This window comes from Tachypleus tridentatus, chromosome 8, assembly GCF_004210375.1.
Source record: "Tachypleus tridentatus isolate NWPU-2018 chromosome 8, ASM421037v1, whole genome shotgun sequence".
Taxonomy (NCBI): domain Eukaryota; kingdom Metazoa; phylum Arthropoda; class Merostomata; order Xiphosura; family Limulidae; genus Tachypleus; species Tachypleus tridentatus.
Window position 1 is genome coordinate 95,312,668 of NC_134832.1, and position 235,554 is coordinate 95,548,221.

Consider the following 235,554-nt stretch of genomic DNA (forward strand, 5'->3'; position numbering starts at 1 on the left):
TGCCTTTAATTCACAACGTTTCTTGTTAACTTTTCTCATTTCCCATCTTTTGCCAGATAAGTTGAGATTTCAGCTCCATTTCCTTCTTAGTGATCCTTAAGCCTTAATCTGGTAAGTTACTTTTACATCACCATCAGGTGTCTCTTTGACTATGGTACAACAAGTCTTTGTCTTCAATCCTAACTTTTTTTTGTAGTTCCTTCTGGGATAAGCAGATTTCTATCACAAGGTAATCCATCTCCTTGAACACACTTGTTAATCATCCATTCTTTTGATGTATCAGTGTTAATGGATATTTAATTGACACTGGTATATTGCCACTTTTTATTGGTTATTCAGTTCTTCCTCATTTCACCTTTTTTTTTTAACCTTTTTACAAGTGGCATATCCATTTCTTGGATCACTTATCACATGATGGCTTATTGATGACATATTTTTGTGTCAGCTCTCACTGACCTTGTATGGACTTTTCTACTCTGTCATCTACATTTCCCAGTTTCTCTACTACACCGGAACCTCCTTTTAGTTTTCAGGACTTTTGCAAATCCTATATTCAAACTTTTGACTTTCTTCTTTCTGTACTGTCTCTATCTTAAAACATATTTTTTTCTCTTTGATGCTTGCAGGAGACTCCAGATATTTTTGCCTTTGATGCCTCTTGCACTTTTTTCTTTTTTACATAAATAGTTTGATTTTATTTCTGGATTGTTTATTTCTTCCCAAGACTTGTGTTAACTGAGAGAATGATCAGGTGTTCTCTCCCATCACCCTACCTTAAATTTCTTCTCTATATGATTGTTCACAACTTGTCCATCTCCTTTGTCCTATACACTTAGTATGATGTTATTTTACTCGCATATTTCTATTTAAATATGCCAAAATTGTCTTTTCCTGTCCTCTGTTGCCTCTTCAGATTTCTCTTCTATTTTGACCAGCTTGGTTCAATGACCCTTCATTCTTGAGAGATGACACCTTTTGTTTTTTAATATGATGTCCTATCTGGTTTGTTCTTTCATGACTTCTCTTGCATCATATTGTTGGCATCTCCTGGATGAGATGTTGTAGACAGGAATGTAGATGACCTCTGACACCCTTATGTTATATTACTTACACCAAATTGCAGTTTATATATATGATAGTTTCTGGGTTTCTGTTTTCTCCAGCCACTATTCTTCCATCTTCACAGAGGATCTAAGAAGGACTTATTTACTTCTCTTTGTTACAGCTTTGCCTTTTACCTTTCAATAAAAAAGAAATCTAAAAAAATCAACTGAAGATATGGAATCCTCTACATGGCCAGTGTTTCTTCCCAAGGAGTACTTCTTTCTTCCAAAATTCACATAGAATGGGGGATAACATAACACATTAAAGTTCAAATGTTCTTGCTCAGTTCCTGCTGATTAGATGAAGATTTTCCACTAGACTGCTTTGGTAGTTTGTGTTTACCTTTCAAGCCATACTGCACATGCAGTTAAAAAAAAAAATTATAAGTAATGTTGGTGTTGTGTTTGTCAGTATAGTTTTTATATAGTATAGACCTTAGTTTTGTGTCTGGTTTTTGAATAAATTTGGTATTAACTGGAATGTCATATTTTGTTACTAGTTTTTGCCAAATGTTGGTTATTTTTCTGCTGATGTTGGAAAAATTTTCTTAACCCAAATGAGCCATTTTTACATATATATTTTTCTCTACAAGTGGGTTTTCTCGACATCACTGATTGTGAAGTGTGCCTCACTGTTTATTTGAGGAAGTGTGCTTGCTTGAAGTCTTGGTGCAGGCACAAAAACCTTTTAGGACTGATCCATTAAAGACAAAGACTCATAATGGTAGATCAAATGAAGGGTGACCCATTAAAGACAGTGGTTTATAATGGTAGTAAAGGGAGAGCAGTGGTTCAGTAACTTGTGTATATTGACTGTTTTAAACAATTTAATTCTTTATAGTTATTCAGAAATCCTAAAAGGAAAATAAGAAAAGAAAAGCATTATCAGGAAAAATTAAGAACAAACCATACTCTTATATTTATACTTTGTAATTTTATCTAAAGCCAACTTTATTAACAAACGATATACTGGTACTGTTAGTTACTATATACTAATGTCAGTCTTTGTGTGTTCACTTGTTAAGTGTTCATAGATAAATCCAAAGTTGATAACTAAAATTTGCAGAATATGTTCCAAATATGATTTTTCTAAAAAAGCACCAGCTCTGAGCACATCACAATGATGAGTGAGTTTATAGTGAATAATTTTGGTGTAATATTTCATTACACACATACACACACACTTGCATACTGCTGTTCTTTCACTTTCAGAAAAGCTTGATGCTGATCATTTCACTTTAGTTATTTCTTTGTTTTAAGCTGTAATATGGAAACATTAAAACAACTTTTAGAAAGCGAGAATGCTACATTTAGCTGAGAACAATGACAACTTCAAACTTTTTTTAAAACGAAAAGCAGAAATGCATATTCCACAAAATTTTAAAGGAATAAAAGGAGCATATTAGTCCATTAAGGATGTTTCTTCCAGTTCCTAACTGTAACGACTCTTAGTGCTAGTGTTCATTCAATCAATTCTTAAACTCAGTTAAATTTTCTGCCTCTTTCCACCACTATTGAAGGATGCCCATTCAAAAAAAACCATCCACCCTTTTTCAAAAGTAATACTGTCTAAACTGCAGATGACTCCTATGCAACCAAGATTTGAGTTTATGATCCCTTGCCTTATTTTTTTACACGTACAAAAAAGTTTGAATCTGTATTATCAGTACTCTTGATAATCGTAAACATCTCAATCAGATCCTCTCTGACCCTTCTCTCCAGAGAGAAAACAAGTTTACAGATTTTAATCTATCCTTATAGGACAGTTCCACCATCCCAAGTATCCTTTAAGTGGCTCTTCTCTGAACCTTCTCCAACAATTCAATGTTCTTCATGAAGAAGAGATCTCAAAAGTGTATACAGTACTTTAAATAAGACCTTATAAGTAATCTCTACAGTGAAACAATATCCCTTGTCTTATGTTCAATAATTCTATAGATGCTATCTGAAATTGTATTAGTCCTATTGCTAGCCACAATACAGTTTCCAAAATGTACTTACCTCTACTGACACATACAGATATTACTCAGCCCCAGCACTTCTTCCTATGCCCTTCTAAGCATTGGTCTCTTTTTGTTTTTCTTTTTTGCTTGCTCCAGTCTTTTATATCCCATTCAACTGCCCTTGGTGATATTTAGCTTGTGATACTCTCCATCTACATCAATGTGCCATCTGTTTTGGTACTGTATATAAACACCTCATTCAGGTAATACTTTCACTTTTTGAAGACTGACTCCATCTCTAATGCTGGCTTTTAGTAGGGAGAATATCATTGAAAGTAGGTACTACTAGAAATACATTTTCAGTTTATGAAAATGTTAACATAGGTGACTGAAGTGATTTTATCACAACACCAAGACTTTTTCTTCAATCATAGTGTTCCATGTATTTCCATTTAAATTCTAACAGTAATTGGAATTTTGAAAACTGACATGTATCACTTCTCATTTTGGATAGTTAAACATCATCTGTCCTGTATTGGCCCAGTGCATCAAGTAATTTAAATCTCACTGGAAGTCTGCTGAATCTTTAATACAAAATCTGTGTTATGTATAAACTTCAATATTTTATAAATAAACATTACATCAAAGCATGAGTGTTTGTTCTGTATAAGAAAAATAGATGTTTCTATGTTACTTCATATTCTTAATTTATAATGCAGAATAAAGAGAGATAATGTACTTTTGTTTTCTTTTCAATCTGTACCTAATGGTACTTCATGAGCTGTGATAAAAGCATAAAGCTCAATTTCCTGTATAATGGAGATAAATACTTTGTAAAGGTAAAAACACATAATGGTTTAAGATAAATATTTTTTGTCTGTTTTGAAATAATATTGAATGTTTGTGAAATATAATTTTGCTATCAACGTATGTTATGTAATTTCTACTTCAAAAAGAAAGCACAAACATAGCTTAAAAACAATGGCACAAACATAGGGAAAAAACCTTAGCTTTTGTATTGTATCTCTTAGTTTTACACTAAATGAAGTTTAAAACTTCTAATATTATGACTTGTTTTACTTTTGTTTAAGACATAAGCCTAGAAATATATTTGCCATTGTAATTTTCTTCTGTTATCTCAGTTTTATGGGTATTCTTTGGTTGAACAGCTTTTATTATTAACTTGTTTGTTAGTAAAGAGTAACAAGCTAGCATATGCTTAATAGTAACAGGAATGCTAGACTCAATTTTATCTGTTGTAAAAGACATATATATTCTACCTACACTCTCGATGTGAGAATATCTTTCATAATTAATCTTAAAAATTATTCAAATTTCATCATTTTCCAGCATACCAATAACTGATGAAAAAATGTTTGGGGGGGAAGTCTAAAGTTGAAACTGTTCATAACAACAAGTCTTTTAAATTTTTGTTTTTCAGTACTTTGTTTTTTGACCTTCTCTTTTCACTTTCATCTTCAATACCCATTAGCAAAACAGATGGTAAATCTGATACTTTATCTTATACAATGTCCATGAGCTCATAAAGATTGTATTTAATTTATCCGTTATTTTAAGAACTTGGCAGGATTTCTGACTGATCTAACAAACTTAGTACCTTGTAAACTTCTACTTCATTCATTTTGACAATTAATTTTTCAAAACCCAAGATAAACTTACTTTTGAAAAGCCTTTTGTTATTTTTATTGTTAATATTCCTTTTCTTAATTTGAATTATAATACATACATGTATCAGTAGGACAGATAAGTTTTCCTTTTATTTTAAACCGTGTGCTAAAACCTTTTCATTGTTTAAGCTGTTCACCAGGATCATGCTGTAAGAGGAGATAAGTATGACACTCATCTGGTCTTGAAACAAAATACCATAAAAGACAGTTCAGAGGAAACCATTGAAGAACTTAAGGCTATCACTGAGGAACTTAAAGCCGAAAGAGATTCACTTTCTGATAGTCTCCTTGAGTTGGATGCACAACACCAGGTTAATGAACATTAATCTTTACAATGTTTGTCTTTAAGAATTTAATAATGGCACTTAGGTTGGATATAAATAAATTATCTTTTTTTATTGTCATTTACTCTGCTGTTAAAATTCAGTTTGTAATATCATGCATGGATGATTGAAATGAGGTCATGTCCCCCCCTCAAAAAAAGTCAAACTTAAGTTGATTGCTTTTTCATCTGCTATATCTCAAGTTGTGACTAATGATATTCTGCATATTTTAATTTTAAGAGAAACTTTGATGTAGTGTCTATCATGGTTGTTTGAAGATAGTGAATAAAACCAGTTAAAAAAATTGCATTTTTTTCTTCAAGGGTACAAATCATTAGACACAGAATTCATAAAAGCAAGACAGGGCATTTTTATTTATCTAAATATCAAGTAAGAATTTCATTTAATGAATTGTTAGAATATGATAAGAAGTTATATTCCAATATGATACAAACCTCTTACACAAAGCTACTTTTCCTGTGTATCTGCTGAAAAAAGTTGCATGCCACTAACCATTAGGCAACTCCCACTTAATCTCATGAGTTTTATTGTGAATTGTTGTACTACATAGTGATGTTATTATGCACCAAAAGCCTCCACAGTAGAATGTGACAATCTTCCTGCACATTAACTTCCTGTATGCATTTTCACTCATAAATTTACATAGGCATAGATAATACATCAGACATGTTTTTTTTTCTTTGTCAACTTAAGAAGCTTTGCAATGTTTAGGAAATTTAATTTCTTTAAACTATGAACAAACTTGTTCATATAATGTCTCTCTACTTGTAAGAAGGACTAATTTCTTCATGTAGGTTATATTACACTTATGACTTATGAAACATTTTCTGGGGATGATGTGGCAGCCATTGTGAATAGTGTAATGGGTTCCCTTATGCAGCAAGGATTTTACGTTTCAGTTCATCATTCAAGCATTTCTCTCCACATTTTGTGGTGAGAATGAAGAAGATTAATACAAATGTTCCTTCATCAGGTTTTGCCTTGGTAACTTCTTTCCCAATGGAAGAGAAACCTTACACTTTTTTGCTTTCTTAGGACTTAATTTTTGATATGATACCTTACCTTTTCTAACATAAAAGCTTTTCTTGACTTGTGCTGCCCTCTATTTGCACAGTTTTTGCTGCCACTAGCCTTAATGCTCCCACCTACTTTCACATGGAAATAGCTGCAAAATCTGTGTAGTTAAATTATGGAAAATATATTACTGAAAACCAAACAATTTTTCATGAAGTATAAATTCACAGACCTGTGTAATTATTTTACCTAATGCCTCATAAAGTATGATCTATGAATCAGTAGCTGTTGTCAAGTTAAAGCACAGAATATTGAACTCTGGTGTTATCAGTAGTGATGTATACCACACATGCAGGGAATGTGGTCAAGATGCTATTATATTTTTCTAACCAGAAGGATGTACAGTCAGTAAAGATAGACGTGTTAATAGTTATCATTCTTAATGTAATGTAGCATCACATTCCACAAAGGTCTATAAGTAATAGTTATAAAATCCATCATATAGGTTTTGATAAGGTTTTCCTGAAAGAATACAAATCTAATTCCATATATTTCATCCCCTCATTGTAGATTCCTTTACGTGGTGTGGGGACCTTCCAGGGTAGGTTCTGTTCTTTCAATTTACCTCCTCTGGAATCCAAACATCTACCCACGTGTTTGCTGTGCATGGTGACCTGTGAAGCGGAGGAGAGGATCCTGGTGGTTGAGGGGTCCAACCTTAACACACTACTTTGGCCTTGAATTCCTGTAGACAGGCAGCTTTGGGGTGGCCCCCCCCTTGGGTCAGTTGGCTAATCCACTTGGGCTAGGGTCAACCAAGCACCAGTGTTGGATGTTCTCAACAGGTGTTGTGGACATGGTATCTGATGCTGGTGTTTGGATATAGTGCTCACGAAACCCTGACATTGCCACAGTGTCCTTGTTCAACATTGTAGTGCATCCCCTTGTAGGGCTCCATGATGGGTGGGGTCAGTGGGCACTGAAATATTCCTTTTTTATTATGGATCCTCCAAATAAAAAACTTAAATAAAAGAGTGAAAAAACAGTCCATGTCTTGAAGATTCTGAGCAGCAATCTTCAACCTCTGTAACACCTGTTGTACCTCATTTTCTTATCTGGTTTTAGCAGTTCAGTCACTCAAAGACGTCAAGTCATGGTTCCTTGATGTGTGCTCCTTGCAAGGACCATGATGCCTACAAGTGTAAAATGGACTCTCATTGCATCAATTGCAAAGGCTCTCACTTGTCCTACTTTCATTCTTGCCCTAAATGGTTGGAAGAAAAAGAGGTGCAGCATTTGAAAATGATTCATAACATTACTTATCCTGAGGCTTAAAGTTGCTGTTCACTACTTTACCTCGGACATACACTGCTGCACTTCATTCCACTACTATGGTGGGTATGCAAATGATTCTCTTTGTGCCTCCAAAAGAGTCATTCTCAAAACAAGTGAAAAGTCTTTTGACCTCCATGGTTAAAAAAGTTAATGAATCAACTTCAACACCCATCTCTGTCTCCTACACACATTCCAGCAAATTCCAAGATCCACTTCCTTTGATTCCGGGTACAGGCATTTCCTCGGATACATCTTCTCCCACCTCAAGATGCAAAATGATCATTCGTTAGTGTCCTCAGTCACTGGAATCCTCTTCCAACAGCAAAGACCTGCCCAAACGACCCAGGACAGGATCCATGGGGGCCGATAAACCTCCCTCAAATAAAGACAGTAAATAAAAAAGATATGGTCATCAACAGAAGGGTTCTCCACCCAATTTGTCTACACATGAATAAAAATGGCCACCTTGATACAATGGAACTGTTGAGGTTTACATTCTAATCTGGATGACATCAAAACACTGATTGCTTCCTACCATCCTCTGTTTTTCCTTACAGGAAACATTTCTGAAACCTGCTGATACAGTCATTTTTCAACAGTTTTCTTTAGACAAAAATGACAGACTGTGTGATGGACAAGTGCATGGAGAGGTGGCACTGTTGATTGATCAGCATGTGTGCATCCTGTTTTTGCCACTCGACACACCATTGGAGGCCATAGCCATCCATGTTTTCTTGGATCATATCATCACTGTTTGTTCTCTCTACCTGTCACCTGGAGAGACATATGATCAATCAGATCTTGATGCTTTCACTGAACAGTTGCTGTCTACCTTTTTAATCCTGGGGGACTTTAATGGACATCATCTCCTCTGGGGAAGTGCTGTTATTGATAGGAGAAGTTGCTCTGTAGAGTGTATGCTCTCTGATCACAACCTTTTTCTTTTCAATACTGGTTCTTCTACTTATTCTAGTCAGTCTTTTACTGCTGTTGATCTCTCAGTTTGCTCCCCTTCACTATTCTCCAATTTTTCATGGAGGGTTGACAGTAATCCATGAGGCAGTGATCATTTTCCTATAATTTTGAGAGACTGGCTGTGATCGATGCCACTAGACGCTCATGCCCCACTGGAAGCTGGATCACACAAACTGGCCCTCTTTTGCTGCTCTTGCAGAACTTGATCCTGCCATCGTCTGTAAGCCATCAATAGACAACTGTGTGGCAGCAGTAACTGACTGTATTATACAAGCAGCTGCTTAGTGTACCTCTAAAATCTCGACACATTTTCCATGGACAAAGAAAGATATGCCACACTCTTGAACTGCATTGCTTTTCAGCAGGTCTGCATACAATCTCAGTGGGTATGACATCAAAGCCAGAAGGAATCTTGAATTAAGTTCACAACCAGCATATCTTCTACCATATCTTCTGTCCCTCTCTCAGCTAGCTCTCTGATGGCCAGGAAGTAGCTGATACAAAAAGCATCACCAGTACTCTAGGTGAAAGCTTTTGCCTGATATCTAGCACTTCTGCTTCTTCCTCCACCTTGTTAGCCATCAAGACTTGGGAAGAGCAACCACCTCTTTCCTCTCGAGCTGATTGTCTCTATGACTATAATCTTCCCTTTACACTAGTGGAACTCAAACTGGCCCTTCATGCCTGATGCCTGGCACCAGGCTTTTGTCCTACCTTTCTCTAAATCTGGGAAAGATCGCAAGATTCCTTCAAACAACCGTCCAATCGCTTTGACGAGCTGTCTCTGTAAGACCTTAGAGAAAATGGTTAATGCTTGTCTTAACCTCCTCTCACTTACCCAGTGTGGTTTCCGAAGACAGTGCTCCACCATGGACCACCTCTTTTAACTTTAAATATCAATCAGAGAAACCTTTCTCAAATGAAAACATCTTGTATCAGTATTTTTGACATTGAGAAGGCTTATGATACAACATAGAGATATAGAATTTTGCGAGACCTCCATATATATGGGTTATGTGGCCATTTGCCCATATTTATTAAAAATTTTTGATGGAAAGGTGATTACAAGTTTGTGTGGGTTCAACACTTTTTCATTCATTTCTACAAGAACTCTTAGAGCTCCTGAGGGATGTGTTTTGAGTGTCTCATTTTTCAGTGTAAAGATTAATGCTGTTACTGAACAATATCCTCTCGCTGTTGCAAACGGGCTCTATGTCGATGACTTTCACATCTCATGTCAGTCGTCAAACATGAGGTATATTGAATAGCAGCTACAGACTGCCCTCAGTCATTTACTGACGTGGACCACAGCTAACAGCTTTAACTTCTCTCTCTCTAAAACCGTTTGCATGCACTTTTGCCACCAACAGAGTATTCACCCTGATCCTGAACTCTTTATTGGTGAAGTTGTGCTACCTTTGGTCCCTGAAACAAAGTTCTTGGGGCTTATCTTTGACTGTAAGCTGACCTTCATACCGCACATCAAGCATCTATGGATCAAATGTACAAGAGCACTGAACATCCTCCATGTCCTCTTTTCCACTAATTGTGGAGCAGATCAATGTTATACCTAATGATATACTGAGCTCTTATTCAATCAAACTCAGCTATGGATCACTGGTCTATAGCTCTGCCAGAACATCAGCCTTAAAGATTCTGGACCTCATTCACCATCAAGGACTTCAGCTCTGCACTGGGGCTTTCTGCACTTCCTCAGTTCAGAGCTTATACATAGTCTCACAAACCTTCTTTGCACCTCCGTCGTTTGCAACTGTCTTTACCATATGCTTTTAAACTTCTTTCCTTACCAAAGCATCCCACCTGGGGTTGTGTTTTCCTTCCTTGGTGGGCTATACTTTTTCAGAACAGATGATCTGCCATTGCTCCTTTTGGCCTTTGTATCCAGGTGCAGTAGGATAAACTGTATCTGTCCTTGGATAACATTGCTGTATCCACTGGTCAGCCCATCCCACCATAGCCTCTTACAGTCCCCATATGTGACCTATCTTTAAGTCATCTGAGAAAAGCAGACACTCCCAATTGGAAATACTGTATGTTATTTGCTGAACATCTTTCGAACCATCCTTCCATTGCAATTTATACAGATGGTTCGAAATCAGGTGACTGTGTGGGCTCTGCCATGGTTTATTGTGATTCAGTGGTTGTGCACAGAATCCTCTCTACAGCTTCTGTGTTCATTGCTGAACTGTACACCATTTTTTTTGCCCTGGATCATATAGAAGCTAAGCAGTATTCAAACTGCAATATTTATACTGACTCGCTTAGTCCTTTACTGGCCCTAGAATTGCTTCATGTTAGTTCACACCATGTTCTTGCCAATATTCAAAATTGACTTGCCCATTTCTCTTTAACATCTACTTCTATCCAGTTTTTCTGGATACTGGGCCATGTTGGTATTTGCAGGAACGAGCTCTGGCATTATCACTGCTGTGCCTGTTCCATACATGGACTATGGTCCTGTATTCAAGGCTAAGCTATGTGCCAGCTGGCAGTCGACTTGTAGTGAGCAACATGGAAACAAGCTTTTCCAAATAAAACTCTATATTGGACTTGCTACTGTAAGGATTGGAAAGAGGAAGTTGTTCTAACAAGACTACACATTTGTCATAGTTTTTTAACTCTTTGTTTTCTTTTATCTAGGACTGATGCACCAATGTGTAGTCTGTGTAACACTTGGGTTACAATTAGCCACATTTTATTGTCTTGCCGTCATTACGACTCTCAACAACAGTACCATTTTAAACATGTTCTGTCTCAAAGCTTATGTGTAACATTAGACAGTGTTATTGACGATGGTGACACTGTCCACCTAAGAAATGATTTTAGTTTTTAAAGGCCATTAATCTTTTTAATGCTATTTAAGTTTTTTAATTCATACATTAGACTTTTTTTAATGTAATTCCATTTTGAGGATCACAGTCCATCTTGTTTGATTTAAAATTAGAAAATTGCCATAACATCTAATAACTTGAAATCAGGACTGGAAAGGCCAACTTCAGGTGACTAACGCTGTTGTTTGAACTACCTGTTGGTCATCCTGGCAAGTTATTATTAAAATTTTACTACAAGTCTTATAAAACTTTTATTGCTTTACTTTTTGAAAATGGTCATAACATCAAATAACTCAGAACCAGTACTGGAAAGGCCAACTTTAGGTGACTCGTGGTGGTTTTTTTACTTGCCTGTTAATCTTCCTGTTGAGTTATGATAACTACAATTATGCTATAGAAAGTCCTTTACAACCTGTATTACTGCAGTTTTTCTCTTAACATTGTAAACATTGGTTTTATGCTAATTTTGTTTTTTTATAAACTTTGTTTTACCTTAATTTCCTTTTATGAATTTTACTAAATTTTAACTTTTTACCAGATGTTTGTTGCATATAGGCTATATATGCGAGGCTCGCTGCTTTGTGCCATAAAACATCAAACCAACCAACCAATATATTTCATTCCTTTAGTATTATAAGTTGCTTAAGTTAAATTTTGTTAATGAATATCTTAGAAATAAAAACTAAGCTATAGATCTGTTGTTACAAAGTTTCTCTCTTTTTGTTTTTAATGTTTACATTTATGTTTGTATATGAAGGACTATAAAGACCTTCTGTCGTATTAATGCTCATCTATTTCATTTATTTTTTTTCATTTTGACTTTATTTTAATGAAAAAGTATTTTCAATTGCAGGAAACCATTACAAAAATTTTGTCTTTGAAACAAGAGTTATCTGATGCCAACATACAGCTAAAAAAAGAAGTTGCAACATTGAAATTGAAACTTGAGAACGAGGAACAAGAAAAGACACTTCTTGAAACTGAAGTTGAAACTCTGAGGGAGCAGATAACACAGATATACCACCCAGCACAGTATGATAATGCTAACAACAAATCTTGTGAATATGCTGATAGTGAAATACTTCATGAAATGCCACAACTTGCAATAGGAGACCATGAAAAAGACTCTTCAAATGCAGAAGAAACTAAATCTTCTTTTAATTCAATAATTTCTTCCCTTCATGCCATTACTACTGACAATTGTAACCTTGAGGAAAAGCTTTCTTGTTCAGAAAAAGAAATAAGAAAACTGAATGACATAATTTTGTCTCAGACCAGAAAGATTGAAAGTTTGAGCTTACAGTATAGAGACTTACAAAATGACTATTCCAAATTGAGACAGTGTGCTGAGAAGCAAAATAAGGACCATTTTAAAAAGAAAAATTTTGCTACAGGTATTGATATGATTAAGAAAAATGATATAAAACAAATAGAAGGACATAAAAATAATGTAGATGAAAGTCTTACCTGTGATTATAAGGAGTTGAATAACATTCATGAACAAGAAGACATTTTGGAAAGCAGACTGAAAAATGAACTTGAAAATGTTAATAGATTTCATACTGTCAAAAAGAGAGAGGAGAGTACTTTAAGGAGTTCCTTAACTGAACAGGAAATAGCATATTTTCAAAATTATATTGAGAGTCTCAAAACATTGCTTCAAGATAATGAAACTGGTAGCGATGAGAAATCTATTAAAGATTTGGAAGAAATAAAAAACAGATTTACATGTTTAACTGAACAATTGCAACTGTCCCAATTTAATTTTCAGTCTCAGTCTTTTGATGAAACTGAGAAAGATACTGATGTGAAATCACTTTTAAAAAAATTGTATTTTTATGAAATGAAAAATAAAGAATTAGCTGATTCTCTTGCTGCTACTACAGAAGAACTATCCCAGCTTAAAATAGTAGTAAAAAATGAGAAAAATCCTGTGCAAGTTCATAAAGAATCACAGACAAAAACAGAATATAATGAAAATGATACAAGTGTTGTAATACTTCATCAGAACTTGAATGATTTAGCTTCAAATAGGCTTATAAACACTGGAGAAAATTTTATATCTGAAGAAGATGCTGTGAAATATGAATATGATAAAATTGATGCACACAATTTTGGAAATAAGTGTGACAGTTCAAAAACTGCACAGAGTAATAAAACAGGTTGTGAAACAGACTGCATATCTGATAAGAGTGAGTTCTCAAAGAAAAACTCAGCTTTTCATGATAATTCAGTGTACTTGGGGTGTTCAGAAAAACAGACTTGTGTAAGGAATTATCAGAAAGAACTTGTAAATCATGAAAGTACTGTCAAAGAACTTGATACTGAACAAGTGAATTTAAAGTTAATAGAAGAGAAAGAAATGGAATCAGATATGAAAAAATTTAAAATTTCTAGTGAGAAGTCATCAGAATCTTATAACACATTTGCTGATGGCAGTAAAAACCTTAATCTAAAAGACATAGATAGATATGAAAGTAGTACATCTACCAGTACCAGTAAATCAAATAAGGATAATATTGAAAATGAAAATGTTGAACATGAAAATATAAAACAGAAGAATGCTGAGATTTCTATGCTGAACAGAAAAATTGAAATACTAATGAAATTACTTGATCAGAGTGATTCTGGTAAACATTTATTTAAAAATCAAGTAGATAAGGTCAGTTGTTTAGAAGATAGGATACACTGTTTGCAGACAGAAAAGGAACAACTATTAACTGTCATCAATGAAAAGTCACGTGAATGTAGCAATTATAAATCAGAGGTGTACCGTTTGGTGAATATTGTTTCAGCAGAAAAACAAGCACTGAACAAGCTCCAGAAGGATAATCAAGATATAGTTAAACAAGAAATTCCTGATAAAGAACTGACTAAAGAAACTATTCAAAATCTCTCCAGAATTATTTGTGATAAAGACTTAGAAATTGAGAGTCTAAGACAAAAATCGGAGACACTGTTAGCTTTAGTTCAGGATCCCTCTTTGCAAAAAGTACAAATAAATTTGCTTTTAGAAGAAAAGAATCAGTTATCAAAACAGTTACATTTATATCAAACAGATAGAGAGAAAATAGTCAAAACACTTGACCAGAAGCACTTAGAAAATGTAAAATACCATGAAGAAATTCAAAGGTTAAATGAACTTGTACACACACAGTGTGAAAAATATGAAAAATTAGAACATCAACATCAAACAATCTGTAAGCAGTTTGAAGACAAGAAGAAATCTCTCATTAACACTCAAAATGAATTAATAGTGGTTAGACAGAAACTTTCAAGTCTAGAATTACAGTTTGCAGATTTAAAACAACTATACCACCAGGCATATGACACAAAGGTGTCAACAAAGTCAGCACAGATTCAATGTGACCTGACTAATGATGAATTCAGAAGACTTTCAGAAGTTACCACAGAAAAAGATTTGTGGAACCATGAGAAAGATCGTGCCATCTTGGAACTTTCTTCTTCTCTACAAAAACAAAAAGAAGTAATAAGTGAAAAAGAATCTGAAATTGTTAGCCTGAAAAAAATAATAAAAAACTTTGACTCCAATGAAGAAGTTTCAAAAACAGAATGGAGTTCATGTGAAGGAATCATCAAGAAAGGCATGGATTTGCAACTCAAAAGCACACATTCAGAAATACTGAAACTGGAAGAATCCAATAAAAAGTTGATTGTAACAGTTCAAGAGCAAGAATTTGAGCTTAAAGCTCTACAAGACAAAGTTGTTATGCTTTCACAGTTGGTTCAGCAACAAAACCAAAATGGTGACACTAAAGGAAGTTCAATAGAAAGGTTGTTAATGGAAAGTAGTGATATGCAAGAGAAAGTACAGAAATTCCAACGAGAAAAAGATGATGCTTTGCTGTGCCTTTCTCAGCAGCGGGCAGAGAATGTGGACCTGCAAAACAAAGTAAGAACTTTAATATTTTATTCCATTTCCGATGTATAAATAGTGGCTTTTGTTGGAGAATTATACACCATCTAAAAAGGAACTTTATTTGTGAATTTACTGTTTTTTTATTTTTTGCATAAGTCCTAGACTGAGTTGCGAATAACTGTTATTTTCTAGATGTTTTATTATTGTTAATCATTATCATAAATAATTTTGTTGTTCATATCTGTTCAAATCTGAATTAGTGGACAAATAAATAATGAAAGAAATAATTGTTTTTGGTCCTTTGTTTATCACATGTTATGATAGAAAAAGAAATTGTAATACTTCCTTTGGATTGCCTTGCTTTGAATTTCATTACTTTTGTTAAGCTATCAGTGAGGATAAATTATGATAAAATTTATGTAATGGTAACATTTTTCTAATTCTGATAAGTAGTATCAATGTTAACTTTGACTACAATGCCTACATAAAAGTAGGTTGCTGAAAAAACACCTTGAAATGTGGTTTTTGATTGTTGAATATTTGTATTTGTATGTATTTAGCACATTCAATTTATTACAAGAAATGTCTTGCTTCACACACTGAGTGATCTAGAGCCTTTATTTTTGATTTCCTTAACATTCTAATGTAAATATGAAAATGTTTTTAAGCAACCTCTTTTTTTCGTTCTTCAAACTGTAGGGTGAAAACACATTTAATTCCTGTATGATAAATTTACCTCATCCCACAAAAAACTTTCTCAATTTGTACTGCCCTTTATCAGCACAGTTTTTTTTTACTCACTACTAGCCTTGATATTCCCAGTTACCCTCATGTAAGTTAATATATTTTTTTACTTCATGGCAATTTACCACCATAAGTGTTATAGAGTAATGGATTAGTATATGTATATATAACTTAACATCTTTTGCATAAATGAAATGTTTACTTGATCATATTGAATTTGTATTTTGTATGATCTCCTTCTTTATTTGCACTGTAATATATTGTGTGTGTTTGCTATGGTAATAAAGGGCATAGAATAATCGTTCTTTAGATTATTTTTGTGCTCCAAGGTTTTGATTTTGGATATTTTGTGTTCATCTGTGTGTCTGTAATTTTTTTAAAACATTGGATGAGGTAAACCATAATAGCATTAAATTTTATAAATGCAGTATGCCGAGTCATCCAAGTTTTCTGTGTCTACAAAAAATTGAACCTGAAAAAAATTGTTTTTATAAGTTTGTATTGAAGCTTACTAAAAGCATGCAATATGTAAATATTATTATTTTTATCACATTAGTCTTTGTTTATATGTTGCATTAGTAAGACTTTTGTGATGCATATAACTTGTATATATGCATTTTTTATTTGTTAGATACATCTTCTTGAAGAAAATGAAGTTCACATGTATAGTGAAGTGGAAAGACTTAGGTGCCATCTGCTTCAGGTACATTATTTTATTAAATTATTAGCCTCAATCCCCTTCTCTAAACTTCAGTGCAAACTTTTCTCATTGGTCAATTTTTTTTGTCAAGCTACTTGTATTTAAATTAGATATAAGTATTTTGTATATTTCATTAAGCTAAACAGTTTCTTTGTTAAGATATCTGGTAAGTTATTGTACTTGGAACCTAACATTATTCTGTGTACAATGTGTTGTTTTCATTCATGACAACATTTTTTAACAAGGAATTTCTGACTAAGGAAATTACTGTAATCTGCCAAGTGAAAATAATTCCAATTGAATACATAAATCTAGAAAAACAAATAAATTACAGGGACATGTAGGGTGCAAATTCATAAGCATATTTATGTAGCTTAAGAAACTGAAGGATGTATTGGTTAAGAGTTGCATAATGTTAAGGTCAAGCAGTTTTGAATGATGGTTGTCAATCTAACCAAGCCAAACATAGTAAGCAGCTGGCCAACACTATTGCTCCTCTGCCATTGTCTTTCTTTGCACTCCTTTTTTTGTGATTTTTTTGGACTTCCAGAATTTTCCTGAAAATACCAAAGTTCAACACATGAATATGGTTCTTCACTTCAGCTTTTATTTATGTTGTTACATTTGTCAGAGAGAAAAGTTGTTGGACCTCTGTTATGAATTACTTTCTCAGTTACAGGTATTCTTTTCTGACCACATCCATACCTGCTGCTCTGGTAACATAAAGAGCAAGTTGTGACCTTGCACTTACAAGTCAACTTTGAATTTAACACTTCTCACATTTATACAAAGTTCTGTATTATTGAGATAAGCATTATGGAGAAAACTTGTGAACAGAAGCCCCCCCAAAAAAAGAAGAAAACTCTCACTAACCCTACAAAGGTCACTGTATCTTGATAGCTATTACTCTGCTTTAGAATTGCTCTACACCATTCTATTCATCATAAAATATGCTGTTTTTTGACAGACTTGCAAGAAGTCCAAAAGAATCCAAAATCCCAAAAACACACGCTGATTAAATAAGAGCTTAGTTATTAAAGTTTCAATTTTAAAATAAATATTTATTATGCACAGAAAAAAAAAAAAGCTGTGAATTGGAAAGTGTAAATCTTGCTTAAGAAACACTACACTCACCTCTTTACAGAACATATTTAATACCTCATGTCATTGCTGTAAAGGTTTTGTGCATCTGTCAAGTTTTTGAACAAACATTTCAGTACATAGCCTAATATTATTCTGTGTACAACATGTATAAACATGCATGTGTTGTTTTCATTCATGACAACATTTTTTAACAAGGAATCTCTGACTAACTAGAATAGACACCAACTGCCTTTTGTGGAGATACAAGTTTAGAGGACAAAGTTTCAAAAATCTTCTGAAAGACTTTCAAAATGTTGTCCTCTACACTTGTGTCTCATTCTTTTTCTCTGGACTACAGTGATTTCTCCTTTTTTTTTCATTTTGAATTACAGAATTTTTGCACTTCAAAATTTAGTTAATATTCAGTGTTATTTTTTTGCTTTCATTTTCTTATTACCAACAAAAAAAGATGTCACTTTTTTTATTTCACTTAGAGCTTCTTTTCTTGTCTTAAGCAAGTTGCTAGATTTTTGAACGTGTATTCCAGAGTGTGAAACATGGTTTTATTTGACAGGACTTTTCTCCATCATCGTTAACAGTGTTTTGGTTTCATACATCTCAATAACTAAACTCACTACTGTTAATATGAAAGTGACTAAAGCCTAAGTACTAAGGATACATCAGACCAACTGATAAATAAATAATAACAAAAAGTAAAAAGTATTATGTTGATTATAATTCTTAATTTTCTGTTTTTATTTACATGAAATATGCCAAGCTTTGTGTAAAATGTGCTAGTCTCATGTACACAAAAAAATCAGATGTATTGCAAAGGTATCTGTACTGAAGATGTGTTTGTGAATTAATAGCATCAGTTGGATTCAGACTCTGCCAAATTAGAGTGCAAGGTTTGTGTGAAGAATAGTAATACTTATGTCTATATGTATAACCTCTAGAACCACCAAAATTCATACCTACTGTTTTGTTTTCAATAGATGTGTGTATTGTATCTGGTACTTACTCTTCCCTGTCATGAACTGTTGCAACATCAGTGATGTTGAATTGCACTCTGTAAAGAGACCATGGTATGTACACTTTGACCCCACCCATGCACAATGGGGTTGAATGGTAAGTAGGTTTTTTGTGTTGGTGACTGATGATTCTGCAATTGTCCATCATATGGTTGGTTGTATCTTTGGCATGTATATCTATAACTCCTGCTTCTGTTAAGCCTGATGACTTTTACCAGGTTTACCAACAACCAGCATTTGCCTTTGAATTTTCTATTCCTGGAGAGGATCAGGTAATATCCACCTTAGCTGCAGTGATAATTCAGAAGACTTTTATCCTTTTATTCTAATTTATTTTGCCATTTCCTGAGAAGGCTTCTTTCATGCATCTGAACTTATAACATTCTTCTCCTCTTTTCCTCCCTCATGTTATTGTTGCATTACATTTGGGTTTTTTTGTCTCATTTTTTGTTTTTGTTGTGTGTGTGTGTGTGTGTGTTGATTTTGTTTGGGTGAATGTGATGTTATGTTGAGAATAAAAGTACTTGTTTTCCTCTTATATTTTTCAGAATTAATTTGCATCATCTCTAAAATGTTCTAAATAAATGAATTTCTTTAGTGTAACTTTATTGTTATTTAGAGTAAAGTAAACAGTTGAAAAATAGGGAATAAATCTAAATTACCCTTTTTTCATTTTAGAATGACTGTATATCATAATAGTCAATTAATTCTTACAGCTAAGGTAAAATGCTCATCAAGATTGGGCTCATTTAGCTTTATTGCTCTATAACTGTACTTAAAATCTCCTCAGTATATGGCAAAAACTATTCATTACAGCAAGACGGCTTTGTTTAACCAAAGGAACAAGTTACCAGCATGCACATAAAATTATGCAAGCACTCTTTCTTATGTACTTGTGCTGTCATAAAAAATGTTTTTAATTTTTCTAATCTAACCTAATATATTGTAATCTTTGGATTCTACTTGTTTTTTTTATAACAAACAAAAGATACAATTGATGAAACTTTGTAGAATGGACAGCAACTGGCTGTTGTGGAGACAAGTTTAGAGGAAAACTTTTGAAAAATCTTCTGAAAGACTTTCAGAATTTCCTCCTCTACACTTGTGTCTCCACTACAGTTGCCATCCATTCTACAAAGTTTCATCAGGAATACTCTACCTAAAAAATTTATCAAAGAAAAAATACACTAAGAAATTTAGTACTTCTGTCTGGAATCTTCTCTTTTAAGTATTTATAAGAATGAAGTCTGGGAAGCATACTAAACATACTCTTCTGTTTCACAAATATTTTTTTTTAAAATTCAGGTACATAATTTATAATATAAAATGCTGTTATGCACAAATAATAAAATGTCATAAAACTACTGTGATATAGCTGACATTCTAAATAAGTTATAAATGGGTTAAAATAGTTCCAATAATTGGTTGAGTTGAGCTTCAGAGATGGCAAATAATGAAACTGAGGTGGAACTTTTCAAAACCTGAACAATGTAGACTCAGAAATTAAATAAATTAAAATTCTCTCTTTCTAATGGTTATAAATAATTCAATAGCAAATGTCGGAGAGAAATATTGACTTTTTTTTTTAATAACAGGATATGATAAGAAGGGTGTGCAACATGTGGGTTTCACTTTATATATACATATCTTGATAAAGAAAGGAGCTTAAAGGCTAAAAAATTACATTGTAATTAGCTTGGGAATATCTATAGTATAAAAGTGTGATTGATGAGAATCAGAAAAATCTTATAGGAAAATGTAAATCTCAAATGGACAATTCAGATAGTTGTATTACACAATACATGAAGCTGAACACTGAGAATTTATTAAAGCATTTCCTTTTGAAAATAACATATTACAATTTGAGTTATTATAACCTACATTTTGATGTCAAGTTTACAAAGATACATTAAAATAAAGTTTTTAAGTAAATTTGAATGTAACTCTAAAAGATTGTCACGTTCACTTTAACACTACTCATGCACTTGTTTTCTGGAGGTAGAGTCCCTTATTTTCATTGGAAGCAACTCTGTCTGACATGCATCATTTATGTAGGAGTTTTTTTAAGGTTTCTCAGTTCTGTGATCCCTTCATGATGTTTCTCCTCCTAGGAAGACTAGGATACCAGCTATCATGAAACTCTGTAATCGGTTCTTTCTGGAACCACTCATCAGTTTTGATTCTTTGGAGCTTGACTCTTGTAGTTTTTCCACGTGTAGACTCAGTATGAGGAAGTTTACATTCTAACCTGGATAACATCAAAGCAGTGATTGCTTCCTACCACCCTGTGCATCTTTCCTTACAGAAAACATTTCTGAAACCTGCCAATACAGTCATTTTTCGGCATTTTTCTTTGTACAGAAAGGACAGGCTATGCGATGGACAAGTGCGTGGAGGGGTGGCACCGTTTGTTGATCATGATGTGCAAACCCTGTCCTTTGATTCCGGGTACAGGCATTTCCTCAGATACATCTTCTCCCACCTCAAGATGCAAAATGATCATTTGTTCATGTCCTCGATCACTGGAATCCTCTTCCAACAGTAAAGACCTGCTCAATTGACCAAGGGCAGGATTCATGGAGGTTGATAGACCTCTCTCAAATAAAGACAGTAAAGAAAAAAAGATGTGATTGTAAACAGAAGGGTTCTTCACCCAATTTGCCTACATGTAAATAAAAATGGCCACCTTGATACAATGGAACTGTTGAGGTTTACAGTCTAATCAGAATGACATCAAAACACCAATTGCTTCCTACCATTCTGTATGTCTTTCCTTACAAGAAACATTTCTGAAACCTGTTGATTCAGTCACCTTTCAGCAGTGTTTTTGTACAGAAATGACAGGCTGTGTGATGGATGAGTGCATGGAGGGGTAGCACTGTTGGTTGATCAGCATGTCCCCACTCAACACATCCTTGGAGGCCGTAGCCATCTGTGTTTCCTTGGGTTATTCCATCACTGTTTGTTCTCTCTACCTGTCACCTGGAGAGACATATGATCAATCAGATCTTGATGCTTTCACTGAACAGTTGCTGTCTACCTTTTTAATCATGGAGGACTTTAATGGACATCATCTCCTCTGGGGAAGTGCTGTTATTGATAGGAGATGTTGCTCTGTAGAGTGTATGCTCTCTGATCACAACCTTTCTCTCTTCCATACTGGTTCTTCTACTTATTTTTATGCACTTAGTTAATTCTTTACTGCTATTGATCTCTTAGTTTGCTCCCCTTCACTATTTTCCAATTTTCCTAAAACCTTGACATGTTTTCCACAATGTCCTTGTCTCTGGTGGAATCCTGTTTGCCACATGGCACAGAAGGCTCAAAAACAGGCCAAGGATACTTTTTGTAGGTATCCCACACTCTTGCACTGCATTGCTTTCCAGCAGGTCTGTGTACATGCTCATTGAATAAGACGTCAAAGCCAGAAGGACTCTTGGATTAAATTCACAACCAGATCCAAAGTCTTATGGGACAAGATTCGAAAAGTCAGAGGGCAGTATAATTCTGTACCCCTCCTGATCTTGTTCTCTGATGGCCAGGAAGTAGCTGATACTCTAGATGAAAGGTTTTGCTGGGTATCTAGCAATTCTGCTTCTTCCTCCACCTTCTTAGCCATCAAGACTCAGGCAAAGTGATAACCTCTTTCTTTTTGAGCTTATTTTCTCTGATTATAATTGTCCTTTTATACTGGTGGAGTTCAAACTGGCACTTCATTGGTCTGGAAGTACATCAGTTGGACCTGATGATATACACTATGAAATGCTGCACCATCTATCTTCTGCTATTCTTCTGATTGTTGTTAACTGGATCTTGCATAAAAAACCTTTTCCTGATGCCTGGTGCCAGGCTATTGTCCTACCTTTCTCTAAGCCTGGGAAGGATCCCAAGATTCCTTCAAACTACCATCGAATTGCTTTGACAAGCAGTCTCTGTAAGACCTTAGAGAGGATGGTTAATACTCATCTTGTTTGATTTGAGGAACCAAACAACCTCTCTTGCTCACCCAGTATGGATTCTGATGAGAGAGCTTCACCATGGACCACCTGATTCAATTTGAAATGTTAATCAGAGAAGCCTTTCTCAAACTACATCTTGTATCAATATTCTTTGATATTGAGAAGGCTTATGATACAATATGGAGGTATGGAATTTAGTAAGACCTCCATATATATGAGTTACATGATCATTTGCCAATTTTGATTAAAAATTTTTTTAATGGCCTGGCAATTGCAAGTTCATGTGTGTTTCAACACTTTCCCATTCTTTTCTACAGGAACTTAGAGTCCCTTAAGGCTGTGTTTTGAGTGTCACACTTTTCAGTATAAAGATTAATGCCATCATTGAACAACAACTTCTCACTGTTTCAAATGGGCTTGATGTTGACAACCTTCTTATCTCATGTCAGTCATCAAACATGGGGTATATTGAATGGCAGTTACAGACTGCCCTCAGTCATTTACTGAAGTAGACCACAGCATCTGGCTTTCACTTCTCTCTCTCTAAAACCGTTTGCATGCACTTTTGCCACCAACAGAGTATTCACCCTGATCCTGAACTCCTTATTGGTGAAGTTGTGCTACCTTTGGTCCCTGAAACAAAGTTCTTGGGGCTCATCTTTGACTGTAAGCTGACCTTTATACCACACATCAAGCATCTATGGGTCAAATATACAAGAGCACTGAACATTCTTCGTGTCCTCTCTTTCACCACTTGATATTTTATGCTAAAGGTATATCGTGTTCTTATTCGAGTGAAACTAACCTATGGATCACTGATCTGTGGCTCTGCACTGGGGCTTTCTGCACTTCCCCAGTTCAGAGCTTATACACAGTCTCATGAATCTTCTTTGCACCTCCACTATTTGCAACTGTCTTTACTATATGTTTTGAAACTTTGTTCCTTACCAAAGCATCCCACCTGGGGTTGTGTTTTCCTTCCTCAGTGGGCCATACTTTTTCAGAACAAACGATCTGCCATTGCTCCTTTTGGCCTTCGTATCCAAGTGCTGTTGGATGAATTGAGTTTGTCCTTGGATAACATTACTGTATGCACTGGTCAGCCCATCCATCTCACCATGTCTTATTACAGTCCCCAAATGTGACCTATCTTTAAGTCATCTAGGAAAAGCAAACACTCCCAATTGGAAATGCTGAACATCTTTCGAACCATCTTTTCATTGCAATTTATACAGATGGCTCAAAATCAGGTGACTGTGTGGGCTTTGCCATAGTTTGTTGTGGTTTAGTGATTGTGCACAGAATCCCTTCCACAGCCTCAGTGTTCACTGCTGCACTGTACGCCAATTCTCTTGCTGTGGCTCACATGGAAGCTAAGAAGTATTCAAACTGCACTATTTTTACTGAGTCACTTAGTTCTTTACTGGCCCTAGAATTGCTTCATGTTAGTTCACACCCTGCTCTCACTGCTATTCAAAACCAACTGGCTCATTTCTCTATCATCTACTTCTATCCAGTTTTTCTGAATACAAGGCTACATTGGTATTTGTGGGAACAAGCCCTCAGACACCACAGCTAAATCTGTCTGCTCTGGCACTATCACTGCTGTGCCTGTTCCATATATGGACTGTGGTCTTGTATTCAAGGCTCAGCTCCATGCCAGCTGGCAGTCGACTTGGAGTGAGCAACGCAAAAACAAGCTTTTCCAAACAAAACCCACTATTGGACTTTGAACATTTTGCTTCCGTAAGGATCGGAAAGAGGAAGTTGTTTTTACTAGACTCCACATTGGTCACAGTTTTTTAACTCATCATTTTCTTTTATCTGGGACTGATGAATCAATTTGTTTTCTGTGTAACACTCTGGTCACAATGAGCCACATTTTATTGTCTTGCCATCATTACGAGTCTCAACGACAGTACCATTTTAAACATGTTCTGTGTCAAGGTTTATGTGTAACGTTAGACAGTGTTATTGGCGATGGTGACACTGTCCACCTTAGAAATGATTTTAGTTTTTAAAGGCTATTAATCTTTTTAATGCTATTTAAGTTTTTAGTTTATATATTAGATCTTTCTCAATGTGATTCCCTTTTAAGAATCAAAGTGCATCTAATTTGATTTGAAATTAGAAAATGGTCATGACATCAAATAACTTGAAACCAGGACTGGAAAGGCCAACTTCAGGTGACTAACAGTGGTTTTGAACTTACCTGTTAGTCTTCCTCACAAGTTATGATAATTATAATTTGCTACAGAAAGTCATTTACAACTTGTATTACTGTAGTTTTTCTCTTGCCACTGTAGACTAGGTGTAAAAATTGGATTTAATGTTATTTGTTTTTAATTCAAAATTCAAACTTTGTTTTGTTTTACCTTAATTTCCTTTTATGAATTTTACTAATTTTACTTTAATTTTAATTTTTTACTGGGTATTTGATACAGATAGCCTAGTTGCTTTGTGCTGTAAAACACCAAACCAATCAAATAACTCCCCCTCAAGACTTGGGCTGTTTCGGGTAGTATTGGATGTTTTATTCAGTCATCCTCTTCTGTGTACAGTTGTTCAGACTTCAACCATCTGCATTAACTTTCTTTGCTGTAAAATTGAACAGACCTTGATCATTTCCTTTGTCCTGTTTCAGCAATTTAGTGTTATCTTACATACACTGTTCTGTTTCAAGACAATCAACCCCATCTTTTTACTGTGGGATTCTTCTTTTTCTCCTGACTTGTATTTGGTTTGGGTTAAACACCCCATCTGACTCATATTTTCCACTGTGAGATGACTTCTTTCATTATTTTCACCTCACCTTCCATCAGTGTACATGAATCATGAATATCATGCATATTTTGTGCATCAGTTCTTTGAAAGGATAAGTTTGAGCTAGTTTGAAGCTGTTAACTATTTAAATAACAATAAAAATGTTAGCCAAACCTGAGCTGTAATATTGCTTTGTTATGTACTGTACCTTCTCTCACAAGAAGCAAGTATTTGTACACAGATGAAATATTTAAGAATTGTTGCTGAAATAAAAGTTTCAACTATTTATTACATTGTTTATTCTTCATTGGTAATTGTACAAAGCACCTAGTTTTTAGTAGCAAAGTAGCTTTTTAATTCTGGTTCAAGAATTGCCTTTTAAAATTCATTGATCATGACTAAGGAAGTTGTGTGTTTTGTAGGTATAGTATTTAGTTACTTTTTTGCTTGTTGTATAGATTGAAGAAATGTATACCAAGGAGGCTTTGAATGCAGAAGAAAGAGAAAAGAGCTTAAGGCAACAGTTAATACGTGCAGAGGAAAAAGCTCAAGAATCATCATCTGCTGCTTCCAGTGCCAGGTTAGTTATATGTAAATTATTTGTCAAGATTTGATGTGTTTTTTGTCTTGTCTTGTAGTTGGTGTTTAGATTTAATTATGTGACTTTTCAGCACATTTATAGGTGTGGTTTTATTTCTTTCATCTCGAGTGGAGGTTTTCAGAAATTGGGAAGATCATATTTTAAATAATTGTTTTTATTGAAGATAGGTGACACTTTGAGAAAATTAGTTGTTATTCACTTGTTATGGATAAAACTGTTGAAACAATTTAACTTGAACATTAACAAAGTACTAAACACTATACACTGTAGTTTACAGTACAATTAACCATTTATCTACTGTGGATGAGTAACTAGTATGAGACTTGCTACTTATTTTTTATAATGTTTAAAATATTTTGATATCTTTTCCAAATACTTGTGCATATTGCTAAGTGTCTGAAATGTATTTACTTTTTATAGATTGTGCAATTACAAAATATATTATTTAAAAAAAACAGCTTTAATAATAAAAAGACAGAGTCCAGAAAAAAACGTTTCATTTTGTATGTATGCTGGCAGTTTGAGATTTCTTAACAATGTTTTTAATAAATACAAAACTAAGCTATATTAATATAGAAATAACACAGAATGTTTAAGAAATGGAGATCATATGACTTTTTTGAATGGATAATGATAATGTATGTGTTAACAAGTGAAAAGCAAGTACTATCTTTAAATATCACACAACTAGAAATTAGCTGTGAATGGAACTGGAGGATATATATTAATGATTTACTTTTTAGCTGTTCATGTATAAGATATATTGAAAAATTGTAGGTCTTCAATACAAAGCTTATAGACAAAAGCACAAACATACATACAGAAATTAAAAAATACTTGGTATGATATAACTGTTTAAGTTTGCAAAGATGGCAGTTTGAGGATGCATATATGAACTAGTGCATGCAAGTAATGTGTACTCTAAAGTTATATAACTTTACCACTGGGAAAAGTGTAGCACATGGCTTGTGACATAATCATATACTTGTCTTTAAAACAAGAAAAAAGTACAGTCCCTGTTAGATGTGACTAGACAAATGATTTATTCCACACCTTATAAGTTTTGCTTGTGAGCATGTCTAAACAATTTTATATCTGGAATGCCTTATTCGTATGTCATTTTTATTAGTTGCATAAACAACTTGTAAATTGTGTCTACTGAGTAACAAAATATTTCATTGCATGCAGTGGTCAAAACCATTTCTGCTGAGGTGAACTTCCTGTCAATACCTTCAAAGGTTAACTGAGCAATTCTTGTTAATTACAATCAGTAAGGATTGGCTATGTTACAAGCATGGATTGCTGAGTTAATTAAATATCTATTTAGGAAGATTTTCAACTTGTAATCAAATATTACTGTAATTTTTAAAAACTATTGGTGTTTTGCCTTATATCAAAAAATTATTAGTTTCAAAAATGCTGTTCTTCTTTCCACCAAACAAATAGTTAATACACCATGCCATTACCAAAAAAAATGTTGTGCATATGCTAAGCATTTGAATGAAACTCAGTAGTACATGCATTTATGCCTGCTGTATCAGTATCTGAATGAATTAGCATTAGACTTCACTCCTCCACAAGTAGGAGGGTGAGCTTCTTTTTATGTAGTTTAGCCTTTAAAATTCTGTGTATACCAAAAGCTCAATCTTTTCCTCAGTATTGTAGTGTTCTTTTTCATTAAGAATTAATAATTTAAACATTTTGACAATTATTTTTGAATTTTTAATTTACATTCAAAGAGTTAAATTTCTTACATTATTTTTCTTGGTTTCAAGAAAAAATATATACCAATCTAATATCACTGACTTCTCTTAATCAAATGATAATGTTTTGCAATGTGTTCTAAAGTCTGTGGTATTGATTGTTTTTTTTAATACTATTAATCCACTGTTTAGGTTTATGCAGAGGGAGACAATTAATCTTCATTTCTTCAATAAGAAATTGACTGAGTTCTGAGTAATGTAGAAATAACCTACTTAATGGGGAAGGTGTTGAAATAATTTTAATACTTTCTATGAATTCAGCTTTCAGGAAGTTATTGAATGTGTGTTCTCGTACCCACATTATGAAGGAATATGACAAGAATTATCTATTGTATCTTGAGCAATTGAGTTATTCGTAGACACTGATCAAATGTGGAAAATGTTTAATGATAAATAATTAAGATAAACATATTTCTTATAGAAAGAAAAGGGTGGCTACAAATAAAAACCAGGTTTGCTTACAAAGGGTATAACAGAGAAAGTTGAACAAAAGTATATTAAGTTTAAGAGATATAAATTAACTGGTATGACAGAGGACTTTGACCAACTTTGTAACTACCAAAAAAATATATCAAAAATCTATATGTTTCCTTTCTAGAGTGACTTAAAATGTGACACTAAACTAAATTTATCCTGAGTAGCTTTAAATTCACAACAGTATTCATTTATTTATAATTAAATGTTATTGCCTTTTGAACTTTGTCTGACTCTTATTTGTGCCTTTACAAGTTGTAAATCACTTGGAAAACATGCAGCTCATGTTATGCTATGGAATTATCTTACCCATAAGTTGCTCACATGCATGCCTTGTGAAATGTCTATTATATTATTGTTAATTTATTTTATTTAATCTAACCTTAACTAACCTAATGAGATCACTATTTTTACATTTTAATTATTATTATAATAATAATAAATAAAGAACAAATGATTAAAACAAATAAAGTACTTACCTAATTATTCATTTTTTGCTGTCGACTGTCAATGACACTTAACGCTACTTTTATGTGTACTAATAATGGTAGTGCACTAAATACTTTTTATTTAATTAAATAATTCACCAAAGAACATGGAATTATAAGATACAAAAAGCAGACAATTCAGAATTTTTCTAACTTTCTAACTATGCAACAAGAGGCATTTGAAACTCATCCAAGCTAGTTGTTATATTTCCCATAGAAGCTAAGCTCATTCTACAAGTAAAATTGACAATTATCTGTTCAGAACACAGATAGGTTTGATAGATAAAAATATTGTATTACTATTGGTTACATATGATGTATTATTAAATGTAATAGAAAGCTATTAACAAATCCTTAAAGGGAGGATGTGACTGGTGGGTGTGGCAAGAGAGAGCTGATTTACTATTTGGTAGCTCTGTGACCAAACAGAATTAAAGGCTATAAAAATTTTGGTTTGTCTGAGCAATGACAATTTTATAGTTAGTAATTTACATTTAACTTTGCAGTTATTGTAGGGGTGGTGGATAAAATAGAGAAGGGAACATATCTAGAGAAAATGTGTCATGTCACACTAGGGGAAATTCAGAATTTTTGAAAATATTGCCTTATAAAATTAAGAACTTAAAACTTATATACCATTAAAATATGGATTATTATCTATGATTTTATGATATTCTAATTGATATAAAGAGAGATGTATGGTTATAGGATAAGTATCATATTTTTGTGTTAAATTGATTTCTTGAACCTACATATCTTTTTGTCATCAAAAATGTTTTCATTTTCTGTTATGTTGAAATTGCTTTATTTCACTAATAGTAATACCATTGAAAGTACTCATATATTGTTGTGATTAGAATTAAATATTTATCAGAGACTATTAGGAGTTAAATATTAACTTATAAACACTAGAAAGTTAATGACATTTACCTTTCTCTCATAAGATTTATTTGACCTGTTGATTTTATATAATACTAAAAATGTTTAAAATTGATAGCATTCAGTTATTTATATTTCATTTGGGATTTTAGCAAAAGTGTAAACTTACAAGTGGAAGGTTTGGAAGAACAGCTAAAATTAACGACGAGACAACGTGACAAAGCTTTGGAGCAAGTATCACAGTTGGAAGACCAAGTGCAGCAATATGCAGCATCTTTGGGCAATTTACAACTTGTGTTGGAACAATTCCAGAAAGGTCAGCTTTTCTGTAAAAATTTTTGTTTTCTTAACATGTTTTATTTTGGTAAATCTATGTTTTTAAATTGTGAGTTTTCTACTTTAGTAAAGTAATGTTATGGGTTTTTTTATAACTTATTGTTATGAATGTTAGATGCATTATTTAATTTCATTACGACAGTAAATTTGAAAAACTACAATTTCTGATGTTCTTTTTTGACCACTAAAAATTAAAATCAATTATACCTTAGCATGTTATTAAAGTTTTCATACATGGACAGTTATTTGTTAATTATAAAAATACTAGCTATTCAGTTTTTATTATTTCCTGATTGTAGTTGAATATATATAGCATATATAATTTAAGTTATAATAATGACAAAACAGGCAGTGTTGATTTATTATATTCTTAGATACATTTGCTAACCTTATAGACAAGAATAGTAACTGTAGACAGGAGGAATGGTGGGAAATATATTTAGGGAGTAAAACTAAAATGTAGACTTCTCTGAGTTGAAGAAGAGAGACTGAATACAATGTGAAACAAAATAAATATAAACCATTCTTCAAAGAAAAACAACAAACTAAATAAACGAATGCATAAAATGTAAGATAGTACTTCTTGGTGACAGAAAGAAATGTTTGAATAATCAGTCTGTTCCAAAGAGATATTATACAAGGCTGAGACAGTATGGCATCACATACACAAAAATATCATTATTCATCTAAGAATGCATACAATACCCATGTCGCTAGTCATCCAATTAGAGAATGTAAAGCGAGCATTAACTCTAGACATTTTTAAGTTTAATTAAACATGGTTGTATTTTTCTGGGAAAGCAGATACAAGATTAGCTTTTTCACTCTGAACTTGATCAATTCAGCCAAATTCATGACCTTAAATTAGCCTTTATAGTTTCCATGATGTAACTTCTGATATAATTTTGTTTCTTTATGAAATCTTGCAAGCTTATAGTAACTGTCCCATAGCATTTGTAGACAAAAAAAAGAAACAATTTTTAATAGTGTTTTCACTAAAACTTTTGTCATGAATATATATATGGAGTCAAAGTATTGACTGTTCCAAATGCAAAGTAATTTTTATGTTAAGATTAAATAGGTTGTGCCAATAGAGGGCAGTACTAATTGAGAAGAGCTGTTTTATGAAAGAAACTAAGTACCTGCCAGAAATACATTTTTAGGATAGGAAAATGTTAACTTAATTATAGAAATGAGAAGATTTGTAGAATAGAATGTGAGCTGCTTGTCTGTAATGTAATTAATACTTTGTTTATCATTATAAGGGCTATATACTTCCTGAATTATTTCTAGATTGTTTTTGTAGTTATTAGGCATGACTCAAAGAGCAACAAAATTATGTAAAAGCAATTGTGAAAGGTTACAGAATTCAAGATTTTAGGATAATCATTATAAATGTGTGTAACCATATGCAGTCATTCTAGAAAGATTTATTTCACTTTCTTTTTTACTTGGTAATTAGAAGGTCAGTCAAATTGATCAAAGCTAATAAAGTTCAGTTTAGGTGATAGAAAATGAAGTTTTTTCTGAAAATAAATATTTTAATATTATTCATATAAGAGGTTCTGGAGATTATTCAAAATAATTTGAAAACATTCAGATGAACAAAGTATTTTTATTCTTAACATTAAAATCATCTTTCTTTTAAATTATTTTAAATTAGTTGAGAGACATATATTAGTAAAAATACTCAGTTAAAACAATAATTTTTTTCTGTATATAACAGACTTATAATGTGTACTAAAAGTTTACCAAATTCTGTGAAGGTACCTTGCATAAATTCAGAGTTGTGTACTTTCATAGCATCAGGTGGCTATATGGTTGGTCATTTTAACCAAACATATACACAGAGTTAAAAAGGACTCACAGAAATGAAAATTAGTTTTTGAATAAGAAATTGTTGGTGACAACATAGGTGTGCTAGTTGAATGACTACAGCTGTGCCTGTTCCATACATGGACTATGGTCCTACATTCAAGGCTCAGCTCCATGACAGTTTGCTGTTGACTTGGAGCGAGCAATGTGAAAACAAGTTCTCCCATATAAAACCCTCTATTGGACTTTGGCCATCTTGCTACTGTAAGGATCAGAAAGAGGAAGTTGTTCTAACTAAATTATGCATTGGTCACAGTTTTTTAACTCATTGTTTTGTTTTATCTGGGACTGATGCACCATTGTGCTGTCTGTGTGACACTCAGGTCGCAATAAACCACATTTTATTGTCTTGCCATTGTTATGACTTTCAGTAATGGTACCATTTTAAACATGTTCTGTCTTAAGGTTTATTTGTAACGTGAGACAGTGTTATCGGTGATGTTGATACTGTCCACTTTGGAAACGTTTTTAGTTTTTGTAAAGGCTAATTATCTTTTTAATGCTATTTAAGTTTCTTAATTTATACATTAGACCTTTGGATGACTAACACTGCTGTTTTAACTACCCATTAGTCATCCTGGTGAGTTATAATTAAAATTTTGCTACAAGTCTTTTAAAACTTTTATTACTTTACTTTCTGAAAATGGCCATAATGTCAAATAACTTGGAACCAGGACTGGAAAGGCCAACTTCAGCAACTTCAGGTGACTAACGGTGGTTTTTGAACTTACCTGTTAGTCTTCCTGGTGAGTTATGATAATTACAATTATGCAACAGAAAGTCATTTACAACTTGTATTACTGTAGTTTTTCTCTTACCACTGTAGACTAGATGTAAAAATTGGATTTAATGCTATTTATGTTTTTAATTCAAAAATCAAACTTTGTTTTGTTTTATCTCAATTTCGTTTTATGAATTTTACTAATTTTACTTTAATTTTTTACTGGATGTTTGGTGCAAATAGCTTATTTGCTTTGTGCCATAAAACACCAAACCAACCAACCAAATCACTCAAAAAAGAATACACAAACAACAAGATCTCTGTAAGATATAGCCAAAATAGTTGAAACAGGGAAAACACATTGAAAAGTTCATAATTTAAAATAAAACTATATACAGAACAACTGTTAAGATATTGAGTTTAAAGCAATTATATACCTCTGAATTTTTTACATAATTTAGTAGATGGGTGTAATCAGGAGTTGACTATAAAATCAAAGTCAGAATTTCCAGAAGTTGTAAAATCTTGGTCAGTGTCACCAAATTTATACTTTTTGACTTAATTATGACTTTATTCTAAAGTCTAAAAATGTATTTCTTACTACTTCTTAAAAAAATGAATGTTAATTGTTGTTGGTGGTTGAATTTCATTGTGGCTTAACATATTAAAATTTGCATAATTTTTATATTTTGTCTATAATAAATATAATTCTCAATTTCTGGTGCATAATTGTAAATTGTTTGCTGCATTTTGTTGTTTTTTGTTTGTATAAAAATCTGAACCATGAAGTATATATAACCTGTACAAATTACTTGCATAAGACAAACATTTATGTGATATGTACTTAAGGACTTGTACCAGATTAGCTATATTTAGTCATGTCAGAACATATGTGACAATACTTTTGACTACACACTTGCCATGGACTGACCTTGACTAAACACAGTAGAAATAAGTAAACACTTCAGTATGTTACACAGTTTGTATATAATTATTTGCCTAACTTTATTTTGTTATAAGTTAACCTATTTTGTTTAGAACTGAGCCTGGCTTTGTCTTGAATTGCTGAGAAAAGTATGAATGTTCTTATATTTATAGAACAAGAAAGAAATGTAAGAATAATGGAGAAGAATCATCAAACTGCTCTGGATCATGAAAGGAAGAAATATCAAGATCTTTTAACTGAATTAAATAAAAAAGAGGTATAAAGAAGAGAAATTTTAAAATTATTATAAAGTAGAAATTTGAGAAGTGCAAAAACATTAGGTCAAAATCAAAAATTAGATTTCAGGCAACTTTCAAAAAACAATGAAAGGTAAATCACAGGTAAAACATCAACATTTTATTAATATTCATATTTAGCACAACAGAAACTTAATGGAAGTGCCCGAGTTCAGCAAACAGTTAATATTTGTGTGTCTCCCTTTTTCTTAAGTGATTGTGCAAGATATTTAATCAAAGTGTTTTTTTAGATTGTGGTTTAAATGTGTCTAATATGCTCCAATAATGTTTCTTTGGAAGTAAATTTTGATTTGTCAAATTTTTGATCTATCAAATCCCAGATCTGTCCAGTTAGTCTGAGATTGGAGCTCTGTTGGGGCAATTGCATCATTTGAATGACTCCAGCAGCTTCTTTCTTAGTGAACTAATTTTTGCACAGGTTGGATGAGTGTTTTGGGCCATTATCTTCTTGTTAGTAGAAAGTTTTACCAGTAATACAAAAACCACTGGGTTTACCATGAAATATCAGTACCTGATGGTACTTGCACTGGTCAATTGTTCCATCTATTTTAGAAACATCTTCTGTCACCTCAGCAGCAAAATATCCCCAAACCAGCACATTGTCTCCCCATGCTTCATGGTAGGTACTATAGATTGAGGTTAGTATCTTTCACCTTTCTTTTGCTGGGCTTACAGCCTACACTTTGAACCAGAAATTTCACACTTGGACTCACCTGTCCATAACACCCTTTTACAATTATCAACAGTCCAGTTTCTTGAACGTTTAAGCATATTTCAGTCTCTTGATAATATTTGGAGATTGAAGTAAAGGTTTTTTTAACTGCTACACAACAAAATATTCCATTCTCATTGAGTCTTCTTGATACTATATAAATCTGTACAATTTTCTATCATTTAGTACAATGTTGTTTATCTCATGTTTGAGATCAGTGGTAGTCTTCCTTCTGTTCTGAAGGCTACATAAACAAAGATACTTAATATCAGTATCATTTGAGTTTAGATGTTCTGCCTCTTCCTTTCATATTTTCAGATTTACCTGTCTCTGTCTCACAGTATAGGGTGCACTTGTTAGTATTTGAGAAGTATTTCAAGCCTGCAACAATTTATGAAAGAGTTCAATCAGAATTGCATAAAGCTTTTATATGAACTCTCTGCTCTTCTGACAATTCTTTACCAATTTTGGGTATTAGCATGACAACAAAATTTAATATATAGTGTTAAATACTGTTGTTATCAAGGTTATTTATGGAGTGCTATTAAATTGATTTCTTCTTGCATGTACCGGTACTATATGCTAGCTTCTTTCTATATGATTAAGATACTGCATGAGGTACCATGACAGTTATTTCAGAACTTGAATATGATCAATGTGTTTATTCAAGCAGGACCCTTATGACATGCCCTTGGTATAAGTATCTGAGAATTCTAAAGAATTATCAGTATTCTCACACTAGCTCATCAATTGTTGAAGTGTTACCATAGTGTTGAAATTTACATTCTGTAATGGCATGGAAGAATTAGCTGAATAAAATGAAAAAAATAACAAAGCATTATCTTGTCCTACACTTTTGCACAGTACTGTATATATAATGAAATCAGTTCTAGGGTTTTTTGTTGGTTATTCATGGTACAGTGTGTCCTGCTGTTACTTTTTGTTGATACTGAGCAAATTAGGAGCTTTGGTAAAGATGAAATGCTATTGATTGATAAAATGAAAGAGACAAACTGGAAGATGGGTACACTAAAAAAATTTATTGTAATACATAAACGTCTATTCAACATTCAGGCTATTATTTGTACTTATAGCTTTGTATGCATTGTAGAAGTTTGATGAAGAAGGAATGTGTTTATTTCAAGGCATTCATTAAATATGTCGTTCGTCACTTCTGTCATTGTTTTGTTCATTTTTATTGGTTTTAATTTCTTATTCTCCAGAGTCTCTTTGATTTTTACATCTTGTTCATGTGAACAAGATTATGTGACACCATCTGTGCATCATTTAAAGCAGCATCAGAAGCCTAGTGCTGGTAATTCTTTAAATATTTTTGGACAAATAGTTCAGTAGCATGAACTGCTGATGAGAAGAACGTTGTTATAATATGTAGCTCCAACAACAAACAAGTTGCAAGAATCAAGGAGATACTGATGATTAAGAAACTAAAACCAGTAATGAACTGTAATTCATTAGCAATAGAAATTGTTCATCATTGAAAAAAAAAGTAAACAGGCATAGAGATTTATGACTGACACAAAGCCTGTGACTCAAAAATCAGGATCAGTATACCTTTCAAAACTAGGTTGGATGTTATTTCAAACACTATGTTTAAAACTGTTGTCTTGGGAGAAGATGGCACCTAATGAATCATGTTTCTGAGGAAATGGCATGATGGATCAGGTTGTGTATGAACTTGTTAGCAGTAAGGATGCTATCAGTTTTCTATATATCATCAATACTGTTGATTGAGATGCAATCCTCTAAGTTCTACTGTAAATGTTGTGCTTTGCTGTTTCTTCTCCACTGCCATTGATTATTTGCTGAACAGCTCTATCTTGGCTTCATTTTCTCAGATGTTTTACAATGCAAACTCTGTTTGTTAACTTGAAGATGACCTAAGGTCAAAATGTTCTGTATTTTATTTAAATTAAAGTTTTAATACCCATGTCAACCATCTTTATAATACATTTCCACTTCAACTCAGTTTTTCATCATCATGAACTATTTCAGTTTGTTAAACATAATGTAGAACTTTTTGTTTTTCAAAATTTCTTCCTCAATTGTTTTTCTTTATTTCTCTATTGTTAGAGGTAACATTGATGTCAGAATTATCCTCTATTTTAGTAGTAAACTAGAGGTTTATTATATCAGTTTCTCCATTTGTTCTTTCATACAGAGTACTGTGTATTTATAACACAGTCAAACCTTTGTAGATCATAGCATTTGTTATTCCTGTGACTTAACATTTTGATATTTATTTCTTTGCTACATTAAAATTAGTGTGGGGATTTTAAAAATATTTATTTCATTAAATCCTTTACTGAAAATTTAAATATTTATTATGCTATGTTATAGTGTATTCATTGAAAACACTTCTGCTTGTTATTTATATTTGTTATTCAAAACATTAAATATTTTTAGATATAATACCTACTTTAGAGATTTAACTTATTCACTATACCAAATAAATAATGATCCACTTATTTTAACCAGGAATGCCTAAGTGAAACTTTAGAAGCTCTGCATGCTGCTTCACGCTTAAGTGAACAGTTGGATAAAAAGGAAGAGACAATTCAGTATTTAAAAGAAAAATGTAGGTACAATTTATTACCCAACAACTGAAATATATCTATGTATGTATATATTTTATTTATCATTTATATTTGTTTATTGCAAAGAACTGGTTGAAATAGGAATGACTAATTTTCAGAATATTCTTAACTGCATCATTTATTTGTAACAAACTTAGCGAATAAGATAAAGGAAATTTTTATCCCTAAAACAAGTCAGACTTTTGTGTATTTCTTATTTACACATTGCAGTTATATTGAAGATAATGTTTTGAAAAAACTACAGTTAATTCAATAGACTTAAAATGTGATAAAAAAAAACAATTAAATGTCTGTCATTATCTAAAGCAACTGTTGGTACAGTTAAATAAAATTATACTTAAAAAACAATAAATTTAGTACTTCCATGTATGACTTTTTTGCTCTCAAAACCTTGGTGAAAGTTAACCTAATTTTGTTTTGTAGATGTATTGTTAATACTTAGTGTTTATATAATTCAAATGTGCAACTTAGAACATATTGTAGAGGTGTTGTTAATACTTAATGTTTATGTATTTTAAATGTGCAACTTAGAATATAAAATATTAATATTCAATCAAAAAACAAAATCTAAACTGTTTTGGTTTAACTAGTTTTCTAACTAACAGACATGTATTATTATAGTTATTTATAGTAGCATTTTTTATACTGTTTTGTGTAATTAATTTTTTTATATACCAATTACAGAGGTAAAAAACATGCATTTTTGTTTTGAGAAACACCGTTTTGTGAAACTAAATGGAAAAGATTACAATAGTGCTGGAGTTAGACACCTAGTACAAGCTTTTAAATATGCATACTGGATATTTTGTTACAGTTACTTCAACTTAATTGCTGAAAATGATTTATAGAGTATTATATGTAATTTGGTTTTTGAAAATACTTTTCATACTTTTCTCAAAATATGCAAAACTGTTAGCCATTTCAGCAGTAGATAAAAATGTAAAGATTTGAAGTTCATATACTGTGTATTAATGACATTGTATATTAAAATGTGTGTGCTTTGTCTCTAAGTTACATGATTGTAAGTGGAAGAGCATAACACTTATTTTTAAGATAATTGGTATTTGAATGTTAAAGAGCTGTAAATATATTTTTGAAGTGTCTAGACAAGAAGAAACACTTATTAAAACACAAGAACAGACTGCACAGGTACAAATGAACATGGAAGGAAAAGTGGATAAGTAAGTTATAAAAGAACAAATTGTGTAACTATTAAAAGCTTAAATACTAAAGGATTCTTATAATGTTTCAAACTTCTGAGGAAATTTCATTGTTAACACTCCTACAAAAAGACATTTCTAGTCCTGATTTCTCCAAGCCCGTTCCCCTGGCTGTGGTTTCGCTAGATAGTAGATAGGGACAGTGGGAATCTCGTTAATCCATTCATTAATGGATTTAAATGGCAATTTCATTTAAATACAAAATTATTAGCCTAATATTAATAACCTTTCAAGTTGCTCTGGGGCCTATTAGGCCCCACTTTTTGTAGGAGTGTTAATGTTTTTAGAAATATTTTTCTACCTTATTGATGTGATTTTTTTTATATTGATTAATGTGGTGTATGTTAAAATATTTAAGAAAGATGAAGTTTTTCTAAACATAACTTGCATGTACTTAAAACCCTTATAGTTGTGTCAATGAAGCAAGTGTGTAGAGTAACGTAAAGATAGCACTGTTATTCTAACTCTAAATAATGCAAACAGCTGAAAGTCTGCCAGCTTGTTAACATGCATTACAGAAACCAACCTTGTATTGGTAAGTAAATATTCACTATGATTCTGAACCTACTATGTGTACCTTCAGGAAATTTGATAAGCTTTTAGTAAATGTTGCAAGTAAGTTGTACATGCACTATAAGAATATTAGTTATTTTATTTGTTGTCAGTTAAACTATATTTTATCAAGTATTTTCTCTATCCTAATACTAATTGTAGCAAAATCATGTCTGGAAAAAATTGAAGAATGTGAGTTAAAGAATTCCTTTTTTATTCTGGAAATACTGCAGGTTTAACAGAATATTACTGTTATTTATCACAAAAGCTTTGGGCTCTTTTCATAACTGTTTCGATATAATTCTACTGTTTTATTGCTTTTTGTGTAAAACTACCACAAATAACAGCAAATCACCCAGAGAGAGTGTGTAGAGATTAGAGTAAAAATTTCAAGTTACATCTTACTGCATATGCTACTTTTGTGTTGACTGGGATGAAAAACTTTTTTTTTCATTTAAGTTTTTTTCTAACCTAACATACTGCAGTTAAACTATGTTAGGGGTTCTTAGTTGGTTGCTCAAAAATACTTCATGTAGCTTACAAATATTTAAATATATTAAAATTTTTACTGTTTCTGTGTTTGTTGGAATCTCATTTCTTTCTCCAAAATAACTTTAAAAGCATCTTTGTACATCAAGATTTTAACATCTTTCTTAGGGGGCAGGACTCTCAGGTTAATATTTTAAGACTAGGCATCCCCCTTATTATAAAAGAACAACTATGAAGGATTTTTTGCTATACCCTTGGGTTACCATTTGATTTGAAACAGATAAGAAGTATTAGTGATTTCAGTATTTTCTGGTTAGAATGATGTCAGGAAGTTTCATATATTGATTTGAAATATTATATATATACTGGAAGGCCATGTGACAGTTATTGATGACATTGATATGTTTATGAACTTTGTTGAATGTTACAAGTTCAAACAAGTTATCAATATGGCATCAAGAGGAAACTGGTACAGGTATCATATTCAGAAATGGTGATCTGCAGAAAAGAATCAAGAATCTACAAAAGTTGTATTCTAGAAATGTTATACAGAAAGATATTTCAAACCACATACATGATTGTACAGTACAAATTAAAATCTTTATTCCTACAAATGGTGAAATATCTTCATATGGGTTGCTGGCTTTATTCTATATATTACTTGCACTGGATGCTGAAATGGTGAGCATTTCATGAAACTACACTATACAAAGATAGGATTAAGAAGTGGAGCTAGAGTAAGAGAGAACAAGAATCCAGAAGGTGCTCCACATGTTTATCAGAATGGGTTCTTAGTGCAAGTTCTGTAATTAATTGCTCTAATGAATGTATTCAAGGGTGAGAATGTTCAAATACACAGCAACTTACCCTATTATCTATATCACTCCTTGAAATGGAATTACCTTACCCATGTAATAGAGGACTAGTATATAAATGTACCAGAAATAAATGTGAATAACTTTATAGTTATTTGAGATAGCAAGAGAAACTGAGTATAAATAGAAGTAGTGAACTTGCAAGTTTTAATAACTAATGGAATTTTTACATCTTCCATCATTTGCTGTAATTATTCTAATTCTCCAAAAACATTTTTCAGCACAGCAGTATGGATGAATAAAATGGCATCACAAATCCAATGTTTCAGTTCATTAGGTTCATTTGGTTTGTTATGGTGGACTGTTTTGAAAAACCCAGAGATGAAAAATCGAAAAAATTAATCAGACAAACAAGACATTTAATAGGTCCTCCCCTACCAATCAAATGTCCAGGAAAAGTTTGGTTTAAAACACTAAGAAGTTAAGCAAAGTGAGGTGGTGATCCATCTGTTAAAAGAAAGCTCTTTGTAACAAGCTAGAGGTTTCTCAGAGTTGTGGAATAAAGAACTCTTGTATCATTGGTAGATACAAATTTCAAGTAACAGTTCATTCATCAAAGAAACAAGAACAAATCAAAAATGAATATAACAAAACTTACATGCCAACTACTTGTATTGTTGATATTCAATTTTTGTTGTATGAAATAACAAAGTATTTCAACTTTAATTTTGGTATATTCATTTACAGACACTGTATTATTTAGAGCTGGTATTTGCTAATCAATTGAATAGTTCATTATTTTGTCGTAACATGCCCTCTACACCTTCTTCCCCATTCAAACAAAAATAAAATAAAAAGAGTATGCTAGCTTTATAATTTTTTTTTCAACCATTGTGTTTCCCTAACATGGTGTTATCACTGTTTGGGTTGTTTGTTTTAAAAAAAGTTTAAATGACTCTTTGTTTCAAATAACAGATCTTTCTAAATGTTGCCAATTGCATATTTTGTGAAAAACCTTTTTTTTCTAAACCTGTTATTTTACCACAAATTGTTTCAGACTCAGCTTTAACAGCTCAGTGAATGGTTCTTTGTTTTTCAAGTACAAACTTTATATGTTTACCCAGATTTTATCTTGCCTTTTAACCCTTTCACATCAAGTATATCAAAATATGCATATCCCAGGCTTTTACAAAATAACAATAAACATTTATTGAAACTACTTTATTATAAATGTATATGAATAAACGTGCATCAAAACATAGTTAATAAATCAAATTGTAGTATTATGGAAGTTTCAAGTTTTTTATTTGAGGAGAAAATATTTTAAAATAACTTTTAATTTCTTCTAATATGAGAATTGTTGCCTTTTCTGTCTACTTTTTTCTCTAATGTATTTACCACCCTTCCAAGAAGTTTGGGATTTAAAGCAAAGAACTTATCAAAATATAGATATTATTTAGGCAAAGCATAATTTTTGTTCTTTAGTCTACTTGTTAATAGAACCATAAACTAGAAAATCAAACTCACTTGTCACACCCACCTGTTTTTTTCCCTGTTTTTCATGAATTGCCAATAGTTCTCTTTGTTTCACACTATATTGTTTATTAACAATAAAATGTTGAAGATTGTTTCTGTGAAATGATGTATTATATTGTGTTGTTTTTTGTACAGAGAATTATGTATTTTGTTTCCTGTTTGAAACTATTTCCATGGGAAACACACCAGTGAGCATATCAGAATATTTAATGGCTCTTGTTGCAAAAAAAAATTATTGTATTCACAAGACACTGTCACTGTTGTTTTTTTATGTTATTGTTTTGTGTACATCATTTAATTAAAAATTATTTGATCTAGTTGTACCATTAGTCTCAAAAATAAAAGTAAGCTTAAGTTGCATTGGAAGTCAAAAGCAAAAAATAAGAAGGCCCAGGTAAGCACTATATTTCTTGTTTTTCATGTGTATTCTTTATTTAAAATATATATCATTAAAATGCAAAAATTAAAAACTTGCTGCTTAGGGTAGGTAAGATAAAGAATAATAAGAAAAATTCCTCAGGAGGTACACTTTGAAGCAGCTTGTGTGATATGTAACTTTATGATAACATGAGCTATGTGTGTTGCCAAGTGATTTACAACTTCGTGTGGTGGAATTATTACTTAGATATGGCTCAAAGGGCAATAAAACAATAAAATATATTATAAATAGATACATACTGTTACAAGCTTTAGTTACAGTTGTGGTTTCCTGTTACAAGTTGCAATCATTCCAGTAAAAAAAGAAAAGGTAATTGAGATATAGTTTTTTTAAATTTTGGTTGCAAAGTCAGTCAAATTGACCAACCCTGTACAGAGTTATACTATAGTGTAGAAAATAACATATAAAATATGAAATTTATGTGAAAAAAAAGTTTGATAATTATTTAGGAGGTTTCAGGAATTGTGCAAATGAAATTTGAAAAATGATCAGATAAAGAAACATATTTTTAATCTTAAGATGAAAATCACTTCACACTTGGATTAGTCAACATATTGATTTCATACAATTACAGATAAAGTTTTTGTAAAAATACCTAATTAAATATTCTGATTTTGTTTGTTTACAAAAGATATTTACTGATAGCTGGGAAAATTTAGTGAAGATATATTAAATACTATCAGAATTATGGTATGTATACCACCATTGAGGATAACTCCAGTTGTTAGTGTCAATATTTTACGTTTAATTTCTTCAAAGTATTCACACTGTTGTCAAACAAAAGTTAATTTATTCTCTAGGTAGACTGAAGATTGACCACACATTTCAGTCACTAAAATGTCCTTTAGCTGTGACTCTCATAAGCTGTGTCTGGTAAAAGTTTAAACTTGGAAACAGAGGTTGAAGTGATGTTATCATAAACATAAATGCCACTTGTAATTTCATTGCTATCAAAGTGATATTAATGCATGATAAAGATAAATTTTTTTGTAGTTGTAGTATTTGTTTAGAAGTACTACCATTATATGTATGATAGAAGTTTCTTGTGTGAGTGGAAGATGCACCTCTGACAAAGGATGAAGGCTTTGTTGTACAACATTTTCTATGGCAGTAGTATGGTAATGCAGATGTATTTGTCTCACCATATAGTGAGAGCCTGCTCATAATCTAATGTTTGTATTCTGGGCACATTATAGCCGAGAAAACCAGTTAAGCATCAGTGACAAACCACACAGTAGTGATGTTCTCATTAGTGCAGGTGCTCTATACTTGAGAAATCAGAAGCTGAAGAACCCTCATCTAGCTTGAACACTTTTTATTGCATACTATGATGAAGTGCAGCCTTTACTGGTTGGTGGATGCATAACAAAGAATTAAAGAGTACAAGAGGAACTGTTTCACTGCTGTGACTGTGCAGTAAACATGGAGTTTGACCTGTGGTGCAGCTAGTGATCTTAATATAGATAATGAAAGTAGATTTGTTCTACAGTTCTTCAAATGCTTGTTAGGTTGTGTGGCTAAAGAAATCTGTCTTGATAGTTTGCTATCTACATATTTTCTGTAAAATAATCTAGATGTTAATGTATTACTTTATTGTTTTTTTTTAATGTGTATGATAAATAACAAGTTTTATAAGAGATAGTGCAAGACTAGCAGACACAAGGATGTATTTGCCTTACACTTGATGTACAGAAAGATTTGGTAATCATATTTGTCAATTTTACACTGATGGTTCGTGATTGCCTATACTGTGCAACAAAGAAAAAATATTCACACATGTTTAAAGAACTGAGAAGTCATATGAGGAAGTTCTGGTGGACGAACAGTTTATATGTTTTAATGATCAGCTTAAATATCACCACTGATGTCCTCATCTAGAAAGTTATACCTGGGGCTAACTACTCAACCAGCAATTGGAATGGTCAGATAATTGGAAAATCAGTGACTGAAAGAAAGTACCTTTCCTTGCTTTATGTGTTACAAAATTATGGTTTATGATAAGATGTCAAACATCATGTATTAGCCATTCAAGTACTTTATAGATGGGATGGGACATATAATTGGTTAAGAACAACAGTTAAAAGAGCATTACGATTCTTAATTTTTGAGCTATCAAGCAATACTTGGAGTGAGATGTTGTTCAAATATCATGTGATAATTGCTAATTTATTTAACTGTATTGTAATAGAATTTCTGTGAGGCAAGCATTTACATCAACTGGAAACACTGTCAGATGATGATTACTCTCATTTGAAATTAAAGAAGACATTTACTGCTTGGCCAACAGTTAGAATTCCTGGAAAAACCAAGCTCAACACAGATAACTCTATAAAAAGTTTGATACTTGAGAATGTCCTTAAAAACAGTCATGTTAATAAGTGGCATCTAGATAGACTTATTTTGATTGTTTTTGACACACAATATGTCCAGTATATTTCAATTTTTAAATTCAGTTAGTCAAAGAACTCAGATATGATCCATAAAACATTTGCTGGAGAAATCAGTGTTCCTGAAAATACCATGTATGTTTACTGCATGTTACAGTCGGTAGTTTATTGATTCAGCCATTAATGTTGAATATCAATGTTCAGGTCTGTAAGGATCCTGAAATAAATGAAGGGGTTGCCACAGTTGAAATTAGTTACTTTTGTTTTTTTTAAACAGTTTATAATATATTTGTTGTTTGATATATTTAAGCAACATTTTAAAATTACAAGTGTATTGTAAGTAGTTACAGCATCTATATTAACTGAATATAGAAAGTTTGTACACATTAACTAACCCTTTTGCTGAGGTAGAGATTACATATGATAATGGCTATTTCCTGGAAGCTGGAACCAGTTTTATCCCTATGTCTCTGCCCACTCCTTGTGGTGAAAAAAACTCATTTTTAGGGGTAACACAGGTACATGTACTAGCTAGAGTGAGCTGGAAGTGCATTATGATGTTTTTTCTTGTTTTGTATGGGCAGTGCTCAGACTCAGTGGTAAGTCTGAGATCTTTAACTTTAAAACCAAGTTTTTATACTTGTGATGGGCACAGTAAAGATAGCTCATTGTGTAGCTTTATTTCTTATCAAGAAACAAACCAACTTTTTGGATGTGATTCCTTCTTTCTTTTGTTTTATTTTTTTTAGTCTGATACAATATACTAGGTTCGAGTAGAAATAGCTGAGATAATATACCAGCAGACTGATTTTAATTGTAGTGATTGTTTTTTTTAAAAAAACATGACTAAACCAAACTGAAATGTGTACATATAAACCTCAAAATTTCTTATGCATTTCCAAAATAAAATAAGTGCTTTTCATTTCCAGACAAGTGATGAAGAACTTAGTTTTAGGATACTTCAACACACCACCATGTCAGCAGCCAGAAGTGGTCAGACTTTTAGCAAGAATACTTGATTTTAATCAAGAAGAATTGAATAAAGTGAGTTTTCATAATATTCTTCATTATGTTTGTCAATCTTATATGCAGACTTGTGTTTGTAATTCTTAACTTTGGAAAACAATAATGAAATGTAAAGGAGTTGTCACATAAGTAGACCTAAAACATCAAGTACTTAGAATGTACTTAAAAACAGTCATGTTAATAAGTGGAATCTAGATAGACTTATTTTGATTGTTTTTGACACACAATATGTCCAGTATTTCCTTTACAACTTTAAAGGAGTTGTCACATAAGTAGACCTAAAACATCAAGTACTTAGAATCACAATTATTAAAGTGTGTGATGTTTCAACTCTAAACCCTTTGTCCTTTTCTGGTGAAAATTGCAAGAAATACAGATTGTTCATTTTAAATAGAAAGTTTTCTATTTACTGTTAGAAGCTCCTTGCTGAAGGTTTGGTGCATTTGATAGTGACCAAACAAGTTTCTTCTCCTATGAAGCACCTCCAGAAGACAAATCTCTAAATATTAAAATTATCAAGTATTGTTTTGTTGTTTCATTCATATGAGTATGTAATAGTATAATGGAGTTTGTGTAGACATTGTATTCAGATTGAGGTTTAGTTAGAAGTAAAGCCTTTAAACTAATAGTTTTAAATTTGCTACCTGAGTCAACGTAACATCTTGATATGGATAAACGTTTGGGTTGTTTCAATCATATAAAAAAGAAGACATTTGACACTGTTTCTGAGGTCTACAGTTACAACAGAAAATGTTCATACCCCTGTGTCATGAGTAATTTTTTCTTCATAATTTAAAACGTATCATGATTAGGATAATGAAAGTATAGTATATTATAAATATTATACTAACACACATTTACATAAAGTTTCATGTAAATTGAACAACAAATAAACTGTTTATAAACAAATAACCAAAAACAGGAGGGACAGAAAGTGTTTGTGCGTCTATTTTAATGGTCAGTTGTGTAGCCTTTCAGGTGAATTACTTGGCACAATCTCTCCTCGTAGCCCTCCATGATCATTTTACATTACTCAACTGGTATTTTCTTCCATTCTTCTATACAGAAGGCCTCCAACTTGCAAGTTTTTCAGATGACGCTGATGAACCCTGGTCTTTAACTCATGCCAAACGTTTTCAATTGGGTTGAGATCGGGTGACTGCGATGGCCACTCCAGAACGCTTATATGGTTTTTCTGCAACCAGGATTGCACATATTTCGATGTGTGCTTAGGGTCATTGTCATGCTGGAAGATCCAACGACGCCCAAGCCGCATGTTCTGAACATCATTCTTGATATATGTGCCTAATATATCAACATACTCTTCTTTTTTCGTGATTCCGTTGATGTGGTGAAGGCTGCCTACATCAGAAGAGCTGAAGGAACCCCATAGTATGATCGAGCCACCTCCGTGTTTAACTATAGGGATGGTGTTCTTTGGAAGATTTTGTTCCCCCTTCTTACGGAAAATATTGCAAACATCATTGTGGCTGAAAAGCTCGATTTTAGTCTCATCTGACCAAAGAGTACTCTTCCATACCTCTTGCATACCTCAATCGTGCTTCTAAATGAACAGGCTTCAAATATGGAGTTCTACAAGGACGGCATGCGTTGAACCCAGAAGAGCATAACATGTTCGTAACTGTAGAGGTGCTTGCTTCAACCCCAGTTTCCCTTACCAGTTTCTGTATGTCATTACGTGTTAAACGAGGGTTCCTACTAACTTCTCTGAGAACCTTCCTCTTGGTTCTCTCTGGAATTTTGCTGGGGCGTTCGGAATGAGGGAGGTTAGCAGTTGATCCTGTAAGCTTAAACTTGGCAATTATGCTTTGAACAGTAGATTTCGGCACATTAAGTTGTGTAGCAATACCAGAAAGAGACACACGAGACTTGTATTTTACAATAATTCAGTTTTTTAAATCACTGGACAGTTGTTTCCTGTTCACCATGATGACCAAGCAGATTATGACAGAGACGGCACTAAATTGCCGGAAGTACATTTTTTGCTGGCTAAATTCCAATAATTATGAACCCAGTGTCTAGTTCTAGAATGATATAATGTAGTTTATTTGCCAAACTAAATGAAATTTTTATGGGAATATCAGTTTTTTCACACGTTCTGAACTGTACAAACACTTTCTGCTCCTCCTGTTTTTGGTTATTTGTTTATAAACAGTTTATTTGTTGTTTAATTTACATAAAACTTTGTGTTGATGTGTGTTAGTACAATGTTTATGATATAACCTACTTCAGTTAGCCTAATCGTGATACTTTTTAAGTTATAAGCAAAAACCACACGGGACACAGGGATACGAACACTTTCTGTCATAACTGCAGGTTGCTGGAGCACACCTGTGACTTGACTTAAGACCATGAGAGACAACATGGAGAAGTTAACTTGTAAATATAAAATAATACAATGTAGCAATAAAACATGTTTAAAGTGTTCTGGATGTGATGGTTTATGTGTAGTGATTAAGCTTAATTATGAGTCCAGGAGAGTAGGGGGCATAATAGTATTGTTATTTTCAAAAAAGGGTATTGGAATCATATATAAGGAATCATTAATTTCAATATTTTGTGAAACTAATAACTCAGTAAAATCCAAAGATGTAGTATTGAAGCAGATGCACGATGCGTTTCAAAATGATTTATATGCAAAAACAGCTCGTTTGGGTTGAGAAAATATTTTACATAGAAGAGCGAACAACGTTTCGACCTTCTTAGGTCATCGTCAGGTTCACGAAGAAGGTCGAAACGTTGTTCGCTCTTCTATGTAAAATATTTTCTCAACCCAAACGAGCCGTTTTTGCATATAAATTTCTCAACAAGTGGGTTTCTCGACATCACTGATTATTACAAAATGATGTCCCTAGTGAATCTCAAATTAAAAATGTCATTTCTGCAACAAAAAGTAAATATAAGAATGATGGTATAATGCTCAATAGAGTATCACCACAGTGTAATCACTATAGATTTAATCATATGTATTTTTATTAATATAATTTTTTTGTTTTAGAAATTGTTGTGAGTTTGTTCATTGAAATTTGTTGAAGTAACCCTAAATCACCAGTTAGTGGAATGTCTCCCCTGTTAATTATACAAGGCTCAGTACTAAATGGTACTTAAAAGGTGTTAAATTCTTATTTAAAGATATATTAACACATTCATTATATAGAGTATCATTAAATAGTATACTTTATTAACTGTTTATTAATTTCATAATAAATAAGTTACCTTTTTGTGTCAGCACAGGGAAGGGCCTTGGTATTCAATATCCATGTCATTTTATGCATTTTAAACTGAATAATTGGTTGTGTAAAGTAATCTGAGTCATGTACCCAATCAGGCAGGAATTGTATTAGGAAGACATAAAGACAGAACAGGAAAAAGCTCTGGGTGGTTTTCAAGTATTTTTTGGAAAAAGAATGTTTCTTCTCACAGTCCATCCAGAGAGGCAATTGACAGTCCTTATGCTGACAAGGTAAAGAGACTTTTAATTTAATTTATTGTGTTTAAAAACTACTAAATACTAGGGCAGGACTAAAGTTATTTTATCCTCACATTAATCAGTCTTAATTCTCAAAACATTAACCATTAAATGTTAGAAATAGAAAATTATATTTTTACTATTAGTTCAAAAAAGTTTTGCATTATTAAGTAATATTTACTAAAACCAATTTTTCTTCCTTTTTTTTGTAAATATCAGTATTTCAAAGCTATGGTTTCTTTTGAATAAATACTTCAGACTTGTTAAGAGCTAAATATAAATTATAACTCAAATGTTGTGTGGAAATATTTTGCTAGTTTAAATGTTTTTTATATATTAGGTGTCTGTAACTGTACTTAGGTAGCAGGGGGAATTAGTGACATTTTTAGGTCAATGCATGTTCTTTCAACAGATCAACAGTTTGATGTTGCTTATGGATATAGAGGCTACCATGTAGCTGTGAAGGACAGCTCCTGTGCTTGAATTGTTTTCATTTATCGTGAAATTTCATTATTTGTTTGGTGTTTTAGTTTATTTCTAGATTAGTGAAATACATAAATCACTTATTTAAGACTTCTGACATACAGAGCTTCCTTGAGGCCTAAAAACTGGTGAAACAAAAAACTTGGCAGGTAGTCATGTCTTACAACTTTTAGATTATTTGAATGGTCAATTGATCAACTTGCCATGCCTGCTCAGCCTGTTGTGTAAGACACATAAAACATGTTTATACTATGTTAAAACAGTTTTAGTAATCTGTTATTCTTATTACTTAGATAAACTGAATACAGTTCATACTACTCACTTCAAAAAGGTTTTGACAGTTCAAAGTACAATGTATACTAACATGTTGCAATAGGAGAAAGCAATATAGACTAAACAGTTAGTTTCTTTGTGAGTGATAAAGATGTATAATTTTGTTTCCTGGCTTTTTCTTCTTCTTGGTGTTAAATATCCAAATTGTTTTGTTTTTTATTTTGGTATCACATTTCAGTATGGTGTAAGTTTAACAGAAATATTGAATTCATTATGAACATGTCTATGGCAATGTATATAATAATTTTTTTAATGACAGTCTTTTTCAGCACTTTTTGTACAGTTTCTTCAGAATGAATCACAGCTTATACGTCAAGTTAGTCTACCTGCTGAAGAAATGGCAATGGAAGTTACAAACAAAAGTACTACTGCAGGTCGTTCTGTGAGTAACTATGTGTCCACAGTGACCACCAAGAAGGATAATTCTGGAATACCACAAGCCACAAAAAATGTATCTGTTTTGTTCTCTGGTGACCACTCTAAACACCCTTTAATGAGACCAATGCCAACAAGCCTTCCAGCATTAACACCAGTACCAGTAGTTCCAAATCATTCAGAAACTAATACTTTTCTCAGAGAAGTTCTTAAGTAGAGTATAGTCAAGGAAATTGAATACTGTTGAAATTATGTTATGAATTATGTTAAGGAAAACTGTAGATAATTATATATGAAGCTAAAGTCTTATTAGGACCATTCTGAGAGATGTAAGGATAACTCTTGTGTAGGAAGTAATGACTACACATGTAAATAAGTATTAAAGAATTTTATATAAATAAAAATCGGTGAACCTGCTTACAATTTAAAACAGGATTGACAAGTAAACTTACTGTTTAACAGTTAAAAATTGTAAGAAATCAATTTACAAAATGATGTTATTGACTAAGCATATTATTTTAATTATCAAAATCAACAACATAGTACTCTTAATTAAAGATATATCAGAACCAAATTAAATTTGTACAACAAAATAATTTTGATTTTTATATTCCAAATTTTATCTCTAGAATAGACCTTTCTTATGATGAACAAAATAACTAGATATAAATGAGATGTTAATTTTAGGCAGTTGTATGAACCATAGTGATGAAAATCGTATTTGTTTAGCTCAAGCATGCTCTGATAGTTAACATGCAGAACTGTAGAGCTGAGATTCCATGGTTTGTGTCCTCTTACTGCCAAAAAAAAACATGCTGTGCACTTTGGGGTGATAAGTACATTATGAGAATGACAGTCAAATCCTAATATTCAGTCTAATAAGAGTTGTTTGTAGGTGATGTTGACTACCTGCCTTACAGGGACTGCTTTGCATACATAGACCATGTGTTGTTTGTTTTTGCAAAGTCCAACAAAAACTTGTTAAAATGACTTAAGTTGTACTAATTCATATAGGTATCATTATAGAAATTGTCTGCTGTAAAAATATTACTATTTCAACTACGTAAACAAGTAACTATGCTATGAACTTGATTTTAACTTAAGAAAACTGTTTTAGGTTTTCATATTTTTAATAGCATTGCAGTTCAGTTTTGCTTGATTCCTTGTATTTCTGTCAGAAATGTCATGTTCTGATACAAGTCAAAATTGAAAGTTAAAATATTCTAACATTGGCCTAAGTGTAAAAGTTTAGTAAAAACAGATATATAAGACCTGTTAACTATATTTGGCAGTCACCATGCTCAGACTTTACAACCTTTAATTGTTCTGCCTAAGCTTTAAGATGCAGTTCAAAGTTTTATAAATCCTTATTGTGAAACTTTTAAAGTTTGTAAGTCCAATATGATACATTAATAATTAAGTTGGGTAAGATCCATATGCAGTTGTACAGGATTTCAGTTTCAGTGGGAATCTTTAACTAATTTTCAATAAAGAAGCCACATTGTAGAAATTAGGTAATAAAATCAAAGTATTATTGAGGTTAGCTTTCCTTTTTTAAACATGAATGTTTATCTTTTATTTTTATACACCAATTTGTTGTTAATTCTTCTTTGATGTAATGTGTATTTAAGTACTATTTATGTTGGTAGTTAAAGAGTATGCAACTAATAAAGTAATACATTATGGCCTAAAACATCAGTCCAAATCTGTAAACATTATTAAAATCTGATATACAGGTTATATGAAACTCCATCATCTAGGTATGAAAATAAAACCTATCTCCACAACATTTCCAATAAAATGTATACCTGCAAATTTTTCAGTATCAGCCATTGTTGCATTAAACTGTCTATCCCTTCATCATTATTATCTGAAAACATTGTTTTATGTAATATAATAAGTTTAATAAATGATTCCTACTTTGCAGTTATGTGGAATTTCATAGTGTGGAATATCTATCAAGTGAAAATATAAATGGATTTTGTTAGTAGGTTTAATCTGATAACTTGTGATAAGGAAGTAAGGCACAGGCAGTGTTGTCTATAAAGATCATAAGCTTTAACATCTTATAGATCACAAGTTGAAAGAGAAGAAAAAAGACTGGAATGTTATGACAAAATAACAGCAAGTGAAACCATTTAATATAACATCATTAGATGTAAAAATAAAACAAAAAATGCAATATCAATCTTCAATATTTGGTACTGTTTGCATCTTCCTTTAAGCACTTACTAGATCATTTCAGATATGACACTAAGGAAGAAACTACAAAAACTAAGCTAAATATGCTATCACTTTTAATAGCTGACCAGTCACATTAACATATTCAGTCAGGTCAGTAATTCCACAATGCCATCTGAAATGCTTACTAACATTAAATGCTGAATGAGAAGTTAGAATGTTTAGATTCACAACAGCTATAGAACTGACACATCCCAAACTCACTTTTATAAAAGATAGCTAATTTATTTATTGGCTCAAAATTAGAATCACAAGATAAGTGTTAAACAAACTGTAAGCTGCAGTCTTATATTATCGTAATTATATCACAATGCCTCAGTACTTTATCTTAGCTCATTCTCAAGGTAAACAAGACTGTGTGTCAAGACCATGTTTTTTGTGCATATCATGTCCAATTACTGCAAATAAAACAAACCAATAAAAATCACAATCTGTGCTTAGAAGCTATGGGTGCAGTATAAGAATGATAGTCAACACAGTACAGTTAGAGTAGCATAAGAGTTAATGGTAAGTTCTGTTGACGAACTGTCTTCTCTATATTCTGTCACTTCAAAATTATGGAAGGCTAGCATAGATATTCATTGTGTGAAAAGAAATTCAATATAAAATTAATATGTCTTTATTGTGATTACAGTTATTGCAGTCTTGGTCAATGCAATTCAAACTAATAAAACCAAAGTGTGAAATGTATGTGATATGCACACAATAATAGACAACTCAAACAGTTTATAACAGAAACACAACTCTAAATAGAATGTGCATGATAATGAAAGAAAATACACATGAAGAGATGTGTTCTCCCAGAGCTTTTCCCCTTTTTCTTAATCACATTTCAGATTAAAATGAAATACCTTCCAGAATTGTAGTTGATAAGCAACACTTCCTCAGTGATGTTCCCTATTGTTGTTTTTTTGTAGGTCCAGCTGGGATTGTTGTAACTATTTATGTAAGCAATGAATCTGAGTAGTACCTATTGTTTCTTCTATAGTACATGTCAACCACAAATTTGGTCAAAATAAAATACCCTCTGATCAACATTTCATTTCAGACTCTGGATTGATAAGCTGAAATCTGATGAGAGAAGAATGTGGTGTGGTCAATGCTTCTGTTTTTTTATTGGGACTGAATTTTGAGGTTTTACCATCAAGTTGAAATTGATTAGGTCCTCCATCTTCACTTTGGCTGGGGCCTATGATTCAAGATGTGATCCCACTAAAAGTTCTAAATGTTTTCAGTTCTATTCAAAGAAACCAAAATCCCTCGTTGCAGTAGATGCTGCTGCATGTTTTCTCTCCTTTTGGTCAGATGTGGATAACTATTTCTGAACCCCACATAAGGGTCTCTGACTTGACCATTTAACACAGAAATATAATCAATACTCCTTACGTTCGACATTCCCATTCTCTGGCCATGTGATGAAACATAGTTGGTAATAAAAGGAATCAAGTGTACAAACACTTGTCCCTTAATTCTGTAATGCAGGGAATATTAGTTCTGGGTAAAGTAGTTTATTATAGTTTAAAGTCAAAATTTCAGCATAGGATAAAACTTGTTTTTACTGAACTGAAAAATGAAATAACATGAATTATACATGGTCAAAGTATTGTGAAGCAGCATTTTCCTCTGTTCATAAACTCAATGACATGGAAAGGAGTGGACAGAAAATAATTGTAAGATAAAAGCCACAATAAACTTCATGTGGAGCTTTGAAGATAAATGAAAAACTATCAAAATAAAAGCCAATTTCAGAGTCTTGTTACCAATGGCAAAGTGCTATTTTTCTGGAAAAAACCACAATTATTTTACTGCCATTTAAGAGAAAACTTGTTGAGCAAAATGACTGCAAAGGAAAATTTCAAGGAAGTGAATTTCTTCTTCCCAATTCATGCTGTGGGTTAAAATGTAACATTTCACATAGCTTTAAATTTTTAAGTGCAAACTTTTGGCTCAATAGCTAAAAACTAAAATGATGTATAGCCCAACTGTAGAAGATTCTAGACAAGAGTCAATAACTTATAGTTAAAAGTATATAAAATTTCGGAACTTTTCTAAGTGAATTTGTATATATGCAAAAATGGCTCGTTTGGGTTGAGAAAATATTTTACATAGAAGAGCGAACGACGTTTCGACTTTCTTCGGTCATCAGTCATTTGTGAACCTGACGATGACCGAAGAAGGGCGAAACGTTGTTTGCTCTTCTATGTAAAATATTTTCTCAATTCAAACAAGCCATTTTTGCATATATATTTCTCTACAAGTGGGTTTTGTTTTCTCGAGATCACTGATTAAGTTAATTTATATAACTTAAACACCTAATGTTGTTCAAACCAGTTATAAAAAGTACAAACTAAACTGTTAAAGGATAATTAATATTAAGGAATATCAGATGATTCGTGACATACTAGCTGGAGTGTCCATCCCCTGAATGGAAGTTATGTAAATTGATAATTAATGACAGGTTGCTTTCCTTTTATGTTATTGTAAAAAATGCCCTTAAAAAACTGCAGAACACAAAATGTGAAACTGCAAGTTTACATGGATCCAACAAACCTTCATGCCAATTTTGGTGAAGATCCATCAACAGGAGGTGAAATAGTGGTAAAAATGCCAATAAAAACCACAGAATACAAAATTAAAAATTGGTATATATTTCCACATGGGTCCAATGAATCTCCATATCATCTGGTGAAGATTCATCTAAAAGGAGCAAAGTAATGTTAAAAAATTCAAAAACATCCATAAAAAACCTCAAAACTTAAAAGTGAAAATTTGTATTGACCTAATGAACCTTCATACCAATTTTGGTGAAGGTCCATTCACACCCTGCAAAGTAGTTATGTAGACATACAACTGACAGTCCTGTTATATAGTTACATTGTGATTCAAAAGCCCATTGGCAAGCAAATAATAAAAAAAGAAAGCAATAAGAAAACATTTGTACTTGCAAGATCATTCCTTTGGAAATTTCATTAATATGCATCATATGTTAATGGAAAAGGTATTAATTTTAACATCTTTTGTGGCAATTGTAATATACAATTGCCAGAATCTCTCATCACAAACAACAATTAATGGCAAAATGAGTTGTGCTACTGAACAAAGAAATATCTGACCACAGCCACAAACCTAGGTTTGAGACAAAGGTCAGAATTTTACAAAATCAGATGATTGTACCTGTGAGAGATTCAAAATACTTAAAGGTATCAAAATAAAATCCACATGTAAGGTAACACACAAGCATTGTATTGTAGTTTCTCCAGCATTCAGTTTAACATTGTTCTACTGTTTGGGGGGTATCAGCAGAATGCCTAGGCTACTGTCAGATTGTATACCTAACAGCTTTCAAATGTCATCCTTTTCATTAGATGATAAGAAGTGTTTCAAGGCTAGTCTAATTTAGGTATAGGTGCAATGGAAGCACACCAATGACAAAATCAGTATTGATAATGAAGACACCACATTTGTATTTGTTACATAGCAGCACATTGAACAGAAATGTTTGCCATCATTTCGTAATACTGTTAGGATGTTTACCTCTACAGGGGAGAGCTAGTCCTCTGCATGTCTGGGCATTTAAAAAAAGACATTTATACCATAAAACCAGTATCACAATACAATTATTTTTTCACCATTTTACAAAGGGTAAAAATCATGATCAAGTTTATGATCAGACAGATTCCAGCACTTAGAATGCACATAACTTGTAATCCTAAATCAGCATCAAATCTGTAAACAAATATTTAGTTCTGTAACATGAAAAGATTCAATCTGGAGAGAGTATTAAAAGTGAAATCTTTCTTTTTAATTTTAAAAGACATGTAAGCCTTGGAAGAAAATCCCCATTGTACACTCATTCATATGTTAAACTACTCTTGTCAACAGCGCATACAATAAGGTGACCATATTTTGTAAACTGCATCCAGATACACTTACAAATATTTGGAACTGTACTTACTATAATTTCAACACACAGTATTGGAGAAGCTCTCTTTTATTTACACTTTTATTTCTGTGTTAAGTTTATTTTAGGGCATTTCATCTAAAAAAAAACAGAAATAGAAAATGTACTTTGACATATTCAAGCTATGGAATTTTGCCAGTGTCACATGATTATGCTATACTATAATAATGCTGGCAGAATATTTGGTTATAATTCTGCTGACAATACATCTGCTGTTGAAGGCTGTCATCCACCAGTGGGACCTCATTTGTGACCCTTTGTTTGCTAGAGTGTCTCTTGATGGGCAGTCTCTCTAATCTTTGATCAATTGTCAACTTCCATTTCCTTTGTGAGTGCTTACAAGCAAAACAGGTCCTGTAGTTGACTTTAGTCCAATATGACATCTCGCACCTGGTTCTCAGTTTTGCAGCAGGTCTTCTCCCTTTATAGAAAAGCTGTAAACCTTGTGATGGATTTTCAACCTCACCTGCTAGTTAAATAATTCCTATTGGTGGCTATTGTTAACCAACAGTACTTCATGTCTGTTTCTCATCTGGTCCAATTCATTTATTTGAGAGTACCCACTGTCTCACCTGTAAGCAGAATAGGTTGTATTGGTTGAGTTCATCCAACAGTGGAACTTTTCTTTCTCCCATCTCCTTTCAACAGTAAATACCAGAGACATGGTCTGACTTTGGCTGATGAATACGTGTCTCATAGAAGCTACTCCACTTAATCTTAAACACATTAGACCATTCACCTTCCTAATGATTCTCAGTTGTTTGGGATCTATTTATTTCATCAGGGTTACAGCTTTCTCAGTCATTCTCATCATTCAGATGACATTTTCAAAGTACAAGATACAAGAGACGACTTACCCAGATTTAGTTACCATTCTTGTTGGCCATGTTTCCACTTCTCTTCCTCCAGTTCATAAATCCTTCATCATGTAGAAAATTCCATTTCCTCATATACGACGACATGTAAAAATTAACCACTACTCGTCCTGTATTAGTATATCTAGCTCTTGAAGATCCACTTAAATATAGATGCAGTGAGAGAAATATTATCACAAGTGCAAAATGGAAAAGATTGTGCAATTGACTACTGCAGTAGCGCAATTAATGATACAGAATGAAAGAACTGTACAACTCTCAAAGATCTACAGTTTTGAAAGAACTGTACAACTCTCAAAGATCTACTGAGTTTTGTTTGAACCCAATGGTATTTCCACCATTATCAAATTGGCTCTAAAACCTTTAAGATAATGACTTTAACATCATGCATCACATTAGACAAAATGGTTGCACGTAATTCCAAAGACCATGTATTAATGAAAAATGCAAATACTGTGAAAAAAAAGAAAAGTGCTAGATAGTAGAGATAAACAATATAAAGTACAACAGAGAATCATGCAGAATGTCGCATCTACAAATGCTAATGAATTGACATAATCTAACACTCAACTGAAAGATGCTTAGGCAAAATATATAAATTTGAAACCACTTATTAAGTGTATCAATAATAGGGCAGAAAAGCCCTCCTGGCAAACAGGTTATACAGCCCAGTGCTAAAAATGTACTAAGCACAGTGGGATTCGTTACATCTACAAGAGGGCTTATTATCCCAAATATGGAAAAATACCAGTTAAAAGAAGCAAGAACTACACTTGGTATTTCCACAGTGTAGAGATAAAACTACATTGTATTATATCAACTATTTATTCATGAACATCAGGAAATGAGAGATTATGATCTTCCACTACTACTTGAGACTCATTGAATACATGAAGTTATGGACAACATGCCATCATGAAAATGTAAAGTGCCATAGGACCTTTACACATCTAGATGATAGCCACTCAACAGTTTTACATAATATGCAGAGGGACTAAAGAGTACCTGGTGCTTGCAGTTTCTCCAGTGCTTCAAGTTAGTGCAGTGGTTGATTTATCAAACATGTACCACCTGTGTCAGCGTGATATTGAGTAACTGTTCAATCAAATTGTCTCACAATTGACATATTCAGTCAATAACCTGCTGTATTGTACTCAAGTTGTTAGTACAATCTTCGACCATCTCTCTTAAATGTGTCAACTGTTGTGTGTTTTAAAGGAAGGTGCAACAGATACAGCCATAGATTACCGTCAGTTCCAGGCACTTATACTTGATCATTCATAAGTGTAGAGGAACACAGGAGCTTCAGCCCCATTTGGACGAATTACTATCTTAGCTGGTGCTGCTTTCTTCTTAAACTGTAAATGATATTTCTTGTGTGGGTTATATAATTGCATAATCTGCTACAGATGCATTGGACCTTTTCTGGATTGTATTAATACTATGGAATATTGCCTTTTTTCGATGTGGTACTATTATTCTCTCCACCACATACATTTATATAGTTCACTGGCCTCAGGTTAGGTTTTGGCAGAAGTGTATGACTCTTCTTCATAACATGTGAAGTTGCTTGACAAATCCCCATAGTACATCCAGCCTGAAGATGCTTATTCCATATCAGAAATAACTAATTTCATTCTTTTGGTTACACCTTCTAGACTGAGCCAGAGATCAACATCTTCTCTGGAATCTAGTTTATCATTGTTTACCCAAATTACATTTGTACTAACTGGATGCATTGATTGCTTCGTTCATAAGTTTTGAAAAATTACAATGACTAAGGTTTCTCCTTGGCCTGATGTCTACCATGAACTCAGCTTTTCACTAGTTCACCCTTATTGGAACTTACTAGGCCTCACCTAGAAGTGACATGGCTGAGCTGGTTAGTGGATTGCTTGGTGCAAGTCGAACACTGTGATATCTTATGATATGGATAACTCCTCTGTCAGTGTCTTGCAAACCTAAATACTGAAAATGTTTTGCTCCTCCTCTCTCATGTGATATCCAGATTAGGACATTGGATGTGACTGCGTGTGCCTACGTAGCCCTACCCTTTCACCAGTGATCGGTGGTTGCCCCACATTTTCATTTTATGGAGGTGGTTGATGATTGTCCCTCCTATTGATCTAGGTTGAAACATTAATGTGGCACCATTCACCAGTGAAAATTTCTTCACAGCAGCTGTTGTGGGTTTTAATCTTTCAGGCAGCCATGTTGATATTACCAAGTTGAAACATGTTATTATGGACATGACTTCAATAAAAATGAAAAGACCCCTCACTTATAAGTGTTGTCACATTGCTTCACTGGAGAGCTTCTCAATGTATTTATTTATGAGGATCTCTTCCTGATCTTCTGCACCTATTGCCTGGTATCCCTTCTCGTGCAACTGGTGCAGATAGTTTGCATAGCTGGTCAGTTGTCCATTAGAGTTTAAGGCTATAAATTCTATCAATCCTTCTTAGAGTCTCGGGCCATAACTTATACTCATCACCCGTGCATTATCGTCATCTTACCTACTGAGGAACAACTTTAACTAGAGGAAGTTGTGCATCAATCTACTCATTGTTAGTGATTTAGACCAGAGCTGTAGTTGTGCCCTAATTGTCTGTAGACTAGGAGTTTGACACAGACCTCCCAATGTGATACTGAACTCACCAGATACTTCATTCTTCTGCCAGACCTCAGCTACAATGCTTCCCTGCTGCTGAGATTTATCATCAGGGACACAGTCTGCTCATGTAGAGTGTGTGCACCAGACACGTGCATGTCATTGAGTTGGTAGTTTAAAACTGATCAACGTCATTGATTCAGGATTGGCAAACGTCTTATATTCAGGAAGGAACTCCTCTTGGGTCTGATACCTCTCTAAACTCAAATGACTTCCTGGAAGCTAAATTCACACTCTAGTCTTTTATGTACTTCCCCATTTATCTCTTGATAAAACTTTATTTTAAATTATTTGTTGCAAGAAGGGTTCAATTAGTACATGTACAAGCAATACATTTTTCATGAAGAAAATCCACAGTACTTACTGGTGTCATGGCACTAAATTTTTCTTTTTCAATTTACTTGTGGTATTTTCAGCTAAAAGCCGATTTTCCAACGAACTTATCTCTGTTTTTTTTAATAAAAACTTTTAAACACAGTTTCCTTAAATATCAACTTAATAAGTAATATCATGTTCATATTAATGGTCCCCCTAAGGCGCAGTGGTATGTCTGTAGACTTGTACTCCTAGAAATCGGATCACGATACCCGTTTATATTATAGTGTTTCGACTTTTAAAATACAAAATGTATGTTTTGAATTTCGCGGAAAGCTACATGAGGGCTATCTGCGCTAGCCGTCCCTAATTTATCCAGCAATAGGATTGACCGTTACATTATAATGCCCCCACGGCTGAAAGGGCGAGCGTGTTTGGTGTGACGGGGATTCGAACCCGTGACCCTACGATTATGAGTCGAGTGCCTTAACCCACTTGGCCATGCAAGGCCGATACAAAATGAACAATTGTAAAATGGAATATTCTTTAACATACGTTTCTTATATGTTACATATTTATCAAAAGAATATGTTTAGATTATTTCATTACGTATTACATCTTTTAAACTAGGGATTTTTTTTAAAAAACAGGTACATGAGAATGATCGAACCAGTAATCGAAACGTTGTATCAGTTCTAAAAAAATTTACTTACTGTAGGAGCTGTAACCTCCAATAAAATAGTATGAATGTTTTTTAAAACTATTATAGAATGTTATGGGCGTTTTTTAAACTATAATGGATTCTAATATATTGTTTTCTTTAAACTATTGTAGGATGCCATATATTTTTTTAGCTATTATGGGATATTATAAATTTTTCTTTAGCTGTTATATATGTCACAGATTTTATGTTATGCCATTTACCAATAAAAGTATGACCTGATGTTGTTCTTGGTCCATGTACTGAAAATGAACTTCAGTAAAATATTTAGTGATTAATTAAAGATGATCAAAAGGTTTAGTGACGAAAGTCCATCCTGAAACATTTAGCCATTAACGTTCACCCTAAAAACATTTCTTCTTGTGAGGGTACTTACTGGTACTTCCTCTGTCGAATAATTGAAATTAATATTTTTATTTTTCTCAAAGTGTAATTTCATTGTTTGTTTTTTGTGATGAAAAGGAAACTTTGGTAAACAAAGTTCAATGAACGAAGGGCGGGCATTCCTGTTTTTACTGACAAAACCCTTAACCCATCATTTTTGATGGGTTCATTAGCTAGTGTTTTCATGCTTACGCAAGTCTTGTTAGTTCACGAGAACACCAAATTATACTTACAAATAACTAAGTGGTAATTTCTAATTGTACGCAAATGAGTTGCTGAGAAAATATCTATAATGTTTATAGTTTTATTACAATTCTACATCATTACGATGTATGACTGAAACAGACACTAATGTCACTGTGCTCAGATATGTTTGTGTTTGACAGCGACAGTACATTACAGTAATGCATCACTAAAGTGTCAATTGTTTTACTACTCTTACTAAATCTTGTTTGTTACAATAAGTACAAGCTGCTACGAAGTACAACTTTTACTAAAAGTACATTATTTTTATTCTGGCATTCCTCTTGGATAAAGATACAATGACAAACACTAACACATCGCCCGTTTTTGACCACATACAATGTACGTATAATAATCTATATCTCGATCTCAAGTACATTTCATAATCTGGTTTCAAAACGATATCAAAACTATTGATCCAGTTATGCCAAGCTGCACGAGCTCACTTTTACTTTCAATCTTTATTCTTTCCTGTCCCTACGATTGTGTTTGTTGCTTAACTAATAAAAAAAGTTGTGTAATATCTTAACCAGATCTCCGATGTACTAAGCTATAGATTATTAGGTAAATATGATATATTCATGAAATTATAGATTATGAGGTATTTTGCACACATTGTCACATAAGATTAAGTTTCAGCAACGAATTAAATGTTTGCTCGTAGTGTCTCTCTAAACGTGTGGCGACTAAGAAACAGCATACAGTTTCCTGAATTATATTTCTAACACATACTATCACTGCTTTCTGGTGTATTCCAGGCCGCTATAACCAAAATATCTGAGCCTTTTGTAATTGGTTACAGTTTTCCCTTAACTCTTAACGATAACACTGTACATATTAAGCCTATAACACTTTTGCCCAACAAAGAAATATAACAGGAATAGTAAGTAATGGTTGCTTAGTAGCTTGATAAACAAAAATTATGTTGTTGTTTCTTTCTTTTACAGCTGTACATAAGCTCGAATTATGAGACCACAAAAAACTGACAAATATGGACTTGAGGTATTGTGTGTTTAGGGGGGTATTACCTGGATTTTCTCAGAATATTGTCTTTAATATAGTCAGTTTAATAAGAACACACATACCGCTTCTCCTGATAACAGCCACAATGCTGGAATCATCATCACTATCTAGTTGGCAAACTCCTTTCCACATATTAGATCCACCATACAAACTAGGGTAAGTAACTTTAAATTGTTCTCTGTAAAATTTTAACAAAAAGCGTTACTTGATATAAAAATAATCCACGGTGAAACTTTAAGAGTAAGAATACCATGAAGTTAAAATTGTATTAATATCAATATAAGTAATAGTTTTACGTGTGATGACAGTTTATTCAACTTCCTATTGATTATAAACGTTAGTCATAAATCAAAAGTGAATTAACTTTCGGATCAAGCTGGCGAAACATGATTAATGTACTTGACACTAGTTATAAATGTTAAGCCTATTACATTTATAATACTGAATTCTATATCTAGTCCCTTTAAAACTTTCAACAATTAGAAGAATGTATAATAATAGTATTCAAATCACACTAAATGTGGCCGTATCTCTTGATACCTATCAAAGCTCATCAATAAAGTGCAGTATTAAAAGATATGATTAATACTAATCCTTATAATGAGAGGCAGCATGGCGTCACGGTTCACGAACTGCGTCATGAGTCTCTAGACTTAATTATGTTAAAACTATTATTTTGCATATTTTATCATGTACTAGTACAATTTGCTACAGCTAAAATATTAAGTGAATGACTTGTTGTTTATCAATTCATTTTCTATAAAATGTTACAATTCCATAAAACTTTGAGACTGTCTTATGCTATTATGATTTGATCATTGGCTAACAAACCTCAGACATTCTTTAGGTACACAAATCGTGTGAAAGTATGAATACATTTCTAAAAAAGCTCATAGCTTTTTCAGACAATGCTCTGCAGGACACTTGCCATTTCGCTTTCACAAGTAAAACTTGCATATTATTCGAATGAGGCAGTAATTATAACGAATAAATTACTTTTATCGTCCTACAACTAAACATAATAAATTAACAACTTACTGTTTAACTTTACAATTACATAAAATATTAAATTACATAAAAAAATTTAGCCTGTCTGTATATACAACCTGGACACAAACTTTCAAGAATTACAAAGGTCACATACATATACAGACAGTGATTCTACAGAACACAAAACTACCAGTGAAATACCAATGTCGATAACGTCTATGCTTCAAAGACCATTTAACTAAGAAGAGAGGAATAGTTAGTCTAACGAGTTTGATATTTAAGAACTCTGACCAGCTTGGTTTAAGAAAATATACAGGGCGGGACGTCAAATTTAGAAAAAAACGTTTTGGTCTTTGGTATTAGCTAATCCTTGAATTTTAAAATATAGATTATCATCACGTGGTCACTGACATATAATACTTGAAGGTAAAGTTGATCTTGTGTTCGTATCATCTGAGTAATACTTTCATTTCTTTGGATGTATTTCTGCATACTACTTTTAAACTCAGTTTTATAAAGTCATACAAGGAGTTGAAATTATAAATCAAGTGATTATTTTAAAGTTTTTAGTAACAGAATAATAGAAAATAGTGTTTGTCCTAACCTTATATACTATCATATATACTTACAAAGTATCACTTACTATAATAATCACATATTAAGTATATATGCAAGTATATTGAAGATTTGATTGTGAAAGGAAACTCTACATAAGATTAAAGTCCACTTCACAAAACGCTAAATATATTAAGACTTTGAGTTTATATAATTTACAATTATAGTACAATATCTTTATTTATCTGTACAAAATATATTTAATAAGATATTTTTATTTTATTAGTTAATATACATTTATTACATGCATTTCCCAAAATACTGTCAACTGTTAAATAAGTTTCATTCGGCTCAGAATAATTTTTCAGAATAAAAGATCGATTCACTTTTACTTACATCTCTGAAATGTGTGAAATTTCATTATACCCTAATTATTAAATCTAATATAATGTTCTGAAACACATGTTGAAATAGTGAAGCTATATATTCCCACAAAACACTACACAGAATGAATCATTAACACACATCACATAGGATTAATTCGTAGTTGACAAAATGTATTCCATAAGCCATTCATAACCAATGAATAGTGGGATTGACCGTCCATTATAACGACCCGACGACTGAAAGGTCAAGCATATTTGGTGTGACGGGGATTCGAAACCGCGACCCTCGGATTACGAGTCGAGTGCCTTAACCACATGGCCATGCCGGGCCTGTAAAGTACAATAATTACGTTATGTCAGCTACAGTCTTTATCAAATACACAACTACTTTCAAGAGGTGAACATAACACTGAAACCGGAAGTGCAAAAATCATACGCAAAATGATTCCAGAAGTGATGTACATTAAAATACATTTAAAGTATACTTAGAAAATTGTAGTGAAATAATTTTTAAGATAAGTTTGTTTGTTTGTTTTCAAATTGGTGATTGCTTTGACTGCTATGGAGTATGCAATCGGAATTCTGGTGAAAGATTAATTTGATCATCCGGTTTTTATCACTGATATAATCGATCCAGAGATACGGGACACATACAGAAACAAAATACTGGTTATGAATCACTTCTCGTGAACGTCATTTCGATAAATAAAGCAGTATGTTAATGTGGTGATAGCTCAGCATATGATTCCCACTATATAAATAACGATTCAAATAAAAGTAGTGTTTACTAAAACAAAATTTGTCGTAGTTGCCAAATTACCACTACTTGTCAAGTTTGACCCAAGGTAAAAACGAGCACCCAACAACCAGTTTGATAGCATCCACACCCAGTTTCTTACAACTATACTTGTATGGACGACACCACACTATTTCACGAAGGTTTGTAGCCAGACTTTCCTGTCTGTATCATAAATTTCTCACTAATGTAGTTACATGTATGTTTATAGCCTTTTGTTTATATTAATCCTGTTTGTTTGTTTTTCTTCCTTACAGCTATATTCGGGCATGGTCAGTGTATCTTATTCAGCGTCCTGGCTGTGAAAGTGGGTTTTCTCTGGTTACTATTTCACAGTCTCTGTCTCTGCAAGCACTCGTGGAACTCCAGATTCAAGCTCGCGAAGTCACCATCACACACGCTCCACGTGCTGCCGTCCCCTTCAAGTTCCATCTACAATTCAACTCTCCTTCTTTTATTTTGTTCCTGAATTACGATTTTTCTCCGATGCTGCACAATAGTTTAATAGTTAATCCGCTCGTTTTTAAAGTTAAGTAAAAATCAATAATTATCCCTAAGGTTTCATAACTGTCATGTACTTTTAATATATCTTTTCATGAAGTGGAACTGAAGAGAAATAACTTTCTGAGCGCCCCAGGTTGTCCCTCAAGCCCATTTGGGGCTTATTAAATATGAAGCCTAAGATACTGCTAAGTTCGTTCCAAACGTAACCATTTATCCTTCTTCAGAATAATAATGAACTATTCGAAAGTGCTCGAGTTTTGGGTCTTGTGTGAGACCAATTATTATCCATAAACTTGTGTTACTGTTAGGCCTGTTACAACTAGTAATAGTATTACTACTGGTTTTATAGTAACAGTTAGGATACAGTTTAAGTTTAAAAACGAAACTGTATTGTATTTCAAATTTAAAAAGTAGCATGTTTCCTTTTGGTGGTATTTTATTATATTCATGTCTGACTTACTGTAGAATTTCGCGGAAGATAAAGGTGGAAGTGGAGGGTTGACCGTAGTAACATAAAGTGGTGATGTTACATCCTCATGACGTTCCCCTTTTGGACGGGCAGCTTGTAAATGGTGTCTATGCCAAATTCGCACTCTTTTCCAGGCTACGAGGGAGTAAAACTAATACCCGGTCCAAAATCTTGCATAAAACGAGGTAGTTGTATAATACAATATCTGGTTCCTCAATCCAATAAAACTATTTTCTCCGCCGCGATTTTTCTTTAGTTCTGTCAATATAGATGGCCGAGGAAAGCTCAACAAATTTTACCTGTCACTGTAAGATGGTTAAATGCACTAGCTGTCAGAAGTGTAGTAGGTGTATTTGTAGTCTTGAATAAATTAATGTTGAGAAGAAACTTGTGTGTAGATCATGTGAATGAAAAATGTGTCGACTGTGGCCCCGATTTCCTCGTCAAGTTGCATATTGACCTTATCTCATGTTTCATTACTATGGGAACTGACTCAGTCTGCAACATGCAACTTGTAGATTCAGTAACGCAATTTAAAAAGAGGTTAAAGGAGATGGAAGAAAATGGAAGATTTACTTTCAACGAGAATATCTTCTTGAAGATAAGTTAGCTAAATCATTTTGTTAAAGGGTGACAGACAAAGCTCCTGTATTTGTTATTACCATAACCACCTGGGAAGATCCCAAGCCAATAATTTTTTTGATGAGAATTTATAGATGTAAAGATATTTTGTTGTTGCTGAGTTACAAATTTTCCTTTTGTAACAATGTATACAGAATCAATACTAGCCAAACAAGTACTATTTTTGGCAATAATTTGTTGTTGTTTCTTTTGACAGGTCGAACCCTATATTGGCGTAACTGTTTCTTTCTAACTTAAACTGGAAATCGTAACACCCCTCTGTGGTCTACCCAGTCTCATGAATTTGATCTTTTCGACTAGCAGACTGTATTTTAATACACACATTATTTCTTTAATATTTAATGTTCCCTAGGGCGAAGATGAACCAAGCTAAATGATAAAAATAATCTATACAAACAATCCACAAAATTATAACAAACTGGACGATCAGTGATCTTTCATAATCAATTAATCGATTATATTTGATTAATTACAAATATACAATGCTCATCCACTCTTAGCCTTTAAACTTTCAATTGACATCATTTTAACTTTGAACTATTTGGATTAATTTAATATTATAGTCAGTACTGATTAATTCAAAATGCTATATTATTATAGAGGAATGTGTTTTTCTTGGAAAAAATAATGAAACTTTGGTTACTGTGGTACACAGCTACTTTTCAAAAATAGTTACACATATATCATCACTGTAGAAATAAAACATTACAACTTGAAGAAGTTAAGTAGATTTGTTAATAATTGTATATGTTGGTAATAAAGTAGTTTAATTACGTTTTAAATACAACTCTCTAAAAAAATAAAAAATGTCATGGCATACGTACTACGTCATACACTCAACGAAACCGTTAAAGTTTTAAAAACCTAACTCTCTTTGATTCTTAAAACAGTAGTTTTCGGCAGTTCAACTGATCTTACCATATTGTCACCAGAGTAATACTACAATTTAATATATGCTTAATATGTTCAACACTTTCACATATCTTACCTCTCTTGCTTATAAACACAAAATATATTTTATTCTGATGATGGGTTTAAGGATAAATAGATATTTTACTTGTGGACAAACGATGTTGTACAACAAAATCTTAGAAGAAAAGTAAATCATTATCAGGAAATATCAAATATGTCAGCATATATCTAATAAGTTATACTTCAAATAGCACAGAAAAGTATTATTATCAGAGGTTAAGATTTGCTCTTACCACTAAAAAAAAAAAAAGTTCCATGATTATCCAATCGCGAATGAATCGAAAGATCTCAAAGATTATGTGATTAATGCATCGCCACAGATGAACTTTATTACATACACACGTATTCCATCTTTCGGAGATGTATGTTGTCGTCAACACTTGCCAAATTGTACTATGCACTACAGCTTTCATGGGTTAGATCCAATGTTTGTCTTCCGATGGGGCAACGGTAATTTTACGAACTTCCAACGCTAAAATACGAGGTTAAATTCCTGCGATGGAAACAGCAGATAATTCAGTGCGGTTTTGCTCAGAAGCGACAGGCAGAAGTTTAGTGATGTTTATTTTGATTTATAATGTAAATGTATATATATATATTGTACGATTACTATACATATTTTTATACTTAACTGGATAACTCTAAGTACAGATAAAATAAAAAATTCACAAAAATTGTATAACTTGTGTTTTTGAAATGTTAGGATTTGTCGAAATCATCAAACAGTTCGTTCCTGACATCTTTAAAATCTTTCTCACAAATATCACAGGTTTTATTGTCTTGACATTATTACACATTCTATAGTAATTCTTATACACTAAATCTTAAAATATCTTTTTTTTTACAGCACGTACATATTTTTCACATAATGTCATGTGTACTTTAAGTAAACCATTTTCATCGAAATCGGGTCACATTTTATGTTTGAAATGTGGACAATTGTTTGTTTGTTTTGGAATTTCTCACAAAGCTACTCGAGGGCTATCTGTGCTAGCCGTCCCTAATTTAGCAGTGTAAGGCTAGAGGGAAGGCAGATAGTCATCACCACCCACCGCCACTACGAATAGTGGGATTGACCAAAATTATAACGCCCCCACGGCTGAAAGGGCGAGCATGTTTGGCGCGATAGGGATGCGAACACGCGACCCTCAGATTACAAGTCGCACGCCTTAACACGCTTGGCCAAATGTGGACAACCACTAGCTATACATTTCTCTAGACCAATCGCGACGAGAGAGTCGTTTTAGAACTCACGAGAAACAGACTACTGGTATATAAAAAATCAACACACCGTATGACGTATCATTTTTAGATGATGCTATTTTGTGCCAACATTTTGACAGTTTCCTTCTTTTCAATATTAATTATTCGTCGCTATTGCAACAAGATGTTGCGTAAATGATCAAAATATATTGTTACATTTTTGATAAATCTGTTGTAAAGAAACAAAGTCAAAACATTACAGAATTTATCAAAAAAATATTATGCTTATTTTGGAATAAAACTTGGGGACCAAGGTATATCATAGGCTCTACACAAGTTTGCACCATTTGTGTCGAAGAGTTAAAATACTGGAAAGTCTTTGTCTTTAGAAGGCCAATGGAAATTACTGTTAATTTTGCCCATGCAAGGAGATAACGTTGTTTTTTTTTTTTGCAAGAAGGTTCAATGGATTATTGCAAAAAAATACTGCTGAACTAATATTAATGTTAGGAGCTGCAGTCTACATCCCATCAACTTTTGTAGAGACTTTACGTACTACATTGCTTATGGATCAAGGAATTTGCTGGCCTCTTTGTTTGCTATTAAGCACACAGTTGCTAAACAGATTATTTGTTTGCTGCCCAATGCAGGTATTAAAACCATATTTTTAGTATTATAAGCCGTCATACGTATATAATGTTGAGCCATAGTGGCTTTGTTGGTTTCAGATATCATATATATGTATCACACCAAAAATGTAAACAAAAATATCATCAGTGTTACATAGGAAATTACTGCTTTCATACAATTTTTAAAATTAGTTCTTTACACTGGGTGTTGTAAAAGCTAAAACACAGAATTTCGTATATCATCAAATATGAAAACTCCAAAGGTTGTGAACAGTACGATCACAAGTCATAATTTATGTATAATCTCAATATTATTTATTTGATATTCAAATAAGTAAATGATACCTATTTTACTGAACTTTCAATAGGTCCTGATTTATTTTCTAGATTATCTACATTTTCACTTCATTTACATTCATCTCATTTTGCAATGTATTTTTTGGGTTGGTTGTTTGGCGTTTATTGGCGCAAAGCAACTAGGCTACCTGCGCCAAAGAACCAGTAAAAATAAAAGTAAAATTATTAAAATACGGAAAAAGGAATCGCGCTAAAACAAAAAGTCCAATTTTTGAATTAAAAACTTAAATACAGTTAAAGGCCAGTGGCCCTAAAAAAGTGAAAACCACAACTGAGGCGGATAGTGTCACCATTGCCAATGATAGTGTCCAATGTTAAGGGTGAACCAAGGTAAAAACATTTCTAAAATGGTATCGTCGCTCATGGTCGTAACAATGGCACTGCAGAAAAATGTGGGTTTTTGTGACTCAGGCATAAGCACTAGATGCACGATAAAAGCTTTTGCCGAGAGTATCGGCAATGCTCTGGCATCAGCAACTTCCTGGCCATCAGAGAGCAAGATCAAAAGGCAGCAGAAGTATACTATCCACTGACCTTTCTGATCTTGTCCCATATGATTTTGGAAGTGGTTGCTAGATGTTTATTTAATCCAAGACTCCTTCTGGTTTTAACATCTCACCTGCCGAACTTGTGCAGACATACGGTGAAAAGCAATACAATTTAATAATGTGCGATCCTGTGCCATATGACAGGCAGGTTTCCACCATGGACATGGATAACTGTGGAAAATGGGTCGAGGTTTTAGGAATACACTGAGCAGCTGCCTGGACAATACAGTCAGTTACTGCTGACACAGTTATCTGTTGATAGCTTAAGACGAGGTCAGGATCGAGTTCTGAGAGAGCAGTGAAAGAGGGCCAGTTAGTCTAGTTCAACTTCCATCAAGGTATACAGGTCAGTTGGCATTAGCATTAACCCCCACAGCCAGTCTTTCTCATAATGTTAGGAAAATGATCACTGCCCCATGAATTACTATCAACCCTCCAAAAAAAGTAAAAGAAAAGTGGAGGGGAGCAGATAGAGAAATCAACAGCAGAAAAAGACTGGTCAGGTGCATGAAAATAAGTATAAGAACCAATACTGAAGAGAAATAGGTTGTGATCCAAGAGCATATGCTTTATGAAACAACCCCTCCCATCAATATCAGCACTACCCCAGAGGGGATTATGCTCATTAAAATCCTTCAAAGGGATTAAAAAGGGAGATGGTAACTACTCAATGAGGGCATCATGGTCTGACTGATCATAAGTCTCTTCAAGAGCCAGGTAGAGAGAACAAACAGTGATGGTACAACCCAAAGAAACATAGATGGCTGCAGCATCCAAGTGTGTATTGAGTGGCAAAGACAGGGTGCGCACATGTTGATTGATGAACAGTGCCATCTTTCCACGTACTCGTTCATCATACAACATGTTTCAGAAACATTTCCTCTAAGGAGAGAGACACAGGATGATAAGTCAATCAAATCCTTAATGCAACCTGTATTCGAACAAAACCCCCGACAGTTACACTGTATCAAAGCGGTAATGTTTATTTATGTAGAAAATAATGGAGTTGGGAGTCCTTCTGTTTTAGACATTTTTTTTCTTTATTGGATGAAGATCTATTGGCCTCCATGGATCCTGCCCTGGGTTAAGTAGGCAAAGCTCTGTCTGTGGACAAATATTCTAGCAACTGAGGGTGTGAACAAGTAATCATTTTGGATCTCTGGGTTGCAGAAGAGAATGGACTCTGAGAAATCCAAAGCCAAAGGAAGTGGACTTGGGCAGTCGCTGGAAGGAGTGGCAGGGGCAAAGGTGAAAGTAGACATAGATTCGTCAACTCTTAACCATAGAAGGCAAAAGATTCTTCAGATATTTTGCAAATGACTCTGCTGGAAACACAGAGATCTGTCTGCACTCCCACTGTGGCAGTGGAATGGAGTTCAGCAACATGTACCAGAGATGGAGTAGGGGAAAATAACTACTAAGCTTCTGGATAGAAGATATTGTTTATTGTCTTCAAGCACTGCACCATTCTCCTTCACCAAGTTAGAGCAAGAAATAGAGTAAGAGGGGTGTAAACCACTACAGCTAATACAATGTGGTTCCAGTTCACATTCATATGGGCCACCATAACGAGAAGATTAAAGAAGCATGACATGATATCTTCAAGTGACTGAACTGCTGACACTGGAAACATCTGAGAGGATTGGGAATGTATGGCCACACCTTACAGTTCAGATAACCTGCTTTGACTGTGGCAGGAGGAAGTGGTGATGTCAACGTCAATATCAGAACATTTAGTAGGCATCATAATTCTGTCTTTGCAGTGGAGATTCAGCACACTACAGAAATGCCTTGGCTGAAGAAACTAATGAGAATCTCGGACTTAGGAATGCTCTTTAAATCCCTTTCAATTATAACCCCTCTGGAAGAATTCAAAGTTGCATGGGGTATATTCGATGGCTATATTCCCAATGGATTTCAATATCAAAAGTTTGGTATGTTGTGGTGAAGATATTTCCACCAAATATCTCCAAAGTGTAGCTTCTTTACTGACTTGGGAAAGCCAACAAGCCCCTCTAGTCCCTTTCGAATAAAACAAAAAAAAGGGAGAGATATCCGTCCTAAGGATTTCTCAGATAAGGAATGCATAATTAGAAATCTAGGTACATAATTTGACTGTGATTGTGACTGTACAATAAAGTTGTTCATGCATGGTCATTTTCTGTTACTGTTTTATTTCAATTTTTAATTTTTTATTTATTCGTTCATGAATGGGGGTATCCATAATAAAGGCAATACATTTCAATGCTCACTGATCCCACCAACCATGTAACCCTACAAGAGGATGTACTACAATGCCAGATTTCATGAGCACTATATCCAAACAACAGCATCAGACACAATGTCCACAACCCCTATTGAGAATGTCCAACACTTGTTCTCAGCTGACTCCAGCCCAAGTGGACCTGCTTATTGAACATTAGCAATCTGTTTACAGGAACTCAAAGCCAAAGTAGTGTGTTAGGGTTGGACTCCTCAACCACCATGATCCTCTCCTCCATTTCATGGGTCGCTATGCATGACAAACAGGGGAGGTAAACTGAAAGTACAGAACCTTCTCTAAGAGGTCCCCTCTCCACATACAAGAATCCACCTTAAGGGGCACAATTTTGAGAAGAAAACATTCAACCTCCAGCAAATACCAGTTGAAACATACAAGTTAAATATTTAATTAGTATTGTTAAATACATATTAGTTTAGGTAGAGATATAATTATTTAAAGACAAAATACCCAAATGAGGTAAAACTTGATAAGTTATTCTACTGAATTTTAGAACTTTTGTATCACACCATTACCCAAATGAGGTAAAACTTAATAACTTATTCTACTGAATTTTAGAACTTTTGTATCACACCATTACCATATGTATGTTTCTCACACATGTCAATATATTTTGTTTTCAAACAACACTTGGATGTCTTCAATTAAAGCCAAGAAAAACTGAAATCTGATTTGATAACTTTTTGTTTACTAATTTAGAAGATTGTCTTAAAATTACCTTCTGTGAAATGAACAAGAATCACACTATTTGAAAATATTAATTTTATTCAAATTTCAACAGATTCACAAATTTGCACAAAAGAAAAATTATTAATGTACATTATTTTACTTATATTAAGATAGCAGAAGTATCAAATCTTACAAGTTTTTACTACTTTATTTCTGTTTGCTTTAAATTGTCATGAATTGCATGTTTTAAATTAAGTACTGATAAGGAAACTGAATGCTAATCCCCAAACAATCTCATCTTAATGAAAAAAAACATCTAATATGAAAATTACATTTACAAGGAGGATCTGATATACACATTCTCAGGGTAAACATAACCTAATTATCTAATATACATAAGAGTGTATACTGAATTCAATGATCATTACTTACTACATGATAATGCTAGAATAAATCATTTTCACTTAATCAAGGTGGTAAATAAAACAGCGAAGTATAGAATTCTGGTTCTGAAAGTTTGCGCCAATACCGGTTCACTATTTCCTGAATTTTTAATTTCCGACGAACATGTGGAGGTAGACAACTGAAAGAAATTCCAAACAGAGGAATAATTTGCATTAACAATGTTTGTGCTCAGTACCAAACCACTCTCTGTTTAATAAAATAACATTGTTCCTAAGAGCTTTAGATGTAGCTATAAGAAGTTAAGCACAAAGAAATACAATGTGCTATTTATGCTCTGCCCACCAGGGGTGTCAAAACCTGAATTCTAGTATTGTAAGTCCACAGACATACTGCAGTGCTACTAAGAAGCTTAATGCATTATATTTTAGTATATATTATTGAAATTACTACAATAATATACAAACAAGTTACTATCCATATGTACAGGTCTGGTTGTAACAACAGATTTGTATATTTCTCTAAATGCTTTCCAACAACATGCAAAGAATTCACAACTTCCACTCCCACTTACACACATGGTTGAATAAAAATAGCTCCTTCTATTTCTTACTAATCACATTTCAGCAGTATGAAAACAAAGCTTATAAATCATGTTTTACATACTAGAACTCTGTGTATCTTTACGAAATTTGATAAACAAATCTGCTGTACACAAAAACCAGTTTTAATAAAATATTTATAGGAAAAATTTGTCTGAATGTCCAAAGCCTTTATTGAGTTAATAAGAGTACAAGTTGATTTTAATACTACAAATAAAAATACTTCTTTCAATCTTACAGTTCTCATATTCTATTTGAGTAACCTCTAGAACCTTTTAAACAAACATCAAAAGATTTTTATCTGCTATTTTATCAACTTTAACACTAGCTAAATCATCAGTGTAAAGTGATATAAAAGTTCAAAAATTATGAAATAAATATATTTTTCCTTCTTCAAAAGAGTTATTCTTTTGTCATACCTTCACTTCAGAATTTCAGATGTTTATCTTTCCAGAAACAGTGTATTTTAATATTATAGTTTTATTGCTTGGCTTGTACAATGCACAGTTTATTGCTCTGTGAAAAGCAACACATCATAGTGGGAACATATTATCAGATTCACATAAACTTATGAATGTGAGTGAATCTCTAGACTTGTATACTTACAGTTATCTAACCCTTTGTTTTTGATCTCCTTTGTTGTAGGAACAAAAATTTATGAACCTTTCATACATTTATTTTAAAACATAAATAAATACATAAATCACTAAAACAGCATGTCTTAAAACACCTGAAATGTAACTATTTTTCTAAAGAAAACTAATTAGGGTAAAAAAACAAAAAACTGTCAAATGCTTTGCTTAACAACATGCCATTAATGAAATCCTATAGTTCAACATCTACTCCCATTATTTCAAAGGGGCCAATGTATGCTAAAATTATAATTTAAGCTTTTTCTATTGGTTGTATGTCAAATACAAACACATGGTTCGAAAACTGCTTTGAAAGTGAAGGATACATGGGCAGAACATTTACAGTGCATTGGCAAACTTTATTAATTTCTCACTAAACTAAGATAGGAAGTTGATATTGGATCTTGAAATTGTTTAAGATTGTGTTTACATAAGTCAGACAGTGTATATAACCTAATGTATCACGTGTTACACAAAAGTAAAGAATGAAAATGTGTTTTATATATTTCCTTTTCAAATTAAAACTTAAAAAATATAAATATTTGAATTATAAACTAAAGGTTGATACTAATTTAATTAATATACATATAATTACAAAATTTTCTTTGGGAAGGTGGTGATATGTATATTCTAGTCAAACAGGAAATCCAAAGTAACAAAGTTCCTGACTTGTAAAGCCTTTAAAACTGGTGCTAGTTACTCAGTAGTTAGCCATGGTGGTCTGACAAAATAACAGGTAATCAATCAAACTGTTGATCATCACATCCCTGTAATTCCTATGCATAACATGTTTGACATTTCTTTTAAAAATTATTCTAGTATTTTGACTCACATAATATTTTTTTCCTAATTTGTGGAGCAAGTGTTCAATTGATATACATTTCAAAGAGCATTGAAATGTGGATATTCTTTACTTATAAAATTTGCCACATGAATGGTTTTTAAAAAAGCTAACTAAAATATCAGAATCTTTTCAAACAGTATACCGTAGAATATGCTCCTTGTCCTGACTACTTAAAATCGCTACTTTGCAGGACAAAGTACTTTACTTATTTGGCAGTTTTCAGTTAATAATATGTCTCACATACAAAAAAATCATATCTTTTGTCAAATATTTTTAATAAAATAAACGATTTATTCATGAATATACTGAGCATTTGTTTTGAATAGTTTGTTTGTTTTTTTGAATTTTGCACAAAGTTTCTCGAAGGCTATCTGTGCTAGCTGTCCCTAATTTAGTAGTGTAAGACAAGAGGGAAGGCAGCTAGTCATCACCACCCACCGCCAACTCTTGGGCTACTCTTTTACCAATGAATAGTGGGATTGAACATCACATCATAATGCCCCCACGGCTGAAAGCCATGACCCTCAGATTACGAGTCGCACGCCTTAACACGCTTGGCCATGCCGGGCCTTGTTTTGAATAGATCATATGCTAAGTAATGTTCATGTTAAAAAGATTAAAAATACTTTTCCTTGCTTCAAAAACCTCAAATGTCCTTTGTGTAATCCCTAACCCCTCCAAAATGCATTTCAAATGTCTTTTTTTTTCTGTAACTCTTTTTAGTTTATCTGTCATTTTCTCTAAAATGGAATCAGTTAATTTGACCAACCTCATAACTTTAATAAGATCAAAACAAATTCAAATTATCCTTTATTTCTTTTTAGAATTATTTCAAATTGTAATATGAAACTACACTTGTTTATCCTAAGTAGCTCTAAGTTCGTAACAGTATACATCTATTTACAATTACATTTTAGCATTTTACTACCCTTTAAACCATGTCTAACTGCTATCTGTGCCATTATAAGTTGTAAATCACTTGGGTCATGTGCAGTTGACATTACCCATGAGCTACTACAAGCTACTCCTATGTGTGACTCACAAAAAATTTTTATATTATTTCTATTATTTATTTTACTTAACTAACCAAAAATATCTTATTTTTACATTTCAGTTACTTTTATAATTATACACGAAAAGTAAATGTGAAAAACAATAAATAAAATACATAAAATACTTTCTTCTTGCTCTTGATTGTCAAAGAGAGTTTACCCTATTTTTTTAATAGTTGTAGTATTACACTTAATATTTTTATTTAAATAAATAATGCACCAAACAGTATAGACTAATAACATGCAAAAGTAGATAAATTTCCTTACTTCTAAACATTTGTATGGCTTTGCAACTATGCAACAAGAGTCAATACAAATTCATCCAAGCTATTCATTAACTTTCTAATGAAACTTTGTTGGTACATTTAACCATTTAGAACATAGTATTATATGTCATTTGACAGACTAAAACCTTGACTTTTTATAAGTAACAAGTAATATACAATTAAATGTCAGAGAGAGAGAGAATTATTAATGAATTATTTAAAAGATGTAACAGGTAGAACTGGCAGGAGGGATCTCATTTTTTATTTAATAACTCTGAAATCAAACAAAATTAAAGACAATAATAAATGTGGTTTGTTTCAGCAATGACAACTGTAATTTATGTTTAAATTTGAACATTTTCAAGGGGTGGTTGATAAAACTGGGAAGATTACATGCTAAGAGAAAATATGTTGTGTGTCACACAAAGGAAAATTCAGAAAATTTTTAATAATGCATTGTAGAATTAAGAACTTAAAACTTGTATAATAGTAAAATATGAATTATTAGCTTAGACTTTATGTTATTTTAATTGTTATTGCAAATGAAAAGTAGGTTAACAACACTTTGAATGTAAGAAACAAAAACCTTGTGTCATTCACAGTAAAGGATACCTGTGACGATAGGTTTAAATACATCTATTTTAATTAATTACTGTGCAAGTTTTAAAGTGTCCTAATTTTAAAAATCATACCTTTCTGCATCTAAGCGTCTCCTACGACACAAATTTAAAGCTGTTTGTCTAACAAGAGTTCCAAGTGTACGACGACTAACAACCATTCCATCAACCAAAGGAAGAGCCAGTGTCATTCTAAAAAAGTTGAAGTATAAATCAGCTTTTGAGTACAGGTAAAAGTGGATGAGAAGAAATACTCTAATGGTACAATGCATACCAAAACTTATTTAGTTAAATCATTGGAAATAGCTAACCTTCCACTTGGTCCTTGCATTTTTATACGAAACAGTCCATTTTGTAAAGCATGTATAAAGATAATAAAAATGTCCTTCTCTGAACAACGAGGAGTTAAAACGGGAGGCTCCAAACCAGTTACCGTTTCTTGAACTAAGTCTCCTGAAATGGGAAGCATGCAACTTAATTGTAGAAATCACAAAATTTAATTTAAATACAGAAAACAAAAACTTTTTATAGAAATATAAATGAGAAAGACTTAGTTGATTTGTTGAATATAACTTCTAATCAGAAGTAGAATTTGTTAATCATTTAATCATTGGGCAAATTAATTAATTACTTTCAACTGATTGATTGTTTAAATATCTGGATAGTTGAAATAAAAGAAACAGTAATAACAGAAAACTAATTTTCATAAGTTGATTACTTTCATGAGATATGAAACTATTAACTAAGCTGAACAACCTTAAATTAATCTATAATACATTGAGATATAACAGCAGTATTTTAACAATAACTGGAAAACCTAATTTTTATTAATTGATTATTTTTATGATATCAACTGACTTGATAATAATTTTAATTAGTTTATGTGAAACTAAACAATGCTTATAGGTGATCAGTTAATCAGACTAACCACCCAGCTCTACTTGTAATTTTAAAACAATAAACTGTAAACAAACATTTCCTCTAGCTTTATTATTTAGTAACTGTACAGTTTCACTAAGATCTCATAACGTAACCATTTTTGCAAATGTTAATTTACATCCATTTCAAAACACAACTTTAAACAAGTACAGTACACTGTATAACTAAGATAATGCTCTAGTAACTTTACTTTTTTTTTAAGTATTGTTTACTGGAAATCTACTGACTAACAAAAAGCTATGTCTCAATTTGTTTGTTAAATTAGGATTTCCTATACTAACATTTGAAACATTAGAGAGAATCCAAAAATTCAATAAACATGAAGGTTTCCAATGTAATTTTAAAAAATATATATATAATTTATATTTTTTCCCATAAAAAATTTAACTGATACATTTAAAATGTACATTGGAAAAAAAAATCTAAATTTTCTGAACTGAAGACATTTCCATACTATGTTACTATTTAAATTTCTAGAATGTGGTTCTACAAAACACGAGTCATGCCACTATAATGTTTCTAACATAAAATACTATCACATATCAAATATAAAAAAACACAAAAATCAAAGACAAATCTGAAGCTAACACAAACCAGTAAATCTATTAAACACAATTTTTAATTAGCCAAGTTTATGCTCTGTGTTAAAACTAGATGCTTGCCATTCATGATTGGCAAGCAGTAAAGCCTACTATTTATCATAATGACAATGGTAATTCTAAAACAAATTTTGCAAAGTCTATTTTCCATTTCATTTGACATCTTTTTTCTCCTGCTTGTTTCTCCTTTTAATTTATTGTACACAAGTAAACAGCAAAAGATAGCAGCATCACAACAAATCTGTTATTTAACCCAACAGAAGCACCTCTCTACAGGATATTATTAAACAGCTGAACCATTATGTCTCAACTGGCATTTCATTTACATTACTGATACACACAGTTGAACAGCTTTTTAGTATTATTAGCTTTAACAGCTTATCATTTTGTCATGTTGTTTTCTTCTTGACACAAACTTAGTCATGCATTGAAAACGATAAATTAAATGACTTGTGCTACATTTTATTGATCTTAAACACAGCAAAGAAGTACTCGTTTAGTGATAGTTACAAGCATTACAGATTTGCTAAAATACAAGAAGATGGAAACAAGTCTGTGGCTAAAGTTCTGAATGTCCTTGATACAATGAAGAGCACACACCAACTTGCCAATAGTTCTCAAATCTCCCACCTTCCACATGATTTAATTATTACACTTGCATCAGGAGGACATTTACAAGTTCTGTTTTTCCACCATAATTTAGTTGTTGTTTTTGGTAACAATTACATTTATGCTGTTAACTTCACTAAGTACAAAATCAGAAGATGGCATGTACTACTACTGCAAATGTTTTAACAATACTGGAATACTTAGAATTTCTTACAAGGACTTTTACTCATGTAGTAAACAGAGTTTGTATCTATATTAACGACCCTTATTGATCTATGTATTAATATGTTTAATTCCAAGTTGTCTACTGCTGTCTAGTGAGTTTCAAAGTTGTGTTGATATTCAAATTCAGAACTTATGTCCTATTGTCATCCTGGTGATTAAAAACATGAAGGAATAAATAATACAGAAATATTAATATTATTTTGATTAGGCCTATTCACCTTCACTGTATGAAGAGCAGGACTTATCAGTCAGGCCTAACTTCAAGAAGCTACTGTTAGTCTCTTTTCTCTCTTGGATACTTTTTACTTTCCTATTTTAGGGTCACTGTTGATGCTTTAAAAATAAACTAAGCATTACTAGCTTTTTAGTTAAGCCATCTTCTTCTACACATCCCATTCCTAACACTTGAATTCATTGTTAGTTTTTTGTTTTTTATGTCATGTTTTGTCTCAATCAAAATAATTATTAGTTATCACCACTCTCATTCTCTTGACTCTTGTTGTTAAAACAAAAATGTTACCTTGCAGTCTTCTCCATTGTTCACAGATCATTTTCAAGTATTTTTTTAGCAACCTTAAGTTCTAAACAGGTCTTGGGTTTTAGTCACTTTGAATTTAAGCCACATCATTGTTGATAGCAACTCAACAAAAACAGGACCTTTGTGTTTCAGATATAAGTCTGCTTGTTTAAAATTAGAATTTTGAAAACAGTGTAAGCTTTTTCAAGTTGTGTCTCATTGCTTGAACTTTGAAAGATTATTCATATAAAATTTATATAAAAGTAATATAGATATAAAAAAGAATAAATTCAATTTTGAAAAATGAGATTAGATATAAATAGGTTATTTAATAATTTGAAACATACAAGTAAAATATTCTTTATCAGTCTTTGAAAACATTATTTCTAAACTAGAATTTGTTTATTTAAAAATAGAATTGAATAACATGTTATAACAAATTAGAGTTAATTAACAATGAAAATTAAATCAACTTTGTTTGAAACAGCACTCATAAACAAACCTTGTGATGCCACTTATAATTTATCTTACTAAATTAAAGAGAACTTTGTCATATATATTCTTAAAATGGCTGGTACGAGTATTAAAACTTCAACTAAATAAAAGTACAAAAAGATAACCCAAAAAAGCCAAAACATTGTTCTGTATTTTATTTTAATTAAAGTTGTAATACTCATATCAGCCATCTTGAGAATACATTTTTACTTCAAGTGGGTTTCTTGCAATCATGAACTTTGTCATTTGTCTTTTGGGCCTACTCCTAAAACATTACAGTTCCACAGTCATCTGTCTTCAAATTTTTAGTGTTTTAAAGTTTGCTCCATTTCTCTTAGAAATGAAGGAATTTTTTTTGACAAAGTAAGAAAACAATATACATTAATAGTTTTGCAATGTTTTCTTTTTATAAGTAAAACATTTTATATTTCAAAATAATATAGCTAAAACTTTAATATCCCTATTAAAATCCTAAATTATTGACAAAGTACTTTATTTATTACTGAAAGATAAGGTAGAATAGTATTCTAAAATTTTAAAAGATAATTTTAAAAGTACTTAAAAAGATAATTTTTTACCAAAGGGAAATGTTGCATGATCTTCAAAACTTTCTAGCCATACAACTAATACTTTAAAGTCACCACTACTACTGGAACTGAACTGACGACCAAATTTATGGCCAGATCCTGGACGAGTACGACCAAATCCTTCAGATGGTTCAAGGCTTAATGACAGACCTCTGGGTTTGCTACTTTCAGATGATGACTGAGAAGACAATGATGTCCTATCTTCTTCTACAGGATGATCCAGAGAATGACGGTCCAAAGGTACATCAAATCTGACTGCTATCAGAAAATACTTGTAGATTTGTTACTGATTCTTTGTTGTTAGAGAAACATTAATAATTTGAAACAATACAATTACTATAAAATAATTACATAGTCAAAACTGATTTCAAGTTTAATGAGGTATTGTTGCAATACAAATTCACAGAAGTGGAATTTCTGAAACATTGAATACAAGTAGAACAAAAGTCAATATAGTTGAAAGTACTTTAACACACTATTTTAAAAACATGCAATAATTTCAACTGATAATAATAAAACATGAATATCAAGTATATTACACCATCCCTAACCTGATTAGGAAAATTTAAAGAAAAGGAAAACAAACAATTTACTGTTTTTTTTTCCATACATGGTTATTTTTAATTTTTTTGAAATATTTCAATAACAATATGTGAAAACACAAAACTAATTTCAAAACTGACTGCTGAAATAACATCACTGAACCAGTGCATTAATAATATGCTTCTTTGACACTTACCATGAAATCATCAAAAAAGGCTGTGATAAACATAAACTAGTTATAGTTGGAATACTGCATTTAGCCAGTTATGTTTTTCATGCCAGTTGCAATAGATTATGCACAATTTTAGCACAAACTCATAAGCCAGCTCAGGTATAGTACAGATAAGATTAGTCACTACACTTATGAAAATATATTAAATTAGATTTTCTTAATACCATATTGATAGGCACATGGTATGCTAAACCTGATGGTAAAATCATAAAGTCTGATTTAGAATATAAATTTCCAGACTTCTTGTAAACTGTGCAAAACTTTCACAATTATTCAGGTTTACAGACCAATCTTAGCACTCTGATAGCATGTATCTCAAAGTTTTAAATAATTTGGTTCTTCTGAGGTAATTGGCAAAGAAGTAATACATGGTTGTTTTATTATTTTAACCTTGTGTAATATAGATGTTGTGTACATGTTAGATTCACAGTTTATAACTTCACCAACAAGTTTTGTTTTATACATATTCCAAGATTTCAAAAGATGCTTTCGACTTTGATATTCACATTTAAAACAGTATATAATTAAATATAAAAAGGAGACATGGGAAAACCAAAGTAGTAACAACAAAATATATGGTGTTTCCAGAGTACAAAAATTAATTTGTAGGAAAGATTGGACTTAGAATGTCAAAAAATAAAATTTATAAAAAAAGCACTTGTTTAATTAGTCACCTTAACAAAGAAACAGTTTAAGATTTATTAATAAAAATGTTACTTATAAAAACATTTAAGATGTTTTTCTGTCAAACATTCAGAAATTTATTCTTAGGAAGTGACTGATTCTATCTCACTACTAGTTTAAATCTTATACTTTTTTCAAAATGACATATACATATATACATATACTTCAGTAAGATTATATAACTATTAACCTTCACTGATGTACAATTCTTTACTTGTGGAACTTACATATTGAATCTCATTGGGTAGTTTTACCTTTCTGCCTATTGAAACATACAGTTTAAGGAAACTGACCAAAATACATGGATGAAGTCATCAATTGTAACATTTTAATATTGATGTTACTTTTGTTTACATGTGTTTGTAAAGCTTACACAATATTAAGGAATGGATCCTGTAATTAACCAAAGTCATGAACCTAAATGCAATCTGGTGCAAAAAGAATTTAGAAAAATGTTTAAACAGCTTATTAGGATTATGGTAACTCCACTGATGATACAATGGTTAACTGTACTAAAGAACAAATATGTTTTTTGTATTTAAATTTACATAAATACAGTTCATAAACATGTTGATATTCTGCCCTCTGTAAACTCTGCAAACACATTCATCTTATATCTATTTCAGAACAATATTTCGAAAGAATGGATTACACTAAACACTTCAGTTGTACTACTTACATTATCTGTTTCTCAATATGTTATAATGAAAGACATCTGCACAAAACAGTTTCAAGAAAAAATACACAAAAATTATTTTCTGGAAAAACAGATTCAACAAACTGTACTATCAAAAATGCAGAATTTAAAAAAATTGGTTAATTAGGTCCTTGTAAGACAGGTGGTTATAATCATAGAACTTCAACCTGCCTTTGGTACGTAGAAGAACATCAGCTAACGAGTCAGTATCAGAGTCTTTTTGGTTGTCCTCAGAATCAGTCCTCCAAGACGTTCTTTGAGATGGCACGACAAAAGCTATTTCTGATGAGACATCTGACCAATAGAGAACTTGGTGGTGTCCACTGTATAAGCTACCACCATGATCAGTTGGAAGATCATCTACACAAAAGATGCTATGTTACAATTGTAGCCTTTAAACACACTGGACAAAAAATCTAATATGATTATTCCAGACATAAAGTAGAAATGATCACATGTTATTATCTGGTATATTATTAACATAACCTGGTTTTAAAATATTTTGTGAGACATTACTTGTACTTACAATTAAGAGGAGAAAACAGAAAAACAAAAAATATATAATAAAGGTCAAAATTGCAAATAGTGCCTTTGAACATGTAATTACCAAGTTATATGTATGTTGGTAGAGTTTAAATACCATTAAACAATACTGTTATCAATGAAAATTTTAGCTACATTAACAATTATGAAATTGTCATTCATGAATTTAAACATTTGCTGAAATAAAATAGAAAAATAATATATAAAACAAAAATCACAAAATAGCGTTTATTTTTTCACAAATGTTACATTTTATACAATTTAATAATGAGATAAAATACCCTATTGTAATACCTGGAATGTCACTGCTAGGAAGAACCCTCCAAGCTGTTGAAACATGTCCAGTCCACCCAGCATGTTTCCTTACATCTACTGGCCAGCCTAAAGACCTCAAAAACTCCAGAAAATGGTGATGGACATTTCTGTTGGAGAGCTGCAAAGAACAATGAATATAAAAATCTTGACTTATTTATATAATAGCACCTTAATGAATATTTTCTTAGATGAGACATATTTTTTTCAATATGGGCATTCATTATTTTATGAATTCATTTATGAAAATAAGAATGTTTACTTCATCAATAATCAAACATAAATAACACACATTTATTCACTGAAACACATTAAGTGCTCAAACAGAACTGATATCTAACAAAGAACAAGTGGCAAGAAGAAACAAATATCTACATTTCCAAAGACAAGTAACATTTCTGAACTTCAGCCAAAATATACAGAGTAACAGATGACACTTATGAAGTACAAGTGGAATTACTAATAAAATCTAAATGTTTGAAGTAGAATCAATTATTCCTGTACATTTTGAGAAAAAAAACAATTTTCAAGAACTAATAAAGACAGAAGGAGAGAAGAGTTTCTCCAACAACCCACAGATAAATTTTAAGAAAAAAATACCACATTATCAAGAATGTCAGATGCAGTAGTTTGTCCACTCTTCACATAGAAAATGAAGACTGTATCACTGCTTCGTGTAGAAATGTTGTCCAATGCCTCAAGTTGAGAACTGAAGGAGGAATGAGACTGATCCAAGAGGATACATGATGGAAATGGCTGAGTAGCAGAGTCCTATAAAAATTATGGATTATCATATCAACAAATAACAAAATAACATATTGCTAAGATCTTGCTTTTATTGTCAACAGAAAGCAAACATTTAAAAAATGTTTCTTTCACTTATGAAATATATACAGTTTTAGAACAAAGAACAAATTTTTAATGCTTTATTTCATGTTAATTATCTCATGGTACTCTGATCATTACTGACCTTGAGTGCCTCTTGTGACAAAAACCCAAGGTGAGACAAAAGAAGTCTTGCAGTCTGGAAATCTTGGCATACACTAGGAACAGAGAAAAAAAGTTTAAAACAATGATCTTGTTAAAAACAGAGATGTTGGTTACACAATAAGCAAAGTTCCATAAAAATATGATGGAGATCAGAGTTCAGCTCAAGAACAATATGATGGCATCTACAAGAGAAAGGCTTTAAAACCTGTAAACGTCTTCAAAGGCCACACCTCCTTCTACACCATGAAACAGCTAGGTTAAATTTTGCTGAGAAGCACCAAACATGAGATGTAGAAAAGTGGAAAAAGGTTTTGTTCTCTGACGAAAAACATTTAACCTGGATGGTCCAGATGGCTTCCGACATTACTGGCACAATAGGGATATCCCACCGAAGACATTTTCTACACGACACAGTGGAGGAGGTTCCATCATGATCTGAGGTGCTTTTTTCTTCCATGGAACAATGGAGCTTCAGGTTATACAGGGGTGTCAAACAGCAGCTGGCTACATTGGCGTGTTGGAGAGAGCATCCTTATTGACTGAAGGCCCTTGCTTGTGTGGAAATGACTGGATCTTTCAGCAGGACAGTGCTGCAATCCACAATGCCCGCAGGACAAAGGACATTTTTATGGCAAATAACGCGATTCTTTTGGACCATCCAGCGTGTTCGCCCAAACTGAACCTAACTGAAAATGTTTGGGGGTGGATGGCAAGGGATGTCTATAGAAATGAACGTCAATTCCAAACAGTGCATTATCTTCGTAAAGCCATCTTCACCACTGGGAATCACATTCCAGTCAGCCTTCTGCAAATGCTTATATCAACCATGCCAAAGCGAATGTTTGCAGTTATTCACAATGACTGCATGCAACTCACTACTGAGACCTCTGGTTGGGTATTTCATACCCTGTTTAGGACTTCTTTTTGGTATGGCCTTAAACTTTTGACCAGCTAGTATTTAGGCTAATTTCATAGTGTTCACATTTTCCCTATTAAATGCTAAAATTTTTTTTATTTTTATTTTCCATTTCCTTATTTTCATCTTTCTAAGCTCTACTCAAATAAGTGGTTGAGTCTAACAATGCAAAATGCATATTTTTATTTTATGTTCATTGGCCTTATGATTTTGGCGAGCAGTGTATATGTCAAAGTTGCAGTTAATTGATGTAAGAGACTCATACAAAATACCAAAAAAGGACTGGATGAATGAAACTGAAAATTTTCCTGATGTATGCTGTGCATATCCAGAGCATTTACACAATGAATAACTTGAAAGCTGACAAATCTTTTAAGACCTGTAAGACCAGTTTGTGTGTGAATGGATCAAGGGTGTAAGTCACCATACCATTAAAACCCCTGCATAATGAAAGCACAGATAATTTTACATATGTGTAGTAGTTCAGGTTAACAGCAGTTACCTACTGTGTAGAAATATAGATAAAATAAAATATATTTAGGTAAACTTAAAATAATTTTAATACTTCATGAATAACAAGCTTTTAAGGAAAATATCTGCTATAATTATGTTTCCCACATATCTAATGATCAGATGAATTATGTGACTTAAGGCAAATGGTCAACATATGTGTGTGTGTGTGTGTGTGTGTGTGTATATATTTCTTTTTTCATTTTACAGCCACAACATTCCCAGAGTGGCACATCACTTAAGCCATAGGTAGATGCAAAAAAATGGTAACATACTTAGAGGATGTTGTGATTGTATGGCAGGGTGAGGTCAAGTTTGTAGTGTTGTTGCAAGTTTTTCTTTTTTTATGAAAATGATTTAATGAACTTAGAAACTCATAAACTGTAACACAAGCAGCAGCTTACTGGTAGCTGCCTAATAAACTACAAAAAAATAAGTATGAAGTAATAGCTGACATCAATTTCATATCTGCTAAAGAAGTTAGATTCTAAAATAAATGTATCATGTACACCTGAGGGGCAGTCATATTTACCGAAACTTCCACGTGTATCAGCTCATTCAGAAAGTGAAGTAGCTGAATTTTACCAGAAACTACACGTCTCAATCGCTAAGCCTTTATTTTGTATTTAATACCTGATTTTGTACCTTCTTACTTTTCATAATGTCTGGGAGACTCTTTTCCCACCATACTTTCAGAGTGAATATTTACCTGTCATAAAATAGTCAGAGCAGATGTTAGAATACATTATCAAATCAGCATTTTGATTACTGGCAGTAATCCAGACCTTGTGATGCTTTGTTAACAACTAGAAAGTTACACCTTCATGATGTTTAATCACACGTGGATTGGTATCAAATTACTTTTTCACATTAGGATCATAGGATCATCAAAATGATTATGACATTCATTTACAAAATGTATAAAATGTTAATGGTGTAAACAAAATAATTTTCTTGTGGCATGAACAGCTTGGCAAACAAAATGGCACATGCACAATGAATTATGAGTTTGATGACATCACACCAAATTTATCTAATGAAACAAAAGTTAACTCTACTGAACAATGCATGCAATTTGTATTGAAAATTGGGTAATATTTTAATGGTTCATGAGGGCGTGTCTTAAAATATTAACTGCATTATTGTTAATTCAGAAGTAGTTTATCTATGTACTTTACACAGTTTGACCCTTTTTTTCCTCAATATGGTGCTGCTTATATTTAATATAAGTGGATAAAACATTAAAACCAAATTTAAAGTGTAGAAATGGATGTACCAAAGTGATAGGAAACATGTTACAAATAGACACAGTGTAATAAAACATCCTCTGTACACCTTCATAAGGGTCCATGTTCAACATCTGGTGTGCACATACTTTGTTTTCCAGTGTTTGTGATATTTTTTCCACTTGTTCATGTACTTTTTTCATAGAAGTTAGCATGAATTTATGCTAATTTATTCATTCATTCATTTATATTGATAACCTGTATGAATACCATCAACTTGTGTGTGCACAGTAATATTATAGTATTACCAATTGTATGTCAAATAGCTCTTATTTATGGTATAGAAAAACACCAGCACTAACACATGGCCCCTGAATTATTATTTATTTTGGTATACTTATAACTGAGATATGTCTGTTTGTTAAACAGCTAAAAGCTTTCAATAATGCAAGTCAGTCAGTGAGACTGAGAAATGTGTGATTTTGTGAATTTTTTGTATCTGCTCTGATAACTTTCTCAAGTGGGTTTATCGCTTGTAATTTTATGTCTGGTTTGTTTATCACCTAAGAGTGTCTCTCAAATATTTTTGTTGTTAAACGTGTATATAAGTAAACAGTTTGTACTACATGTATTGTGTATCTACCCCATTCCTACTATAAGCACCACTCTACTTATAATAAAGTCTAAGTTATATTTTAATATTTTTAGGTGACATTCCAGGAAGCCACCAGGGTAAAAAATATCAGAAAATTAGATGACTGAAAACCATTATTCAGAAATGTTGTTGATGTTTTATTTTTATCAAAAGAGCGTACTAATATTATTATGGAAAAAAAATTCATAGAAAAGTTAATTATCTTCTCTTAAAGGTATTATTTAGTGCTCTTACCAAAAAATTCTATGATAACATATAATTTTTAACAAAATCTGTTCTCATTCACAAACCAAAACATACTGGTCAAATTCTTAAAAATAACAATGGTAAAAAAAGATGAAAAAGAGAGTAACTTCCACTAGAAAAACAAAACACAGAATATTCTGTAATGTGTTAGTTACAGAAAAGATGTGAAATGCAAAAACAGATTTAACATTTAAGTAAATTTAATTCTTTTTTAACAGAATTTAAACATGCTGTGAATGTCTTGCTTGTGTGTTTCTTGACACTAATTTTGATGACTATGTGTGTCTAGTTTTGTATATTCACAACCTATGGACTTCAATTGATTTTGAAATAATATTTATTCTCACTTTATCTCATCAAATGCAGATTATCTTGTTTATTTTTTAAATACACCTTATCAATTACCTTAAAATTTCTTAAAATGCAAGAATAATCAGTCATTCTTCAGATTTTTCTCTTCAGCTAAGAAGGTTTTTTTTCATACAAAATAAGAGTTTGTTTCATTTGTTCTACCTATAAAAAATTGCTATATTTACCAGTTGCAAGAATCAAGCATATGTGTCCTTTATGTGATTTTTGAGGGTTAAAATTGTTATTTTCTTTTACACTACTCAGATAAGAAAAAAAAAGTTACAAATGATGTTTCATGTGATTTGGAAAAGTTTAAGAAATGGGTAACAATGTATATTGATATCCTGTAAAAATTCAAAAGTACCATTAAATACCTACACAGTAACTTACAAAACAATTTTTTCATTGTCATGTTTGTATAATGTTTGTATTCAATTTAATTTTTGTATAGGTGGATGTCAAATATACTAGAAAATATCATAATTAAGTACACCATACTAATGTTAAAAAGGAAGTAGAAAGGTATGAATATTATATCCTTTGATTAACAAGCACTAGCCATGCTATGTGAGAGCTATGTTCCACACTATCCCTGAATCTGAGATGAGATCCCACAGAATGGTAACACTACCCCTGTAGGGTAATTGTTGATGTAAAAATCTGCAACATGTCCCAGGAGAAGATCCTCTCTGCTGAAGTTGAAATTGTCCTTGTGTTTCAACAGATCATGACACTGAAGCAGGAGATCTGGAAACTCAAACTTGAAATTTAGTAAACCGTCCTTCAGAAGAATGTTGGGACATTTGAGAAGTTCGTTTGAAAAGGGAAGAATGTAGGTGGACAACATGTACTCCAGATTCCATGGAATCTGGAATTTCTGCAAAAATAGACTGAGAAAAGGAGCTTCTCTGAGATGTCTACTAAGGAAGGCAAACTTCCTCCAGAATGGCATCTCTCTCCAAAAGATAACAAAAGCTGATAACCTGACCTAAGTGGAATTCAACAGATGACTAAGATCCTCTTAAATTTGAGTAAAAGATCTATGATAGGTCTCAGACAACTGCTGTAAAGGATATAAAAAAAACAGAAGATTGTTATATCTGACAAATTCTGGAAAACTAAGACCAATTAAGATGAACAGTGGTATATCTTGTCTAGAACCCTAAAAATAAAATAAATAGTCTAACCTTTGACAATCCAAATAAGGGTTCTCCAGGTGATGATAAGCCAAGGCATGGCAGCACATTTCCTCAACTGATCTACAAATCTCCTTGCATGGACAGTAATGTCTAGTGAAGATGGAAGTACCAGGTACTCAGACAAACTTGTTTCTCCCAATAAAGAGTATGATTCATAACCCACAGGAAAAACACTCAAAATATTAAAAACATGGCTTAAGTAGTTGTAAAAATAGTGCAGGAGTAGCTGTTCAAGCAAAGGAAGGTACTGGAAAAATAGTGTTTAAATTCTCATTAGTTTGCCACTGATCATCCACAAACTCAGCCTCACAATCAACAGAAAAAAAAGCATCAGATATCATGTAAGATTCTGTGTGTAAGGAACTATACATCCCCAACCCCAAAGAAAAAAGCCAAGAAAGTACACAATATACTGAAGTCTTATAAACAGGATCTAAAATAATGCAAAAGAAAAAATTAAAAAACATAAGGGTTTTTATTATACACACCAAATACAATAATACTGTCATCAAATCAGGTTAGTTTAGTAAGTTTACAGTTTAGTTAGTAAGGCAGTTGACAACAATATACACTTATGATTGAAATCTTTATTTTTGTCTTATTTAAAAATGTAAATAAATAAATGGGCAACTTATTACTTCATTATTGGTAATTTCAATTGTAGTATGTTTTAAACACATATTGTTACCCTTATTAGTGACAGTAAAACATTTTTTCATTACATAATTATCAATTTATTTGATTTACAAAAGATCAGTGTGGGATTTCTGTATATTTTAGAAATACAAATAATGGTCACTGTGTCATGATACTTAGTCAATGTTAGCAATTCATCCACTGTGTAGGAAATGCTTAAGTTATCTTTAAAATGGATGTGACAAAATATTGTTTTTATATGTAGAAATGATACTTTTTCACAACACACATACAAAAGATATTACACACCAAACAAAGGATAATTTAAAAATTAATTTTAAAAAAGTGAATGATAAATAGGAAGCTTCGCACCATGTCAGAATAATGCAGTAATTGAAAAGTTATAAAGCAAGCAAGCAAGTCTTCCCACCAACGTTTTGCTTCATATGTGGTGGAGATAAGAGTTAGTAATCAATTATAAAATATATAAAAAAATAACCACTCAGCTCTAAAAAACATCAAAAAAGAAAGAGAAATCTTGTGCTTTATTGGTATAAGTATACTGTAGGGGCAGCATGTCTCAGTGGCTTCACACTTTGGACTCATATTTGGATGATTTGGAAGTCTGAAGCTTGCCCATCTCATACTGTTGTGTCCTTGAGCAAGACACTTTTTACAAATGTTAGCTTGTAGCTGATCTGTAATGGACTGGAATTCTGTCCAGGGAGAATGGGTTACCATTCTGATCTGCTTGTGTCACTTAAAACCAGGATCCAAAAGCACTGGCCCTAAATGCCTTGCAAAGGCACAGTAAGGATTTACATCGTAGGTATAATTGTAAGCAGTATTTTCTTCTTCAATATCTTTTACATGTGAATATATATATATATATACACACACACACATATATATATATATATATATATATATATATGTATATACACACACATATATATATACACACACACTGTCTAAAGAAATATTTTATTGTACTCACAACTATTAGTCTTCAGTAAATGTATAATTTCATTTAACCTGCAATGTAAGTTGATACTATCAGTAAATTAGGCTATCCCTGAAGTTTTTAAATTAAATAATTGTATAATAATACAAAATTAAAATGTTCAATATTAGAGGTTCAAAATTAGAAATATAGTTGACTAAAAAACAAAATATACACTTATAGAAATTACGATTATATAAGAATGAATATCACAGACAAATTGTTCCTACACTACCTAGGAGCCTTGCATTCAGTCTCTGGATTTGGATATTCCTTTTCCAGTGTGGATGTATTCTTTGACACAGACTCCTCAAAAATTATCTGGGTTTCAAGCAATTTGGCCAGCTTCTCATGCTCTGCAGGATTATGGTTGTTAATTACAGTCTCTAGGGTTGGAATACTTGCATCACTAAGACAGAATAGAAACAAATATATCCTGATATCCATTTATAAAAATATACTGAGCCCCACTACAATTTAATATGGAAAAAAATGAGTCTGTAAAGAGTACACAGTAGATGCTTGATGATGTAGTGACACACAGGCTATCTACCATATTTAAGACTTATAGTAAAATTAAGGAATGCCTATATGCGAAACCAATAACATTGAAAATGTACAGGAGTAATCAAAACATATAATTTTGTGCTATTAGTACAATAAGGATTTATGTATAAAAGGATGATATTAATATCTTCTTCATATGCATCTATATCTTCTTCAGATGTGTCTATATTAATATAAACCATATAAAAATATTTAAATATTAACAATTTTTTTCATTTAATCTTTCAGATGTGTTTCATCTGCACTACGGAGTATGTACTCTTATTTATTAGTTGTAAATCCTAACACAAGGTGCACAGTTATAAAACTGACATACAAACTTAAAGATTACTGTGATCATTTTCACACTTTATGACTTGTTTTTTAGTTTATAAATGTTTGTAGGTGAGAAGAACTATATATTAATTCATAATGAACATAAGTTGTGGGAAAAATATGAAAACAAGCACATACATACACAGACACTTTTAATCCAAAATCTTTACATCTTATTACACTTTGTCTTTTATAAGCAAATGGTAGCAGTATACACGTGTACATGCGTGGGTGGAAATTAGAACAATATCTTGATTTGGAATACTATATACTTAAATATATTAAGTAATTAGAATGTTTTAAGTTTTGAAACATAAAGCTTTAATTATTGTATTTTATGTTTGTATATTCCATCAGTGAAATAGGAAAGAAAAATGTGATAAAAACACATATTCCTTGAAGTTCTTTGGTAATTATTACTTCTTTTAGGTATGTCTACTACATTTCAGTCATAGTTACATCAGTTAAGCTCTGCAGCTACTAGCATATCCAGCTTTGACTGCATGTTCTGCAGCGATAGAAGTGTGGGTTTTTATCATTAATACAGCATTTTACTGCTTTTTATTCATTCCAAACATTTGCCTGCTTCTCTTATGTATTTGCTAACTTTATGTTTTACCAAAGTTAAAGGTTGTAGAGTGTTTGATAAAATCCAAGTCAAATGAGAATTTGAAATTTGTGATAAATCCTCTAGATAATAAAACTGAGATTAGATATAAATAGAAGAGTTTTGTACTATGTGTATGTAAAAATGGCTGGTTTGGGTTGAGAAAATGTTTACATAAAAATACATATTTTTCTCTACAAGTGGGTTTTCTCACCATCACTGAGTTTTGTACTATGTTTCTTGTGAGTTTGTGTTTTCTGATAAGAGAATTTTCACAATAATTGAATAACAGATATCCCACCATTATTTTATTTTAACTTAAATATAACCAAATTCCTCTTTGATGACTGTTATAATTCACCAACAGAAAAAACTGCCATTTACAATAGTATCTAGTGAAAACCAATACAGTCAAATATCATAATGTGTCTCTCCCATCAGAAATAATATACATCTAGCAACATTCAAATTTACAGATTGTTCTAAAAACATGCCAGTCAGACAATACAGATCTGAATTACTCTCCATTTCATATCCAGAAAGAACTTTATCCCCAACTTAAATCTAGTTAAAACATATTACTCACATAAATAAACAGATAAGACTTAAAACTAGAAAAGCAGTTTTAAAACATTGGAAAAGATTCACAAGTGAATCAGATATTGGGTGAGAATCAAGATAGACTTAGAAAGCTTTACAGCCAACCAAAGATAAGTCCTGTAGAAGAAATGAGGCTTCTCTTGTTGGAGCAAGAGAAAGCCCATTGTCTACAGAGTAGTGGAAATGAAAGCCCAACAAATATATTTCCAGTGCAAATGCTTTCTGGGTCCAAGTGACAAAGTATATGGCTATAATAGAGCCCAGAATTAAAAACTCTGTCACAGATGATCTGACAAAGTGACAGACAGCTGGACAAATTGGCATGTGAAGAAATGTATATGAAACATCTACAATGGTCATACGCAGCCCAAGTGAGAAGACAAGAAGCAGAAGGGTGGGGACCTTACAAAGCTTTCAAGCATGAGGAACCTACTGGGTCTCCCTGGACAAGAAAAGTAAGAAACCAAAGAAAGCACAGATAACTGCTAAATTCAAGTTTCCAAGATATAAGGAGCATCCCCCAAAACCTTGTATCACAGAGAGTGTGCCATAAGAAGGTCTCAGAGATTGGACTGAGAGAGGCAAACTCCAGAAAGCAAAACATCCTGAGCAAGCAAATTCTTGAAACTATAAAGCCAAATGAACTGTGACACTGCAGAAAAAGATAATGATGCCAAAGCAGAGAACAGGTAGGAGTGATTATCTTTAGTGAATCTATCTGGGTCACAACATGCTCCAAAAAGAAGGTGAAGTGTGGACAGATAGTGGAGAAGTTCAGCAAGGTAAAAACTAGCAGACTAAGGATGAACGAGAGACAGAGTTAAAGCCAGTAATCCCCAAGCTGAAAGAAGATATTCAAGGGACTGAAGCTCAAGTAAAGAAGACTACTCTTGAGCAGAAACAAGATTCTCAAGAAAGACAAGATAACAAGGAGGAGGTTCATGTTAAGGTTGTCTGAGATCAAGTTGAAAGAAGAGAAAACAGAGAAATAATGTCATACCTATGTAATCAGAGAAATAAAGGGTAAAGGTGAATTTACCAGGTTCTCTTCAGGAAGAAAGAATCCAGAAGCAAAGGTAGGTGGTTTAAATAGTTGGTCAAAACTAATAACAACTATTTTTAGTTCTGATCTAAGGAGGCAGCTCTCGTATCAAAAATGATTTTCACATATTCCAATACATATTCCAAGGTGGTTTAAATAGTTAGTCAAAACTGTATAAAGTTGGAGAAGGCTCAGTTGAACCAAATGAGCAGGATATGGAGAATCATGGTTCTGAGATGAAAAAAGTAGAATGAAACCAACAATCTGGTGCACAGTGGCAGTAATATTGCTGGCTATCACAGTAACACCAGTTGCCATTGAAAATGTAGTATATGATTCCAGTTGTGGAGTATTAGGACCTCAGGAGATATGAATGTGATATAGATGGAATAATCTATGAAACAGCATTTCTTTTATAAACTTTAAATTAAAGAAATAATAAGACAACAAGTCTGATAGGTTTGGAATTTAAAGTTAAAATAACAAACAAAATTCCAAAAGTCCCGTAACTCCAAAAATAAAAAAAATACATCTGAAGAGAAGAAGTGCAAAGGAATTAATGAGTAAGTGCTCAAGGATTTATTGCATATGGAGGATCTATTAGCCTTTTACTGATGTTTGTGTCACAGACTGGTGCAGTAGATATTATTATTATATGTAAGAATGGAAGTTTTATTCAGAGTTTGGTGCATCTCCAGAAATCCTTTCAGAAGTGGTGCAAGGAAATAGCTATTTACTCTGTGGAGAGTTGGGAAGCAGTTCTGAATTCCCAATCTAAAACATGTATTTATAATCTGGGAGTATAAATATGTTTTGTTATAAAAAAAAAAACTGTTACATACCCTTTCTGAAAGCAATCAATTTTTAGTAGCACCATACTATCTATGAAATACCAAGCAGTATGAAAAATATAGTTCCAGCATAACTTTACAGTACCTGGGGTTGTCATGTGACTTGATCTGCATATGCAAAACTGTTTAATATAATGTACTCAACCCTTTATATTCTTCCACATCATAATCACACATCACAAGATAACATATGACATCTAACTTAGTGGACTCAACACATTAACTAATAAATTATGAACCTTTACACTGTCCGAACTTTGACAATATTTCACTTCAATAAACCTCTAACTTTTGCACTTTGAATCCTCATTAGTTACCCAAACATTACAATATAAGCTTAAACTATGAAATGATTACTACACTTAATTATTTTTTGATTTTTATTTGCCTTCTAGTAGTACTATTTAAACACCATATATAATAATAAGGAAATTATTAACTAACTGGACATCAACTGAAGTTTTGGATTGTAACTCCATTTAAAATGAACAGTTTATCTTCAGTTTATATGGTGCAGTGTAGCATAAATAATAAACTGATGTTTATTTCTTAGCTATGTGCACTAAAGTTTATTTGATTTTTAATGTAATTCTGTGTTCATGTTCATTTTATTAAATTTTTTTATGTTGTTCAAAAACAGTTTTTACTATAAATTTTTAAGAAACATAATTTGATCTAACAAAGTTTCAAGCAATTAAGCATATTGAAATACATGTGCTCACTTCTGCTAAGGCCAAAATATCACTAACAGTGATGTTTAAGTAATAGTAAAATATATAAGGGTATCCAACTGAAAAACCAGTGTACTATAACCTTTATACGTAACAACTGTACATTTAACAACTTATTATCAGGTTGATTTTTAATTCTGATCTAAGGAGGCAGCTCTCATATCAAAAATGATTTTAACATATTCCAATACCAGAAAAGATATTTAGTCAAATTTAATGCATTTTTTATTCATAATTTTGTGAAAGAAGTAATGTCAACTAACTTGAAAAGTCTAATCTTCATTGGTGTTAGAAAGTTGACAAACACCTTGCTTAACCTGCTAAAAATAACCAACATTATGATGCTTTACAAATATGTTTAATTTTAAGTATACTTACGCTTTACATGGATATATTCTTTCCAAATTATCAGGAAAACATTTTGGGCGAACATTGTAATGTATGCCTACATCAGACATAGGCAAAGGTCTTCCTGGGTTAACTGCATAGAATTTATTTCCTGGCTGTAAATAAAAGAATATCAAACTTAATATCCTTAGAAATCATTAAGGCTATAAATGGTTAAAAAGCAAAGATAGAAATTTCATATGATGTACAAAGAAGCTTAAATGACTTTCAAAACAAGATCTGGATTAGTACTATTTCATGAGAAAGTGGGTTAACAAATTTAAACAATGAAAATGATTTAATGAACTAAATAGATGATCATATTTCATTTCTGAATGTTAAATACATTATTTATTTGTGGGTATGAATTTATTTAATGATTACATTCCAAGGTCAGAAAAATTTCCCCATCATATATAGGTTCTTATTAACACAATCAAAGCTTTGCTAAATGAAGAAAGATATTAAAAACATACAAAACGCAACTACAAATTCAAGAAAAACAGAAAAAAACAAAACTAGGAGTCTATTTCTGACAATATAACAATCCTCTCTTTCAGACTTTCTTTCTCCTATATAGACACATGCATGACTTTGAGAACAAATAACAGAATGGCTAAAGGTGAAAATTTAGCATACATGTGTGTGTACATTATACTTATGGAGCTATAATAAAGTAAGGAGATGCAAATAAATCAAATTCAAAATGTTTATGAATCTTCTTATATATTGTTTATCACATGGTAAGCTGTTCCCCAGCAGGTCAGTTGAAACTAATAACAACAAAATTAATTTTGATACACTGCAGTAAATAACCTATAATCTTAAGAAATAGATAAATCATAAATTGTTATTTGAAGACTTGTAAAACAACAGTAGCATTTCCAATGGCTAAATTCATTATTTGAAAAAGACTCATACACTAGCATATGCAGTTCAGGTTTGTGATACCAAATGCTAGAAAACAGATATTGTAATACATTACTGAAATGCTGTCATACGTAGTAAGAGTTAGTTATCTTTTTAACATAATATAACCATTAACTTTTTCAGCTTCCATCTCTGCAGTGAATGGTAAAAAATACAAATTGAGAGCTAGTCAAATTGTAAATGTTATTTACAATTAAAACATCACAGTAAACAAAGCATAAGGTAATGAAAGCCACCACTTATTTACAAAATTAACAGTTAACACTATTCTTGCAAACCCAAAGCCAAAAGATAATATCATAACATATTCTCAAACAACAATCAAATAAAAAATGTAGTATATTTAGAAAACAATAATTAAAATCAAAAATATAATAACACTACAACAGCAAATGAACAAAATGACTTCAAATAACAGAAGTGCAAACACCATTAATTAATATAATCAACAAAGGCAAAGTTGAGAAATGAATAAAACAAAGCAGAGAATATCATAAACTACAGAGGCACTAAGCTGTTAAATGATGTTGATGAGAAATAAATGTGATAAATGTAATTCTTTTAGCAGGAATTTTCTCACATGAATGAAGGTTTTTCATCTTCAAGCAGCAGTTACAGTGCATGTAAAAAACATGAATTCAACTAACATGCTGAATTATAAGTTTAAATATAAACTTGAAAGTACACATGGTTCATAATAATTTCATAAAATCAAATGAAACTAAAACATTACTAAGATAGACAATGGTCGTGAAACAAAAATGCGATAATTGGAGGAAAGAAAATGGCTACGTTCTGCACCTACGCAGTTTTACACAGCAGAGTAATGTTCCTCACTGTGTGCTCTGAATCTTAAGGTTGTAGTCTTTTGTCTGTTCTTTAACTTGTGCATATTAGAGTTTTAAAGTTATAAATACCCAAGGTTTGAATAAACGACAATAGTTTGATAGCATTAACTAGAACTGTGCATCTTCCTTTTTTTTGTCACTAATTAGTTTTGTGTACCTTCACCAATCAAACTGTTTACTGTTACTTAAAAACTTTATATGCTTGCTTTTAGAAGTATTAATAAATTTTTATTCACTACTTTTAAAATGAGTTGTTGATTAATGTTTTGGTTATTAATTTGTTTCTTAGTTATACAGAGATTGACAACACTATAATCAATGGATTTTGGTGACAAACCATTCATGTTACAGGACATGAAATCCTATCATGACCTGGCTTATGACTGTATATCTTTACAACAGCCTTGCAGTATAGTTTCTGTAATCCTTATTGATTATATTGAATACCATTTCCAAAGCTATATCTGTATGGCTATCATGTCAAAAGCCATTGCTCTCTGTATGCTTTCCTTAACACTATCTAACACAAATTTTGTTCTTGGAAAGTATGTGTTATTTCTTAATTGCTTATGTTGTAAAGATACAGAAAATGGCCATTATTCTCTTCAAACTTTGCTTTTGTGACCTGAATAATAAAATTTACAAATTAACCTATTTTCTATGTAAAAATGGGCAAATTTGCACATTTTCATTTACATAAGGTCTGAATAAAACAACATATGAATCAAGATTTATATATATTTATTTATACTAAAGTTATACAACAATGTTCAGAAGTGAGTAGTTTTTTAAGATTTGCAACTGTAATGTAAATCACTTTCACGTATCAGCCCCCAAAGTACAGTCTCCCATCATGTTTTCATTATATGCTCCGAGGTCAAAAAAGCAAAGTTTGAAGAGAAAAATAGGTCTTTTTCATTTACTTTAGGCATAAGCAACTGGGAAATAAGACAGACTTTCTGCTCAGGAACAAGAAAAAGTTTGAGAATGGCAGTATTTCAGTGCCTGTTTTAAAATTCCAATTGCACAGAAATCCATATGTGCTGCATTTGACAACTTAAATAATATGTCTTTGTACAGAATACCATGAATACTATTTCAATATCCAACAGCTTAAGCTATGCAACAGTTGTACAGATATGTTATGAAAGCAACTGTCTTTCATACTCTGTTGACCTTGTTTCAAAGCCAAGACATTTCTTGGTTACTTTGCATACTATTGCCTGGAATGCATGAACTTTGCCCCTGACTTGTGTTCATGGATTCTTACCAGTTACAATACATTACACCTTGCTTATCTCAAGTGAGGTACAATTTGTTTCAAGTTTTGTTTCTGGATGGTTCTAAAGACCCAAGTTTATCCAATATTCCTTTGTGTTTTCTAATGCCATTAGGTGCAAGGGAAATCATAAATACCTGACCTGAATACAACTTCATGATCCAAGTCACAGTATGAATATTTTGTCTCACAAATAAACCTTTGCAAAAGCAATACATTTTCAGTGGAATCACACTAACTATGTAATGTCAAATATTATCAAATTGTAGTTCTGATAAATCATCCCATTGCACCACAATTTTATATTGGATGTAGCTTTCACATTGCTTGCTCATTTGCATATTCAAAATTGTTTTATTATAACTTAATTATATATAATACTATACTACTTATAAAATAAAAAAAATATTATATATCATACATTTTTCTTACCACTGTGTCTATGAGAGGGAGTCAAAGTATGCATTCAATGTCGGAGTTACAAATTATTTATTTTACCCTGCACTGCTGATTAAGCAAACAGTTCAAGGATGAGAAAAGTAAGTTACGTATACAGTATATTTCAAAAACTGGAAATATGGGTTTTGAAAGCTCTAGAGGTTATGCATCTCCAATTTGTAAACTGCATGATGGGCAAAAGCATTTTTATTCTTAACATGAACATCATCTTCTACTACAACTTGTTAAGTCTGGTCCAGCCTGAAGTCAATTCACAGATACACCTTGAGAATAAATACTTTTGTAGCATATCTGATTTTCTCCACCACAGATCTGTACACTTTACTAAAAGCTTGCCACATTTGGCTTAAATAAACACAGTAATTTTTTTAATATTATAGTCACTATTCCTTCTCCAATAAGGCACACACATTTTGTTAAATAAGCTATTTATTTGTATTTTAAAATTGTTCTAATACATATTAAGCAGGAAAAAATTCATATCTGATTGTATGGTATTTAAAAGGTACATTTAAAACCAACAGGTAAGTTACTAAACTGTAGGTATGAGGTTCGTTAAGGTTTGCTTAGAGATTTGTGATTGACTTGACCAAAAAAAAAAAAAAAAAGAGGTACATAAATTGTTTTCAAGAAATAATAACACTTTTACTACTAAATACAAAAACTTAAGGTCAGTGAAGACATTAAACACAAATAGTTTTTACTTTATTAGCTCCATTAACAAAAAGAGAAAACCAGAGTTTCCAAAATCTTTTATCTCATTATATAAGCAACATTTAAGAAACTAAATAAGACTAACTCAGTGAATTATCCAGCAAGCTATTCTGATATGTGGTCAACTCTTTCACTATGTATGAAAAATTTTAAAAGCAAAATAAATAATTTTATATTATTAAAAGATCAAAAACGATGTAAATAATATATTAATACACAACATTATACTGGTGGCTTCATTTATTATATCTAAATATTACAACTCATTCTCTTACTTTAGCTTGATTTTAACTTTAATGCCAGATTACAAATATAACTCTCAACCAAACTTGATCTCACAGAATTGCTATGCAAGTTCTTATGACTGGTCTATAAAAATGTTTTAAAAATTTCATTCCTAATCAGTACATCAACTTTGGTCTTCACTCATTACAATATACTTTAGAAATGAGAACTTTTACCAAAATAAATTAGAATAAAAATGACAAACACATAGTTCACAAAATAAGTAAGTATTTCAAAAACATGAAGAGATAGGAGAAGCTGCATGTACAAATTTATTGATATTCAAGAAAAGTAAAGAAACTGGGAGGTTTTTATTTTATCAATATCTATAGTTGGCATTTCTGATTGGTGGATATTCTGAAAATTATGTAAGGGAAGAATGAAAGTCTGTAACTGAGAATACAGAACAGACAGACATCAACTGATACAGAGATGTGAAGACTGTGAACTTATTTACATATTTTCTTTTTAAATTAAAACTCATACAATATTAACATTTGAATTATAAACTACATTTTGATGCCAAATCTATTGATATACATTGATAACAAAATTTTGAATGTAATTCTGTAAAAACGTTTGTGATATGCACACTTTGACCATCATCCTTGTAGTTTCTGAGTTAAACATTGACACTGAAATGTTGATATGTAATTAAACTTAAGTCCTTTATGTATTACTTTGTTCACACTTAAAGACAGGTAAGGTAGTTAGATATTTTAGCAAATTTACAGGTATGTTCTTCTCAACACCTAAACACATTATTAACAATGACAGTGATTGACAGCTGACAGCCATAACCTTACCACAAGTACTTAGGTCACAACTACAGTCAAAACCAAGGAGCCATCTGGTCCTAACTCCCTTAATAATTCACTGAGTTCATGTATCAGTGTCGAGTTCAGATGATAAGTACAATCCTTATCCAGATACTTCAAACGCTTGGGAAGTAATGTATTAATTTTTCATCCCAATGTTAGTTATCTACAAGGTTGGTTTGCATCAGTTCTGTTTCCAATACAATGTCAATGACAATTTCAGCTAAAATCAGAACAGCCAAATGTCTGTAATTTCAAACTAGAATTAGCATTTAGATGGATAGTGTTTGTGCAAATGCAGCTTATTTTACAAACAAAAAGCAGTTTTGTGAAACCATTCAATCACTACAGCAAATGGCTACAATACACTACAGATATAGCACACTAAAGAATACTACTTCCATACTCAATGATATCATTTCTTCTATCTCAGTAGGTATGCATGCAGTGTACTGTTCATAGGCCCAACCTGGTTGGCAGTTATCATAATATGATTTACTTCAGAACTGCAGTTCACTTGTTACACATATGAAAAACTGATTGACAATTTCTGCAATAGGTTAGTCATTGACAACTACCTTCATACAGTGACAAATACTAATAAGATAAAATGAAAACTGCTTCTCCAATCAAACTTTTCAACATTAACAAGAATGAAGATTGTCAACAGTGGTGACATTATTCAGAGAACTTGAAAGACAAGAAATCTGAATAAGGTCCTGGCTATTCTGATATTCACTTGAAACGTAAACTTGTGCCCATGTATTATCAGAGGCACATATCAAGTGATGTAAAGTCAATGGTTATCTAAACTAGCCATCATAATAATGTGTAAAAATCTGTGCATATTCTTTCTGAACTGGTGGTCAAATCTAACTCAGGTTTTAGCTATCAACCCTCTAATACCTGCTGCAGCACTGTACAGAATGGTAATTGTGCTCAATAACCCTTTCTTGCAACAGGTAATGGACATTTCCATATACAGTATTTAGCTAACCCAAATTGAAGCAATGTTTCCATCACTGATGCTCCTGGCATCTTCAGGAGGTCAATTTCTGCTGCAAAAGTAGTAAAACTACACGGGCAAAGCACTACATGGACCCACATTACAACACCTTACAGTGACTAATACACTGGAGCTATATGTCAATGCACTGGTCAAGCCTTAGAACCACCTCAAAACCTGGAGGTATTATAAAGAAGAATCTGCAGTTGCAGATGTTACTGCTGCTGGTTTCTTCTTCTGCTCTAACATCCAATTCAACTAGTTCACTTTCATAAGCACTGTGACAAAAACTGTCTCCTGAGATGATTTCTCCCCAAGACATATTAGTCGCTGCATGGGATTGCTTGACAATTTCTCTATATATTTAGTGATGACTGACAGGATTGGAGGGAAACTTCCAATGAAATATTTTCTGATGTAAATTTCTTATATTTTCCTAATAGACAGGTAAGACTTTTCATTGGAATTTCACAGCTGAGTTTTGAACTCTGCCATTTGGGTTTCTTGGTCCTCCCTAGGTCCACATCTGCAGCATAACTCTGTGACAAATGTCTCCCAGTCATCAGGTTGTTCTCAAATGATGCTCTAGGATGTGAATACTCAACCACTGACAATGAGAAACAGACAATGTATGATATCTCTCCCATTTCATCCATTTCAGTAAAAATGTATCCAATTCTAATCCAGAAATTTTTGCAGCAAAATCAGGATATCATAAACAGTTTCTATAAAATTTGAATCCACCATGAAGTAAAGTATGTTCACTCTGAGCTATTGACATAGATTTAGCTTAATTTCCTTAATAAAATTCTGGGGAATGTTTCCTCATCCAAATATTTCTCAGCTGATCCAGGTGAAGTAAAAATGATATGTGTCTCATAAGCTTACTGTAGAAGATGACTGATATAGTATGTATAGAGGGAGTAAACAAAATGAAATCAGGTATAATGAAATAGGTTGAGAATGACTGTCACATCCTTACAATGTGCAGTATTTTGTGCACCATTTCTAATGGTACAAAGGTATGAGCATCCATTGTAACAGCTACCTTCTCACAATGTCAGAGAGTCAAAACCTGTCTCAAAACACAAGTCATATGGCAAAGCACTGAACTTTCAGATTGTCTAGATGTAATGATTTTTTTTTCTATTGTTTGTAGCATGAATTGCCTAAGAAGTGTCACAGAATTAAAATAAGTAATTACATTGAGTCCAATTATCAAAGTATAAATCCTGATGTTGTTCTGCAGTGATATTCCACTTTTGAGACACTACTGAATTGTTGGTAGCTTGTCTAAAAGCTGTAAATATTTTATAATACTCCTTATACTTTATGATACTCAAATCCATTAGCAACCAATCTTGGATCACACCTGCTTTCATTTGTGTTAACATACTTGGTATTAATAACATTTATCAGACATTTTCTATCAACATAGGAATTCAACTTAAAACAAATTTAAACACAACAATAATTTTAAAGATTATTAAAAAATAAAAGAGTACTAGTACCTATCAATGTAAAATACACTCAATAATTTGATCTCTCTTACAACATACATGGCTCATAATATATATGGGGGTTTCCCTTACATCTTACCATTTAATATTCAAAATTGATTTAGATGTGACAATAATATTATGGTATTGTTTATAATTTATTATTAGTTATTATACATCATACCAACTATTTAATGGTGGTAATACAGATTTCTTGTCTTTCTACCACAGTAAAATTAAAAATTATAGTCTATGATTTAGAAGTGAATCAAACAATATACTTTTAGTTTTATCTTTAGTGAAAAACAAACAAACAAACCATAATACCATATGCGTGCTTGGATGAAACAAATACTAAAAACACACTTAGTGCTATAGACACGTAATAACTGTTATTTGAATGTACAGTTTTGACTTTTAAAATTGAAAATTATGAATGATCACAAATATCCTAGATTCCTATTTCATATTATTAATTATGAGATATTACTGTAAACTCTACACCTAACTTTGTAAATATTAAGCTGAATGTGTACGAATGTACACAAATTGTACACAGTGTACAAAACTGTGTAAGTACATAAATATAAATAATGGATAGCCCACACATAATAGTCAAGAAAAAAAAAAGAATACTTTATAATTTATTCTGAGTAGAACTTTATAATTTTTATAATTTGATCTGGATAAAATAATTCATAAATAGATACTAAAGATGATTTATTATAATGTTTTATAAAGCACAATTATAAAATCATAATTTACATTTCAGTATGCTTTTAGCAATGCATGAAAAACTGTTCATATTTCAAACTATATCCTAGCCTTGAGTCAGCATTTGTAAGAAATGCTGTTTGACTTTCAAAAGCATTCAGTGAGATAGTTTCTCCACTACAAGATAAGAAGTACAAAAATCAATACTCAAGCAACACCAGAAGCCAGTTAGGCTTATGTTTATGATTTTAATACAAAATGCCTGACAAGCACAACATCTACCACTTCAAATGTAATTTAATGAAAGGGTCTTACAAAAACATGTAAAAATATTAGAGAGTAATAAAAAAGTGAAAAAACTTGGACAAAGCTTACAAATGATACAATTTAATTTAACAGTTACAGGGGTAATTTAAGTTTTGTCAGAATCATTGACATATAAAATGTAGAGCAATAGTTCACAAGATAAGTGCATTAGTGTAGTATTTTAGATTGAAACATGTTTCCCTACAAGTATAAATTATGTCCTGTGAGATCAGCAGATTCACACAAGAAATAAGGGAAATGTCCTGTAGTTGAAAACTTAAACTGAGTCCTTTGTGTGTGAAGAATAAAGAAATTGAATAAAAATTATGAAAATAAAACAAAGTATTTATCCTGGATAAGTAAAAGAAGATACCAAATGTATCTATGCAGACAACAAAGTGACATGACTAGAATGGTCTTTTGTATTTTCTTCCACAGGACTACTAAAGAAACTAAAACTGTTAACTTCTAGAACAAGGTCCTTAGCAGAATTCACTTCAACAAAACAAATAAAACGTACTTAAACTTCCAGATTGGCTCATTCTTTTTGTTTCGTTTACAATGTCATCTGTTTTTTATCTCTTTATAACATTGGTCAGCTGTGGACTTTAGAGACATCATGATCAGCCAGCAAACAGATATAACAAGATCCTACCTGTACTATAACAATATCCTACAAGTAAATATACATCATCTACAAGAGTATAAAGAAAGAAGAATAACTGAGTTGCTAAAAACTTAATGCTTCCTGAACCATGTGTTACTGCCTGACAAGATAGAAACCTAATAACCAAACATTTTTCAAACTCCTATATTACAATAGAAAATATAAAGTATATAATATACCCTCATGTCACATAAGATGGGAATTCATGCCTAAATATAAGCAAGTTCAGACAAAGCCCAAACTATATTTTAAAAGGTAATATGTCAGATACAGTATAAACTAACATACAGAATGATGTTTTTGCTAATTTTAACCAAAAGTTTGTTTTAACTAAAATAAAACATTTCACAACAAAAATATAAAAATTTCTGAAGTAAAAAAAACACACATAGCTACAAACCATATAAAGAAAAACTACTTTATATGTAGAGCAGACACATATGTTTTGACCTAAAAATTTCATGCCATTTACCATAAACATTGCATACATGAATTCAAGAAATAATTTTTCATTATTTCTATTATTCTCATTATTAAATTTATATTTTGGCAATTATGATATTGTTTGTCAGAAACTTAAAATGAAGTTAAATATTCAACAATATAATTTTTTTTGTACAAATTTTTATTCAGTTGTCATTAAAAATAAAGAACATAATCCCATGCTTGCTAAAAAGCTTCACAAAATAGCAAAATAAGTTTTAACGAAAAATTCTTATACATTATGTAAAATGTTTACATGAACAGGTAAAATTTGTGGCTCTTATTGTAACTAGACCATAAGTTAATTTATTTATACAGGTCAAAAATATTACACCTCAAATACTTAAGCACTGTTTTAACACTTTTTTTCATATAATCCCAATAATAAGTAGCATTCACAGAATTTATCACAAAAGATAATTCATGCACCTTATTTTTTCTAATTTAAAATTACAGTACTTTCTGGACCATACTGTTTAAAGAATGTTTTTTTTAAATGTTGTAACACATAACTTTTTTTTTCTGTGTGGTTCATTTGACCATTTTTAATTAAAAAAACAAAAATGTATCAGCTTTTAAGTGTACATGTGTGTGTGTGTGTGTGTGTGTGTTTGGGAGAGAGATGAGTAAGCACAACATTTATATAAGCAAAGAGAATACTAGATTGAAACTTTAGGAGTTTTGGATCTTTCAAAATTCCAAGTCAGTTGTCATATTTTAACAATATAAAAGTATATAATAAGAAGGTAATAACAAGAAATATCAAACCTTATGTTTTGGCAAATGTCGTAGCTGTAAGGTCCATGCATGTCTTCCAAAGGGCCCACGAATTAGACTTATAACTGCAGGCTCTGGATCTGAAACCAAAGAAAATTACAATGATTCTATAATAACCTGTGCTTCAATCCATACCACTGATAATGTGTCTGTACTTGTTGAGTATTCTACACAACTGTAATTAACTCTTTTCATACTTATAATTAACCAAAACTTCTAACTGTCAAATATTTTATACAAAACAAAAACCATTAGATGGAGAGTTAATAATATTTCTAGTTATCAAAGTAAGTAAGGTGTTGAATTACCCCAAACTACACATACTGCACCACACAATTATAAATAAACTGGTCTTTTTTCTTTATTTTATCAAATTTCACACAAATCTTCTAAAGAACTCACTGCAATATCTTTCCCTACTTTTAAGGTGATAGACTTAAGGGAAGGCAGCTAGTCAATACAATCTACCTGTAATTCTTGGGCTACTCTTTACTAATTAATAGTGGAACTGACCAGCACATATAATGCTTCCAGGGCTGAAATGACAAGCATGTTCAATGATGAAATTCAAATACACAAGTAGATGATGCAATCATATGTGATGGTTATACTACTATAAACCAGCAGAAATGCCATCCGATGCACAGTTTTTTTGCTAGTAATTACTAACTATAGTATTCATTGAAAAAAAAAGAAGAAAAATTCAACATCTTCTTAAAAAAGGATTCTTATGATAAGTATTGCATGGAAAATAATTTTGGATTGTGCTTATATAAACTGTAATATTTTTATATATTAAAAGTGATACCCTTTCATTGAAGAAAAACACACCATTTTTAAGACCTCCATTTTTTTAAAACTACATTTACAAATTACATCAATACAGATATAACCAAACCCTCACAATTTATTATTACATACTCTCAGATGTTAATTATAATTTTTACTAGCATCTTATGAGTACATAATGTACTAACTTGTGAGCATCAATTCCATTGATTAACATTAGAAGAATAATCAATTAACCAAAATTAAATGTCCAATTATTCCAACTACTGAAGTAAATGAAACATGACCATCATGGTTTCTCATTATTATTTTTGATTCATTTACGTTTGTTCAGTTTCACCTATTAGTTATAACTCATAAAAATAACCAACTAACCAAAACTGAAGTTTTCAATAATTCCATTTTAGCTTTATAGCCTCATAAAGCCATATAAATCTATATACCATGAAATGGTTCACTTAGACAGCTGAATACTTACCTCTTACCAAAATATTTTTAAAACAATGAAAAACACATTATAGTAAACACAGAACACAATTACAGCTTCGTTTCAGGCCTTCAACTGTGAGTATTCTTTGCTTGGCACATAAATCCAACCATCATGTGTAAAGATAAATACTATGTAAGTAAGAACTTCTTGTGTTGCATATTGTTATAGATAGCTCAATTAATTTTAATTAATTTGGAAAAAATGTTATGCATCATTTTAAAAGAATGATCATATATCATTTAAAGGAAAACATTCTTATTGTTTTCATGTTAAAAATACAAAAGCTCACTGAGAACAAATACAATTAAAGTAATTGTATTATATATACTTAGTGTTGGTTAAAAAAACACTACTCTTGTTCTAGAATTATATAAATTATATTATGTTTAAACATTTTCCCTGTGATATGTGTTTGTATCTGTATATCTCAAATAATAGAACAAAAACAATAAATTCAAGTAAATTTAAAAATAATTAAAAGTAGGAGACAAAAATAAAAAAAAACATTCCACATTTTTATAACTACAAGTATTGTAACCTATAATATAAGTATTGTTAATCAACTGTATTAAGAGGTTTTTCATTTTGTGAATTGAAAGTGAGCAATTTCTTTTAAAGAAACAGTGATTGCATTCATGTTTTGAGCAAGATTGTTCTGGCTCCATAGGAAACACGAAAAAGGGAAAACATCTCTGAATGATCTTCACCTGCTGCTGGAAAACAAGCAAGTATGGTAATTTGTTTTTCAGTACACCTATTCTACACTTTCTTCAAGTCTGAATCTGTATGGTAAAATGTAAATGTACTGATCGTTTAAATATTGGCTCTTTCTAAACTTGTATCTGAATAAGCAATTTCTCATTTAAAAGTTATGTTATTCTAGCAATCATATATCCATGTCCAGACAGAAACAAATTGTTTATTACTGCTGCATGGACTCACTACATCCAAGTGTCAATTAGTTATGCTAATTACTATGTATATATATTTAGATCTCATCCCTGTATATGCTTGTTCAGAAGTTAATATTAATTCCCCTTCCCTACTACATCCAAAATCAGGATATTCATTAAGTGGCCAGGTAGTCATTAACCAGTGAGATTAACATTTCTGACTACTGATGCTAAATCTGGAGTCTTTAACTAAAGCCTGCATATCCTCAATTGAAATGTTCTGTGACATTCTATGTACCATATAAAATGCACTTCAGCTTTAGTGAGAGTACTGGTGTGACTATCTTGAAAATTTAGTAGCAAAGTTTTGATAATATGATGTGAAACAAATGAATGGGCAAACCTACCAGATGGTGACAGGTTGAAGCCAGTCTTTAATAGCTATGACATTTACATGGACCTAAGAAACTCCACTGCTCACAATATAACTGATAAATGTCAACTGCTTATGGATAAATGCACCCTTCCTAGTTTTAATTTTAAGCCTTTCACTTGCTTTCATTATATAATTCAAACTGTTAGTAACCAGAAGTTAAGTCTAAAGTACTGATCCAAGCAAATATTTTCCAGTGCATTTAGTCATTCATATGTTCACAAAAGTGGAAAAATATACAGTCATGTGAAAAGATCAGGACACCCTATGAAAGCCTGTGCATTTTTGTAACATTTTTGGATATATAGATATTTAATCTCAATTTTAACAATACTGAGAGATTATAGGAATATAACTAAACAGTCAAAACTGAAGAAAAGCCTTTTCAAGATCTTCTGTAAATGTCATGCTACAAAAATGCATATTTGAACCGAGGAAAAATTTAGGACACCCTATCCCCTAATAGCTAGTGTTACCCCCTTTGGCTGAAATAACTGCAGTGAGATGCTTCTTGTAGCCATTACCAGTCTCTGACATCAGTTTGAAGAAAGTTTGCCCCACTCCTCCATGCAGAATTCTTTCTGCTGTAAGATGTTTGAGGGGTTTCTTGCATGTACAGCCCATTTCAAGTCACCCCACAGCATCTCAATAGGATTAAGATCTGGGCTTTGACTCGGCCATTCCAGGACTCTCCATTTCTTAATTTTCAGCCAGTCCTTGGTAGATTTATTGGTATGTTTTGGGTCAAAGTTGTGTTGCAGGGTCCAGTTCTGCTTCAGCTTAAATTTTCTTACAGATGGTCTCACATGATCCTCAAGCACCCTCTGATACACAGTAGAATTCATGGTGGATTCTATGATTGTGAGCTGTCCAGGTCCTGCTGCAGCAAAGTGGCCCCAAACCATGACACTTCCACCTCCATACTTCACAGTTGGTATGAGGTTCTTTTCCTGGAATGCTGTATTTGGTTTATGCCAAATATGTCCTTTGTTTTGGTGTCCAAATAATTCAATTTTGGACTCATCTGTCCAAAGAGCATTATTCCAGAAGTCCTGGTCTTTGTCTACATTCTCTCTGGCAAACTTCAGTCTGGCCTTGATGTTCCTCTTAGAGAGCAAAGGTTTCCTCCTTGCACACCTCCCATACAAGATAAACTTGTGCAGTCTCTTTCTGATTGTAGAGGCATGCACTTTCACATCAACAGTAGCCAGAGCCTGCTGTAGGTCCCGTGATGACATGTTAGGGTGTTTGGAGACCTCTTTTAGCATCTTGCGGTCTACTCTTGGGGTGAACTTGCTCGGACGACCAGACCTAGGCATGTTGGCAGTTGCTTTGAAAGCCCTCCACTTGTTGACTATTTTCCGGACAGTGGAATGGCTGATTTCAAACTCTTTTGAGATCTTTTTAAATCCCTTACCAGACTCATAAGCTGCTACAATTTTCTTTCTGAAGGCCTCAGACAGCTCTTTTGCTCTCACCATGGTACTCACTCTCACTTCAACAGTCAGGAGCACACTAAACTAAATGTCTAAGGTTTCAATAGGGCAAGCCTCATTCACAATGCTGAGTAACCATCTTCTAATTACGTGCACCTGGTGTGATACACCTGTGTATGGGTTGAGCCATTTTATGTGGGTATAAATGTGGGGGTGTCCTAACGATTTCCTCAGTTAGAATATGCATTTTTGTCGGATTACATTTTACAGAAGATCTTGAAAAGTCTTTTCTTCAGGCTTAATTGTTTAGTTATATTATTTTAATCTATCAGTATTGTTACATATATATACAGACTTTCATAGGGTGTCCTAATGTTTTCACATGACTGTACATGTAAAAATGGCTGGTTTGGGTTGAGAAAATTTTTATGTAGAGGAGCAAACAATGTTTCGACCTTCAATGTTCACAAACCGAAGAAGGTCAAAAAGTTATTCGCTCTTCTACATAAAAATTTTCTCAATCCAAACCAGCTGTTTTTACATGTGCATTTTTCTCTACAAGTGGGTTTTCTCATCATCACTGATTAAAGAAGTGGAAAGATATTATACATTCACATGTCTAAAATTAACACAAAACCTTGCAATTCTCTCCTCAATTTTGACAATTACTACTGTAAATTGCCATGGCTATTATAAAAGCTGTATAAATCTATCCTTTAACATCCATTGTATTTTAATACTATTTAAAGTTTTGGTGTTCCATATAAGCTTGCATAGCTCTTTGTTTATTAGACATGTGCTGCCTGTATCTTTGTGGTGTTGAGCTACAATTGTTTAACCTAATCTGCTATATGGTCCCACAAATACATTATCATATTCAACCAACAAATCACTTAGCATCTAATGCTGTATTAAATCTAAACTGCTTGTATAACAATTAACTAGCAGCTTCAACTGCACTAGTAGTCACATATCTGTTCCTGAATAGAATGCCAATAATGTAACTGAGACAATACAAGTTTCAACTACCTCTTTTTATCATGCTGATAACAATAGAGCAACACAGGTACCATGCTACCTCTCAGATAGATTTCTGTGTGAGCTAATGCTCTCCACTTTCTGGATAATAAAGAGTGAGGAACAATCTTTATTCCATGGTACACCAGTCAAAACACTATAAACACTACAGTATGGGTTTAGAAGGTGTTTTCATTATTTCCTACATTTTCAAAAATATTACATCCCTGTCCTTGATTGCAGAATGAAGAAATACTATTAACAACTTGTTAACTAGCTGAAGAATAGTCCATGATCAAACTGACAGCATACCTCCAATCACGATAAAATAAGTACTGCCTCATGGCAAAGCAGCTTAGTTGATGGATATTTTATTCAGAAAATACCTTCAAATCTGTCTTGACTGATCTTGTATAATCTCATCATCAAAATAGTCTCCAGTCACCTACACCTTCTGTACACTGACATTAATCTTCAAGGAAGATTAATTCCTAAGTTCTTCATCCCAAGCCTGTGGCTGTAACAAGAATATGGTCAAGCACCATAACAATATTAGAAAATGTCCAACATTCAAGAGAGAGGACTTCTTTGAGACCCAACCTCTCTTTCCAACAGCTGTCTACCCTTAGCAATGGGCTCTTCCTCAAGTGTGTAAGTTCTCCTTCCTGTGAAAATGCTATTTTCTCATCTAAAGATGTTCCAGTTTACCCTATACAAGAGATTAGAATTGGACAGTGAGATACATGTTAAAAAAGCACTACACCCTGTGAGATGTGTTGCTCCTTCTCAGTGGTGTTCTTTATCAGACATAACAATTTATTCTCAAACTGTGATATGCACAGTTAAGGTCTCAAAACATTTCTAGGATAGTAGAGGAAATATATTTATTAAAACTTCATTTTTTCCTCACATAAACAATACAACTTGCATACATGTCAAAAATGGCAATTCCCATATCAAACTGGAATTTACATGCTTAATAAAATATTTGTTTTATTGCACAGTTTGCAGTGAATGTGGTCAACCTTATACAGATCATATCAAACTTAAGATCAGTTAAACCACATCAGACAAAACCAAAATATTTGGAAAACATTTTGACAGAATAGAACAACTGTTGAAAACTTCAAATATAGGAATGCTTCAGTACACTGCAATTATCAACACACAGCAGAAAGTGATTAGAAAAACAACTATTTATGAAATATCTGAAACAATTCCTAACTGCCGTTATTAAACACTATAGTAACAGTTATGACCTCTATACTGTTAAACATGCATTATTTTAGCATACTCCTGTTTTTACTTCTTCATTATTTTTACAAAGTTTGTAATTTTAACTGTAAAGGAATGGTTGCTCAAACCTTTAAATCATATACATACTGACATACTCCTAAAACTACCTTTCTCCTATCACTTGTGGGAATGTTTCACTCCTACTGAAGCAAAATTATTAAAATAAAATTAGAACAGGCTACTGGATCACTGAAAGTGATATTTCTCTGATTAATATATTTTATCAGTATGTTACTTCAATCAGGAACACACTGCCAAAATGCACCTGACTACCACTCAACTGAGAGTATTATTACACTTACCTCTACCATTCTCAGGATGTTGCTCCAACAAAGCAACAATATAGCAGTTTTCTACAACAAAGTAAGAGAAATGTTGAATAGCTTCTTCTTTTGTCAACTGTCCTTCCCAACTGGTACTCAGCTGCAAAATAGATTCTTCATCCAGGTGTGATGACAGGCTCTCAGCACCAGATGGAGGAGGAAAATTTCCCTGAAAGAAAAATCCTTAATATTTACTATAATTTATTAACTTTTTCCTACAGTACAAACTTTCTTTGCATTACTTTGTGTAACTGTTTAGAATTTTAATTGACAATAGTTTTCCTCTACAGGATGTTCATGAAAATTTTTGTTTTCTTAGAAAATGCCATGATTTTTTACTATATTCATATTTTAATGAATAAAAAATTACTGTAACAATATTTTTTTCATATTAAAAATGGCTAGTGTACTGAGTTTAGTAAGAAGTTTAATATATCCTTTACTCCATCGATAGATTCCTTTAATGCTTTTTAAGAAAATATTACAAACCCCATTATGACCCCTAATCTATGAGATGTTCCTAACAATACCTAATCTATCATATGTTCCAGAAGAAATGTAACCTGTAAGATGTTCCTGAAACATTCCCACAGTTTCTGCTTGCAAAACCTAATATGTTCCTGACATTTTCATTTTATGAAAATGATATTACAAACCCCATTATGACATTGGAACTCATCAATTGTACCCAGCCTAGTAAGTTTCTTGGCTTCACTTTCTGTAAATCTTTAATTAAATGTAGACATCAGCTTTCAGAAACCAATTTAAGCAAAATAAATCCATAGAAGTCCATGGGTACATAGTCAGTAAAGTCACCTTCATGTCACTGGCTTCAGTTTCCATGGCTCACAGAAACACTACTGTACAATTAGCATGTAAACTAATACTTTAACCTGAAGCAGATAAACACGTGATTTAGCACTTTATTCTTAGTAACCAGGCAATGTTGTTCTTGGCAGTGTATCTCTTAACCAATTATGTCCTTTAATTCAGGCAAAATAATTGTTTTACATGCAGTAACAGTGTGATTAAACATGGGATGCAGGTAGTGAAATAAATAGGGTGGAAGAATACTATGTCCTGATACTGTAGTAGAAAATTCTTGGGGAGAACAGTTCATACATATATTATAGAAAAACATGCTTTATTGGCAGTAGTACTACCAAAAATAAAGCATTGCCATGATCTTTTTGCACAGAATATTCTTGAAGAGCCAAATCTATACCCTTATCAGACATTACTTCAGTCCTGGGAGAAATGTCTTGATTCAACTATTACTACTGGATACAGTATGACCACCTGTACTTTGACAAAACTTACAATAGTGCAACATTTCTTGATGATGAGAAACCCACTTGAAATAAAAATGTATCTCAGAACAGCTGGTATGGGTATTAACACTTTTATTGATAAGAAGAGAACCATGTTTCAACCTTCCTAGGTTATCTTCAGGTTAAGAAGATGACTTAGGAAGGTCGAAAGGTTGCTTTCTTCTGATCAATAAAAGTTTAAATACCCATACAAGTTCTGAGATACAAGTGTGACATTTACCAAAAGATTGCATCATAATTTTAGGCTACTCTTGTAGTTGTGTTTGAATGTCACCCTTGCAATACATCCAAGGATTGAAACATGATTTTGTTTTGGTAGTAATGGGAATGAATGGTGGATCCACTGGGCAACACTTTGTCTTTAGTTTACCAAAAAAGTGTAAGGTAATGTTGACAAAAGCTAGAACACACAAACACCACTGTAAACATTGTGTTTATAAACTTTAATTAACCTAACTTCATAAAATATATTGAAATATTGGCATGGGAAACTTTTTGTTCATATTTTACACATGAAACACCTATAACTGTGCTCCAAAGGAAGTACACAAATAGTCTCTATATAATAATAATACATTTGCAGTGAAAATAAGTTGTGTGTGACAGAGAAAAGAAAAAGTCAAAAGTCTGCTAAAGGCAAAATTGTCATATATATGCAATGAAGATTAAATGTGTAGCCCTCTGAAGAATCAGTCTGCCTAAAGGGATTTGTCATTCATATGAATACTGATATATGTACAACATCACAATATTTGATACCATCACATTATTTTCAATCTTGAGTCCATTACATGTTAAATGGCTGTCAAATTTCTTTTTGTAAATATCTAAGAGGCACAGCTAATAATGGCACTGCATGATGGAATGTTGGATGTTTAAAAACATTCATTTTTCTGTTGAAAACAAGTTCCACTTTAATTTAAAAATGAGTTAAACACAAGACAACCTCTTGAAATTATTAAACATAAAATTGTATTTAATAAAGATCTAGAAATTGGTGCCATAAAAGTAAATTTTGGAAATCTGTTCTGTAGATGATGCTGTATAATATGCAAATTATAAATATACATTTGCTGGTATAAAACTAAAAAATGTAATTTCTTGAGTTTCTTCTGGTATCATGAAGATGATGGAATGTTTTTCATCAAAATGTGTTGAATTTTTAATAATGTGATTTTTAACTGTACCTTATACAATAAATCATTGAGTATTTCTAAACATCGAATGTTCTTACTTATTTTATGAAATAGATGCAGAAAAATGGTCACAGAATATATTCATCATTGTCCTGTTTCCACCTAGATATAATACTAGTGTGCTCACATATATAAACAGACATAAGTAGTAATACCAGCATGATTGGGCATATTGACATACACGAGAGTTTAGTCTGACAACTGCCACATAAACATTGCAATTCTGTTAAAAAGCTACACTAACACAAATTAGAAGCAAATAAGTTACCAGTAAAATAGTATTGCATGTTCCAGGATTTATTTTTACCAGTTAGATATACTCTTGAATTAGACTAACTGCGCTTATTGTGGTGATTTGTTGGCAATTATAATGGTACAAGTTTATGTTTACTGTTTTAAAATGCCCTGAGCATAATGCAACAATTAAGCTCTCCACTTAAGATAAAAAAAAACAAAATATGTATAAAGTTTACTGTAAATATTTATGGAGACATCATCTTAAAAACATATGAATACATATGGCCAATATTTTTAATGATGTGTTCAAAGCCCATTCAAGCATTCTCCCATTAACATAAGCTAATAAAAACAGGGCAAGTAGCCTCCCATATATTAAAGCAAATGAAAAAATATAATAACTTGGCAAGCCTAGTGCTTTAGAGCTGGGATTCATGGAATCTCACCTTTCACGATAGAATTTCATTATTTAATGAACTTGATTAATTAAAAGAAACTAAAAGTAAAATTAATTTGCACTATATTCTGAAGTCACTTAACTTCAGCAAACAGATCAGGGTGGTGGGGTCAGAAAAACATTTAATTAAGTGTTGGTGGTACCCTTTCTCTAACATAGTGGTTCTTAACCTGGGTTCAATCGAACCCCAGGGGTTTGGTGAGTCAGTCTCAGGGATTCGGTGGAGGTCAAGTCACACACACTGTGTGTGTGTGTCTGTTCCATTCACCCCACTCGTATGATTCGTGACGTCATGCTCCACTTGGCCATCATTGACTGCAGCTGATCATGTCACATCACTTGGCCTTAATATCTGTGCTGCAGGGAACTTCGTGCTCTTAGCAGTCGACTTGTGACTGTAGTAATCGTGCATCATTTGTGATTTTTCCTAATCTTTCAATCCCTTCATACTAACTATGTCAAGCAAAAACAGAAAATGGTCGGACGAATACGTACAATATGGATTCACGTGTATAATGGAACATGATGGGAGTCAGCGTCCTCAATGCATGATTTGCAATGCCAAGTTGAGCAATTCTATTCTAGCACTGGCAAAACTAAGACAATACTCCCTAAAGCTGCATGGAGATGGGAAATACAAGAACACAATGCTTGCTGAATTCAAGGTAAGGTTCGATGAAAAGGCTACTTTGCCTGTTCTCGGCTTTGTACCCATTGACAAACCCTCACAGCATTGTACGAGGTTTGTGTACTTGATTGCAAAGCAGTGCAAACCACACACCATTGGTGAAGCACTCGTAAAGCCAACTGCATTTAAAATCCCAAATATCATGCTGGAAAAAGCTGCTGAAAATAAGTTATCCCAAATTCCTCTTTCAAATGACACTATCAGCAGCAGAATAGATGACATTAGCAATGACATCTTGACTCAAGTAGTTGCAGATTTGATTTCAAGCCCAGCATAATTCAGCCTTGAACTCGATGAGACCACCGATGTTTCCAATCTAAGCCAGCTTGTTGTATTCATGTGGTATGTGAAGAACAACGAGATAAAAGATTTTTTATTTTGTAAGCCTCTTATAATAAAGACTAAGGCAGCCAATGTGAAGAAACTTGTGGATAACTTCTTCAGAGACAACTATCTTTTATGGGATATGATTTCTGCAGTTTGTTCAGACAGAGCCTCAGTTATGCTGGGACAAAACTCTGGTTTTGGTGCACTGGTGATAGCCGATGCACCACACATCATTGTAATGCACCGTGTTCTGCACAGGCATGAGTTGGCAACAAAAACATTGCCTTCAAAACTGACAGAAGTATTAAAAATTGTAGTGGAATGTGTGAACTTAATAGTGCCATGAAGCACCACATCTTCAAAGAACTGTGTAATGAAATGGACTCTGAATTTGAGGTACTTCTGTACCATTCTAACGTTTGGTGGTTATCCCAGGAAAAGGTGCTGAATCATGTTTTTGCCATGCGTGTGGAATTTGCCCTGTTTTTGCGAGAGCACCAACATTGTCATACAGATTGCTTTGAAAAATCTGAGTTTATTTTCATTTTGGCGTACATGGCCGATATCTTCAATGCTCTTAATCATCTCAATCAATGGATATAAGGCAGTGGAGTCAACATCATCGAAACGGAAGAAAACTTGAAGGCTTTTCAAAAAGCTACTGTTATGGAAACGATGAATAGAGAATGATAACTTTGCAAACTTTCCCCTGCTGGACAACTGTGTAAGTAAGATCGAAGATGTGTCTGAAGTTGGAGACATTTCTGTACCCGGGAACTGAAGAAAGCAATTGCCATGCACTTAGATGAACTCGCAAAGTCTTTCGATGGATACTTCCCCACCAAAGAGTTATATCTAGCATGGGTGAGACAGTCATTCACGTTTAGTGTTGCGACAGCAGATGTCAATGATGAATACCTCGACGAAATCATTGAACTTCAGCACAGCCAGGTTCAACAGCAACTTTTCAGAACAACAACGCTCTCAACATTTTGGTGTCACCAAATTGTATCATACCCTCATATTGCTAAGAAAGTCCTTGAGATACTCATACCCTTTGTTACAACGTATCTTTGCAAGCAATCCTTTTCAAGGATGGTAGACATAAAAATGAAGAATGGAACAGACTTTGTTGCACAAATGATATGAGAGTGGCACTTGCCAAGGTGAAGCCTCGCATTTCTGAGCTTGTCTCTGAAAAGCAACAGCAAAAGTCACATTGATTTGCAGTAAATATTCATTGAGTTATGTTTTTGTGTGAAATTCATGTTTTGTTGGTTTTGTTCTTTGAACACAGTGATATTGTATGCAACTAATGCATGGTTCATTTTGTGCACTAATAAAATATCTATTTATGTTTTGAATTTGAAAAAATCATATTTTATTTTTCCAATACGAAGGGTTCAGTGAATGCAAGTATGAAACTTCTGGGGTTCAGTATCTCCAACAAGGTTAAGAACCATTGCTCTTACACATTTTCAACACTTTGGATGACTGCCTTCAACCTTACTGCTGCTGTAACTGGGATGAAGTACAAAACATTCCACATCAAACATGTGTCCTTGGGCTTTGAGAATTATGTGTTCACCTACATTTCCCATTATTACTGCTGAAATAATATAACTCACTCAGAATATGTAGGTTAGTGTTAGGTATTTCTTGAAAATGTAAATTACTAAACTCATTTTAAAAGTGTTTCAAAGCACACAGTTACAGAGATACATATCGAAATTTCAAAATTGAGTTTGATATTAGGACAAACTGTGGGTATTCATATAGCTACAAACACTACATGTACAGTGAGGAGAACTGTATATTAACATTAACATTTTATTAACATTAATGAATAAATTGGTTAGAGAAAGTGAGCAAAACTGAGATATAGTTTTAACTTCAGAGAAAGTTTGAAAAATTCACAAATTATTTTGACTAAAAAACATATTTACTAATGCTTATTTACTTACCCACGTTTTTCAACTTAACCTATTTGTTTCTTACCACATGATCCAACATACAGGCTAGAACAGCTTCTGCAGCATCTTTGACTCTCATAGAAGCTGGCTTTAACTCTTTATCTCCTTTAAATTGGGGTATATCTGAGGCTTTAGGCTGGAAAATTAATGTACATCTCTGTAGAAGAATATGAACAACAACAAAAACTCTTCTTTTCATTCAACTATTATGTTTATCAATATTTAGTGGGTTAGAGATTATGTTTTATCTGGACAGGTTTTATACATTAGTTACTTGTAAGGTGGTGCACATGAATGTTATATGTTTGAAGGTTTGCAACAAGTCATAAACATTTAAACTTAATATTGATTCTGTTTCACATAGAAACACTTAAATTTCATGACACTCATCTTCCATCGGTTTAACAGACATTAACACACATTTAAAATGTTCAGCAACATTTGGCACATTCTGTCTTAGTTTTATTAATACAAGTATTTCGATCCTTACAATGTTTTAATAGTTAAAATAAAAGGAGTATCATTTGAAACCAAAGGGTGTTCCTGTGAATCAGTGTATAAAGTGGAATGATTTATAATGAATACATATCAGAAAAAAAAAAATCAACGACTATTATACTTATAACAACAAGAGTAACATCAGACTATAAAACGTACTTGTGAGAATCTGAGCAAAAAATAAAAAATGATGTATTGGAACACCTGAGTATCCTTTAAAACCAGCCTATTAGTTTTACTATAAAATAATTTTTAAATTTTTAAAAGAGTATTTCACAACTGGAGTGGTAGAATGACAAAGAATTAAGTAAAGTATTTGTTTGGCAGAACTGCAGAGTGAACTATTGACTATTGTCAACACTTGGGTTAAGTACATTATTTTTAAAAGTTACAATTTATTAATCATATAGTATTTTATACAAGAAACTATTTGTATGTTCCTAAATTCTGTATTTTTTTTATACTTAAGAAGACTTCATATCTAAAAGTCACTATTATCTCTAACAAAATCACTGCTATAAGATAGATGTTTTCCCTCTGGATATGAATGATTCTGATTATACATTTATTCATATAAAAAAGCTAGTTAATGGCCTAAGTTTAACATTATTACTAAAACTTCTTAATAAATACAGTTTTTAAAAGAGAAACAGACTATCCAAAGCAAAAAGAAACTTTCTGATGAAAATAATTATTTTAAATGTTTTAGCCTAATTTCACCTCATAATTAATTTCAACTAATTTGAATTATCAAATCATTTGAGAAGAATTTTATTGAATATATTAATACTTTCCTTCAATATTTCATACAGGTGATGAATTTACATCTATTTTCATTTCCAAGAAAACTAAAACATAACAGCTATATTGTTTAGATCTGTGAAGTAGACATTACAGATGTGGTTTTTTTTTTCATTCACTGAATCCATTGTGTATGTTAAATAATCCACTTCATGTATGGAATTACTAGGAAATAATATGCAGAGTATATGATTAAGTATGGCTCAAATATATCAAAGGAAAGCAGTTAACAATGTGTAAAAAAAAAAAGAAAGACAACATTTTACTCAAAGATGAACAACACAAAAATGTTAAAACACTATACCACTGTATCTCAAGATGGCTGATATGGGTATTAACATTTATATTAAAATAAAGTAGAAAACATTTCAAGTGGGTTTCTCCTCATTAAGAAACACTATATTACTGTTTCAGGAGGTACAGTACACTGTTGTATTCCCCAGATGATTAACAGTCACTACAATAATGAATCAATTATCATGAATGATATTCAAATTCAGACACAACTAATTTTCTCAGAGTGTACTACCACTACATCATATGGTTATTCACATGCTGAAGATAGGTCATCTCTGACAGGTTAACAAGAAAATGACTCAGGATAGAGAGTTTGAAACTAATATAAACTGACCATTGCCTTAAATTACAATTCAAAATCAGTAACATTTTTTTTTAAATGAGCAGTCATCTTGATAAATAGAAAGTATAATGTCTGAAAAATAATACAAAAGAATAAAAGTAATGAAAATTATAAAGAAGTTTTAAATGGAATTTATTCCATATACCTCCTGTCAACAAATGAAGTATTCAAAATCAGATTTTTAAATGAGCAGTCAGTTAGAAAGTATAATGTCTGAAATACAAGGGTTTTAAATGGAATTTTTTCCATAATATGATGACGTGCCCCAAAAATTGATCATTAACTTTTCTTCATTAAATGAAGATAGTTTAAAATATGCTTAAAACTGTATTGAGTATACAGTAAGTATGTATTAAGTGTACAAAAAAATTGCTGAATTAATGTTAAAAAAAAGCCCTCTCACAATACTACTTACTTTTCTACTGTCACAATCTTTAAACTTTAGCAACTCTGTCTCTCATTGACACAACCTGTAAGTTTAGTCAAACTATAATGTCCCATGACAAGACACAACCTAATATTACCATATCAGAAACTATAATTGGCATGAAACAGCAGAAATATTTCAGAAAAGACACAGAACTATCTTCACACCTGAGATTTTGTTCCAGATATGCCAAGCTCCACAACTTCCATAACAGTATGAATTGTCTCCTTGTCCTGTAGTAGATCTGGGTGTTCTGTCAACCAGGTTGTGACACACTGGTAAGCTGCTACTATGGCAGAATGCAAGTCTTTAGAATGTGCTTTGGCTGGTTTTGAACACTGATTAACAATGAAGTCACAAATCCATTTTACTGCTCTTTTACACTCAAGAGAATCTGAGGAAAAAATAAAACAAAGTTACATCATTAAATTAAAAACTATTAATACTAGTAAAGCACAGTGGTTCAAAGAAATAAGTATATTATTACAATGTATGTGAGTTTATAAACAGTAAAAAAAAGTAATAAATATTTTCATACCAGTTGTTTATTTTTGTATTTAAAGAGAAAACTAACTGAGCCTTATTAAGGTTTAATTTATTTTACAATATAATTTAAACAAATATAAAGCAACATTGTTTATTTCTTAATACTAAATCAATGTTATCCTTAACAGAGATAAAGGAACTGTATCACAAAACCTATGTTGCTATACATGTCAGAAGTTCCCAACAGCAAAGTCATATGTGAAGAGAATAGAACCAAAGGAAAACAATCCTGGTAATGTGGAGAGAAGGAAGGAAAGGATATCCCCCCCAACTCCTTAATGGATCAGAAAAGTGCCTCAAAAGAGTGGAAACTCAGCAGAAGAAGCTTTAGAGAGCCTCCATAATTATGTGGAGTAAAAGGCTGCGAAAATCTTCCTTATCATATCGAGTGCAGCACTGAATGACAATAGTTATATTTGTGAGAGGATGTATGGTACCACATCCTGTATCAGTATTGGTCAGTAAGTATAAAAAAAAGTATATATCATTTGTGCAAGAAGTTTTTGCCAAAGTGTGGGCAAGAAATCTGGCCAATTCTGATTGAAGAGGGGTACTTTATTACATAACACATGTCAACTGTGTGTACTTAGCTTAAGCCTTGCAGGGGTTCCCAACCTTTTGGCACTCACGACCCCTTACCAAAACGTTTGACACCCATGTAACCCCCTATTTAGGGCTTACTATCAGCAGCTTAATTTTTCTTTTGTTTTCTGTGAAGGAGAGGGAAAGAAACATCTAAAAAAAATATTTAAAAATTCTGTAATTATTTATTAGCAAATTAAATCACATTGGTACAACCTGAATTCACAAAAAGAACATATATTTCTTAAAATAATATTAACATAGGTTTGAACAGCTATCCAACCCAGCTAGTGAGATGCCTGATGTTGCATTTCAGCAGCAAGCTTTGAAATTTGTGGCCGAGCATTTGTTAGAGCCAGTCTCATGTCATCTCCAACATCCAATCTGTTCCTATTCTTTGTTTTTATATTGACAAGAGTGGAAAATCCTGCCTCACACAAGTAGGTAGAAGCAAATGGAACAAGGACACATAAATCTATCATGCTGACTTTGGAGTATGACTGATACATAGTGCACTAGAACTGAGTCACGGATTTCACCTTGAAGAGATCACGAGCTGAAAAGTCGTTCCTTAGATCCAGAAATTCATCTGGGATGCTGGATATATCAAGTTCAGTACAAAATGGGTTCATTACCAGGGCCTCCTGTTCCTGTGATAGCTCAGGGAAGTAACACTCGACTTCCTTTTCTAGAGACTGAAGATGTTCGGTAATCTCATCCTTGAGGAACTGATCCAGTTGGATCTGAGACTCATCCGTCACTCCACAAAGTTTTTCAAACATAGCAATGTTTCCAAGATTGGTTTTCTGATGCCAGTTCTGCAGTTTGGAAACAAAGGCCGAAGACTATCTTGAAAAGGAGAACATGTGTTTCCCTTCCTTGAAGCTTCAAATTGAGCTTGCTCAGCTGGTCAAAATGTCGGCTAGATGCATAACCCTTTTATTCCATGCTTCATCTTGAAGTGAGCTACAAGATCTTTCCTTTCTTGAGTCTCCAGGAATAGCTTTATTTCATCTTTCATTTCAAAGACACGATTAATAACGTTTCCTTTCGACAACCAACGTACTGCTGTGTAGAAGAGAAGGACTTCGTGGTCAGCATTCATGTCTTTGCATAGTTCTTTGAATAGGCGAGTGTTGAGTGCTTGAGTCTTCACATAATTTACAATTTTGATTACAGATTCAAGCACTTCCTGCAGAGAGGCAGGGAGAGTCTTACTGGCAAGAGCATATCGGTGAATCATGCAGTGGATGCCCTTTGTTTGAGGTGCTAGCTTCTTCACTCTCGACTGGAATCCTGATTTCGGTCCCAGCACAGCCGGTGCCCCATCCGTACAAACCCCACCCACGTTTTCCCATTGAAGATCTTCGTCTTGAAAAAAAGTTGAAACTTTTTCCATGACATCATCAGCTCTTGTTGTGGTTTCAAGTGCACTGCAGAATAAGAATTCGTCTTTGATGTCACTTGAATTAATGTATCTCACGAAGACAAGCAACTGAGAACATGAACTTACATTTGTTGACTCGTGGAGCTGATAGGAGAACAAAGGGGAACCCTTGATTTCAGTCAAAACCTGTTCCTTCACATCCATAGACATTTTAGAAATGCGCCTCTGTATAGTATTATTTGACAGGGATACTTGCTGCATCTTCTTTGCACTGGCTTCTCCAAGAATAAGATTTACTGCTTTCATCATGCAGGGTTTAAGAAGTGTTTCTCCAATTGTTTGAGGCTTTTTTTGTTTAGCAATTTCAAATGCAATCTCATATGAAGCTTCCACTACGACTGCACTCTGCTGCTGAAACGACCCACTTCTATCGATTCTTTGGCTTTTAAGACACCATTCATGCCGTTTGAAGAAATCCAAACCCTTCTTTGCATGTTCTGGATGTTTCGTCTCGAGATGACGCTTGAGTTTTGGTGGTTTCATTGACTCTGCACTCAGGACAGAATGGCACAAAACGCACTGTGGTTTCTCGATGCCATCGTTGGCGAGCACAGTGGTGAAGCCAATGTTGAGGTAGCATTCTGAGTATCGGCGCCGTTTAGCCATGGACACAACTCACCTCTACTGCTTACTTATCTCCTTGTTAAAATAAAATAAAAATGTTGAATAATGAACGCCTTGGCAACTGTAGATCTTACACTGACTACTTGTGGGGGGTGCAGGTAGAGTAATGATGGGGTAAGTATTGGGAGGGAAGGGAGCGTGGCCAGTCGAGCAATTTGTCATCCACCAATCAGCAACAGACATGTGACTCATTTGTCGACAGTGAGCACACACACACACACACTTAATCACAGCTAAACAGACACACAAGCATACGTAGTTGGGCGTGCACTCACATACTCGCTAATCACTAGTACACACATACACATTCACACAGGCATGCATACATACACCCATAATATCACCTAATGACATTGAACTAACGTAGCACACGTTTTGCTTTGCACCGAAACAAAAAAAATGTAAGAGCATGAAAATGTAATTGATGAAATAAAATTAATGTTATCCCAAGCTACTTCTAACAAGGCTACGCGACTCCCCTGCCAAGGCTTCGCGGCACCCCAGGGAGTCACGACCCACCGGTTGGGAATCCCTGGCTTTAGGCAACAAAATATGGAACAGTATAGTAAATGTTAAAAAAATACATACATATATATATATATACATATATATGTATTTCTTTTCACATTTACCATTTTATAATGAATATCACAGAGTTGTGTCAGTATTAATCATAACCCAAGATAGAAATATAAAACAGTATAAACACACAATATAAAGTTTTGTAAATGTGGCTTTCTTTTGGAAAACTTTTCATCAAGATTTTATTTCAAAGCTAATAATAATCTTTCCTGCAGTGAATGTGTCACTCTGATTTCACTGAAAAATGAAACAATATGACATTGATATTAAAACTTTTGACAAATGTCATACAACTGTCACACTTTGCAAAATTCACTCTATCAATGAAGCTTAAAGACAACTCTATGATACTTACTATAAAATGGTAAATGTGGATCCTAACTCCTAATATGATAAAACCACTGATTAAATATTAAAAAAAAAAATGCAGATAAACAACATAAAAGCTGCCAAATTTTACAGATTCTCTTACCAACATACCATACTCTAGGTCATTTTTATATGTTGTGAAATATACACAAATCTATTAGTTCTAGCTGTGGTATGTCTGTTGAAAACTTCTTTACCTGTCTGTGTCAACAACCACAATAAAGAAATCCCTCACACATCTGTCATGTCACAGTAAAAACACATCCTTTTTTAATTTGATTGTAACATTAAAAGTGAATCCCATCTTCCTTTAACATATCTTTTTTTTCTACACAAATACAACACAACAAAGGCATGAAAGCTCTTGATTATACTCTGTTAAAACCTGACACACAGACTATCCCAGATTTTTGTGGATTCCTTCATACTCTTAATGGTCTAAAAGTAAACATGACTTCCTTATCCAGTTAAAAGGCACGGTTATAAGTACCAAAATGCCAACACGGTAATAATTTTATAGATGACTTGGAAATAGATTATTTAAAAGTTATACAGACAAGCAAAGAATGTAAAAATGCTACAACACTAATAGCTTGTTTTTTCATATAGCTAAGAAAAAAATATTTCCTACTACCCCTTTATAGACATTCTAATTATTCCCATAATTCTATTAAATTCACTCAATACTACTATGTTTCTTAATCAGCTTTAAGTTTTCTGGATATAATTCTGTAACTAGCATGATCTGTATCAGAAGTTGACTGGCATATCACAATACATGCTCTATAAAAGTTGTTGCCCTCCACAAACTAAACACTATTTAATTCAGTCAAGCTCTCAGACTCAAGAAAATCTGCTTTATAGATAGTAGCTATGGAAGTCACTTGGATTCTTTGAAAAAAAAACTGAATATAAGAGGTTATAAACACAACACTATTATAAAATAAATAGAGTCAAAATATTTTGTGCAATGATGCCATAAAACAATCATCCAAAAAAATGCATTTTGTAAAACCCCACCCTGGATCCTGAAAAGATGCACTGACCTCATTCATCTTTTTGACTAATTAAAATCAATTTTTCCTGATGCTCCTGTTGTTTCTTTCAAGAAAAACGAAACTTCAAATTCTTACTTTATTCATACAAAGGTCAACTTTAACTCTTCAATATATGAAAATTACTTTTGAAATATCAAGATTTGCAAATCCTGAAAATTTTTGCAATATAATAACCAGCATGTTGATCATGACAACCAAAAACAGTCCAAAATAACAAGTCCCATAGTATGTACCACTAGAAATTATGTGGATCTATTTTAGTGTCAAAAATTCACCTTCCATACCAGCACAACTACACAAGAAAATTTTAACAATCTATAATATACCAGAGAGCTTCCTGTGGTTAAAGACTTTGAAATGCTTGTCCATTCCTTCCATGTCATTAAACTCACAGCTGTACACATTCATTATATACCAAAACAATACAGAAGAATTAAGGAAGCTTTCCAGAAAACAAATATGAATACTGTAAAACCAAACTGCATTATTCTACATCCTTGAATTGTTTACCTCTGTACCTTTCTAAAAGAGCTCTAAAAATAACTTGTTTCACTTCCAAGCCTCCCATTTCTTTCCAAGTTACTATTAGTATTCTATATACCTGCAAGATTTAATCTGTGTTTTATTCTATTCTATTGCTTTACAGTTTTTAATCCATAAAAATAAAAAAATAATTATGTTTTAAACTAATTCCTCATTCAGTTTTGTTTTAATTTTGGTCTCTAAAATCAAACATTTATGCTTTTAAAAACAACTTTTTACTGCTTGTTTTTTATATATATTAAATATACACACTGATTTCACTTCAAAAAGAGACAAAGAAATTAGGGAATCATTCAGGATAATAACTCTAAATAATGTAATGTTAAATGGTTTCAATATTGATTGTGGGAATGTTGATATTTTGCACATTTATAAAAAAAAAGCTCCCAAACTACTTTTTTTTTCATTTTCATATACAGTAGTACCTCAGCATGCATATGTTTGAAAAATGAAGTTTTGGTATAACAAAATTTGGAATTTTTCCATTTTACACAGAAAGCTAAATAAAAAGTAAAATAATATACAAATACATAGAAATAAATACATTTATTGACCCCAATACAATATTAATAAGAATAAAATTATAATATGATATAGACTATTAAGTGTTGTGCATTAAGATGTTCATATATTGTTTGTTAATATTTATCTCCGTTGTCAGGAACTATGTACTGAGCAGGATTCTTTACAGTAGGTGTCTGTGAAATAAATGAAGACAAAACTTCATTCCTTCTTCTGAAAACAATGTTCCTCATCACCAGTGGAGAAATAAGAGCCTCAATCTGGACTGTTTTCCTAGATAGATCCTACCAACCCTCCCCACAACTAACTCTACACTGAAGAATCTTGTCAACCCTCCACACAACTAACTCTACACTGAAAAATCCTGTCAACCCTCCACACAACTAACTCTACGCTGAAGAATCCTGTCAACCCTCCACACAACTAACTCTACGCTGAAGGATCTTGTCAACCCTCCACACAACTAACTCTACGCTGAAGGATCTTGTCAACCCTCCACACAACTAACTCTACGCTGAAGGATCCTGTCAACCCTCCACACAACTAACTCTACGCTGAAGGATCCTGTCAACCCTCCACACAACTAACTCTACGCTGAAGGATCCTGTCAACCCTCCACACAACTAACTCTACACTGAAGGATCCTGTCAACCCTCCACACAACTAACTCTACACTGAAGGATCCTGTCAACCCTCCACACAACTAACTCTACACTGAAGGATCCTGTCAACCCTCCACACAACTAACTCTACACTGAAGGATCCTGTCAACCCTCCACACAACTAACTCTACACTGAAGAATCCTGTCAACCCTCCACACAATTAACTCTACACTGAAGGATCCTGTCAACGCCTCCCACACATTAACTCTACACTGAAGGATCCTGTCAGCCCTCCACACAATTAACTCTATGCTGAAGGATCCTGTCAGCCCTCCACACAACTAACTCTACACTGAAGGATCCTGTCAACCCTCCACACAACTAACTCTACGCTGAAGGATCCTGTCAACCCTCCACACAACTAACTCTACGCTGATGGATCCTGTCAACCCTCCACACAACTAACTCTACGCTGAAGGATCCTGTCAACCCTCCACACAATTAACTCAACACTGAAGGATCCTGTCAACCCTCCACACAATTAACTCAACACTGAAGGATCCTGTCAACCCTCCACACAATTAACTCAACACTGAAGGATCCTGTCAACCCTCCACACAATTAACTCAACACTGAAGGATCCTGTCAACCCTCCACACAATTAACTCAACACTGAAGGATCCTGTCAACCCTCCACACAATTAACTCAACACTGAAGGATCCTGTCAACCCTCCACACAATTAACTCAACACTGAAGGATCCTGTCAACCCTCCACACAACTAACTCCACATTCCTTCTCCCAATGAAGCCATGAATAGAGTTATGGTAACAGTACACTATGTTTCTTTCATTTATGTCAATTTTTAATTTTAATATTGTACAGTATCAAATACTGGATGATACCATTTTCAAATAAAGTGTCTTTGCAATATAAATGATAAGTTAAGAAATGTTTACAGTATGAAATACTACATTACAAAAGCTAGAAATGCTTCCTCATAGTAATAATATAATGAATTATTCAATATACAAAGTTTCAGTGTACAAATGAAGATCTAGATATACATATGAACCAAGCATGGTTTTGGCATTTACATCACCTAACAACATATCACTCTTCAATTAAAACTGGTGAGTTTTCATGGTCATCCTGAAATATGACTCTTCCACATATATATACTGTGTATTTCTCTTTGAGTCTATTACTCCATATTCTTTAACCTTTTTGTTCCTGAAGAAGGGCAATCAACTATTCAAAACTGCTCAAGCTTCTGGATTTTGTGAAATCCACTTGACCTTTAGTTGATCTAATTATTCTTTCAACACGGTCAACAAATATGTGATATTTATATACTCTTTTATGCTGTTTAAAATAACAAAAAACAAATCAATTAAATGTGTAACATATTATGTATAGTTTTGGGTCTCATATGTTAAAAGTATCTTTTTCAAGATAATTAAATGTCCATTTACTAAAATAAATAACATTACTGACAACTTCCAGTAGTAAGTTATTTTGTGAAAACAAGTTTGAGATGAATTTCTCAAATTCAACATTCAGATTTTAGCACATTCAAGCTCATCTTATTTATTAGGATTAAAATCAGAACTAGTACTTTCAAGATGTTGGAAGTAACTAAATATAATGACTTTTGAACATAAGTAAACTAATGTATGAAACTAAGTTGATGAAATATACAACAAACTAATTAGCTAAATGTACAAAATTCAGAATAAATCACATATTCTAGTACAGTTTCATACCCTCACTATCATCAAACAAGAATCAAGATTTAGAAACATTTTACCTTGATACAGAAGTGAACTTAATATCTTAGTTCAGTATGGGAAGTGAATTCTGACTGAAATCAATAACAAAAACTAATAAGTAAACTTTAACTCAAGTTAGACAGTGTGTTTTGAATACAATTGCCAGGAAGGATTAAGATAAAATGACATTTTACCTCATAACAGAGAGTGAATATGACTGATAGTGATAACATGGATCAGGATAAAAGGCCATTTTAACATTTAACAGAGAAGGTAAATTCTAGCTAACACTAATTACAAGGGTTAAGATAGGAGAGCATTTCATTCCAGTATATAATGTAACTTATGCACAATAGGCTGAAATTATAACAGTAAATAAGGCAAATGGTAATGTTTACTTATTTACAGAATGTGGATTTCTGGGGGACAGTTGGACTAAAGTAGAAAAAAAAAGTTAAATGAAGATCAGAAGAGGATCTAGTACTAAGAGTGAGAATTAAAGTATAAACTGATTTAGACTTTAACATACTGGTAACAAGAGGTATGGTAGAAGTACTGTTTACTGAAGGAAGAAACTAGAATTTGGCTGATACTGTTACATGCAACAATGACCAAGTTAGCAAAATATATGTGGATTCTGCCAAGAATTGATAATAAAAATAAATAAAGCTACAAGAACATTCAATGCAAAAATGGAAAGTATATTCCATCAAGGTAAAAGAGCAACTTACCTGCATATGGAAAACAGATTCTGGCTGATGCTAATAACAAGGAATAAGATAGCAAGACAATTCATTTGGTAGTGGAAATGGGTTTTGCCTAATAAAGATTAGCTTAAAAGGGTATCTTACCTCGAGAAGGAAGGTGAATCCTGGCTAGTCCTGACAAAACTTCCAGTGCAGCAAGAGACACATTTAAGTCAGCTTGCCAAGCTGACATTAAGCGATGACAAATCAACAGGGTGGCTCTCAGAAAAACTCCATGAGCCGAATCTATAGATTATGTTCACAAACATGATTTCATAACAGCAGAATAAATCATAAATTTGTAGTTAGAAACTAATAATGAATATTTAAATATAATTTTTGACAAAAATATACTTCCATATAACTTCTAAGGTTAATTTTTACATAGTTGATGAAATTGGTCTGAATTTACGTTAAATATTGTAATTTCAAGAATAATTACAAGAGAGCTTTATCAACTGAATAATACTTTTAAGAAGATAATTTATATCTTTAACAGTTTCTAAACTATACATATATATACATAAATAATGCACATAAGTTTAAAGATGTTATTTTATGAAGAAACAGTAGCAAGAGAACCTCCACCTGCAGAAAGACAGAAACTCACTCTACATGTTACACAACTAAGGTTTACATATAGTTCAAGAAAAACATGTTATGATAAGCAGCAGAAGAAATGATATATTTAAGATAAAAATCTCCATAAACTGAAACCTCCATCATAGTAAACAGCAGTGTGTGCTGCCAGGTCATATGCCAAACTACAATACAAATACAGAGGATATAAGTCTTATATATGTAGGGAACAATTAATATTATAAAAAAGATTACAAACAGCTAATACTATAATATCCTCTGAACAAAATAAAAATATTCTTCTATAGCTTTTTTTTTTTTCCAGAACAAAACCAAAACAATTTCAAACATGTGAAGTATAGTAACAGCCCTGTCTCAAAATAATAATAATAATAAAAATATTTACATATGTATACAGGTTTTAGGCTCAAAACACCCTGTTGCATATTATATCTGGATGTATTACTATCACTTATCGCCTAGAATACATGCAAGTATACTACCTCTAACTGGACTATAAACAGTATCTTTCTCAGATAAAATGTTGTTACAGATTTCTCTTTCTGTCGAAATAGGCTGGTGACCGACCTTTGTCCAAGAGAAGGATAACTAAATAAAACATTAGCAAAACCAACATCCACAAAAAAATGCAATGTCTCCCACAACCATCTTATTTGATAATGTCCTGAGAACACAGTGGATTTTGAGAGGCACTATGGCAGAAATATGTATAAACTGCAGTGAATATGCTTCACAGGGATAAACTCTTAATGTATAAACTTGGGACTTTTGTGTATAAACTATAACATAAGCATATTAACCTATCAACATATAATACACAGGACAGTAAGTAGTGAGGTTCTCTGTTAATACATTTATTCACAATGATGAAAATTCCACAAATATATTTTCTGGACAATAAGTCCTAATTCACCAACAATAAAGATACAATTTTATATTGTAGGTGAATAATAGTACTAATAATAATAATAACAAAAATATTTACATATGTATACAGGTTTTAGGCTCAAAGCACCCTATATACTGTAAATTTTGTTTTCTTATGACCTTAGTAAAATCTGAGAGAAATAACTCCCAAACATACCAATTTTAGTTCATAGTAAGTCTGCATTCCGATGCTGTGAAAAGTATCATTTAAACTTGTCAAATTACCAAATTACAAAAAAAATAAGTCATAGGGCCCTAACTTTATAAAATATTTTTACCTTTGACCACTTTAAAATCTCAAGACAGGCACCAATCTCTGCAAATTTTCATATGATATAATTCTGCAAAGTCTCATTTGAATTGGTCAAAATATAAAGAATTTACAGACTAACCCCCCTTTTTTTAACCTCTATCAATAATGGAAATATCAAGGAACTATTGGTAAAAATGTGCATTTTGCAGCATTTGATCTTTGACCCCCTATAAAAAGAAAGGGAACCTAAATAAATTCAAAAAATGAATAAGGTGTCCAAACATTGGTGAAAAGCCACATTATATTAGAACAAACTATCAGAAGACTTGAAAGTATAGAAACTAGCATAAACACATTCATGCAAACACTTCAGTCATATATCAGTCATTCTCATATTGGGGTATCACTTATATCCTAAAGCTCATAAACAAAAAATCGTTACAAAAATTCTATTTCTAACGTATATTTTATCTGTAAAATATGATATTATTAAATACAGTTGTAAAAAATTCAAATGTTTTCATTACTAAAGTTTGTTTAGTATGAAGGAATAATTTTATATATCAATAATTTGACATTTGAAAATGTCCCTTATATTTCCTTTAACAGTTAGCATTGACGACTAATAAAAATTTGACAAAAGGAACCGATGTTTTAATTTTTTGTTTATATATATTGTTTTTATTAAAATGCAGCAAAAAAATATTTAAAAACTCAACTTATTTTTAATACAACTATTATAAGTTATATACATAATTTTTGTGTCAACTATGTTACTGCAAGGAAATATGTCTGAACATAAATTACAGCAACAAGTGGTCCACATTTGGCAGTTGGCATTGTCAGTGTCAATGCTAGACATTTTGGTGGGACCCTCAATTGATAGCCAAGCCTTCATTCAAAGAATCATGCAAGAATTCATTTTGAGGTTGGTATATTTCACAAATTCAAGTCAACATTGTTACCACCATGATGTGTTAAAAGAATATAGCTTGTAAATATAACTTTTAATGACGTATTTTGCTAAAGATCTTGAGAAAGTTGCACATGTGGTTGAGTGGCAACAAGAATGGTGTGTGTATGTGTAGTCATGTTAAGAGTAAATATGTCAATGCTGTTAATGATCAGCTATGCTACCATACATAATCACAGTGTTTACAGATTTAGTAACATTGTTGACAAAATTTATTGTATTACCTTTCAGTTAATTGTATTATGACATAAAAATAAAAATGTTTCAATAAGAAGCAAGAATGGTGATTGTTGTGCGTTATATTAGAATAAGAAAAGACAGGAAACAGAGAAGTGACAGCAGACAAAACAGGGCATAGACCAGAAGCAGCAGACAAGACACAGCAGGGACCAGCAATAACAAAGAAGACACATCAAGGAATAGAGACAGCAGAGAAGGGACATGCAGAATCTTTAATTCAATATGGAATACTGGAAAAGGAAGTGGATGAAGAAACACTGTTGGGCAAACATGTTGTTTTGTCACATGATGATGTGCCCTATCCAGGAATAGTCCTGGATTTTGATGAACAAGATGCATCTGTTAAATGTATGCACAAAATTGGATGCTACAGATTTTACTGGCCCAGGCCTACAGAGGATGTGTGCTAGTATGCATACAAAAATGCTCTTGTCATAATTCCCAAGCCACAGTGTGTGGGAAGTTGACATTGTGAAGTTGATCCCAAAATATGGGAAGATATAATGAAGCATATGTCAAAACACCATTAACACTTTTGAAAGACATTTTACAATTTGATATGGATAATCATGGTTACACCTTAATGTGATAAAGGCCAAGAGGGTATTTAATTCAAATGTTTAATTTTAAACTAATGAGATGTTTTGTCAACTGTGTCACTTTTCTCTACACAATAAAGATATGATATTTCATACTTTTTCACACTTGACATATTCCAAATTAAACAAAAGAAACTTCTATTAATTTGATTACATGAAAGGTATTTGATAAAGTAGAGATAAATAGATACTACAATGATATGACTACACAAACAATATTGTCAACTATGTAGCATAGAGTACACTGTACTATTTTATTTTTGATTGTTTAGATTTTTTCATGATCTTTCAAAATCCAATTATATGTTGCATCAATTTTGTATACCTGGTCAATTTGGAGGAAATTATTTCCTATTTATGTCGACAAATGCTAATTTTTTACCAAACTGTCAACTACATTAAATTCTTGTCAATTATGTTACTAATGTTGTCAGCACTGTTACATCTACTTATTTGACATCTACTTATTATTTTGTTACTAGCTGATTTATGCAAACAGTACTGTGTTATTGAGATAATAACAAGTTAAATATGCAGTAAATGTTTAAATCTAAAATTATTTTATACCAGTAACAGAATTATTTTAAAAATCAAAATTACTATCAAGTAAATCCCCTTTTGTATGAAGGGCATACATATTTATTTTGTTACCATGTTAGTAGAGATTTCCTTATGTATAAATTCATGTGTAAAAATATGTTCCTGAAAGTCTCTTTTATAAAGAAAAGAAAACAATCCATTTTTATAAAAAATAAAGAAGTAAACAGATTATTAAACCCAGTAACTGAGTTGACAAATATTTTGGACCCCAGTCAATGAAAGTCTCTCCAACAGATGATTTAAACATTAAAAAGTGATGTCCTCTGACATGTTTGTAATTCTCAATAATGCTATTATTTTTTGCACAATAAATATTTTTATTATAATAGGTTTTTATTTTGTTGATTTGTTCATGTAATTTTGTTCCGATTTGAGAATGACCGATATAGGTTTTCATTAACTGTTACATATGAGATTGAATTTTTTTATTACTGTCTGTGTGTATTAGACCAAGGTTTATGCCCTTATACTTGTTAGAAAGATATTAAAAAAGAAGGAAATACAGCAAATACTTCAATAGACAAACCTACAGTTACAAATTTAATTATTTTGATTTACTACTAAAAACAGACAAAGTAGATTTTGACAATCTTACATAAAGAAATTATTTTACACCTTTTTCTTGTTACTATCATAAGAGTTAGACAGCTTACATTTGCTGAATGTTTATCCAAACATACAAGTTACTGCAACCTGACAAACTTTCCAGGCTTTTTTTAAAAAAAACTGCAAAAATGTACAAATTCACATATTTGGCTTTGATTTTCAAAACATGAAATAAATTTATAACACACTGTATCTTTGATAAGGAAATAAAGTAAGATGATCCCAAAAATTTACAAACCAATATACAGCTGGGTGATGACACTCTTTCCATAAACATTTTTACCAAACTTTGCAGACAAAACATCAGATCTTACTGACCGGTACACACACACTCGATATCTCTACCTAATCAATGATATTCAGCCCTTGTAATCTGGTATATATGTTAACAATATTAGAAATACTTCACATTAGGGTAGTGCTAAAAACAATCTATGAACAAGAGCATTTCAAATTGATGGTAGACATTAAAAATATTTCAGTTTTAGTTATTAATAAAATATTTGATCTAACGCATCAGTAGATATAATAAATTAAACTAATATCACCAAGTAAGAGTAACTGACCAAGATAATCAGAAAGTTTAACAATAACTGATAAAATTAAAAAGCATGGACTGTGTATATATATGAAGGTTTACGAGATAAAAAATGGAAGTCACAATTTTCTTGACTTTTATAGGTTTTTCAATTAATTTTAAAAGTTTTCTATAACCACTGGACCTTTTTTACCTGATTTTAACAGTTTCATAGCATCCTGTAAAGTTACTATTATCAAATTAGTATAGTGGATTAACTACATAAAGAACAGCTCCAATAAAGTTTGAAACTAATCTTCATTATTTTTTGAATAATAAAATATAAAATTTTCCATTATCACATACGTAACTACATTTACTTATCAAAGAAAAGCTGGAACAAATTATGTGGAATATTCCTATTGACTTAGTACTTCAATTTAAAAAAAAACAGAATCAACAGTATAATTTTCATTTCATGTATGGGAAATAAAATTTGAGTCTTTTAACAAAAAAGTATTTTCATCTTTTGTACAGTATTTATTTCTGAATATTTGTGTGCCAGTCAGACAAAGCTTACCAACCTAGTTAATAGCAAAAACTAGTAGTGACATTATATTACTGCAGCTATGTATATTCTATTATAAACATCACTGACTACAGTGGTTTTACTAATGCTAATACAGCATTCTAAAAATTTAATAATGGTATATATTTTCTAAAGAATTTACATGGGTTAAACATACAAAGCATTATTAATTACTGAACTTATAGAATTCAGCTTATCAGGATATATGTTTAGTAATTAAAAGTAAACTGATATTTTTCCCTTTGTAACACTGAAATATTGTTGTTCAAAATACCAAGCAAGATTTCAAGTTTATCAAGATGAGTTACAACAATGTTGTTTCATGCAGTATAGTTTTCACCAGCAAAACCATCAACTTGTTGTATAGAAATAACAAAGTAAATGTGATAATAATCAAGTGCTTAAGGTAAGGTGATGTGGTGACTAAACATGAATTATTGTTATGGTTATTTAGGCTATATGATCACCAAGTCTAATTATTAATTAGTAACTAATTATCATTAAGCTTTTTTATTAGTAGGTAATAATTACTGATTAGATTTTAGCCAACATTTCAGCTCCTAATCTGTTTCCATGTTCAGGGAAAGAATATTCCTTTTGTTGATAGTGGCTGAGATTTGATCCTAGATCTTCTTGATAGAAAATCTGGTATGTCATACATTATAACTTGAATCAACAAACTATCTGAATGTTTTCAAAAAGTGTGTCCATGTTTCACTGACTTTTATGTTGACTGGAGGGTATTATCAGTTAAGTGTATGTACAACTGAAAATTTCTTTTCTCTTTGTTTTTGTTGTGGGAGGTTCATATCTTATTATTTTAATATTATTCTAATTTGTCATATACATTCTTTCTAGCATGATTGTTATTACTTAGATTTTATGACCTTTATAACCCTAATTATTTTGTTTTGCCAATGTAGTGGAATATACACTGACAGTCAATGATGTAAATTGTGTTTTTCCTCTCTATTTATAATAGTGGTAAAGCTGAATACAAATTAATTTACTAACATGTTAATTTCATATTCTGTACAAGCTTTCCTTTGAGATATCCTGAGAAAATAAGTAATTTTTGTGCAAAAATAATATTAATTAAAAAATAAAAATGGGTCTTTACAAGGTTTTATGTTTTGATGGAAATTTAAACAGCATAAACCAGAACAGTATTCAGAAGTCACTATCCAACCCAGTTTCAGTGCATATCAAACCACCTGAAGACTCACACAGAGAAAACACTAACTATAAAACCCAATTTACTGGAGAAACACAAAAAAGATCAACAAAAGGTAGAATTCAAGAGTATAATATACATAAAAGCTCAGTAAAATCAATCTATCTGCAATAGCCAATCATGTCAAAGGAGGAAACCATGGAATAAATTGAAATAATAGTAAAATAATAAAATATGAACAATACGTGAGAAAAGGAAAAATAAAAGAAACTCTGTACATCCACCTAACTGATAACACATGCAGTTGACCTAATAAATAAATTAGCAAAACCTGTACACCTCTCTTGTGTGTGTTTTTTCTTATAGCAAAGCCACATTGGGCTATCTGTTCAGCCCACAGAGGGGAATCAAACCCCTGATTTTAGTATTGTAAATCCACAGACATACCACCATACTAGCGGGGGGCACACCTTTCTTGAAAACACTTTCTATCAAGGTAACCAATGACTAATACTTAGCCACTAACAACACAGAAATAAAGTCCTAAGAGTTTTCCCTGTAGTCAGAAATGGATTAGCAGTTGAAATATAGAATGAAAACAATTTAGTAATTAGTATATAGTTAAAAAATAAAAAAAAAAAGAAATTTTACTAATAAATAATTAGACTTAAGTGATCATATTGGCTACTAACTATGACAACAAATGGTAGCTATAACACCAGAAACATGATCTAATCAACAAACAAGTTTACCAGTCAATGTATGTATGAATGCTAGTAATTAAAGTTTTGGCCTTACACTTAACATATATTTTTTATTATAAAAATAATTATTCAAACCAAACTTCCACATGACCTGGCAAGCTTAGTTTTGTGCATTCAGATTAAAGAAGACATCAGGAAAATAAATTTTTATAAGAGCACAGAGTGCTTGTTAGTTGTTAGATGAGACAGTGAAGGCAGATGCACACATTATTACCAGGATTAGATGAAACGCTGGTGGGTCCATGTAAGTTGAAACTGGAATCCAGTCCCTGCTCAAAACTTGAGAATTCTGAACATTGAAAACTAAGGGAAGAATTCCCTTCCCCTGCATCTGTTGTTTCTGGACAAAGTTGTCAGTTAACAAAATGGTGTAAGTTGTCTCACAGTCCAAGAAAATGAAAATAATTTTAAAAAAAGTAATACTTCTGAGACATTGTAGAGTGGTTTATCGTGATAAATTTACTGAACAAGTTGGCTAGAGCATTACACTAATTCCTTTGTCCAATGCTACTATCATATAAACATGCAGTATTTGAAATATCAAATAAGATTTTATGTGTGTAAAGATACCTACAGAATGAATCAATTGTACAAACCATTGCACATAACATCACTTAGAATCAAACTAAATAAAGTAGAAGATACTTTAACGTAGAATATTCTTGCAACTCATGATGAACCTTTTCAGAGATAACATAAATCATGCAGAAAATAAAACATACAAAAAGTAAAAAAATATCTTTAACATGGAGTATATACATTATTTCATTTAAATGTGCATGACAATTCTTTAACTTTTACTAATATATGCACGTCTGTCTTATAATTGTGGCACTGAAACTGCAAAAATAATAATACTAACTCAATTTTAGCAATATTTTGTAACAGTTATTTAATGTAATTCACAAAGAAAAATGTTCAAATCTATATTTTTGCACAGCTCCAATGAGCTACTAGTAAACAACATATTTATATGTTTGTTTTAGAATTTTTCTGCCAATCCAAAAGCACAATTTTACATTTCTTAAGACACAATGATGCCTTGAGAATTATATACTTCAGACAATCCACATTATTTAAGTAATCAAAATAAATGTATTGTAATTTCTCATTATTAATTTCAATTTATTCAAGTATGTTTAGAAGTTCAACACCTATATACTACTGTAAAACAGAAAAATTATCCCTTTACAATCTTTTTATTATTAGTCAAATGAATCTGAAAATTGCTATTTTACTAATTCACACTTTGGTAGTTTGTATCAAAAATACATAATTGACATATATAACATCTATTCACAAAAAACAATTGTATAAAGATCTGTCAAACATTACTATGAAGTGGACTTGCCACGTTGCATATAAATCAACTGGAATTTTTTTTTTCCATAGTGTATTTTAAAGTATTTTGGGGCAATTGTGTATAAGAAAGGAGGACATATGCTGATAACCTAAATATCTTGGGGGAAGTAAATACACTATAAGAAAGGGAAAAAAAATACTTCCTACAAGATCAAATATGAAACTAAAAACTGAAAGTAACTTAATTCTTCATTGGATAAAATGCACATGATAGTTCTCCTTATTTGTAAAGGTATACTGCAGTTCAATAATGTTTAGTACTAAAAAAATTTGGAAACAAAAAATAAATAAACAAGTTCTATCATAAACAAAAATTTTTTGGGGACATAATCTGCAACAATAAAGAAAACATGAAGACATATGGAAATAGCATTTTGTTGATTCAAAATAATAAATTGTTGGCTCACTTCACTCTAAAATATTGGTGTGTACAAAATAAGAACCCAATTTGTATCCATGATAATCTTATTATTCTCTACCTATAATAATTACATGCTGTTAATTTCATTGTTCCTTCATATAGTGAAAGCCCATGTAAAATTCATGTGCTCAAAACACCAAAATGTGGTTGTATATTCTGTTGTCTTCAATGTGTTCATGAAAAAAAAATCATAAATGTGATGCTAAACCTTAATTTATATAATTTATGTTAACCTCAGCTACTAGAAATTGCACTAGTCACAGTTTTATTAATTAATTTTTCTCAGTACATTATGGTTTAGCGAAAAAGTTTCTACTTGGAGCACTTGTAACATTAACCATAGGAATTCAATGGGAAGTTCTGAATAAAAGTTTTGAGTTTTTTAATGCACTTTTTCAGAAGTTTTTTTTTTAAGTATTTGAAGACAAAGAAACATAGTTTAATGTGAAGATACCATATATGCTTAGTTAACTTTAATAAGTACAATGACAACTGCAAAATATCCTAGCCACTGAAATCTTAATTTATCGAATATTAATTTTGTTAATCATATTCAAACAATGTACATAAATAAATTGAGTAGTTGGCTACTTTATTATGTTTAAATGCAATCATGATATGTTTCAAATAAAATCATTATTACCATTATTAATGACAATAATATGTTGTAATTATTTGGTTTACACTAAATAAGTAAGAGGATCAGTACATATTTTAAAAGCAAAGAATAACAACCACGTAGTTGTTTCAACATTAATAATTATCAAAACATAAAATTTTCATAAAGGTTATCTTCAAAAAACATTTGAAGATAAAGATTTTGTCAAAATTATTTTTTTAACAAAATGTGCAAGTGGTAACTGCCACCAGAAATACTTGTATAGAATGTTGTTCAAAAATGTCTTTAACAAAAAAAAACACTAAAATGTATGAAACACTTTGTAAGCTCTTACTTGTGAAATTAATCAATCAGTTAAATGTAATCAATTAATCAGCACAAGGATTAAATTATTTGGAAATTCCACTATTCATCCAATTACAGTCAGAATTACTAATATAGCTTAAGTTTTGAAAACAGTTACAGTCAAAGTTTAAAATGCCATTGGATGAAGGATATTATAAACTACTTACAATAATGTGATATAAGATATACCTTATGGTTAAACAAGAAAGTTAATAGACATAAATTCTGTGTAAATGAACAACAGAATCTAAAGGAAAGTTTAGAAGACTGAAGAATAAAACCCAAATCTTAGAATTGTTTTATAGTTTCTTTTGGCATTCTTTTCTTTCTTGAAGGTATGTTCATGTTAAATTGTATTTGTTTGAAAGTTACAAAAAGTTTCTTATATGACAAGACATCAGGTAATCCTCATTAGGTTTACAGCACACAATATGTGACAGCAAAATACTATAATAATTCAAATACTAATTTTTTGAATATTAATGCTATGTTTAGTATATTCAAACAATGGAAAAAAGTAAAAGAACTTATAATTTATTAAAAGTACACTATATTAAAAATATACATCAAGAATACTGCTAGCAAAAATACCATTACCAAGGCTGACCTGAAATCATTTTCAAGAGAAAGTTTCCACATCACTGATAAACATTTGTTGGTTTCATCAGTGCTTTCAACATTTTATAGCTAGATGCAGTAAGATAAAGTACCAAAACTATGTTAATGAATATGTATCAACTAAAAGAAATTGATTGAATATATAAAATGAAATTTTCTGATCAACAAACCAAATTTAATATACAGTAAGATTTTCAACTTTCTTTTTCAAAACAGTATCTCACAATGAAATTTTGGAAATTTCACAATATAAAAAATAATACAAAAACTAAATCAAAATGAACAAACTGAGTAAGCTGAAACTAAATACTATTTATGTTCTAAGTATTTAAATATGTTCTAAGTTTGATAACAATTGGTTTGGAAAAATTCAAAATATATCAATGATTTCTCCCTTGGCCTAGAACAAATTAAGTAAATTTGAATCTCTTTTTATGCAATTAAGGATTATTTATTAAAACTTAATATATTTAATGACCTAAATCTTTACTTTTCCATATTACTGAATGTACATACAATTTTTTTAATTTGTTATCTCATGTAGATTGACAGTCCATATTAGAAGAAAATCTGTAATGTTTGTAAAACACTAACTACAGTCCTTCAAGCCTCTCTAGACAGGTCAAAGGTGATGTCATATTGTGTTTGTTGACTCACAATCAAAATTTTATTGGACTATTATTTGTTCATACTCCTAAAATAGTTTGAAATAATTATTTATTTTATGAGCTCTTACACCTCACTGAACTAATTAAAAAAACTATGTATAAAAATGGTAACACAGTTAGTCCTAACTACTTCCATAACAAATTACATAATTCTCTCACCTTCCCACTATGTGTACATTATTAGACTAAATGAAAATATCTATTACTATTTTTGTTAAATTATCATGATGATTTCCTTTTAGTTTTGTAGAAACCTTTAAACACATCATAAATACTTTGCAACAATTTGTATATTTCCTAAATTTTGATTTATTAAATATAGCAATAAAGAAGTAAATATTTTTATAACTAAAAAAGGCCTGATATTACATAAAGTGTTTGAAAATGTACAATTCTTTTGAAGCAATCAAATAACCTATGAATTGATAACAAATAATTAACTGATATCCTTTGATTTCTTTTTCTGGTATTGTACATAAGGACTCATGAACTGGATATGGTAAATGTTGTGTGGTTCACATATTATTACATATTTTACTTTGCTTTCACTCATAAGTTATTAAAATTATTAATGCAGTTTTTTGCATTGATGCTGTGGTTGCTTGGCATACTCCTGGAACAAGGAGACACACTTGTTGGTTTACCAGTCCTTCTGAATAATAGTAAAATCAGTAAAATAATAATAATATTATATTTTAATGACTAATAAAATGAACAATAATTACAATTCACTCACTTAAATCTAGTTTACACTGTAATAGTTGGTCTCACGAAACTGATGACAGATTCAGAACCTTGACCTGTACTGTGTTCATTGTTCCCAGGTCAATCTGACTAGCCCTGCTATTGGGTAAAAGACCTCATCAACACTGGATATGGCAAATGTAGTGTAAGTGACATATTATTACATATTCTCCTTTGTTTTCACTCATAAGTTCTTACAATAAGTTTACCTGACGTCTTGTTGTAGAAAACATTTTTAGTAGTTTTCAAACCAATGGTGTAAATTGAAAACATTTTTTAGAGATGAAGAGAATATCTAAAGAAACTATAAAAAAAAATCTCGAATCTGTGGTTTCTTCTAGTCTTCTAAACTTCCCATTAAATTCTACGGTTCTTCTCTGCAGGAACTATGTTCTAATCATTTCTCCAAGAAACTGTATATTCACTTGCCATTGACATCAGTAGTTCATATCTACCAAAAGGTATTTAACTTTTAACTGTGTTTATTTTTAAAGCTGAACTTTGCTAGTAGTTATTTAGACAAAATGTTGTGAAATCACAAAAGGGTAGAAATGTAGGTCTGTAATAATAAAAACTCAAACTAACAAAAAAAATCATGTAAGAAACAAGACTTGGGTAACTGTATTCTCAAGAGATGGCAGTTTCCTTGTGAATAAAAATCTAAGTTTAGGTTGGACACAAACATTCTAAAAATTGATAGTTAAAATTCCCCATAATTGTGCAGAAATGTAAGTCTGAACTTTTTCATATTTTTTTCAAATTTCACAATATGTATATGTGTGTTTATGTTACAAAATGACAAAATACTAACTCTGAACTATTTCTGGTTTGAAAACTGTTGAAATACAGTTAGAATTACTGTTTTTTTTCTTGAATTTTAAAATCTGATATGCAGGTATGCACTCAACACCTCTGAAATGTGGTCCTTAGAGTGAAAATGGTTAAGGGACATAAATTTGAGGCAAAAGAAAATAGGACATAGATAAACCATGTCACTGTCTTTGATTATTTCATGTGTACCATTTCAGTTTTACTTGTGTGAATATGCTGTCCTTAGTGGATGAAACACCTTTTAGTATACTTTACAGTTCAAATAGGTTCTTTTGTTTTATGCAAGTTAATTAAGAAACAAAATATGTTAAAAACACTTGTATTTTTCTGTAATGATGATTAATCTACTTGACTGAAAACAAAAACACACAAATAAATATTCACAGAAATTCAAAATTAACCAAATGGAAATTATTTTAAATCTTTATTAATGGTAAATGAAAAAGATTCCTTACTTATATTTTTCTAGTTAGACAAACTTAGGATTATTAAATATAATACTACATATGATGACAAAGTATATACCTGAGGACAGAAGGCTAGACACTGACTCACTCCTGGAATCATTCTGTCCAATACTCTGCTCCACTTCCTCACTAGCAGTAGAATCTTGAACACAGAACAATAAGCCTCCTACAAAACATAAATATAAAAGTATGTTAATTTTTTGGTAAAACTTAACTTCATACAAATAAAAAACAATTGTTTTAATTTGACCAAACACATTGAAATACAAATATATCATATAAAATAAAACATTTTCACACACCACCAATGTGTGTTCAGGATTTTCTCAGTAAATGGCTGCAGCAGCAAATTCATTTCTAGTCCTAGCAGAAAGCACGTTTTTTTCTCTGTAATTGTTTTCTTATTATTGTCTACAGAAGAAATATATCTTTCTTTCCTATCACCATACTACAGGATGATGTAGTAGCTGATCTAAGGCTCTAATTATTAAAATTAATGAAGCCATCAATGTCTTTAAAATTATATCTAAAATTGATTTTCATAAAACAACAAAGATATTAACAACACTAGGAGAATTGTTACCAGCTATAGAGATATCAACTACATGCTGTAAATTTTGTTTAAAAAACAGTAAGTTGTTATAAGTGCAGAAAATAACAGGCTTTTTGTTATTTTATTATAAAATGTTTTCGAAGTAGGTATTTCAGCAGATACACAAACATAAATTGACCACAATACTTGAAATTCTAACAGTGTCTCTGAAATGAATTTAAATAACTTAGTATTTACAAAATAAAAATAGAAATAAAAAAATAATGTTCTACAGGGAGTGAATGAATGCATTTTTTGAGAGCTCTTCCAAATAGCTTTGTACCCAAAACACTTTATGGCTTTTATTAATTATGAATGCAGTCCAAATATTTTACATACAGTGAAACCCCTCTAAAGCAGCCACCCTCATGACTGAGACAAACTGGCCTGATTAGAGGGATGGCCAGTTTTTCTACTTCATATAAGAAAGTGCATGTACATGTGAATAACTAAACAAAACTAAATACATATATTCATGTACATGTTTTCAAATATTTCATTTATTCAAGAAAAACACATATACATTCAACAGACATTCAACATTCAAAATACTTTTTGCCAAAAAAGTCATTATTATTTGGTTGCTTTGCATTGGTCTTGATTTTGACTGAAGTATTCTCAAGTTCTGTTTTTAAATTAGCAACAGTTTGCCACGTATCTAGCCTCTGATTTAAACAAAATGTCTTTAGACCTGCTGCCATTTTGATAGCTTCTTCGACTGTTTTGCAATTGAACTTGAAACATTTCTTGTTTGGTTTGGAGTTCTCCTCAAAAGCTGACATGTACTCAGCTTTGATGATATTGTTGACCTGCGTACGACCAACACCAAACTTCTCTGCTAACTTGTGGTTGCTGTGTGAACTGGCATCTTTCAGCTTGATGAGTTCCACCTTTTTAGAAAGTGACAACTCCTGATACAATTTTTTAAACATGCTGAATCCTACAAAAAATTAACTGTTGTGTCATAATTGAGAAGATCAATAGCCAGCCAAATTGCACTCTGAGCGATAAAATACACACAGGCAGCCACAGCTGTTTGGACTAAAAAATGCTCCATGTCAGTGAAGTGTTTCTGCAGCGTCAGTGAGCTGCTTGTTTTTCCCAAACGAAGTGTGAAAGCCGACTGGATTACGGCTGAAGTACTACAATGTCCGCTTTAGAAGGTGTGAAACGGCCATTTGGGACCAAATTAAGTGGTCACATGACAGAATAGAGGGGTGACTGCTTTGGAGAAACATTTAAACATGGGGGTAAATGGAGGAAAAAAAGGGACTATGATTGAATGACTGCTTCAAGGGGTGACCGAATCTGAGGGGTGGCCACTTAGAGGGGTTCCACTGTACTAAGAAGTAAAATATTTGGTTATTTGTACTGATGAAAACAGCTGCCAAAGTTGTCCCCTAACAGATATCACAGTGAACATAGCACAGTGTGGGAGACTAAGAGATTTGTAATTATTAGAACCATAAATGTGGTCTTCAGTGAGGATTGTCTTTTATTACAAACATGGATATTAGTTATATAACTCTTGAAGAAGCAATGTCCAACCAATACTTGAAAAACTGTAGGGACTTTTTTCATCAACACATGAGATTATTTTTGATCAAACTATAAAGCACATTAGCATGTGAGATTTCTCAGTATAAAAGATGAGCAAGACCACTGATTTTAAACTAATTTATTGCTTTTTTTCTATGAATAGTTAAACTATTTCCTTAAATTGTCATATTGTTATTTATCCATTTTTCTATCCTACTTCTATTTTAAAACAACTCTGAAACCCCAAGAAATATATATATATTTTAGACACAAAAAAAGGAGGGAGTGTTAATATTTTACAATAAATAGTTACTCTTTATGAATATTAAAACCCAATTTTAAAACAAAGTAAAAAACTAAAAGGAATTACTTACAAAGAAACATACAACTATACAAGAACTTAAGATGTATTTACAAATATCTTTAAATAGACACACAAGAAACTAGACAAACGTAAGAATAATATAAGAATTAAAGTAACATTTCAGCCTTCGCCATCTTAAACTTGCAAGATTGTTCACGTAGATTGTAATACTGATATTAAAGTACACTCATGTTAAATAAAAAGTGTACATAACATAATACATACATAAAATGATAACTTATATTTTGGTACATTTCCATAAATGCATTACTTCATAATGTTCAATGTCAAATTTGATAACAAGGAACAAGTTACAAATGTACAATGCTATGATGATTTTTTACTCATAGTAAAGTTTCTTTCATTACCTATTCAAGTCATCTTTATACTTTATTTTTTAAAAGTGGTTCTTTGTCATAAAATTTGATGTTAAATATGATAAGGTAATGCATTTGTAGAAATATAATTTATACATATATTACACTACATACACATATTTAACCTAGTATTTATACTTGTTCTAAACATTGATATTCCCTAAAAAAAGTAGGGAGGATGACAATTTTCCTAAATTCGCCTTTTGAAAGCCTAAAAATAGAAATTTAAACAGATGCACTCATCTTGAAACTAGAATTAAATCCTTCTTTTCATTAGTATTTCTCTAAGTGACAATATTTATAAGAGTAGTACAACTATTATCATAGAAAAAAGGTAGCCAACACGTGAGAAAGCCAGGATATTTTTTGTGTATATTTATACAAATGATAAGTTTAGGCATACATATTTCATTCATTTGTTGACTGGTCAATGTGTGGTCAGATTTCAAATGCACTCGACGAACCTCTTCTACCTTTAAATAACAACAGGAATAAAAGCTACAAAATGTTAACAAAGTTTTGCATTGTTCACTAATGGTTCTGTCATCTTACTTTAGTTTTTTCTTTCATATTTTTCTTTTCCAAGTAACCTCACTTGTACAACACTCCTGAATCTCTAGAGAAACATAAAAGTTTTGTGCATATATCTAAACCGCAGATTGTTTTAAGTTTCAAGTTGTTTTATGTTTATCAAGTATCTGCACAGACATCAGCATAAATAACGTTAATCTATTTCTATGTTTCAATGTGATAAAACAGTTTCATATTTTCTTACACAATGCAAATGCAACATAGCATTATATCAAACTACAAAATACTGTTGCACTGTTGTTACTTCCAATGACACATTTGTGGTTGTACCCTGCACCAATTAGAACTGTATATGTAATATTGTTATCTAAAAAAAATGCACTTATGAGAATTTAAAAGTAAACCTTGAATATAATAAAACCTACATTGGTGTATATTTAACACAAACAGATAATACATCTACATTTGCAATACAAAATTAAATAGTTGCCGGTATGCAGATATGACTGATACCTTATTTCTTTCTGTATGGAGCATATATTTTATTTGGATAATTTTTTACACAACTCACAATTCACTGTTAAAAGTATACATAACATTGACGAGTTTTTCATTAACTCTATTACCCTCAGTATCATTTATTACGCATAACAGAAAGTTTAAGTGTCTTACATTCAAAATTTTACCGAACTACTTTTTGTTTATGTTATACCAATTAGTATAACACAAAATCATAGTTAATTGGTTTTAAGTTCCTAATTCTATAACACAACATTAAAAACAAAATATCCTAAATTTCCCCTTGTCTTCACTATATTATCAATCACTCTGAAAAAGTATGAAATTAAATGTAAATTACTCACTATAGAACAGTCTTTGCTCATAAAACCATAATTTGTATATCCTTCAATTTTGTTTGGTTACAGAGCTATGTAACAGAAAATCAGTCCCTCTTACCACATTGTTTTTCATGTTTATTTTTTATTTATTTTATAAAAGTACCTAAAATAAAAAATAAGGACCTTTTTAGGTTAGCATAGATTAGATTTGGTAAAATAAATAATAATAATAAAAATGTTTCACAAAGGATGCATGCAAGCATCTCATAGTAGCTCATTAAATAAAAAAGGGTAATTTAGATTTATTGCAATTTTTATTTTTTTGGTGGTTACAAGGTCAGTCAAATTGACCAATTCTATTTTGAAATGGGGTAAAGAAAATATCAGATAAAATATAAAGTTTTATTTAAAAAAAACGTTTGAAATGTATTCAGAAGGTTTTAGGGATTATACAAAGGAAACCTGAGGTTACTGTGATGAAAAAAGTATTTTTAATCTAAAAATGAAGGTTACCTTGCATATGGACTATTCAAAACAAATACTTAATATATTCATGGACAAATCTTTATTTTACTAAAAATACTTCACTAAAAAAATGTAATTTTCTTGTATGTAAAAACTGACAGGGTTAACTGAAACAGTGTCATATTTTGTGAAGATACACACACTATATCAAAAGTTGAAAGTATTAAATCTATAAAGGCTTTAAATGAGTAAAAAAAGGTTACATGGTTGATCAAACTGACTGAGCCTGTGTTAAGATAGTTAATAAAGGGCTAATGTTAACTAAAAGCACTAAATAACTTCAGTTGGTCTATAACTAAGATAAAAAGAGTGAGAAAGGAAAAAAAATATTATTTAGATGAGTTAACATCTGATAAATACATTCATTCAATCATCAGGAAAGTTTGAAAACAAGTTATATCAAGAAATACAAGTACAAATGAAATAAAATCTCAATGATACTTAAAAATAGAAAGTTTAGAAAATATAACATGCTAACTTAAAATAACATATTATTATAGTTGTCACAAATTATGATACATGAAATGCATGTGATGGTTGTTTGTTATTGTGTTAAGAAGACAAGGTTTAGTTGCATGATGTCTGTATATTATTCAGATGAGGTTGGTCTTTTACAACTAAAGGGCATTCTCTAATGAGACATTCAGGTTTTATACATTTAGTAACAATGATATTAAAATTGTTAAGTTAGATAAGGAAACTGCAGTTCATAACATATAACTGAAGCACCGAGTGGCAGGGTTTTACTAGATAATGGCCAGTTCTACTTAGTTCACTAAATACTCACACACTGGTATTTATATGGGATTTTGTTTTGCAAAAGGAGCTTCACAGTTCATACACTTACATTAGTTGTAATTTAAGAGTATACAAAATGCAGAAAAAAATTTTTGTTATACTAATTAGAACACTTTTAGTTAGAAGTATGTCTATTGATTATTTTGATCAGAAACCTTTCTTTATAGATTCAAAAGTTTTATATATATATATATATATAAAATACAGATTTATCTGTTCACATAATTTCCAGATTTAAAAATATTTGACAACTGACATTCATTTGCTCATAAACTATAAATAAATACACATATAGTGATCATAAAGCCATATGCACTAGGAAAGCTAAACATCATTTAAAAACAAGAGCTGATGAGGAACTAGAGGTATTCAAGAGAACTTAGTCATTTTTTATCTTGCCTTACCATTAATTTCACAATAAAAATTGATGTTTTACTTGTATGTTCCTATTTACTTTATAGTTTACAAGTGTTTACTCTGCTGCTCAGTTATCCTTAGTGTTTCCTATGCTTTAACACTCTCAAATACCAACCAGATTTCACTTCATGAGTTTATTTTTATACACTTTATTTTCATTAAGTAACTTTCTTATGATGGAATAAGAATACTATAAATTATTTAATTTGGATAAGTAAAATGTTTTTCATCCAATCATAATCTTTTTTTTCATGAGTAAACTTTATTTCACCCTTTATCACACTATCAACAGCTTCAGGTACTTTTCTTACAGCAGAAGTATGTTTCATGAAGCTTATGAACTGTTTTTAATCATAACTTCTTCATTTCTAAGAATGTAACACTCAATTTTATGTACAGTAATATATTTAAACATTTTAATAATGTTACAGGAAAATGTTAATAAAATAGAATCATTAAGTTTTCAAAATTCCTAAAACATTTATTATGGCTCATTAGTGACAATACAATTACAACTGATGTTGTAAATCATAAAATTATTTTATTTAACATTTGTAGGTGACAAAATTAGATTTTGTTATGATTAAGGTCCAAATATACAGAAGTATAAGATTACACACAATATTGCATTATCCATAATATTACAATTTACTAAACACAGAAATATTCTACCCTTTATCTGTTTTAGTCTTTACTTTCAATATGGTTAGGTTATCGTCATTTAGTGCAAGATTATTAAGTTTCTCTCACATCAGATATACATACAAGATTTACAACTCTTGTATGTTCAATTAAGCTGACAATTGTAGGTTTTTGGTGATTTTTTTTTTGTAGGGAAAGGAAATATTTGTTTTTAAGTTAAAATCTGTATAGATGGAAAAAAATTAAATGAAAACAAAATTCATAATTACATATCGCAACTAGTCTCCTTGTGTAGTTCTCTCATTCATTTTCCAATACATTCTCTTACTACTGGAGCATACATTACTTTTTCCAAATTTCTTTATATAATACTAGCAAAAAATAATTTATAAAGATAAACTTTACTTCTGAAATCCAAAACATTAATTTTGAACAGAGAACTCCAAATATTCAATTAATTGTTGAACTTATTATCTGAACATATAAAACTAGTTATTATCAGTTACTTCTACATCCAGGTGTTTAACTTTTGGGTGTAGCAAAATCAGTAATTATGAAATTTATGAGCAAAAGTGTTTAAACATAAATGCACACTTCTCTAGCCAGCAAGTGTCCACACAAGTCAGCCTACGAGGGCTGTTCAAAAAATACTCGGACTGACGTCATAAAACAAAATGTACTTTATTTAGAAGTTACAGGTCTGGGACTCCTTCAAAGTACTCTCCTCCCCAACGCACACATTTATCCCAACGGTGTTTCCACTTGTTGAAACAGTCCTGGTACGCTTCTTTTGTAATGTCCTCCAGCTCCTTCGTCGCATTTGCCTTAATCTCGGGAATCGTCTCAAATCTTCTTCCTTTCAAGGGTCTTTTGAGTTTGGGGAACAAGACAAAATCATAAGGAGCAAGGTCAGGTGAGTAGGGAGGGGGAAGAACAGTGATCAAGTGTTTGGCCAAAAACTCACGAGTTCTGAGGGCTGAATTTGCAGCAACACAGTGCATCTTCAATTTTTCGGTCAAAATCTCGTAATAAGATCCAACTGATATCCCACACTCTTCAGCAAGCTCCCTGACAGTCAGACGTCGATTTGCCTGCACCAGGGTGTTGATTTTGTCGGCGTGTGGGTCGTCAGTTGACGTGGAAGGACGTCCAGGGCGCTCATCATCTTCAATGGACTGTCGACCATCCTTAAAACGTTCATGTTACTTGAAACATGCCGTACGCTTCATAGCAACATCACCGTAAGCTGTGTTAAGCATAGCAAAAGTTTCAGTCGCAGATTTTCCAAGTTTAACACAAAATTTCACAGCACGTCGTTGCTCCTTCAGGTCATTCATTCTGAAATCCGCCAAACGAAAAAAATCGCACTTCACTTAAAACCACGTAGCTAATACACAAATGAAGATATCTGCAATCGGGAAATGGCGTCGTAATCAGCTGATCTGTGTGAACCTAGCGACACCAAGCGGATTCCCCTGGAACCAACTGGAGCCGCGCAATTCAAACAGTCCACATATTTTTTGAACAGCCCTCGTACTATTATGTTCTGAACTAAGTTTCGTTCAGAAACTTTTTTGTTTTCAAAATTCAAAAAATTCAAAAAAACCACACAATTTAAAACAAACATTTTTGTTTACAAAATGTTGTAAACAACTCAAAATTGTTTGAGTTGGGCAGTGTTTGTTATTCTTACCATACAGTTGTAAAATCAAAAAGTAAGTAGTAATTTTAGTAATTTACTAGATACCTTAGTCTTTATTGTGTTACTTACACTTAGGAAGTAGGTTTCTGCAGTCGCTTTTGGAGTGGAATGCCATATTTCAGAAAATACGCTTTACTTATGAACTCCAATGATTCTGCTCCAGTAAACACTTATTTGTGTAACATTTCTTCATGAGAAGCAACTACATGTTGTGGTGAGTTAGTTGTTTCTTTTATATGCACACACAAACATGCGTAGATGGTGGTAAATATATACATGCACATGCATGCTTTCTTCCTATCCAAATAAAGAACCTTCTTTTTAAGTGTCACTTCACACCATTTTATGATGTTTTTAATTTTTATCATTAATATTTGGAGAAAAATAAAGTTTAAGGCTCAAGCATTTTTTTCCCTGTTTCTGGCAAACTCCAATGGGCTATACACATTTCAAACACTACCTCCATAAAAAGTTTAACACATCTTGTACACAGCAATATTCTATTAAAAAAAACAAGAAAAACTATGAACTAACTGAAATCAAGAATATCAAGTGTATTTGTTATTGTTAAAAAAATGTTTTCAAGCACTTCACCAGTTAAGTTACATATTCAACTAATAAAGAATGCATGAAAGTTTGAGATCCAATAAACCTGACATACACACAATTTAAAATTAACATAAAATAGTATTAATACAGTTTCTCTCATAATAAATAGTATCAGATATCTCACCAAGAAGCATCTGAGTGTTAGCAGAATCAGTCTCATGCTGTAAAGCATTGGTCAACAGATTCACCAGCCTTGGACGCAATGATTGAAATGTTGTAACAGGCTTATCGCAACTTGCACTTGAAATATCTGTAAAAATTCCAAATAATCAAAATTACATTTCTTACAAAAAAATAAAACAGCAATAGAATGATCAATACTATAACTGTATCAATGTAATGTGAAACGAAATAAAAAAGTAAATGCTCAAAGCTTCACTTCCTGTACACTTTGTATGTAGATTATATCAAGCAACCAAATCCAAAAGTATGCAAGTTCTTCAGTCAGAACCAAAACATAATAAAATCTAGTATGTGTGATACAAGTGAAAATCCTGAGCACAGAATATCAGCATTCAAGTTTTTATTAAACATTAAAAACAAAAGAATGTTGTTGTTGTTTGAGTACATTCATATTATGTATAAAAAAAACAAATTTTCAATTTAGGCTGAAGAAGATAATTTGGGAGAAAAAACAAAACAAAAAGTATTAGTTCTGCTGCATTACCTATATAACAATATTGATGAAGCATGGATGAGCACAGTTAAAGAAACCTAATAAACTAAATTCTTTGTAAAGTATGTTAATTCAAAACTGATCATATTCAAATTTTAAATATCCCTTAAAGGATGAAGTAATTTAAAAAAACAAAACAACTCTGGCAAGCTTACTTAGATAGGCTAGAGAAAGGAAGATTGATTAGAATAATTCCACTGAATATGTGGTAAAATAAGGAAACAGTTTGTAATGAAAAAAAATAAATTACACATATAGGCTAGATACTAGAAGAAAAATAAAATATAAACATATACAGTGAATATAAGCAAACATTGAATATAAATAGTGCTGAGAAATGTATGTACTTCTACACATGTCACCAAAACATTACAATTTGTATCAAAATGACACTAGAAAAACAAAAATCTTGATATGTATTATTAAAATAAACAAAAACTGTGTTCAGTTGAGATAAACTGGATAATATTCTACTTGCCACTACTAATTGCAACTTCCTTATAACAAGTCATAATTAACAGAGATGGAATGTATATACCTGGTTTGATAGAATAAAAAAAACGAGAGTTACATGTGCTAGTCATCTATAGTTTAGCAGTGAAAGACTAGAGGGAAAGAAGATAATCATCACCACCCACTGCCAACTTTAGGGCTATTCTTTTACCAATAAACAGTGTGGTTATCTGTCACATTATAATGCCGTCATGGCTGGAAGAGTGAGCATACTTGGTGTGATGGGAATTCAAGCCTATGACCCACAGATTAATGAGTCAAGCTAATGAGAGGAAGGGCATGTTGTGATGGCTGGAGATTAGTACCAATTACTGCTAAGTATTTGGAGAACAAAATACCATTCACTATGGCTGTCTTTAATGGTAATGGAAAAAAATGGCCTATAGCAAATGCAAATCTGGTGAGAATATACTTAGGACCTCCAGGAAAGAATTTCAGCCTCTGTAGTGAAAACTAATGATGAGCTAACTAGTTCTATCCACTACATGCTCATGCATTAAATTATGTAAAAGCTAAGTTTAAGATACAGTCAGTCAGTCAGCCTGGAGTCAGTTCAGCAAAGCAGCCAATTCAGTCCTGACAGAAAACATGGAACAACCATCAGCTTCTCAGTAAGATGACATAATGTTTAAAAGTTTAATGTTCTAAAACTTTAAAATTGTTTCCAAATTTTTGAAGAGCATAATCCACTCAAAATATTGAACTTAAAGGTTATGAAGAGTTTTCTTATGAACAAATAATTGTAAACAGAAAACATTTACAAACTGTAAAATTTTATTTTATCATCACAAGTCTTTGTTTTTCTTATTTTCACACAAGTTATCTGTGCACAATTTCCATTGACTACATATTCCTGGTACTTCAATAATTACTCTTTGTAACTTCACAACTGTCTCACAATAATAGCTTGTTACAACTGTAAAACAGTATCTCTTTATATTTTTCTCTAAGATTTCTCATAGATGTCATTCATCAGTTAGCTTATGTTTTTCAACTAGTCCAACAAATTTTACACTAGATATACTGATGAATATAGGAACAGACCATTTCATAATTTTGGAACATTTTCTAATAAGACTGAATGTCATGGCTATTAGACACTGTATGCTGACCCAGGGTATTTTGACATTGATATTTTTTCTTAATATCTCCTACTCATGCAGAAGTAAGAAAAATATTCAACACAAAGACTTCCAACATGGAAGAAATAGAGGTAGACATTCCTATAGATACTAGAAAGGCAAAAACCATGCTTGAGCTGATCAATAAGATGCAACCAAGAGAAATTAACAGAGAATAGAACGAATCATAGTCAGATTCTGGGACAATAGCTGAATTGGAGGGATACATACAGATATAAACCTGTCCACTACTGACTTAAAGAATGAATCTACTACAAATGTTTGACAATGATGTGTTGGAGAAACAAAAACAAATGCAGTTGAGAATTCCAATAAGTTGTAGAGGCATCAATCATTGGAGATCCAAAATGAGAGCAAGTCCACTGAAAAACCTCATAATGTAGCATCTGTTCTCTTAGAAGAATTTATTTGGATTGAGACAAGTGATCTGCAATTAAATTCATCACTCCTGTAACATGATATGCCAAAAGACTGTTATGATGAGAATGAGCCCAGTAAAGAAGATCCAAGGTAGGAAAATGAAGGTCCTGATAATGTGTGCCTCCTTGACGAGAAATCTAATATACAGCTGTGAAATTGTCTCGTGACAATTTTTCCCTTCAAACAAGGCAGACCTTGAAATGTTACCTGATATACTGCAAGAAGTTTGAGAATACTGAGATGGAAGGTAGACTCATCTTCTGTTCAAGTACCCTGGAACTCCTGGCCTTAAAGATAGGCTCCCCATCCCTGAAGAAATGCATCTGTGAACAGATGGAACTTGGGATGAGGTGGTAGAATGGGTACCCCAATAGTGGTGTTGCTCCATGTTCCAATCCAACCACCATCAGCAATTTACAATGTTGTTCCTGAGTATTGAGACGGGATGATTCAAAGGATTGGGATGCATGATCCATTGGTAGTTCAGTGACCACTGAATATACCTTATATGTGCTTATTCCCAAGAAATGAGAGGCTTGAGGAATGCCCACATCCTCAAAAGAGAGAGAACCACCTGTGCAGTAGGAGAAGGACACAGAAATAATAGTCTGACAGCACTTTTCAATGCTTGAAACCTGACAGGAATTAGTTGGGTGCAACATAAGTGAGTAATGAAAAACACACCTAAATGGATGAGATATTGCACTGGTGACAAAATAGATTTCTTCAATCTGATAAGTAAGCCTGCTTTTATGGCTTCTGAAAGAAAAATTTGAGTGTTGCTCTGCTAATTAACAGAATAGAATCAGAAAGAGCAAGTTGTCCATAAAATGATATGTGCACAGGCACAAGGAATGCAGGTGATGACTGAGGTAAAAGTCTGCAAAGTTACCATATCGTCCTTCAATTTGTAAGGGGAACAATGATAAGCTTCAAACAAATATTGAGTTGAAGAAAGATACATCAGAACAGTCATGAAAGTAAGGTAAATTCAAGAAAAATGTGATCTGATTAAGTGATCACAGGTTCCAATCTAGATCTGCACTGGCCCAAATGAGGGTCCATCTGTTCAGAATATACACAGACATGCACCTGGCAGTGACAAATCAAAGTATGCTGACTCAATAAATGTAGGAGACAAAGCATAGCTATCTTAATGCATATGTAAGCAGCAATACTCCCAACATAAACAGCAATATCAGGAGGAGAAGGAAAAATCAAATGGTCACTTGCCATCCCTTTTGCTGACAAAGGAGTAGAACCAAATATAACAGGAGAGATCCCAAAAAATGCACAAACTCTATTAATCAACCAAAGAAAAGAAGCCAGTGTTAGCTGTTCAAAATGATCCTCTGTTGAGATTGACCTAGTAAAAAAGGAGCCAGAAAAAGCAAGCCTAAATTTTTGCCAGATGTCCCTGGGTCATTTACAAAAGCTGCCTCAGAACCCCTATGGATAGACAACTTCGGTCCACATATATATGTCTCCATTTCACTAAAAATCATATCACAGACATTCTCAATTGAAAGTGACCCCTCCTCTTGTTGTTGATAAACACCTGATAGCAGAGGTGGAAGAAAATAAATCTAGTTGACCTTTGTAGTAGAAACTTTGATTCGGAGATTAATAACCTGTTGATAAAACAATTTTCCAATCAAATGATTTACATTATAAACAAAAACATTACTGGTAGAAATGCTGACAATGTTCGATTCAAAATATAAACAGTAAATAAGTACAACATTCCTGTTGATAGAAACTCCTTCCAAGCACTTTGTCAAGACAAAATAATTATCGGGGTAAGGTGCTTATATACAGAGCCTAAATAGTGGGTGCTTTGAAGTTGGCCAAGAAAGTTGCAATTTAGAATTTGCATAAGGTACAAAAGACTGGAACAAGCATTCTTAGTGCTTAGATGAGCAAAGAGTGGAAAGCCTTGAGACTGAGAAATAGCCATAGTGTCAGCAGATGGTATGTTTTGGAATTATAACTTCTGATATGGTACTTTTCTCCACTTACAAGATTAGCTAGACTCCCATATTGATTAGGTGGAGATACTGGAGTGAGGAAAGAAGAGATGCACCTCCCAAAATCATCCAAAGGATACCCCTGTATGTGAGAGTCAAATTTAAAGAGTTGAGAGGGGAACTGCCTCATTTCTGATCTAGGTATACTCCTTCACCAAGATGTGCATTGTTGAAAAAGCAGGGTGGAAAATTAGAGGAGCTTATTCTCAATTATATAACAAGAAAGTGGGTCATTGAGAATGCATCCCATGGTGTAAGAATGACTAGGGTGCAGTGGGCCATACTCAGCAAGTCAACTACATCCAAAAATTCCTCATGGGATATTGAAATCCTTGTAAGGGTCTGATAAGGATTTTACTGTCTTCACCTCATACGTAAGAACTGGGGAATGGGGAACTACTCTGATTCCTGGGTATTACACAGGATTAGCTCTGAGCTATTGATCCAGGAATTTGAAATCCAGTATTGAAAGACAGTTTATTGCATACAATAAACTCCCACAATCATTCAACAGGTTGGGAAACATTCAAAATGCAATATCACTCGTGTAATAAGAGAACAAGGGAGAGCCAAGGACAGAACTAAATTAGTTCCACGTATTTCTATTGTGGCCCATAACAGAGAAGGTAGAATCAAGGGAGGAAAATAGACAACATGAAACCTGTGGGAGGACTTATGTTGACTGGTTTACTAGAAATCCAAAACCAGCCTGCAGGGTGCTGACACCCATATGAGGGTAGAAAGAGCTCCTAATCAAAGGAATGAATTTCATTTGTAGGTCTCACTCCTTGTATTTTTTTTATTGCAAACTGAAAGATATTACATGATCTCCATTGGCAGAAAACTATCACTCAACTCTTGAACTGAAGGATTACAGGAATCTACTGTGAAACACATCCAACAAGGTATCTGTATGGGCAACCACTAGAGCAGTTTGGAAATGGTAAGTGATAAGAACTTCCATATTCCAGTGGAAGAAAGGAAGGTGAGAATAAGTTGAAGAGCGTAGAGTAATATCAACATCTGAGCCAGCACAATGTGTGATCATGAAATCCTCTTTTGAAAAGCAGATCATACCAGATTACTACATCAAAGTATGGCAGAGGTAAGAAGCAATTTCTTTCTGCTTCACCCGTGAAGTCCATGGGTTGTACGGGCTAATATATGAAGTAAATATCACTAAATTATTTGCCTATAAGAGATCCTGTGAAACACCCCATCTGAAAGGTGAAAAAGAAAGCACTATAAACACTAGTAAACATGGCATACAGTGTGGATTTAGAGTTCAAGAATGCACAGTCAGGCAACACTTGTCACAGAGCAGGATCCAAGCCAATTTGGGCCCCTGAAAGAAAATAAATTATTAAAAAAGACTTACCTAGCGTCAGAGTCACACTGAAGATTGGAGTACAGCTACAAGTGGAAAGCACAAACCTAAGGAAACAAAAGACCTTCCACTTTTTCTGATACACTTCCAGGGAGGAAGGACGAGTGGACTGGGGCAAATACAAAGTTCCATGATGGTAGAAACCAGATTTCCTTGCCAAGGACCAGACAAAAGCCAGATGTTAAGATGAAGGGTGTGAAGTGCAAGGCATAGAATTGGTGAGTGGGACTGATGAAAGTGGTCAGGTAATTAGGAAACTAGAATTGGAGGGAATAACTGTAGGTGGAGTAAATGCATAAACACATAGCAATTTTTTGTGCCCAATACTGGTTGAAAACATCGATATCCAAAGCTTGAAGATAAGAAAGAGGGGTAACTGGTGATTGAAGGCACTGATGTAAGGAAAACCCCACTAATCGCAAAGCAACCAGAAAATGCGAGGATGAAGAGACCACTCCATTGGGTAAACCTTGATGGGGTAGTAAAGACAAACTGCCATACGATTGGAAGCACCCGACACCTGACACACAGTTATATGAATGTGTTGGAACTGTTGGAATGGATCATTATCAGACAATGTCTGGCACTGAGAAGAAAGTGATCTATAGTCCAACAACAGCTAGGAGTTCAAAAATGTTGATATGTAAAGACTGGTTAACTGGAGAGCAACAGCCCAAAGCCTCTTGATGATTGAATGAAACACCCTCCACACACACACACACACATATATATATATATATATATGTAATAAATGCAAGTTAACTGTAAAAACCCACACATAAAATGATTACATCTTAATATCTAATTTCACTTGAATATAACATTTATTCAGAAAAGCCTGTTTACAGTGCAGAGTGTATCAAAACTGTCACAAAAGGTTTTCAATATACTCAATAAGCATGTCATGCCTACCACAAAAGAAGCTATTGTAAGAAAAATCTGTCCTGGACAATGCTATTGATTTTGGCCATATCGTACATATTGGCATTTTATTCACAACACATATAAATGTTTCTCATAATCATGAATGCTTGAACAGTCACCACAGTTCACAATCCATGAGATTTAAGAAAAAAAATAATAAAAACTAGCAAGATAACATGAGGAAAAAAATAACCACATTTCTGAAGGAAAAAAAAAGTTTAAACTTATCAATATATATTTTAATAAAATAAAATGATGCTTCTGCCACTTCTTTTTTTATTAATAATGAAGCCATAGTTTATGGTAATCATTACTATAAATCAATAAGTTATACTTTCAGATGTACTTTCACAGGGTCTCCAAAAGTGCTTTGTTTCAAGAGTAAATAAAACCAGAATTCAGAATAAGAAATATTTTTATTTCTTGCTTCTGAAGTTCATGTGTCCTACAATTTTATAGCCTACAATATGCATAATTCTTTTCACGATTCATGGAATGTGCACATATTACTAACTTCATGACAGTACAAACTGCAACAAGAAGTATCCCTTATGCGATATAATTTTAGTGTCTACTGACTGACTGACAGACAAAATGTTATTGTACAGTGGTGCAATTGGTTAAAACATGTGACCCCTTTGACCTTCTTTCAAGGAAATTAAAAAAAAAAATAGTAGTATGTACCTTTGATTGAAAGATTACCAAAATGTAGAGGAAGCGCCAACATGGACAGCAACAGATGAATAGATGCTCTTCGAAGTTCAACCATGGGAATGGGTCTGGTAAGAAAATAAAATCACTCTTGTTGCAAACATATATAAAAAAAAACAATGTAGTTAAGCTGAGAAACAGCTTGCAACAATTTGTGAATAAAGTGAACCTTATATACTGTATTACAGAACACTTTTTCTTCACTGTGTTTGATGCATTTTTATTAACAAGGTACGTTGCAATTATTGAATACAAACAAAAAAACAACAACATGAAAAACAAAAGAGCCTATCTATATTATCCTGGATAGAATGTTTTAAATATATGTTGTAAGAACTGACATTAGCATATTTTTATCAACAGAAATTAATTATTACTTTCTAATCCTGCATACATTATAAGCATTAAACTGGTAGGTAACGCATTCATAGATACAGACACACAGTAAAGAACTAATAAGCCATAAAGTATATTCTAGTAAAACATAAGAATAATAGATGTAAGGCTTATAACTAAAGCAAGATTCTAATCAAACAGGAAAACGTAGATGCATGCTCATTATATGAAAACAGAAACATTATATTAAAACAGAAGACTTGATTATGGAAGTTCAACACTTAAAGTTACATTTTTGGGAAAAACAAATTAGTAGAGGCTGGCTTGTAATAAAAACCAATTTTCTTGAAAAACAAGAGAATCAAAGATACAAATTCCTTGTACTGGCACTTCCCAAGTTAATAGATAAGCATGAGAGTTCTCCAATATAAAAATACTTCTTTTCTCATAGGTTTTTGGCTCAAAACTTACCCCTCTTATCACAAAAATCCTGGTTTATTCTTTGCTAACAAAGAGTCTTTCTTGAATAAAATGCTCACATTTAAAAAGAAGACATCACACAGTATCATTCCAGCTCTATCTTCTCTAAGCCACCACTATTAACACATATCTTATAAATTTAACTGCCCAAATAGTAATGTGTTTGAGGATTCCCTTGAACAGACATCGACTGCATGTAGAAGTTTACTTACATTGGTAAACTATTCTTTCACTAAAGCAATACATGATTTCATTATTGCCACTTGCATCATGTATGAGAGAGCTAACTATCCATAGAAAAGATACTATCCTTGATAATCAACTTCTAAACAGGAAGTATTTATACATAGAAGTTAAGTGCACTATATCAATGAATTTTGGGCTTCATTATGTCATTATATTCATGCCACTGCAAAAATTCATGTTTTATCTGGTAGCCATGCATCTCGACAACAGCCCCACAGCAAAGTTTACATTGCAAAGATTTTATTGTAAAACTGTTGGGATAAAAGCACACCACTCCTCAGTGTTGTATTCCATAATCGTTTGAAACTATGAAACCTTATAAGTGTAGTGAGTGTTGGGATCATCTAGTCCAGAATCATGTGCATAAAAGTTATTATGAAAGTAAAAATCATTTCTTAATGAAGACATTTTCTATCATATCACAAAAACAAAACAAACCTCTTTAATCAGTGTAGACTCTAAATTAATAAACCAACAAATATTTTTCCAGTTTTGTCATCAAAACATTTCATTTTATAGTGTCAGTACACAGACTAATAACAATATTAGGTCATTCTTCTCTTGCTAAGCAATATGACATGAACATCATTGTTGGAACTTAATGTTATTAAAATGCACTGGTGTTCTATATGTTAGAAATTGTTAATCTAGCTGATTTTTACCAATAATTATTCTTTGGATACGACACAAATTAATTTCATGAATGATTTTAATTGGTTCACAAAGGAATTTACTGATGTTTGACTGCCTCGACTGCACCATTCTGCCTCGTTGTTGGTCAAGTTTGATTTTTCAAAATTTTATTATTTCAATTAGCTTTGAAATGCAAAGATAGAATATACTATGGAGTAGGGATGGCAGTACATGGCCTGTCACTTGTGACAGGCTAAACACTAGTCTATGGATAAAGTCTGATATTTACAAAATACAAAATGTAAATGCAATTGTAAGTGAATGAAATAGCATATGTTTGTTTATACATCAAAATTTTAAGAAATATTTAATATAAACATGTAGCTTGTAAGTCTTATGAGTTTTGAAAAAAAACTAAAGATAACATAAACATGTTTTGTGGTAACATTTAAATAGAAAATCTGTGATGGCATATAAACCACACAACTGGATTTTGTGCAGTTTGTAAGTAAAGTTAGATTTCTCATTATTCATCACACACACACACACACACATATGTTTGTATTTATAATAAATCAATATATTTTTATTATGGATTTATTTTGCACTGTTAGCTTATGATATGGATTTAAGGATGATCTACATCTATTTAATTGAATGAACATTATATTTTATAGGACTATAGTGGAAAAACATTCATAACAATAAGAACATCCAATAATAAATCAATGCATTTTAATCATTCTCTTAAAAAGACCATCATATTAAATTAGTTACATTATTTACTGTGTTAAATTTTAGTTTTCATCAATGTAGATAGCATGCTTTGATGATAAGTTACTGAAAAGTAAATTAAAACTGACGTCTTAGAAATCTTACTTAATTTTCACTAGTCCTTCTGGAAGCACAAGCTCTAGGGCCTGAAGAAAATGAGGTACTAACACCATAACACCATCCAAATCCTGTCTTAAAAGATCACAGGAATTCAGGAGAATGCTAGACATTACTTGACCTCGGGAAATCTAAATACATAAAGATGTTTGGATAAAAACAAATTCCAGGGAATGATATTTCTACAGAAATCAAAGTTTCAATTAACTTGACTGTGTTGACAATATTGTGTTTAGGGTAGTAAAAAATTAATAACCATTACCAAACATTTGTCATAACATGTAGAGATTGCTGCCTAATTTAAACTATGTTGTCACTGCAATTTACTTGTACCAGTTATTCACTATACACACAAGCGTATTTATACAGATGATGTAACTTATTCTATTAGCGGTATGTGACTAATTACATTCAATAAGAAATCAACAAAAAACATGAAGTTCATATTATATATACTTCCACATACACAAACTTAACACTGTAAAAAATGTTTTGCACACATACTTTTACAAACTAACACAAACATGTCCTTTTACTCTATATGTTTACCATTTAAACCTAAGATTAATCATTGTTTAGATCATGGATTCCTGTGAACCTTAACAATAAAACACTCCCAAATATACATGTAACTTAAACTTAGGAATCCACACATAAATTTACACATACAGGTAGATGCTGTCAAAGTTTTCATCAATGTAATAAACTTACAGCTATAATAAAACTCTATTTGCATGTGCACGTAAAAATATTAATAAACTCAAACATGAACAGTTATTAAAATGAGCAAAATTGCAGGCTCTAAGGTTATACTGTTTACAAATTAGTTAGAGAGAGATACAGATATTATCCAAAAATATATAACTGTGTTTTTGTAGAAACTGTATTTCTATCTTTAAATATTTTACATCACAATTGTGGGTGTGTGTATAAAGCTAGGGTTTACTTTGAACAGCCAATTTCCAAGTCACCTTTTCTGTGTGTGTGTTTATTTGTTTTGCCGAACTTATTATTGTACTGTCTTATATCACATTGTGACATTTATGTGAATTGTAGAAAAGTATAAGATAAGAATAATGGATCAAGAAACATCTGTTGCACATCCTGGTTAAGAAGATGTTCAGAGTAATTTCCATGGCCAAAAGATGCTGGACAGAAAAGTAAATCTAAAGCAAGTATATATGAATGTAACAATGCATTAAGTGTCACTTAGCAGTATCTTGCTATCAGTGTAAATTTCCAAGTTTGTTGCTACATTACAGATTCAAGTTTCATTATGTGCTAAATCAAGGGGTAAAATTATCCAAAAAAGTAGAAGTAATCAACTGGGTGAAGTAGACCTGTTTTGGAAAATAAAAAATATATATAAAAATAATATAAAAATGATGAAGCAGCTCAAACAAGTCCCAGTGCAAGTACTGCCTTAAAAAACAAGTTTCAACATTCATTACCATGAGTAATGGCAAATTTCACCCTTGGCAATATTACTGGTAAAATGTACACCATCCCACTATTCACTGTATTTTTGTCTTGCTGTGCAGTGTTATCCTGCTTCTTTAAAACTCAAGAACTCATTATTATGTAAGAGGTTAGGCTTGACAAGCAGATTCAAAGAAAGCTAGATCACAATGATTCTAGTAATAAACAATGAAAACTTATAAAAAGAAGATACTCTGATATACTACTAGTATCAACAACAATACAAGCACAAAGCCAGTAAGAAATTAATAATAATAAAATATATTAACTCAGCATAAGCATGAGAAAATAAAAAATGTATGGTATTTATATGTATATACCTATATGATTGTATGCAATTATATACTACATAATTCAAAAAATCTATTGGCAGATGAACAAGTACCCTTACTCCAGGGTGAAGAGTATTGCAATTGGGTTTGTGCACATGTCTCTCTCTTTCTGTGCACATATTTTCAAAACTAACATGCTGATATGAATGAATACTTTACACAAGATAGGAAGTCAGCATGGAAAAGTTCATCCCAAATTTGATCCAGGTCTAAATCCTGAAACTCCAAATAATAGAACAATGCCAAACTGTTCTTTACGTGATTCACACACATCCACAACATGTTTGCACTACATTATGTAGGATGCTTTTATTTTTATATGTTTTATTTGTCATAACACCATTGCTATATAAAATTCCACCTTTCACTTCAAACCTAGATTTGTGTGACAACCTTTGCTATTGTTACATTTCAATCTTTCCTAGAATAACTCTATTTGCATCGAATGAAAGTATTTATACCTATATCTCTTATTCTCGAGGATCAGTTTTGGTTCATAATATTTCAACTGTTATTTTCTACATCTTTGCCACTGACATTTCTGGCATATAATGTATACTAATAAAATATTTAAAGAATATGACTTTTAATTGTTGAAATAATTCTGCCACACAAGAGACCCATAGCTTGCTCTTCCATACAACTAAGAACTATTCACCTGTGACTACTTTTCTATTTATTTTCCACTTTCTTTATGATACTAAAAGAGGTCTCACAGACCTCTTTTGAGCACCATATTTTGACAACAGCTGCAGTGGACAAAGCGTTCACTAAACTACTCTTCCTGCCTACAGACAGCATGATCACCATACTGTCTTGTGTGTGATGTACCTTGCATCTATCTAGGAAAATTCTTGTGATGAGCAAGGGTTAATACCACATACCAACAAGAATCTTGGTTCTGAGCAGCCTTGAGAAGTGATACTGTTTCCTTGGGAATGCAATCTCTTTTAACAAAGACGAGTTGTAGTTTGACATCATAAAAACATTGTTAATTCCAGTAAGAGAGGAAAAGAATTGACTTCCCTCTTCCCTAAATGTCAATGTGGCTGGGAGTGTGAGATAATACTTAACAGTTAAGATGGTAGTCCAATTCACAGCCCAGGTATCTATTACTTCATCAATCAAAAGAGTGTTGCAACCCTTATTCTCCTAGCTACCTAGTAAAGAGAAGCAAGGCTTTTTTAATATACAAGTGAAATAGAAGTATATATGGTGGAAGCTACTCTATAAAAGCAACACATGTGCTCAAATCCATAACCAATCAGACATCTTGGAACCCAACATGTGAATCACAGTAGAAAGAGATGTGCAAATGTGGCAGATCACAGTAAGCTCAATCAGAGTGGCATCCACAGTGCAACATTAGCCTCAGGCAGTGAGACCTACCTAAGTTGGAGTACAAGAAAGAGAAACTTTGCCCCAGTAAACATTATCCTCAAGATTGCACAGAAGCCAGAGTGCAACATCACCCTCTGGGTACTGCCATACAAAAGTGGATCACCTCTAAAAATATATTGCAACCTCATCCTCCAGTTGGAACCACAAAGAAGTTGGGGCAACATCAACCTCTTAGGACCTACTGTTCAGAGGTGGAGATTATGAGCCAAATTGTGTGAGAAAGATGAAAACATCCAACACATGTGTGAGGATTTATGTTGATTGGTCTAACTCAAATCTAAAACCGCTCGCTGTAAACCAACATGCAGGTGATGGAAGGAAGAAGGATCCCAATCAAGTGGTAAAATGCAATATGATGGATCTAGTCCAAAGTAACATCATCCTGTGAATAGCACTGCACAAAGGCTGAAGTGCAATTACAACCTCTAGATCCCACTGTACAGAAGTGAATAGCATCTATAAAGTATAAGCAACCTTGCCCTCTGGATATAACAACACAGAAGTTGTGCACAACACTGACCTCCAGAATCCACCATACAAAGGCGAAGTGTATTTATTTGTAGATCTATCCTCTGGATAGAACTGCACAGAAGTTAGAGATCAACAACACACCCTCCAGATCCCACCATATGGAAATGGATCACATCTAGAAAATATAAACAACTGCATACTCTGGATAGAACTGCTCAGAAGCTAGGTGCAATATCCACCTCCAGGATACATCACAAGAAGATGGAGAGCATGACTGCAGAATTGAACACCATCTACACCAACAGAGCACCACTGCCATACTCCAGACTGACTGGAAGAGATAGAATTCAGAAAAACTCTTCTGTGGTTTACCACCCAAGGAGTTTGAAATTGGAAAGTGGCAAGGCCTCTCACATTCCACAAGAAGAGGAAAATGGGACAATGTGTGATGGAAAGTCTGGACAAATGCCAACACCAGAGACAGTGCAATGGTGACCATGAAAAATTCTATTTTTAAAAACAGGCTATTTTTTTTATTTTTTCAATCAAAGTGATGTCATAGAAGGGCAGTTATCTCCTTCTGCTAGACCCATGCAAGTCTATTGGTTAGTAGAGTCTGGAACCCACATATTGATGAAGCAAATATATCATGAGAAAAACTTACTATCGATCTCGTGGAAAACTCCATCTCTGCAGTGTGTATCATTGGCCATAGCTAACTATCTTGGAAATACAGTGCAAATTTCAGAGATTGGTAAAATACCTGAACAGACAATGTTCACCACTGAGTAGGATCCCAATTCTAAATGGAACATGCCACTGGAGGGAAAAAAATATATAGAAAAGATAACTTATCCAGTCACAACTATATCAAGGTTTGGAGGATAGCAACAGGTTTAAAATGTTACTCTTGACAAGGAAGAAACAACTACTCAATGAAATAGTATGAAATGAATGTATGAAATATGGTCCACATGCCTGACTGAAGTATTTCTTCCAACAGATGATGGAGGTGAGACACCAAGAAACATCTGGAATAGAATTTGGGAAGAAAGAGACAAGGAGAAATAGACTAATCAAATCAGTAGATGAATCCAGCTTGGAAGGGTAGAAAGAGAAAGGCTGCAATAGATTAATGGTGCCAGAAAATAAAAAGGTGAGCACATACTGGATGAAGAATTCTATCCAGATCAGACCAGGAATAAAAGGGTGAAATGGACAACAAGTTCATGGACAAATCTTTAGTAAAAATACTTCATTCAAAATCTGATTTTTTGTTTAAGGTGTACTAAAAGACTGGAAATTTTTGTGAAGATATAGATACTGTATTAAATGTTATAGTGTATAAACTATTATGAGTACAAAATGGTTACAATGTCAGCTGAATTGACTTACTTTGTACTGAGAGAGCTTAAAAATCTAATTTGCTCTGCATAAAAGACTTAAAATGTTTACTGAAATATTGCAAAATTTCATGAAAATGCATAAAATATATTAAAAGTTACAATATAGAAACTTTGAGGGTCACTTTGGGCTCATAGACTTGGTCAAACTGGCCTGAGCCCATAGACAAAGATAGAGAGTTAATTGTTCAGGTGTAAAACTTTTTAATGGGTCTTAGATTGTGATAAATATAAAACAAGAATTAATTGGTTAATAAGTAATATGTCAGCTACTCCCGATATTCTTAGGATTGACCATTAATGTCAAACTTATTTTACTGAATTAAATGTTTTAAAAGTTATGTAAAAAAAAGCCAGTCTTTATTTCAAATTTCTTTTAAATAATAATTTAATAATGTAAGTTATGGATACATATTGCAAATATAAATAAAGACCAATCTGCAATACAACATTTGGCAACAAATAAGTGGATACTGTTAATTCTTATTGTGATAGTTTACTATGATCAGATGTCCATATTAAATATAAACTCATTTTTTTTGTCTTAAATTTTTTTAATCAAATTTCTTTATATTTGATACTTTCCTTTAGTAGGTTAATGATGTTTTATGACAGGAACATCACATAAATATTTAAATTTAATCTTGTTACAAACTCATAAATACACAAAAAAATAACATGCAAGTACCTACTACTTGTGTGATAATTTTTCAAGATTAACTAATATCAACTAGATGTTCAGATAATATTTATAGATCTAAAAAACAAGAATACTAATGAGGAAAGAAATGTCTTCTTTATGTTGTGGTATGACTTCTAAAGTCAAAACACTATGCAGTACTAAGCATTTCAAATGTAATGACAGTCTGACAATAATGTTTACAAATTATACACAAACAAATTTTATGCAGTAGTTCTGATATTTTGCACATATAATGTGGGCACAGTTATTGTATTAATTTCCATACTTTCCTTTGAAATGTTTAAAACAAAAAATGAAAAAAATCTAAAAACATGGAAATGTCACATAGATACTAAACAAAATAATTTACTCACCTCACCTCCAGACAATCCAAACTGCAAAGACAAGTAGAATCGAGCTAAGTAAATAGGTAAGATTTCTTCACCTGTTCGTTTGGAACAAAATAATCTACATAAAGTTCCAACAGCTTCTGCTTGGCCAGCTTCAAAATTATCAACAGTCAGATTAGATGGTATTTCTACTGCATCAGGGACATTTTGTGGCATTGGCTGACGGCCATCCAACACAACTGAGCTTGGTCTCTTTGTTCCACCCTCTAGACCTAGAAATTAATTTATTTTTGTAAAAGTACAAAAACCTAATCAAATATTATATACAATGTAATTTTTCTTGTTATTCAAGTAAAAGAATCAGACATTACTTTTATTATACACATCTCACATGCAAAAAAATAATAATGAACACTAAAAATGAAATTCACTTAGCATTAGTGGTTCCTTTTGTTGGTATTCAATTTTAAATTTTCTTTAGAACAAGTTAGAAACAATTAAATTATATTTTGTATCATGAACAAATATGTCATACATGTAAATAAAGCTGTTTGTAAACAGAACACTTTCTGATTTGATAACAACAACTGAATGAGAAACTCATTTAGGGCACACTTACTGCACTACTTGAGTAATATGTAGCTGAGAACACAGTAGCAATTACATGAAAGGTTTGGTTTAGTTTGTTTTGAATTTTGCACAAAGCTACATGAGGGGTATCTGAGCTAGCTATCCCTAATTTATCAGTGGAAGACCAGGGGGAAGGCAACTAGTCATTCTGATATTCACAGTACTGTTTGGTGAAGCTTTCATATTCCAAAGTTTAGATCATGCAGAAAGAAAAAATAAATGAATATACTGAACAATTTAATTCAATAATTTGACAATAACTATGTATGAAGCTATGAACAGTCCCTGTAAAGCACATTTACAGTCATGACCAATAAAGTAGGTTGCAACATGTGGATCCTACTGGTAATGAATGTTATAATAAAAAAAAAAAAGTCAGTAATTGTAAAATTAACCAATGCAGCAGAATATTGTGAGGAAATAAAAACAATAAACATATACCCTTGAATTAATGTTCTTGAAATTTAGCAATACAGTTTGTTATTATATGATCTGTTTTATATTGTAATAAAAGCCTATCATACTGAAATAATTAGTTGTTCATGCAACATTCAAAATCCAGAGGTTCATTTCACTAACTTGTTCTTACATGACAGTACCATATATTGTCACATTTTTATAATGTAGAACAAGGTACTGGAATCATATCTTAATTTCAAAAGTATAATGTTTATTCACTTTATTCAACCATGCATGCAAAGGTTCATTAAAATAATAGTCATAATTAATTAAATGCTACAGTAACGGTAATACCTTATGCTAAAGTTATTACTGATTGAATACACAATCGTAATATCTCAATATCTGTTTAAACGTATATGACAAGAAACATCAAAGGTAAAGATGATCATGTCATGTATCAGGCAAGCAGTAGCCATGTCCATGTAGGGATGGCTCAGGTTGATCATTGAAATGATATTTAAAATATTTCCTCAATAGGTTATTAGGACTTCAAAAAATAAGTGTTTCCTTTTATAACTATAACTATGTAATGGCTGAGTTACAAGTTCTGGTAATGTTTGTAAATATCATAGAAAAATTTAAATTCTTGTTCTTTTTTCATGTGATTCTTTTTTATTATTATTACATGTTGACACAAAAACCAAAACAATGGTATTAACCAATTTCACTGAGATGACATAGTTTTAAACAGAGTATCCACTTTCATAAGTACTATTAATAGGTAGCAGTAATTTTAAAAAAGCACAATTCCAGTGTAAATAATGTTATCATTACTCCTTGAAGTTACCTTTCTTACAGAAGTTTACTTTACATAGCTTAGGTTTACTAAAACATTGTATTGAAAAACAAGCAAACTAGTAAAAAAAAAACCCTTTTCAAATGTAAAGATGGTTAATATCAATCATTCAAAAACAATGCAAACAAAATAATATAGGTGGCATTTGAATCCTCCTCACGTAATAGCACAGGCACAAATTAACATACTGCAACATACATAAACCACAATTGAGATTAATTTATCCTATTTTTGTCTGTTAACATTCTACATGCATTATGTGTCTGTGCCATTACGTAGGGATGATACAAATACCATCCCTACTTTTTGATTTGCACTGTTTTTGAAGGATCTACATAAGTCACCACTATATTTACTTCCTTTCCTTTGAAAAAGTTTTTCCTTATTTGTGTCCTATTGGCTCTAACAAAAATTGATAAGAATTTTTGAAATTTTAAATAAAATGGCATTATTTAAATAACCAACTTTAATTACAAATACAGTAATCATGGATACAAGTTCAAAAATTAAAATAAATATTACCTTGAGTAATTTCAAAAGATAAATTTAATTTTTGTTTAAAACATAACACTATTTACATTATGTTTACAGTTAGGAAACTGTATGTGACTACTGTACATATGTACTTGAATGAACTTTAAATGAACATGGAGTCTATCACAGAACCACAGGAACTATCCTTACTACACAAATGAACTTAAGAATATAATGAGAGGTATTGGTCAAAAATTAAGCACATAGCATATATAATGAGAAAATCTGAGCCAGACCAGTCAGTGATTTTCACAAGGATATGCACATAACTTAAAAATAAATTACTATTAAACTAGAAACAAAAAAAATTGTTTAATTATTTATTCTGCACTAAATAATTATTAAACTAACTATAAAATCAAGGAATTTATTAGCATATCACATTCTCTCTACTGAACCTTTTATTTAAGTTAGATTTCAAAATAATGCAATATTCATGAAGTGTACTTCACTTCATATTGAGAAAAATAAATATCACGTACTGTCAAAACTTCTACTTCTGACACCTAATTCTGAGCCAATCAAAGAAGCTTCAAAAAGCCATGCTCCAAAAAGATGTAATACAGAGTTACACTTTGGTCGAGAAGGTGATAGCTGAAGATGAAGAGAAGACAATGTTGGACCACTAGGGGTGTTTATGGGTGACAGATATTGGTTCTGTGGTTGCAGCTGTTGATTATGATGTCCTCCTCCAGTCTTTGATGAAAGCCCTGCCATTAGTCCTGACTTCTGTGCTCCTAAAAATATAAATAGTCATCTAAGGAACAAAGAACACTTATTTTTAAACTGTTTTACTCACCAACACAACCTTCAATAAACCTGAAAAGACCAACTATTATATAGACAAAACAATTAGTCAACCTATGAATATAAACTAAGCATACACACATCACAAAATAGTTCTTTTGTTCATGAAAAAGAACCACTAATGCTACCATATTACTTTGGAAATAAATAATAACAGAATTTGTTTTCAATGTGCATTATCAATAAAGATAAAAAACAGTGTGAGAAAAAAGAGCTTAGCAAGTTCAATTCTGTAACAGAAATAATGAACTATTCAATAATAAAAACCACTTAAAGAAACTGAGGATTGTGTAGAAACATGCATTCAGTGATAACTTTCAGTTTATCCACAAACAGAGAAAATTATGCATGTAAGAAAACAGATGTGAAGGATGAATTTATTTTAAAATTTTCTTTTGAAACTAAGAATTTAAAATTTATACAATAATAAAATATGAATTTTAAACCATATTTTGATAACAAATTTATTGAAGTAATATAATAATGCATTACTTAATGAAATTTTGAATGTAATTCTCTAAAACCACCTCATATGCACACACTGACCCCCACCTACACACATATGGTTAATAAGAAAATCTGTGACATTTATCTTATTCATCCAACCATCAAAGCTAATGTTATAATTTAGTTTAAAAATGACAAAAAAGGATAAATGTTTTGTTTTTTATTAATTTATACACTGAGTTATTTGTTCTGTACTCATCACCATGAGTATGAAAATCTAGCTCTTAAATTATAAACTTTCAGACTTACCACAAAACCTCTTACGGCTAATAGATTAAATAAACTACTTATGTCACAAGCTTCATCTAAGGAGAAGTTATTACCAAACTTTCACAGTTTCAGTAATTAGTAAGCAGCAGACCCTAAGATTAAGAATACTGTTGACAAAAATATTTTTACAAACCTAGATAAATTTCTGTCAGTTTTTTTACTGTTTTTTAATGTTATAATTTACAAAGTGGTGACTAAAGCAATCTACAAAATGTAATACCAAAAGAAATATTAAGCTGAAATTCCAAGATAAAAGTAAATATTTTTAATGTTTTTTCAAAACAATGTCTAACAAAAATTTCACAACATAAAATTTGACAATAAAAAAAAAATTAATTTTTCAAAGCCAACACTAGATACATTTTAGTCACTCTATATAAGTTTCATGCAATTTCGTTAAATGCTATAATTTTCCTATGCTAAAAATGTATTTCTGATGCCTTCTCTCAGATAAATAGCTATTCTTGTTCAGTGCTGTTCTCTCTTTGCAAAAAGAGAAACAAAAGAACTTGGACATGTCATAAGCCTTGAATTTACCACATCTGAAATTAACTGATTCTGATGCTTCTCTCATGCAAATCATTATGTGACAACCCTCCACCAATGAAAGTGCAACATGCTCTCTTGATGCATACGACTTCCTCTATTCATTTCTACTAAACTATCACTGAGTTTTGGCAGTTTTCAGCAGGGAAGAAGAGTGGGAAATGTGAGGGAAGGTAATTACCTGTCAGAAATACATTTTCAGTATATGAAAATTATAATTTCTGATATAGTAAGTTACTTTTCTCACATAATAGCTAGAATCATACATTGAACATGTGGAAGAAGCAACCTTTTTACTCATTTAATATAATTCCCACTGTAGTACATTATCTTTCCACATAAAAGTGGATATGATTAAAGGATGTGCCCCTACATGTAGAGTGGCTAGAGCATGACAGACTGTACATGGCAAGTCAACTACATCCAAAACATATGTCACTGGGAACCAACATCCACACACATATAGGAAAGAGGATCATACCATCAGTAAATTGACTAAAATCCAAAACTAGGCCACCAGATACTGACATCCAAGTGGGAGTGTGAAAAATAATCATATCAGCAACAAATCACCTACAAACCAAAACCAAGCCATCTGGTTTGAGTAAGAAAGAGAATCATACCATCTCACCTCAAGTTCATAAGAATGTAGGGAATCTCGTATCCCCCCTGATCTGTGAACAGGCACATGCTGTTGTGTCACAAAAATGGTAAAAAAATAAGTGACTGAACCAGAAATGCAACATCTGGCACTGAAAAGATGTCTATGTGATATAAACCATCTCACTCAATATATAATGACAAAAACTACCCCAAGTACAAGAATATTCTCAAAATATTAATTATCAAGGGATAGTTGAAGTGGAAGAACTGTAGTAATCTACAAGTACTTCTACAGTGATCCACTACAAGGATGGAGTAACAAGAGATGAAATGAGTGAAGTTTTTAAAAAAGAAACATCTGTAATATATGTGTGAGTACTTATGTTGATTGGTTCAATTCTAAATCCAAAACCCAGCCACTGGGAATCAACATCCATGTGGGGGTAGGAGCTGCAATTTTTACAGGTCACTCCAACATTACATAGTGGAGGATATATTGCCGCCCATGTCATTTGAATACCACCATCTTACTCTCAACTGAATGGTTTTATCATCATATATATATATATATATTACATGTATTTCATTATCATGCTCAGGGGGATGCCTCCATGGTCCATCACCCCAGTAGCTTAGAACTGAAAAGTGGTAAGGACTCTCAAACTGTTAGAATAAAAGGGAGGGAAAGTATAGTAAAGAATCCAGAGGAGCAATAACACTTGAGACAGTGCAAAGTGACCACAAAACCACATTTTAAGAATCAAACCATACTGATTTATTCAATACAAGGCATGGCATGGATGGACAGACACCCCATTCTGCTTTACTGAGGTAGTCCATGGGTGAGTACGATCTAGGAAGGGCAAACTTATGAAGTGAACCTATTGCGAGGATAAATCTAGAAGAGATCTTGCAGAACAGCCCATCTCTGAAGTGTGTATTGCATGGCCATTGAATTATGATTGCTATATAATCAAGGTCTTACAATAAGGCTTTTACTAGTTTAAGTATACCTGAAAAAGCACCACTTGTCACAGCATGGAATCTATAAAAATAAAAAAAGAGACAGAGAGAGGCAGATGCCCTTATAAATAAGAGGATTTTATTCTAAAACAACTCCAAAGGGCAAGGCATGAAACTGGGACCAAACCATGAGATGAAATAACCTAAAATATTGTCCCAAAAAATGGCAAGCAACAATGTGTAATATGGGCATACCCTATTATGTAGAAATAGCAAACCCAAGTATGATCAAAGACTACATATGGAAATGAAGAAGGCCCAGGAAGTGGTTGAGGTGGGACTGATCCATCCAGAATCCCAAACAGCATCAAGCATACAGGATGAAGGGAAAAAATCCACAGGTGGGACAGGCAAAAGTTAGAGAATTGCTAGATATGTAAAAAATAAAGATGACAATATCTCAAAATGAAACAAAAAAATTGAATATAGTATGGCAGATACCTCACCGGACACTAGATGCACAAGAAGAACAAGAAATAAACAAGGACTGGTATAGTAAAAAAATTTGACTGTTAGTCCCTATTAACAATGAATGGGAAACAAACAGCAGTGTCCCACCCATGAAGTTCCCAAAAAGAAAAGAGGCACATGTAGAGGGAAAGAATAGAAGATGGCAAATGGCAAACCCTTTGACATGGAGGGAAGAATGAGAAGGTATCCTACAAATGTCCCTAAATATAGGTGGAACACTTTAGAAAAAAAGTGGAAATAAACATTACTTATGGGAAAACTAGGTAGAGGAGAAAATGAATTAACAGAGATCTGAAGAATGTAAAACCAAAAAGAAAATCTGCCTGAGGGTAAGCTAAGGCAAAAAGAATTAAAACCAATATATATGGCAAAGTTTGCAAGTGCACAATCTCATAAGTGAAAAAAAACATCATAAAGAAACAATGTCAGGAAAAGGAAATATATTGTGACATGTCTAAAACAAACAAACAAAAACCCTAAGACTGAGTAGATTCTGCTGTATAGGCCTGGAATGTGATTCATCATAAGGTGAAGAAAAACTGAAATTCTGAGCTGTCTGAAATGTATTTAGCCATTATAGGAGGAAAGTAAGTAATACAAGGAGCAGGTAGAGCAAACTCCAACTCACAGGGGCTCACACAAACGAAATTAAAGGTAAAATGTATAAAGTATAAATTAAACAAAATGAATGGTAAGAAATGAATAGATACTTGTTAAGCTTAAAAATAGATGATGTTTAATATAATTAGTGATAATCATCAAGTAGAACAAATAAAGCAAAAATAATAACAAGTGTTAAGCCTAATCAAACAGTGCAAGACAAAGGATATCACTAAACTCTAAAATAAAAACCTTAATCTCAGAATAATTACAATATCATATGACATATCATATTACCTTGTGTTCTGAATATATGGGCACTTACACTACAACTTTAGTTCCCATGAGAATCACAACAGTTAGCTTGAATGAATTTGTAACAGGTCTTGTTGCATTGTTATAAAGCCAGAAAAAGTTTTAGAGTAAAAGGAAATTGGAATTTGTTAACTTCAGATGTGGGAGATTCAAGGTTTATGGCATGTGCAAAACTTTTAACAATGTGAGAAAAGGTATGTACCATATCAGAAATTTCTACTGTGAAAATGAAAAAATCATACAATATTGGTGATAGTGGGATAATAAATAACATATACAAGTACTATAAAATATTAAAATGAATGTTATCCATAACTTATGGCAGATTAATGTAGTTTAGCCAACTTTAACATTGATGTTAATATTTGAAAGTTAAAATTACAAAACATTAAAGTAGAAAGCAAAAATATTTCTGTTATCTTGAAATACATTTTTGAAGTACTTTATAACATTCCTGTTGTTGTATAATAGGTTATTTTACAGTTATCAAATTCTAATCCAGGCTTTGTTCCCCACCTCACAATAACAACCATTTCACCACTTTTTATTTTGTTAAATTTCTTATTCATAGATACAGGACTTTAATTTAATTGCAGAGGGCAAATAACTAGACTTAAAGAATATCAAAGAAATATTACCATAACAGGAACAATAAATCTATTGAAATATGTATCATCTGAAGCATTAAAAAAAACAGAAAACAAGGTGACTAAAAGACATTCAGCAAAACACAAAACAATGCATTCATTACACTAAAATGTAATAAACCTAAACTTTTTCTAAATAGTTTCCTTACAACCAAGTACTTTAATTAATAGGAATATTGCAGAAATTTTCACCAAAAGTCATTCATTCTGAATAAATTTAAATACAGTTTTACCAACTTACATTCTTTAAGACACTGGTTTTTAAGTTAGACCCTTTCTTATACTTGATCAGAAAATGTTGTAGAGCACTATAATGATCTAGCTGAATGGGGAAAGTCATTTTTTAATTTTTTAATTCATTGAATTACCAAGTACTTCTAATTTCTTGGACACAACAACAACGCTTTTAAAAATTAAATGCATGTAATTGTTTGGTACCTTTAAAAGAGTTCATTCCATGCAGCAGTTTTCAATTTGAAGTCCTTATAATGTTTAATAACTTAATATACCATACACTAAGCAATACGTTTTTACAATATATTATACAAACTAATTTTAATTAAGTGTAAGACAGAAAACAGTATTTATAATGAGACAATTCACCTTTGTTAGATGTAGCTGAAACTATGCTTTTAGTTATACTTCGCCTAGGATGTGGTGGAGTTGATGATGTTTGAGAATGACTAATAGCTGTCTGCAATTTATGCTCATTTTCTGGTTGAATTATGCCTGAAAAGCAAAATAATTTGAGCATGAAACAGTATTAAAAAACCAAATGTTTATCACTATAACTAGTATGAAATGGACCTTCTCAATACTAAGTAATTCAACAGTTCACATGTGAAAAAAAAACATTATCTAAATCAACAATTATCTTCGTACAAAAGAAAAATTAAGCAACTGAAGAAGAATTTAAATCAATCACTAACTGAAAAAATATCAAACAAAACTGGAAAACGTGGATAAATAATATAATTATGGTTTTTTATGTTGGAATATTGATAAAAACATCATAATGAAAGCAATGAAATATTTACAACCAAAGTTCATAAAAAAACAAGTTATTGTTAAATGTCTTAATCATATAAAACTGAGAAAAAACCTGTATGAACATTCTTCACATTATTGTGTAAAGCACAAGTATACTTAATAAAAAAAAATATCCTTTACTTACTATTATATTGTAATTAAAGAAAGTGAAGTGAGATGACAAACAATAAAATGCTCTTTTCATAATTAGCCACAAATAATAAAGATATCTCCTGTTGAGCCTTAAATGAATACTAATGTATCAGGTCACCCTATAAGTAATGTCATTTCTTGGGATAGGAAAAGTTTACATGCATATTTCTTGGCTAAATGAAGTTATATGGGATGACTTGGTAGCATTAAGTGTAAGCCAGTTCATTTCTTTACTAATTTTTGTTTTATCTATTTTAGAAGCCCCAAATATCATAAAGATGTCAGAGGAGCATATAAGACATATAATGTTTTACGAGTTCAGAAAAGGGAAAAGTGCTACCAATGCTACGCAAAGCGTTCAAAGATGTACAGCAATGACATTTTGGATGTGAGGAAGTGTCAAAGATGGTTCAATACATTTAGAACTGGTGACTGCAGTTTGACAGATGCAGCTCATACTGGGCACTCTGTTCAGTTTGATAACAACCTGCTTCTAGCAACTCTTGGGAAGGATTGTGCTGTAACTGTTAGAGAATTAGCCCAGAAACTCAATTCATCTCCTTCAACTGTCCATCAACATTTGCAACAACTTGGTAGAGTTTCAAAGTTGGAAACGAGGGTACCATGAGTTGTCAGCTGATAATATGAGAACAAGTAGGCATCTGCAAATTTTTTCACTTTTGTGAATTTCAAGCTTCATTTTCAAATTGCCTAGTGACTGGAAAGGAGAAATGAGTACTCTATCAAAATGTTAAGCCCTGCAAACAATGGGTTAGTGCAGGAGAACCAGCTACACCACAGCCAAAATCAAACCTGCACCCTAGGAAGATCTTGCTTAGTGTTTGGTGGGATAAAGGTGATGTAATACACTGAGTTGTTACAACAAAATCAGAAAATAACTGCTGAGAGATCAACTGAACACTGCATTAAAAAATGAAAAGGGAGACCTCCTTTGGTGAATCTGAAAGTTGTTGTTTTTCACCATGACAATGCATATCCACACACACTGCTGGGATCACTTCCAGAAAAACCGAAGAGCTTCACTGGGAGAAACTTCCCCATCCCCCTTATTCTCCTGATTTTGCTCCTTTAGATTACCACTTTTCAGGAGCTTGCATCATCATCTGAATAAAAATCACCTTACTTCTAGGAATGAGATAAAAATAGCCTTTCTACTTTTTTTTTTGTCTCAAAACCACCTGATGTTTATGTGTGATAGTGAAAATATCTTGAGATGTTGACAGACTAATATTGAAAGTGATGAAAAATACATAATTGATTGAAATTATTTGACTTCTTTTTTCTCCTTTAAAATCTAAGTGTTACAAACAACATTACCTATTGATGGCCTGATATGTACTCCAAAAAGTACATTGTAAAGCAGTTACTGGTTGCTTGTTTCAATTAGGTAACTTGCAAACTTCTGCATAATCTATAATATTCTCTCAGTAAAAACTGTTACTATTATATTTGAAACATGATGTTTTAATCTATTTTAGCTTCAAATTTGACAGACCTGCACTGTTAAAGTTACCAGTGTGTCCAGACCCTTCACTGCATTTGAATAACTTGATTGAAATGACAGTATGTTCCATAATATCTGACCACTGCACACAATAATGAAAACAATCACAAGTTTCTTCATACTTTTCCACAATTATTCTTTTAACCATGAAAGATGTGTGTATATATACACATAATTTACTTTTCTTAAAAACCTGTATATCTATATTATAACATTTAGTTTGTGTGTGTGTATATATATTATGTAACTTCTACACCACCAGACTCATTGACATTCAGTTAGTACAAAATGAATTACCTAGGTCCAGAGGTTGGCACCAAGGTAAAATTTTTCAACACACTTCTTGAGGAACTCAGAGATTTCCCTAAATCCCTTTCTTCTGAACTGTTGAACCACCAACTTCTACATGGTGCCAAACATATCTCAGCCCTGAGGTTTGTATGAAGGAAAATATTTTCACCCAACCCCTTAGGGAACCTGGGCATTTTGTGAAAACACTTTTACATGAATTCCTGAAAGAGGACTCCATATCTGACATTGATTTACATTAGAGCACATAAATAAGTAGACATACTAATTAATATTCCTAACTTAGTTAAACAAATAAAATTTTCATTAGGGGCAATTGTCGTTAAACTGAAAAAGTAAAGCATATTAGTTCCAAATTGTCAGTTCTGTGTCACTTAACTCCTCCTAAAGCACTGGTTAGAATAACTTCTAAATAATATCAAATGAATCAACTCAATCCATAGGTTTGCACAAAGGTACATATTTCCTTACACTCCTTGGAGAACCTGAAGATTTCTCAAAAACCTCTTCTTCTGAACTTCTAAGAGGTGCCAAATGAATCGCCTTAGCCCCAAGAATTGCACAAAGGTAAAAACCTTTCAACCAAACCCTTATATAAACTAGGTATTTTGTGAAAATTAACATTTTCTTAAATCAAAGAGGTATTTTCAATAATACTTTCCTCCTCTCATACTACAACTATTACTCATCTGCCAGGGTTTTCTTCCTTTGCCCATCAAAGCATTAGTAAAATGTTTTCTCACTTGTTCCAGTCTTTAGTTCTCCACTTAATTACCCTTGGTAATATCTGTTTTGTGACACCGTCCACCTTCATCAATGTGCCCTCTATCCTTGTAATGTATATAAGTACCTCACTCAGATAACATAATCATTTCTTGAGACTGACCCAATCTGCAGTTTCTAACAATAGCTCTTAGTGAAGAGGAAAAGCAGGAAAGTGTGAAAAAAGATAAATATTGTTCAAAATACATTTTTGATTTAAGAAACTATTAACTTCCAAAACATACATCCTTTTTCTCACATTCAGCTAGAATCCTACATTGATAAGGTGGAGGGGCTGGCAAGGGCATTATCCATAAACAACAGTTCTGCATTGATTATGGGTGGGTCAATAGAAGATTAGTATCTTAGTGAAGGAACTGCACTACATCCAAAACAGGTATACTCTTCCCCAGAACTAATCCATGCACTGTGAGTAGAATTTGACATGATCTGTCATCACTACTAGCAGGCCCAAATAGGTAGCCAAGGTTACAATGTTTAGAGTTGGAATTATAAGGCCATAGTTCCTAAATCACATGCTGGTAGACAGGGTATTTGGACCACAAAAAATATACTTGGAAGTAGATCCCAACCTGAAGATATAGAGAGATGCATATCAAGCAGTCAGAATAACAACACAAAGATAATGAACATCAAAATGGACAAACTCTCTTCTCAACCTAAAGAAGTCCAAAAGGCGACACCCCAAATTTGGAATGACAGGATCTTGTATGCCATGCTCAATCAGAGTAAACAAAACTCATCCAGTCTAGAATTATGAACAGTTATCCTCACTCCAGTCTAGAATTATGAACAGTTATCCTCACTCCCCAGCTGTCAACAAGGTAAATTTCACTTGTTCCCAAAATCATGGGGAAGATGTGGAATAAACTGTGCTCAACTAAGAACCCAGGATGGGACCACTGTGTGTTCATAATTATGAAGAGAAAATGAACCTTCTTTCATGATCAACATACGAAAGCAACATTGATCAAAAATAAAGGCAATGCTCAGCTCAACCTGATAGCCAAGCATCAAATCTGAACTGGAATGATAAGTAGATTCCCAAACAAGTTGATGCCTCTCTTACCAACATGTGAGGGAAAAAAAAAACAGCCAGGATCCTGGAAAGGAGGGCCTCCATCTTTTCCCTCTTCTCCAAGAGTAGAGAAAATTAACTTGTGCATTGGGGAGTCCTGAGGAACAATGTTCTGAAAACAGTGCAATAGATGAATCAAGTGACCTACTTTTTTAAAAGCAATCTGATCCTATTTTTATTCAATCCAATAATTAGCTGGGCTAGGCAGGATCCTCTTATGCTTTACTCATGGTAGTCCATGAGTGGTGGTCTAGCAAAGTATAGTAATGTTCAATGAACAAAACTACTTGCATATAAATAGCTTAAGTATGGGCAATCCCATATCACCAGTTCTAGCCAACATTTTCATCACACAGACTGAATCTCCAGCAACCAGTTCAGCCTTAAACCCACCAATACACTAGTACAGATACGCTGAAGATACAATTGTTGGATTCACATCTACAGAGCACAGATTTAGTTTTTCAACCACAATAGCTCCATACATCCCAACATTAAGTTCACCTATGAACATGAGAAAACCAACCAAATAGCATTTCTCAACCTCACAATTTAAAACAGAACTCCACAGAAAAATCACTCATATTGGACTATACATTCCCTGGGACTCAGCACATGAAACAAAACTATACTCACCTGATAAAATTTACCATGAAATCAACCAAATAAAACAACATTTCATCAACATCAACAAATTTACTTCAAACTGTTGAAAAACATTATACACACCCACCTAGACCAACAACATAGGAAACAACATACAAACTATAATAAATTCATATACATGTAAAAACGGTGGGTATTGGTTGAGAAAATTCTATGTAGAGGAGCAAACAACGTTTTGACCTTCTTCGGTCATCGTCAGGTTCACAAAGAAAGAAAGAAGTAACTGACCGATAGCTGACCACATGTTTGAAGGGGGTTGTGTAACTAAGTGTAGGAATGTAGAGGGTGTGCTTAGATGTTTGATTATATTTATTAATATAGATATAAAGGTGTCCTTTTGTATTGGTTTATTTTGGGCTTGAGTTGTTGTATAAGTAAGGCTTCTTTAATTTTGCATTTGTTTGTATTTCTTTCTCTGTTTAGTATTTGGGTGTTTTTTTATGGTTATGTTGTGTTTATTTGACTTGCAGTGTTCAAAAACATGTGAAGGTGGCTTTTTATGTTCTTTGAATCTGGTTTCCATTTTTCTACTTGTTTCTCCAATGTAGAAGTCGTGGCTGTTATCACATTGCATTTTGTAAATAAATGTTGGTATGGTGTTTGTCAGTGTAGTTCTTAGATAGTATAGACCTCAGTTTTGTCCCTGGTTTTTGAATAAATTCGGTATTAACTGGGATGTCATATTTTGTTGCTAGTTTGCCAATTGTTGGTTATTTTCCTGCTGATGTCAGGAATATATGGTATGCAGCAGTATATGGTTTTGTGATTTTTTAATTCATGAGATATATTTACTTTTGTTGGTTGATTTTGCTTTCTGTCTAAATGTGTGCATATAATGTTTTCTATGGTTTGTGGAGAAAACTTATTGATGTTGATGAAGTATTGTTTTATTTTGTCTAATTTGTCGTTAATTGTACCTAGCAAACACAGTTTTATGGCTGTGTTTATTTGGTTTCTTAGTATGTTGAGTTTTTGCTTTGTTTCATGTGCTGAGTCCCAAGGAATGTATAGTCCAGTATGAATGATATTTTGGCAGATTTCTGTTTTAAATTGTGTATCAGTTCTTGTAATTTTGAAGTTAAGAAATGATATTTGATTGCTTTCTTCCTGTTCATATGTGAAGTTAATGTTGGGATGTACAGAGTTAATGTGATTGAAGAAATTAAGTGTGTGTTCTGTAAATGTGAATCCTGCAATCGTGTCATCTACATATCTGTACCAGTATAGTGGTGGATGTAATGCTGTGTTAATTGCTTGTGTTTCAGCTTATGTCATAAAAATATTGGCTAGAACTGGTGATACTGGATTGCTCATGCTTAGGCCATTTGTTTGTATATAGTTGTGGTTGTTTAATATGAAGTTTGTCTTCATCAGGGTGAATTCTATGAGGGTTGCTAATTGGTTGCTGGAAATGTCTATTGATGGGTTAGGGTCTTGGGTATAGAGTTCTAAGGCTATCTTGCAGGCTTCGGCATTTGGGACTTCTGTAAAGAGAGATATAACATCAAAGCTGGCCATTAAGGCTTTATGATTAAGGTTAGACTTGAAATTACAAAAACCAATACACAATTTAAAACAGAAAGAACACAAAAAGTCACTTTCACATGTTTTTGAACACTGCAAATCAAATAAACACAACATAACCATAAAATACACCAAAATATTAAATAAAGAAACAAACACAAACAAATGCAAAATAAAAGAAGCCTTCTTATACAACTCAAGCCCAAAATAAATCAATACTAAGGAGCACCTTTATACCAATATTAATAAATATAATCAAACATCTAAGCACAGCCTCTACATTCCTACACTCAATTACACAACCCCTTCAAACACGTGGTCAGCTATCAGTCAGTTATCTCTTTCTTTCTTTGTGAAACTGACGATGACTGAAGAAGGTCGAAACATTGTTTGCTCCTCTACACAGAATTTTCTCAACCCATACCAGCCATTTTTACATATATATTTTTCTCTACAAGTGGGTTTTCTCATCATCATGAATAACAATAAATTCAAAGAAACAACAAACTGTAAAACTTTACAATGCTGCACATTATATTTTCCAGTTATTAGCAAAAAAATAACCAACATATGGAAAAAACAACAAAACATAACATTCCAGTAAACACTAAATTTATTCAAAAACCAGTTATAAATCTAAAATCCATACCATGTAAAAAACTACACTGAGAAACATTATACCAAAATTATTAATAAAATACAATGCAATAACTGCTACAACTCCTATATCAAAGAAACAAGCAGAAAAAGGAAAACCAGATTCAAAGAACACAAGACAACATTTTCACACATTTTTGAACACTGCAAATCAAATAAGCCCAAAATAACCATAGAAAATACCAACATACTAAGTAGGGTAACAAATACAAATGCAAAATTAAAGAAGCCCTACTTATACAACAATTCAAACCAACATTAAACCAATATAAAGGAATACCTTTTTACCAATATTAATTGATAGCCTAACATCTAACTGCAATGCCCTCTACAATCTCATATCCATTCATACTCCTGACCCTAAGACGTGTTCACCAACATTTAGCTACAAACTCTCTTTGTTAACCTCAATAAGACCTAAGAAGGTCAAAACACTGTTCTTTATTTTATTTATATTAGTTTTAATACACATACCAGCCATCTTTAGAATATATTTTTACTTCAAGTGGGTTTCTTGTTATCAAGAAAGTATAGTAATGCTGTCTGGTCTCCCTCTAGATGGTCTCATGGAATACCTCACTTCTACAGAGACTGTTGCAACCTAAATAAAGTATGTTGCACTGATGGCTGTTAGTGTAGATTTGCTTTGATAAAAGCACACTTACCTAAGCAACATTCACCATAAAATGGCATCCTGCAAAAAATAAATAAGTGAACCTGGAGAGTAAAGAGAAGATGAGATTAGTAATGAATATAGTCACACCTCCTTATAATCTAACCGATGTGTTTACTATAGCTACCAGAGGTACTCAAAACCTTCAGAGGAAGAGCTTTCCAGATCATGTAAGTAGCATGAGATAAACATATTGAGGGAGGTACATCTACCAAGCCCATAGAATGTCCTCCAGTCCATAAATAAAATTGGCTGCAAGAGGCACAGAAATGTGGCAAATCTGATGAGATATAACTCACAAATGTCTCCTTATCTCCAAAGACAGCCCAGAATAAGTGATATTTTTGTATCAGCCTCATCAAGGTAACTGGGGATAAATATCAAGAAACCAAATGATCCCACAAAATAATAAAAGTCATTGTGTAGCTCCTCAAAAGGTATTAGTGTAGACAATATAACACTTCAAGGTCCTCATTGAACATAACAAATGACTGAGATCTGATCAGAGGTAAAAAATAGCAATCGTATGAATCAGTGAAAATGATTTATCCCCTTCCCTAGATGACAGCATCTAGATAAGGATCTGTTTAGGTATAGAAGAATGTAGGCAGAATGATAAAGCATCCTGTGCACATGCAGTGTAAACAAATTCTCACCAGCAGCTTGCAGGTCAGTAGCAACAAAAAATAAACTAAGGGAAAGAGGATACATGGCAAATGAGGCTAAGGGTAGCTCAAATGGATGTCAAGAAAGAACATGTAATACCACATATATGGATCCCAGTTAGGTAACTGAAAAGATCATTTAGTATGAAAGTCCAAAAATGACTTGAAGAGCTTGAAAATACTGAAGTATCAAATAGTTTCTGTCTCTTCAAGTACCTAAAGGTAGTTGATAATGCTACCATACATAAGGTAATTGTGAAAGATAATAAACCCTTCTCAAAGAGTCAGGTCAAAAATAAGCTATAGTTGGCACTTCTAGATGAAAGTGCGTTCAACTTCCTCGTAATACAACACTGTCAATATGTACATCATTTTCGTTGATAAATGTCCATTGTGGAACTATGAGGATATTGAGACAGATACATGGCAACCTTAAAACAACATAGAAAGAACCATATAACCTCCTTCATGCATGAAGCTGGAGCTCTGGAATGACTGGGTGTAGGATGTTGGATTGTGGTTGCCCAAACAGAGGTAGTCAAAGAGGAAGCAGGAAACCTGGGCATTTCTGAAGGTACCACAGAATCATAAACCAGGCTTGAGCCAGATAATCCAGTGCTAACTACAGGCCATGACAAGAGGTTGAATAAAGCATAGCTAAGACTCTGAGTATCATGTGAATCAGTGCAAATGTATAGAGATAAAATCCCATCCAGTCCCAACTGAATGCTCCTCTTGCCAATGTGCAAGGGTGAGGTACCAGAAACCAAAATGCTAGTAGTTGAGTGTTCCAGTGAATGACAGACACAGAGTATCTGTGTCCAAAATGGAGCATGAATCCAACAGAAAAAAAAAGAGAGAATCCAGTTGGGTAAAATAAATTTACTGCTACCAAATTAATCACCCCATGAACATGGCATGTTAGTAGGATGATATTATTGGAGTGGGCCCAATAAAAAAAGATCCTGTGTTCAAAAACAGTGTTCAAACAAGCAATATGAGGCACTACCATGGAAGTATTGGAGTGAAGCACGACAATTTTTCCCCCTCAATAAATCTATGTTCCTAAAAGATAAAGAACTAACCACACAGTAACAGCCAGACTTCTTGATCTATAATAAGGAAACCAATGAGAGTTAGCTGATTCCAACTGAGAATCATGTTGAGAAAAAGACACCCAGAGTTGGATGACATATTAGGTTGGAGTGAGAACAGATATCTCAGCTCTAATAAATAAGCCTGTCTTGGTTGCTTCTGAAGGAAGAACTTAAATGTGACATTCCCCAACTGATGAAATGATAAAAGCAGTAACCAGTCATCCATACAATGGTGTATGCACATACCTAAGAATGGAGATGACACAAGAAAGCTTGTGCAATTCATTAGTACATGTGGTGCTGAAACTAGTCTGAAGAGTAAAGTCCTGAACTGCAGCACCTGACCCTTGTGTAGAAATGTGGATAGTGGTGGAATGACTCTGCTACAAGAGCATGCTTATACATTGAAGATGGTCATCTACAGTCCTGGAAAAAAATGCCAATGCAGAGTGAGGAATGACTCTATCATGAACTTTGTAAAATCTATGAACTGATTTATACAAAAAAGAGGTACAACAAACAGTGCAAATAACTCTGTCTGGAAGCCAGGTGTAGTAAAGACTCCCTAACTCTACTAGTAGGATAGTAGGACACTGGGGAGTCCTCAGGAACAATGCTCTGGAAACTCTGGAAACACTCACCAGCAACTTCTACAGGAAAGCAACAACAAAAAATAAACCTTAAAAGAAAAGCAATAAATGATATATGAGGCCAAGAGTTAAAAAAGAGCACATAATACTACATTAATATCCCTGTTAGATAATTGAAACCTAACAATGTTTAAACACAAGTACAACAGAAAACCCCATGATGCAGCATCCATTCTGTCAGGAAAATCCAGCTGATTCAAGACAATTGATCTACAACCAAATTCATCACCCTGATTTATTCAGTATAATGACCAACATGAATGAGCAGGATCCGCTTATGCTTTACTTATGCTGTCCACAAGTGGGAATCCAGCAATGTACAATTATACCACTTGGTCTAGCTCTAGGTGATTTTATGGAATGCTTTATTGCTGGAACAAGTAAGAATAAATCAGAGTTATGCTTACATGGACAAAGGAAGGTAACCAAAGACATAGCACAAAAAGAGGTAAGTATGCTTTGGAAATACTTTAACAGAGATGTCCAAATGGAAACTCTAAATTTTGCATTACATTTACATTACAGCATGTAAATAATTAGGCTTACTAATTACAGTTCGTAACTTTGTTAAAGAAATTAAATTTTCACTATAAACACAATGACCATTAAACTGAAAAATGTGCAAAATAGTAGTTCAAACATAAAATATGCATCAAAGCAGCCATAACAAAGTAGGCCATAAGTTCACTAGTAATATTAGATTGTATAAGCAATTCAGATTTAAAAGAAATTTCTAAACATAGTCAAGTGTAAATTTTCATAATACATTAACTTTGCAGCTGGAGCCATGAAGTTAATGCATTATGAAAGTTTACACTTTTCTAACAAAGATTTGAAAACAATTTATATTCCCAATACAAAGTGTATTTAAATAAACAGTAGATGTTTTACACATTTTACAAAAGAACAATATTCTACAGTCTGAGCTTTTATACCATCTGAAACCATCTAAAAGCAGAACTTCCCAACTGAGAATTTGTACACTTGACCACGAACAAAATTATAAAATTTCAATGACTTTTCAGGATAGATATATTGATTTTACAGGACCCCAAAACATTTATATAATATTACCTTATCAACAAGAAGCATACACTTTAAACAAATTGTTTTTTTCCAGTCTATTACTTGCATACCTATATCTATCTATACCTACTACATGCACGGATTATCCAAAATTCCAGTGAGATACAAAAATGTAGCTTTTTGATTCATGAAATGCAGTTATGTCATTCTAAAGCCATTACTGACTAGAACTACATCATGGTGTAGTAGATAACAGAACATTCTATCAGTATCTATCAGATTGAAAAATTATCCACAAGGGTGTTCATTAAAATTATTGTGTACTTAAATATTTTGTTATTACATGCTTAGTCACCATATTATGTATAAATAAGAACTAAGGCAGTAAAATGACTAATTATATACACAACTGTTTTCATAGCCACAACCACATTGTAAAATTAACACACTTTTCTGGAGAGTAAACAAACTGATGATAGATCATGAGAGTTTAAAATAACTTACCAAAGTAAAAATGTTATATTTGCTGATATTTAAATGTTTCTGAATAAAAAAATATTTGATGTAAGTATTTTAGTTTGACACAAGTTTTTCAGACTCTTGGTTGCATTAAAATTTTCCAGACTTTCCAGGACTTGTGTGAACCCTATCAAGTCTAGAGACTTTACAAAAATCTCACCCTACTCCATAATTATAAAATACTATATTTTACAGTTTTGATCATGTATTACTTTAAGCATCCATCCATTTATAGTAGGGTATTAAAACAGTTACACACTTTCTTTAAAAGTAAGACCATTCATTTAGTGAGCCTTACATAAACTTTACTTGAGATAATAATTTGCACTTTTACAAACAACTTATTAAAATTTGGAAAATATATCTATCTACACACACACAGATGAATTACATCTATGAAAAAAACAAAAACGAAATTAAAGTTGCTTTTGTGGGTGACAAAACTTTTAAATTTACGATTTAGATAATGGGATAACTACTGGAGCAGGTTTCAAGCAAAAATACTATAAACATCTCAGCCAACAAATGAAAGCAACTTGAATATACCATAAGTGACACCACAGAACATAAAATCTACAAATCATTAAACAAATTCAGGTTATCAATATTCCTTACTTATACATTTGGAATAACTGTATAACAATAGTAAAAGTGAAATAAAATTACATTCCCTCATGTAAAGTTGCATGTTCTCATGAATTTTTTTTATTTAATCCTTTCAATATGTTCATTTTCAATGACCATAGCTAAAGAAATACAGAAGAACCATGCATTTCCAATCAGGAAAACCAATGACATTCTTCAAACAAAGTTAAATTACTTTGAATGTGAGAATGTAATATTTTAATTCCTGTTGTACAGCACAAACCATTATCTTCTACTGATGCAAAACTAACAAGCAAGAATCAACAATGCACAACAAAAACTCTCAAGAAACCATGAAACCTGGATAAAATGGAATTTATTAAACAGCCATATATGTAAAGAAACCTCTATAGCTGAAAATGAAACAACAGTCCATGATGTGGAAAAAAACAGATACCAATGCATTACTAAAACAAGAATAACTACCACAAATTCCTAACCATTCTCTGAAAATCCAAATTATGTCACAAGCTACATCCTTCTCATAAAAAATTTAAAGAAGCCACTCTACTAAAAACAAATTTAAAGGTTAGTCACTTATATATTCTTTGAAAAATGTTAACAGAAACAAGATCATAGCTTCATCATTTATATAAGGTCTGAACAATATTAACAAAAACTTGTTTAAAGGTTAATAACTTATATAAACTTTGAAAAATGTTTATAAGCTATATTTCATTTTTAGAACACTTTGGTGGTATATTTTATTGTGATGTATAGAGTTTGGGGAGATAAAACAACAGACAAGTTATAAAGTTTTGCTGGAAAAAAGACATTTGAAATTTACTCAGGACATTTTGAAGATTATACAAATGAAATTTTTGAATTATCAGATGAAGAAAAATATTTTAATCTTAATGTGAAAAATCACTTTGCACTTGGAACAGTCCACACTTTTGAGTCCAAATATTCACAAAAGAATTTTTAGTGAAAGTACTTCATTAAAAATTCTGGTTTTTTGTCTACAAAAGATTCTTGATGCTTAATGAAAGCTTATAAATTTCATGAGAATACATAAAACTAACTGTAGTCATGAACTTGGCCAATTTGACCAAGTATGTAGCTAGAGTGTTAAGAGATTTACTTGTGATTTTTTGTGTATTCTTTGCTCACTGAAACAATTATGTAACCCTCAAACACACTAAGCACTTCCATGCTCATGAATGATAAGTATCATTACCCACTTTTTAAAATTGAAATTAAGACATCTTTATGTAGCTGTCACAAGGAAATAATATAACAAAACACCATTATCAGCAATAAAAAAAAAGTAACAAGAAACTAAAAATTTCCAGGTATCTAATTAATTACCTAGAGAGTATTTTTAAAATTATTCTTTTCAACCTTTAAATATAGCTTTATCAGGTGGTCCTTGAAAACTTGTAAATATTCAACTTTCTGTCACAAAGGATTGGCAAGTTGTTTTATATCATTTTACAACTTAGCTCATAACAAGCTAATTTTTACATGGCAGAATAGGTGGCCTAGCATATCATCTCACCATTTAGTTCACTTTAAAAATGGCATTAATTTTTTGAAGTATATTTTAGAAATAAACCACTGTTGATTGTATGTAAAATTATAAATTCTTTATAAAAGGATAATACAAACACTGGACAAAAGAGAATATTAACTGACATTAATGAAATTAATGGTTGTTCATTTTTGTAAAAATATTAATACTCCAATATGACTACAAGCTTTAAAATTTAAAATAAATAAAATTCATAATTACAATGCAAACTGACATTAACAATACAGCAACATATGCCATATAAATCCTTTTGCTTAGTACCTAAAAATGCATCAACCAATGTGGCTATTCCCTTCATAGCTTTCAGAAAAACTTGTGGTAAATGAGCTAAACATGGATGCTGACAAGGATCAATCACATTTTCACTAGTGAGAGCAAAGTGATAGAACTTGGTGGTCTGACTGATGATATCAGGTCGACACAGGTCTACTGGGTTACCCAATGTGTGAAGGAACCGAAACCATGCTTGAGCAATACATTCATTACTCATATCTACAGGCACAAGGTGACTGTCTTCCTCCTCTATATAAAAAACAAAAAAATTAATTAATTAATACATTAACAAATTATTACAATCAGCAAATGATATGGGAAATGTTTCAATTATGTACAATACTTAATCAACATACAGTGTTCATTCCTTTCCAGTATTTTAAAATAGCCTCTATCATACTATTTTACTATCTGTACATTAATTTTAAAAAATATAAAATAAAAATTTTACATTATTTTACTGAATAAACTTAATGACTATTCTGTTGTTATTTTTCAATAGACTTCAATATAAAGAAATTGGGAAAATTTTGTAATTCAAGTTTTGTTTATGCTCCTTTATTATTACAGCTAACTAAATTCAAAGAGACCATTTGTCCCAAGTCCTCGCCATGACAGAAAACTATTTAGTTATTACTGGTAAAATGCACTTCAACAGGTACTTGAAGATACTTGGATTACTGTTTGACATTTCTATGCATATTCTTTTATACAGTCACAAAGGTGGTGTTTAATACCCCCTAGATATGCAAATCAGGCATTTAACACATTAATATTGATATAAAATACATGATGTTTACACTATTGGTATTTTTAAATTACTCAGTTTGCTTTCAAGCTACGAATATGTAACATTTTATTGATCAAATAACTTAAATGGAAACTGCTATTCATTCCTACTACAGTACCATTTTGTAAATGCCATTATTTATTTTTAACAATAATTAATTAACAGTGTCATTTATGTTTGTGTGTTTTCTTATAGCAAAACCACATCAGGCTATCTGCTAAGCCCACCAAAGGGCATTGAACCCCTGATTTTAGCTTTGTAAATCCGTAGACTTACTGCTGTACTAGCAGGGAGCAGTGTCATGTAAACAAATAAATAATTGCTTTATAAGAAACACTTCTCAAATAAAATGATCAGCTTAATAAACTGTATATTAAAACATGTATGTAATAGATACATATATGATGAAACAAAATCTGCTTATGCAATACTATCCATATGTAGCAGGATGAAAATTTTCTAAGTTTCAAAATCCAGGGAAAGTTCCTTTTATGTCCTGGAATGTAGAATTCAAGCTCAGTAGTATTAGTGGTAAAAGTACTACTTCTGTTGAACAGTTTCTTGATGACAGTTAAAAGCATTTCACTTTTTTTTTAACACATTTTGAAAGTTTTGATTTTTTTTAATACTGATGAAGTGATTTGAGGAAACCTTTACCTTTCATATCCTGATTAAAAACTATTTTCAGTATTCACCAAATAAATGAAAGTTCAATCAATCAATCATATCCTCCCTGATTCTGAGGGTCAATAATTGTGATTCTTTTCATTGTTCTCTATTTGTAACTGCCTGTGCCAGATTTTTCAATCTTTTCATTCTATTTCCTATTATTATTGAATCATGCATGTCACCTGCCTCTCATTTTTTCCTTCAGTTTCAGAATTGTCTCTCAAATCTCATGGTTTTCCCAAAGCAGCATATCTTCAATTTCGTGCATATATTCACCAATTGACTTTGCACATTCCAATACCCTATTAGTTTTCTTTCTATGCAAGTTATCACTGATTCATTTTTAATATTAAATTTTAAATTTTCTGAGTGCCATTTCTGTTTATAAATAGAGGGTCCATGTTTTCAATTAGTAGAGTAAAACTAACCATAAATAACATTTTAATAGTCCCTTCTTCAGTTCAGTGAAAATCTCAATTCATCATCCACAATTCCTTGACAAAGGAACTTAATATTCTTGTATTCAGTCTAGAAAATAGGAATACCTAGATATAAAATGATATAGGAAATACTTAAGAACAGTTTTTAATCCTCTATTGTATTTGGCATCACAAAAAGATGATAGTAAAAGCCCCAAGAAAACATAAGTACAACATCAATTTCTCTTTGTTATGAAAAAGGTCTGAAACTTCCAGATCAAAACAAAACAAACAACTACATGCATGGCAGAAAACTTATACTAGGCCAGAGTAAACAAACACAAGGAAGCCCCCATAATAACCAGTCTGAAGACTAAAATTTTGAGAAAGAATAAAATGGGAATACGTAATATATGAACACATAACTATGTTTTTGATTTTGATTTTCCCTTTCCTTATTTTCATCTTTCAAAGCTCTACTCAAATAAGTGGTTGAGTCTAACAGTGCAAAATGCATATTTTTTCTTCATGTTCATTGGCCTTAAGATTTTGGCCAGCAGTGTATTAATTGGGGATCAAACATGATAAAAAATTGTGCAATCACATGGAGAATGTAAAACACATATCTATACATGAAAATGCCTATCAAGAAAGTGAGGACCATGCCACAAGGGTAGAGAAAGCAACCTGCAATAGTACAGAAAGTTTAATAGGATTGGTGGAGAATGTTCACAAGATCAGCAGACATTATTGCAAGATGTTAAAAATGTAGGGGGCTAAAAACTGGTGCTTGATTGATTGATTTAGTGTTTTATGGCACAAAGCAGCTAGGCTATCTGCACCAAATGTCCAGTAAAAAGGTAAAAATAAAGTAAATGTAGTAAAATACATAAAAGGAAATGAAGGTAAAACAAAACATTATTGAAAAACAGGAAAAGTATAAAACCAATGTTGACACCTAGTCTACAATGTTAAGAAAGAAAGCAGAGTAAAAGAAGCTGTAAAGTACTTATTCTAGCAAAATGGTAATGATCATAACCTGCCAAGAAGACTAACAGGTAAGTTCAAGAACTACCGTCAGTCACCTGAAGTTGGCCTTTCCAGTCCTGGTTCCAGGTTATGTGTCATAGCAGCCATTATCAAAATGTAAAAGAAAAAAGTTTTAAAAGACACATAGCAAAATTGTAATAATGAGTAGCCAAATGTCCAGTAAAAAAATAAAGTCAAGTAAATGGAGTAAAATTTGTAAAAGTAAATGAAGGTAAAAACAAAACAGCAATTAAAACAGAAAATGGCGTAAAAACCAATGTTGACATCCAGTCTACAAAGTTGTAAAGGATTACCTGCAGCAGAATGGTAATGATCACAACCCACCAGGAAGACTAACAGGTAAGTATAAGAACCACCGTCAGTCACATGAAGTTTGTCTTTCCAGTCCTGGTTCCAGGTTATGTGTCATTATGGCCAGTACTAAAAGGTAAAGTAATAAAAGTGTTAAATGACATGCAGCAAAAGTGTAATAACAACTACAAAGTTGTAAAGGACTTCCTGTAGCAGAATGGTAATGATCATAACCCGCCAGGAAGACTAACAGGTAAGTATAAGAATCACCGTCAGTCACCTGAAGTTGGTCTTTCCAGTCCTGGTTCCGGGTTATGTGTCATTATGGCCAGTACTAAAAGGTAAAGTAGTAAAAGTGTGAAATGACATGCAGCAAACGTGTAATAATAACTCGCCAGGATTACTAACGAGTAGTTCAAACGAATAGTTCAAACAACAGCATTAGTCACCTGAAGTTGGCCTTTCCCGTCCTGGTGTTGAGTTATTTAATGTTCTGGCCATTTTCCAATGTCAAATTAAACTAGAGAGAATAAAACTGTAAAAAAGGAACCACAATTAAAAAGGTGTAATGAATAAATATGCAACACTTAAATGAGATTAAAAAGATTAATGGCCATTAAAAAACTAAAAACATTATCAAGGTGGACAGTGTCACCATCAACAATAACACGGTCCAATGTTACAGATAAACCCTGGGAAAAAACATGTTTAAAATATCGCCGTCGTTGAGAATTGTAACGATGGCAAGAAAGTAAAATGTGGCTGATAGTGATTTGAGTGTTACACAAACTACATATTGGTGCATCAGTTCCAGATAAAAGAAAACGATGAGTTAAAAAACTGTGACCAATGCGTAGTCTAGTTAGAACAACTTCCTCCTTCCAAACTTTATGGAAGCTAGATGGCCAAAGTCCAATATAGAGTTTGATTTGAAAAAGCTTGTTGTTACGTTGCTCATTCCAAGTGGACTGCCAGCTGGCACGGAGCCGAGCCTTGAAACAAGACCATAGTCCATGTACGGAAAAGGCACAGTGGTGATAGTTCCAAAGCAGATAGATTTAGCTGCCATGTCTGCAAGCTCATTCCCACGAATACCAACATGGCCTGGTATCCAGAAAAACTGGATAGAAGTAGCTGTTAATGAGAAATGGGCCAGTCGGTTTTGAATATCAGTGAGAACAGGGTGTGAGCCAACGTGTAGCAATTTCAGGGCCAGTATAGAACTAAGCGAGTCAGTATAAATAGTGCAGTTGGAGTACTGCTCAGCTGCAATATGATCCAGGGCAAGAGATATGGCATACAGTTCAGCAGTGAACACAGAAGCTGTAGAGGGGATTCTGTGTGCAACTACCGAACCGCAGCAAACCATAGCAGAGCCTACTGAATTACCTGATTTGGAACCATCAGTATAAATGGGAATGGAATGATTGTTCAAAAGATGTTCATTAAATAAAAGACGGTACTTTCAATCTGGAGTATCTGCCTTTTTTATATGACTGAAAGAAAGGTCACATTTGGGAGCTGTAATAAGCCATGGTGGGATGGGCTGACCTGTGGAATCTGCAATGTTATCCAAGGACAGACCCAATTCATCCAATTGTGCCCGAATGCAAAGGCCAAATGGAGCAATGACAGATTGTCTGTTCTGAAAAAGTATGGCCCACCAAGGAAGGAAAACACATCTCCAGGTGGGATGCTTTGTTAAGGAACGAAGTTTCAAAGAATACTGTAAAGATAGTTGCAAATGGCGAAGGTGCAGAGAAGATTCATGAGATTCAACGTATAAGCTTTGAACTGGAGAGGTACGGAAAGCCCCAGTGCAGAGTCGAAGTCCTTGGTGATGAATGGGGTCCAGCATCTTTAAAGCCGAGGGTCTGGCAGAGCCATGGACCATTAATCCATAATCGAGTTTCGATCTAATAAGAGCATGATATACCTTTAACATTGAACAGCGATCTGCCCCCCAACTGGTAGAAGAGAGAGACATGGAGGATGTTCAGTGCTCTTGTGCATTTGACCCAAAGCTGCTTTAAGTGTGGTATAAAGGTCAGCTTACAGTCAAAGATAAGCTCCAAGAATTTGGTCTCCAGGACCACTGGCAGCGAAACTTCACCGATATGAAGTTCAGGATCAGGGCGAATACCCCGTTGACGGCAAAAGTGCATGCATACGGTTATAGAGAGAGAGAAATTAAAGCCGTTCGCCATAGTCCACTTCTGTAAACGATTTAGGGCAGTTTGTAGTTGCCGCTCAATATATCTCATGTTCGACGACTGACATGAGATGTGAAAGTCATCGACATACAGCCCATTGGCAATAGTGAGAGGGAGTTGTTCAGTGATGGCATTAATCTTTATACTGAAAAGTGTGACACTCAAAACACAGCCCTGATGGACTCAAAGTTCCTGTACAAAAGAATGGGAAAGTGTCGAACTCACACGAACTTGGAATATCCTGTCCATTAAAAAATTTTTAATAAACATGGGTAAATGGCCACGTAACCCATATGTATGGAGGTCTCGCAAAACGCCATACCTCCATGTTGTGTCGTAAGCCTTCTCTATGTCAAAGAATATTGATACAAGATGTTGGCGGTTGAGAAAGGCTTCTCTGATAGATGTTTCAAGACAAATTAGGTGGTCTGTGGTGGAGTGCTGTCGACGGAACCCACACTGGGTGGGCGAGAGGAGGTTGTTTGATTCGAGGAACCAAACAAGACGAGCATTAACCATCCTTTCTACTGTCTTACAGAGACAGCTCGTCAAAGCAATTGGACGGTAGTTTGAAGGAATCTTGGGATCTTTCGCTGGCTTAGAGAAAGGTAAAATAATAGCCTGGTGCCAGGCATCAGGAAAAACATTCTCCTTCCAGATCCGGTTGAAAACAATCAGAAGGACATCAAGAGAAGCAGGAGATAGTAGGTGCAGTATGTCATAATGAATATCATCAGGTCCAACAGACGTACTGGCAGACCGATGAAGGGCCATTTTTTAGTTCCAACAGGGTAAACGGACAATTATAGTCAAAGAAATAGTCAGTTCGAAAGGAAAGAGGTGATCGCTCTGCCCGAGTCTCGATGGCCAGGAAGGTGGAGGAACAAGCAGAAGTGCTAGATACCCAGCAAAAGCTTTCACCTGGAGTGTTAGCGATGTTCCGAACGTCAGTCACCTCCTGACCATCAGAGAGTAAGATCAAGAGGGGGACAGAATTGTAGTGCCCATTAACCTTTCGAATCCTGTCCCATATGATCTTGGAACTGGTGGTAGAAGATATGCTGGTTGTGAACTTAATCCAAGATTCCTTCTGGCTTTGACGTCTTACCCACCTTGCATGTGCACGGGCCTGTTGGAAAGTGACTCGATTTGAAAGTGTGGGATATCTACGAAAAGTATCCCAGGCCCGTTTTTGTGCCTTCCATGCTAAGTGGCAAGCAGGATTCCACCACGGACGAGGAAATCGTGGAAAATGTGTCAAGGTTTTAGGAATACACTGAGCAGCTGCTTGTATAATACAGCCAGTTACCGCTGCCACACAGTCGTCTATTGATGGCTGATTTACGATGGCAGGATCAAGTTCTGCGAGAGCAGTGAAAGTGGACCAGTCTGCCTGATCCAGATTCCACCGGGGCACGCGGGTAGGATGGCATCGACTACGGCCAGTCTCTCTCAAAAGGATAGGAAAATGATCACTGCCTAGTGGATTACTGTCAACCCTCCATGAAAAATGGAAGAATAATGAAGAGGAGCAAACAAAGAGATCAATAGCAGTAAAGGACTGATTAGGTGCATGAAAATAAGTGGAAGAACCAGTATTGAAAAGAGAAAGATTGTGATCAGAGAGCATACGCTCTACAGATCGACCCCTCACATCAATAACAGCACTTCCCCAGAGGGGATGATGTTCATTAAAATCCCACAGGATTAGAAATGGAGACGGCAACTGTTCAACGAGAGCATCAAGGTCTGATTGACCATATGTCTCTCCAGGGGACAGGTAGAGAGAACAAACAGTGATGGTGTAACCCAAGGAAACACGGATGGCTACGGCCTCCAAGGGTGTGTTGAGTGACAAAGACGGGGTGGGCACATGCTGATCAACCAACAGTGCCACCCCCTCCATGTACTCGACCATCACACAACCTGTCATTTCTGTACAGAGAAAACTGCCGAATGGAGACTGTATCAGCAGATTTGAGAAATGTTTCTTGTAAAGAAAGACAAACAGGATAGTAGGAAGCAATCAGTGTTTTGATATTATCCAAATTAGAACGTAAACCTCAACAGTTCCATTGTATCAAGGTGGCCATTTTTAAGAACGGGTAGGTGAAGTGGCTGGGGAACCCTTCTGTTTACGACCACGTCTTTTTTCTTTACTGTCCTTAGTCGGAGGAGATCTACCAACCTCCATGGATCCTGCCCTGGGTCGAGTGGGCAGGTCATTGATATTGGAAGGAGATTCCAGTGACTGAGGATGCGAACGAATGATTGTTTGCCTCTTGGGGTGGGAGAAAAAGATGTATCAGAAGAAATGCCTGTATTTGAAACTGAAGGATGTGGATCTTGAGGTTTGTTGGAACGTATGGGAGGAACAGAGATGGGTGTGGAAGTCGAGTCATCAACCTTTTAACCATGTAGGTCAAAAGGCTTTTCATTTGTTTTGAAAACGATTCTCTTGGAGGCACAGAGAGATCTGTCTGTACTCCCACTGTAGTTGTGAAATGAAGTGCAGCAGCATATGTCCAAGATGGAGTGGTGGGCAGCAATTTCTGGGCCTCAGGATAACTAATGTTATGTATCATTTTCAAATGCTGCATCTCTTTTTCCTCCAACCATTTTGGGCAAGAATGAAAGTAAGAGGGGTGAGAACCATTGCAGTTAACGCAATGTGGGTCCATATCACATTCATAGGCATCATGGTCCTTGCCCCCACAACAAGCACATGTCAGGGAACCACGACGTGATGTCTTTGAGTGGCCGAATCTCTGACATTGGAAACATCGGAGAGGGTTTGGAATGTATGGCTGAACCCTGCAAATGAGATAACCTGCCTTGATGGTGGCAGGTGCACGTGATGAAGTAAATGTCAAAACGAGGGTATTTGTTGGCAGTGTAACTCCATCTTTGCGAGTGGAGATGCGCCTCACTGCAGAAACGCCTTGAGAGGAGAGACCAGTATGAATCTCTGACTCGGGGACGTTCTGCAAATCCCTCTCAACAATAACAACTTGTGATGAATTCAAAATAGCATGAGGTGTAACCTCAATAGGTATATCCCCAATTGCCTTTGAATTCAAGAGGAGTTCACTGTGTTGGGATTTGGATGTTTCAACCAATATGTCTCCAGATCAAAGCTTCTTTACTGACTTTGGAGAGCCAGCAAGTCCCTCTAGTCCCTTCTGAATAAAAAAGGGGACAATTGCCCTAAAGATTTTTCCGAAAGAGAATGTAATATAAGAAAATGAGGTACGTGTGTTACAGATGTTGAAGATTACTGTTCAGAGTCTTCAAGACATGGTCGCTTACCCATTGACTGTTTTTTCACAATTTGATTTACATTTTTTGAAGGAGGATCCATAGGAAAAAAGAAAAATTTCGGTACCCACTGACCCCACCCACCATGGAGCCCTACAAGGGGTGGACTACAAAGTCATGCAAGGACAATGCAGCTACTCTAGGGTTTCGTGAGCATTATACCCAAACACCAGCACCAGGCACAATGTCCACAACACCCGTTGAGAACTTCCAACACTGGTACTTGGTTGACTCTCGCCCAAGTGGACCAGCCGATTAACCCAAGGGGGGACACCCAAAGGCTGCCCGTCTACAGGAATTCAAGGCCAAAGTGGTGTGTTAGGGTTGGACCCCTCAACCACCAGAATCCTCTCCTCCCTTTTACAGGTCGCCACGCACAGCAAACACGTGGGTGGATGTTTAGATCCCAGAGAAGGTTACCAGACAGAACAGAACCTTCCCTGGGAGGTCCCCTCACCACGTACAGGAATCCACACCGAGGGGAAAAACTGGTGCACTTTTGAAAAGTTCACCAATGCCTAGAGGGCAAATGAAGGTTGAGATAACTGTGGTGTAGAAGAGGTAGTATTGTTTCCAAAAGAAAGTGGTAAGATAAACAGTACTGAGTAAGACAATATCTATTATTAATGATTACTGGTTCAGAATTTTCCATGTCTGTTATTCCAGATATTGTTTCTCTTTACAGTCTGATATAACACTAACATTCAATTTCTTTTTTAAAGTTGTCTGTATGGTAGAAATGCTGTATTCATTTAAAAAAAATTAATTACCAAGATTAAGAAAAATGCAATGTCAATTTTAGTTTAAGTAAAAGCATGTAGATAAAGTCCAACTTCAGAAACCTGATAAATTATTTTAATAACTTTTTGTTTCATAATTACATGCACTTTCCCTTCATTTTATTTCATATGCAAAATTTTTATTGATATTAATTTATCTATAATATTCTATCATCTTCTAGATTAGAAATTTGTTTTTAATGGAAATCATATATTCAAAATTCAATGTTAACATAACAACAAAACAATACAGGCTAAAGAAAATTATGCTCATTTTACTGAGTTAAAAATTGTTCTTATGAAAAATAATCAACTGTGTTCATGTGAAAGTAGTACAATCAGTCAGTAAAAATGTTGGTTAGAAATTTTTGAAAACATATTCCTACTTGTAAATAACTGTCTAGTAATGTAAAAGAATTGCATAAAATTGTGTGAATTGAATGGAAGTTATAATTTTCCTATACTAAAAATGTATTTGTGATAAGTACTTCCCTCTACTTACAAGACTAGCTTTTCCCATTTTGTGCTGCTCTCTATACACAAACTTTTTAGAATGGATACCACAAATGTCCCATACCTCCCTAATAGAATAAAAAGTTCCAACATGTCTCTCATGCAAATCATCATCTGAAATCTCTCCACCAATACAAGAGCACTACTTTCACATAACATGAGACTCCCTGTATGTATCACAACAAAACCACCACTTTGAAGCTTCTCATAAGACATAAGCAGTAGAAGAATATAGTAAATAGGGTGAGAAATGTGAGTGGAGTGAAGTACTAATCAGAAGTATTTTTCAGTTTTCAAAAATTATAACTTCCAATAATGTATTTCTCCTTTCTCACAAAAATAACTAGAATCCCACATTGAAAAGGATGGACAGATGCAGATGGACGACCCCAAACTTGTGTGAGGACCTATATTGATCCACTCACTCAAGATCCGAAACCAGCCCATGGAGCATCACTATCTGCATTAGAGTAAGATAATGGTGCCCAATCAAAGAAGTAAACTTCACTGAGATGTCTCACTCTGGTGTATCATTGTATCCATATGTGGTACACCTCTTAGACTGGCAGAACACTACTATTCTATTCTGAACTAAATGGTTATAGCCACCAATATGAAATCCATCCAGTAGGATGCATTCACAGTCAATTACCCCAACAGATTGGAAATGGTAAGTAATAAGGACTCCCATACTCCACTGAAATAAAGAGGGGAAAAGAGTCTTGGAGAGTCCAGATGGACTGCTACAACTGAGACAATGCAATTAGTGATCACCAAACCCTATTTTAGAAAGCAAACCACACTGCTTTTTCAATCAAGACATAGCAAGAATAGGCAGCTATCCCTTTCTACTTTATCCATGCCATCGTGGGTGGTACACCCTGGAAATTGCCTAATTATAAGCATATATCACAAGATTATTGATCTTCCAGTGATCTTCTATGAGTGTGAATCAACAAAGCATACAGTGCAAATTGGTATAAAAGAAAGAATACCTAGTCAAGCACCATTTGCCACAGAATGGGACCCAAGATACAAAATTCAAGCAACAACCCCTGAGAGAAAAGGCAAGAAACAATAGATTTACCATGTGTCATAGCTGCACCTAAGTGAGAAGTATACCCACAAGTGGTAGTTGATACTCCAAGAATGCAGAAAATGTGATGCAATGGAGATAATGGAACTTCAAACTGCAGGATATCCCCTAAAGGCCCACTGAGATGAGAAGCACAGAAAAGTGAGGTGGAAGATGTGATGGAAGGTAACACAAAACAATGTATGTCAGGAGCAGGGAGGGGGGGAGAGGAGGAATAAGCCAACTGGAGTAAACAACAAACCAAATTGGTAAACATATAGGGAGAAAATTCCCTAGAGGAAGAGGGTTGATAGGAAAGGAACAGATGGGAACAGGAACCACTGAAAGAAGCCATGCAGGCAGTTTAATAACGAAAAGCACAGAATGGGTATAGAAATCTATCCAGATCAGGATGAGTGTAGAGATCAAAAATAGAGGGAAGAGAAATGAGCAAAAAGGAGTTACCTTCATGAGCTGCTGATCTCTGGATAAAAGATGAGGTATGTATTGTGGTACAATGACATTGATAGTGAATATAGCTGACCAATGCTACCCGCAGGCAAAGAGGAAAAGGAAATATGCCTTAAGGGATAGGTGAAACAAAGAACAAGTGTTAATTGGCTCACACGGATGTAAAAGAAAGGAAGGGAATGTAACATTAATGTCCCAATCCAAAAGTAAAGGATGCCTAGGTGGCAAAACATATCTGGAAAAAAATGGATCAAAAGGGTAAGAACGAGGGAAAGAAAGACCCTGGTGTAAAGAGAAAAACAGAAGATGTAGGATAGAGCTGCCTAACACAGATATCAAAGAGACTGAAAACCACTTCTCATAAAGCCATGAAATAAAATCAGAGACACCAGCAACCACTGTATGAGAAGCTGGAAGCTCTTTTGAGCCAGGACCCAGGTGCAAAAATGCTCCATTTTCACTAAGAAACAGCACAGATGAAGGAAGAATAGAATGAACTAGATGAAATACCACCCAACATGAGAAACTGGACATCCTCAACAGGAACCAGACAATAGTTAGACATGAAGATGGAAAATGTGATGTGTGTGATGCAGAAACAGCTAATGTGGTTGATGAAGGAGATTAGGGAATAAGGGGAAAGAGATGGGAGGGAGAAACCATAACTGTAATACATGAAGAAACCAAAGTTAAGCAGAACAGTAAGAAGCAATCAGAAGGACTGAACATGGAGTGAAATTAATGAGGGAGACTACCCAATGAAGAAATCAAATAAAAGGATGAATAAAAAGGGACTTGTAAGACCAATAATGATTGAAGGCATCTACAGCCGAAGCTTGAAGATGTGGAACTAAGATCCAAAACAAAGGTAACAACAAATGCACGGATATGAAAAGCACTCCACAGATCACAAAGCCACCAAAAACTAGGGGATGAAAAGACCACACTGTCAGTGAAATTGGTAAACCATCCTATGATGGACAAACTGAAGATAAGGACAAGAAGACACCAACATGGGAGTATGTAGGTAAGCATCAGATTCATCCAAAGACCTGGATAAAATCCCCATCAAAGGACAAAGCAGGATTTTATGGTGAAGCATGAGATTGAACATACTGATTGTGATGGAACAGGTCAATGATTGGCCTCCAGTTCCCAGACTTTTAGGGAACCACAAAGAGGCTGAAGTACCTCCCCCTCACACACAAACTCTGGAAGCAAGTGAGGTAGCTTGTTGTGTTGTACCACTTCAGATTGATGCTAGTGTGACAAAAAGTCCAAAGGAGGAAGAAAAGAAATAATCATGCTGAATAAGGGAGAAGGGTGAGAAAAAGTATGTCTAATCTATCTGACAGTACTCTGGAAACCCAAACAACAGGAATGAAAGGACTTCTCCAATGAACATAGGTTGTTAGATGAGCTCCTATCAGACCTGAACCTACCAGATAGTCACCAGAACCATTGTTGCCATATCACGCATCACTGGAAAAACAATGAACAGTGGCACTGCAGGAAGAAGGAACAATTAAGGGCTGGAAATGAGAAGGTCAGGCAACAGAAAATGGTGATGTGTTTGATCTTGACAGGAACAAATGAGCCTCCAAATGAAAAAGGGTGTATTGTTGTTGGACCAAAGCTACCCTTAACATCAAAGACTCCAAAATTGTCTCAAACACAAAATGACTCAAAAAAAGGCCCATCCATAGGTCCTGTAGATAAGGAGCCAAGAGAAGGGTCTGCAACAATATGTCAAAATGACCCAAAAGGTCCCAACAACAAAGAAAAAACATTTGCAAGGCAAAAGCCAAAGACAACAGGTGGGTATACATGGACCTGAAGAGGAAGAGGATATCAAGAAAACCCTTCTGGATTCCTTTTTGAAGAGCCTCAGAAAGGAGGTGGATCAAAGAGAGGTACCACAAAAGAGTAGTCAGGGTAAGATGGAAATACATGGCATCGGTAAGATGGATGGAGGCTTCAGAACCAGCACCCACAAAACAGGCAAAATTAAACCCAAACAATTGTGGTTCCAGATATACGAAGTCCACCCTATTATAAGAGAAAGCAAACCGATTGAAAGCCCACAGAGGATAAGACATACTGACAACATTACCCAGATTGGAGGCAAAACACTAAGTATAAACCTAAATATCAAGGAACAGAGCAAAAACTAAATATGCTGGAAAACAGAATCATGTTATCAGGAAGAACTTGGATTATAAAAAAGAGGAACAATAGACAAAACAACACATACCTGAGAAATAAATTATGAGAAAATTGACTAGGACTGAGCAGAATTCTCAGGTAGGGTTTGGGAATAAATGCCAATAAGTCCCCCCAAGGTTCAATGGTACCTGTGGCCTGAATTATGACATTAGTGGAATAAAAAAATATGTATTTTATGTGGTAACATTAACTTGTTGGTATCTTATATTCCAATGGGGAGAGGATGTAAAATGCTTGTTGCATGTGCTACAAAAAGTTTGCATAGAGAGGGCAGCACAAGACAGAAAAAGCTAATTTTATGAGCAGGAGTATTGTACCTGGATGTATAAAATTGCTGTTTTAAACTTACTGACATATAGAAACTACTTGGTGGTTGGTACAAATTCATTCACTTGCATACTGGCTTTGGATGGTTCAAGTTGTACCTTTTGAAGTGAAAAGTACAAACACATATTACACAGATTTTATGAATTGCTCAATTTAATTGGAGCTTTAATCATTTCAGACAAATCATGAAAGGTGTAGATGAAAAAATCATTTTTAATAAAATAAAAGTTAGCAATATAGAAGTCTATTGGTAAAAACAGTTCTGACCTCAGTTTCCCTTCTACCATCATGAGCTTGTAACGTGTTGCCCTTAAAGTTGTGTGTCTGTGGTTCTCAGGATCTATTCCTGTCCAAGTCAGTTACTTGTTAAGCATTACCATTATCTGCTACTTTGTAAATAAACATATTTATCTAAATTAAGATCTAAAAGCTTGGTTTAACCCACAATTACTCATCATATTCTTCTCTTCTCTTGGAAATCATTCCCTGTTCCTGGTTTAACTCTTGAGAAATAATTAGAAACAATGAAGGCATTAATGTACTCTTTAATTAAACTTCATCATTAGTAAAGATCTCTGCCACATACAGTGTTTATTAATGTGGGAATCTCTACTAAGAGAAAAAAGAGGTAGTACAAAACCATCACTTCACAGACACTTTTAAAAAACTAATTGCATATAAGTTATCTAAACATTCTTATTGACCTGCACTTTAACATATTTAAAAATTAATTCCAAAAAATATCCTACACCAAGATGTTTATTTTAAATTAGTCACTTCCCTTAACTTGATTTAACTATAAATATGGTAGTAAAATGGTTAGAATTAAAAATTTTACAGACATCCAGAGTTTTAGGACTCTTTGCTCCTTGATTAATTTGTAATCCCATTCTATGTATCTTCACAACAACATAACAAATGTTACTTAAAATTACAAAACCTTATTCTATACAAAAGGAAGTTTTTCATGATAATAACTATTCATATGAAATTACAATAAAACTGATGATACAACTTCATAGCATGTTATTGTCCTAACATTTAATTACTTTAAAGACAAGAATGATAGCATGTCAAACTTACGTAATTTCACCTGTGGGAAATCAGTTCCATACATAAATTGAAGAACTCGTGATGTAAGTGCAAGGCATGTATGGTTCCACTGATCTATCAAAGACACACGATGACGCCAGTTACAGCAAAGCTCTCTAAATGTTTTCCACAATGGTGGTGATGGGAAACAACGATGACAGGCCAAAAGCCAGATTTCAAACAATACACTAATTATCCTTTCACATAACTGGCTTCCTATATCATCTAATATAAAACATACACAGAGAAAGTATTAATTACATACACATTAAGAACAGTTGCACTTATAGAGAAGAAAACTATCTCTTACTTTAAAAATAAATTGAAGGAAAATAAATCAGTATTTTTCTTGAAAAATTAATATATACTAAAAGTGACCAAAATAAATCAATATACAGTATCTTACATAGTAACAGTTTTAAAATCCAGTACAATAAGGAGTGCATAAAAACAAACCTTTATGAATCCAATTTCTACAAAGGATGTGTGTGCTAACTTATATTTTACCAAACAAAAAATAAATATACTTCACTTTTAAAATGAAGGTAATGTATTAAAATCCTATGAAATATCAAACTACTTTTCTGTTAAATTAGCACTAAAACTGTAACTTGCATTGATGAATGAAATATATTCCTTCTGAACCAATACAAACCAAAATGGTAAATAACTAGTTGAACCAAGCAATTAATCTCAATTACACACAAAGATGGGTAGAAAAATGAGTAATTGTAACACCAAAAATGAAGGGCATTTATTTCCATGTGAAGCATAGATATGTTTGCACCAAACAAACAGATCATATGCTACGACTCAAACATATAGAAGAAGAAGCACATCTCATTTCAGCTTTGACTCATACCTTTGTTTCTATACAAAGAAAAGATATGAAGGAAAGTTTACAATCACCATAGAATAATGCTCATGATTTGCATCATGATGACTTTAGTTCAAAGTGCTCAGAAGTCATATATGTTACACCTTGTAAAAAAATTTTACTCTACACGCTAAAATCTATGTGCTTGTTCGGGTTTGCCCTAATTCTATCCACTGAGAATAGTATGGGCACAGTTGCATGCAAGTATACTCATCAGAACTATACTAACCTGCTGCTGTTTTAGTAACCAACAGTTAGGAAGGGGAAGATCTTCAGAAGTAAAATACAAACAAAACAGATGTTGTGTTGATTTAATGTTTATTTGTACCAATTCATTAATCTACTTCTATTGATTAAACAAAAACTAATACAATACTTCCTGGCTAAAGGGTAAATATTTGTGAATAAGTGTATATATTAAGAATTCTTTAAGTAAACATTTCTTTAAAGATAAAAATAATTTAACTTTAAAAATTTTACCTTTCACCACAGGTGGAGCAAGCAACATATCATTTGTTGCTAGCAGAAATAACAACAACGATTCCCAGGTTTCTCGATCAATAATGGTTGATTCTGCTGCAATATACTGAATAGTTCTTAGAACTCTATGGCACAACACAGCTTGCTTGTTTATATCAGAAGCTGCAATAGCAAAATATTAGGATATATGTACATAGCAACATCATAAAGTCAGTACATAAAATTTGCACATATCTGCCAACAGTAGATATAAGTGGCAATAAAGTAAATAATTTTGGCACTTTTTTTTAATCTTGTGTTTGAAAAATAATTATAAAAATAAATATTTCTGCATAAAGTCTATCACTAAAATGTCATAGACTTACATACAAAAATAAAAAAATAAAAATAAAGCTACACTGGCATCCCAAAGTCTATTCTTTTGGCACAGTAAAACGTCTGTGGATTTAAAATGCTAGAAACCTGGTTTTGACATTCATAGTGGAAAGAGCACAGATAGCCCATTGTGTTGCTTTGTGCTTTACTTCAAACAATCAAATCTTTTGACTTCTAGGGAAATTGAGAGCCAAGTTTCAAAAACTTAACAAAGTACTTTGAACTTCATTACTAGCTTGTTAATGCTCAAACTCCAGCCAGAACTTTGCATAATGAAAATAACTTGTGCAAGAATGTGGCACAGAGCTGAAACTAAAATAACACAAATTAATAACTCTTCAATCACTTTATATCAAAATTATATCATAATTTATTTTAGTAATAATATGATGTGTAATAACCATGTTTCAAACCATGTAAAATGGTATAAAACTTTACCGTAAATATTTTTTATAACTATACAGAAGTGCAAGAATTATTTTACCTTTAGACAAAATATATTCTATGTAAATTGAAACATCTTGAATGTTGTAACATACCTTCCTCAGACCTTGGAACAAAGAGGTTGTACAAATGATGAAGCATTCTTCTAGCATAGTTGTTTGGGTCTTCACATACTGGTTTTGGAACACAAGCTTTAGGCTTAGTAAGAGCCAAGAACCATTCACAGTATACACTGACGCAATCTCGAATTGCCTCATGTTCTGACATTGGCAGGCTTAATCCAAAGCAGACAACCTTTAAAATATCAAATAGAAATAACAAAAACAGGTCTTAGTATCCCATGTATAAAACATTTTTGCTGTAAGAAATTTAGTTAAATTAGCTCTGCTAGTTTTAATTTTAGTTACTTTGTTCATGACATTACAGAGTAAACAATAAATACAACACTTTTTTTTGTAAAACTGTGTAATTTTAATAAATCAATCTAAGCATTTCATTCATGTACTTGGCACAATTTCACGTGCATTTTATGTCAGTCTTTCTGTGTTTGTTCAACAACATTTAAAAATTTTTTACAACATATTATACATATTTTTCAACTTTTATACAGTAAATTTAATGAATTAAAATAAAACAATTCCGCTCATTGCCTAATATATAGGTCTAATGTTCAACTGAATTTTCATAACTTGTTTTAATAATTTCAAAATAATTGAAAATATACTTATTTTCTGATTAATATTTAGCTATTTAAACATAGGAAAATTTTTAGTAGTTAACATCTTCTTAGACTGAAAATTTACACAAAACTATCTTGATCTTCTTTCTGCCTCCTAAGTACTGCTTTAAATAATAAATTAACACTCATCACAACAATCTATATACCCACAAGTTTTGTGCCACTTTTGACCATGTATATAGCATGTGACCCTCCTCAATTAGTTTTGTATCACCTATATTGGCTCAGCTAGCTCCCTCTGATTTTCCTTCTCAACACTCACTTTTGAGATTAGAAGGATGAATAACACTGGCAGGGGGATGGGGTGGGTGGAAAGTATGAGGGAGAAGGTAAGTACCTTTCAGAAATACATCTTAGTGTAAGAAAATGTTAACTTCCAATACAGTTTTACTTCCTCTCACTCAAAACTAGAATCCCACACTGAAAAGGTTGTGGGACCAGAGTAAGCACATAACAGTGAATTCAAGTGGAAAGAAACTGCCTAGAAATAACTGATGTGCTCAGAGATGAAATTATAGCACACATGCTGGGCACTATACTATTCCTTAAACAAGTATGCTCTTTGCCCTGTAAGAAGGAAATGAATCTGACACAGGCAGAAAAAAAGGATGTGCACAACCTTAGTTCAAGTACAAGTCTAAACCATCCTTGATCACTCAAAACAAGCTTCCTTAGCTGTAGAATCTCTCTATGAAACTAAAACCCAATACCCACATGAGGAAAAATGGCAAGTCAAGGGGCTGTTTTCCAAGATATAATGATGAACAAAAACATCAAGCCATGGCTAGGTAACTATCCAACTTCAACTGGATGGGAAAGTTTCCACAACCTGTCCTCAGCATTAACAAACTGAGAGTCACCCAATTAAAAACAAAATTAGGGTAACATAAACAATGTGGTTAGAGCAGGAATGTGAATATATACATACACCAACCCCAACATTAAGTACAGTGTCATACATCAAGCAACAAGAATTATGAAGAGGAAGTTGGCACTAAGCCAAAACTAGACATATGCATCCAAAACATTTATCCAAGAACAAATGATTTACAAAAACAGTAAAACTTCAAAGAATAAAAGACTTGATCATGTAAAACTATTTAGATAAAGATGAAATCTGTGTTGAAATTTATAATTACTGGTCCACCACAATATTATGCAATTTATGGTTCAATCAAATGCTGAGTATTCTTGAGAAATGTTTGACTGCCAAATAACAAGGCAGTCCAGTTCACTGACTTTTCCACAAACATAACTTGCAGATAATCAAACCTGTGATAGCAATACAATTAACCTGTTTACTATACTTAGTCAATGTTTCTTTATTCACACAGTTCACTACTTATTACCTCTTCAAAACAATTAATTTCATAATTGAGAATATTCTAACACTGAGTACTTTATTTAGTTAAGTGACACAAAACATATACCACCAAAAATCTCTAAATAGCTTAAAAATAATAATATTTAACCTCTTTTTACATTTATTCACAGTGCTCACAGGGTAGCATTTCCAAAATTGCCAATTAGGATATCCTTATGATCCAATGGAGCCATTGCAGGTTAAGTCTTACCATGAAAATAACACAGATCATCCATGTAAATGGTAAAGCTTTCTGTGATACCCCTCTTCTAAGCCTTGAATTCCACCTTAGGAATTACTCTAGTTGCAACTCATTCAAATACTCAATGGAGTCTAGGGCCAAACCATCTAAACTTAGAATCAAGTGTTGGATGGCCTGTTACAAAGTCCAGCTATTCCAGTCAGTAATCTATTTGAATCATTTAACAATGGTCTGAATCTTTTTATCCTGTACCCTTAAGCAGAATGGTTTGTTTTTTCTCAGTCATGAGGAACCATAATTGAAGCCACACTCTTTTTCACAGCTTTTTGACATCATCTGACCAAGATGTACATGACACTATAGCCACAGCATTATATGATCTCCCATGAACTTCAACATTCTTATGAGCAATAAGTCCCTGCTCTAGAGTGGCAGCATGATGATGTGTATTTAGCAGCTCATCTATTATCTATTCATGACTCCAGCCATAATCAATTGCTATTTCTACATTATACTACCTAGTTTGGAGAGACTCACCATTTCCCCATGATCTATTCACTTTGCATTTTTTGTCCTCCTTTTCAATCACTAAAAGCCATACACAGACTGTCCCACCCACTTAGTTTCATACTTGCCAGATGTCACACCACCTTGATGATTCTCAATCATCTACATTTCCCTTGCACTAAAGTGTATGAACAGCTTTTCTTGGTATACCAAATATCAGCAGCTCATTCACCTGAAAAGTCAACTGTGAAGAAACAGAAGTCATGAACTACACTGTATCAATGAAAGTCCTATATCCAAGACATAAATTGTCCTGAATCTGGCAAACACATCCTCTCAATGGTTGCCTCTACCTCTTGGTCATAAATACTTCTAGTTGTGGAAAATTACATTTCCTTTCACAGAAAAGCATAAGAGTTCAAATAGAAACCACTGGAGCAGAAGTGTCAACATCATCATCATGGCTAGAAAGAGATGCAGAAGAAAGCAGTGGTGCAGACTTTGGATGATTTGAGAATGCTAATTTTTTTTACATAGCATGCTTACTTTTTCTTTTATAAAGTTTTTTTATACAAGGTTAGGGCACTTTCAATATTGCAGTTAAGTTTCAGGCATCAATCACAATTTGAGTTATTTTTAATCAGGATTTCCATAGCTTGATCTCTCTCTCCTCATCAGCAGTCTCTTCTTGGTCAACATTCATAAATTTTTCATTGGTCAGTTGTTCAAGTTGTGATGCCAGTAAGTCACTGATGTCTTACTCTTTTAATTCCATTAAACTCAACCCAATGTGCTAATGAAACAATTTCTTTAACAACAGATTCTGCATCTGGGATGCCTTAAAAATTATGCACATATTTTTTTCCTCAAACTTCCTTCATATCTGAGGTAGTAACTTCCTTCTAAAACTCTGCTATAGTGTTTATGGCATCCTTGATGTTGAACAATTTCCACAAATCTCTGATCAAGGTGTTTGTATTGCTGTCCACAGCCTTTATCATTTGTCTGAAAATGCATCCTTAGTAATATACTTTAAAAGCAGATATGACCCCTTGATCCACGAATTGGATCAAAGAAGTGGTGTTTTGTGAAAGAAACTCCACATGAATGTTTGTTAATAAGGTAGGTTGATAGTAGCACACTGTTGACAAGCAACAGCGCTTTATGGAAAAAATTTTTTATAGAAAAATAACTCTCCACTGTATGGCAGAAAAAGCTGGTAAACCAATCCTCAAAAATTGTATTTATTGTCCAAACCTTCTTCTAAGGCCTCCAAATGACTAACATACTGATCTTGATGTACCCCTTAAGTGTACATGGATTCTCAAACGGTAAACCAGGAGAGATTTTGGCTTGAAATCACACTCTGCATTGCCTCCCAGGATTAGAGAAACTGTCTTTGAAAGTTTTGTGATCTGGTGCTGTCTTCTCTTCCTTTGACAATACTGTCCTGTCTGACATCTTCCTCCAATATATACCAGTCTCATCAATGTTGAAAACTTAACTGATGATACTTGCTGCCTTACTGGTTATCTTTAGGTTGTGTAGATTGTGCAATTTTTAAAACTACCAAGCCAGCTTTGCATGTAGTAAAAGTTGTAATTTCTTTAGTACTTGTACTAGGTCCTGGTTCTGTCTGTTTATGTTACTGCAGGTCTTTAAACAATGAAAATTCCTTTACCTGCAAAGAAATGTTAGTCACTGGTGAATCCTTCCACTGCTTCATGCCATCCACCCACAGAGCAAACATGCTCCATTTCTTCCATTATCTTCAGGTGATGCCTAGTTAGTAACTTAGCAGATGTAGGTATCAAAGACCTAACTCTTTGTTCCTGGTTTTGTGGTCCATGAGAGTCTTACTTTTTACTATGAATTAAGCAAGTACAAATTTACTTTGTGAATCTTTACAAAATTTGGTAAGCTCTTGTAAACAATAAAAGTATGTTTATAAAAAAATTTTCAATTTTGATTAAGTACAGGTTGCCCTGTTAATGAAAATTTGCAGTTATCAAAAAAGGTTTTTGTATCAAACTACATTTCCCATGAAGTTTTTGGGGGTATTTTACAGTATTATTGTTATTTTTACATATATATTACTTAATTTAACTTTAGGTAGTGTAGAAGTTTCTAATTTTTACATGTTTAGTTACTTTAACAATAACAAATAAAGAACAAATAAAAAAACAAAATATATATTAGTCACTTTTGTAATCTTTTTTTTTTGCCATTAATTTTCCTTCCATATTAGCCCTAATACTTATCCATAAAGTAATTTTTTTAAGTAAATAATGCAGAGAATAACACAGAGTACTTTCTTTCGAACAGCTGATAAACTAGTCTTTCTGTGACAAACTTTCTGGCTCAAATCACACGACTTGAATTGCTAGAAATTCAACTTTATCTCCCACTTTATTCTCATAGAAAAAAACAGTTTCTCATCAGCTAAATTGTTGGTTATCTTTAAGATCCATAGGAGGGATCATACTTTAATCAGTCAGTTGTATTCTAGTATTTGCTATATATTAGCAAATTGTAAATTAAAGCAAGTGAAACATGAGCATGACAAAAGGCTCTTATGTTTTCATTGATTGCTCTTTAATTTCCAAAAATATTTTACATAAAATTCAAAGTTTAAAGGGGGTAGACAAAAAATCCAGAAGAGGAAATGACTCAAATGTTCAAATTCTTACACTTCAGTAATTTGAAATTGTTTTTAAATATTTTTGTATATAATATTAAAAGTTGAATTATTATCTACAGTTTGATGCTAAATTTGTTTGTATATTATGGTAATTAAGTAGTTTAATTAAATGTTGAAAGGAAATCACTGAAGTGTATTGACATGCAGTTTGACCACCCTATATGCTTAGGAAGTCATACTACCTTGGCATCTTTTTACGTCCTGCACATCTTCTTTGAATTGTGGAAGGAGACAGCTAAATTTTTAAATTTTATTCAGATTTTATTCTACCTTTAGATTCAAAATGACTGGTAAGAGTACTGCAAGTGATTCTAGTGCCAGCAGTAAGCCTAAAAAGCAAGAAAAGTGCATCTCAGTAACAACATTGGAAGTAATCAAAACATTTGATGAAGGCCAGAGACTCACACAGATCAGCAATACATTCAAGTTCTCACCATCACCTTTTTCAAATATCAAGAAAGAAAATATTTTTCAAAGTTCTAATAGCTGAAAAATTTGGTCAAGATGCCAGTGATAAAGTAATGCTAAACCTCTGAATAACTGGGTCACGAGAATAAGTGAAATATAAAGTGGTCAAAAAGTGAAATAAAAATGAAAATTCTTCATTATAATAGATACAAGACAAACTACATGTTACTTGTTTTTACTTATACAGGACAGTCACTTTTTACTGGATTATCTACATTCAACTGTTCAAAATGAATCCATGGTGTGAAACTGTTTAAATTCAGCATTCCTTAAGTTAATAAGAAACACTGCATTTATGTTGGCCCAGGCAGGTTTTTCTCTATGGCTTTAGAGGAGGTCAAAGATCAGGTAGGCAAGCCTTTCTCTCTTTCAATTTTCATTAGTCAATAGATCCTTATTACCTTGTATATTATCTGGGGTTCTCATAACTGGTATATTGATATGACTGCCTGCCAAAAAAAGAATGTGGATATCTGTATTGTTTTTAAGATATGAAAGTGTATTTTCAGTGTACTAACTTTTTCTTCAAAAGGATTTTTCATTTATTAAAAGTACTTACCATTGCAAACTCAACCATTTTAAACTAATGTACACTAAAATATCTATAATATCCATCATCCACCATATTTAATTTATGTAACCTTTAAAGTACTGTGATTTGTTCACTTTGATACAAACTTAAAACACTGTACTAGATTAATAAATTACAAAAGCTGATTGTCTCAAAAATGTCAACACTTATATTTTGTAAAAAATTGAAAGATTATATGGTCTGATGTTATCATTAACCAATTAAAAAAAATTCTTAGCTGATTAAATCATGGAAAAAATGCATGAGAACTTCAAATATTCACAGCATATTTTAAACCATTTCTAAGATGAATAGCATTAAAAATTAGAACATAGAAAGTAACAATGCATAATATATATGCAAAATATTTTATAAGCACATTGTTTCTCAAGGATTTTATCAGATATCTGCTTATATATCTTAAAAAACAATGTGTAAAAACTATCTTGTATATTCACTGTAAGATGTCTCCATTTTCATTACTTTAAATGTCTTTGCCTTTATAAGTTATTACAGCAGATAAAATATACTTCATTCTTCTCTGCTCCTAGCTATCAACCCAAATCAAAATGTCTGAACTGTGTGATGTTTTCAATTTGCCTCCTCTAAGAAGAATTCACACAAATGAAAATGTTGCAAAAACACAAATATTTGATGAAAAGTGGATTAATGAAGTTTCCTAGCTTAAACTCTCAGCAAAAGAAATATGGTGCAAATTACTGATAAAACAAGAAATTACTAAACAACTGCAAAATGTTTAGCCACTCAGTGTTTGAAAATGATTAGATAAATACTGAACAAAAAACTGTGCAAGTTTTGTTCATTGTAAATGTCAATCCTGAGGAAAAATCCATTTTCATATCATATTCTCTACCCTGCACATTACCTAGAATATTGATCCAAAACAGCTAGTGACTCAATTTCTTAGTTATCAGATATTGTCTGTTTTTACATGCATTATTTAAATAAAAAAATACTTAGTGTAGTAGTTCCACTAGTTGAAGAAAGTGGGGTTAACACTTCACAGCCAAAAAAAAAAAGGAAACCCAGTTAAGAGCTTTATTTCTTGTTTCTCATGTGTATTCTTTATTTATCATTATAGAGTTAACTAAATTATAAAAATTGAAAATTTTAAGGTTATACAAGGTTAGGTAAAATAACAAACAATAACAGTAAAATGTTTTCAAATTGACCAACCTCATACAAAGATAGGGAAGAGAAAATAACAAATAAAATATAGTTTTACTGAAAAACAAAACACATCTGAAATTTATTTAAGTTTGAGAGATTATGCAAATTAAATGTTTTATTTTAATATGAAAATCATTTTACACTTGGAGCAGTCAAGATTTAGTCAACATATATTCAAAAAGTGCTTAGTGAAAATATTTAATTAAAAATTATTTTTTGTCCACGAAGAACTCAAGCTTTCATTAGTCATTAAGATACATAAAATACATTAGAAGCTACACCACAGAAACGATAAAGGCAAATTTGGGATCATGAACTCAGCTGATTTGACCATGCCTATAGAAAGAGATTTAACTATTGTTTCTGCTTTAGAGTACACTAAGCTATGAATAAGTTGATTAAAAATGTGATCATTCACTCAGAAATTTTACAGAAACTTCCATCAAATACTGCTGTTAAAAAGCTATAGACAAATTTTACTAAAATCAGACATGCATTCTATGGTGGAAGGCTGAATATCTAATTTGAGTCACATCTACAGATACAAGCTATGACCACATCCAAAACACTAAACTTTGGAACACTCACAGCTTCGACTGTTTCATTGACTCTGTGAGCTCCTTCTGAATTTTATGTGAAGGAAAACTGCTGTAGTCAGTTGTGAAACAGAGTCACTGGAGACAAACCTTACCAATAGTTTAAATATTACAGTATATACACTAAAAATGATAATCTTTTAAGTTGAAAATCCTTTATTCCATTATGATTAAGAAATATAAATTTTACCCATAATAAAATTTCTTTTGTTGGTATTCAATAGCCTCACTTTAAACTTACTTCCATAGTCCATTGTACTTCCTTGTCTAATAACAAACCACTTTGTTCACAATGTCCTGTGTTGATTCCTAACGTAGCAACAAGAGGACGCACAACAGCTATCACTACATCTCTTCCGGCTGTCCCTGGAAATTTATTCAAAACACTCCATCGTAGTTTTTCTGCCTCAGCAGTTGCAGAAATAGATACCCATTCAGAATACATTTCATACTCCTAAAAGAAGAAAAATATTTTAAGATCAATTTATTATAAGACATTTATTGTATTGTTTCTAATTAATCTGCCTCATAACCCTGTACACAACAAGCTTTCTTAAGACCAATGCATTATTTTTCACCTATTTCACTAAGTTGAAACTTCCATAATTATATAAGACTAAGAACAGCAATTATGAAAAATGTAAAGACCATATTACATGCATTTACAATTGTGATACACAGTTTTCACTTACAACAGTCAAATATCAAACATTAACCTGAAGAACAAACAAAGTAGTAACCATTTACACAAAGTTCCCATGCAAGAAGTATTTGATACTTTTTAATACCATAAAGAAGTACATATAATTGCCAAATGATTATTCTAAAATATAAACTTGAATGATTTTCATAAAACATTCAATTGGTAGATAAGTGCCAATTACAACATTATCAAGCCTCACTGTTTCAATACTAAATAAAGTTGAACAGCAACAGATAATCAATTATTTGTCTATCTCAAAAGACTATCATCTAGAGATAATTCCATAATTTCAAACATAAAAATATATAAAATTATAGCCTATGTATATTATTTGGAAGCATTTTAAAGAATTTATTAATATAATAAATAAACAGATGTAATACAAGATTTTCAAGATACCTCGTTGATTACAACCTATAGAAACTCCAAGAGTAATATATATTTTTGGAATACTATTAATCCAAAAAGACAGTATAAATGAATTACTTAATAACAACTTTGTAAAAAATGTAACACTATTACAAAGTGCATGACCAAACAAAATGTATTTAATAAAGTGCATCAGTGATTAATAACTGTTCATGCTATTCACCTAAAAACATATTGCACAATAACGAATCATTAAATATTTAGGTTTACTTATATATTTACTTGTTGGCTACCTTTTTCCTTCACTTGATATTCTACACAATAAAAACTCAATGAAATATAAAACTTACAGTAACTAAGGGCCTGCATATTCACTCCAAATGACCAATTAAACTAACATTTGTGTGTCTCGACTTGTGTTATATTAAGTAAAATTACAAGCTGAGAGCCTAATTTTGCAAATAGATAAGATCAATTTTAATTTGCTATGTTTTGTTTGTCATCCAAGACATGTCAGATAGAACCACTACATATCTTGTTCTGTTTTCTTACTTCATTTAAAAATGAAAGTCACACATTTTTTATTGTGTAGCTTTCCAATAGTTCTTGGATCCACATGACCTATGTTGTTGAGTGAAGGCAAACAATGAATTCAAAGATCATTAATTTTGATCATGTGCAACACCTGCAAGTGCAAGGGTAGACCTATGGTCATCAAAAGCTACAAATTCAAATTTGCTATTAAAATATGGATCTATTATATCCAATAATGTAAACCTATTTTTATAAATATTATATTTTTATTCATATTAATTTAACTAAATAGTTATTAAAGCAGCATCTACAAGAATCCATGTCTTTCTTCTAATGAACTCATCCACATCTTGTGTTTTAAAATTGATATTGTTTCATTGTGGAATATTCAACGTTTTCCCTACTTATCTCAAAGAGGAGTTAATGACTTCATGTAGTTTGGAAGCATCATAGTTTCTGGTCTGTAAATCTTTACAATAAGGTACTAATTGAATATCTCTTTGATCTTGTGTTGTTATTTTTATAATAATTATTTATATTCTTTCATAAGATGACTGTGTAATAACTTTAGGTCTAATGATTAAAATATGAATTATGTCTGGTCAGATGTTTGTAAAAATATACTTTATGTTTGGAAAACTCTGTGGTTAGATTTGGGACAATAAGAACCACAAAACACACAGCACTAGTAAGTGGCTTACAAAATAACCATCTGATATAAGCAGTAAAAACATCCTGTTAAGAAATAAAGCAGAATTTTTTAAAACTGATATTCCTAAGAAATATTAGAAGAAAATTATTTTGTCATATTTTGAGATTAGAACAATATCAGCTAAAACAATTTTCTTTCATAATGTAGTCATCTTTATAACATTTGCTTTCTCTCATGTACTGTATCTGCAATTTCATTTTTTATCAACCAATAATTAACTCTGATTTATCTTTCCCATACAATAATGATACAGTAAAATTATAAAATATTAGATTAAACCATTCACATACTTTTATCACCTTCTTAGATTGATATAAAAATCAATTTCTACAGAATGTCAGATTTCCAACTATAAAAAAAACAAAAAAACTAAAGAATTGTAAGTTACATACCAAAAACAAGATGTATGTCTACTTATACATTTGATTCCAAGTTTGACCCTGAAGAAGAATGGGTCACCTTTCTAAAGTGTTCAGGTTACAGGGATTTTATCATCTAGTATCAAGAGGTCTTGGAGTTACAATTTTTTCTGGTGCATAAAAATACATTTATGTATAAATGACTAAATACAATTAACAGAAATTGAGTAAATTGTAAAGTAGTAAAAACTGAAGAATTTTTGTTTTGAAAAACCGATTAAATAATTCCTAACAAATGAATAATTTGAGTAAAGAAATCCAATCAATTTTATAATAAGAATATGTAAAATTAATTTTTTTTTTTTTTATAATTCTTAATGGCTATAACCATAACAGGTATCCAAGGATTGGAAATTTGATATTACCCATTTTTGAAGAGTTGCCTCAATATTAAACTTAAAAACAAATTAATCTTGTTTCTGTAGTGATTAAAATTTTAGTTTAATCAAATAAGCCTCACAATTCATTTAGTTAGATAATATAAAAAAAAAGGCCAACACAAAATAGAAAACGTGCCTTCTAGTATGTTTTCATATACTGTATAAAATTATTTTTCATCTTTATTCCAAGCTTCTTCTCTACACAGGATCTACTTTAAATTTAGATTACTTAACATGATTATTACAATAATTACGTCTATGTTAATTCAATCTTTGCTACCCTCAGTAACTGGAGTGCATTTAAACTATAAATTAAATTATTCAGTTTTAGAGAAAAGTCACATTGGGCAATTTCATGAATGTCTGTTGTGTCCACAAAATGGAATCGAATACCAGAGTTTTAAGTTGCCAGTCAATCAACTTAACGCTGTCCCACAAGGGGATAAATTATTTGGAATGGCTCAATAGTAACTACAGTACTACTAATAGTTATATTCTCAGTAGATACCTGTTTGTAGTTAAGCGCATAACTGCACTATGAGTTATCTGTCCTCTTCCCACCACGGGTATCAAAACCCGATTTACAGAAATATAATTTCATTGACATACCACTGTACCACGGAAGGTCTCAGAAGATACAACTGAATAATAATAAAACTACAAAAAGTACATGTAAAATGAAAGGGTACTGTATCACTATCTGTAATGAGAAATGAAAATAAAGTTAAATGTGGAATCATTTCACAATTCCTGTGTTGATCCGGTGTTCGTTGGATATATATCAATTTTTAAATTTTTTTACATAGTTGTTTTTTGTTTTGTTTTTATGTTATTCGTTAAAAAAAACGACAATCAGAAGTTCGTGTCTTAACTCGGTTTCTTAAACTACAACAAAAACACTCAACAGAACAATTTATATAAACTTACAAATGTTAGTATGGCTAACAGTACCTCTTCGATATTTGGAATTGCTGAAAATTCCCAACTCCAAAATCGAAATAACTATATCCTCCAAAACGTGATATACCACATTATCAGACATAGACCTCGCATGCAAAGTTAAACCTCCAACTTTACTTTGACGTTGAACCCACACCTCCAGACTCCAGTATTTCTGCAAAATGACGTCACAATATTAAAATGGCCATTGAAAAATAAAATCAAACATAAAAGGTGTTATTTCCAAAAACCCTGAGGGCATTCGTTACACAACTGCACCACAATTAATTGTATTTATTGTATAAAGTTATAAAATTGCATGTTTCCAACATATGTTATCACTTTCTGTGATGCTGTCATCTGACATAACTGTTAAGAAAAAAGCAATACAAAATACTTAAAATAAAATTATTTAGGCCAAACACATGGATATCAGTTATAATATGAGATATTAACTGATACTGAGAAAATTTCAGTCCTTTATTTTAATTATTAATGAAGGCATATAATTTGTTTGTAATTGTTTATATCTTTTTCTAAAGCAAACATTTATCGTACGCGACGAAGTTAGGCAGTTTCTTTTAAACACAGTATTGTAACGTGGTCGTGGGCTAACTTGCAGGCAAGCCTAGAGGGTTGTTTCGGCTCAGCCGTTGGAGTTTCGACTAATACAATCTGCTGTTTCATGAAATATTTATTTGAAGTGAGGATGCAGTCGGCGAATGGAGCACACGAGTACTAACTCAAGGATTTACAGTTAAAACAGAGACTCGAGACTAAGACTTCCAAAAACACTTTTATTTAAATCATCAAACAATTAATATTTACACACACATTCACATAATTTATATTTATTAATGTTTATCATAAGCAATCATTTTAACTCTACTGTCAAAATGACTGATGTTTAAGAAAAAATGGTATTATAGTACTTGCAAAGAGCTTGGTCTAGAAATGGTGTTTCTACTAACGGTAAGAGACATCTTTTCTCCCTTCTCTTGAATGTTCAGATAAGTCGTTGTGCTTGCTAGAGTTTGAAGATATTGTCTATTGTAGCGTCTGTTCTAGATCCTTTTATACTATCTGAATAGGGAATTGTTGGGCTAAGTATAATACCGTGGTGTCAGCTGACTTCCCATTTGTGATTTCTCACGCTCGTTAATTACGAATAGTTCTTACTGACGCATCATCAAACGATCAAGGTTTCTCTCTTGTTTACGAACTTCTAAGTTTGTTAGTGAATCATCCTCTTGGAAACAACAGCCCATACTGTAGTGTTGGTCCACCATCCAAGGTGTTCTTGGTTTCAATATCCAAGATTGCTTAACACTTTTTAACCCAGATAGCGTCAATTTACTTCAACTCAAATATATAACGGACAGTTTCTCATCTTTAGTTTATAGTTGTAATAACCCCTTTTAACGTTGGTAGTGTCTATCTGTTCCAATATAAACAATTAGCGGATGCTGTTTAGCAGCTTTCTCTGAATCTCTGTTTTGAAATAACTTCTCTGTTGTCCATGATAGCGTCAGTTCATCTTAAACTAAATATTATTTGATCACACTGCGAGAACTTTCTTAGTATGTTCTTAGAGTTGTTATTGTTCTATAAACATCATGGCTTTATAAACGTATTTTCGTATACTTCGTTATTTCCTGTTTATTAAGGTAATTATTTGAGGTATCTAGATATCTAGCGATGCCTCAGTATATTGTGAAATGACTTTTTATATTATTAATAAAATTATGGTTGCTTTTTGTTTAGAACTAAGCACAAAGCTACACAAGGCGCTGTCTGTGCTCTACCCACCACTGGTGTCGAAACAGTTTCTAGCGATGTGAGACCGCAGACATACCGCTGTGCTACTGTGGAACTATTAAAACAAAGTATGTAACCAATGTACTTGGACATGAGATGAGTGTGTGGTTCAATATTCTTTATGCCCAGAGCCACAGAAATGGTTAATTCTCCTCAGTCTATCAGCTACTGCTTGTAAAATCAATAATTCTCGAGCTGATCAGCTAAACCTATGAATGGAAGTGGAAAGCTACCAAGAAGTAATTGCTGATTGTGAATTTTTTTTAACCAGTTGTGGTGGAGGCTCAGCATCTAGCACGTTTGGTACTCCTTGCTGGGTAATTCCTTTGGAAGTAACCGTAAAAGAGCTGCAGTGAATGGACATGGTTCACCAATCTTTCTACATCTGCCTTTCAGAGGTGTGGTTACATAACTATCATGATGCGTACGATATTTGTTATCATGGCTTAAGCTAGGAACCTTCGCGTTATAAGAGCAGAAATGTTGGCAGGTTATATCAAATGTAACCTCATATTCGATAATTTAAATCCATAATAATCGTTAAGTCGAAACGATACGATGGTCAGCATTCCTCTCTTGAATTGTTTGACTTTTTTTTTCTATTTTGCAAAGTGTTCTAATTTATATATAATTTTCGTGCAACTATAATCATAGTTTCTCTGCCGACTCTCCATGTCTCTAGAGGGAAGGAGTATTCAAGAATCTACAGACAACGCAGTGCACAAGAGTGTGTACTTGTGATTTCTCTTTTGAGGTAGTGAAAAAAAGGCAGATTTTGCCTTAATTTTGCAGTGGAAGTTAGTCCTGAAATTGTGTAATATAACTAGAAATTATGACAAATGACAGCAAACTATACAATTAACATTAATTAACCCATTTATATACCAGCTGTTCAACTCTTTAACCTACACTTGCTCTTGAGAGATGTGTTATCAGAATAGGAAACACCAAAGTTTTAAAGTTTCTGTTAGCAATAAGAGATATGCTTTATTTTTCGTTGTTTTAAAAAATTTCATTGAAAACTGATGTCGGGAATTTTTATTATGACTACAATTTTAAAATACATGTATTTTTTGAGAGATTAAAGTTTAAATAATTATTGTGTATATGTATAATGTACTTATATATGTACATGTTTTAGTTAGTTTGTTTGAAGTTAAGCATAAAATAATACAATGGGCTATCTGTAGTCTGCCCACTATGGGTATCAAAACCCATATTATAGCGATAAGTGTTAAAGGTTTTAATTTGTATGTTTAAACGTATGTGTTACTACACATCATACAGTTTTAGTTTGTTTGTTTGTTTTTTTGGAATTTCGCACAAAGCTACTCGAGGGCTATCTGTGCTAGCCGTCCCTAATTTAGCAGTGTAGGACTAGAGTCATCACCACCCACCGCCAACTCTTGGGCTACTCTTTTACCAACGAAAAGTGGGATTGACCGTAACATTATAACGCCCCCACGGCTGGGAGGGCGAGCATGTTTGGCGCGACGCGGGCGCAAACCCGCAGATTACGAGTCGCACGCCTTACGCGCTAGGCCATGCCAAGCCTACAGTTTTAGATAGTCAGTTTTAAAACGTAGAAATAAAAGATTAAGACATTTTCATTTCCTGATGTAATGATGTTAAGGAGTTTATTTTTGCTATTATGTTAAAGTATTATTTTAACACGTTTTCGTTGTAAAATGTATTACATAATGTATTTATGTTATGCAGTGTTCATGATTCTACGTTGAAAAGTTTGTTTTACATTTATTAATTAATTTGACCATAACTGTAGTTTCCATTGTTGGAAGAGTCATTTCATTGTCAGTCTTTGATTTTGTTCTACTGTGTAATGATTGATGATATACATCATTGTTAAACGGTTTTAGGATTATATATTATATTACGTATTTAGTTTCAGTTTATTCTGCGTTAAAAATATCAATCATCATACAGTAGAAGAACGTTTTTTCCAATAAAATAAGCATTGATCACTATGATCATCGTTAAGACTTATTAATTATGATGAAAACTTATTGTTTTCTGTTATGTACTTTTTAGTTAAAGGACTTTGATGTGGGTCCGGCATAGCCACGCGTGTTAAGGCGTTCCACTCGTAATTCGAGGGTCGAAATTAAAAAAACAACAAAAAACAAGACTTTGATGTGTGTGTTGTGGTTTCAGAGGCATGAGACTAAAGCAATTCTCAACCATATCATGAGTTTAAAGTTAAAATCAGTGTTGATTTGAGAACAAGTCTGGAGAGGGGAACCAAGGAAATTCTGGCGTATTCTGTATGTGTAGTTATTACGTATCATGTGGTCAATAAAGTCAAGGTGATTTCCTTAGTCATCGTTTGAAGATAACGCCCCACTCCTCCATGCAGAATTCTTTCTGCTGTAAGATGTTTGAGGTGTTTCTTGCATGTACAGCCCGTTTCAAGTCACCCCACAGCATCTCACTGAGATTAAGATGTGGGCTTTGACTCGGCCATTCCAGGACTCTCCATTTCTTAGTTTTCAGCCAGTCCTTGGTGGATTTACTGGTATGTTTTGAGTCATTGTCGTGTTGTAGGGTCCAGTTCCGCTTCAGCTTTAATTTTTGTACAGATGGTCTCACATGATCCTCAAGCACCCTCTGATACACAGTAGAATTCATGGTGGATTCTATGATTGTGAGCTTTCCAGGTCCTGCTGCAGCAAAGCAGCCCCAAACCATGACACTTCCACCTCCATGCTTCACAGTTGATCGAGGTTCTTTTCCTGGAATGCTGTTATTGGTTTACGCCAAACATGTCCTCTGTTCTGGTATCCAAATAATTCAATTTTGGACTCATCTGTCCAAAGAACATTATTCCAGAAGTCCTGGTCTTTGTCTACATTCTCTCTGGCAAACTTCAGTCTGGCCTTGATGTTCCTCTTAGAGAGCAAAGGTTTCCTCCTTGCACACCTCCCATACAAGTTAAACTTGTGCAGTCTCTTTCTGATTGTAGAGGCATGCACTTTCACATCAACAGTAGCCAGAGCCTGCTGTAGGTCCTGTGATGACATGTTAGGGTGTTTGGAGACCTCTTTTAGCATCTTGCGGTCTGCTCTTGGGGTGAACTTGCTTGGACGACCAGACCTTGGCATGTTGGCAGTTGTTTTGAAAGCACTCCACTTGTTGACTATTTTCCGGACAGTGGGATGATTGATTTCAAAATCTTTTGGGATATTTTTTAAATCCCTAACAAGACTCATAAGCTACTACAATTTTCTTTCTGAAGGCTCTTTTGCTCTCACCATGGTGCTCACTCTCACTTCAACAGTCAGGAGCACACCAAACTAAATGTCTGGGGTTTAAATAGGGCAAGCCTCATTCAAAATGCTGAGTAACAATCTTCTAATCATGTGCACCTGGTATTATACACCTATGTGTGAGTTGAGCCATTTTACAAGGTTATTTCGTAAGCATCTTATGATACTCCAAGTTGTTAGGAATTAATCACACTATCAATCACATTTCAAAATGTGACAAAGAATAAAAATATATGATTTATTGTGTGTTATTGACGAGGGGGTTTTAACATGAATGAAATGCTCAATAATTACTTTTCACGGTGTGCATGTGTGGACCCGTATTCTACACGTTCAACTCTATCAAAGTGGTAGCACTAAATATGTGTGTGTGTTAGCTCTGAATGAAAAATCATGCCATTGGAAGTTTCTAATTGATTATACCACATGGTTGAAAAGCTTGAATATTGTTAACAGCAAAGGAGTCGCTGATACTAGTTTTTTTTTCATTATATTACTGGCTGGCAACAAGTATTTGCAGTTCTTCAGCTTTTATGGCAAAAAGAACTCAGTTTTAGAGGGTTTAAGTGTTTTAGATCAGGCAACACAACCAGGATCTACTGGATCATATGTTGGTGTGATTTGTACGCAACTGCACCTGTGATACCTGTTTTACAATTTCAGCAGTAATTTAGCAGGCATGCTTGAATATCTGACTAAATTCTGCGATGACAATGAACTTTAGTTTAGATGTGGAACAGCTATTGCTGAAATTGTTTTCGTGTTACAAGTCTGAGCCTGTATCAAACAAAACTCAGTGATAAGTTCATTTTCAGTAACAACTATCTGTGTTTGTCTACAGCTAAAATCAACAAATTTTTATACAAGACATCTTTTGATCTACCACTTGTAGCATAACACATCATTTTAGAGGGCAGTGGATTTTTTTTTTTTATGGTTACTCACTCAGTAAACTGTGAGAACACCATCAATATTGCAATGTATTTGGAAATTTCTTCTTACACAATACAAATGTTTTTTACGTTGTTTAAGGCATGTGAATGGCTTATATCAACTTTCCACCGTTGGTGTATCCCAACAGAAGAATTTTGAGTACTTTAAGAATTGCAAGATTCACTTTCACATTATTGTCATTCAGACATGGAGCACAAGCAGTTAATGGAAAGAATAAAATAAAAAAATTAAAAAGTGTGACTGCACCAGTTCTGTTCACACAAAACTATTAATTTTGTTTTGGACTTGTTTGTGAGGACAGTAATATATTACACCTTGAAGTACTTAAATGATAAGAAAAATTACTTAGTGCAAAGAGTAAAATAGCAGAAAACAACTAAATATACACAAATAAAATAATATATATTGCTTTTACATATGTGTATACATTTCTTTATGAATGCATATTATGCATGTGTTTCTGTACTGTTTTATATTATGGGCATAACAATTATTGAGCATGTTTTGTATTTTTAGGTCTTAAAATAAGTGACTGTCAAAATCAATTCACCATATGCTTGTTTTGTTTTGGACTTGTTTGGGAAGATAATAAAATAATATATTTTAAAGCAGTTAAATAATAAACAGATGAAAGTGCTCAGTTTGAAATGAAAATTGAAAACAAGTAAAATTATGAAAAAAAAAATAGCAGAACAGAATTAGCATAACATCCTGCAACACAATGTTTTATTGAAATCTATTATACACCCTCAGATATAGTCATGCAAGATAGTATCCCCACTAATGAGAGTCAACAGTTTGCTGTATGATATGGTATTTCATATTTGGATCTCTTAGTAGGCCTTCTCTATTTTGTAGGTGAGATTTAAAATTCCTTTTGTAATTGGTAATACTCTTCTAATGTTTAAGCTGTTATATTAACTAATTGTCATAAAGTATCTTAAGTTCATAAGAAACATTACAAAAGCAACAACTACCAAATAAAAACACTCATTCAAATTTACTGACTAAAAGATAATGGATATATAGAGTATAGGACAGCATCTTTACTTTTACCAGATAAAACTGATTTTATGTAACAGCAATGATACAAATCTTCAGAACAGTGACATTTGATCAGGTAAATAACACACTGATATATTTGAAACGCTATACTTTATTTTCTCAGACTTCTGTATTACTGCTGAAAACTTCAGGATATATATCAAATTAAAACAAACTACTAGCTTAAACATAAATGTATGTAGCTTAAATTCTGTTTCCATCATCATAAGTTATATTAGAAATTACTTTGCATAAAGTTCATTTTAGGTTATGTCATTATAAATAACATATATTAGCATGATATTAAGACTTCTCCATTATGGTTTTTCTAACATTTGTTATGCTGCATTAACACAGTATGATTTATTTGTGACTTTCAACAGTTAGGTATGAAAATGCCTATTTTATAAGTGTTGGAGGAGTTGGCGAACGTGGCAAGTAAAAACTTAAATCTGTCAGTACACAAGTTTGATATCTGCCTCACTACAACATTAAAATATAATTTTATCAGTTTCTTTTAAGCTTTATTGTTTTGACAGTTTTAAATATAAATTAAAATAAGTTATGAATATATATTACCTTAAATAGATTTACATCCCATTTCTTGTACAGTAAAAAGAACACTGTCAATATTACCACAATAAAATGCTGGCACATTCTACAGACAAAACATCTATACATTACACACAGAAGGAACATCTTATACTGATGGCAAAACTCAAAATAATAAAAAAAAAACATGCCATATTTTAGCCTAATATAAGATGGATTAATTTTGATTAATTCATTTATCATTATGTGACTACTGTGACAAAATATATAGTTTTAAATTAAATCACAAGTGCATACCAGGAAAGGAAGGAAGGAATCTCGGCCATGAAACTTTTATAGATTTCAAAGAGGATTATTATGAGTTATATCACCTTGCATTACTTGATCTTATAACATAAGAATATTTTAAATTCAAACATCCTATTCCTACCCACAACTACAGTCTGTATCTATTGCTGTGATTACATTTTTATAAAACAGAACACAACCTACAAATTAAATAGCAACTGAAAATGGTAATATCACTAATAATTTTAAAACTTCAAAATTTTCAAAGATTATTTTATAAATACAAATATAAACTTTTTATATTTATGAATAAAATATGTTTAGTAATGAACAAATTGCTTGTGTGTGTGTACTTCTGTTTTAATGTTATACTAACTGCTACCAAACCCATTGCATTTTACATTGCCTCAGTGACAGTTTCTACATTTGTGTTTTATATGTTAGGTTATAATCTTTTCCATGCAAATATCCTGCAATCCACAACTGTTGCTTTCTTATTAAATGTAAAACCAAAATCAGCATAATCCAACTGAAAATATTAACATTTAAAACTTTATATAAGTACTTTGTAGTGTTAAAGCCTCACTTTTTATTATAGTTTTTCTTTAAAGAGCTGAAATAATTAAAAAAAATTCAGCATTATGCTGAATGTAAATGATTTTGTGATGAAGATTAGTTAGGAGTTTCACTAAAAACCATGCTTATTAGAAAACTTAACTGGTAAATACAAAAGCCAAAATACTGTGAACCTACATTTTGTTTTATGAATTGAGTAAATTTCAACTGCTAAACAAATACAAAATATTGTTGCACCAAAGAACTTACTTCAAAAAAGCACCTGTGATCAATGAGATATGAAGTTGAGATTTTCATCACCACTGAGCCACTATAAAAGCAATAAATTCTGGTTTGGGGTTGAATTGTTTGTATTAAAAACTTAAGAGATTAAAATCTAGATTTAACAGCCCATCAATGTACACAAATTATAATGAAAATTGAATGTCCTCAATGGATTACACAAGACTTGTGACCCAAAAATGACCATCAGAGTTTCCATACTATAACTTTTCATTTTTGTGTGTATCTTCACAAACTTTTGAAGATATTAGTAAACATTACAAGTCAAAAATTAGAATCTTTAATAAAGCATTTTTACTGAAATATTCTTGGAGTCAAGTGTGTTAACTGCTCCCAGTGCAAACTGATTTTCAAGTTAAGATTAAAATAGATTTCTTTACATAAAAATTCTAAAAGTTCATTTGGATAGTCTCTTAAACCTCCTAAATAAATATTAAGCATTTTTTCTTTAGAAAAATTCTCTCTAAACAGGGTTAGTTGATTTGACTAACCTTATAACCACCATAAAAAAAAGGAAATAAATGCCTTTATAGAATGCCTGCAAATTGTAATAGGAAATCACAACTGGATATCGTAAGTAGCTTAAAGCATGTAACAATATACACATTTATACCTAACTTTATTATCCCTTGAGCCATGTCTTACTAATAATCCTACTACATAAGTTGTAAATTGCTCAGCTAACATGCAGCTAGCATTACCATATTGAATTATGCAATGCAAAAGCTTCTCATAAGCATACTTTGTGAAGGAGTTTTATTATTATTATTTTGCATTATCTCATCTAGTCCAACCTAATAAATTTATAATTTTTACACTTTATATTAACAATTAAAGAATACAGTGCTTACATGGTACTGTTAGTTGTTTTGCTGTTGACTTTCAATGGAACTTAAAGTCTACTTCTTTGTACTTTGGTACTACTACACTAAATTCTTATCTAATTATACAATGCATCTGAGAAAACAGAATAATAACACGTGTAAAGCAAACAATCTCCTATAACTTTTCTGACTTTCTAACTACGTGATAAGTGACTTTAATAATTCAGCTAATATTGTTGATATATTTCCCAAGGTATTTAAAGTTTGAACTGGATAAATATGCAACAATCTAATCAGTTGACTTTCCATTGGTTATACATAATATAGCATTAAACACCAGGGAAAACTACTGGCTATTTGTGAAAGAGATGATGTGATAGCTAGGTGTTGAGAGCG

At 32.6% G+C, this 235,554-nt stretch overlaps 3 protein-coding genes across 12 annotated transcripts in view; 2 read left to right on the plus strand and 1 right to left on the minus strand.

Annotated features, from left to right (window-relative positions):
- LOC143222986 (thyroid receptor-interacting protein 11-like) overlaps window positions 1-52,191 on the plus strand; it is a 54,402-nt gene extending 2,211 nt beyond the window's left edge. Inside the window, exons 2-12 of one of the 2 annotated variants that reach the window (XM_076450303.1) lie at window positions 4,864-5,045; window positions 12,108-15,167; window positions 16,510-16,581; window positions 25,873-25,994; window positions 29,772-29,935; window positions 33,650-33,753; window positions 37,002-37,101; window positions 38,220-38,301; window positions 45,488-45,602; window positions 48,934-49,068; window positions 50,150-52,191. In XM_076450303.1, coding sequence (XP_076306418.1) covers window positions 4,864-5,045; window positions 12,108-15,167; window positions 16,510-16,581; window positions 25,873-25,994; window positions 29,772-29,935; window positions 33,650-33,753; window positions 37,002-37,101; window positions 38,220-38,301; window positions 45,488-45,602; window positions 48,934-49,068; window positions 50,150-50,482 — 4,469 coding nt within the window. In that variant the 3' untranslated portion in view covers window positions 50,483-52,191. The remainder of the gene's footprint in view (window positions 1-4,863; window positions 5,046-12,107; window positions 15,168-16,509; window positions 16,582-25,872; window positions 25,995-29,771; window positions 29,936-33,649; window positions 33,754-37,001; window positions 37,102-38,219; window positions 38,302-45,487; window positions 45,603-48,933; window positions 49,069-50,149) is intronic. The other variant, XM_076450304.1, reaches the window with a different exon arrangement.
- A 9,920-nt stretch (window positions 52,192-62,111) lies between these two features.
- LOC143224224 (uncharacterized) lies at window positions 62,112-66,786 on the plus strand. 2 transcript variants are annotated; one of them, XM_076452646.1, is made up of 3 exons: window positions 62,112-62,240; window positions 62,624-62,855; window positions 65,684-66,786. In XM_076452646.1, the coding sequence occupies exons 2-3, from the start codon at window positions 62,668-62,670 to the stop codon at window positions 65,961-65,963; spliced, it is 468 nt and encodes a 155-aa protein (XP_076308761.1). In that variant the 5' UTR covers window positions 62,112-62,240; window positions 62,624-62,667; the 3' UTR covers window positions 65,964-66,786. The 2 variants fall into 2 exon arrangements, 1 of the variants encoding a protein (XP_076308761.1); XR_013013280.1 differs by lacking the exons at window positions 62,112-62,240; window positions 62,624-62,855 and adding an exon at window positions 65,340-65,569.
- Window positions 66,787-73,778: 6,992 nt separating this feature from the next.
- Window positions 73,779-225,782, minus strand: LOC143222987 (ral GTPase-activating protein subunit beta). Of its 8 annotated transcripts, none has more exons than XM_076450305.1 (29): window positions 225,525-225,773; window positions 221,722-221,934; window positions 213,238-213,436; window positions 212,324-212,485; window positions 210,958-211,191; window positions 195,722-195,982; window positions 181,531-181,656; window positions 175,621-175,875; window positions 172,741-172,988; window positions 166,587-166,729; window positions 163,986-164,080; window positions 156,337-156,462; window positions 147,336-147,443; window positions 141,417-141,542; window positions 133,466-133,606; window positions 124,134-124,360; window positions 121,626-121,736; window positions 115,371-115,560; window positions 108,706-108,794; window positions 97,921-98,045; window positions 93,065-93,238; window positions 86,068-86,140; window positions 85,698-85,868; window positions 85,080-85,218; window positions 84,414-84,602; window positions 82,078-82,344; window positions 78,427-78,568; window positions 78,191-78,307; window positions 73,779-74,283 (listed from the first exon to the last, which is right to left on the minus strand). In XM_076450305.1, exons 2-29 carry the CDS (start codon window positions 221,923-221,925, stop codon window positions 74,169-74,171), a joined length of 4,557 nt encoding a protein of 1,518 aa, XP_076306420.1. In that variant the 5' UTR covers window positions 221,926-221,934; window positions 225,525-225,773; the 3' UTR covers window positions 73,779-74,168. The 8 variants fall into 8 exon arrangements, with proteins under 8 accessions (XP_076306420.1, XP_076306424.1, XP_076306421.1 ...); XM_076450309.1 differs by having other exon boundaries at window positions 82,078-82,337; window positions 84,410-84,602; XM_076450306.1 differs by having other exon boundaries at window positions 225,549-225,726.
- Window positions 225,783-235,554: the final 9,772 nt, after the last annotated feature.

Bases quoted from the DNA above. Each gene is read 5' to 3' on its own strand.
- LOC143222987 (XM_076450305.1), bottom strand. From the start codon at position 221,925: ATGTATTCTGAATGGGTATCTATTTCTGCAACTGCTGAGGCAGAAAAA. The intron at 85,869-86,067 runs GTCAGTAATGAT...TAATTTTTATAG, and splicing joins TGTCACAAGAGGCACTCAAG to GACTCTGCTACTCAGCCATT. The intron at 74,284-78,190 runs GTATGATTTTTA...AATTTCTTTCAG, and splicing joins AGACGCTTAGATGCAGAAAG to TTGTCTACCTCCACATGTTC.
- LOC143224224 (XM_076452646.1), top strand. From the start codon at position 62,668: ATGGACTTGAGGTATTGTGTGTTTAGGGGGGTATTACCTGGATTTTCT. The intron at 62,856-65,683 runs GTAAGTAACTTT...TCTTCCTTACAG, and splicing joins GATCCACCATACAAACTAGG to CTATATTCGGGCATGGTCAG.